The sequence below is a fragment of the Xyrauchen texanus genome, chromosome 18, assembly GCF_025860055.1.
Source record: "Xyrauchen texanus isolate HMW12.3.18 chromosome 18, RBS_HiC_50CHRs, whole genome shotgun sequence".
NCBI lineage: Eukaryota > Metazoa > Chordata > Actinopteri > Cypriniformes > Catostomidae > Xyrauchen > Xyrauchen texanus.
In genome coordinates, this window is record NC_068293.1 from 23,016,885 (window position 1) to 23,305,242 (window position 288,358).

General features: G+C 39.1%; 3 protein-coding genes, 1 non-coding gene and 1 pseudogene across 11 annotated transcripts; 2 read left to right on the forward strand and 3 right to left on the reverse strand.

Moving 5' to 3' along the window:
• Window positions 1-3,260: 3,260 nt before the first annotated feature.
• Window positions 3,261-69,725, reverse strand: LOC127658805 (dynein axonemal heavy chain 7-like; annotated as a pseudogene).
• Window positions 69,726-70,388: 663 nt separating this feature from the next.
• On the reverse strand, window positions 70,389-81,244 carry LOC127659247 (protein associated with UVRAG as autophagy enhancer-like). Of its 3 annotated transcripts, none has more exons than XR_007972511.1 (12): window positions 81,149-81,244; window positions 79,895-80,665; window positions 77,981-78,149; window positions 77,625-77,667; window positions 77,404-77,536; window positions 75,877-76,010; window positions 75,521-75,585; window positions 75,192-75,430; window positions 74,545-74,606; window positions 74,102-74,250; window positions 73,601-73,691; window positions 70,389-70,456 (listed from the first exon to the last, which is right to left on the reverse strand). XR_007972511.1 is itself a non-coding variant. In XM_052148983.1 (12 exons), the coding sequence occupies exons 1-12, from the start codon at window positions 81,149-81,151 to the stop codon at window positions 73,264-73,266; spliced, it is 1,968 nt and encodes a 655-aa protein (XP_052004943.1). In that variant the 5' UTR covers window positions 81,152-81,244; the 3' UTR covers window positions 71,774-73,263. The 3 variants fall into 3 exon arrangements, 1 of the variants encoding a protein (XP_052004943.1); XM_052148983.1 differs by lacking the exon at window positions 70,389-70,456 and adding an exon at window positions 71,774-73,367 and having other exon boundaries at window positions 74,097-74,250; XR_007972510.1 differs by lacking the exon at window positions 70,389-70,456 and adding an exon at window positions 73,248-73,367.
• On the forward strand, window positions 72,681-72,790 carry trnal-caa (transfer RNA leucine (anticodon CAA)). The gene is made up of 2 exons: window positions 72,681-72,718; window positions 72,745-72,790. It is a non-coding gene; the product is annotated as a tRNA-Leu (tRNA).
• Window positions 81,245-82,044: 800 nt separating the features above from the next.
• On the forward strand, window positions 82,045-162,045 carry LOC127659105 (leucine-rich repeat and calponin homology domain-containing protein 1-like). 6 transcript variants are annotated; one of them, XM_052148750.1, is made up of 21 exons: window positions 82,045-82,379; window positions 106,950-107,094; window positions 109,769-109,895; window positions 111,789-111,894; window positions 115,916-116,052; window positions 121,377-121,507; window positions 121,902-121,989; window positions 123,756-123,861; window positions 126,968-127,053; window positions 130,125-130,192; window positions 130,421-130,483; window positions 131,481-131,558; window positions 133,113-133,149; window positions 134,156-134,269; window positions 135,507-135,563; window positions 136,798-136,867; window positions 138,202-138,315; window positions 144,524-144,633; window positions 145,101-145,238; window positions 146,190-146,267; window positions 159,494-162,045. In XM_052148750.1, exons 1-21 carry the CDS (start codon window positions 82,151-82,153, stop codon window positions 159,605-159,607), a joined length of 2,196 nt encoding a protein of 731 aa, XP_052004710.1. In that variant the 5' UTR covers window positions 82,045-82,150; the 3' UTR covers window positions 159,608-162,045. The 6 variants fall into 6 exon arrangements, with proteins under 6 accessions (XP_052004710.1, XP_052004712.1, XP_052004714.1 ...); XM_052148752.1 differs by lacking the exon at window positions 138,202-138,315; XM_052148754.1 differs by lacking the exon at window positions 134,156-134,269.
• A 17,637-nt stretch (window positions 162,046-179,682) lies between these two features.
• On the reverse strand, window positions 179,683-251,513 carry LOC127659242 (5-hydroxytryptamine receptor 2A-like). The gene is made up of 3 exons (XM_052148973.1): window positions 251,069-251,513; window positions 195,116-195,316; window positions 179,683-180,488 (listed from the first exon to the last, which is right to left on the reverse strand). Exons 1-3 carry the CDS (start codon window positions 251,511-251,513, stop codon window positions 179,683-179,685), a joined length of 1,452 nt encoding a protein of 483 aa, XP_052004933.1.
• Window positions 251,514-288,358: the final 36,845 nt, after the last annotated feature.

Here is a 288,358-nt window from a genome sequence, read left to right on the forward strand (position 1 = left end):
CTTAATCAGGTCTGAACTCCATTCAGGTATGAAATAATGAATGTAATTAATTTTACACTTTTATAGCGCATTTTTGAGCCTATACTCAAAGCGCATTACATAGGGGATTCTCCTCACCCACCACCAGTGAGCAGCATCCACCTGGATGGTGTGACGGCAGCTATAGTGCACCAGTATGCTCTCCACACACCAGCTATTGGTGAAAAGGAGAGAGTAGAGTGATGGAGCCAATTCATGGATGGGATTATGAGGAAGCCATTACTGATAAGGGCCAATGGGGGAATTTGGTCAGGACAACGGACTTACATGTACATCTCTTTGAAGCACACTTATGAGAGGGATGACATAAGCTCGTTGATAAGGTCGCGCTTGGAGGCGGAGGCAGGAAGCACATCCTTTTTTACAAGAGGAGCGCTGTACAAAAGTTTAATTGTCTTAGCTGTAAATTTGTGTAAGTGTACTGATCAAAGTGGTCATTTGGTGTGTGTATCCTGGATGCTTCAACCTTCAGAATATTAACTTTTTATCGATTGCCTTTACATGATCATGAGCAATTGAAGCTCTGGCTTATCACGCTGAACCTGGATATCAGTAAACCCTAGATTCTCAAAAATTTTGGAGGGTGTGCACTGAACATTTTACCCCTGAGGATTTCAGACCATCGAAAAAAATAAAGGGTCAATATCTCAATTCATCGTCTGTGCCCGTGCTGTTTTTCCAGCGAACTCAACTTTGTTTCACCACACCTGCACTGAATTGACTCACTCATCACTGCCTGCATATATAACTCACTTTCAAGCCACTTCACTGTCAAGTCTTACACAATGGACTCTAGATTGACCGCTCTGCTCTCACGCAGTGTTTATTTACATGTCTTTATTTGCTCTTGATCTTCGTCGATATCTGTTTAGTGTTCACCCTGCTGTTTCGCCTGTTACCTCTTCTATTTGTGAAGCTTCTCTTCAGTGTGATATCACACCTGTACCATTGATCTCACTGTGTAAACCCTGTGAATCTCAGTAAACGCTCTCGCACTTGGTTTCAAATTTTAAACTTGTGTGGCTTGAATTCCTGACAGTCATATAGCTTAAATAATTCTGCTAAAGAAAAAGTACAAGTAGATAACACAACGGCATTGCTCCGAAATAAAAAAACTATATTTACTGCATTAATGTTTTTTTATTATTATTATTATTTGGAAATTATAATTTTTAATTTTTTATAATGTTTTGGACTGTTTTGGTTTGTGAATGGCACTTAGTCTGTGGTCTATGCAAGTTTATCTCATAAACAATTACGTGCTTCCTGCCTCCTCCTCCATGTGACACGTGACCTTACCAACGAGCTTACATCATCCCTCTCATGAGCGCGCATCACAGAGATGTACAGAAGTGAACATTTGTAGTTGAAAAGTATAAAAGTATTGTTTTGTTTCTAAAAAAATCTATCATTTGGGTTCAGAAAAACTTTATTTATCGACTTGAGTCTTGTGGATTATTTTGATGCACCCTAAATATGCATTTTGGAAGAGGCCTGAAATGAAATCCTAAAAATCTTGAATTCTATTTTGATGATGAAAGAAATGCAGATACTTCTTGGATGAGTAAATTATAAGCACAATTTCATTTTTAGGTAACTTATGCCTTTAACTGTCCACTTCTAGGGTCCACTTTTTTTTCAGGTCAACAACTGTAATGGCGACACTTTGAAGAAAATATTTACAAGCAAGTAAGTTAAAGGGTTAGTTCACCCAAAAATGAAAATTATCTAATAATTTTCTCACCCTCATGATATCCCAGGTGTGAATGACTTTCTTTCCTTACCAGAACACATTATTCTGTTAGAAAAATAGAAAAATATCTCAGCTCAGTAGTACCTTAAAATACAAGTGATTGTGATTGGAGTTTTGAAGCTCCAAAAATCACAGATAGCCATCATAAACATTATCTATATTAGCCCAGCTGTTAAATTATCACTTTTGGTGCAAAAAAGATCAAAATGTGAGTACTTATTTAACTCTAAATCTTCGCTTCCGGTCAGCAGCATTATAAGCCTGACGTAAATGCATTGGTATGTGAGACACGCGAGAATTGATGCACGAGCGTCACAGCCGGAAGAGCAGCGCTGTTTACAAGTGTGGAGGAACGATGTGCAGAAGCTTCATTGGTTTTGGTTTAGATCTGTATTCATCTATTTCTTTACTAACAATGGTGCATTTGTGTACTTATTCTGGATATCAACCAAGAGGAGAACGTCCGTAAACATGCCAACGCGAATACGTTACATGAGAGAATGCATGATCTCCACCCTCTCGTGAAGCTTACTGGAAGCATTGGATTATAGTTCAAAAGTAATTCAATATTTATATTTTCGCACCAAAAGTGATCGTAACGCTTTATAAGACATTTAACCACTGGAGTTGTATGGATGACATTTATGCTGATCACCTTTCACTTGCATTTTAAGAATCTACTGAGCTGAGAGATTTTTCTATTTTTCTTCAAATGTGTTCTGGTGAAGAAAGAAAGTCATACACACCTGGATATTATGAGGGTGAGTGAATGATGAGAGTGAACTAAATTAAGTGAACTAAACAAAATTTTTTTGTGAACTATCCCTTTAAAGTCAATATATTAAAAGCAAAATACCTGAATAATGCCACTTCCAGTTTCATGACACAAACCTTTGAAGTTAACTCTATCTCCCCCTTGAGTACTGAGGTTTGTTACCACCACAGTAACCCAAGAATGCAAGTTAAGTAATTAATGTTCAACCGGACCATATGTTGGCAATGGGATGGGAATGTGTCTGGCTTTGGTCAGGCCTATGATCTACAACGCCCTCACCACAAGCCAGAGCACAAGTTTGAGGCTCCCAAAAATTAATTTGAATGAACACACACATACACACACACAATAACTAAAAACTCTCCCTATTTTACACACCATGACTACAAAAAACTGAGTAGACCACTACAAAGTATCTGCTTCAACTAAACACACACATAAACACTGCCACATGCATTGTGTGATTTCCTCAGAGAGATGGGTTTCCTCTGGAGAAGATGCTCATCATGCACTGAAAGAGCAGCAGGGTCTGATGTCACAGCACTGTAATGATGACACTGATTGATGCACTCATCCACGGCAAAGGGTTAATGAAACTGTGTATCGCTCTTCACTTTATGCCATTGTTACCCATTTGCCTCTCATAAATTTTACATTTCATGCTTGTCAACTCTTTCTTTCTTTTCTCCCTCCCTACTTGTCTTTCCCACCATCCTCTGGGGAGTTTTTGTACTTCCTGTCGTCCATGACTTCAAATTCGAAGCTGAGTAGGTCAATGGGAATGCTGTATTTTCAGTCGTAATTCTGCTGGCTTCCAGTGAGGATGGCCTAAGTGAAGAAGAAACCTGAGATCCAGAACACTGTAGGCATGCCATCCATGTACCATGCTTGTGAACAAAACCAACGATTAAATACAAAAAGAACCATACTATGGTCACAAACACATTGAAGCTAAATACAGTTGCCACTTCTCTTTTGAGAGCTTAATCACATTCACACACAGAGTTTAGTTATTTTCGGGAGTGACAACCATATTCTAAAACTGAATTAACTGTGGTTGAAACATGCATTACAATCCAGAGAGAGTGCATCTGTTTCTTGTTTGCAGCCACAAGGCACCAACACTTAGCTATGCTTATCATAATTTCATTGTGATTTCTGGGGTGACTCCTGTATTCTAAATATACACAAAAACTGCAATTTAAGGAATCCATTCCATCATTTAAATGTGATTGTCACTCCCTAATTTTGCAGTGTGTATGTGACCTATTTGTGATCAAAACCAATTCTAATTGCATAACTTAAAGGCAACAGGAGACTTTTGGAATGTAATAGGCACCTAAATTAATTGTGCCTCAAAGTGTTTTCTTTTATTGAACTGAAGAGGCATTTGTATAATATATTTGCAGTACAGTTTTGTAAGTTGTTTTGTAATCTGAGCTCACTGAATGAGACAGTGAGTCAGCTGCATCTCATGTGATTTTCAAGTGGCTCACAATGCATAGTAGAATTCTTTCTGCTTGATCTATGTTTGGAATATGCAGGGGTGTAAACTGTGTTTGGAATATGCAGGGGTGTAAAGTAACGAATTACAAATACTCATGTTACTGTAATTAACTACTTTTTCCCAAGAATTGAACTTTTTTTAAGTAGTTTAAATTTTTATATTTTACTTTTTCTTGATTACATTTTAAGTGCTGTAACTGTACTTTTACTGCTCTATTTTCCCACCGTCTGTGTTCGTTACTTCCCTGTCCTGATTTTATTTTTATCTATCAACATGATTGGCTAGGAATTGGCTCCAATCAATCAAATCACATGTAAAAAACTTGAACGGCAGTTGTAGATCTTGCGCCAACTGTGGAGAATGCCTCAAGCACAGTTTACAGCTGAACATAACCGGCCGCACCTGGTAGGGCTTTTCGCAGTAAAAAGGCCAATTGCTTGATTGTGTCATATGAGTTTATCTTGCTCAAGCCAGATATCAGCATTAATCCTGCCTCTAATTTAAAGAAAAATATTGAGGTAAATTTAATTTTTCTGTTTACTAGTTTCTGTGTGTCTATAACATAGCCTGTCATTTAGCTATCTATCACTGAGATTACTGGGCTGCTGTGAGAAATTAATGCAATGTTATCAGTAGGGCTGGGCAATAAAATGATCTAGATGTTTTTCTGAAAAGAGAGATGTCCTCGATAAATCTTTTGAGTAGTTTTCTATATTTAGCCTATGTTCTACATATAGAATAGGGGTGTTCATTACATCAATCGCGATAGCAAGAGCACCACTGGTTGATTTATTTAGATTAAATATAAAAGATTGACTTTTTATTTCCTGACGTCTTTAGCCGCATGCTGTTTGATTGACGGGTGGCTAATGTTTGAGCGCTAATGCATAAATTGTCAAAAACACTTTATAATTCTGCTTATGCCTGTCTTGGTGAGGCATAAATGTAAAAGCAGTCATTTATGTCTGAAGTTAATTTAAACAGTGGGCCAAAAAGCGTATTTGCATCAAAATGTTGGACTTGTAACCGAATTGAGCACTGAATTGAGTAGGCTGTGTCATATAAAGGCTATTAATCAAAAAACAATAACAAGGAAACAAGAAAACCACTCACTACTTTTGGCTGAATAACTTGAGTAGCTTTAAAAGTATTAATGTAATAAAATAAAACAGTGTTATTTTCTATAATAATATTTCAAAAAAATATTGTTCGTTTTTTTTAAAAAGTAATTTTTTATTAATCATAAAATAATTTATAATTATGATTAGCCTTTATAAAGATAGAAAGGTATCAACATTTGCAGAGCAATACTTCAGCAGAACATTCCAGTCTCAAACTTTAGAAAATTGTCCATCATGCATGAGAATGAGAACACAAATATTACTTGGCTTAAAAGATACAAGAACTAAATCATTGTGGAACATTGTATCTCAAAAGTAGGTCAATGTGCCCCCCATGTGCTACTTAAAGAAATAATTCACACAAAAATGAAAATGTTCTTATCATTTACTCACCCTCATACCATCTGTCAATGACTTTCTTTCTTCAGAACACAAGTTAAGATTTTCAGAAGAATATTTCAGCTCTATAGGTCCATTCAATATAAGTGAGGTTGAGTCAAAATTTTTACCCTCCAAAAAGCACATAAAAGCAGCATAAATATAATACATACAACTCCAGTGGTTTAATCCATGACTTCAGAATTGATATGACAGGTGTAGGAGTCCATTTTTGCTAGAAATTCTTCTCTCTGCCAAGTAGGTGGCAATATGCATGAAGAATGGGAATCACCAAAAACACAAGAAGAAAGTGAAAGTTAAAGTGGAGATTGACTGAGCAGGGAGGAGAATTAATAGTAAAAAGGAATTAAATATTGATCTGTTCTGAATATCTCACCACATCTATCATATCAATTCTGAAGACATGGATTAAAGCACTGGAGGCTCATGGATTAGACTACTTTTATGCTGATTTATGTGATTTGTGGAGCTTCAATATTTTAGCACCGATTCACTGAGGTATTCTTCTAAAAACCTTAATTTGTATTCTGCAGAAGAAAGTCATCCACATCTGGGATGGCATGAGGGCGAGTAAATGATTAGAGTATTTAAATTTATTTTGCATTCCTTGCATTGTTTTGAACATGTTTTATGCACAACAGTAACGCTCTGTCTGTGTTAAGGGAAATTTAGACCCTACACATAAACTGATTTTAATGTAATTGTTTCATACATTATGATTTAAAATGATGATCAGTGTTTTGAAAATAACTTTTTAATCTTTTCATTTCTGTTATCATGTCTCCCTTTTAATTTTTTGGTGTTCAGATTCATGTAGTGTTTATCATAGATAAGTTATGTATTTTAAAAGTTGGCATACAGTGTTCATTAAAGTGGGGCAGATGTTTTGCAACTCAGTACTCAATACTCACCACTCATGCGTACTTTTAAATGAGCTACTCTTTTACTATTATTGAGTAGTTTTTAGGACAGCTTCTTTTACTCTACTCACACTACATTTTTTGGGAAGTAACAGTACTTCTACTTAAGTATAATTTTTCAGTACTCTTTCCACCAGTGGGAATATGCATAAATGAAAAAAAAAAAAACATTTCTCATAAATGCAATACAATAAGATTCTAACATTTGAGACTTTGTTTGACTAATCAAATATTATAAACTAGAAATGTCCATGCCAGTGTAAAAGTGCCCATTCTATGGTGAAATTACAAAACAAAGTATATATATGTATATACAAAGCATATATAATATATGCTTTGACTTAAGTTATTATCTGTAAAAAATGGAGTCTGTCTAAAACATCATTAATGTAGCTTTCCAGCAGTTTGAGGCTTAGATACAACTTCTTCATCCACATGGCAGGGATGCGACCCTTCAGAATACTGCTGACTACCTCCTCAAGTTCAGCAGACATAACCACCAGACCCTATGACAGTTTATACAGATACACACATTCATGAAGTTTTTATGTCTATAATAATAAATGTATGATACATTTATTTTCATTATATACATATCTGTCTAGGTCTTTTGGTGCTCTAGGCGAGATACGACACGACCAAAGACAAATATAACGTGCAATGTATTACCTACAGAGGTATTTTAAATATGTTTTCTAGTACTGTATAACTAATAATTATTTAGTCATTTTTGAATGGGATGATGCCTTTGTACATTCCTCACTGGTGTCATACTCCATCTCCATCTAAAAGACTACATTAAAATGTATGTATATGGTGTGGTACAAAGATGTATGATTATGAATGATAATGAACGATGGATGGAAGACACATGCAGTAAAGGGTAAGGGTGAAGGGTGCCCCTGGACAGGAATCAAGCTTCAGTCAGAGGAATTATTTTAGGCATTAAAAGGGATCATTTTAAAGTTAGATTATAGGATTAGGGTTCACAATGTGTAAATGAAAGTCAGTGGTTGTGATGAGATCTCAAAAGGTGCATCTCTCACCCTGCGGGACATGCAATTCTAACTGGGATCAGAGCTGTCAGTCAAACTAAAGGAATAGCAGGCTCAGCTGGGGTGCCAAGCATTACTTGCCCTGTGGCAGGATGAATTGTTCTGTTATCTTTCAGCAGGGAGTGAATGTTCAAAGGCTTCTGCACTAAGTTTGCATTGCTCCCAAAAAAGGTGTGTGGAAAAAAATCTGCAGTAAATGTACAGTTTTCAACAAAAGAGAAATGTAGTGGATGATATGATGCAAACAGCAGTAACATTTTTGGTCCAAACCTGACATTGGGAATATTTCTTGAGTTTATTATATTGTGAATAAAAATATTTAGTTTGGCTGTCAATTGAACATGTTAATGTAGTGTAATTATGAAAAAATATTTAAGTGTTAAAAAATATATACAATTAAAGGAAATTCCAGGTTCATTACAATTTAAGCTCAATTGACAGCAGTTGAGGTATAATGTTGATTACAACAAAAATGAATTAGGCCTCGTCCATCCTTTTCTTTTATAAAAACACTTATATTAATTCTTCTGTTATAACTCATATATTATTTGAGCTGTAAAGTAGTTTAAATTGTAATTTTTACTGTCATTTTAGGGTTTTGGGGTTTGTTGACATTACATCAACATGGCATTGTTGTTGTAAAATTTGCTTTAACTTTACACAGAAAAGTTTAGTTAGCTATTTAATAACAATAAAAGTATGTTTACATGCATATTGTTTGTGTCTTGTGGCTATACATTTAAAAAAGTGAGTATTTTAACATTCAAAAATTTACCCCATTCACTTCCATTGTAAGTGCCTTAATGTAACACAGATTTTTGCTTTTTTAAAGAAAACGAGGGGCAAGTCGAAATACATTTTTGTGGTAATCAATATTATGCCACAAATGCTTTCAATTGAGCTAACTTGTATTGAACCCAGAATATTCCTTTAATGATGCCTCCGACCAAATGCAAATTCCACAAATAGGGATTTCCTACTATCTGAGTATTTTTTCTGTGAGAATGCTTTAGGTTTTTTTTTTTGCAAGTCCAAAGGGAAAACACACTTCCCAAGAGCAGGTAGTACAAAATTAGAAAGGAGACGTTCACACAGGACCAGTTCTTGTGATCAAAACAGATCGATGCTACGCTACAGAACAGAACGCAAGGGTCTAGTGACATGCTTTAAAGTGAACTATAAACTTGACATGTTGACTTAAAAATGCGGCGGTCATGGTGTTATATGTGGCACAAGAAACGTCAGTCTGCATGTGCACACAGACCAACAATTAAAAAAAAATGCACAGACAGAATACAAGAATGCAAAATCAATTGATTGCTGTGACAGACTTATGATTAATGATACAGAAGTAAATCAAACAATATATTGACTTCTAAAGTCACTTTTCTGAATGTCGATTTAATTATTTACTCATGTGCCACAATAATATAGGCTTATGTCTTTCACATGTCTTTAATGTCTTCATTTGGGGGCTTTTCTCTGCAAATATTAAAGCTGAAGTGTGCAACTTATTTGGTGTTAAAAGGATTTATCCTATCCTAGCTTAATATGCTGAGACAAAAAGCCATTTGCAGGGTCATCTCCCTGAAAACACAATGTAAACAACGCTGTGGAACTATTAAAGTGTCTCTGTTTGTTTTGACCAACCCATCCAGCCAGACACAACAACATTGACTCAACCAATGTTGCGAGTTTGGGGCTGGACTGTTTATTTGATCAATGGTACATAGGGTTGTATAAGGCTGTTTGAAAACAATGTTTATTTTTACAATTTGTTCGGTGGTGCTAGTGGCGAAGAAATGACACACATCAGCATTTATACATGTGAAATAAGTTTTTTTTTTTAATACAAATTTTTACAATTTTCTCAAACTAACAGCTGAGCTTGTCAGAGCTATACTATTCTGACAGTAATGCTTCTTTCAGACTACAAATTACCACTAGAGTCCAATTTGTTCTCAGAACAGAAAGAATGAGGACTTGAAACATGATGGACTGAAGTTCTAAACCTCTGCAAAGATGTTCTGACATTGATGGCCTTATGGATGTTTATACAAGAATATGGGATGGTCTGCAGGAGTTTTTTAATCATCCCATCTTCTGCACCAGCACTGTTTTCATGGTTTGGTTGTAGTTAGTGGGGAACTTGCACATAGCAGCTTCTGTGTCGAAGTCTTGAGGAAGTTTATTAAGAATGTCTTCAGCCACCTTGTACACCATGTCTTCTGAGGATGTGGCATTGCCACCTGAAGAACAGGACTATGAGGGGGAACGCAAGCATGTTCATTTAATTTGGTGACCCCATGGGGATAAGACAAAAGTGCTCAGTGATGTGATTCAATTTCAAGACCAGGACTTTATCATCAAAAATGTAACTCAATGATTAAATCAATAAAAAACATGTTCTCAATCCTGAGCATGTACAAAGACAATAATTTACATTTACATTTGGCAGACGCTTTTATCCAAAGTGCCCTTATTACAGGGACAATACCCCCAGAGCAACCTGGAGTTAAGTGCCTTGCTCAAGTACACAATGGTGGTGTCTGTGGGGATCGAACCGACAACCTTCTGCTTACCAGTTCAGTGCTTTTAGCCCACTACTCCAACACCACTCCATAATTCTCAATAATTGTTTTCTCTTATTATTTCTTTCTCTTGGGTTTTGTCTTGAATGAGAAACCTGGGCATGCTGAGCAGCATACTGTCCTCTTTCGAAGGAAATTATTGAAGAAGGAAATGTAAGTTGTGGTTCTCTATGGTTTCCAGCTGTACCGGTGTAGACATTCTATTTGAATTTTATATGAAATACATATTGAACTACATTAAATGTGAACTGCAGAAATTTTGACAGGCTCATTTTGGACTATTAAATATATTCTTGAAACGATTGATGACTCAATAAATGTTTCTCTTCTATCTTAGTTTTAAATGCAACAAATCAATTTAGATATTGCTACAATATAATGTACCATATGAAATCTGAATATTAATTTTGAGATCTGCTGGAGACCACATTTAACAGTTTAAATATATTCAATTATTAGTGTCATTAAAGATTAACTTACTAAAGATGACAGCAAAAAATTTGCTACATGTAAGAAACGACTTTGACCATGACTCTAATAGAGACATCTCAGATGAGGACTGTGTCTCAATAACTTTTTCACCCCATTGTTGAAATGGCTTTGAAAAGGGCAGAAAAAAGAAATAACAACCTTTTTCTGTGTCTTAAAAATATGGAAAGACTCTTTTTTTATTAGTATTATTAAGGAGATGTGCATGTCCGCCTGGTGGATTAGATATAACTATCTTTAGGGGTGATATATAAAGATGGACAGAGGAGTGGCAGGATTGTGACATTTCCTGTTGAGATTTCCCTTGCTAATGCAGTGGGTGGCACTCTGTAACACAGGAGAAATGTCAGAGCATTCAGAGAGGCTCTTGATCAGTTTATGCAGACTACTTGTTTTGAAAGGCGTGAGGGAAGAATGAGGAATGCTTCTCTGAAGTTGGGAAAATGTCAAGAGCACACTTTTTTTATGGGGCTTTAAGGTGCACGCTGGAAATCATGAAAAGAAAGAGGGTGATGGGAAGAAAGTATGTGTGTAGGAGTGGTGAAATAAAATGTGTTTGTGTGTGAATAAGACAAGGACACGTGCAATCTCACCTCATACTGGTCCAAGAACATGTGTAGCTGCAGGACAGAAATGCGAAGGTTTGACTCATTGAACTCAAAGGAGATGTTCCACCCTAGAGGGCCAAATATCCTCCTCTCCTGGGTTAATGCTTGGAAGCACAAACTACAAAGCAGCTTCTTAAAGACAGCCTGCAAACACACAGAGATGATGGTTTCACATTTAGAATTGTTGAAAATGCTCACTGGTGAAAATGCTTCTATATTGCATTTATCTTTTTTTCATAAATTATATTATCAGCATAACAATTTGAGAGAAAAGTTTTAATAAAATGAAAGATTTAACATGAATCTGGAAATGTCTTGGTATTTGGACTGTTTGAAGTTTGTACAAAACCTGATGATCCATGTTGTCACAGCATGACTCGAGAATGTTCAATGGCTACCATCATACATTTGTTTATTTAATTAGTGACCTAAAATAGTACACAATGTTAAAAATCTCTTTAAATATTATATAACATCATAACATTTCTTTCTTTAAAATGTTCAATGTGGACTTGAAAATCTTTCAATGTGGACATTTGAACAACACTGTATATCAAAGAATGAATAGCCAATTTTGATTCTTTAAGGTGTAGACATACAAAGATGAGCATTAAAATATCAAAGGATGTGCAAAATTGTGAGACCCCCTTAAAAATCATTCCTCTGCCTATTCCTTCCTCCTACCGGCTTTGAGCTGCTGTCAAAGAACTCAGGGTCAGATACGGGGTCCATGTAGAAGGAGCGGATGATGTTGAAGGGCAGCCCCTTGGGGGCCTCATTGGTCATTTTGACACCGTTTTGCAGTACAGCCACAGGAAAGTTGGGCAAGGGGTAACTAGTCAGCCACAAACAGAAGTCTGGGTGTTTGCTATCTGGGTTCAGCTCCTGGGGAAAATCAAAGTGCTGCTTCAGAGTATTTTCAATGATAAAAGCAAACAAATGTAATCAAATAGTGCTATTGGCATCTCTGGCAAAAAGCTGATGGGCACAAAAGTTGTAAACACTGACTCCAAACACAGGACATGACCATTCAAACATTTGAAAGATGTTTCCATGCTTAAAAGAATTCAAAAGCCAATAATTCATCCTATTGCCAAGGGCTATACAGTCAGGGCTCTATGGTGCGACCATTTCAGTTGCAATAGCGATTGACAATTACTGTGTGTGACTGTGAAAATATATTTAGGCGCACTGGTGTGAGTGACCCGACTGAATAAAAAATCTATTCTCTGATGAATCGATTCACACACCATTCATCTCCTATTGAAACTATGATCCTGAAATTAATTCATAAACTCACGCACATGTAAACGAGAGAGTTGATTTCATGGTTACATGTCCACAAAGAACATGAAATACATGCACTAATTTGCACAATAAGGGGGGGAAAAAACACTTGAAAATTATAATGAGACAGCAGGTTGAGAGACGTGGGGAATGTTTTTATTTTCGAATTATTTTTTCTTTACTGCTTCCCAGTGTCTTTTACTCCCCTTGCAATCTTTCATTTGCTGTTGCTCATTGCTGGTCTCTCGCTGGTCGGGAACAGTGCACACACCTGATGGCTCTTTAAATAAATGATAAGCAGGTACTTGTAGAGCAAACAGATGGAACAGTGAATATGAGATGCTTGATAGATTTTTAAAATAATAATCCTGCAGTTTGAGCTGCTTTATCACCTGTGGTGAGGAAAGGAGAAACTGACATCTGCACTCTCACAGAAGCAGATATCTCATGTATCAACAATGTATTTAAAAGAAAAAAAATCAAAAGGCCTCCGATAGATTTATTCTAATTAAAAATGTAATACCATTAAATAAAAATGATTAACAATGCTTTAAACATATAAAAGTTATTTAACATAATCAGTTGAATTATTTAATAGTATTGTGTTTTGAAAAACAGTAAACCAACAAAACAGTTACTTGATTTGAGTGTGGATTTTGTAGTTACTGCAATTTTCACAAAACCTGGTTATAGTTGAGCGAGACCTGTCTGTCACAGGGCATCTTACAGTCTTAGAACCCCAATTTTGGTCAAAATGTGAAGATACTCTGTTTTGCCTTTGCACAGCAGAATATTATATTATATTATACTATATTATATTTATTATATTATATTATGCACTAGTAAAATAATTCTGTCCTAATTTCTTCACTTTCACATGTTATTTGAATGCTCTTTGTTAAACGAGCCCTTATTTCTCATGAAGCAAAACATTTGAGATTTTTTTTATCTCTTTATCACTCCACAGAAATTTAGGAAACGTGTGTCTCCTCTGTCACTGCGTATATGAACATGCTATGAACAGGAATATTTGACATCCACGTTGTAGCTCAGTGACTCTTGGAGTTCAACTAAATGACACACAAACGTACTGTTGATGGCATTCAAATATTTGCTTAAAATTCCCTTATTTGTGCATTGAAGTGTGATTGGAGTGCACAATAATTGCAGTTATCTCAAATATTAGGTTAGATCAAATAAAAAAGAAAAAGAAAATAAATAAATTATTGGCTTAGAAAATAGTATCACCCCATCTTCTCTGAATTTATGTATAATATCCAAATCTGATTTTGGTTATAACTCCATGTACTCAATGAACTCAGTATAGTTACAGTGTTTTGCCTTTGCAGGGCAGTAAACATTGTGTGTATTGTACAAATGCATTATACATTTAAAATAAATGCCAGCAAAACAGCACAGAATAACGCATTTTAAATTACAATAATGATGCTAAGATTTTGGCACATAAAAAATTACAGTCTAAATATTTTAATTAATTGCAGTTTGGGGTGAAAATAATGCTATATACATCCACCATCATGTTCCATCCGGTTTTGATGATTAAGACATTGGAAATGACATCACAGACACTTTCCAGGATGGACATCCAAGAGATGGCCAGGTGGCAGTTTTATAGGGCCACTCAGGTTCCTTCCTTCACACCCATCTCAATCATGTTCATGGCAATGGGGCCCTGACCCTGGCCCAGAGACAGAGAGCTCCGCCTTTTTCCTGTGAAGCCCTGAACAATAACCCAGAGGGAGTGTGTAAATAATAACAGAACATGAAAATAATGTTGATAAACAAGATAAACAATAGATGAACCAGCGTCCACCCATCTCACCAAAAACAAAAACAGCTTGTTTTAAGTGGCATTCCAATGTCCAAAAATATTCATATATATATATATATATTTATTTACAGATGCACTCCTAAATAAATTCATTGCAAATTTTAAACATACAATATGTCTATAATCATGACCACTCTCATGAGATGAAGTCTCCATTCATATCAGTAACCTTATAAAAGCTTATTTATTCTACATGGAGAGGGTCCTCTCATGGGGGCTGCCATGTTAGGATCACATGACCAGCCGAATACTGCTCTCTTAATTTCAAGTACCCTGTTATTGGACACTTTCAGTTCGTGTTTAATTATTGTAATTGTGTCTGACTTTGATTTTTCTACTAGGACATCTTGAACTGAAAACTTCCTGAAAACGTTTGTATTTGAATAACGCTGCATGCATCCATGCCACAAGGTGTCAGTATAAGCCCAAGATGACATGAACAAAAACGTACTGTGCACACCTAACATTTTACTATAAAATGACTTTGTGCTTGAACACATGAGGCTTTAGAAACAGCTATGTTTTAGAAAGATTAATTCAATCCACAAATGAAGTTCTTAAGTGAATAGCTGAATCTGTGGAGATTCCAAGTGCTTAATTGTTAGTACCTGCTCCTTGCCAAACATGAGCAGCGCTGCCATGGGGTCTGATCCCGGGGACAAGATGAAGATTAGGGGAGAGCAGCAGTGACTGTCAGTAAATGCTGCGCCAAGATTAAAGGATGGCATCTCAATAAACTGCTGACCCAAGTTGTCCAAAACAAACTCTTGTACCATGGGAACATCCTGATTCAAAGACATTTCTGGAAATTAAGTCCAAATGTGTGAATTTTGTATTATACATTAGGGGTGTAAACATTAGCTCTGACAATGATTCAATTCCATTATAATCTTTATTAATTAAATATATCATGAAATTCTGAAATTCGGTTACAATTTGATTATTTGGAACAATTCATAATTATTTTCACAATACAACGAAGATCCAAGTGTAACTGTAGGGACAATTTATAGGGAGTGAAAACTTTTTTCCACAGACTGTCTGCATCTGTTGTGAGAGTGGTGCAAAGAATTGAAGCAGTTTACATCCCTACTATACAGCATTATTTTTAACTCATTTGAGTCTTTTTGATCTATAATTGGTTAATGTTGACATTTTAGAGGACGAATATTTGTCAAAGCACAGGTTAGATAATACAACAAGCCACAGTCCCATATAGCTTACGGTTATAAGTTGCTTACGGCCAGATAAACTGTCCTAGATTCTCCTGCCACTCTGAAGGGAAAGGACAGTGATGGGGGTCCTACAGAACACACAAACAAACCATTAAAATGAAATATCTGCTGGTCTTTTTAAACCCTTTCTGTCTGTTTCACACTACTGAGCAAGAAAGAAATATTGTGTGTTTGATCTCAATAGCACCTTGCTATCATAGACCTCTTTCCAGCCCTCCTGGAGATGGGCCAGGTCTTTCTGCAGGCCTTTAAAGCACTCTATCTCGTCCAATCAACAGATCACATCACAGGATGTTTTTGGCAACCAGGCACAAGGGTTTGAATGAGGGTTATCCTGACCTACTCCACCTGTGAGGAGAAAAAGCCATTCCTTGTCATCCACCTTGAAAAGATTGGAAAGGAAATTGAGGTTTTGTTTCTGAATGAAGTTGCTTTTGTAAGAGAAAGTCATCCATGGATAACCTCATTCACTTCCTTCACTTCATAAAAACAAAGAGATGATACTTTGCTTGAATAAATGTCCAGTACAATAGAGCAGAGCTGAGAAGCAGTTAATGAGTCTTAAAGTCACTGTCAGATAAAGCTTTCCTTACTATGAAAATAAATATACTAGTACATTGCCCTCACACCACTTGATTTAGGAACTGACAAAATTACTGATGGCACAATAAACTGACTATAGACAGTTGAGACTAAAGTATCAGCACAGGCATTGGGAACCATAGACCATATATCAATAAAAATGTCAAGTGCTTCAGAGGAGGAATGCGGCCGGATCGTTTGAATCAGTATACAAGAAACAAGATATCAACATTGACTGAAAATTTGATGAGCATGCAAATGTTTCATTAACCTTAAGATGCCTTGTGTGAAAGTAAACTCATTCTCACTATTCTGTTATATATCAGCTGAAGTAATGTCCTGACTGTCTTGAGCATATTATTTCAATAAATCAAAGCTGTGCTGAGAGTGGAGTGAGTTACTCACAAGCTTGTTGTGTTTGAGCAGGTTGACATTGAGGCAGAAGGAGAAGAGGAGTTTGTCCTTCTCAAACAGATTGTGACAAATGTTGATGTAAAGCGAATATTTGAAATGGTCCTTCAGAATCTGGAGTCTGAATGCACAGAGTGTGGTAGGAAACAGTTCAATGACAACATGTTTGAAAGAATCTTCAGAAAACACTTCAGAAATGCTGAGAGATCTGTCTCTCTGAAAAGTTAGTAGCCCACAATATAAGGACCACTTCCAGTCATCTTTGTATGTTTGTTTAAAGGTTTTGAATCCATACCATTAACAGACTGTAATATGATATAAACAACTGATATCAACTGACTCTAATGCTAAATGTGAAATTAATATTCCTTACATTTCAGCCAGGCAGAGATTAGAATGGGTGTAACAAATTCACACACTTACACTCAAAGAGGGACCTTCCATCTAGGGATCAGTATATCACATAACATTTTTTTCACTTAAGCCAGTAAGTAACCACGTAGAAACCACCCAGAACAACCTACCAACCACAATGCAATGCAATATGTTAGTGACTGCAAATCTAGTACATTCTTATTGTTTTCCATCATCAGTTGAATATACTGATAAATCTTTATAGCTTTTGCATTAATGATAATCACAACTGTGTCAATAATTAGACATATAAGTCCTACATATTTTGTAAATCTCAGTGAGTATTAAATAAAGATCTGGTGTTTCTAAAGTACAATTGTAAGACAAGTCTTCATGTATTAGTTATCTTGATTTGGTGCCACTGCCCTTTAGAGCAGGGGTTTTCTAACTGGGGTCCACAAAAAAATTTAATTAAAATAAAAGTTAAAGTTAACATATACTGTACACATTTGACATTACTTTTTCCATAAGCTTTCTAAAGACTTGTTGAAAATCATGAGATTAATTCGGTAGCAGTTTACAATAAGGTTCCATTTGTTAACATTAGTTAAAAGCATTAGTTAATAAGATCTACCAATGAACAATACTTATTAAGCATTTATTAATCTTAGTTATTGTAATTTTAACATAAACCAATACATTTTTAAAAGCTACATTAGTTAACGTTAGTTAATGCATCATTAACTAAAACAAACTATTATGATTTTTTTAGTAACTAACATTAATAATGAGTAATAAATTGTGTAACAAATATATTGTTCATTTTTAGTTCATGATACCTAATGTGTTAACTAATGATATAGTTCCGGTCCTTGAATCTGATTGGATGAGAGACGGTCTGACAACATCAGCACTCGGATGCTTCAAGGTGTGTTCATCACTCCACTTGTGTTTGTCATCCTAAACTAAAGTGTAATAGCAGTGCATGTGTGTTAAGAGCTAATGTAGGCTATGTGTCTCTTTTTCCATCTCTTTTTTTTTACATGACATATGTTAGCCAGCAGGTGGTAGCAAAAGATAATTTTTGTGTGTAATATGAGCCAGTTGGTGACGTAAAGTGCTCCGTGATCGCTCGTATTACTACTACATTACTAAAGCTAGGAAATAGCTTTAAACGGGTTTAAAAGAACAACTTCAGCATTAAGGCTCATCACAGCTGACACAACATACTGATTGATTACAGAACTCAAGGTGCTTACCTCATACCGGAGTTTCCACATTGGATACATACTGTTTAATATGGCAGAGGACATTGCGGTTTCAATAGGGAATGACTCTTGCGTACCAGCTACCATGAAATAGAGAGGAAAAGCCCCGCTTTGATGGCTATTTTACCAGTGAGAAAGCTGACCTTCAGAAAGCTGACAGCATCTCTTCTTGGGTGTGGCAACAGGTGATTGCAAACACTCCATCTATTTCTCTCTCTCTCTCTCTCTCTCTCTCACTCACTCTCTCTCACACACACATCCATCCATTCTTTTTTATCCAATAACTTATTCAAAACAGCACAAGCCATGATACTATTTCTGAAGTGACATTTTTTAATTACTAACGAAGGCTTGGATACATAATTTGTTTTGAACCAGCAATGGCAGATTCTGATCGGTCGCGTAATAATGTATTTCCATGCACAAATTTGTTTTTATGACCGTACTCAGTTTTTCCAAATTGTTTAACATTTACTTTTTCATTGAACTGTTGTATATAAGCAATATCACACTCGTGCTGTATGGCCCTAAATCAGCACTTCACATGAGCAAGAGTGCGATATGGCGCTACATAAGCACTGCTGTGATACAGCCTCGTGCCATAGGTAATCACAGCAGTGCTGATGTAGGGCCATATCACACTCTTGCTTGTGTGATATTGCTTAATTAACGAAAGGAACCTTATTGTAAAGTATTACCATTAATTGAAATTAAAATGTTTTAATTCTATTGACAGCCATAGTTTCTCAATGGGGTTGCAAGACAATATTCTCTGTGAACTTGATTTAGGATTATATTTTTTGTGAAAAGTGCTATACAAATTGGACTGAAAATTATTCTCCTGAGATTTATACATCCAACATAAATTTTACAATCTAAATACAAAGTAAAAATATAAGGTATATGACAATGTTTTAATAATAATTTTTTTCTTTAGTTCAATTATACATATAAAAACCAATTATTTAATTTTGCAAACAACTTGCTGTATTATTTATTATTCCACACTTAGTAGGCCTACCGGTATTTCTCTCACACAGTATCAATGGGTCTTTATACATGAAAATGTACAGCTGCCATCCCTCACAATGGAAATTAACATATTTGGGGTCCTTGACATCAAAAAGTTAGAAAACCTCTGCTATAGAGAATTGCACTGACTAGATGCATTCTTCTAGCCAGAGAATGTAGCTTTGGGCTGAAGTGTTTTAGTATTCCCACAGCTCTCAGCATCACACTGACATGCTTTTATTAGAAAGCCAAGAAAGAAAATAGTGCTTACAATAAGTTAAGCAGGGAAACAATGTCTTCACATTCTTTTATTTAAGAAACCTCAATATGACATCCATAATCCCACAGAACCCATGTCAGCGCTTGTCTCTCTGCCTGTCTGACCTCATGAATATCAAGCTCAAATTGTCTTACAGCTGTCACTTTCAAAATCTTGCATTAACTGTAATCTAACATATTAAGCTTCCAATGTAATCTTAAACTAATACTAAAACGCTTATCAAGACTAACTTTGAATGTTGACTTGACAAAGCCTTGTCTGAAAGTTGACAGACAGACAGACAGACAGACAGACAGACAGACAGACAGACAGACAGACAGACAGACAGACAGACAGACAGATAGATAGATAGATAGATAGATAGATAGATAGATAGATAGATAGATAGATAGATAGATAGATAGATAGATAGATAGATAGATAGGTAGATAGATATTTTGCGATGAAGGATGGGAATGCTGAGCTAACAGTATAATTTTTTTTTACCTGTTGTAAACACTTCAGGCTCATTAGGGAGTCTAATTGCAAGGGAGGCAGTCAAAATCCAAAACTAGTCTGCAGACATTTTAGTGCATTTTTTGTCATTTGTAGAAAATGGAAATTTTACTTTACATTTTACAGTGCTATTTAATGTTAATAATAGTTGTGTTGTCTGATTGTAACCCTTAAAAATTGTCCTCTACATGTAGAGGGTGAAGAACAGTCAAAGGGAACATATTGGATGGATAATCTTCCAGCAATTTCACGACTGTAGATATTTTTTGAAGTGTCACTGTCTGAAAACTGTCTTTAGTATGATTACAGATCAGTTTCTGGTTGCTGTGTAAGAGCAAATGAAAACAAAATCTGAACTAGATACAATACTACAAACTAGAATCAAGTAGTAATATCCAGAATATACTGTATATAATATGTGTATTCATATTCAGGATTGGTGTTCCAAATTTAATAATTTAAAATAAACCACTAAAAGACAAATCAACCACTAACTGAATATTGTCTATTTGGCAGTTCTGTCCATGATATCTAAAATTATTAGCTTAACAACCATATTATTTTAATACTTTAATTCAAAAAATTATGTTATAATGTACAAGATACCTTGTTTTAATCGTATGGTATTAAAGACTGGTCACTCCACAAACAGTCCACACCAAAACCAAATCAATTTAGCTCATCAGTGTGTTTAAAACAACACAGAAAAAATAGACAGTACAAATAGCACTTGGATGCACTGTGAAAAAACTACAATGAATTTAACCTACTAACTGCTACAGGGATGAATGAGGGGATGGATGAGGTACTAAATCTTTTAGTTCTTTCCTCCGGCATTCTACATCTACGCCCTGAGCAGAAGATCTGAACAGATTGTAAAATACTACAAATCACATACTTAACAACTTTGGAAATCTCTACAGACCAAAACTAGGCATCACTCAAGATCACACACTACTCTACTGTCAAGTCGATCCGAACTCATACAGAAACACATGCCCTCCCATTCTTGGAGACCCAATGACAGATGTAAACAAACATGGAAATGGCAACTGCCTGCTGTCATCATACACAACACGATTTCCTCTGTAGTCGTGGATAGCCGGCTCTAAATATAAAACAATTCTAAAGTCCTCTGATTAGATAGAATTAGAATCGGAGGGTAAGAAATCACAGTCAGTGCCTACACTGTGCCATTTTCTCAGACTTTCCCAAAATCTGCAGAGTGGAGCCGATGAACCCAGACTAGCGCCAACTAGCACAAACTCAGCCCGGTTTAAAACCGGGGCTAAAATCGAGTTAAAGTCATGTACTGTAATCAGCCTTAAAGGAGTCAAACAAAACAACAGAGGAGAGGAGAGTTATAGCAAAACAACAAACCACAAATATATAAAAAAAAAAAAAAAAAAAAAAGAATAAGCAAGGGCTTGGCTATGCAAAGTGCCTTTCACCTAAATAAACAACGATACACAGGAGGAAGGCAGAGACACACAAAACTAGATTATCCTGCTCATTTGTGTATCTCACATAGCGTTTTGCGTCCACTTCCTTTACATTCAAGAGTGTACAATTTTATGGAAAATGTGCTTTCAGGCTGTATATGTTATGTGAAAGAGGCAACTATAACCCTGGAGGGAAGAGGGTTTTTGTGTTTATTTGTGTTTATTTAGGTTTGGATCGAACTTTGATGTTTTCCATGGTGGAGGGGGACCCCTGAGGAGAAAGAGGAGTATTGCATCTGGGACAAATACAATAATAATAATTATATTTTTTTCTGAATTCTCAGCAACATTTAAATATGTGGACACAGAAATATTGATGGGATAATTCATCCAAAAAGAAAATGCCATCATCATTTACTCATGTACTCAAAACCCATGTACATCTTTCTTCTGTGGAGGAAACATATAAGCCTCAGTCACCATTCACTTTCATTGTATGGAGAAAAAAAAAACATGCAATGAAAATGAATAGAGCCTGAGGCTAACAATCTGCCTTCTGATGACTGAATTGTAATTTTTGGGTGAACTATCCCTTTAGACTGGTGCTTTACGTGAACTGGTCTGTAATCCATTACTATGAAATTAGAAACAGCATGTTCAAAAGTCAGCATCACTCAGCATGTTCTTCAGCCAATTGTTCGCCTGACCCTGAGGATCAATCATCAAGGGCGACCTCCTTGCATTACTGCAGAGAAACAACATCTCAATAGCCCTCCACAAGCACCATCAAGAACGTCCTGCCCACGACAAATCATCTCCGTCATATCCACATAAGAAATCAAGTGTTCTGACCACTGATTATAATGCAGAATGCTAATTGAACATTTATTTTCATCGAAAAATGGAACTAAATACTGCTACAGATTGTATATCTATATCTATTGAATATTTGTAATGTAAAATATTTTGGTTGTCATGAGATGAGGGAAATCCAGTATGAGGCCTAGAATAGATTATACATGTTTTTAGTGACTAATTAATGAGAATAAAGTTTTTCGGCATCAAAGCTGCTGGAATGAATCTTATAATATGCAAAAAAATGGTTTGGGCTTTTGTGGTGTCCTCAAAGCCTCCTGTATACTTCCTAAGATAACATTTAACATTTCTAAATCTACTTTGTCAGTAAAATGCAGTAAAAAATAAAATGTTAGACAGTGACATATTGGCAAAAAACTCTCTCGAGATGATGATTGCTTTGTCAATGGAGAAAGTGTCTGAAGGGAGGCCAGCAATGGCCCAGCTGCGGATTTTCACTGGCTCAACTAGGGTGCATCAGGGACATGTTCTTGGAGCAGAGTATTCTACACATGTCAAGCCACTCTTCTGTAGCTCGCTGTAGAGGTCAGACAAGTAAAAACACATACGGCTCAAGAAAGACAACATCCAGAAGCAGTCTGATTCATAAGTATTCATTGATGTCTCAATCTACTGATATACAAAGGAACCTTTTATGCTATTTAAAAAGAAAAAAAAATCCATAGATTGTATATTACCTGCTTGTTTCAACATAATAATGGCGTTGTTCTGTAGACAGTACGATTATCATTCTGATAGCTTTATTTCTTGTTTAAATCTAATATAGACTTAGTACACACAAAGGAATAAACTGTCTGGCATGTACCTGCACAAAATCTTATATAAAAAGACCCTCTGTTGGGAGAAAATATATTGCTTTCACAGAGGGGGGAAATAATAAACCTAAACTACTCCCTGTTCCCTGAGTGCTATTTCAAGCTCACTCTAGCATCTCTGGCATGGTACAAAGTATTTTTACTTAGTTCATTCATTTTCTATGGATCCTGCTCTGTTGTTAAAAGTAACCAGCTCACAACATAAAAATAATGGCTATACAAGTATAGAAAAAAACACTTTAATGTCACTCCACATGAGATGCATATAACTGTTATGAATATGAATATGTATTTCAGTCACATCACAGTGCTCAGGCTAAAATATATTTGAAAATGAAACAAGGCTCAAGGATGTGTCAGTGAAATAAACTTACAAAAAAACATACAAAATATGTTGCAGATGTCTTTCAATGTTTAAAATCACCATTCCTTCAAAATTGCTTCAAAATTATTTTTTGGACGTTGCTGTTTTTATTATAAAAATGTATCTGTGCAAATTATATATATGTTGCTCCCATCCCCTAACCCTCTTCCCTATTCCCAAACTACCCTCATTGAGGGTTGAATTTTTACACTACGAATAAGAAGAAATATCAGATTGTGTTACAAGTGTCTGGAGTTTATTTATACTTTTTTGTGCAGCCGGAGATTTCTTGTGATGAACAGTTCTAGTAAGTGTTCTTCATTTACTATGTTTGGTATATTGTGATTAAAAAAACGCTATATTGTTTTTTACTCACTTGTTTCTCATTCATCTGTATTGAAATCACTTTTCCTGGTAAGCAACTCTTACATGAGCAGCATGGTGGAAAGGAGTGTGTGTGTGTGTGTGTGTGTGTGTGTGTGTGTGTGTGTGTGTGTGTGTGTGTGTGTGTGTGTGTGTGTGTGTGTGTGTGCGTGTTTTTGTGATTTACGAGGACAATTTTGTAAGTTACAGATTAGTAATTACAAGGGTATTATGCTATAAATGTGATTTATGAGGACATTTCTAGTGTCCCCATAATTCAAATCGCTTTAAAATCATACTAAACAATGTTTTATTGAAAATGTAAAAATGCAGAATGTTTTCTGTGAGGGTTAGGTTTAGAGGATAGAATCTATAGTTTATACAGTATAAAAGTCATTATGTCTATGGAAAGTCCTCATAATGATAGGTAGACCAACATGTGTGTGTGTGTGTGTGTGTGTGTGTGTGTGTGTGTGTGTGTGTGTGTGTGTGTGTGTGTGTGTGTGTGTGTGTATGTGTGAGCGTGTATTTATCACTTTGTGGGGACCAAATGTCCCCATAAGGATAGTAAAACCCGAAATTTTTGACCTTGTGGGGACATTTTGTCGGTCCCCATGAGGAAAACAGCTTATAAATCATACTAAATTATGTTTTTGAAAACGTAAAAATGCAGAAAGTTTTCTGTGAGGGTTAGGTTTAGGGGTAGGGTTAGGTTTAGGGGATAGAATATAAAGTTTGTACAGTATAAAAACCATTATGTCTATGGAAAGTCCCCATAAAACATGGAAACACAACATGTGTGTGTGTGTGTGTGTGTGTGTGTGTGTGTGTGTGTGTGTGTGTGTGTGTGTGTGTGTGTGTATGTGTGTGTGTGTGTGGTTGTAAACTGAATCATATTGGCTATTTTTAAAAACGCGAATAGTCGTTCGACATGTCTTGCCCCCAATTCCTTTTTGAGTAGAAAATACATCAAAACAGTGAATCGAACAGCACTCGTCAAGGCACTTCAGTGCAACTTTAATAGGTCAGATTTTTACAAGACTTTTTAAAACCTTTTGGCAATAATCTTTTTACAAAAATATTAGATTTTAAAAAATGGCTATAACTTTTTATTTGTAAGAGTAAAGTACTGTGTAAACAAATAAAAACCTAATTCAAATCACACAACATTTTACGATCACAGAGTGAGGTAATATTGTACCTATAAGCCCTTGCACTTGAATAATTGAATCATATAAAAACATGGGTAATTATAGGGACATTTTATCACAGTTTAGTTGTTCATGTTGTTTTGTTGTAAATACTCTATACTAAATTGTAAATAAATACACAAAATTTTCATTTTTGAGCAGTTCTAGCAAATGAAAATGTCTGCTTGAGTTACCCCGTATGTAGGCCTTCTATGTTTTAAAACATTCATTATTTTCTAACAAATTCAGTTCCTATTTAAGGAGAGAAAATACAATTAAAGTCTTTAAGAATTGAGTTTAGCGATTTGATTGAATTACACTTAAAAAAATGTGCATGAAAAGATTCCTGATAGAGCTTTATTTAACAGTGCCACCGATCAGTGAACAGTGCCCTTTACTCGTTTTTATCAAACGCAAATTCAAGTTAATACAGACCTGAAGTAAATATGAATAGACAATCTTCTTAACTAACCTTACATATATGTAACAATGCCTGTTTATTTTTTTTACCTGCTGCCCTTCCTTTTATTGTGTGTGTGTTTCACTCGTAATTCATTATGCATTCTTAAGCTGTGATCATTACCATACAACTGTAAATGACTTATAAATACATTAGCCATCAAGAAATCTTTCTCTATCTCTTGCTGATGTATTATTATTTAAACTGCATTGAAAAACAACAAAAATAACAACAGATTGTAATGTTAATTTAAGTAGAGTAACTACATATTATGATGACGAACATGCTAGGGTTACGTATACACATGCTCCGGAAATATTATATGCATACGAGTCAGTTTAGGAGCGTTGATTGTTCTGACCAGTATTTCATTTGGGTTACATTTAAAATACCATCTAAACAACCTTACAAAAAATGGGATTTGAGTAGAAAATCTGATTTGGGCCACATTCAGCAGCGCTGTCAATGTAGCCTTTGTGTTTTGTTAAATCAACCAAAAACAGTGGTGATGGAAAAAAAAAACCATTCATAAAGAAAATATATGGTATTTAAATGGCAAATTCTTAAGGTTGACTAACTGGAACCTCACTGAAAGGCCATTCTTCATTAACATTTCAATAACATGCTTGACATGAGAATTGGATTATGTGTTGGCACACCTGTCTGTATCTTGAGGTAAGGGCACTCAGGTAAGCCACAATAGCTGCAGAGATGAGAATGTCTCCTGTCAGGTTGTTGTAGAGTTCTATTTATTTGTAGCCTAAACCTGAGTGTGATGTTAAGTTCCTGACATGAGGTGATGATTTCACATCTAGCCATCTCTTAAAGTTGACCACATTTATATCCACATCAGCAATTAAGGTAATTATCTGGTTAAGACTTTATTCTGAAAAAAGTTTAAATGCTCCATTAAGTATTCATCTATTAGGAATATTTCTGCTTATGTAAAACAAAGAAACTGAAACTTGCTCTGTCTTTTTTGCTTCTTGTTCTTCTTTAAATTCTGCTAAATTTTGGAATGTTAAGTGATCTTGAATTCTGAAAAGGCACTGCATAAATTTGAAATTATTATAATTTATTAATTATTATTATTAAACTAAATAATGGTGTCTTATCTTAAAAATGTCTGATAGACTTACGGGACTTTCACTTGTTTGTAGGGTATGCTGATTAATGATATTTATTTTAATGTTTGAATTTGTATTTATTATTCACTGCAAAATGTGTGCTTGACATTTCACATTTTTCTTGACACCTCCTGCCTCCAGAATAATGTTGTTATACGATGAGACAAATTAAAATTCTGTTTTAGTTTTAAAATATTAATATAAAAAATACTAGGAGAAACCAAAGTCAGCAACATATTTCACAGTTATTGAGGCCAACAAATACAGCTTCATCAGGTAATACATTTTTTTAACTTATAATTTAAATAAATAATCAATTGTTTAATAACAATAATAATAATCATTATTATTATTATTTTTATTATCATTATTATTATTTTTTAAATATTATTACTATTATTATGAAAACGCATACACAAGGCACTTTCATTAATAGAAACTATAAACATAAGAGTAACATAAAAAAATGGGTGTTTCATTTAGTTTTAACGCACTTCCGGTTTAAGCCCCACCCACACTCGGTTCTATCTGAATACAGATACAGATACAGATAATTTTGGCATATGAACAAATACAGATAGAGATAATGGCTACGCTGCACACCCCTAATGCTAACACTCTACAATAAGTTATATTTATTTACATTATTTAATTAATTAGGTATCATGACTTTATAATTAACCATAGTTTTTACAGTATTTAGAAATCTTGTGAAGGGACCGGGTTTACACCTGTCTTTTCTGCCTTTTGATGAGTTGAATACATTCACTTTTTGTTGTTATAAACAATTGTTATAATCAAAAGGTAATCAAAGTGTTTTTTAATCATGTGCATTTATTCCGGTTATGTTATGATTATGAATGTTACAGGTAATTTGTGTATTTGATCTCTGAGGGGTGACTGAGTGTCTGACCTATGTCAGGAATGAAGTAACAGTGCTTGCTCATTTAACCTGGCTCTCAGAGAACAAGCATATATGTGAGTTGCAATTCATTCATTGATAATAGATCAAATTATGTAAGTGACTTATTGTGTTCAAGTTTTAAGTCACTTATATACCATGTGTATTTTCTGATACAAATAAATTCTAAGCATTCATTACTTAAAGTATATTTCTGCTAAACATTGCTCTATTGCATACATTTTATCTATTGCAGGCACTGTTTGGAGTTTTGAGTCATGTGACTTAGCCAGAGGAACTGAAGAGAAGAGCTCTCTCAATTTATTATACACCTCTGACCCTTATCTGATGACCTATTGAACTTTCTCTGAATAATCACTGATATGACTCTTTTTGAATTTTGCGTAGTTCAACAGTTCACCAAGCTTCGAATGTTTCCATAATTATCTGTACTGTTCCCCTATAAGAAATATGTACTTGTAAGAAATGATGTCAATACATTTGCATATGCCTATAATTACTGTTGTTTCAGTAATCTAAGTTAGTTTGATGGTAGATTCTCAAGGCATTTTCTCTTTCTGTCTTTTGCTTTTGGAAATGTGGAGGACTTTGTCTTCAATAAACTCTCTCTCTCAACTGAACTCAAATTTGACTCCTGTTCATCATTGTTCATACTGGTCTCTTTACTAGGAATAGCTGTAATTCCCAACACTTGGTTAATAATAAATACATTTATGTTCATAATTGCATAACTAATGTTCAGGAATGAATACTTATTGTAAAGTGTAACCATTTATAACCATTGTGTCCATTTGTATATGGCTACAAATAGTAGTATTACAATATCACAACTTTTCAAATTAAACATGCTAAACAAATGCTAAATTGTTATGCTTTAGAATAGAAAGTTTGGACAAGACGGTCTTTATATAAAACATTTACGACCATAAATGAATTTTTACTACACCAACTTCCCTCCAAATAAAGCATAAAGACTGTGATCAACTAGTGCTCAGTCCCTCTTTCATCAAGTCTTTTTGCACTAATTACATGACATTGGTGCATCCAGAGCCATAACACTGTATGCTCCTTGAGAGAACCAAAGAAACTGATTTCTCCATCATTCCCATCCATTGTAACTTATGTCCCAAAATGAGAAACAATTTAAAAGAGACAGTGGAGCTTCAGGGAACAGTGTATCAGATTGTCTCAGGTGCATTCAAGTGCCTTTATTCTGGACATGCTTGAGAGAGCATGGCATGAACAACTTCTATCCTCCAACAGGGATAACAGACAACCTGAATTACAAACATGGAGAGAAGGGGAGAAAAAGTACAAGGAACATGAAAGGACGTGAAATAGGACAGAAGACGGCAGCAGGGCCTTGATGATGCTTGGTTCACCCAAAGACCCTGTAAACTGACAGCTAGTCTCCAAAGATGAATGAGAACAGTGTGTGTGTGTGTGTGTGTGTGTGTGTGTGTGTGTGTGTGTGTGTGTGTGTGTGTGTGTGTGTGTGTGCACCTGTGTATCTGTTTAGGTTTAGAAACAAAAGCTTCACTCTTACAACTTCAAAGTTCGAACATAAAAATGATCTGAAGGAAAGTAAACAAAGAAGAAAAGGAAAACATTCCCTTAGCTCCTCTTGATGTAAAGATACAAACTAAATTCCTTTGAAAGGGATGGTATGTAAACAAACTTCCATCAAAGAGGGAAGACTATCATAAGGGTTGGGCTGTACTGGAAGATAACTAATATAAAAAATAGAGACAGAAGTACTTGAAAATGGTGTGATTAATACACAAGCCTTCATGAACAGTAACTAATGTTTTGTCGATTGTAAAAATCTTCTGTAGCATTCTTGTGCCTTGTGGATTATGACATGCATTCTCTGCTTACCTGACTCTCAAGGTCAGCCTTTTTGTTCTTATTGGCTTCAAGGGTCTCCTGAAGTTTGGCCAGATTGGCCTCACCTCCTTCAAAGCAGCCTGTTTATTCTAGAGGACTTCCATTGCCACCTTCATTTTCTCCTCTACCTGCACCAGCTTCACTTTCTTTGGGGCCACTATCTTTGCTATTCTGTGAAGGAAAAAGAGAAATTACAAAAGATTGTGCCATGAAAAGGCTTTGAGTTTACATCAACACAATGCAAGTCAATGGGGTCAAACACTTTTAAGTGTGTCCTGTGCACGCTTTATGCATCAATTTGGATTGCACGCAGACCTTTAGGATCTGCAGCTCTTTTTCTGCTTTGGTGGACATAAATGTAATCCATACAACTCAAGTGGTTTAAATCATGTCTTCTTAAGTGATCCAATTAAAATGTAACTCCTTTTTCACTATAAATCTTAACATCTGCAGTCTTCTTGGTGTGATCATGATTTGAAGCTCTTTCCTCACACTTGATGCAAGTGCAGAGCTTGTGTACAGAGCGTGTACATTCGCAGAGCTCAAGGAGGTGTAATATTGCTTTTAACATGATCACACCAAGGAGAATGCAAGATTTATAGTGAAAAAGGAGTTACATTTTGGTCTATTTCTGACCCAAAATCGATTGTATCACTCCAGAAGTAAAAAAAAAGTCGGTGCCCGTGAAGGCGATGAGCTCTCGAGTGCAGCATCGGAGAGCAGGCTCATTCTGTCTGATGTGGAAACCTCAGCTGCGCTTCCCCCCTCGGGTGTGGTCGCCCATTCACAGGCTGACGCTGAGATGACGGACTTGTTTTCCCGGGCTGCCGTGAACATTGTGCCAGAGTGGAACCCTCCACTCTCCACTGAACCCTCGCGGCTCACAGCCACCCCAGTGCCTTTCTTCCCAGAGGTGCACGAGGAGCAGACGAGTTTGTGTGAGGCACCTGTCCTGGCCCCGATCTCTTGGCTCCCCTGCTCTCACTACCCTCAATGACGGAGCGGCCAGGGGTTACACAGCGATGTCCCCAGTGGATAAGGTGCCCGTACAAGGCCTGTAGGCTTACGTCGTCCCTGATGACCAGGGCCTACGGTGCCACAGGACAAGCCGCCTCCACCCTGCACGCCATGGCTCTCCTGCAAGTACACCAAGTCAAGCCGCTGAAAGAACTGCACAAGGGTAGTTACGCCCCGTGACTGATGCAAAAGCTGCGCTCGGCGACTGACCTTGCCCTCCAGTCAACGAAGGTCATGGCGTGGTCCCTCGGGCAGACAATGTCTACTTTGTTGGTCCAGGAGCGCCATCTGTGGCTTAATCTGGTCGAGATGTGCGAGGCCGACAAGACACGCTTCTTGAATGCCCCCATCTCCCAGGCTAGCCTATTCAGCAACACCGTCGGGGACTTTGCCCAGCAATTGTTGGCAGTGAAGCAGCAGATGGAGGCTATTCAGCACATCCTTAATAGATGGGAATAGTCCCGAGATGGGCATGGCACCACGGGACACATCACGTGGCCATCATGCCAATCTGTCACCGCCTTTTCAGCCCTTGGAATGATCTCGTATTTCTATATGCAGGGGTTCCCTTAGAACAGGTCTCCAGGTGCATCATGGTTACAAACGATGCCTCCAAGACGGGCTGGGGCGTTATATTCCTCGAGTTGTTGCCAATACTGCTCACCCTTTGATATTTGACGGGACTCTTGCTCTGGTACGCCTTAACGAGGCACTCCTGGATATAGACACATTGGCACACAGATGGTCACCTGGACTTTGCAAGTATGCATTCCCCTCAGTGAGCCTTCTTGCACAGACACTGTCCAAAGTCAGGGAGGACGAGGAGTAGGTCATCCTAGTTGCTCCCTACTGGCCCACCCAGACTTGGTTCTTGGACCTCACGCTCCTCACGTCAGCCTCTCCCTGTCAAATTCCCCAGAGGAAGGACCTTCTTTCTCAGGGACAGGGTACCATTGACATCAGCGACCAGACCTCTGGAACCTCCAGGTCTGGCCTGGATGGGACGCGGAAGACCTCAGTAGCCTACCACCTGCCGTGGTAGACACCGTCACTCAGGCTAGAGCCCCCTCTACGAGGCGCTTGTATGCCTTGAAGTGGCATCTGTTCGCTAAGTGGTGTTCTTCCCTAGAAGAAGACCCCCAGAAATGTGCAGTCAGCTCAGTGCTTTCCTTTCTGCAGGAGAGGTTGGAGGGATGGCTGTCCCCCTCCACCTTGAAGGTGTACGTAGCTGCCATAGTTGCATACCACGACACAGTGGACGGCAAGTCCTTAGGGGAAGCATGACCTGATTATCAGTATCCTGAGAGGAGCCAGGAGGTTGAATCCCTCCAGGCCACACCTCGTTCCCTTATGGGACCTCTCCATAGTCCTGCAAGGCCTGCGAGGGGCTCCCTTCGAGCCCTTAGAGTCAGTAGAGGTTAAGGCACTCTCCATGAAGACTGCCCTCCTGACGGAGCTCACCTCCATCAATAGGGTTGGGAACCTGCAAGCGTTCTCTGTCAGCGAATCATGCCTGGAGTTCGGTCCGGGCTACTCTCACGTGATCCTGAGACCCCGACCGGGCTATGTGCCCAAGGTTCCTACGACCCCATTCAGGGACCAAGTGGTGAACCTGCAAGAGCTGCCTCAGGAGGAGGCAGACCCGGCCTTAGTGTTGCTGTGTCCGGTGCGCGCTTTACGCATCAATTTGGATTGCTTGCAGACCTTTAGGATCTCTGAGCAGCTCTTTTTCTGCTTTGGTGGGCAGCGGAAAGGAAGTGCTGTCTCCAAACAGAGGATCGCCCACTGGATCATCGATGCCATAGATGTTGCCTACCAGGCTCAGCATGTACTGCCCCTGCAGGGCTACGAGCCCATGCCACCAGGAGTGTGGCGGCCTCCTGGGCTCTGACCAGTGGCGCCTCTCTAGCTGACATTTGCAGAGCATCGGGCTGGGCTACACCCAACACCTTTGCGAGATTGTACAATCTCCGGGTTGAGCCGATCAACAAATGTGTTCCCTGGTTGATTTCCTCCTAGCCCTGCGGCAGATGAGTTTGCAGAGAAAATCACTGCCAGCCCGGTACTTGTGCTAACTATGCCCCATACTAGGACAGGTGCTCCGCATGCACTGGTTCCCCATGGGCAACCCCTAGCGATGTGTATTCCACTGAAATTTTCCCAGTTGGCAAACTGTTTTCCTTGGGCAGAGGTCCATCTGCCCCAGTCTCCATGCTCGTAGAGCCTCCTCCCCCATTGGGCAGGACCCACCCCCTCCTTTATACCCGTATGTCCAGGGGAGGGGCATTCAAATACCACTCGCCAATTTCCATTGGCCTTTTATCAAAGATCAGAGGTATCTCGGGCTCTCAAGAGTGACCCCCTAGTGTCACTACATCGACACAACGTCTCGTTCCCTCAATGAAGGAAAGGAGGTTACGGAAGTAACCAGGACGTTTTGTCGTTAGACACATTAATGGTCACTGTGATGAAATGACATAAAAAGCGAGGAGTCACAGGGTTCCTACCTCCACTTGCACCACATGTCAATGAAAATTGACATGTATAACATGGAAAGACATGCCAGAAATGTCAAACGGTACCCAATGTCCAATATTAGACTTGCTAAGTCCATCCCATGATATCATGTTTAGATATCATAATTACTTGGTTTGCTACAACAGAAAAATAAATATCTCAAAGTTGCACACAAAGTATGATCCACTTCCTAAAGCATGACAGTCTTAATTTACTGTGATCAACGATGTAATGCACTCAAGATGGCGCCGAGTATGGCTGCTGTGTTGCGAGCTCTGATACAACACTGCGGTTTATTGTTTGTTTTGTTTACAGTTCTTTGTTTTTTTGTCTTGGATGTTGTCTGCCTTATTGTTTACGACAGACAAACGCTTTTGGACATTGGTTCTACAATTACACATCGAAAAACGGACTTCAAATTCCTCAATGCCGACTGCTGTTTACAAACATGCCGGCGGAGCCCTTTGTCTGGGCTGCTCGGCCGCGGAAACGCAGAAGGAAAAGGGGAAAAAGAGCCGGTGTTCTCATCAGAGTAAGACGTCATGCAAATCGACCCCCGCTACCCAGTATACTACTGGCAAATGTTCAGTCTCTGGACAACAAGCTCTGCGAGCTGAGAGCGCGGATCTCTTTCCAACGAGAGACGAGAGATTGCTGTGTTATCTGTCTTACAGAAACCTGGATGTCTGCGGAGATTCCAGTAAAAGCAGAGGTGGTGGTGTATGTTTTATGATCAGCAAATCATGGTGTGATCAGAGGAACGTACGTTTCATCAAGTCTTTCTGCTCTCCTGATCTGGAATATCTCACGATTCTGTGTCGACCATTCTGGCTACCGAGGGAATTCACAGCGGTCATCATCACAGCTGTGTTCATCCCCCCACAAGCCGACACAGACCGAGCACTCAAGGAACTGTATGGGAGCATAAGTGAGCAGGAAACCGCACACCCTGAGGCCACATTCATTGTTACCGGGGACTTTAACAAAGCCAACTTTAAAACAATTGCTCCAAAATACCACCAACACATAAACTTCAACACACGAGGGGACCGGGTTTTAGATAATTGTTACTCTCCTTTCCGGGATGGCTACAAATCCCTCCCCTGCCCCCCCCCATTTGGCAAATCGGACCACTCTTCCATTCTGCTTCTGCCCGCTTACAGGCAGAAACTAAAACGGGAAGCACCCACCCTCAGAACGATCCAGTGCTGGTCGGACCAATCAGACTCTGCGCTACAAGACTGTTTTGATCACGCTGACTGGGAGATGTTCTGGTCCGCCTCTGATGACGACATCAAGGTTTACGCTGACCCCCATGATCAGCAAATGCTTTGAGAGGTTAATCAGAGATTACATCTGCTCTGTGCTGCCCCCCTCTTTGGACCCATTGCAGTTTGCCTACCGCAACAACCGCTCCACTGATGATGCCATTGCATCTACACTACACACTGCTCTCTCCCATCTGGAAAAAAGGAACACATATGTGAGAATGCTGTTTGTAGATTACAGCTCAGCATTCAACACCATAGTGCCCTCCAAGCTTGATGAGAAACTCCGGGCTCTGGCCTTAAAGAGCTCGCTGTGCAGCTAGAACCTGGATTTCCTGTCAGGCAGACGTCAGGTGGTTAGAATGGGCAGCAACATCTCCTCATCACTGACCCTCAACACTGGAGCCCCGCAGGGCTGTGTTCTCAGCCCACTCCTGTATTCCTGTATTCTGATACGACGGTGGTAGGTCTGATCACCGACAATGATGAAACAGCCTACAGAGAGGAGTTGCACACTCTGACATGCTGGTGTCAGGAGCACAACCTCTCCCTCAACGTCAGTAAAACCAAGGAGCTTGTAGTGGACTTCAGGAAGAAAGAAGGAGAACACAGCCCCATCACCATCAATGGAGCACCGGAAGAGAGAGTCAGCAGTTTCAAGTTCCTCGGTGTCCACATTACTGAGGAACTCACATGGTCCGTCCACACTGAGGCCGTTGTGAAGAAGGCTCACCAGCGCCCCTTCTTCCTCACACGGTTCTACACTAGTACTGTAGAGAACATCCTGACTGGCTGCATCACCGCCTGGTACGGCAATAGCACCGCCCACAACTGCAAAGCCCTGCAAAGGGTGGTGCGAACTGCCAGAAACATCTTCGGAGGTGAGCTTCCCTCCCTCCAGGACATATATACCAGGCGGTGTGTGAAAAAAGCAGAGACTCCAGCCACCCGAGTCATGGTCTGTTCTAACTGCTACCATCAGGCATATATATATTTCATATACACTTTACTTATTGTATTGTATATTGTGTATTCTATATTGTGTGTATTGTTACTGTACATTGTATATAATTATTGTGTTGTGTAAGCATGTGTACATTTGATATGTAAATTGTGTTGTGTAAGTATGTTGTTTACTGTAATTGGTATATGTCTCATCACTGTCATGACTGCTATGTTGCTTGGAACTGCACACAAGAATTTCACCTACTGTTGCACTTGTGTACATGGTAATGTGACAATAAAGTTATTTGATTTGATTGATTTGATTTTGATGTTTAATAACACTGTAAAAACATTTGTCAGGTATTCTAAAAATGTGCTTCCCGTGGTAACATCTACACAAACTGGTTGTATTCAAATGTAAAAATGCTAATTAAAATGACTAAATCATCTGACTACATTGGGTTACACCAACCAAGTAAATTATAAGGCTTAGATTAGGCAAAAAAATTGCTTTTTAAGGTAACAACTGCACATTTTTACTTTGTACAGTAAATGTTAAACAATGAATTGGGTGTTATCCAATAGTATTAGTTGAATGACTGATTGATTGATTCTTTATCTTCATGATTTAAGTTTACTCCCATGGTCTGTTTGTGTGTGCATTTGCTCACAACAAAAAGTATTAGTATGCCTGTAAGAGTATATGTAAGCGCAGCGTAGTTCTAGCAGGAAGACTAGCAGCTGTACATCATCGCACCATTAGCTTGGTAATTCCCAGCCAATCACATGTAAGCCATTGCTTTATATGTCTGCTCACAATCTATCACATTGCTGTTTCAGTGTGCTAACGCGGCAACCTCCACCACCCCACCACCAGTTGAGTCCCGTGCTGCACGGGGGTAGGCTCCTCACCCCTGCCTCCTATCTCCGGCAGGATATGATGGTTCCGAGTAGTAAAACTTCGGACCGCCAGACTACGCCAAAGAGAGACATTACTTTTCTGTTTTATATTCATCAAATAAATGTCCTCTTCAATTTCACTAAAGTCTGCAAGTCTTCCTGATAGAAATAATTTACCACATGAACTCACCTGGAGGACCCATGGCACAACATGATCTGGATGTCCACCAAGTTGGTCATGGAGCAGTCCTTCAAGTCATACCAGTTTCAGTGTTCTAGCCACTGCCACAGGAGCTCAACTGGAGGCTGTGCTCCATAGACTTCTCTTGCTGGCATTTTCATATCATCCACAAACACCACACATCAAAGTAGTCGAAAAGAGTCAAAATAAGTTAAATAAAGACTATTAAATGTACTGTGTTAATTTTTTAACACTACGGTAATCTGATGCTTTTTCAACCATCTCAGTGATGGCATTAAAGTGTTGTATTTTATAGTTGTTTCTCAACCACCATCCATTGTAATCAAGAGTGTTCTTTTAATTAGTTGAATTTAATTTTATGAAGATTCACTTTGCAGCCAGTGTTTCAAGCACAAAATACGGTCATAAATGAATATTTAAGTTTAATTTGAACGAGACTGAATCAACCTCTACAGCAACAAAAAGAAAATTATTTTTAATTTTTTTCAAAATGGGCCAAAAACTCCTCTTGTCTAGTTTAGACAAAATTGTGTTTTGGGTCTGCGCTACTGTCGTTTGGGCTGGAAAGTTGATCAACAGAGGACTGTACACATCCTTCTTCAGATGATTCCTTAAAAAGTCCTGTGGTGGATTAGGTGACACTTCATTAATTAGTTTTTGGCACTTGATTATTTCTAATTAGCACAGATGTCGCAGAACATTTATTATTTTTTAACCCATGATCAAAGTGTGAGACAAGATTATTTCTATTCAAATGTCTATCACTTACCATTATAAGAGTTGCTGTAAGTACACAAGTCTATGAAAATAGTTTTCTATAAACTTTTCTAATAAACAAATATTAGAAAGAAACACAGATAAGGTTAAAAGGATCTCTTTAAATTCCTGTAAAATTCTAAATTGACCTAAATGTGAAAACTAACCTCATGCTCAGCCAATATAAAACACTTATTATGGATCAAATGTTGACTAATTAATGTAAATATATGCACATTTCAAAGAGTCCTCACTCATTACAGTTTGAAGAGCCTGTGAAATCCGAAGCTGTTCCACTTGTGGCTGACACATACAATCTCTTTCTTCCTTCAAAACTCTGTGAAAGAGCCAGGTGGCCAAGTGTAAAATGACAATTTATAATTAATGTTTTAAATGAAGGTAATTAAGTCATCAGCAACTGCAAGTCTTTCACACTAACAACATAGAGACTTTGAGGGTCATTCAAGCATTTTCCAAATTTTTGCCAAAGATTCATGAGGGGCAAATTATGAAATAATAAATCAAAATAAAATGGAAAGAGCAGGGTTATATAAAGAAAGTGTGTGGGTGCAATAACATATGATTCAGATTAGACTGATTTGAATAAGACTTTTGGACAAAATTCTCATTTGAGCTGAAGTCTGTATAGGTTTTCTGAACACTTCCTGTCTGACAGATAAACAGATACTCCTGCCCCTGTCATTGATTGAGCAAGTGATGCTGTGTCAGGCTGATGGAAATACTCAAAAAAACAGAGCAGTGCTTTGACAATGCCAGTGTTTAAACTCTTCAAGAAATCAACCTACAAATGGCTTACTTAGTTGTCTCTGCATAATTAGTTTGGAAGCAGTAAGTATTTTAACACTGAAAAAATTACACACTTCAGCTTTAATCCTTACAGTACATAACACTAACCCATTCTGCTCTCTAAAAATAACTTCCCCTCCGTAGAGGAAATGTCACCACTGTACTCTTTGCCCTTTTAAGCACTTCCACTATGGAACTTCCAAAGTTGTGACTGTGGAGATTTTGTGTTGATGACACAAGTGTGTGTATGTAAAATGAAAGTACAATGAGGCAGGTAATTGATGAGGCTGTTTGGCTGATGGATCTCCAGCCTGGTGACTTTTGAACCGTACCGCCGACCAAAATAGGAGTGTTGCATGCCTCTCTCTCTGGAAAAAGGGTTCACAGTGGGCCACATTTGGTCTCGAGCTGCTGACCCTTATCACAATCTGCTGGCATACCATCCCTCAGCACACACACAAACACAAAGTCATGTGTGGGCACATGCGCATGTGCTCGTTCACAGTCATATGAGAGGTAACATTCACAGCTGGTTTGAAGCTAGTTTTTTGTATTATTATTATTATTATTTTTATACAAATTATATAATTAGAATAACAAAATGAACATTTCAGAATTTCAGTATTTGGTATGTCTCCCATTTGCTTTAAAAACAGAATACTCTCTAGCTGGCCTCCAGATATGATTTGAGAATGTTCCAAAGGGTTTCTTGTGTGCTCCTATGGAAAGGATGGAAAGGAAATCTGACATTCCTTACAAAAGATTTACCACAATCTGTCACAAATTTGCTAATTTGATAAGTGACCTAGAAATAGTAGGTAATGGAAATTATTGCAATATTTCTAATTTTTTTAAATCCTAAAACATTGTTAACTTTTATGTTTCCATTTTAACAATATTGCCAGTTCATGTGGGACTGACAAAGATAGGGGGCTTCTGATGAGTAATGAGAAGCTCCATGAAGGCAGTGTAGCGGACAGTGTTCTCCTTGGGCACAATTTTGTAGTTGAACTGCACATCTTTGGGATTGGGGGCACAGCTTTAACTCTTCAGTCCACAACACCTATCTGCCTGAACCCTGTAAGAGTATCAGTGCTCATGTAAGCCATTTTCGCAAGGTTATTGGCTCTAAAAATCAATAAATAAAACTTTTTGTTTTGTTATAATTTATTTAAAAAATTAAATAAAATCCTAAGTGACATAGGCAGTTTGAAACTAAATTGTGTTTTAAACTGTTAGTTCACCCACAAATGAAAATGCAATGAAAGTGAAGGGTGACTAAGGCTAACATTCTGCCTAACATCTCCTTTTGCATTCTGCAGTAGAAAGAAATTTATACACATTTGAAACAACATGAGGGTAAATAAATGATGACAACATTTGCATGTTTGGTAAAAATAGAGCAAGTCAAGTTGGTATTTTTAATCCTGAACCAAGCTAGACATCTTAGTTGTACTAAATGCTCTCTAGAAAGTTAACCTTAAAGACTCTCAGATGAGATGAGATGCTTTAAAGCTGCATAGTTTGCAATGTTGTGGAAAAGTGGTGTAAATAATTTAAGCCCACTAAAATATGTAAAACGATGTGTGTGTGTGTGTGTGTGTGTGTGTGTGTGTGTGTGTGTGTGTGTATATATATATATATATATATATATATATATATATATATATATATATATATATATTTAATTTATTTATTATAATTTTCTTTTATTATTAAAACAGAAGCCCTAGAGTATGACATCATATTATGTAAATTTTTCAAGCCTAGTGAGACTGCACATTTACTCTTCAGCAAATGAGTTGCAGCTGTAAACTATAAGTGTTTATGAGCAGGAGAATTATAGAAATGTAAGCAAAACTTCCCAAAAGAGCCCAATCTGTATTGAAAACATTTTCTAACCTCTTTGAGGAAGCGGTATTCATAAAGGGTGCCCTCAGTGGGAAACAGCACTGTCAGCTGCTTGGTGGGTCGCTCCACGTGTTCTAGAATTCCATGGCGTGTGCGTGTCTCTTCACTGAGACCACCTGCCTGCATCTCTCTCACCAAACCATCAAACTTTACCCATCCAGCTTCAGTACATCTTGCCCCAACTGACCAAATGAAGCAGAAAACAAAGATGCCCTATATGCAAGAAAGAGAGAGAAAGAAATTGGAACTGTTAAAACAGAACCTGCTACAGCGTTAAATTCCCTAATCTTTGTGTGTGTGTGTGTGTGTGTGTGTGCTTTTGTTTTTACAGTATGTAGTGGGAAATGTCAAAGCTACTGGTAGATTTTAGATTAACAAACAGCTCAGTATTGTCTTACTGTTGATCGTAATTCAATAAATTCATTTATTGGTATGATATATTGTTTTGTTTTTAATAAATGATCTAAATCATTACTTCTATCAATCACTCCTCCGTTTAATCACTGCTGGCCTTCCCATGTCTGCTAATTAAATTATTTATAACTATTCCTTTACAAACTCAATTCCACCTTTAGATCAATCTTCAGCAAAAAATGACAATCAATACAAACACTGCTGGCATTGATTTGGGACAAAATGCTTTGTGCTCTTTAGGCATAAACCATAAAAAAGTGCTTTCAATTTGTGTGCAATACACTGATGACCAGCTGAGAGGAAGCAAATAAAGTCATTCCTATCTAGGGGGCTGGGGGGTGGTTGGGGAGCTTTTCCAAGTATTGATCCTGTAAAAGCTACTCAATGAGACTCGCCGTCCTGGTTGGCAATTTCTGATCCACTGATAAGATCTCCATCTCAGAGGAGAAGGTGGAGAAAGATTATTACCTTTATACGAGGAATGCAGACATATTGACTGACTTCAGCAATACTTCAGACAACACAAAAGATTGCAAAAGTTGCCTTCGGCCAAGAGATGACCTATCAGGGCAGATAAGCGAAGGTATTTTTAAGAAGCAATCAATATCATGTATTGGCAGTGAATCACACAAGCAATAAAAACTTCCTGCAAGTAAAACTCAGTGAACTTAATGTTGATTGGTTAACCATGAGAGCTGATAACTCAAACGAATGAAAAGATGAGATTGTGCAGTCTCTCTGTATTCATGTATTATGACATCTGTTCTGCATATCTAAACATACTATCTCTCTATGGGTCAGATTTATTGACACAAGTGTTAATATTCTGGCACATATAAATGGATTTAAAAATGTTGTGGGTGGTTGTGATAGTATTGTTATTTGGTTGCTAAGGTGATTTTATTGTTTGTTAGCTCATTGCTTTGTGGTTAGAAGGGTGTTCTGGGTGGTTGCTTAATGGTCTAAGACAAAAGAGCCCACTCCTTAATATCTGTGGTATTCTGGTCCTCAGATAGTTTTACCAATTCAATTTATTCAATACATTATTGGCATGATTGTGTTTACATACAATATTGCCAAAGCATTAGTACACAAAACAAATACTGACAAGAGGGAAAAAATAATAATAATAAAATAGTCAAGAAAAGCAATAAACAGAATTTAAAATAAGGAGCCAAGCAGTTAATACAATAAGATAAAAAATAAATAATAATATTATACACTATACAATTTAAAATAAAAATATCAATTTCACAAGACATTATGAACAATAAAAAAATGGCCACTCAACTAACAGGTCAGAGAAACCAGCAATATCAATTATATATAAATATATATAGTATATATATATATATATATATATATATATATATATATATATATATATATATATATATATATATATATACATATACACATTTCAGAATAATAGTGAAGTCATAAAAACTATGGAATAACATAAACGGAACTTTGGGAATTATGTTGTGACTAAACAAAATCAAAATTAAAACAAAATTGTGTTTTATTTTAGCATCTTCAACGTAGTCACCCTTTGCCTATAGATTTTGCAGACATTTTCTCAACCAATTTCTTGAGGTATCACCCTGGTTTGTTTTTTAAACATTTTGGTCCAAGTTGTCCAACTTATTTTTTATTATTTTTATATTTTTTTTATGAAATGTTCATTTTATAATTAAATAAATTAATATGGGGGCACAATTATATTTTTGTCTATTAAACCAATTTCACACATGTATGCATACACCTTCAGATCAAAAGATTTTTAAGATCATGAGAAACATTTCAGTCAAGGTTTACTAAACTTTTGACCGGTAGTGTATGTACTGTACATTGATACCCCTTTATTATGATGATCAAGGCAGTGACTGGTTTCTGATCACTAGATAAGCAATAGCAGACCTCTCCACAACAAGCTGAACGTTATAAGGTATCATTCATGTCTGTACCAAAAACTCGAAAATGTTCTAAAGTCTAATATGTGGGGTTAGGGGTTTGCTCTAATCTCTAACCCCAAGTATGACCAATAGAAATAGTGAGGCTTGCCTTAAAAATTAAATTAATATTAACAAACAATCTTGTTAGTTTTTGCCCTGTTTATACGTATATGTCTAATGCTTGAGTAAATCAGTTGCATAACAGGATGCTGCTCACCTCCAGCCAGGAGCAGATGTCTCTCTCATTCATCTTCTTTATCTGGCTCTCTTCTCTGAACTTATCCATCATGCAGTCCATTAGATTCATCAGAGACTTCACCAGGCTTGTAATGGACATGGGAGATAACTCCTGAATGCATAGACAGAACACACTCCATAGTCTTGACCAGGAACCTGCAGCTAGATGATTGTTTGTGTGCCATCATACCGTTTTATTGGCGCACAAGACTGCTGTGATACTGTAATATTCAGGTTTTCAACATGAGATAATAAATATCAACACAATGTTTGACAGATGAATGAAAAACACAAGATTGTGAAATAATTATGACTGTAAATAAAGAAGAATAAAGAATCACCTCTTGGCCTGACAAAAATGTTATTAACAAACATGAACTAAAGCACTAACAGACAAAACAGGAAGGTCAGGGAAAGTTTTTTAAAGAAAGCACATACTGTAATTAGCTTTTTATGCCATTTTGAACACAATGTTGGCACGTAAGCACAAAAGAACCCTCAAATGCAGAAGCCTGTGATTATTGGGACAGAAAATTTCTGTACTTAATTGAGGCCATGGAACAACTAGTCATTTTCATATTCCTTGCAGACTCTATGATAATTGTGTTTTAAATAAAAAATAATAATAATCTGTATTTTCTGTAGCATCAGTGCATTTTATGACAACTTGAGTTATGACTATTGTAGTTAGTTAGTTTTGAAAGAATTACGTTTGAGAAAAAGAAAATACATGCATATAATATATGTATATATATATCATACCACACGAGAGACCTACACAGACAGCTGTCATTTTCAAGCTTGATGAACACATCAGCTCTTTCTAAAGGGTGTAGACACACATTAGGATACAACACTTTTTTTGGACTGGAAACTGGGCATGTATGCGCATGTGTTAAGCCGTGGGAGACTTCTAAGGCTAGCATGACCTCTAAGAACAAGTTAGCTTGTTCAACTGAATTCTGATTGAACTTTGGTCTATTTTTCAGCAGGCCTCACTTATGAGTCATGCATCTTTATCTAAAAGTGAAAGAGAGCAAGAAAGAGATTGAAAGAGACAGATCAGACCAAAGTGATATGGTTTATGTTCATGCTATAGCTAGAGCATTTGTTTTTCCGACCAAGCAAGACGAGACCAATACAGATTTGATATCTTTCTCACTTTTTCCCTCTGGCTTTATCTCTAGCGTCAGCATTGATCTGATCTGGTGGCAGTCACAAACAACAGAAAAAATACACACACTTTGATATTGCTCTTGCACACTTCCCTTCTCCATATCACGTTCATTTAATCTCCGTCATCATCATCCATTCTATTAAATCTGAGTCTTCTGCCCACACTGGGTCAGATAGAGCTGAGAGACATCATTTTAAGAGCCTTTCCTCAGGCTGGGATATGTGAAGCAGATACAAAGCCATCTTAGCACAAGACACAGAGATAAAGAAGGGGAGGAAATCACGTTGGTGTTTCTGAAAGCAGGAATCCAGCAGCAACATGCCATTTTGCCATGGGGAGGATGTAAGTCAGAGGAAGAGCAGTGTGGGTGTATTATTGTGGCATTGCCAATGATCTGGATAAGGCATCTTTTGACAGGTTTTCTGGAAAAGTTTCTAATATGCCAAATGACAATGACAATCTGATTTGATGGCCTAGTTTTTTTGCAACCCAAACATCAAAGACCGAGCCTGTCTTGAATATGATGGCAGTTTCAGAGAGATGTCTCCTCTGATAGGGATATATAAAAATGTGTTGGGAAATGTGATGATACATTTTCATCAAATTTCATCATATTTTAAGGTTGCACTTTACCTAATAGAAACATGTGCACTGTAGACTTCTTTTGTAGGTGAACTATATAACAGGAATATACATAGGAATATATTAGAAATACACAAGTGTCTGCTGAAGCATCTCTAGTGATAATAGAAAATGAAACATGTCTCACTACATATCAGTGCCCGGTTGCATAAAACACCTTAAGTATAACACTAAAATAATGATTTCCCCTTACCTAAGAAAATTACTTAAGGGTGTTGTGTTGAATCACTTAGACATTCTGCTTAGGTAAGGTAAACCATTAAGTGATTTACTACTGTGAGCTAGGTTTTATTGTAATAAAATGTAGAATAAGAACCTGTTACCTTGGACACAACATGTAGCTACCAACTTTCATTTGATTGGAAATGACCCAACCAACATTTGGCCAATTTAACCACATATATTTAAGTCTGTTTCTTACAAATACCATAGCTATTCGGTCTTCAGAAAAGTTTTTTTTAACTATATGAGTCATATGGAGTACTTTTCTTTATCTTTTATGGTGCTTTTTGTCCTTTTTAGAGCTTGTCAGCCCCCGATCTCTATCTATTTTCATTGTAACAGATCAGGGCTGCATTTCCCAAAGGCATCGTAAGCTAAGAATGTCGTGGAAACCACTGGCACCAATGGTCTCTACGATCAACTTAAGCTTGTCATGCTTTTGGAAAATGCAGTCTAGAGCCTTTTGTGATCCTTACAGAAAAAAATCATACAGGTTTGGAACAACTCATGGGTAAGTAAAAAATGACAAAGTTTAAATTTTTGGGTGCACTATTCTTGTAACTATTCTCAAAATAGTTAAAATTTGCCTGTCCATCTCACAGTAGCTGTTGAAGCCACCTCCAGGTCCATGGGTTCAAAGATGAGACTCATCTGTGGGGACATCTTGATGATCTCCCCACTCATGAGACGAAGCATCTTGTTGTCATCCAGTACAGTGTTCAAGTTCTCAATCAACACAGCATCCAATGGCCCATCAAAGATAAGCCTCTTTCTGTCAGGACTCTGAGGAGGAATGCAGTGAACAGTCAATACACAAAATCTCAAATTTGCTGCGTGAGCTGTGGCTAGTTATAAAACTGGCATTACAGTACTTGTATAATTTTATTATAACACTTTATAGATTCCAGTCAGACATGTTCTTAAATGTCTGAAGCAGGGTCCAATTAAGTCTCAAGCCTTTCAAGGCCAATTCGAAGTCAAGTTCCACCATGTCTGTCTTCAATCACCCTGCCACAGCTTTATCATTTGTTTATTATATCACAAACTTGAAATGCATCCTCGTGTTCTGATCTAGTTCAGCATTCTGCTGAAACAGGGTTTTCTGCAAAAACAGCCAAGATTCTGCAGCATACTTCTTATTGCCTTGAGCAAAGCAGTGACAATCAAATATGAAATTATGTGTAAAGCAGATTCTTGACACCTGTCTCTTATTATTTAGCTTTTTATTCCTCAGTTACAGCTATTAGAATATCTACTCTTGTTCCTTAGTAGTTTCTTTTACTTCCTTTCTTGCTGAACAAATGACATTAGTTGTAAACCATGTCTTCTGCCAACAACTGCTTAAGTTAAAGTATTTCCATTCCAAGCTTTATACTGTAATCCTTTGGGAATACGGGTCTCACAGCGCTATGAACAACATTTGTGTCAGTGCTAAAAGATTCAGATTCAGACTTTGTGTTACCATGGTGAGAGAAAATTCAGAGCTGTATTACTCAGGCAGGTATTTATCAAGTAGCTGCTTGTACACATATTTTTTTCTGTACATGGTGAGACATTATTTCTGTGTTAAACATAGGTGAAGCATGTGTAAGTTAACATGTGACTATGTAAGGTATTGAGGAAATTCCGACTGCCGCTATAGGATAATGCTGCTTGTACAGCTGGTCTACTATCAGTTTACTCATCTCAATTTCAAACCTTAATTTCTAGTGAGAGCTGACTATTCATTAACATTGCTTGTATGTGCAAGGAGACAAATATTTCATAATTCTTAAACATATTTATTATATTATGGTAGCACTGAAAATGAGTTAATCTAAGATTGTAACGTTTCTTTTTAATTATACAATGTTGCCCCTATATGCATTTTGCATTAGTGCTGTGCATAATATGTAATATTATTTGTAATTGCATGGGTGCTACCAAACCGAAGCATGTGCTGGTGCCACATTTTTAATGGGTCCTTTGAGGGCACATATAAACCCTGATGTGGAGCAGGATTAAATTAAGTATGACACCCCTGTATTAAGCTATTCCTCGACCAATACACGTTAACGCGGGTCTGGCATTGCAGGCCTGTGGGTGTGTGCACAACAGCACCGCTGCTGAAACAAATGGCAGGACTTTATATGAATAAGTGTCCCAATCAAACTCGAAACGAGACAGCACGAAGAACACTCTCACTACTGAATTTTACCTTAACTTCCAAAACTTTTCAAGTCATCACTGTATGACACTTTTGGTGTGGACTGCTTATGATGATGGTGTGAACAATATGCTGGGTTGATGGCTGGATGGTTGGACAGACAGAGGGGTAACTGTACCTGGGAAGTGGTGAATGCCCTATAGCTGACTGTCAGGATGTCATCTGGCCACTTATGGGACACAGTATCAAACTGACCATAAAACTGTAATCTGAACCCTCTTCTCTCCATTAGTCCCTTTATTTAAAACACATTTGTTATTCATCTTTAATGGTACAATTTAAGTAGTTCTGATTTAATCCACATTTTTTGCAGGCTTGTAAAAGCAAAAAAATCAGTGACCTGCAGGTTCATCTCAGCACTGTTTTCCTTAATAGCCTGAAGCAGCACACTGTAGTCTGGTTTTGGAAGATTGATTCCAGGGAATAGTTCAGAGGTGATGCCCTTGACAGATTAACAATGATTGAGAAGCTAGTGTTGTGGCAAAATCACTAAAGGAATTAATAAATAATAACTATTTGATATTTACATATGCTTTGTTGCAGATTTATAAATACTGATGAATGTATAATTTTTGGTATATGATGAGTGTATTGATGTGTGACCCGTATTTGTTGAGAATGGTGTTGTACATCAAATCAAGGCAAATAATGAGCCAGAAATTTAGGAAGGTTAACGTCTCGGGTTACATGTGTAACCCTTGTTCCCTGAAAAAAGCGGAACGAGATGTTGGGCTGCTAAGCGCTACGGGGAACAGCTTCAGCTGTGAGCCGAGCTGAATAATGTGTGGAACACGTCAATGAACATTGACCGGAATTTATAGCCTCGGCTGATGTAATCATTAGATGCATGATGTTGCGCTGCTAAGCGCTATGGGGAACGCAATACCCACGCCGCCGCACTTGGGGCTGTCCGGACCCCTACGGTTGTGCAGTGTACTCACAAAAACGCGAGAGGTCTCAGACATGAGCTTCAGATGTCGACTCAAGGGCATAAGAGCCCGGAGTAGCAAAGCATCTAACCCATAAAGTTCAATGAATGTGTGCGAAGAGAACCCTATCGCAACACAAACTTGTCATAAAAACTGATGAATGTGAGCGGAGAGGACCAGCCTGCCACATCACAAACTTGTTCAGGCATGAGCTGAGATGTCGACTCAAGGGCATAAGAGCCCGGAGTAGCAAAGCATCTAACCCATAAAGTTTGATGAATGTGTGCGAAGAGAACCCTATCACAACACAAACTTGTCATAAAAACTGATGAATGTGAGCGGAGAGGACCAGCCTGCCGCATCACAAACTTGTTCAGGCATGAGCTGAGATGTTGACTCAAGGGCATAAGAGCCCAGAGTAGCAAAGCATCTAACCCATAAAGTTTGATGAATGTGTGCGAAGAGAACCCTATCGCAACACAAACTTGTCATAAAAACTGATGAATGTGAGCGGAGAGGACCAACCTGCCGCACCACAAACTTGCTGCAGAGGGGACCTCTAGCCAAGGCTTTAGAGGAGGAGAGCCCTCTGGTAGAGTGCGCCCTAAAACCTACTGGCGAAGCTTGATCGCGCACTCGTAGGCCGGGCAGTAATGTCCCTCACCCAAAGTGACATAGTCTGTCAGGACGTGACCGCCACCCAGTCACGGCTTCCAAATGAAGAATTGCTGCCCTGATTTTACACCACTAGCAAATCGCGGTGGACATAAGTCTGACGGGTACAGACTGGACAAAGTCTGAGAAGTCTTAGCTGCTCCGGAGTTACAAACGGCAGGGAGCAGAAGGCTTAGAGAATAACCGGCCAAGGGTCGCGAAAGGCACCTTGGGCAAGTAGTCAGGGTGAGGGTGCAAAGAATGCTTTTGGTCCTACCTGGGGCAACTCAAAACAGGCCGGCAAGAGAGACAGAGCCTGTAGGTACCCAAGTCTCCTCAGAGACGTAATTGCCATAAGAAAAACCATCTTGAGAGTCAGAAGTCTACCAAACGCTGACTCTAGAGGTTTTAAGAAGGGGGGGGGGGTCTTACCCTATGAAGAGGTCCTAGCAAGGATGCCTCTTAGAGGGCACCCCGCCCACCAAGAATATGTCCCCTGAGCCTGAGAAAGAAGGTCCTACCCTCCTATCCCCTTAAGCTGGACGACCACTTAAGGCCGCTACCCCGCCCATCAGGGAGGCATCTGTCGTTAGCAGCCTGCGACAACAAGACGCACCTAGAGTGGGACCCAAGGCAGAAAACCGGGTCTGAACCACATAGAAAGGAACGAAGCCTGAGGCGCGTAACCCTATTTAGCCTAGGGGTTTTGGCCCTTGGAAGAATCCCCTGGCTTTTGGCCACAACAAAAACGGTCTCATGAGCAGAAGGTCCAGAGGGATCACTGTGGACGCATTCAGCCCTGAGACCTGGAAATCATTGATACTGATAACAGTGCAACCTTGACCTAGCCTGACTTTGCTCAGGGTGATCTAAATGGACTCAATCCTAGCGGGAGACAGTTGTGCCCGCGATTGAGATTGAACTCCATACGATGCCCCGATAGACAGTGTTCTGAGTGGGAGAGAGGACGCTTTTCTTGGCGTTGAGCCTCAACCCCAGAGAAACAGATGAGCTAAGACGATGTCCCTGTGCTGAACTGCCAGTTCCTGGAACTGCGCTAGGATCAGCCAGTTGTCTACATAATTCAGAATGCAGATGCCCCGGAGTCGCAAGGAGCCAGCGCTACATCATGCATTGTGAATGTGCGGGTAAAAAGGGCTAGGCTGAGTGAAAGAACCTGACCCTGGAAGACTTCGCCCCCGGAAGTGAACCTCAGGAACTTTCCATGTTGTGGCAGAACTTCTAAATGAAGTATAGAAGTGCGTCATAAGATCGATGGTGACCAGCCAAACGAGTTGTAGGGCTTGAGACACGACCGTCTTGACAGGCATCATCTTGGACTTGAACACCCACGGGTAGTTCAAGCTTTAAGATCTAAGCCAGATGCCACCCCTCACCCTCCATGGGTAACGGGAAGTATTTAGTGTAATAACCTAACACTCTCTCTGGAAGGGGAACACATACCATGGCCCCTTTAACCAGGAGAATGAGTTTTTGTTTTTACAAAAAAAAGAAATCCGGTTTACGGTAGTGAGAACACGCCGTTGAAACACGGAAAAGCGGCGAGTGAATTAAATCCTGACGCCCTTATAAGACCCACAGAAAAGAATATATCCGGCAGGAGTTTCCACGCTGCCAGGATCTCTGAGATGGGTATTATATTTTAACACTTCCTGTTGAGGGGTTGTCGGGTGTTTCGCGTCCTGAATAAAATGCAGGAACAGCGAAAACACTCAATTTTGATGGAAGCCTCTGCAACCCGAAACACCAAGAGGTGGCGGGAATGGAGGGTACCGGGAGGGGTGAAGTGAAACACGCGCCCCGTCCCGAGGGAGCTACCCCCTAATCTAGGTGCAAGACCGTCAGGGTTTTCTCTTGGGTCTTGCTTCGGGGCTGGCGAGGGCGGCGAGACTGTCCCCAATCCCTGGGAGGAGGAGCACGACTCGCCACGCTTTGTTTTTGAGCCTCCCTTCAGTCAGGACCGAGGCGGTCTGCGGCTTGCTCGTCAGCGCAGAACCCACACTCAGGTCGTCCAGGGGTCAGCCTGGTACGCCTGTAAAACAGCATAGTGTGCAGAGCAGCACCAGCCTGACCTGCTGCTTGATAAGCCCTTCCCACTAAAGTGGAGGTTGTCCTACAAGGCTTTGAGGGGAGAGAGGGCTTCTTAAGTGACGATGCCGAGCCCGCGAGAGATAGCCCGTAAGCGTCTCTTCGACCGGCGGCATCACTGAATACCGCCGTGCCTCAGCACCCACGATAGTCGAATATAATGACGTCGAGGGTATGCTAACACGGAAGGAAATATATATATATATATATATATATATATATATATATATATATATATATATTTTTGGGGGTTCTCCATGAGCGAAAAAGCTCTTCATGGAGGTTATCAAAGAAGGGAAGGGACCCATGAGGCGTTCCCTTTCTTAGACTGGAAGATAAAATATATCCCCTAATTTGGAGCGTTTGGGGGTCTCTTTTTCGCGTGGCCACTCCAACCTGGCAACCGCACGAGTAACAACATCGAGCAATTTCCTCCGTAGATTTTTTTATCGTGGACGGAAAGCTCGGAGGCGGGAAGAGAATCGCGATCCACCTCATGACCCGAAGAAGCGTCGAGATCATGTGTGAAGGACCAGCTGGGTTTGGGGAGAGAGTGAGAGAAAGGGATCAACCCGTCTCTTGCTCCTCAGCCAAATCCATGCAAGAGCCCCACGAACGATTTTTTTTTTTTTTCGTGAGTGCTGACTCCCGGAAGCAAGCGAGGCGAGCACGACACACTCTGCCTGTTAAAGCAAATCGCAGTGCTCGCGACCGCCCTGCTGCAACGCGAGCAGCGTGCTCTTACCCCCAAACAAGCAGAGTAAAAACTGATGTGTGTCGTCTTCAGCTATAGAGCTGAAGAGGGAACACGCACCGTTCGTGACTTTCAGTCATTCTCTCTTTTCTAAACAGAAGAGAACAACGTTCACTGCACACTGCCTAACTGATTCTAACTTCTAACAGAGGAAAGAAAGTTTTGACAGGGTTTGTGAAACACACAGAAACAGAATCAGCTCTGAAAAAGAGTTTCTGACGACACCTGGTGACGTATCCATTTATAGCCTGGCCTCAGGTGCATCTAATGATTACATCAGCCGAGGCTATAAATTCCGGTCAATGTTCATTGACGTGTTCCACACATTATTCAGCTCGGCTCACAGCTAAAGCTGTTCCCCGTAGCGATTAGCAGCGCAACATCGTAGTGAAGCTTTTCGTAAAGGGAACATCAATAATATATCTCAGCAACAGAATATCCTCATTCTCTTCTGGAAACCTCAACTTTGACATGATAAACACAGGGAGAGAAAAAGGCTTGACACTCAAGAACAAATTTGCTTGTGCTGCCACATTTTGAAGTCTCCAGAGGGAGAATGGCATTCAGTCACATTGTCTTTGTTCATTCTTTACCATCACAGTCATTTGCAACTTAGACCTGAGGGGTTTAGAGCATGCCTTTGTCTCTAGAAGTAATTTCAAGTTGGAAAAAGACTGTGGTCTCGAGTGTGATGGTGCAAAGATTGCTGTGAAAATGACACAAATGTATTCATTTCTGAAAAATGCACAGATGATTCAAGCAGACGTTATTCAAAATTTCGAAAAAAAAAACAAGAAAAGCGAGGAGGAACTGTCAAGGTCAGTGTCTTTTTCTAATTCTACTCTGCCTTTTTCAGTTGTAAGAGATTTACTTTTTGTGATATTACAGGTTTCTTATTTTTACACTATAGGCACACTAGCAAGAAACATTAAGAGTAACTATGGGGGCAGTGGTGGCTCAGTGGTTGAGGCTCAGGATTACTGACCAGAAGGTCAGGGGTTCAAGCCCCATCACCACCAAGATGCCACTGTTGGGCCCTTGAGAAAGGCCCTTAACTCCAGGTTGCTCCAGGGGGATTGTCCCTGTAATAATTGTAAGTCGCTTTGGATAAAAGCATCTGCCAAATGCATAAATGTAAATGTAACTACAGCCAAGTATATACTGCAGTAAAAATTAAGTTGGCACTTCTCTTCTGAGTTATTTTGACAATTAAAAAAAAAAAAATCTAATGCCAATTTTGTAGACTCAAAGTTTGGTTTTTATGGATGCACCCAGATTATTTAAGTTATTTAAGTACCAATTGTTTTATGAACACTTCACAATGTAATGCATGCTTTGTAAAGAGGCAATTATAGAAGCATTTTTGTTATGGAAGGATGTTAGTGAAACTTGCAAGTAAATGTACCAAATTGCTGTTTCACATTCCACATGTGAAGAAGGCATTTTCATACAAGTATTCAAGGCACAGTAGAAAAAAAAACTGACTTTTAAAAAACTTGCTAGATTATAAAAGGACCATAATGGGAAGCAATGAATAAAAATGCATGATATGACCCCTTTAATTGCACATAGAATTGACAGAACATATGAGGATAGACAATTGATGATATTCTAAAGGAACAATTCTCTTTTTCCCTTGGGCACACTAAGTAAATTTTTTAGGGTAAAGAAGTGCAACAATCATAAATCTAAGTTCGCTGGATATACTTCAGCTAGGTCTTAACCATGACCATGAGTCATACACTTAACTCCAGTTTGCTTCAGGGGATCTGCACTTCAAAATGAGCATTCTTTTCAGTTCTCAGAAGACAAAGACTATACTGTTTGACTAGCAATCAAGTACAATTATGTTATTTATAACATTAAAAAGCTGATGTGTACAAAAAAAATCATTCTTGTAACCCGGCTCAATATGCAGTTAACATGAAGGTTGATTTCACCTAAAAGTATAACACTTTGGAGCTATAAAAGCATTTCTTGTTTTGTCTGAGAGGACTGTCCAGCCCAAAGCAACAACAGTGGCTCGATCAGTGCAGAGTGAGTTTGGTGAGGGACTATCTGTTTGTACAACCAATGGTAAATGGGGACATTTTCTGGAAAAAACCGTACTGATTGGAGGCCAGAATTCTCTAGGGTCAAATAAGGTTTTAGTTCTCAGTTTCAATAGTTTGTTTTTCACAGATCTGCAATTCTCTGGGCTGCTGAGTGTGAACACAATTTATATTCAATGTCAGATTCATTTGGCTTTGATCCACAGCTGAAAAGTTGAGAGAGGGAGAGAGGAGAAGGAGCGTGCAATGGGAATTGAGACAAAGTGGAAATGTTTCACTCCTCTGACCCATGGTAACTCTGTGCTGATAAAAATGGCAGGCGAAGAGGAACTGAGCCAATTGCAGTTGGTAGTCCTTCAGAATTGCTTTAAAAAGTTTTTTAGGACACACAGGAATGGTGGCTTAGCAGAAGCAGCCTGAGCCAAAACATATACTAAATGAAATGAGATGTTAGATCAGAAAATGAAAGACTTAAAATTATTTAAAAAAAAAAAAAGGCCATGAAATGCAATGGCAATCACAAGACATTTTACAATCAAATAAATACAATTTGAACATACATTAAGATCAAGTTCACAGATATTTGTCCAAGTATCAAAGAAATATACAGTACTTTGCAGAAACTATTTCTAGTGTGGTTTTGTGATACAAATTCATTGACTGAAAAATGTGTGTTTGGGACTTGGGAGTTCATATCATAAACTCATGAAACTTTGTTTTCAGACTGTGTAGGGTTCCTGCGATTTTAATCAATTAAATAAATATATTTTAGCTCCTGTACTAAATATTTTAGGGTACTATTATTTGAACGGATATATATATATATATATTTATTAATTTAAAATTTTTTTGTCAGGTTACCCACAAAAAAAAAATCATGTGTCAAACAACAATAACACAACATTAGGTGTAGATAAGGGGATACAGAACCTACCTTCAGGTTCCCAGCAGCAGTGAGAACAGATTTGTGAGCCCTCATGCTATAATCATAGTTGTGCTGAGAAGAGTTGCTCAGAGCACAGCCTACACGTAGCTACAATCTTCACTGAGAGAGGTCGTGCTCTGACAAATCCACAGGAGTACAGCACAATTTCAGCTATCAGAGCAAAGTCTGGCACCATCATGGTTACTGTTCAGAATAGAGCCTGCAGCAGACAATTACAAAACCATCACAATCATAGAACGGGCGCAATGAACAATCTACTATAACAATGTTTAAAAAAAGACAGTACAAAAAATTGTGACGGTGAACAGTGACAGAAAGTAAGAAATAATGGATACATAAATATAGAAATACTATAGATACTGTAGTAAACTACTATGTAGTAAGCTACAATAAAATACGTACGTAAAACAGATTGAAACCAATTAATCATGATAAGAATAATTATTTATAATAATTAATGGATACAATATGCATATAAACTACCTATACCTTATAATTGTTAATACTCAGTACTTAAGTTACACTGTCACAGTAACACCAATGTAAAGTGATACAAATACTTGTCATGTTATTCTGAGTGTGGCTAGTACTGCTGGGTGACTTAAATGTTTTTGATGTTATTGATACTGCTTTAATACTTGGCACTTAGTGACTTTAAAGCCATCAAACAAATAAGACCTCAAGGGCTTGATACACTATTTTGCTGGGCAAAAACAAAAATAGTGTGAATGCTTGAAAATGACATGGTCAAATTATAAATCATATGCAACTGCACATTTCTGAATGTAATAGGTTTTCTCCATGCTTTCAGGTTGTCAGGTATTTCAGAATGCCCTGCATAGCCAGGGTTCATGGTGATAAATACAGCACAGGTAGGGTTCAGTTTCAGCTCTGTTCCCTCAAACTGCTTCATCTCAGCATGGGCAGAAATACCTTTAGAGGAAAATACATCTATGCAGCCAATTCCACACTTATGAAATCTCCTTATACTAAATACATATATGCAATTTAAAGGGATAGTTGAAAGAATTGAAAATGAAAATTCTGGCATCGTTTCACCCTTTTGTTGTTCCATAACAGCATGACATGTTAGGAGATGTTAGAAAGAATGTTAGCCTAAATCACATTTCAATTTCATTGAATCTTTATTGCATACAACGAATGTCAATAGTGACTGAGGCTAATATTCTGCAAAATATCTCCCTTTGTTTCTCACCGTAGAAAGTCATATAGATTAACGCTCAATTTATTAAGTTCTAATGTACAGTAGGTGTCTATTAAGTTTGATATGTACTGGATGATTGGAAAGAGATTTTTTGTACTGTAGCTCCATTTATTGAACCTTAAAATGCATTGAAATCACAGTTGACTATACCTAAGAATGTGCACACGCACACCTCTCTGGATGGTTAAAATTTGCTGAGCCACCACTGAAAGTACTTCCAGATCAATAAAGTTGAACTCGTCAAAGCAGGCCCAGGCACCAGATGATAACAAGCCCAGGAAAAGACCAAAAAGCTTGTGCACTTACAGCAAATGTAATCTGAATACTCTGTGCTGCAAGATAACGGACAAGGGGTGAGCAAGATGACATTAAAATGTAAAGCCTGTGCAATTCAAAGCTCTTTGATTAAGATACAGCTGTAGTCCCCTGATAGTACTGAGGCTGCCAAAAACAATGCACTCTTTGCTAGCACACCAAACTAAAAGGAGCATTGACATGCCTCTACTAATATACTAGATATTTTCCCCTAACGTTGGATTTAGAAAAGGTTCAATTTAATTAGTAATATTTTGTAAGGTCTATCATCTTAAAGACAAGAAAGTCATCATGGACTTTTGACCCTTTTCTGGCTAACTGAATCTGAGTCAATATAATAACCAGTGATGGACTGTTTGAGCGTGTTTTAAAGACATATGGTACTTGACCTCATGTGTGTTACTGTATTTACTTTGCCATCATCCTACATCAGTCTTTTCCACTAAGATAATGCCAAATACTATTATATAATTATACATTATTTTTATCTAAAATCTTTTGCTGCAAACTACAGAATAGTGTTGGAATGTAACTGAAACTTACAAAACAATGTTTGTGACATACATCACAACTGTTGACTATGTAAAACTTGCCTTAAAGAATTTGCCCCGTGCAATGTCGTCCAGGCCATCAGAACAGCTGAAGACCACACACTGCTTAGATATGTCTTTGGCCAGATCTTTGGTGGTTTCATTCTTTCTGGTACCTGCAGGCCCTCTGGGGCTCCACCCAAATGTAAATTTAGAGCTCCAAACAGAGTTCAGGTAAAGAAGACAGGTTGAAATAATGCAGCTAAACAGATAATGTAATGAAAGGACTGAACATTATGTTATATGTTCTAACCTATAGCAGCGATCAGTGAGTGGAGCGATGACCGGTCGTGGGGTCGTTTTCAAGACACTCATAGCCATTAGCCAAGCCTGCATTAATAATTTTTGTCTGAAGCTGGTCTTCCTACATAGACAGGGTATTTTTCAAATGTTTTTTGCCTCAAAACAAATTTTGTGATGTTGTGATTCACTTTGGAGCTGGTTGGTTGGGTTCATGGCTTAGAACTCTTTATGATGGATTTTTTTAAAAGTCTATGGACAATTTTTTTTGGAAAAATAATTCTGGAACCAAGATCCTGAATAAGTGGATGGGGCACTGTTGAACTCTATTTATCTGTTTCATGTGAAATCACTGTGTGACTGTGCCAACATGTTTGTGACCAAAATTCCATATACCTTCAATCTGCTGTGCTGTGGGGTGTGACAAAAGCCTTCCTCAGGAGTTAAAAGAAGCTCTTACATTAATTCAGATGGGATCATCACAGATGTTTTTTTAAATCTGTGACTAAATCGGACCAGAAAACAACACAAAAACAATTGTAACCTTTGAATGAGAGATGTTTACAGTGATGTACTGGAAGGCACGTTTACTCGCCCGGTCACACATCAAACTCGCCTGCATATGGAGATGAATTGTGGATAAAGTATCTTTAAATGTCTGTGAAAGTTCAGTTTGGCAATATTTGTGCTGTTTTTAGACCTGTATGAACTTGTCCTGGGACTTGGCATGGACCAATTGTTTTATTGATATCGTTTCTCTGGTGTTTTCCCATTCACTGCCATTGTTTCCTCACGTCAAGCACTACCAGTACTCCCTGTGTCACTCGGTTATGTTTATACAGCTTCCCATGCACCGGGGCCACAATGTCATCTATCTGAGTATTGTTCTTCTCCAGATAGGCCAGCAGAGCCTGATGCAGAGTGAAGAAATCATTCAGTCATATAAGGGGATATTATGTAAGGGATCATGTACAGTGAGACGGCCACTATTGCAAAAATAAACCCAGAAAGGGTTTATAAACCACTCAAGGGGTTTATTTTGTGATAATGACCTCATCCCGCTTATTACATGCCTACTTACAAAATAAATTAATATATGAACATGAAAAATGTATTTGAGTTGAGATTATTTTATTATGTGAATGGAGAGAAACTACTGCATCTACTGTATTTAGAAAGTATTTTGCCTGGGACAACAATCAAATACACTGTTAAGTGTTCATTATACACAGATATTTGGGAGAATTTGACAAATATTGCATTGTTATGTATGACACAGACCTTTGGTCTCTTTTCAATGGCTTCATGAATGTCCTTTGTCCAGTAAACCTGTGAGACACAGAGTCCTGTGTGACCCAGCCAGGTCATGACCCAGTTGATCCTCGGGTCTTTGGGATATGCTTCAAATGCCTCTCCCATCACCTGACAGCCAAGAAACATTCTTTTATTTAACATTCTTTTACATTTTCAAGCATGGCAAAGACATGGTAAGACACATAGTGCTGATACAAAAGTATTAATCTACACTGACTTTTCATTGTTTATGGTATTTTTGTGAAAATGTTACAACTTAAGGTTACAAGGGAAATACTTTTCAGATATTTATTCTATTTGATTTGACATCCAATGAAGTAAGTATGTCATGGAGAACATATATGGATGTGTGTATGTGCATTCATTATGCATTTTTTTATAATTTATATTTAGAAAACAATTATGAAAATGTTGTGGTTATATGTAGCATAAATTCAATTAAATCCATTGCCCTGTTTTCAAGTGCTTCCAAAAATATAAAAAAGTCCAAAAAGGGTGTGATGGTGAATACTTTTTAGAGGTCCTGTAAGTCATTGTATCATTGCCTCTCTCAAAAACAGCAATCTGTCATTGTATGGACAAGCATTTACCTGTGTCAAAGATTTATCAACAGAACAGCAGTTTTTCAAATGAACGCTGCCAAGTAGAATCGAGACTAAACTGAATTCAACTAATGGTTCCATTCTGCTTTTCAGGAGTCCAATGACTCAGGAAGAGGTTACATATTTCTGTACCTTGTGTATGGAGTGGAGTATGCCACTTTCCAGCTCCAAGAGCCATTTCTCCACCTGCACATGAGTTTTAGAAGTAGAAAAGAATTTTAGAAGTATTGAGCATCTCTACCACCTCTCCATCACTGCTCTTCATATGAGTGATATCCAAGACGTCAGTGAACACCACACTAGAAATACCCTCAAAACCCTTCTTCAGGTGGGGTTCATGGCTGTAGCCTCTTTTCAATTGACATTTTATATTTACACTATGTGTCATCAACAATAACACTAGGGATACATGTCAAACTAGGCCATGTAAGAACATAAGATATATTAATAAATCTTAAAGACTTGAGATTAAAGCTACAGTAAAAGTTTCTTATTTCATGTTATAGTGAATTATATCTAGCCTACAGTACATGCTACATCAAGGAGGACATTCTCAGGTGTACTTAAACCTCTGAAACCATGGTACTTATAAAAGAGTTTGTAGCTATTGATAACCAATAAACACTAAAATCTAAAATAAACATCAGTCATTTCACATCAGTGTAGTTAAATGAAAATAACAACATATCCAAGAACATATCCAAGCGACTGTATATTTCAGTAGTGTGACTTGCAGCTATGGTAACATATCTTTATATCGTTCACCACTTGAGGGCTGCACTCTCTGTTCTTCCTGAAAATTTAGAAAAAGAAGCAACATCTCAAAAGTTGACCCAAACTTGCGTCACCTTATGGTTTTTTTAATAATTGATCAAGAAAAGACAGATATATCGTACTTCTTATACAGTCATCCAGCCTTGATGAATTATGAAGCAATCGATCAACTGCCTGTAAGAAAATCCCAAACAGCAAGAATACTGAAAATAGAATCATTCAATATCAGTTTTGAAGTCTGAAGTCTGTAAATCATATTGTTTCTAGAAATGTCTCTACTACATCAATTTCCTTTTGAGCACATGGAAAGAACAAAAGTGGAGAGGAAAGATTGTGAAAAAAAATGTGAGATTAACTCACACCACACTTCAAGACTGCCTGAACAAAGCCCACATAAATCCTGACCGGTGAAATGATTTCAAATACAGCACGAATACTTTCCACAGCTTCACAGTACCTGGTTGGATCTTTAGTCTCATGGAGGATCTCTAACAGCTCATCATTGGACAAGAAAATAAGCTGGGGAAATAGAGTCTTTTCTTCTCCAAGTATTCGTTCAGTCCTTTCAGAATGAGTTCCAGCAAATCATTGTTGTTTTTCATCTTGTCTTTTATCAATGGCTATCGCTGCCAGGACATGCTTGTCCTAAAAGAGGAACACAATATAACATAATGCAGAAGTGTTCAAATTAGTATGACGATGGAATATTTTTTATCTTTTGCACAGTTACCTTTTAACTTCAATGTCTTGTAAAATTCAGATGGACAATATACAGTGGGTTAACTAGATAATATTGGTTAACTGAAGAAAATGTGATTGTGGTGTTTGCCCATCCAAAACTCACCACTATGAGCATTGTGTGGATGATTGCTTACTTGATCAGGCAAAAAAGAGCCCATCCCTGAGTCTCAATGAAACTCTGGTCCCTATCGATTGAGTCCATCATTTAAATTAAGTCTATGGAATTAAAAAAAAAAAATCTATATTATTGTCTGTCAGTAGATAATCATAATTCTAATCGCTTAGACAATTAATGCACACCTCTCCTTAACAAATTGAACGCTTTGAGGTAACATTAATTTATATAGCACCAAAAGTGTGGGATGATAATGCTAGTAATGCTCTGAAACGTAATACTAGAGTTAGAAATTTGTTTAAACACATAACCCTAAATATGAGCTATATTAATAGTGATACTGGCCCAAGCAAGCCCCACTAACAGTTGTATAGTTCAGCACATGTAACCATAGCTTTGCATATTAGAATGAGCCCTAAATGAAGCCTCCGGAGTGTGTGCGATGTTTTCAAATTCAGAAGCAGTAGAGAAGCTCAACAAGCCTTTCTTAACTTTAAAATATTGGGTAATGAGATACCATAGTACTCCTTTTAATTTGTTGCCCTCTGAGTTCAAATAAATCTAGGGATGAAAAGAGGGCTAGAGCAAACCAGCAAAAGTGTGAGTAGTCATCATAATTTAATGCTTCAACAAAAGAGCTAATTTATAAGGTATTTATTACAAGGAAAACTAATCTCTCAGTTTCTGATTTTCAAACGTTCCTCCAAAGTTTGTCTGAAGGCCATGTCCTTCATTAGATAAAAAGGAAACAACTGGATACCCCACCCCCTCCTATTCCACCCCTCACAGATGCTGTTCACCTGTAAAGAGATAATAATTGCTTTTTCCCCTTTTCAGATTGCTATTGATTTTCTATTACCTACGGTGACTAGACTTGAAGCGCTTACGAGGAGATTGAAGTTTAACGATCACTTTTGAATGACATAAAGACCTGAGTTTTCTGACAGAGACTGGCAGTAATGAGGGGTTGTTAATAACCACAGCCTCCTCAAGATAACCTTTTAAAAATATAAAACGATGCCATTGGATAGCTGTAATGAAAGAGAGAGAGGAAGTTTTATGTGAATTACTGTTTTAATTATTCTCTCTCAGTCACGTTGAATTGGTGCGAAAGGATGAGTAACGGAATGTGCTAGATTGAGATTTTGAAAATCCTCCGCTTCCTTTCACAGGGTGTAGAAATATGCAGATGGGCTACTCAACACATTCTGATATTCACACTTACTGATCATGTTTTCCTCATGAATGTGCTATTTCATTTAGCATTGTAAAGAAACGCCTCAGGTCTCAGAACAGCTTCATATGTGTTCAGCCCCCCTACTATTTTATAAAGCAAAGAAAAACTGGGCTCAGAACTGCATCTACGCCAATGTTTCCTCTACATACTGCTGTTATTATAAGCATCTCTTTCTAGTATTTCTTTATGCACTGCTGCTCATCAAACCAGCCTCCCTGTAAAGCAGCAACAGGCAAGAGCACCTGCCTTCCAGCTGAAATAATATGTTTGCATTTCAGCGAGCAGCCACTTATGGCTTATAATATGGGACGGAAATCATGGAGAGGTGTAGGAATTATTCAAAAAGAAAACATCCTCAAGTAAACCCGAACTTTGAATTCGATTACAGAATGTTTATCTCCATTTATGTCAAATGGGGAAAGCAAGAAACACATTAGAAAAGAATAAATGCAATTTGGAAGAGGCAGGCAGCCATGTCCATAGATAAAGAGAGACACCTAGTGGAAATTCTGATATTGCAGTCTTATTGTGCCTTGATTGTGTCAAGCAACATTTAACTGAATTGCTTTAGATGTTTCCTGTGCATAGTTGAACACAGCTAAACATTCAGAAAAAAATCTGTATTTGTCTTTGTGGTTATGACTTAGTTTACATATAACAAAAGTTACCATTTCAGTCAGTTTTTGTTGACTGCCAACAACTAGTCTCTACAGGGTCAGTGGCTGCAATAAAAGTTGCTTCGACTCCCCTAAAAGAGGATTTGTCAAAGGTACAGACACACATTTTCTCAAACCTTGAGAGAGGAAGCAGTGTGCCGTGCTGTTTGGCGACCTCATTATCTACACACTCGCAAAATCCATAATTCCTATTTGGTGGTACGGCTGGTTGACTTTTTATGCTTAGAAGGGGACAACAGATATTGATGCCTCTCAGAGCACTGAGACAGGGGTTGTGAATTAAATGCTAAAGTCTCTAGTTGAGTGAATGTATTCGGGTGCCGGTATGATAGCGCTGTCTCGTTTATCATGAACACTCTATTGTTTCACATAAACATCTCTAAAGACGTGTCATGAAAGAAAGAAATATGAACACAATATCTTAAAACTGCACATATATTGGAAATTGCTGCACTCAGAGATAGAGCATCTCAAAAAAGTGAACATGCAATTTGATGTCAGAAAACCCAAACAGTTACACTTACTTTGTACAGATACTTTGACATTTGATGTTAAAAGCAACAGTAGTAAAATATCAGTCTCACACAACAAACTTACAGTTGTCAAAGTGACACGCTCAGCTTTCTGTTGCCCAAATATGGGCTGCCCAGTGAACATGCACATTTTTTGACAGGCAGAAAGTGTCACAAAACCTTCAGTTTGGCTAAACATTCCTGTGTGCATTTTATTCTGGCATTAACAGAGCCTAGTGCTCTCACAGATACAGATATTTAATTATGTTTTATGATTAAAAGTTGCACATGTTGGGCTCTCCAGGTGGGCAGTAAAGCGACGTCCCTCCTCGGGCATCTGGGCCATGATGTCTGGGGAACTGAAAATGGGTTCAAGAATGAGCCAGGTGCCCTGAACCTTCAACCACTCATCCAAAATTTCTGCAGCAAAAGCAGCTTACCCTCCCAGTCTCTGAGATACATTCATACAGACATATTCACAGTAAATTGGTGTATATTAGACAGATTATTAATAACTGCTTCCTCTATATTTGCATGTGAAACCTGAGGGTCATACTTGTAGTAGACATAAATGTGCAATGCATTTCTGGCCAATCTACCATATGTGTAAGTATTGAATGTTTATCCAATACACTTATGAGGTCCTATTGCTCATGCTGATGGGCAACATTTTATACTGGAGATATAGTGGGTTCCAAAAGTGTGAAGCCACTTGTGAAATTTAAATTTTGCATCGAATTTGATGTTTTTCATTATAAATGAAATTCTGATCATAATATGTAGACTGAAAAGTTTATATTTAAATAAATTCAAACAGATTTTTTATTTATCCCACAATAAGTCCACAAAATGTGAATACAGTCTGCCGATTCAGTGAGGGCCTACTTATGAGTTAAAGGGATAGTTCACATAAATATGTTAAGTCCTGTCATCATTTACTCACCCTTATATTGTTCAAAACCTATAAGCCTTTTTTCTTCTTTTGAACACAATAGGAGATGTTTGCCTCAAGGAGACAGCCTCAGTCCCCATTCACTTTCATTGTATGGAAAAAAGATGCAATTAAGTGAATAGAGACTGAGACTTCCATACTGCCTAACATCTCCTTTTGTGAAGTAAAAAAGCCATACAGTTTAGAGTTTGGAACAACATGAGGGTGAGAACATTTCTAAAAATCTAGCATACAAAAATGGCACAAAAAAGACACAAAGGGAAACATTTCAGTTAATTAAACCATTTCTATAAAGACTTCAATTTGTTTCTTTCAAGCTTATACAGAATGTGCACAGATGTATGCTGACATGAAAGGACAGTTAACTCTTTCAATAAAAAAATTATATCTCTGAACACCACCTGCATGAGAGGAATGTGCTCCTTAAAGGCTTCCACTTCGGCTATCACACAGGTTGTGATGCGAAGAGCTTTGGGTGAGTCCCGGAAGATTTCTCAAGCTTGTACAGGGACCGGATGGAGTTACCCACATCAGCTTCCACTTTATCAGGGCTGACAGCTGTGAGCGGCCCATTCACCACCCACTGTCCATGCTGGATCTGAAGTATTGGAGCAGGCGGTCTTGTTTTGCGCTGAGGGTACTGAGAGACAGGCCAGGCAAAGGCCTCCTCCTCCTGGTTGAAGCCCCTGATCTGATGAATAAGAAAGTGTAAGAGTTTGATCAGTGCATTGATAAGAGCTGTCATTCTTAGTGCCATTCTAAAACCCAATTGACAAATGCAGTAAACATCTATTTTATCTGCACTGTAGATTGTGTGAAATCGTGTCAAGTATGTTTAGATATTTGCACTAAGACTGGCTTTGAACATAACCCTGAAATTACACATGAGAGGGGGTGTAAGGATAAAAATATATTTTATAATTGTGAAAACAATTCCTTCTACAAACTCTCAGGAGTTATGGAACAGCTCAAATTAAAGGATAGTTCACCCAAAAATGAAAATTGAGAAAAAAATGCTCAGTGATGTCACACAATGGCAGTTTTGTGACCACCTCTTCAAGCTTCAAAAGGATGCAAAAGTATCATTCAGAATTCTAATAAATAATTACATGAGACTCAAGCTTTTTATGAAAGCATACGATAAAGTTTGGTGGAAACAAACTGAAATCGAATGTATTACTTAGTAAAACTGTTGACCAACCTTCACTCTCCTCACACATTAATAAGACCGCACAAGACCAGTAGTTCATGCAGCCCGCTGGCGAAATGGGGCGTTCAAGCGAAAATTAATATTATTTATCTAAAAACAGGTTCGCCACAGTGATACTAAAGAACAGAACACAGTTGCACACAAATCAGAGAACCAAACTTACAAAACATGTCTGAAGAGTGTGTAGTCCAAGAATAGATGTATTTATATGCACAGCCTTAGCCTATGTTTTTTTAACTGGAGTATTCAATCAAACAGAGCTATCTCTTGATATGCTGGCTTCAATATACTGTTATGAGAACGCTTTTGGACTGGTGCCAATTCACAGCGGGTGGGGTTACCCGGTGCAATGACGAAAATAGAAATCAAGTGAACAATAAAATGTACCGTCGCTCATCACGGCTAGTTAGGAAAAGAAAACTCTGATTAGCATGTGTTAACGTGTTGTTAACCTGTAGTTGCCTTCAACCTTCTCTGTCTATGGCTGCGTTCAAAAACTGGAAAATGCTGACTTCGGAGGCTGTATACAGAGGTGGGACGAAAATAAGGGTCTTCAAACTTTCCCGAGACCAGCTCCCTTAAGAGTTCCATTCATTCATAAACACTGTCGGTTAAGCCGTAAACTGATCACGTTTTTGGATGCAGCCTAAGTTTGACTGAGTACTCCAGCTAAAAACATTTAGTAACGCAAAGGCAGACCTGTTTTTAGACAAACAAAACACGTTTCCAATTCAACGCTCCATTTCGCCAGCGAGCTGCATGAACTACTGGTCTCAGGAGAACAATGGTCGGTTTCACTAAATAATATATTTGATTTCGATTTGTTTCTCACCAAACCTTATTGATTGTTTTACTAACAATCATGAGTCTCATGGAATAATTTATTAGACTCCAGAATTATATTTTTGCATCCTTTTGAAATTTGAAGAGGTGCTCACCATAAACTGCCATTGTGTGACATCACTGATTAAATTTTTTTTCACAATTTCTCCCTTTGTGTTAAGAAAAAGAAAGAAAGTCATATTGGGTTATATCAACACTTTGTGAGTAAACAATTACTGAATTTTCATTTTTGGGTGAACTATCCCATTAATATTATCTTCCTTTCAAAGGGCATAAAATGTAATGGTTGTAATTGATTGTTCATCTATAAAGGTAAATATCCCAATGGTGAAATACAATCAAAATATTTTTGAAAACAGTACAGTACCTTGTCCATAACCGCAAGTCCAGTTTTGAATTGAGGGTCTGGGCTTTTTTCAGTTACTTGCTGAGCTCAGAGATGTCCCAAATTTCTTTGCATTGCACTAATATCTTCCACAACTCACACCTCAACTATGATTAAACACACACATTATTACAAATATTGGCTTCTGTCATAGATGAGAATAATTTGATTTCTGTTTTACTGGTGGATATGTTTGAGTTACTGCTTTACTTTAAATATACATACATACAGTATTTAGGTCCTTCAATGTATGGAGAGGTAAGGTGTCCAAGTTGCATCAGCTACTTACTGGGGTACAATTGAAGTCAGAAGTTTACATACACTTAGGTTGAAGTCATTAAAACAATTTTTTCCCACTCCCAGGGTTGGGAGTGTTACTTTTGAAAGGTATTTCACTACAGTTTACAGAATACATGCTTTAAAATTTTATTTGTAACATTACATTAGATTACTCAAGGTCAGTAACATATTCTAAATACTTTGAATTACTTCTTCAGCACTGGTCGATTTTTTTCACTTGTTTTGATTATAAAAACTCACAAAATTTTAAAAATACATTCTCTGAAAAACCTAAATATCTTATGAAGTTTTGTTTCTAGGACAAGATAAATCAAATTGAAATGTAGATGTATTTGGCAAAGGTGTATGTAAACTTCTGACTTCAACTGTACCTCAGGGATCAGTGCTTGGGCCACTTCTCTTCTCTATATACACAACATAACTGGGACCCATCATTCAGGCATGCAGTTTTTCTTACCACTGCTACACCAATGACACACAGCTCTACTGGTCTTTCCAGCCCAACAACACCATGGTGACTGTTTGGCAGACATCTTGACCTGGATAAAGGAACACCATCTCCAACTTAACCCAGACAAGACTGAGCTCCTTGTCTTTCCAGCCAGACCTGCTGTTGAACACAACATCACTGTGCAGCTTGGTTCAATACAGTAACGCCTTCCAAAATGGTCAGAAATCTAGGGGTAACCATTGATAACCAACTAAATTTCACAGACCACATCTTAAAGACAGCATGATCATGTAGATTTACACTCTACCATATCAGGAAGATAAGAATCTTCCTCTCTGAATATGCCACACAACTTCTTGTTCAGTCACTTGTCATAACTAGACTTGACTACTGTAACACTCTCATTGCAGGCCTCCCTGCATGTGCAATTATACTCCTGCATATGATCCAGAATGCAACAGCACGTCTGGTCTTTATTGAACTAAAGAGAGCGCATGTTACACCACTCTCTCTTCACTGGCTGCTGGTTGATGCACCTATTCAATTCAAGGCTCTGATGCTGGCATACAGAACAGTCACTGGGTCTGCTCCAGCATTCCTAAAATCAATTCTGCAGAGCTACGTTCCCACCAGAAGCCTGCGGTCGGCTAAGGAACAGCACATTGTGGTACCAACACAACGAGTCACCAAAACACTTTCCCAGACTTTCGGTTTCATCGTACCACATTGGTGGAATGACCTTCCCAACTCCATCCATGAAGCTGACGCTGGCTCTTTTCCATGAGCGCTTAACCAGTAATGTTTTGAATACTACTATTGTGATGCTAGTGAAACTTTGTAATACAGCACTTTTTGTACCACTGTATCCTTAAGATTATTCGCTTATTATGTATTCCTCTTTTGTAAGTCACTTTGGTCAAAAGTGATTATATATATATATATATATATATATATATATATATATACACACTGTATATAAGAGATTGTTATATATAAGGGTTGTCAATTTCGGTATCATATCGGTACAAAATCGGTGCACAATTCACATAGAAAATGTCAAAAATTAACTATATCGGGTATAAAACAAGAAGTAACAAGAAGATAAAATGAGCAATCGGTTAACGCAGTAGTATAAATTATACACATTTCCTGTGGTAAAAATATGCTACTCATTGTTTTGAATAAAATCCTAAACATTATGGTCTTAAACAAGATCAAAAACGTATTCAGCTACGAACAAAAATAAAAGTAGCATTATGTTCTAACGTGCTCACAAACATCGTGATACACAAGAGCTGTTCTCGTATCAGAGAACTGTGTACATCTTTAAAATACAAATACAAAAACCCTAAAAGTAATAATAATTTAATACCATCTCCCAAACCAGGCCTCGATGGTTTCTGACAATCTATAAACACAGGCAGAATTTGTGAGGGCTTACGAATGAATGATAATTATATTATGGTGGAGCATTAGGTTTTCTTGTTCAGCAAATTCCACAAACAGCTATATAAACAACCATCTGAGACACAAATACATACCTGGTGTTGAATTTGGAGCTTGCTAGTCACTGTCAAAAACAAAATGGCCATATCAAAAGAAAAAATAAAGCAAATAATGGACACCGCAAGCTCAACAAGACAGGTAACTAACGCAGACCACATGACGTCACTGCTCCCAAAATTTGTATTGTTATATCTAAGAAAGGGAAACAGTTAGAGAGTTTCTTTTGATGGCACAAGCCAGCACAAATCGAGCACAAACGAATGACACCTGTTTAGAGTGATTTGGAGTCAATGACTGATAGGGCAGCAAGGCAATAAGACAGCTACCTTTCTTTTCGGATGCAGCTGTGGTCTGTTAAATCAGCCAATGTGATATCCACTCTCACTGCAGTGCAGTTGTGTTTTTTCATGTGGATTCTGGTAACAGGAATAGGGAATCAACCAACTGTCGGTAGCAGGTCACTTCCATCTTGAGCTCCTGGAAGTAGTGCTGCTCCAGCAGTAACTGGGTCACATCCTCCATGGGGCACCATGGGGCATACTTATCATAGAGACGGATATGCTCCAAAGGTCTGACACTTTCTGTGTGGAATACCTGTCTGACCTTCTGCGGCTCCTCCTCCAGGATCTCTGGCTGGATGAAGCTGGTTTCAGGGTACTATGTGTTTCTGTGCCAGGCTAAAAATAGAAGAGTATAAAATGTATACAAAATATGGTATAAAACAAAAATGGTAATAGCCATCAGGTAAGGAAGACATTTGTGTTTGGTTTTGTGTTACAGTGGCAGATTTAGCTGATATTTACCAACTAGTGGTAATGTTTGTATGAAGTTAAAGAAAGAACTGGAGACTTGTTAAAGACAAACTTCTATAGCTTGTTTCTAATGCTGGGATAATTCTGAAGAATATGCAGAGATGTGGGTGTTACAGATGGCCAGGAAATGCACACAGGGAAACTATTACCTTGTTACTGTAGTTCTTCTAGTGTTTAGGAATAATAGTAACTAACCTACATCATCTTTATTATTACTCCACTATGACTGAATGGGCCAAGCTTCTAAACACTGAATACTTCAATTATCGTTGATATGTAAATGTAGGTGGCCATATGATAACGGTTTAGGTTTCTGACATCAGAAACCTTCAATAAACAGCCTTTTTGAACTGGGGAGGATTTTTTTTTAGTTTTGAAAGTTACAGTGTGTCTTCAAAGTGCATTGAACACTTTTTTTCTCTAAAGATTAATTAAAGTTGCATTACTAATAACATGACCTCTTTAGTACTTCAGCTATCAAACACACTATGGGCTAGATGTATCATAAATAAAATAAAAAATTGATGTTTACCCATTTCAACAGCTTCATGTTCACACGAGGAGCCAGACTAATGATTTCAGCATCATGTCATAGACATTTAGCAGTGTGACTTCAAAGTCTGTAAAATCAGGCTCAAATCTGATAATATGTTTATCTAGCACCAACCTTAGGGCAAACCTAGGATGCTCATAGGCTCTGAACACTTCAAATAATTTTCTTTATCCATAAAAAGTCAACTAGTTGTGAGGGCACAAATTATTTAAAAATGACAAAAAGATATATCTTGTTTCAACAAACAGAGTAAACAGCAAAAAATTATTGTCATAGTTATTAAAATAACTCTTTCAATTGTCTTTGGCTATCAAGATAGCAATGCTTTAGACCACCCAAACAGTATAATGTATAAGAAAAAGTTTAATGCAAGTGTGTTTGTCATCAACAAATCTTCTTTATGCAAATTAAACCCACATAATAATGCTGACAAGATCACTGCGGAACTGCTCGCGGATCCTCTTTGGCTGAACACTTCCATGATGCTTATAGGATCCTGCTGAAATCCCTCCAACTTTGGTCCCCGCATGCTGAGGTTTCAACCGAACCTGAAAGTCATAACCTATCAGTGCTGTTATTTGTTGAGCAGACATCAATCAGATCTTGATGAATAGTGATATGATGCATCAGTACCAGACTTCACCTGTTGTATCTGCGGCAATAGACCCACAGTGTTGTCTGGTTTCTTTGGAGGCTTCGGTCTGACAACAGTCCCCTGAAAGCTGATCAGTCCTAGCAATATTGTAAGGAAGTTGTTAAGCTTCAGTTGACAGTATAAATTAGCGCACCCAGAGTGGATGTGATCCTTATACAAGCATTTTATGAGAAGGTTATTTTTTTTCCTTAAATAAAATAACTTTACTTTTCACTCACCAGAATCTCCATATTCAGGAATTTTGGAGCACTTTTCCATCTTCACATTGAATAAACTGGTTGTTTTCGACTTTTCAAGATAACTCAGCAGATAATTCGCTTCGTTTTCACAGATGTTTCGGCATCTGTAAGCTAGAGTTTGAAAAATTTCGGTAAAAAAAAAAAAAGGACTCACGAATATCCCATTCCTATTGACATGTGAAAGTCGCTCAGTAATAACAATAATAGAAAATGTTTTAATAAAAAAAAATAATAATATGAAGGACAAGGATGACAAAAACCCTCCAGAGGATGGTGAGAAAAACAAAGAGTGAGGAGAGAGAGGGCAGAAAGAAAAGAAGAACTGACAAATACAAAATGTTTTAAATGAAGGCAAATGGATTATGGGGCCAAAAGCAAAGAGCCATACCGGGTTCCATTAACCCCTAACTGTGGATGACTGCCATCAATCAGAGTCTGCATTACAGTGCATTGACATCAGACCCCTGTTGCTCTTTCATCAGTGCATGATGAGCATCTCTCCAGGAAACCCATCTCTGTGGGGCCATCACACACTGCATGTGACAGTGTTTTTGTGTGTGTTTGACTTTGACTTTTAGCTAAATCTAAGTTGCGGATTACTCAGTCTTTTTTTTTCAGTCAGTTAGTATTAAATGGCTATAGTTTCCCCGAAAAGACTGTGCCACTTTATGACACTATGCCTTTGGTAAGAGACTTAACCCTGAGAGTGACCCTGAGAGTGACCAATTGACAATGTAGTAACAGATCAGATATGTCTCATATTGCATTATAATTTCATTCAAATGAGGCTAAAGACACCATTCAAATACTCTGATGTGAGTATGTCTCAAGAGTGTCACTCCAGTGTAATGACATTTTCAGTAAATGAAAAAAAAAAGAATGTCATGAAAATGTTAAATATGTTTGCATGCAGAGTTTAATTCAACTAAAGCTGTAAATATAGAATAGTCTCAATAAGACTGATGAGACAGACATGTTTAGCAGACAGAATGATGGTAATGTGGACATTTTTATTTTGTATTTTACTTGCTGCTATTTTTTATTTATTTTTTTCACTCTGGATATTGATTGTACATGCAAATGCATCAAAGTATTTTGAATATTGTGGAATGGTTGCAGTTACCTCGGGTTTTGTTTAATTGTAACAGTATTTATTATTGCCTGCAGAAGGACAGGACACAGGGTTAATCATTTTATTTTTATTTCCTCACCGGAAATGTGTGCTTCAAGAAAGGAATTTGAGAAGGGAATCTGTGTCTGTGAAAGATGGAGAAGAGTGTTTCGGAAACTTAAGAACTTTTCTTTATTTATAAAGAACTTGATGGATACAGAAAAGAAACTAACATCTTATTCCAATGTCAGATTCTTGTTTATTGGCAATTGAAAAAACATTCCAATGAATTCCATTACTTATGTTTAGGCTTTAAAAGGGCAGTCATTGAAATGATGACAATTTGATACTTTCTGTTAGGGACAGAGGTTTGAAATTGTTCCCTATCAGCCCAAATTTTTCCTTAGTCTTTTTCAGGTATGGTGCTCCATCCAAGGGGCCGGAGCGTAACTACACATTTCCGATTGGTTATGCAAAGCTCATTTTTGTGCCCCATGTATTGCAGCGTCAAGCCACCATTTTTTATGACCATGTTAATACCATGTTAATGATTTTTTTCATTAACGCTCATAAGCTATCAATAAAGACACAAACAGACAGATTATGACCAAGATAATACTTTTTTCATTAATGCTCATAAGATATAAAGACATAGACAGACAGATTATGACCAAGATAATACTTTTTTTCATTAATGCTCATAAGATATCAATAAAGACATAGACAGACAGATTATGACCAAGACGTTTTGTTCATCAACGCTCTGTCAATAAAATCTCTCAAAGACAGATCTAGATGCGATCCTTACCTCTAGGCTACAAACAAACGCATGAATTACGGTTTTACTAATTTCTCAATTTTCATTGACTGCGCTGTCTCTGTATGCGGTTCAGTAAGTAACGTTTTCAATTCAAACACATAGCCTGACGCTAACGTTAGCGTTCGAGTCGCATGTGAGATTCAAGTCTGCTTGTAGACATCGTTAATATTATGTTATCTTAACCGAAATGTGTGTAGTTGAAGAAAAGTAGTTGTTTTAATGTTAAATCTCGATGGTGTGGTGACGGATTCAGAATGCATTTAGAAAATAACATTCAGTGCAATCCTGGCTAACCACACGCAAGGAAAAAAAACAGTAATCATATAAACAACACTATCTTGAACAATCGTTTATCGTTACTCAAGTGAGAAGCCATAAAGCCTGTTATTCACATCATGACGCATGTCAGGATGGCCGAGCGGTCTAAGGCGCCAGACTCAAGGTGAAAACCTTCCAGTAGAATGGGGTTTCTGGTCTCCGAATGGAGGCGTGGGTTCGAATCCCACTTCTGACAATCATTTTCGCCTAATCATGGAAATTTACCGGGAATTCAAATTCACTGCAAAATTTTGAAAACGAACATAGATGAAGTTGAATTTACTAATTAAAACTTACTAAATCCAATGAAACTGGTGCTAATAACATTTTGTTTCTTCTTAAAGTTGAAGAATATAAGATAACATTTTAAGACCAAATTTCATTTTTTTCTTGTGACAGTGGTAACATTTTCAGATGTACACGGTCAGATCATATAACCTATCCAGCAATATGCCATGTCTCTTCTCTTCTTACTGGCTAATGCTTCTTGAGGAAAATCATGTACAAAGTCATCAAGAGCTCTGATTACAAATATGAAAATGTCTTTTATCTGTGCTATACAAAATTACAAAATATAACACATTAATGTATTTATAAACAATTAAACTCTTCAAGGGCTATAAACACCTGAAAGTGTCCACTTTTATAATGCAGCAAAATACGAAGATTTTATGAATTTGTGGCTTCCTGGATCTTTTTTCGTTTCAGGAGTCGGGTGCATTTTGGACATGCTTCATTGCGGAAACATGAGATGTGGAAACAGGCTTTGCAATCTACAAAAGCACATATGAGGCATGTGTTATTTTATGTAATAATGGAATGCAACTTAATCTGTTGTGAGATCCCATATCACATGATAAAATGATCAAAGCATTTTAAACTAATTTCAGGTGAACAGAAAATGTGCTATTAAATGACACCAGACAAAAGCTACATTTTAAAATCTGAGCATTATTATTACAGTAACAGGGTGTTTGGAAATGCTTGCAGTGTGTTGATGTCTGACCTGGGCAGCGGGTACAGGTGTCTCTCTGAAAAGGGAAAATCACTTCCTTCCCGTGACAGAACTCACAGATAAAACCTTTTGCCTGACACAGCTGAGGAACATAAGAGAGAACGTGACTGTTACAAACACTCTCTGTAAAATAAATAAATAATAATGTGGACCACAAGTATATTATTATCATTTCCTTTTATTTACAGTATACACACACACACACACACACACACACACACACACACACACACACACACACACACACACACACACACACACACACACACACTCACACTTTAGAGCCCAAATGTCTTGTTATGACACAAAACCACACAGAAAGCAGACAAAAATGTAGATGTTGGTATAGATTCTACAGCAGTCAGTGTGCCCTGTTAATCCATTACTGGCAGCTTAAGAGGGAATTTATAATAATGCACCATTTTTGAACTAATTTCCAAGAAAGCTGTTTACATGTCTCCTAATAGTGAGCTTCATTTGGACAAACCTCACAATTGTCTATGTGAGCAGTGGCAGACTGCATTATGGCTCTTGCTGTGATACAGAGCTGACCCTTTTTCACCCTGATGAGGTCATCCATGGAGAAGAGGTGGAGTTCCCCCATCAAGTGAGAAGGAATTTGTTCAAACTCAGCACAGACTCTGATTACAGAAAAAAGAGGTAAAAAAAAAACAAACTTGTAACATACTGTACCCACCCCATACGTACAGTTTAACAATGCTCTCTTCAGCAAACATTAAATTGAATAGTTCATTCACGATTGTTTCAGGACAATGACAGGTTAATTGTGTTAAGTTAGAATGATCTCTCTCTGTATCATGTGTAGATAGAAAAGTTGAGCACTTCTAAAAATGTGCATTATGAAAACTATATTGAAAATCACAAGAGCAAGTGGCAGGAATAAGAAGGCTGGGAAAAGGAGAGAAACAAATCACCCAGCTGATAGTCTGCATGTGCTCAGAAGCTTTTTGATGGATATTAGTTGCTCCTGTAGATCCTAAAAGAAGAGAACATGCAATAAACATCATGTGAGTAAATAAATCTGGCTACCTCGTTGATGGATATTTCCTCAGTAAGACACTCTACCTTATGCACAGGCCAAAAAGCATCCTAGCACTTTATAAACAGAACTTACAGTGAAAAATATTACAGTTAAAATACATACTGAGAATCTGAGGCACATTAATTTTGAATTCAACTGATCTGTGGTCACTATTTTACAATAGCCTTGAATGTGGCTTAGCCAATTGTTAGTTCATAATGTATTAACTAATGTTAGCATTTAACTTATAAAAACAGTGTAGCAATTAACGTTTACCAAGATGAATAAGTGGTGTAAAATGACTGATCATGTTAACTAATGCTGTGAACTAATGTTAACATATGAAACCTTACTGTAAGGTGTTACCATACATTTTTTTAGTAATCACTTAACAATAGGGAAATTCATGAACTGCACAACACTGGAACCTTGAACAAAATCCAGTTTACAGTGTTATTGATCTGTGATTGTTATGAAGTGCAGCTTTTCAGTGCAAGTCATCAAGGCCTATATTGTGCCTGAGCAGAGTGAAACATTCACCCTGAAACGCTGTAGCTCTTTGGCCTGGCTGTAGAGGTTCTTTGCCAAACTTGTGATTTTGAAGAGCGGTTGCTGCCATATGGAGTCCAGTAACAGCCTGGAGAAATGGCAGACCGGATATCGTGCAAAATCCCAGTTACTCAGAACCCGACCTGGAATCACTGATTCGCCACCACCATGGCAACCATCACAAAAGTATCTACCCAGGTAGTCACAATACCGCAATTTCTTTAAATACCCTTGGGAGAGAGGAGCAATAGTTTAATGTCAGAGGAGTGCAAAGTAAAGTCTTCAGAGCACATTAGGAACAGATTGGGAGCATTACTGACTGGGGTCTACTTCAGTGCCACATCCTGCACACAAGAAATGCTGGGAAGCAATGACATCACTGCGTCTAGAGAACAGATAAACTGTTTTAATGATTCTGATCATCTGTCATCATCAGGCAGAATGTTTGCCTCAATCACCTTTCAATTTCATTATATGGAAAACAAATGTAGACAAAGTGAATGGCTAACATTCTGCCTGTTGTGTTCCACTAAAGTCATACGGGTTTGGAACAACACAAGAGTTCGTAAAATTATTGCATTTTTAGCAGAATTATCCCTTTAAGAAAACAATCAGTCGTCTAAGCATTTCAATGAGTGGTGATCTGGTACTGTGTGTATGTGGTGGCCTTTCTCACCTGTGTGTTGGTTGAACACAGAAGATGATTTGAAATCTGGGTGGAGCCCAGGTTAATGTTCCTCTCATCCTGCTCTTCTGCCTGATCTCTTCAGTTAGATTGACCATGTCCCCTGCCATCATGGGGACAGAGACCTGTGGAAGAGACAGTTAGAACCCAAATGTAAGGGATAATGTAGTCAGCTGGTCATTATTTTAAAATAATCCAAGACAGGGTGATCAGTACTGGTGTCATTATGAGGAGTTTTATGTTATGATAATGATCAGCTGACTGTGCATTATCCTACTTAAAAAATTGCTATTAACCAATTAAATTAATAAATGGACTGATTTGAATTAAAATGGTTTTATTAGGCTATGTGAGAAGAAAGAGACAATGGAACGCTATGGAAAACACTAAACTAACAGTGTAGGAGGTTGCAGAAACTTTTAACAAGATGATCACACAGGAAGTCTGCATGCTGTTTCTGACATTCTGGTACCCTAGGATCTGCATTTCCCATCAGATATAGGCTGAGTTTGGAATGGAATACTACCATACTACTCTTACTAGTTCTGCCATAGACATATATGGCTGAAGTAGTAAGATTAGTATGGGAGGTATGTCATTCCGAACCATTTTTTCATCGGTTTCAGTGTTTACCTTCCCACGTGGTGGAACTCACTTCACAACTAGCTTTAGGTTACCTCTCCTGGACATAAATGAAGCCTGTAAGTCCTACAGTACTTACCGCTTTGACCACTGGAGGCAGTGTTTTAAATTTCAGTCAGAATATACAGATTTCTGCTAAAGAAAATTCAACCTACTCTTTCCGATTTCACTGTGCGATCAGGCTGCTTTTAGGCCCTTCACCTCTTGAAAATTAAACGTAACTTTCTGAGAATTATCAGCATTTAATCTAAGTAACCATGCTTTTAGCTAGAATCCTTATAATGTTTTATTTATTTATTTATTTATTTATTTATTTATTTTTTACCATTACTCAACCCTGTTACACTTGAATGAGTTTTTAGCATATACTTAATATTTTCTCACTAATAATGAATTACTCAAGACCAAATGTGTTTTAAGCATAATACAAACAATGAAGCTACACATTTTTTTTAAGTACTTTAATGTTTATTTTTCATTTAAAGTGTAGTCCCAGAGCGGAGGGACAAGAGACATTCTTTTTTTTTTTTTTTTTCAAAGTTGTAATCACAAATTTTAAGTCAGTGAGACGCAAATGGCACCGCAATATTGGACTCACGCAGGAGAATAGTAGCCAGGGACAACGGTCCATTTTACAGTTTAGCAGTCATTATATAAACATACAGTATTTGACCACAGAACGCTGATATTGACCAAGTTTCCAAGTGAGCCTTGTAGAATTTGTAAATGTTAAATCTCCCCTACTGTGTCACAAGCATACTGTGTGTGAGTGTCTGTATGTGTCACCAGTCCACCCTGATATGTACTGTATGTGTATTTCTAGCTGCACCTGTATGTGCTCGTTGTATGAATGTGTTTATGCTTAACCACTCTCACTTCCTGCAGAGCTGAGGTGAGGTTGCCAGGGTTATGCAGTTGCTCAGAGGGGAACCACTGCTTCCTGAACTCTGACACCAAATGATGGGCTAAATGTTCTGCAGAGCATGGCGTTCTGGAGCTCTGCATAGGACTGCACAATACAAACAAATCTTAACTAGAAATTATGCAACTAAAATTAAAAATGGTTACTGACTTTGTACAGGCAGAATTCAGCATACCTCTCAAAAGAAGCCAAAGAATATCTGTTTGGGGCGCTGTCGTCTGGAAGAGATAAGAAATAAAAATAAAAAAAAAGAGAAAGAAATTAATTCCTGTTTGAACAACACAAAATCGTTTCTTTATAAATGATTCTGCATAAGTGGACAATATTTTAATCATTGGCAGAACAAACACAGTCTGAAAATTGATTTCAGCAAAATCTCTGCAGAAGTAAATCCTTTTTTGTGATGACTTGTTAGTTTTAAAGAGGTCAGCTCAGCAGCTACAGTATCTGATCATTACCAAGACCTCATCACAAGTGGATGACACAAGGCTTTGTGAATTCTGCCAATATTGCAACACAATTTGATCTTACCCTCAAACCAGCTGTCAAAGGAGGAGATTGAGTCAGTTTTTGTGGTGTTGTGTGTGTTATATCCATCTTGATAAGGATTTGTGCTGTTTAATTGTCGCAGACACACAACCCATTTCACAGTCTCGAGCACTTCCAGCACCATATCCACAACTACAAAATGAGCATTCTCCTACACACAAACACAGACATATGCAAACATATACACTGGTCAAGCTTTATTTTACAGTGTTTTTACTGAGTAATTACTAATGAACTATTTGTATTTACTGTGTAATTATGTTGCATAGCTGCTTGTACTACATATTGTTATTACTATAGTAATTAATTATTGTAACGTATAATATGTGTAACACAGACACTGTAAAGTGTTTCCCACACACTTTACTTTGTTGCCATGATAATGCAAGAGCTCTTAAATAGAAACACCATAATCATCAGTACCATCAACTTCTTCCTCATCATCATTATCATCTATGCTGTTTTTTTAAGCAACATATGCACAAATTTCCCATTTACTTCTATTGTTTTAATACTAAGCTAATGATAGAGTACCATATTACTGGGGGGGGGCACCTGAGACTCGTAGTGACGGATTAATTGACAGCTGCTGTCAGACTCTGTTATTATTATTCCTCACACGGTCGCAAGACGACATGTACATGAATCTGGCGTGGTGAGCTGGAACCAGTGTTGCCAACTATTTTCAATGGAAAGTAGCTAAAGCCTGCTCGAAAAGTAGCTAAATGTCGCCAGATGACGTCATGCGTCATTAGCATATTAATGACGTCATCGCGTCGTATTTGCATTCTGCCTAATTTGTCGGTACTGTAGCCTACTTCAGTTTATAATAACGGTTATCTCCCCTAAACCGTGCTCATACTGTTTTTATATAAGTATATAGCCGAATGTCCAGTAAAACGGTTCTCAATTACATATTTTCTGTTAGACAACGGAACGGAACTTAGCTAACGCTACATGTTTATGAGTTTGAAGAAGGTTTATTGTTGTGTTTGGATAAGTAAAATGTATAGAGTCTGTAAATATACGATCTGAAGTCGGAGAGTTCAGAAACCGAACCGGAATGAACTAAAACTCTGATTAGTAGTGAATATAAGCGCATGCCAAGAAAAAACGGTCAAATTAAATGTTTTGAATTAAAACAAAGGAGAAGGCAGCTGCTATGTGATCACTGATTGGTTCCTGCTAACACAGCGTGCACATGCACAGCTCATTCATGTCTATGTCCGCTGGCGTGCAGTCAACGGAATGTGCTGCTCCTCTCAGCCGCTCACTGAACAGAGCAGACGCAGCGGGGAAGTAAGACCTCACGCTTGCAGTACTGGCGATATTTGGAATTTGGAAAGTTGCTAAGGTTTGTCCAAAAAGTCGCTAGATTTGTCGCTAGTCGCTTTTTTGAAAAAATGTCGCTAAAGGGGTCTGAAAAGTCGCTAAGTTGGCAACAATGGCTGGAACCTGCTTACGTCAGCTGTCACCGCTTACGTCACGAAGTACCGCAACAGCCAATAGGAAAATTCAACTGCAGTAGCCACCGTTCAACCTGAAGAGGGCAGCACTCAGACGTTTTTACACCATATATTGTAGAATTAAAACACTTTATACACAAATGTCAAAAAAATTACTTGAATCAATGACCAGTACTAATAAAGCCCCATGCTTACAGATCATTAACTAAAAAAAGTTGGTTTAAGGTTTAGTTACCCTTTAACAAACATTGCAGGTTAATAAAATATGTCACCCATATTCTGTCACCCATACACATATGTGTTTGTTTTCAGTCATGGATAGGACTTAACATTGTCTTCTAATGTTTTTTATTTTGAGCTAATAATATTTTCTATTCCCTAACCATATCCCGTAAACCATACCCCATATCCCCCCAAAACACACACATACCTGGTCTAAGTCCAAACTGCTCCTATAGAGGTCTTCAGTGGAGTGTACATCAACAAATGACCCACATTTCTTAGCTTGGCCTGAGCTCCTCTGACCAGATACTGATGTAATGTCAGAAAAGGCTCTTCTTTTAGGTCCTAGCTGGAGGCCCTTATTTTGTGGGACCCTCAATCTTCTAGAAACAGTCTCAAAGCTGAGCTTCCCAGTAGAGTGACTGGGAAGCTGAGACTCTTGAGAAACAGTTGAAATTAAACCTGTACCACAATTATGTGTGTGAAACTTTGACTGTCCTATAGACACCTTGGGCAAATTGCAGTAATCAAGGCAACCTGGAAGAGAGGATGCATCTTTGTTTATATCTGGCACAGATACTAAAGCTTTGTTTGGTACAACTGAAAGTTGTTCCCATTTATCTGAGTTATTCAGCTGTTCCAGTGTATGTAGATCTGAATTGTTGTTCACTGTTGTTGATGGAGAGGCAGATATTTCTGCTCTATTGTGGACTGGAGGTGTCAAAGCCATTCCAGTAGGAGATGACTGTGTTTCTGTCTCTAGTTCTATGTTAAGCCTCTTGCGGGATATGACAGGACTGCTCCGGGGCAGGTGGTACTGTTCCTCAGGGTCGAGCAGGCAGGAGTCCCAGTCACTAACTGGAGGATCACATTCACACTCTTCAATATCATCATTAGTGGTGTTAGAGTGATCAGAGTTAACTAACCAGTTAACAAAGTGCAGCTCTCTGGGAATGTTGATGCTAGTTTTGTCATTTGACTGGAGGAAAGGAGAGAGAACAGGACAGTAAAATAATCAGGGATACAGGGGGAAACATTTGTGAATGTCTGAATGTTGATTATTGTATCCATCAAGGTGAACCAGCAGGTGTAGATTATTCAAAAACGTTTGGATTTGCATTACTACCATTGAATTCCCTTGGATGATTTTATATTGTAATAATAAATAAATTGATTTATATGGAAAATTACAAACTCCTCATTGAAAGTTATACCACATGTATATCCACTCCTAATGATTCTAATAATCACTTCATTGAGATTTTGATATATTAACTTAATTCAAAATACACTAAATTAATATATGTATGTAATTGCAACAACTTCAAAGCTGTATCTACTTGGGATTAAACTGAGATTAGTACATTTTAGACATTTATAGACATCTTGAATATTTGAAAGCCATCTAGCAGTATCAAAATAATTTACCATAACTTTTAAAAAACAAAAAAAATCAACTCACCATATCTCATTTGAATTTTCAGAAACTAGTTGAAAAGTTGTTGCTTTAGTTTATGATATGATCTGCTTCATGTCAAACTCTTTCACTTCCTCGGTCTGTAAATGAGGTAGTGCTCGATTGCTTTAGAGAAGCAGAACAGCTTTGCACTTGCTTGATTAGGTAATGGTGAAAATTGCCTCAATACAGACTGATTAAGACTAAAATAAGAGCAGAGCAAGTAAGATGTAGGTACAGTGTAAGATGATGGCCTGAATTGCATTTATTATGTTTTCTGCAAATGTTTAGCTTTTTTTATTTAAAGTTCCTTTAGGTGTCCATGTACCCTATTATAGGAAGGTCATTATTGAAGCCAGCAGTTACAGTTATTACAGTGAAGAGTTATGCCATCCACACAAACTGGCTTGTAAATTGGGTGATTTATTGTAAGCTTTCAAACTTCAAGACACTTTGCTTCAGAACTGTGTTTGCGCATAATGTGCAGCTAGATTCTAGTCACATAAAAAAAATATTGCAATAATAGCAAAAGTTACAAATGTAGCTTTTGTTTACAGCACACTCTGGGGCTATGATTTGTTTTATGGCTATTGTTGTCAAAAAATAAAAAAGAACAGCTCTGAGGTTAAAATGATAGTTTTTTGAGAATGGTGCATTTATTTTGTACTTAATAAAAAAAAAATGTTTATAAAATACGATTTTTGTAAGAAAGGGTTTTCATTTCGTTGTTCTCTAACAAGTAATCTTTTATAACATTATGCTGCACAAAACGTCCCGACATGCATTGCTGGTTTTGATAATGTACAGCAGATGGCGCTGTAGTACAGCTCAGTAAATCCGTTATTGGCACGCTCTCGGTTCCAAAACAGAAACTGCGCAGACGCGTTATGAATGGTGAGATAGCGCTGTAGAGGATATTCACGCACCTCTGTTGAGGCCAGCACAGCTCGTTGGGACATACCGATCGCAGAGCCTCTCGTTTTGTAAATTTTCCCCGACGGGGCGAATATGGCAACGCTGGGACCCGAGTCCCGTCTTCACTCCCAGCTGCCTCCTGCCGCATTACAGGCGAACCTCAGCGGACTCGGTTCCAACACGAACCTGCCCCTCAACCGGGGCTTGGAGAGAGCTCTGGAGGATTCGGCGAACTCCGGCTTTCTCAACCTCAGCACAAGAAAATTGAAAGAATTCCCTCAGACAGCATCTAATTATGACCTGACGGATACGGTTGAAGCAGGTAAAGTACAATATGATGATGCTTTATTTGTGTTAAGCACGCTGTGCACTCGATGCTTAGAATAGAATAAACGGGGAACCTCAGTGTAATGTTGCTCAAAATGTGTTGCCACTTTTTTATTTATTTATTTGATTTATTTATAATTTTTTTTTAGAACAGTAGGATATTTAAGGACTTCAGCATAGACCACTAAATCAGAAGCAAAACAAACTAAACGTCTGTGTCACTATGGAGAAAAAACGTTATAAAGTAGATGTTGTTGCGGACAGGAAGGTATCCAAAGTGCGGGTCGGGATGAAGAGATGGGGCTTCTGTACATTTCTACTGCAGGCTTCAGATGCCTTATAAACGCGCTACATCATGATGATTTCAGGATGTATGAGACAGAAGTAGAGAATGTTGTTGAAGAGGACTAGCCATGTAGACTTCCTATTTGACCAACTTGTCCTCATACTGAGTTCTCTGGAAATCGCTTTACGCAAATGACAGGAGAAAGATCTCCATTTTTGGAGATCAGCAGAACGCAACAATAAAATGAAAGTGAATTTACACTAAGCAAGTTCGGCATTAGGTCATGGTTCTTCTTTACTCCAAAATCAAAACTAAGATAAGAAAATGAAGCCTGTCTTTGGGCCTTTAAGAGTGTGACATTATTTTCATGACAGTTACTACATTTTACCCCAAAATTTCATTACTGCAACTTAAAAAAACGCAAAGCGACACATTATTAAACATTTCAAGTATTTATACATCATAGGAGTATTCCATTGTACAATAGCATTTTTTACTGTAATATATTAAATACAGTAAAAAATATATTGTAGTACTGTAATGAGAAAAGTCATTAAAAACAATTGAATAGCAAATGTACTGTAATGAGAATTGGGGCTAAAAATAATTTTCTTATTTTTTTTATGCAATATACAGTATACTGTGTGTGTGTATATATAAATCATTTATTTATTTTTAATTTGGGGTTAAATATGATCAGGACGTTTTTATGACAGGTTCAGGTTTGTGAGAATCACCTTATGTGTCATTTGAAACAGTACACCACAGACCTGTGAAGGCAATAACAATTTCCTTGTTGCCCAGCGTAAATAATTAACTTGAACCTACTTACAGTGTCATTTAGGAAACACTTGTGTGAAAAAACTTACTTCTTATCAAAATACCCCAAATCAAAATTCATGGATCTAAAAGTCCTGCCTGTTATGATGTCGATTTCAGTCATATATCTAGTATGTCGTCATGATGAATGGCAGTGGGAAAAGCCAAGTTGACAGTTTGAAATGTTCATGAGTGGGAGACCTGCTTCCATTCCTCGTGAATTCCTACACACTCCCCTCAGGAGACAGAAGAAGTGCTAAAATAGGAAACAGGAAAGGGCAAGTTGTGGAAATTGCAAATTCCTAGCATTCTTAAAAGCTCTTCCTGAAGTACTTTAATGCAAGAAATCGTGCATTCAGTCCACAATAACATTTGGAAGGTAAAGAGTGTTGGTAATTGACCACACAAGTGATAACTTTTATCTGCTTATGCTGACACAGCTCCTACATTACACCACCCTTCCCTTTTACACTGTGAATGGTATGTTGTTTTTTAATCGAGTTAACATAAGATGGATTAAAAGTCATAATGCATATTATACTTGTTTGAAAGAGCCACATTAAGATTAATGTCTTCATGTTAAGATTGTGCTTCTACATCCAATATAAAAAGGATTATTTTGCTCTTAAACATACTCACTCTTTGAAAAATGTAAAAATTGTCAGTTTTCCTGCTTCAAGATATTTCATGCTGAGACTTGTTGGACTCACAAACATACATTATCTCTCTCTTACACTCTCTCCACCAACTCTTGGGAAGAATGTCTCACACAGAGTTTCAACTGTTGGGTGTTTTCAATTGCTTATAGAATATAATCCTTTATTTTGGTCACACATTATACGCACATTTTTTTTTTTGCATATATACAGTGAAATGTATTAGTTTTCACATATCCTAGCTAAGCTGGGGTCAGAGTGCAGGGTCAGCCATGATACAGTGCAGTGATACCTGGAGCAGATAGGGTTAAGGGCCTTGCTCAAGGGCCCAACAGTGGCATCTTGGTGGTCCTGGGGCTTGAACCCCCGACCTTCTGGTCAGTACATCCACCCACTGCTAGTTGCATCAGTAACCCTGAGCCTCAAGGTTCCGCTGAGCTACCACTGCCCCCTGTACAGCAGGTATGCATGCATTACTAATTGTGTGAGAACCTGTGTATTTGCATTTGTGTGCGTGTTTGTCACTCCATTTGCATGTTGGTGTACTGTAACTGTAAGTAACCTAAACAAACCCACAAGCTGTTTGTGTTGAGTTGAACTTACTTGAACAGAACAATATTTGTTTTAATGTTTTGTTTTTTATTTTTGCACTTTTACTGCTTTAAGAATTTCTCTCTTAGGTTTCAGCTATCTTAATTCTAATTTCATGTTAAAATTCAGTTTTATTATTCAGTGACACCTAGTCAATTGTTAATTTACATACAGAAGGTTAAAATACAACAAAGAAAGTTATTGAAAATGTTAATGCTTTGGAAATAAATCTGTTATTTGAATTTGTTTAATTTTTTTAATTTTGTTCAAAATATCATGATGTGTATTGTATCGTGAACCCAGTACCGTAATATCAAATCATGAGCTGAGTGTATCGTTACACCCCTAATAGGCCTACAATAAATGAGTTTAAACAGTAGAATGCAGAAAGGGTGTCATGTAGCAGAATTGTTAAGGAACTGAGGTATTTTGTGAAAAGTCCCATCACATCAAAGAAGGGTTTATATAAAATTCCAACACAATTGAAAGTGAAAGCACACATTTATAATACAATTTTTAATGCACCGCAGTGTGGGAAGCATAACAACTTTAGGCACATGTATTAGACGACAAATCATTGGAACATGAGTGATAAGAAACGTGAATATTATATGTATTTATTTTATTTAGCTGTTTATTTTGATACATTGAATTTTGCTTGTCAAATTAACTCTTTCAGTAATATTTTTGGCAGCTGTTTTAATAAGTCACTTTAAGAGAGAGAATCTTGAATCTTGACAGAGAAAAGTTCAATGCCATTTTATATGCTCAACTACATTTATGTAACAAATTACTTACCACACACTCCCCCACACATACATCCACCCACTGCTAGTTGCATATAGTATGACCAGTTCCTCAACCTTCTCATTGATAAGAGATGCTCTTCTGCACTTGCTGTTAAAGTGAATCCATCCATCCTCTCCCTCTCTCTCTCTCTCACCTCCTACTTCTGCTGTCAACCTATGCAAGTAGGTTTAGAAGCCAATGAGCTCGACTTGGAAGCGTGAGACTGCTTTGGTGGCTTTTCATGACTGTAAAGACTATAGCACGAGCCAATAGCATGCGAGTTCTGGCCTTGAAGGAGAATATTATTGATTTGATTTGCTGAACGAATACCTCACTGAACAAGACAAGTTGGTCGCTTGAGTCTGAACGAGATGAGACATCTTGTTTCTGAACAAACTGAATGTACTGGGAAACTCATTTGCGAATTGAATGAATCACTCAGTCATCTCGGTAGTGAATTAAGACCTGCTGACTGACTAAACGAGAGGAGACCTGTTGTTTGTTCAGTTCAGCATGCGAACCAATCATGTTCAACGAGAAAGGGGTGAAATGCAAGACAAATATATTAGTGTGCACTTAACATATTATCAATTTATGAATGTGTAAAATTGGCATACAGTTAAAATGACATGAATGGGAATGTGCTTTGGTGCACAGTGTAAGATATTTAGGCTTTTCCTGAACATTTCCTATGCGTTGATAAAAGTTAAGCCCAGCTTTTGATAAAATATAGGAAAAATAAGACCTGCCATTTGCAGTAAAAAAGGTTATGGTGGTTAAACTATATTTTTATAGTGTCTTCATCCATTTGGAAACATGCATATTCCATTTGTGTTGCTTTTTCCCGGTTCTAAAGATTGACTATAGTGTGAGCTAATAGCATAAAGTCCTTTTCAGACCAAACGATAATGAGAGGTGCATCACACTATATGGCCCTTTCCCATAGAAAGCAAAGCGAATGACCATCATTAGCACATTCACACATTTGCAATCTATGGGTTTCCTGAGCAACCACTACACTACATTAGAATTGATTCTAATTGCCTGTTTTGTATTTCTGGTCTTGAGATGGCAAGAAAAACTGCCAAAACGAGCTATACAGAGAAGAACAACAACCATTTAAGTGTTACTTGGTTTACAAATAAATTTCAGGCTCAACTTGTGCAAATTCGTTGGCTGTCAAAACAGCTCAGAATAATTAAGGATATCAACGTAACTAACCTCTGACCATCACTTCATATCATCTACACACTCAGGAGAGGTACTATCTAAAAAATAACCATCTTCAGTCTGAACCATTATTAGATATTAGTATTTGCCAACGGCAGCTGTTAATGACTATTAACTTTTGGACAGAAATAGAGATTATGAGGAGACACTACAATGTTTTTGGTGTACAAAGTCATTTTGATACAAAGACATACAGTGCACTGCAAGTCACAGCATTAATTTGATAATTATTTGGTGAATAAAAACAAACAGATCCATACAGTTTTTTATTAAAAAAGGTGATACAAAGGAAAATATTCTGCGATACATGTTACATTAGAGATATAAGAGAACTCATGTAAGATTAAATGCAAAGCAAAAAATACAGCAATATATGAAGAAAGTCCATGTAAGATCAGAGAGATTTTTAAAGGGGATGCAAGGCAGTGATGCAGCAATATAATTTACGTGTTAAGAGAACCCATAGGAGAATTTTCTTTTTTATGTTTTTAAGGCATTTGATGCAAATTAAACACACGTCCTCACTGTTTCTGCGTCCAAGGTTCACGTATGGTGTGAAAAGGCCGTTAGAATGCAGACTGTGTTGGAACATATTATTGGATTGACTCACAGAAGGAATACACCCCTTCACTGAACTAGTAGTCAGTCATTTGAGTCATATCAAATGTGCAGAGGGTTGCCACCCATCCCGTAAAATACGGAATTGTTCCCATTTTAAAAATAAAACGATGTGTCCTGTATCAAATCAATTCGGGATACGATTTGTCCCGTATTAAAGCTGGTCTGATGGTGTCATGGTAAAATCGTTCCCGCTCGCTAATTAGGTCCCAAGCACTGAAAGTGCGGAGGCCCTATTTTTCTTCTAAGGATAAAGTTGCTGAAGCTTTCCTTTAGAATAATGTCAAGATAGTGCGGAATTAAAATTCTGAAGGGATTCTTGAAATCTTAAACAGTGTTGTCATGGCAATGCATTAAATGTCATTATTTTATGTATATTCACGTTTTTGAGTTACTTGGCATGCTTGAATTTTCATGATATTTTCCACACACATCAGCATTGTCGGCCATTAGGGGGTGGCTGGGAAGGGGGGACTCTGTGGCACCCCCTTTAAAATGGGCATGGAAGACAGCCTCTGTAGCACCCCCATTTTCACCTACAGTCATCAACTGGATACATATATATATAGTTCTTACCAAGCTGGAGAACTTTCATAATTACAGTCATAAACCAACCAAAATATATACGTAAATAAAATAAAGATGTAATAAATAATTGAAAAATAGAAATACATATATTTTGTACATATAAAATATTTTTTTATAAGTCATGGGCCAGGAATGTTCTCATTTTAGCATATAAGAAAGGATATACTGTTAATTATTAATGCATTTATTGATCAAACTGTGGAGGATGTGCACATGATGCCATAACAGAACACAATGTGGGTCACTATATTTGTGTGTTATTATTTATTAATTTGGTGTTATTATGCGCACCAGAGTGGACAAAACTTGCGCCTCTGTGCGTCGCATGCTGTAATTCAGCAGTTGTACATGTCTAGGAGAAGGCATCAGTGTGAAAGCCCCTATAGACACATTAAAGTAGGGGAAAATGCTATGCAAATTATACTCTGCACAGACACACTCACAACACAAACCCACTTCCACATGACAGCATTTTCAAAAATATGTTCATGCAAGCACAAGTCCTATCTCTGTCAAACACTAGAAATCATGGCTTTTGTTGTAGGTGGTCAGGGTTTAATTTCAATGTGACGACTGCTAATGGGATCATAGTATAGTGTGTTGAGTGATGGTCTTAATCTCAAAATTCATATACTTAATCTTTAATACCACATTCCTTTAAAAGGCATTCTGGCAAATAAACTTATTTTCAAATTACTTTCCCTGGGGAACTTGTATGCAGAGTGCAGTGGGTGGATGCAGGGTTGTTTAATGTGTAGTTAAGAGAATTAGGCTATGTAATCACACCCACACACAATGTACACACACACACACACACACACTGAAGCCTCCTGTTGGGTATGTGTAGGAGTGCATCTTATTTCTGGGCAACACCACTTTGCATAAACATTATGCATTAAAGATGCATTACATCAATACCTTTCAGAATGTTTGCTAATGCACCATGGCAACACTCCGCCAACTGATTACAAACCTCAACACGCTGATAAGAAGCAAAAAAAAAAAAAAAAGAACAAAAAAAGGATGGGATTGGATATTGGAAGGGATATAGAATGCAGAATCCAGAGACTTGCAGCTGCAAGGGTGTATATATGGCCTTTGCTCTTCATATTAACATTACAATAAATTATATTTCTTACGTAGCTAATCTATGTAGCCTAATCAGAGAGAGAGATCACTTAAACAACTGAATTGGTGTGCTCAGTATGGCTGCTGTAGGAATAGAAGTCCCACCTTTCAAATAAAGGAATCAATTGCATTGATTTAAAACAGTGCATCTACAGTGAGGAAAATAAGTATTTGAACACCCTGCTATTTTGCAAGTTCTCCCACTTAGAAATCATGGAGTGGTCTGAAATTGTCATCGTAGGTGCATGTCCACTGTGAGAGACATAATCTAAAAACAAAAATCCAGAAATCACAATGTATGATTTTTTAACTATTTATTTGTATGATACAGCTGCAAATAAGTATTTGAACACCTGAGAAAATCAATGTTAATATTTGGTACAGTAGCCTTTGTTTGCAATTACAGAGGTCAAACGCTTCCTGTAGTTTTTCACCAGGTTTGCACACACTGCAGGAGGGATTTTGGCCCACTCCTCCACACAGATCTTCTCTAGATCAGTCAGGTTTCTGGGCTGTCGCTGAGAAACACGGAGTTTTAGCTTCCTCTAAAGATTCTCTATTGGGTTTAGGTCTGGAGACTGGCTAGGCCACGCCAGAACCTTGATATGCTTCTTACAGAGCCACTCCTTGGTTATCCTGGCTGTGTGCTTCGGGTCATTGTCATGTTGGAAGACCCAGCCTCGACCCATCTTCAATGCTCTAACTGATGGAAGGAGGTTGTTCCCCAAAATCTCGCAATACATTGTCCCGGTCATCCTCTCCTTAATACAGTGCAGTCGCCCTGTCTCATGTGCAGAAAAACACCCCCAAAGCATGATGCTACCACCCCCATGCTTCACAGTAGGGATGGTGTTCTTGGGATGGTACTCATCATTCTTCTTCCTCCAAACACGGTTAGTGGAATTATGACCAAAAAGTTCTATTTTGGTCTCATCTGACCACATGACTTTCTCCCATGACTCCTCTGGATCATCCAAATGGTCATTGGCAAACTTAAGACGGGCCTTGACATGTGCTGGTTTAAGCAGGGGAACCTTCCGTGCCATGCATGATTTCAAACCGTGACGTCTTAGTGTATTACCAACAGTAACCTTGGAAATGGTGGTCCCAGCTCTTTTCAGGTCATTGACCAGCTCCTCCCGTGTAGTTCTGGGCTGGTTTCTCACCTTTCTTAGGATCATTGAGACCCCACGAGGTGAGCTCTTGCATGGAGCCCCAGTCCGAGGGAGATTGACAGTCATGTTTAGCTTCTTCCATTTTCTAATGATTGCTCCAACAGTGGACCTTTTTTCACCAAGCTGCTTGGCAATTTCCCCGTAGCCCTTTCCAGCCTTGTGGAGGTGTACAATTTTGTCTCTAGTGTCTTTGGACAGCTCTTTGGTTTTGGCCATGTTAGTAGTTGGATTCTTACTGATTGTATGGGGTGGACAGGTGTCTTTATGCAGCTAACGACCTCAAACAGGTGCATCTAATTTAGGATAATAAATGGAGTGGAGGTGGACATTTTAAAGGCAGACTAACAGGTCTTTGAGGGTCAGAATTCTAGCTGATAGACATTTGTTCAAATACTTATTTGCAGCTGTATCATACAAATAAATAGTTAAAAAATCATACATTGTGATTTCTGGATTTTTTTTTTAGTTATGTCTCTCACAGTGGACATGCACCTACGATGACAATTTCAGACCCCTCCATGATTTCCAAGTGGGAGAACTTGCAAAATAGCAGGGTGTTCAAATACTTATTTTCCTCACTGTACATATTTCAGAAAAATTCAGTCAGTGGAAAGTAAATCATTATTACAGCTAAGACACTGATGAGCCCGTGTTTAAATGAGGATTTCTAAAAAAGGGCTTGTGTGTTTATGCTGGTGTGTGAGACTTAATGGGGGCATCGGTGTCCTGAAGGGTTTGGCTTAAAAGCCTTGTGGTGCTCTCCATAATCTATGCCATGTTAGTTGGAGCTACACATAGCCCTTTTCCACTGACATAGATTGTGTGCCGGTTTCTGGGCCGGACATTTACATAAAATGCTGCATCCGCAAAGCAACCAGCATTGTGGATGACCCCACACACCCCTCACACACTCTTCACCCTCCTGCCATCTGGCAAGAGGTACCGAAGCATTCGGCCCTCACGACCAGACTGTGTAACAGCTTCTTCCCCCAAGTGTGTGTGTGTGTGTGTGTGACTGACACACACACACACACACACACACACACACACACACACACACACACACACACACACACACACCTGTACACCATCCAACTTTTGCACATGTCCAGAGTTGCACTTTAATTATTGTCACTTTATACCTGGCTGCTACCTCAATAACTACTATGTCCATAGAACACTATTTCATAGGATGTTATGTTTACATTTAGCATTTTAGAAAGTGTCATCTTTTTGCACTACTTGTTTACAAATGTGTACTGGTCGGCGCTGCACTGTCTCTCACTGTGCCTATTGTCCTGATCCTTTTAGTAATTTATTGTACTGTCCTGTACTTTTTTGCACATGTTTGCACGTGCACTTTATGTAGAAATGTTATTTAGTCTGTGTAGTCTCATGTAGTTCTGTGTTTGTCCTATGTTGTTTTATGTAGCACCATGGTCCTGGAGGAACGTTGTCTCGTTTCGCTGTGTACTGTACTAACTGTATATGGTTGAACGAAAATAAAAACCACTTGACTTGACTTGTTGACTTGATAAACATAAAAAAACAACAAATTGTGATTCCTTTCATCATCATCATTATTATTATTCAGTAGTAATTTATTTATTTAGTAATTTTTTAACTTGCTTGTGACATTGCTATGCAGTCCGGTTAAACCCTCAAGACTTTATTTTTCTGTTAAGCTATTATTTTGAAAACTGAAGGAACGGAAGCTTCTTTTGTTCGTAGTTGAGTTTGCAACAGCCTTTAAATGCATTGATATTCTCTAATCTGCTTTTCTTTCCACAAAAACCTGTTGTCATGGTGTTATTTTAAATTTGTATTGTAAATTTTATCCGCCAAACACAGAGGTGTGTGAAATTAGGTGAACTTCCTCTTCCTCTTCAGCTTTTTAACGGACGCCTGAAGGTTTTGTGCCAAAATTGCCTGGTATTTGGAACTATTCATAATTCCCTCCACCCTGACTAAGGCCCTGGTTCCAGCTGAAGAAAAACAGCCCCAAAGCATGATGCTGCCACCACCATGCTTCACTGTGGGTATGGTGTTCTTTGGGTGATGTGCAGTGTTGTTTTTGCACCAAACATACCTTTAGGAACTATGGCCAAAAAGTTCAACCTTGGTTTCATCAGACCATAACACATTTTCCCACATGCTTTTGGAAGACTTGATGTTTGTTTTTGCAAACTTCAGCCGGTCTTGGATGTTTTTCTTTGTAAGAAAAGGCTTCCGTCTTGACACCCTACCCCATAGCCCATTCATATGAAGAATATGGAAGATTGTTGTCACATGTAGCAGACAGCCAGTACTTGTCAGAAATTCCTGCAGTTCATTTAATGTTGCTGTAGCCCTCTTGGAAGCCTCCCTGACCAGTTTTCTTCTCGTCTTTTCATCAATTTTGGAGGGGCATTCAGTTCTTGGTAATGTCTCTGTTGTGCCATATTTTCTCCACTTGATGAAGACTTTCTTTACTGTGTTCCATGGTATATCTAATGCTTTGGAAATTATTTTATACCCTTCTCCTGACTGATATCTTTCAACAATGAGATCCCTCTGATGCTTTGGAAGCTCTCTGAAGACCATGGCTTTTGCTCTGAGATGCAACTAAGAAAATGTCAAAACAAATCCTACTAGAACAGCTGAACTTTATTAGTGATTAATCAGAGTCATTTTAAATGATGGCAGGTGTGTAATGACTTCTATTTAACCTGAGTTTGAATGTGATTGTTTAATTCTGAACACAGCCACATCTCCATTTATAAGAGGGTGTGCACACTTATGCAACCAGGTTATTGTAAGGTTTTTCAATTGAATTGTTCACATTATAGGTCACATTAAAAGTGGGGAAAAGTTCTGATACTGAATACTGATGCATCATTATAAATAGTAATGTATGAAACAATTACATTAAAATCAGTTTATGTGTAGGGTCTAAATTTCCCTTAATGCCAACAGAGCATTACTGTTGTGCATAAAACATGATCAAATCAATGCAAGGAATGCCAAAAATTGCTAAATAAGCATGATCACTTGGCACGTCACGTCCTGCACAATAGAGGAGGTAGAGCAGACATGGGAAAAGTTGTTTGATACAGGGGCTACATCACGCTTAAAAAGGAATAATTCACCCAAAAAGTTTAATTCTCTCATAATTTACTCACCTGCATGGCATCCTGGATGTGTATGACTTTCCTTCTTCTGCACAACATGAATTAAAATATTTAGAAGAATATCTCCTCTCTTTTGGTCCATACAATGAAAGTGAAACAGTGCTAAAATATTGAAGCTCCACAAATTACATAAATCAGCATAAATGTAGTCTAATCCATATGCCTCTGGTAGTTAAATCCATGTCTTCAGAAGTGATATGATAGATGTGGTGAGATATTCAGAACAGATCAATATTTAATTTCTTTTTTACTATTAATTCTCCTCCCTACTCAGTCGATCTCCACTTTAACTTTCACTTTCTTGAAATTTGCCTCCTATGCTATGTCCTATACATATTCTGAATGTAAAAATATTTAAACACAAAAACTGGACTGCCGTAATTCAGCTTTAAAATGAACTGTTGATCTTATTCTGAGAGTTTTGTTATTTACATAGTACTATAGTACATAGTACAATGTGGCAAGTTATAAAAACTATTCAAAAATATATATGATATAATGTTATAGCCATATGACACTATGTAACCTACGTATAATTATCTGGACCTTTGCTGGGAAGGAAATGTAGATACCGGACCTCTTGGAACTTTAATTGATTTGCCCTGACATATATTATAAAGTGCTTAATAGAGCGGTAGTTGATGCAGAGTGCATTCAATTTTAAATGTAAATTAGTTTAATTCCCATATTTAAATTAACAATTTATCTGTAAAGTTTTTAATAATGCAATATGGTGTTGTTAATGTTGTTAATGCAACAAATTGCTAATTTTGAAATGGATTATTACATTTTAAATGTTGCTGTATCTGATAAATACTCTTACTCTTTTTCTATGTTTACTTCCCCTTGTTCCTGTTTTATGCATTCTGTTTTTTATAAGCACGTGTATATGTATTTCTAACAAGACTCATGTTGTATGTGCCTGGAAAATGGAAAGCTGTCCTGCTCAGTGATCCACTTTAAAGTAAGGTAGTATGTACAGACTCCAGATATTTTTGTCCTTGAGACTGTGATGTTACCCAGATTCATATGCCCTACATACACTCATAGACACACACACATTATCAGAGCTCCACCCAGACACCAGAAGGAGGGTCAAAGTGTGTGTGTGTCAGTGTGTCCTGATAATGATGGTTTGCTTGTTTACTTCTGTACTTACTGATTAAATTGTGTGGGTGTGTGTGTGTGTGTCTTTTCACACTTAAGTAAAGGATTGCAGGGTAAACCTCAAGTGGTGAATGGAAGTGAATGAGAGACCACAACAGATATTTTGCTTATCCATTTGCTCCAAAATCAAAAGAAAACAGCTCTAGGCCTATTACATTTCCACAACTTTTCAAATAAAGAAAAAAATAGAAAGCGGTGGATTGTGACAATCATAATAGATAAGATGGCAAATTTTCTGTCACTCTCAGCAGGTGTATTAGAAGTCTCATTGCAGCTGTGGTAACTCTTTTTTTAAAAACATATTCCAGGGTAATATAATACAATGTACAATGTTATACATTTGCACTAAATAGTTAAAAAATTGCAATCACAGGTCTGTGAAAAGTGTTCAATGTTCTTGGCAGACTAGATCTGCTGAGCATGTAGTGGGATTGGTGTGGACATGCTGATGCTGCTGCTGCACAATTAGACAAAACTCAAGATATGCTGCATCGAGCATGTAGGGCATGCTGCTGCAGAAATGGATATACAAACAATCCCCAAACAATGCAGGGATGCTGAACAAAATTCATAAAACATAAACACAACCCCACAACCAAGCAGATCTGTTGCCAAGACTTTTTTACTGCTCCTGCTACAAAGAGCCGTGTATGAACGTTACATTTATATAGTGCTTTTCTCGCACTATAAACACATAGTGCTTCACATGGTGAACATGGGACACTCCTCATCCATCGCCCTCCACCTGGATGATGCAACAGCAGCCATAGTGTGCCAGTATGCTAACCACACACCAGCTGTTGGTATAGAGAAGAGAGTAGAGTGATACAGCCAATTGAAGGATGGGGATTATTAGGAGGCAATTATTGATAAGGATAAATTGGGGGAATATGGCCAAGACACCGGGGATACACCCTTACTCTTTACGAGAAGTTCCCTGGGAGAGTCAGGACCTCGGTTTAACTTCTCATCCGAAGGACAGTGCCTTTTTTATAGTATAGTGTCCCTTTCAACACTGGAGCGTAGCAGCAACAATAGCATTTCCCAGAAGGCTTCCCATCCTGGTACAGACCGGGCTCAACCCCACTTAGCTTTTAGTGAGCAACCAGTCCAGAGCTACATGGTGATATGGCTGCTAAATGTGCACAGAGTGTATGCTAGTTAGGTGTGTCTTGGCCACTGGCCAAATGGCGTAACACTAATGAATGCTAATAAATTAATGCTAATTATAAATTTAAATTTTTGCCTGGGCTGAATGGCTTAAATGACTAGTGAACTGATGAATAATGTGTACCAGGACCAGGAAACCAGAGAACTAGTGACTTATCCTAGAAATGTATGGATTAATTCAACTAATGACCTAAAATAATGATGTGTGCCAGGCCAGATTTGGCTTACCTTGTTTAAGATGCACTTCTATGTGTTAAGGCCAAAAGCAAACCTTAGCGTGCAAGCTGTTAGAGGAAAAGGCCCAGCAACCAGCAGAGCAAATACTATTTTCAGAGAAAAACTATTGCAGTGCACCATAGCGAAACCGGCTTAGAGAGAGAGATGAAAGTTGATTGGCTACCCGATTACATGTCAAAGGACATATCAGCTTACACCATATCAATTGTTATGGATAAACTTCATTTAGTTAAATCTGTATACAAGCCTCCTCAAAAGGAAAAAAATGGTTAATGGTTAAAAGAAAATTATGACTTTATTTAGTTCTTGACATTTCAGTCCATATTACTTACAGTTACTGTAACAATGTAAGAAAAAATTATTTCAATGGAATGTCCTCAATTAGATTTGATTTTAGGGCTAGGGTTAGGGTTGGTCTGTAGAAATTATAAGTAGCTTTATATAGAAATATATCTTTGTTATGTCATCATTTAGATGAGTTAATGCTAATCGGGTCAGAAGTTGTGTGGTAGAAGGGGTCAAGGGTAAAAATGCATTGATACTGTACATTCTGAAACATTGATCTGACAGTGAAAATGAATCAATCATATTAATTTAGGATCAATTTCTATAATAATACCCAATGTAATATTCATTCATTTCTTATGCAAAACTCATGGCCTATTTTCAGTTAAAATCCACCACTATAGTGCCCTCCAGTTACATTTGTGTCTTCTGGATATTTTTGAAAATAATTATGAATTGCTTCAAGATAATCAAATTGAATCAAACTAAATCTTGATTCAAATATCAGATTTCATGATGAATTGCATCATTTAGTAAATACTGATTATCAATTCAGCTCTCAGTACTTGCAGACATTTTTTGAAGAATTATGCATTGTGTATATACTGCTTTCAAGCTGATCCATCTGATTTCTCATTAAAAAAAATACTGTAAACCCTGTTGCTTTGTGGCTCTATCAAAAAATTCCTCTGTGACTAATTTGTACAAATTCAAACAAACCAAATCATACAACATCATTCTATTTAGCCACCTCTTAAAATTAATATGACATTTCATGAGATTGGATTGGAAATCACATTGTACTCTTTGAAGGTCTGTTTTCTTCTTCCCATAGTTTTATTAATCTGATTTAATTAGAGAGGTGTAAAAATTGAGATTAGATGTTGGATTAATGTACACATACACAAAATCTACCCATCCAGTGCATCCAAAACATTGCAGTGGGAGTGGGCACACAGAGGAATGCTGCATAGCAGAAATGCATATACAAACACAAATGTAACATTCCACTTGTACATGCATTGGAACTGAACTTCAGACTTGGAATAATTTGGAATTTAAACCATCTGTTTTGCTTGCATACTGTAAATAAATGCTGCTGTAAGCCACAAAATAAGGCCACACCCAGAGCACCATAATGAAAGACTATTTCTGTGACCTTTTCCACTTCAGAAAGACTCTGTGAGGAGAGGATAGAGTGTTTGAGTAAAATAGTAAGGATTGAGAAGTCAAATAAAAGGATGAAAGCTGCCATTAGCTTAAAGTTTTAATTAATAACATCTCTAAGCCAAACAGAAGTGTGTTTGTGTCTCTGCAAGATGAACAGCTTCCTTAACCTTTTCATGAGCAGCCGGTAGAGGGGGGCAGAGTGTAGTATTTTTTTATTTTAATTATGGATTTCTTGTCATAAAAAATACTGTATATAATGTAGTAAACATGTGGACAAATGGGTTATGTCTGCTGTACTGTATTTGTTTTATTTATTTCCTTTTAATTGCAGTAAAACACAAATGAACAAATCATATCTGCAGCACTGTTTGCCTGTGCACTGTTTGACTTCTCATATAGTGTGAATAGTGTGTGTGTGTGTGTGTGTGCGTGTGTGGGCAGGTTTAAGTGGTTTACAAGGAAATGTTTTAGGTTACAAACTGGTAATTACAAGGGTATTATGCTATAAATGTGGTTTATAAGGACATTACTAGTGTCCCCATAATTAAAATTGCTTAAAAAACATACAAAATTATGTTTTTTTTTGAAAATGTAAAAATGCTGAATGTTTTTTGTGAGGGTTAGGGGACATAATCTATTGTTTGTACAGTATAAAAATAATTTTTATGGCGAGTCCTCATAATGATAGCTGCACCAGCGTGTGTGTGAGACAAGTGCTTATGTAAACAGACTTGTCTGCATGCATCGAGTAATCATGCTTGATCAGCATGTTTTCACTGTGAGTGTGAGTTACTGTTAGTATGAGTTTTAAACGTTTATCGTGGTGCTTTTGCTATAGTTTGGCTGTCTGTTTCAGAAAACAAATGTATTATATGCCTGAAAAGACTGTTTGACTTGCTGTTTGTGTAAATGAAAACCACATCTGCACCTAATAAGCAGACATAGCTGTGTGTATGGGAAGATTGCACGTTTTGATGTGATGCTGTGCATTAGGGCTGCAACGATAAATTGCTAAATTGACAATAAAAAATTGTCGACAAAACATTTAGTTGTCGAATAGTAATTTGATCTCATTTAACGTAACATGGGATCACATTAAACTGTAATGATGGCGCACGAGAGCATCACTGCAGTTCACGCAAGACTGAGGAGAGTTAGAATTACACAGCTCACAGTCCAGATGCACTCTAAACTTTCCAAACAGCTTCAGTTGATGTATATCTCAAAGTATGAGGGAATTATAAAAAAATGTAAAAACAAATTATTCAGAAGCACTCTCGTTGTGGAATATGCAGAGCCGGAGCTCTTTAAAGGAAACGCCCAGGCGTTAAATCTTAAATTCAGTTATATTTTATGCATTATAGCTTTAAACTGGCATTTCTCTGTGCGGTCAGCGCCTCTTCTATGAGTTGTGCAAATGTCCCGATCTAAAGGTGCGTACACACTGCCAGCGACATCACGCGCAACAGCGACTCCATACCATTCATTTTCAATGCGAGCACAGTGACTTCCGGCGACACGAGCTGTCGCGACCGTTGGCGCTAGATGTGGGCGTGTCCAGCGACGCGTCAAAGTTGAGACAAGTTCAACTTTATTCAAATGAAGAGCGACTAACGGAAGCGACAGCCAATAGGAGAGACGACGAGAGAGCTCACGTGATCCTTCGCTCTCTCTCTCTCTCTCAGCTCCTGCAGTAACGGAAAGATGGATGAAAGGCTAATTCTTGCTGTTAGAAATTTTCCAGTGCTCTATGATATGTCTCCTCCCACGTACAAGGACATTTTTAAGAAAAATACTGCGTGTAAAGGTGTATCTGAGATCGCAGGGATTTTATGGACCCAGACAGACCGGCATTTGCATTTTCGCCGCAGATAAACAGCCGCTATGGCAAACAGCACGCCTTGTTTCTCATTCATCTTTTATATAAAGCATTTTATGTACTGATTCCATTTATATTTAGTCTTTTCCCTCCAAAATGTTTGTTTTCAGTGGCAAGAAAAGAGATTCGCTGTCAACAGCAATGGAATGACATCCGTGAATGTCATTTATAAACGTTACTAGGCAACCAGTAGTGGAAACACCCACTAGCGACTTCACCGCCAGCCACTGGCGACCTGCAGCGACAAAGTCGCTGGCTGTGTGTACGCACCTTAAGGGGGAGAGACTGAAACTGCACCCGGCTGATGCACACGCTGTTGCGGGGATGCTCATTCCTCGAGCTCAAGTGCTTAATGCAGCTGATTACATGATGACTTATTGAATCATAATATGTGTCACTGTGCATTTCTTATCGTGAAGAAAATTGGCAATATGAAGCTTTATTAATAAGAGGGAGTTTGTTTTTTATTCAGTTAAAGATGGATTGAAGTGAACAGAAAGGTGAGAGGGTAGTCTTCACCCCATTATACACTGCAACAAAATACATTTATGATTTGTTATGGCTTGTTTTCCAATATAGATATATAAAACTCCTTTAAAACAATGTACATTTTCTTTAACAGCTATATTGCAGAAGAACAAAAACTAATTCTGAGAATGTTGAGTATAATATTAAAAATGCAAATATTTTAAAATATCTAAAAATCCTTTAAATTAAGATGCATTCACCTGAGAAGCAGCATATAAGATATTTATACTTGCTTTTAGAGAATAGATTTTGAATATAAGTATATTTTGTCTTTACTCGAATAATTGTTTTAATAAACGTTACATTAATCGATTATCAAAATAATCGTTAGTTGCAGCCCTACTGTGCATATATAAAAGATGTGAACTGTTATCGTGGTACTTTGGTGACAATTAGGCTGTTTATTACATAAAATAACATTATGCACATGAAAAGACATCGGCGATAATAAATTGTAGACAAAAATGTTCATTGTCAAATATCTCATGATCTCATTTAACATAATACACGTCCTTCTAAAAAAATTTGCATATTGTGATAAAGTTCATTATTTTCCATAATGTAATGATAAAAATTAAACTTTCATATATTTTAGATTCATTGCACACCAACTGAAATATTTCAGGTCTTTTATTGTTTTAATACTGATGATTTTGGCATACAGCTCATGAAAACCCAAAATTCCTATCTCAAAAAATTAGCATATCATGAAAAGGGTCTCTAAACGAGCTATTAACCTAATCATCTGAATCAACTAATTAACTCTAAACACCTGCAAAAGATTCCTGAGGCTTTTAAAAACTCCCAGCCTGTTTCATTACTCAAAACCGCAATCATGGGTAAGACTGCCGACCTGACTGCTGTCCAGAAGGCCATCATTGACACCCTCAAGCAAGAGGGTAAGACACAGAAAGAAATTTCTGAACAAATAGGCTGTTCCCAGAGTGCTGTATCAAGGCACCTCAGTGGGAAGTCTGTGGGAAGGAAACAGTGTGGCAAAAAACGCTGCACAATGAGAAGAGGTGACCGGACCCTGAGGAAGATTGTGGAGAAGGACCGATTCCAGACCTTGGGGGACCTGTGGAAGCAGTGGACTGAGTCTGGAGTAGAAACATCCAGAGCCACTGTGCACAGGCACCAGAAACAGCGGCAGAAGCGCCTGACCTGGGCTACAGAGAAGCAGCACTGGACTGTTGCTCAGTGGTCCAAAGTACTTTTTTCGGATGAAAGCAAATTTTGCATGTCATTCGGAAATCAAGGAGCCAGAGTCTGGAGGAAGACTGGGGAGAAGGAAATGCCAAAATGCCTGAATTCCAGTGTCAAGTACCCACAGTCAGTGATGGTCTGGGGTGCCATGTCAGCTGCTGGTGTTGGTCCACTGTGTTTTATCAAGGGCAGGGTCAATGCAGCTAGCTATCAGGAGATTTTGGAGCACTTCATGCTTCCATCTGCTGAAAAGCTTTATGGAGATGAAGATTTCATTTGTCAGGACGACCTGGCACCTGCTCACAGTGCCAAAACCACTGGTAAATGGTTTACTGACCATGGTATTACTGTGCTCAATTGGCCTGCCAACTCTCCTGACCTGAACCCCATAGAGAATCTGTGGGTTATTGTGAAGAGAAAGTTGAGAGACGCAAGACCCAACACTCTGGATGAGCTTAAGGCCGATATCGAAGCATCCTGGGCCTCCATAACACCTCAGCAGTGCCACAGGCTGATTGCCTCCATGCCACGCCGCATTGAAGCAGTCATTTCTGCAAAAGGATTCCCGACCAAGTATTGAGTGCATAACTGAACATAATTATTTGAAGGTTGACTTTTTTTGTATTAAAAACACTTCTTTTATTGGTCGGATGAAATATGCAAATTTTTTGAGATAGGAATTTTGGGTTTTCATGAGCTGTATGCCAAAATCATCAGTATTAAAACAATAAAAGACCTGAAATATTTCAGTTGGTGTGCAATGAATCTAAAATATATGAAAGTTAAATTTTTATTATTACATTATGGAAAATAATGAACTTTATCACAATATGCTAATTTTTTGAGAAGGACCTGTATGAGATCACATTGAACTCTAATGATGACACGCGTGAGCAGATCTGCAGTGACTGAGGAGAGGAAGAATTACACAGATCACAATCCAGATGCACTCTAAATATTCCAAACAGCTTCATCTTATGTAGATCGCATATTTTCTTTAGCAGCTATACTGCAGAAAATTGTTATCTGAGAATACGTCTTATATTTAAGATACATTCTCTTAAAGCAAGTCTAAAAATCTCATATGTTGCTTCTCAAGTAAATGTATCTTGTTTTAAGGATTTTTAAACAATTTCAAATGGTAAACAAGACAAAAACACTTGATAACATTAGTTTTTTTTGCAGTGAATTTCTTTACTTAATTAAAATTAATAAAAAGTATTTTCCCCGTTAATTCAGTGATTGTCATTTAGAGGTATTTTTGAAAGCTGATTTTGTCCTTTTTATTGTTAGTAAGCATGTTTAATACAACCTTTTAAGTTGGGGCACAAGCTGAATAATTGATTAAGAGCTAATGATTAATCGTTGCAATAATTGCTGAATAGTTGAATAATCATTATAATAATCGTTAGATTAATCGATTATCAAAATAATCGTTAGTTTCAGCCCTATTGGTGACGAGTATTAATATAAAATAAACTTATTCTGTGGTTTAAAAGACTGTATGAGTAATTTTTTGAGCGAAAATAAATTACAGACGCTTGACCAGTGAAGCCTGTGTCAGCACGACAGCTGATTTGAATCTGGCAGCTTGTAACGTATCTGGCTGTAACATATGCGTGATGCTACTTTACCGGGCCCAGTTATTAACCATCACATATGTGTGACGGTGCATATGAAAGGATTGAAGGACTAACTTGTGTTTTACTACATGTTTTTAATTTTATTTTATAATATTACAAATCATAACGGTCAGTCCGTAACAATCCAATTAGGTGATCCAGGCTGTTTAAACTGTCAGGAGATTGCTGCTGTTCGCTCTGGACCCGCAACTTCAAGGTGTATACGGAGGTAGGATGAAAATAGAATGCTTTTCAAACTGTTCTGAGACCAGTTTCCTTAAGAGTTCTATTTATTAAAAACAGTTGTCAGTTAAGCCATTAACTGATTAGGCAGCAAGATAGCAAGTCACCTGCTTACATTTTTGGTTGCTGCCCAAGTTAAAAGTGCGTCCTGTGCTCTATAAGTTAATGTCTTATTCACTATGCACTGTATGTACAATTGGTTTGATTACGTTTTTCTTGAGTAAATGCGATTGTATGATTGATTAATGCACACATGCCATCCATGGTTGCTGGACTACTGTGTATACTGATATTTTATACCTTCTTCCTAATATATTACCAATTTCTTTATGTGCAAATAAATAACAAAAATTTTATGACTAAACAGAAATCTGAAGAAACTGCAATCTACCATGTAAAATACAATATTATTTATTAGTCGTGTCTAAAATTGAGTAAATATAGTGCTAAAAAAGATATTTTTCTTTTTTGCAATTTTATGTTTGTTATTTACTTTATTAAGTTGTTTTAAAAAAATGCATAAAAAAAAAAAAACATTTAGGTTGACCACAAATATATATACTATATATTAGGGCTGTTAGTAGATGAAAAGTTTTTAGCACGATTAATAATTTTTCATAGTTAATAGTGATTAATCTCAGATTTGAATAGTAAAATTTGACTCTCTCTCTCTATATATATATATATGTATGTATATATAACACAGCCGCACCTCTGACTAAAATGGCCCTCAAATGTCCAAATAGTCAAAAACCGGGAAAAGATTGTCTGGTATGTGCTGCCGAATGTTCAGCAATTCGTGTCACATTACACACATAAATTACGCAGTAAAATGATTCTCGACTAGAGTTCTCCAGAGAGCATTTCCATTTGCAATGGCAGCACAACACTTTTGTTCATCCTCTTTTGGGTGATCTTCTTCAGACTCTTGTGGTAGCTTATCTCCAAGATTTTCCAAAATTACATAATACTGATACAGCAACAATGACTGTCAATGTTGTCTCAAGCTTTGTTCGAAGCACATTCTGCATGCAAGGAAATCTTTTTTTCCAAACAATGCACACTCTCCACAAGAACTCTTGCTGCAATGTGACAGGTTTTGTACCGTTTCTCAGTTGGTGTTATTGGGTTCAAGAGGGGGGATCATCAGGTAGGCATGACAAGAATATACATTACCATCTACCAGGCAGTGCTGAAATGCACGGATTTCAAGAAAAGCACACAGGCAGCTGTTGTTAAAGATCCTGCTGTCATGTGTTGATCCTGGCCATCGAGCTACAATGTTGGTAATTTGGGCTTTCTCATCACATTACATTTGTACATTGATAGAGCAGTAGTCTTTCCTGTTGCGAAACAGCTCTCTGTTTTCTCCACCAGGTTTTTGAATGGTAATGTGGGTGCCACCCACCCTAAGAGTTTCAATGTGCATTTCACAGTGCTCCAGTTCAGCGAACATCAACAAGCATCTCTCGGTTTCTTTAGCACATACATGCTGTGTGAGATTGAAATTAATATTTCTTTTTACTTTTGTGTAAATGAACAGAAAGGATGTTAAGAAACATTATTGTAAACATTATAATGATGAAAAAGTAGATCTCATTCCATAGAATTATGAGCATCTCTGCTGTTAATGGTGTCGATGGAAGCTTTTCTGTATTTGACTACCATATGTGACAATAGCGGCCTCCCCTACTAAGTGCAGTTTACATTTCTGTCACAGAGAATTGAGTTGAGTGCATAGGTACACTATTACGTTGGGCATCAGTCATAATTTTTTAAAAATATATAACATAAACTTTGACATGTTACTTCAACATGTAACTTTAAATGTCATTTAGTAACTTTTTTACTCTGAATGAATGTGAATGACCAATTTACTTGTTCGGTGGACAAGCACATGACAGTGCTTTATGTCGAGCCCTGGCTCAAATGTATGCTCTAGTTGATTTTAAGTTTTGACCATTTGTCAAACTCTGTCTCGTTTATGCTTTGTGGGTGTGACTTTTTTGCTGTGTCATCACCATTCATATCTATAAAACCAGTGTGTTTATGATTAAATTATTATTAGCACAAAATTGTTTACAATAGCACAAATTTCTTCATAGATCTAGCCTCTTAATTTTGTTTTCAAATTGCACCAGATTGATGCATTTTACTTTAAATGTACAAAACTTTCTTAAGGGGAGAGTCCCTAGAGTGTCCAAGGTCCACCCACCAGTCTCACAAAATCCTGTGGGAAACACTGCTGTTGTATTACTGGCACTGTGATCAGAACTACTTTTTTCTCCCAGTTGAGACAGAAGGGAGAAACAGTGTCACCAGGAGTTTGTGGAGAGGTTTTGACTGTGGGAATGCATGTGAAAAACAAATCTTTCTGCAGGCAAAATCCTGTTGCCCATCATGTGGGTATATTGTTTTCTGCTCTGTGTTCTGTCTGATGTCTCTCTCTCTTTCTGGGTATGAATCTGTGCATTTGTCCATGTGCTGTAAATGGTAAACACATTTTACATACATTCTTCATATGTATGTGTGTCCATGTTTCCTGCACTGCTTTGCATCATGTTGAATCTATATAAATAAATAAATTCTATTAGTTGTGAACTTACAATCAGTATTAGATGTGATGAGATGAGATACAAAGGCAGTTAGTATTGTGTTTTTTAAACCTGTTAAGTTCATGTTTGGGTTCGTGTTTGTAGCACCTTGTGTAGTAAATTGGGATAGTGTGTTTGTGTCTGTCAAATGTGTTTGGCTATATGTATGCTGAAGGTCACTTATTGTTAATGACAGGCCTGTTTTAATGCATAAAGTAATACTGCGTGTGAACATCTCATGGATTGTCCTTTCCTATTAGCTCTCATAGGGTTGTGATTATGTTTCCATGGAAACACTAATGCGTAGTGACAACAGTCCATATGTCGCTGCTAGAGTTGTCATTTGTAGTAACATTAAATGCAGATAAATGTGCATACCGGGACTAAGTAGCAAGATATGTCACAAACACATGCTCATGCACATGGTACTCAGCTTCATTGAATCTTCCTGAATCATTTGCAAAATAAAGATCACATAATACAATCATCTTGTTGTTAAACCCTCACACACAAACACAATGATTACATATAAACAGGGAAGTACCTTAGATGTCTTCTGTTGTTTTATTTAAATCTAATTATAATTCCTAGACTTACCCTACCACCAAAATATTTCTTTTATTTTGTATTGAATTTTCCACTTGAGGACTTCCCAGAATGGAGGTTTTGTCAGATCCAAACTAGTGTGCTCATTACACACACTTGTCATATGTCATCTTTTAAACAATGACTTCTCTTTCATTTTTCATCAATGACTTCACATCTTTAAGCATGTGAATTGCTAACTTCGCTCTGGCACTGCCTATTATGGCTTTTGAACGGAGAGAGAGAATATGTGTTTGTGTGTGTGTTCAGGAAGAGTACTTAAACTTGGGATCCCCTCCTACACACACACACACACACACACACACACACACACACACACACACACACACGTTGGTGCAGCTATTATGAGGACTCTCTGTAGACATAATTATTTTATACTGTACAAAATATAGATTCTGTCCCCTAAACCTAACCCTCACAAAAATCTTTCTGCATTTTGACATTTTCAATAAAACATAGTTTAGTCTGTTTTTTAAGCAATTTGAATTATGGGGACACCAATAATGTCCTCACAAACCACAATTATAGCATAGTACTCTTATAATTAATAGTTTTTAACCTAAAAAAAAGTCGTCGTAAACCACTTAAACCTGCCCCCCCCCCCACACACACACACACACTTGCTTTTGCTAATATGCTCCTGTACAATGATACCTATAGTTCTGAAAGCTCCATCTTGTGTATAGGTAGAGGAACTGCAATAACAGACGAAGCATTATATGGAATGTGAAGTTGTGCTATTTGCATAGAAACTGATCTGTTGATTTTGGAGCACTGGTGCGTGAACTGAACTGTATTTCTCTGTTAGACCTGTCGAAGAATCGACTGATTGACATCCCATCAGAGGTGTGCCAACTGGTCTCCCTGGAAACGCTGAACCTCTATCACAACTGCATCAAAAGCATCCCAGATACCATCATCAGTCTACAGTCCCTTACCTGCTTAAACATCAGGTAATAATGCACACACACAAAGTGTAGAATGAAGTGTTCTGTCTCTTAACAAGGAGCACTGCTCCTCTTGTAAACAATAACGCACTTCCTGCCTCCTCCTCCACATGACCCGTGACCTTACCAACGAGCTTATGTCATCCCTCTCTTAAGCATGCGTCACAGAGATGTATGGAAGCAAACATTTGTAGTTAAAATTATATAAGTATTGTTTTGTTTCTAAAAAGAATCATTTGTAGAGTCTTGTGGATTATTTTGATGCACTCTAAATATGCATTTTGCACCATCATTCACTTGCATTGTTTGAAGGAGGAGGCCTGAAATGAAATCCTAAAAATCTTCATTTCTGTTTTGATGTAGAAAGAAACTTGTTTTCATTTTTTGGTGAACTGTGCCTTTAATATTGCATCGAGAAAATGTGATAAAGTTTGAGTATGCCTAGCATGGTGTGCAAGCATACAATACTGCTCATAATACTTCTGCAGTGTGCCAATGTTCTGTATGCACAAAATATCTGGATCACCACAAAATGTGCAGTTTACAACCAGAGCACACTGTGTCCGATAATGTGTAACCATATTAATTTCCAAGGTGATAGCTGAATATTCCTTGCTTAATTAAACATGCAATATATTGTAACATCAGGTTTTATTTATTGACACCATAAATCATTCTGGGTACGCAGCAGCGCTACAATAATAAGGTAATGTATCAACAATGTATAACAAGTATATGTTTTCAGTTTCATGATTTGGGTTCATGTAGTCTTTGGTTTAATGTTTGTGGTTTTGAAATATACCTTTAACTCACCTCATACACGTTATTAATAGTAATGTTATTGTTACATGAATGCTTTTTAGATACATAGCCATACATTAGTATCATACAGTAGATCACGTCACAAAACAAATATCAGTCAAGTCCACCAAAACAAAATGATGTGAGTGTGTGTGTGTGTGTATACACACACACACACACACACACACACACACATACAGCACACACACACACACACACACACACACACACACACACACACACACACACACACACACTGTTAGGCCTAATGTTCTCTCTCTTTCCCTCTCTCTCCAGCAGAAAGCCTGATATTCTCACTGTATTAATTAGCACTGGAATTTGTTTCGTAAATAGTTAATGAAACACTAAGCTCTCATGGTTTGAGAAAAGAGAAAAAAAAAATGGACTTGAAAAATCAAGCAAAAAAGCAAAGAGTGAGAACATGAAAAATGGACGAAAGATAAAAATATAGAAGAGACAAAATTGCAAGAGAAACACTGGGACATACAAACACTTTGATTTATCACTACAATATATCCTTCAACACACACACAGTCACAATTTTATATTTGTCTGTCTTCTTCTAGCCATAACAGGAAAATTCCACAGTTCATCTAATACTTTTCATGAACACATTTACAATTTCCTGAAGTTTCTCTTTTTCCTGTTAAATGCTGCCTTTCTACAGTTATGTTCACTCAAAATTGATGAAGTGTTACAAGACAACTAGGACACACATGCCCAAAGAAAACAGATTATTAATCGTTTATTTTGGATGTTAGTGTTGTATGAGATAATAATATGCATAAGCCTCTCTTCCTCTCTGTAACACTCTACAACAGTTATGTAGTGACTTAATTCAAATAATTTCACCCATACATTTACTATACTCTAAGTGTAAACACCCAAAGTGGTTTATTCTGAAATAATGACATTATGACTGTACATTATCCTACTTATTACACGGATACTTACCAACTAAATAAATAAATGGACATGCCATATTCATTTGAGTTTAAACCATTTTATTTTGTGAGAAGAAGTTGCACGCGGTGAGAGAGAAAGGAAGTCACAGCCATGTAGGAAATCGGTGCCTGAGACAACCATCAATTACTGAAATAATTACTAGTTAGAGTAAATCTTAATGGTATAAAATTAAGTAAAATATACTTAATTTCATGACATAATATTGATTTAAGTCAGTGAGTAAATTTAATGTAAAAAACTTTGTAAATATAGTATTTTTTTTTCTTACAAAATGATAGACATGTAATAAAATTTACATGGACATATTATTAGAACATGTCACATGTTGAACATTCCTTACAAAACATATTAAATCATGTACCACATGGCATAAAGAAGTCTCCCACAGGGAAGCTTAATGGATGCTAAGTAACAAAATCACCTTGCATTAACAAAGATATTAATTTGTTATTCAAGCCCATTTTATTAACCAGTTACATTTACTCAAATTAGCAAATAAAAATAACAAGGTTTTCTACTTTAGTATTGATACACATTGATGATGATGATGATGATGATGACACATTATAAAGATAACAAACAATTAAAACATATTATTTACTTATTATTAAAGAAAATAAATGTACATTTTTACATGTTTGAATGTAGAACTTACTTTATATTTTCAAGTTAAACTAATTTATTCAGTGTAGAAAGTACTTTTTTTGCTATATTTACTTCCCCACAAAATATTTTTTCAGTGCACATTAGCAGCCTTTAGCCACAAATATTTGACCACTTAAATGATATGATTGATCAATCAGAAGCAAGTATTCCACATATACATGTCTGCTTTTAGTATCATTTAGAAAAAAGTTCTAACATGTTTTGATTGAACATTGTTATTCTGTAGTCGGAACCAGTTGTCAGTGCTGCCAGCGTGTGTGTGTGGTCTACCATTGCGAGTGCTCATTGCCAGCAATAACAAACTCAATGCACTTCCAGAAAGCATTGGCCTGCTCACCAATCTCATGGAACTGGTAAGTGTGAGTGTGTATGCTTTAACTCTGATATCTGCATACAAGGGCTTAGATTCCAGGGGGGATGGGGGGAGGTGACACCCCCAATAAGCAAAACAAGCAAGTACAACCCCCCCAATATTTATACCATGATCAATGGTAAATGCTTCATGCTACAACCCCCCAATGTTCAAGCCAAATCTACGCCATTGTCTGCATATGTTTGATATGTTATATTTACATCTGCTAAAATGTTGACTTACTCTTGCTTGACTTGGCTCATATCTGTTTATACTGAATGCACTGCTTTTCAAAAGTTTTCTTTTACTCTCAGTTTTTCTCTCTGCCATGCAAGAATAAAAATAAACATCTACTATAGTTTAAAACGCGCAAGGCAGAATTAATATGCATGAACTTTAGGAAGAAAAATATGTATTTAATCGGTTTCATGGTTTCACATTTAATACATGAGATATGGTACATCTTTGAATATTTTTGTGATGGGTGAATCACAGTTTTAACCTTTTCATGAGTAGGGTCTAAATTCCCCTGCATTGCCCCATAGAGTGAGTTATTTCCACACGTGACACTGCACAGCCAGTAGAGAGGGGCAGAGTGTGGATGAGAATAATTTTTTATTTGAATTTAGATTTCTTGTCATTTCAAAAAAATTAAATACTGTAGTAAACATGAACAAATGGGCTAAGTCTGCTGTGCTGTATTTAATTTGTATACATATTATTATAAAAAAATAAATGAACAAATAATATCAGCAGTCCGGTTTTCCTATGCACTGTTTGACATCTCAGGCCAAACTCCCGTGAAAATATAAACAAAATATAAAAAAGTATAAACTTTGATAGTGAACGCAAAGTGCTCCAGTTTCACTTAAACGTTTGTGTAATGGCAAATGTCCCTGGTTCTCATACATGCAGTGTTAATGACATGCAGTGATAAAGTGATGAAACAAAATCTCAAAGGTTTTGCTCCATGACATATAAGGGCTTGTGGGTTTAATCAGAGCATTAAAGTAGCGTGTGGAAGTAAAGAAAATAGGAAATACATTTTTTAATAAATATATAATAAAAATATAATATAATTATAATAAGATATAGCCTATATTAGATTTTTTATTTAAAAATCAGAGTGTAAAAAAACAAGTGTAAATGTAAAATTGACCAAAACTAAAATTGACAAAAAGAGAAAAGTATTTAGAAATATTTTGATTGTTCAAATGTTTAAAACATTTTTTATGTCATTCATAAGTTTTTAAAGCCTTAAAAGTAAATCATAGTTTATTCCTAAATAAATAGTTTATTTGATTTATATATTTGAAGTTAAATATGTGAAAATGACTTCTTAATATACAAGCTGTGAACTGTTATTGTGGTACTTTGGTAACAATTTGGCTGTTTGTTAATAAAATAAACGTATTATGTGCTTGAAAAGACTCTGAGTCTACTATGTAAACAAGGGCAGATGTTACTTTGGCCTAGTTATTAACCATCACGGATGAAAGGGTTAATTGAATAAATGCAAAGGACAGTTTGAGCTGATTCACGAAAATGAATCAAACTTACCAATGCCATTTTTTGCTACTGAAGTTTAAATGTGAGACACTATTTAATCAATAACAACACTGTAGAATGTAAATATATGCACATACACACTCACACTGTTTGGCCAAATGCTCTCTCTCTCTCTCTCTCTCTCTCTGTCTCTCCCTCTCTCACAAGCAGAACACTGTACAGTAATTATTAATTAATTAATGAATCCACATTAATAGGAATGGTCCCTCATTCATATAAAGCTAAATATAGTCCTATAAGCACTTAAAATAATGTATTGAAAGGTTTGTGAAGAATCTTGTGTTTGAGATTGAGAATAAGAGAAACTCTAACTTTTGCTCATCAGGATGTTAGCTGTAATGAAATCACAGCTCTTCCACGTCACATTGGTCGACTCAAAGCCTTGAGAGAAGTCGATGTGCACCGAAACCTTCTCTGTGTCCTACCAGATGGTGAGTATACAGTCAGTGGGTATGTAAGCACTATAGGTTATGTATGTGCATGTGTGTGTGTGTGTGTGTGTGTGTGTGTGTGTGTGTGTGCGATTTACAAGGACATTTTTTAGGTTGCAAACTGGTCATTACAACGGTATTATGCTATACATCTGGTTTATGAGGACATTTCTAGTGCCTCCATAATTCAAATCGCTTATAGAACATAATAAACTTTTTTTTTATGTAAAACTGCTGAATGTTTTTTGTGAGGGGTAGGATTAGGGGTAGGGTTAGGGGATAGAATATATAGTTCGTACAGGATAAAAAACGTTATGTCTATGGAGAGTCCTCATAATATAGCCGCACAAGATGTGTGTGCATGGGTGTGTGTGTTTGTGTTTCAGGGCTGTTGCCAGAATATAGTTTGGGTTGGCATTATGTTTTCATGGGGGGGGAATCTAGACCTGGGGGGGGCGGGGGCAGACCCAGACCCAGACCCAACAACCCAGTCAGTAGTTATACTGTAATATAGTAAACATCTCATAACCAAAACACCATTAAAAACAAAATAGTCCATCATTTATGGAACAAATAAGCCTATACAGTTAGTAAAAATGCATCGCCACATCGGAAGGTCTTCAATTCCAACACCACTTACAACACCACTTTTGTTAGAATTCTCAATAACATGCACCTGCTGCTCGGTCAATGACAAATCCAATACCTGTGTCTCATTAGGTCCATTCCCTCCTCCTTCTTCCTCACTCTCCACTCTGATTCACACTTTGTTGATGTTGGTCAAAGTTGATTATGACTCTTTAGACCACTTTTTTTATGTCCATGCTGCTACTAGTACTTGAGACTGCAGTGCGCACAGGAATCACGAGTTACGTAAGGTTATGACTGCTGATGATTAAGCTTGGGGAATTGCCATTGGCTGTTTAATTTTTATACTTTTATGAGGTAAGTCTGTGCAAGGTTTGGGGACTATTTGCAGATGCTGTTAATTATCATTTATACGTTTTTTGGATTATAATTCTGTTTCAAGTTCTGTTTAGTGTTATATGTACAGTTTTATGTTAAATGACAGTGTGTTATTTTAACCCTCTGGGGTCTGAGGGTGTTTTGGGCCCTGGAGAAGTTTTGACGTGCCTTGACATTTGTGCTTTTTTCAGTTGCTTAAAAACATAATAATGGCTAAAGTCTGGTAACACTGTATTCAGTACAAACTGGGCTACAATAATATGTGAGCAACATGTGTGTACATATTTGTATTTTTGAGAAAATAACGTTTATGTGTGGTTTTTGAATAAACAAAAATGTTAAGTCATTGAAATAAGGCAATATAACACATACTAAACATTTGTCCACAAGACTTTTGAAAACTGGATCTTGTAGCCTAGAGTTTTTGCTACAAAATGATGTGAAAACCATCCTGATCACTCATTTATACAAAAACATTTGTAATTTAAATTTTTTAAGACAGTTTTAGTGTTAGAAAGGTCATATGTGAGGAGGCGTGAATTATCATGAATATTGATGTAATTCACACCTGAGGAGACAAAGACCCCTCCCCTGGGCCTATCAATGAGGAATGTGACAGAAAGAGGAGGAATGTGACAGAAAGAGAATGAATATAAGGAGACTTAATTATCAAAATCAAGTTTTAAGTTAAAAGTAAATAAGTAATCTGACTATACATTTTCGTGTTTCAGAAATATGTTCACGAAAACAGAGACAGATAAAAGCGCACCATTTTTATTTTCTTTGTTTTACAAAAGCACAAGGTTTTGTTGTTATTGTGAGTGTACACAAATAAAAGTAGACCCTTTATAGTCTCTAATGATGTCTTACACTTATCTGTATGCCCCAAAATTACGGAGTATTTTATGTTGTTTCCGCTGTAATGACTAAAAAACAACTGGACGTGCCGGCGCGTTTGTCAACCCCAAAGGGTTAAGTTACCCTTGGGAAGGTCAGTGTTCCTATAAGTTAGGTTTGATATTGTTGCTGTGAAATGTTTTGTGCAGGCTACAAATACTAGGATGTTGAAGCGAAGAGAGGAAATTTTATCCAAAGACTAAATTATTATCTGACTTTGGCTGCATCTCAATTGGAAGGCTGCAGCCTCATTAGGCTGAATATTTCAGCTGCCACATCATCAAGCATTGTCTTAGGCCGTCTCAATTGTGAGCAGTGTTGGGGTAACACGATAAAAGTAATGTTATGGAATCAGATTACTTTTTCAAGTAACGAGTAAACGCAATATTTTTTTAATTTAGACCATAATATTTGTCCAGAGACTATTTATTAGAGACTAGTCACTTCTATTTAAATGAATGGGAGAAATTAGAACGCCCAACTAAGAGGCTCTAGCACCCAACAGATGTAGAAATGAAGTCCTGCCTTGCAGGTAAAATAGCCAATCACCTTTAGACAGACATTGCCTGTCAATCAACTCGCTTACATGCATGTGCATTTCGTGTTCTAGAGTAATATTAGGTCAACATTGTGTGAAACGCAGATGATTCATGTGTTAATACACTGTATTAAAAAAAATCAGTAAACGGGTTTAGGCTGAGGGATTATAAAACTAGTCTTCCACTGGCCATGGCATGATACACAGGGTGAAATACTCACTAAAATTCACAAACTGACTTATGCAGCTGAACTGCTCTTTGTTAGAGCTCCCTGTAACTGGGAGAATGGAATGAAAATAGCTGACTCTGGATCAATGCTCCGAGCAAATAACGTTACCCAACACTGATTGTGAGGACACTTCGCGTAGCCGAGTCAGATCGTCCTGGTCAGCCAACGCAACGTGTTGGAGAGTGCTAGCCACGCCTCCAACCTCCGAGCAAGGGGCACCAAGGGGACAGTCGCATTTGATGTACCTGCAGACGTGGCCTCGTGGTGGGGTGGAGCAGGAATTGCCACGTTGAGGAGCCCGGTGTCCCGAGCCTGTGGCTGTGCTGAAAGAACCGCTAAAGCAATTACCTTGCTCTACATGCCCACCATAGGACCGGTCAGCAACGGAGGAGGAGGCTGCGTGTCCTTGTGGTTCATCACAACCACCTGAGTGTATTTGTATATGTACCGCAGCTGGGTGCAGGATTGCAGGGAAACCGTATTCGTAGCATCCCGGCCGCAAATGTTCGGCCGTAAACACCAAGAGTGTGACCCAGGGAGTGAGGAAACCGCTCTTTTTTTTAAAGTGAGGGTACCACAGCTCTTGGGCATGCGGCAAAATTAACACAAAAGGAAACAAAAGATTCTCCTCCCAGCCCTCCAACGGGGGATGGAGTGGTCGGTGCACCACCTCCAAACTTACAGCGGGTCTCCTCGTCCCTGGGTCGCCCGTCTCAGGGGCTCTTTGAAGCCTTCCTGGGGTTCTTGGCACCAGTTTGTGGGACGGTGGGGCGTCAACTTCCTGTGGGGATCTGGTGGATCTGGCTGCGGTGGAGCTGGTGCGGTGGAGCTGGTGTTGCTGCCACAGGAGGATGCCCTCGGCGACGAGCAGACAGTGTGCGGGACCAAAAGTGGTTTGAACCATGCCAGAGCAGAATATGCTGGATAGCCTCCGTCTGCTTCTTGACCATCGAGAAAAGTCGAGAGCAAAGTCCTAGGCAGTGTTGCTGAACAGGCCAGCCTAGGAGATGAGGGCGTCAAGGAAGCAGACCTTGTTGGCATCCTTCATCTCAACTAGGTTAAGCCACAGGTTGTGCTCCTAACGCCCGTAGGGCGAGGTTGGTCGCTGAGCGCAGCTCCTGCATCACTCTCAGGTCAGGACTACCCTCATGTAGCTCTCTCAATGCCTTGGCTTGGTGGACTTGCAGGAGGGCCATGGCATGCAGGGCGAAGGTGGCCCGTCAAGTGGCAATGTAAGCCTTAGGTGTTATCGACAACGTAGACTTACAGGCCTTGGACGGGAGTCTCGGGCAATTCTGCCAGGTAGCTGCATTTTGTGGGCAAAAAGTTCTTTCAAAGTTCTTTACCTTTAGTGTGCTTTAGTAATTGTGTGTATTTGTGTGTGTTTTAGATTTGGCAGATCTACCTCTGGTCAAGTTTGACTTCTCCTGTAATAAGGTTTCCACTATCCCTGTCTGCTATCGAAAAATGACCCACCTCCAATCACTACAACTAGAAAACAATCCCCTTCAGAGTCCACCTGCACAGGTAACACACACGTTTACTTATCTATCTAAATGCAGACACACTATGGACTTTTCTTTTGCTGTTTTATGTAAAGCTTATTATCATTACTGTTCCTAAAAGAAAACTTATTGCAGTATTTACTATATGTATACAGTGTATTCATAAAGTATTCAGACCCCTTCTTTTTTCACATTTTGTTATGTTGCAGCCTTATGCATAAATCATTTTAATTATGTTTATGTATTTAGACTCTTAACCCAGTACTTAGTTGAAGCACCTTTGGCAGCGATTACAGCCTCAAGTCTTTTTGGGTATTTTTTTAAAAATGTTTTTGGCAGACGCTTTTATCCAAAGCGACTTAAAGAGCCCTTATTTAGCTGAAACAGCATTTAAATGTAACAAAAACTTGCTTATTAGGACATGTTTCAAATTTCAGTACTCTGAATCCTGGCTGACAAGTCTGGAAACAGTCCCACAAGTAAAATATGTACATGTTTATATAAAATAGCATGTCAACTAATGAAAAGTAAATTACTTACTCGTCCAAAATTGTATCCTCGTCTGGATCAAGTCTCTCTTCAAAATACAAACGTTCATCGGAGTCCCGCTCTTCTTCTGTGGAAAATGTTAACTCTTCCTTACTATCCAGGAGTTTCCTCACCTGTGTATTGTTACAAACACTCAGAAAATAATTGTGTTTACATCAAACCTCACTGTCGGGGGCGTTTACCATTTGCCTTGATCGCTTCAGTACATTAGCGTATGAATGGCATGCTCTGCTGGTGGGTGTGATCACATTAGCTATAATGAGCTGAGCCAGGAAAACTGTACATCACTTTGTTTCATACAGATTACACTGCAGGAGAATATTTGTTTTAAATTTGATTTAAAAGTAGAAATTTTAAGCTTTCTTTAGACATATGTTTCATGTTTGTGTGATAAGTATTCACGGAGTTTCAGTTAATTTTTGTGACGTGTTTCACAAAATATGCTTGTGGAGACAGACTTCTGATAGCTCACCCTTTTTATTTACTTTATTTTACAAAGCACAAGGTTTTGTTGTTATTGTGAGTGTTCACAAATAAAAGTAGACCCTTTATAGTCCCTAATGATGTCTTAAACATATCTATATGCCCCAAAATGAGTATTTTATGTTGTTTCCACTGTAATGACGAAAATATCCAGCAGGACGCGCCGGCTTTTTGCATTTTGCTGCATTCAGCTTTCCTTCAACCCTGACCAGTCCCTGTCTATAAAAAAATACTCCCATAGCATGATGCTACCATCACCATGCTTCACCGTTGGGATTGTACTGCACAGGTGATGAGCGGTGCTTGTTTCCTCAAGACATGATGCTTGGAATTGAGGCCAGACAGTTCAATCTTTGTTTCATCAGAAAAGAGACTCTTGTTTCTCACAGTCCTTTAGGTGCTTTTTTGCAAATTCCAAGTGGGCTTTCGTGTGTCTTGCACTGAGAAGAGGTTTCCGTCTGGCCACTCTGCCAGAAAGCCCAGCTTGATGGAGTGTTGCAGTGATGGTTGTCCTTCTGCAAGTTTCTCCCATCTCCACACATGATCTCTGGAGCTCAGCCATAGTGACCATTGGGTTCTTGGTCACCTCTCTTACCAAGGCCCTTCTCCCCCGATTGCTCAGTTTGGCTGGGTGGACAGATCTAGGAAGATTCCTGGTTATTCCAAACTTTCATTTAAGAATGATGGAGGCCTTTGTGCTTTTGGGAAACTTCAGTGCAGCCGAATTTTATTTGTAGCCTTCCCCAGATCTGTGCATCCACACAATCTTGTCTCAGAGCTCTGCAGTCATTTCCTTTGACCTCATGGCTTGGGTTTTTTCAGCTGTGAGACCTTATAAAGACAGGTGTGTGTCAATGTGATATTTCTTTTTTTTATTTTTAATAAATGTGCAAAGTTATCACAAATCTTGTTTTTGTTTTGTCATTATGGGGTATGGAGTGTAGATTGATGTGGGAAAAAATTAGGGCTGGGACGGTTACCGCATTACCGCAATACCGCGGTCACGTGACTCCAACCGCGGGTCTGAGCTTGTCACCGTCGTCACCGCAAAAAAAAACAAAAAAAAAACATTGGCCTGCACATGTGTGCACGTTGTGTCTAATGACATGGATTCGTTGTGTCTAATGACATGGATTCATTGATTCTAATGATATGGATTATGTCTAATGATATTAGCCTACATGGATTCAAGGTTTTCTAAACAAAACTTATCAAAATATGGAGCAAATCCGACCTTTCATGAGTTGGGGAGCCTAATGTTCCATGACACATAATAACATTCCATTTGTATTAGAGATGCGCGGATGGGCTATTATTATTTAATCCGCAACCGCATCACAAAACTCATCTGTCCGCACCAACGCTTTTTTGATAAATTTTCAAAACCGCATCCAGGGCGCTGACTGTTTTAAGGTCTGAGCGATGCAAGGCGCTGCTGCCGCGAGGCTAGAAAGCTCTTGGCTGTTCTAGAAAGGAGACTGATCCAATGCAGCAAAGATATTTTAAAGGCTAAAGTCCCTAGTAGGCTATAGCCTATTGGCTATGTTGTATCCCCAGAATATCAGCAGTGAAGTCTGTTTCCGATTGGCACAGGGATAAAAATAAATAAATAAATAGTAACGCACATCGGCAAACCTGACTACTAGGCTACTGTAGCCTAAAATTTTATCATTTTGTTTTGAATTTTGTTTAAAATGCATTTTAAGATTTCTATTTATTTCTCATGTCTGTGAGGCAGTAGGCCTAGCCGCGAGTTTCGGTTCATTTATGAGAGAGCTCACGCAGCAAGAGATCGTGATCGGCGCTTCCACGCCCTGCTGCTGATTATATGTCTGCTATATTTGCTTCTTATTTATTAATTCCAGGCAATTAGTTAATGAAACAGTGATTAAAATTAAGATACAATTTATACAAAACGAAATTTTAAGTTAAAGAAAGGCTTTCTACAAAACAAAACAATAAAGTGGTCAAAATCATGTCTGACCCATCTTCAATGCGAATGTATCTGAGAATAATCTTAAATAAGGAAATCTATACTGTGATTAGTTCATGCCAAATTACTGCTTGATGAAAATTTGACTATTTAAAATTGTGCTCGTTTTTTTTCTTCGGATGTAGGTGACAATATTTAAAGTCTGTCTATCAAAAGCTGACTTCTGATGTGTGTGCCAAAGTCTGTCGGGGGACTTCTCTGATCCAATGTAATGTATTTAATGCGGTTTACCGCTATACCATGAGAATATCTTGCTTTTCAACCGCGGTTAGAAAAAATCCATACCGCCCCAGCCCTAGAAAAAATATTTAGAGCATTTAGCATAAGGCTGCAACATAGCAAAATGTGAATACACATTCTGGTTTGAATACTTTATGAATGCACAGTATACTGTATATATATATATATATATATATATATATATATACACACACACACAGGGTTGGGAGGGTTACTTTTTAAATGTATTCCATTACAGATTACATAATACATGCTTAATATGTAATTTGTAACATATTCCTTTAGATTACTCAAGGTCAGTAACGTATTATAAATACTTTGGATTACTTCTTCAGCACTGGTAGATTTGTTCACTGGTTTTGACTTTAAAATCTCTGTTAGTACAGTATGACAAAATAAACGTAAAAATACATTCTCTGAAAAACCTAAATATCTTATGCGATTTTGTTTCTAAATCAAGATCAATCTAATTGATCTTGTTTTAAGGATTTTTTAATAATAAAAAAATTATTATCAAGAATAGGATTTTTGCCCTAATATCTAATGTATTATTAGAAAAAAATAAATGATGTTCCAACATTAATTTTCTTTCTAAAAAAATATTATCGTGCCTTGTAACGTGCATGTAAAATGGCTAGAAGTAGCATTTTAGCTTAGCATAAAGCTGACAAGTTACACAAAGTTTATTTCTATTTTTCAATTATTATTTTCTTATCATTATTATATTTCTGCACCAAATTTCTTCAAACATACTTCTCAGTCTACTCGTATGAATGTAACACATCATAAGAAAGTGTTTCACCGCTGTTCAAATGCACTTTGGATCGCATAATTTATATGTATAAATGTTTTCCATCTGAAAGGACTAAATACTAATTGAATGTAACTGTATTCTAATTACTAATGATTTAAATTGTAATTGTAGTGGAATACAGTGGCTAATATTTTATGTTTTAAATACGTAATCCCGTTACATGTATTCCGTATATATATATATATATATATATAACATTGATTTTCCAACTGTTATTCCCAAATGTCCCCAAAGGTTGGTTTTGTCAGATTGAGCTCACTTTTGTGTAACTTAAGCTAAGTACAGTTCAAATGGCAAATAGAGCAGTTGAAGATGGTAAAAGATTAAATTATGTGGCTAAATAAGATTTTTTGATCACTTCATAATTTTATAGCTTTTGTAGTTTAAAGTGCAGTTTGAATTTAGAAATTTATTTTTTGTTTTTCTTGTTTCAATAAATGAATACAATTTTTAAAGCAAAATCAATTAAGCAAAAAATTCAGAGGGATTGATGGTGTAATCGTATATCACGATAATTTTTAAGGCAATTATCAATAAAATAATTTTTACGTATTGCCCAGCCCTTCTGCACATATAGACAAAACGCAAAACGCTCAACACATAAAACTAATATTACAACCAAGCAGATCTATCGCCAAGACTTGTGTACTGCTGCTGATCCGAAGAGCCATGTGCAACCGAGTGTATGCTAGCTAGGTGTGCCTTGGCCACTGTCCAAATGGTGTAATTCTGATGAAATATATTTCTATGTTGCCTGTTTACCTAAATGGCTTAAACAGATACTGACATAACTCATAATGTGTACCTGAGACAAGAAAGTGCAGAGATTATTTAACTAGTGAATTAGCCTAGCTATCTGTGGATTTATTTAAACTAATGACCTAAGATAGTGATGTGTGCCAGCCAGATTTGGCTAAGGCTTACCTTTTTTAAGATGCACTACTGTCATGGCCAAAGCAGACCTTACCGTGCAAACTAATAAAAGAAAAGGCTCATCACCTCCTGAGAAATAGCATTTTCTGGGGAAAAAATATCACAGCATGCTGCAGTGAAACTGCAGAGAGATGTATGTTGATTGGCTACCTGATTACATGTCAATGGAACAGTCAGCTTACACCATGCAAGCCCATTGGCTTTACATGTAACATTTGAGCAAGCCGACTGGCTAACAGATATCAAAACCAGAATCAGCTTTCGCCACATAGAGTTGCATGAACTTTGATCAATTCTTTCATAGCAGCCACTGACATAATTATGGTTCTTTTAGATCTGCATGAAGGGTAAGATCCATATATTTAAATACCTTGCCATGGAGGCCTGCCGTAGTGACAAGATGGCTGATGCCCTGTACCTGCCCATCACAGACCGCCTCAGCTTGACACGACCCACCAATGGGAGGTCAGTCCTCATGATTATTTAGTTGTATCAGGATGGCTGTATAAAAAGACTTGAATGTAGAATACAGAGTAGGATCTCAGAAAAATCCAGGTCATGTGTGTATATGTGTGTGTGTCGGCTGTCATTATCATCCTTATCTCAAGAGAATATCTTTTATTAGACTGGGGTCACTCTTACAAGGCAGAGAGAGAGAAAGAGAGAGACCATAGGAATATTTTCCCTTTCTCATATGAGATAGATAAACTGCTTCTCTCGCGCTCTCTCATTTTTTTCTCTCTCACTCTCATCTTCTGCTCTCTGTGCCCTTTGCGACCCTTCTTAACCTTTAATTTTTCTCTTCTTTCTCATCTTCCTGACCTTTTTCTCTCCTGTTTTTTCATTCTCTGTGTCTCAGCACTGAGGATATTGATCAGCACAAGAAACTTGACAGCGACTCTGGGGTGGGCAGTGACAATGGAGACAAACGCCTCTCTGCTACAGAGGTCAGTGTGTGTGTGTGTGTGTGTGTGTGTGTGTGTATAAGTGGGAAGAACGGAGTCTGACCATCTTCTCCTCTTTATTTTGTCTTTATTCATTGTATGTTTCTGTAATGCATCCAAGTCATTTCTTTTTTTCGAAAGCTACAAATTTAATCTAATGACTCTATTAATGTGTTAGTTTTCAAATGGTTTGGCTGCATCAATAAATGCTAGGAGGACTGAATCAAATGCGTTTGGGCCAACTGTCTTATTGGCCATGCACACACTGCAGCAAAATGTCATTGTCAGTTCACCTTTTAGGGCTAAATCCCATTCTGTATACACACTGTTCAGTAATTTACAGGAGTGACAACGCACTATAACCTAACTGACACCCGCAAATGTTCATGTCTCACAACCGCATTCTCGGCAAACCTGTGCTGTGTGAACAGAACTGTACTGGACAACTAGTTGTTAGTTACGTCATGTACAGTGAGAGACATGCTGCACTCTATCCACGTGTGTCTCGTGTGTTTCATGTGGGGGTTTATTAACTCACGGACACAGAGAAATGAACCGCTGTCATCTGAAGATTCAGCCGCTGTCTTCCACCGGCACTCTGCACGCAGTTATAAAGCATTCAAAGCCGTTCTCGGTTAATTATAATTTGATGGATGAAATCATGCCTTGATTGGACTAATTTATACAATAACCCAGTAGCAGTTCTGATAAGACATGCAGGTGTTATGGACATTGCCATCTTTTAGTCACTGTCACCATGGTTAAAGCTGTTTGAATATGGTTGTGACTTCTGCTGTTTATTCATACATACAGTTTTTTAACTGCTACTGTAAGCTGTTGTATGAATGGGACTTTTCAAGACTTCAATCCTAAACACTGACCGTGTGAACATAGCCTAAATGCTTGATTAATTTTCTTTCTACATGGCAGATATACTCTATGATAAATATGCCCAATAAAAAAATATGTACCTGAATCTCAACATTTTCATACTTTTATGAACTAGTTTTTAGTGCTACACTCATTTAATAAATACTTATGAATCCACAAATTGCGTTTCCCTTTGTTTATTTATGAAACGTATCATTATCTTTTAGAAAAAATTGCATTTTCTCTCAATATTCTAATATTAGCACTTGGCTGTGTACTCACAGAATGACACAGACACACCAACGCATAACTATGAAAGCAATCCACCGCTTTGGTCACTATGTGGAGCCCTCGTCATAGGTTCAACGCAGAAATATAAATCGGCCTTCATATCCTAAGACTCAGAACCGGCCTGCAAGCTGGGGAAATTGCATTTAGCATAGACATTTTGGGTGTGTTTCTACTGTCACCTGTTTGCTCAGTTACTTTAGTGAATCAAGTGCTAAAACAATGCAGTGTGTGCAAATAAACAATGCTTATCAACAGGTGTAATTCATTCCCTCCTATGGGGTTGTAGTTCTTTCTGGTAGTCAGTCACGAGGCTAGATGTGACTTAGTCCGATAGCATTTTGTATTTCGATTTTTTTTCCAACATTACCTTAAGTTAAAGGTGAATTGTGTATTTTGTAACCATTTTAAATACTTTGTCCTATCTCAGTTTAATATGCAGCAGTGTTTCCTACATAATTCAGCTCTTGCAGCGGGGGGATGATTCAGTAGTGTTAGAACGCTGCAAATACTAAGGCTCTTGAGCATCCCAACCAGCCTGACGCTATCTTAACTATTTGGTTAAATAAGGGGTGAGATTATCTGTCATCATTTTGCGATGTGTTTTTCAGCCATCAGATGAAGACAGTCTTAGCCTGAATGTGCCAATGACCAACATCACAGAGGAAGGGGGCCTAAGCAAAGACGACTCAATTGAACACATCAGCGCTCTGACAGGTGCTGCTCACACACAAACACACCCTCACAAAGTCAGCGTGTGTGTGTGTGTGTGTGCGTGCGTGTATGTGTGTGTGTTTGCTCAGGATATTACAGGCCTGTAAAGAAAACATCCTCTTACTGGGCTGACACAACATTTCAGTGATACTGTAGCAGTGTCATTATAGTTAATTAAACTAAAACGAAAACTAATTAAAATATTTTTCGTTAACTAGAATAAAAATAAAAACTGTAATTATTGGAAAAAACTGAAACTAAACTAAAATACTTTTACATAACTACAAAACTAACTAAAATAAAATAAAAATGATCCTAAATTAATTTTAGTTTTAGGTTTTGTTCAACTAGGTGAATATGGGCAAAGTGGGACACTTTTGGAAATCTTACATTTCTTGACACTTTGAATTATGACGTAAATGACACATAACCTAAGATTAAACCCTTAAAGAAAGCTTAAGATGTCTTCTACCTTTGTCAAAAGCAAAAAGGAAGAAATATTCAATACTGGGATGTAGAACCTTTGAAGACCCTCTTTTGACCAAATCCCAGATTATTGATTATTGAAATATTCTCTAGATCTACAGCTATTTGGAATACATTTTTATATTTTCATATACACTTTCATATCATAAAATTAAGTTAAATTATATTTTTTTATAACCTTAACAACATTTACCTCAAATTTCTGTCATTTTCTTTACCATTACTTTTCCCAATAGTGGTCATGAAATGAATTCTGCCACACATCCCAAAGTAAAATTATCAATTTAAAACCTCAAAACGATAAAGGGATAGTTGACCCTAAAATGACAATTCTCTCATAATTTATGCACCCTCATGCCATGGCTCAAATATATATATATTTGAGCCAGTCTGCGATCTAAAATATATATATATTTGAGCCAGTCTGCGATCTAAACACTCAAACCAATGAAATTAAGATCTTCAACTGACTGATTTACAGTATGTAACAGCCAGTGTGTATGGGGTTATGTGTGACCCATGTTAAACCTAAGGGAGGGTCCAGGACAGGAAGTGTTGATTCTGGCTAGGAAGTCAGTGTCAGCACACAAGGAAAACTGTGGGAGGGGGAGATGAAATTTGAAAACATTTCAGGAAGAATGGATATATGTGTGTGTGTCAGTATTTGCCTTAACATGAATAGTAAACCCTGAAATCACTTACATTTTAGAGACCTTACAGTAGGACTTACGAGGAATGTGGCTTAATATATACTAAATAACATCTTAATGATAATCTAATATTGCTTTCCTTGAGTTAGGTTTAGGTATGGTTACAGGATGGTAAATATCATTACATCAGCATAAAAACAACAATAGTCAATGGAAAGTCCCCCCTTGTGTTGCTAAGCTGATGGCAGGGTCCTTTAGTCTATATATTTTTAACACATTTTCTCGTCCAGTGTGTCTACATGTGTGCAGTTCAATCTGTTAGAAGAATTCAGTATTTGGACTTCAGGTTTCTGTAAGTTTTTAGTTAAGGATTGTCTTAATTTATTGGTACACAAAGAACAGGAGAACAGAAAGAAAGAAAGAAAGAAAGAAAGAAAGAAGTTGATCGTAACCCTGCATTTTTTTAAATGCAAATTAAGCATACAGCACATTGAGAAGACTCTAAATAGGAATTAGACAATGAAATCAAACATAAGCAAATACAAAATTAATGTGAAACTATGCCAACAATGCACTGATAAAGGAAATGCACACATTTTTACATTTTAAGTCAAAAGTTTACATACACTTAGTTTAAAGTCATTAAAACAAATGTTTTAACCACTCCACAAATTTAATATCAGCAAACTATAATTTTGGCAAGTTGTTTAGGACATCTACTGTGTGCATGACACAATACATTTTTCTAAATGTTGTTTACAGACAGATTGTTTCACTTTTAATTGACTATATCACAATTCCAGTGGGTCAGTTAACTCTGCCTCTAAGCAGCTTGTAAAAGTTCAGAAAATTATGTCAATTAGCTTCTGATAGGAGGTGTACTGAATTAGAGGTGTAACTGTGGATGTATTTTAAGGCCTACCTTTAAACTCAGCGTCTCTTTGGTTGACATCTTGGAAAAATCTAATCGGCCAAGACCTCAGAAATTGTGGACCGCCACAAGTCTGGTTCATCCTTGGGATCTATTTCCAAATGTCTGAAGGTACCATGTTCATCTCTACAAACAATAGTATGCAAGTATAAACACCATGGGTCCACACAGCCATCATACTGCTCAGGAAGGAGATCCCAGAACAACAACAATGGACCTTGTGAAGATGCTGGAGGAAAAGGGTATATCCATAACCTGAAAGGATGCACTGCAAGGAAGTAGCAACTGCTCCAAAACCACCAAAAGCCAGACTACAGTTTGCAAGTGCACATGGGGACAAAGATCTTACATTTTGGAGAAATGTCCTCTGGTCTAATAAAACAAAAATGTAACTGTTTGGCCATAGTGACCATCGTTATGTTTGAAGGAAAAAGGTTGAGGCTTGCAAGTCGAAGAACATCATCCCAAAGCATGGGAGAGGCAGCATCAGGTTGTTGGGGTGCTTTGCTGCAGGAGGGACTGATGCACTTCACAAAATAGATGACATAATGAGGAAGGAAAATGATGTGGATATATTGAAGCAACATCTCAAGACATCAGCTTAGAAGTTAAAGATCGGTGGCAAATGGGTCTTCCAAATGGACAATGACCCCAAGCATACCACCAAAGTTGTGGTAAAATGGCTTAAGAACAACAAAGTCAAGGTATTGGAGTGGCGATCACAAAGCCCTGACCTCAATCTGAGAAAGGATGTTGTAGGCTCAGTTACACCAGTTCTGTCTGGAGGAATGGGCCAAAGTTATTGTGAGAAGTTTGTGGAAGGCTACCCAAAATATTTGACACAGGTTAAACAATTTAAAGGCAATTCTACTAAATACTAACAAAGTGTATGTAAACCTCTGTCCCACTGGGAATGTAATAAAATAAATAAAAGCTGAAATAAATCTCTATTGTTATTCTGACATTTCACATTCTTAAAATAAAGTAGTGATCCTAACAGGGTGTACATAAACTTCTTTCTTCAACTGTATGTGTCCTGTAGCAGACAGAATTCCATCTGAATATCCGAAGGAGCAGCTGGTGTACAGAGACTCCACCCTTTCCTCTCCATTCGTCAGCTGTATCAAGGTGAGAGTGGTCAAAATTGTTCCGCTTGATGGTGTGTCAGAACGTCTCTGGTTACTTAACTGTAACCCCTGTTCCCTGATAAAAGTGGAAGGAGATGCTGTGCTGATTTAGCGCTTTGGGAACAACTTTAGGTGTGACCAGCTGTGAATATGTGAGCAAAACGTCAATGAAATTGACCAGAATGTATAGCCTCTGCTGGTGACATCATTGGATGCACCTGTAGCAGGGCTATAAATAGATGCATCACAGGTGCATCGTCAAGTATTTTGTCTGAAGACAAATAACTACATTATCAACCTGATCAGCAGATCAGCCTGGTATGCCTGTAACACTGCCATAGTTTGCAGGGCAGCACCAGCCTGACCTGCTGCCTGATAAGCCTTCCCCACAAGCGTGGAGGTGGTCCTGCACGGCTTTGTGGGGAGAGTGGGTCTTTTTAACGATGATGCCGAGCCAGGTGAGAGATAACCCGCAAGTGTCACTTCAACCGGCGGCATCACCGAATATCACCGTGCCTCAGCACCCACGATAGTCGAATATACTGACGTCGAGGGCAAGTATAAGGTTTCAAAGAAAGGAAGGGACTGATGAGGCGTTCCCTTCCCTTGGCCACCAGAATCTGTCCTCCAACTTGGAGCGTTTGGGGGTCTCTTTTTTGCGTGTCAAGTCAAGTCAAGTGGTTTTTATTGTCATTACAACCATATACAGTTAGTACAGTACACAGCGAAACGAGACAACGTTCCTCCAGGACCATGGTGCTACATAAAAACAACATAGGACAAACACAGAACCACAGAACACTGAAGTCTAATTGAAGCCTGGCAACCGCACGAGTAATCACCTCAAGTAATTCCTTTTTATTATTTATTTATTATCATGCCCGGAATGCTCGGAGGTGGGTAACTCGAAGTCTGCAGACTCAAGAGATTCATGGTCCCCCTCATGAACCGAAAAGGCGCCGGAGGACGCTTCAGGATCACGGGAAGGACCAGCTGGATCTGGGGAGAGAGCGAGCAATAGGGACGGACCCGTCTCTCGCTCCTTAGCCAGATCCATACGAGAGCCCCACGATGGAAGTGTGGGCGCTGACTATCGGAAGTAAGCAAGACGAGTGCGAAGCATTTTGACTGAGAACAGATCGCAATGCTCGCACCTGCCCCGCCACAACACAAGAGCAGCATGCTCTTCCCCCAAACATACAAAACAAAACCGCTTGCTCTGTCTTTCAGTCATTTTTTTTATTTTATTTTTTTTAAACAAAGTAGATGTCCCTTTTGGTTTCTGCACAATGCCTAACAAAATCTAACTCCAAACAGAGGAAAGTAGAACGTTTCTGACAGGCTCATGAAGCACAACACACACAGAGTGATCTGAAGACAAAAGATATGATGATGCACCTGTGGCTATCTATTTATAGCCCTGCTACAGGTGCATATAATGATGTCACCAGCAGAGGCTATAAATTCTGGTCAATTTAATTGACGTGTTGCACACATATTCACAGCTGGTCACACCTAAAGTTGTTCCCAAAAAAACGCAGCATCAAAGTTTAGCTTTTTGACAGGCAACTGCGAATGACTTCCAAGGAACATGATCAGTTTTTGCAACTGTTCAGTAGTTTTACCCTACTAGTTTTAGTTAGTTCCCATGCAAATTTCACAGCGATTTTCCCAAAGTTATCCTTAAATTAACTTTGTCTGTTGTAATTCTTAAAGGAGTAGATCACCCTAAATTGAAAATTATGTCATCATTTATTCACCCTCCTGTCATTCCAATACTGTATTATTACTTTTTCTTTAGAACACAAAATGAGAAGCACAATGTTCAGGTAGCCTTTTCCATACAGTGAAAGTTAATGGTGACCTGGGGCTGTAGAGCTCCAAAAATGACAAAAAGAGCCATATAATTAGTGCGCTATACTCGTGCTATATAACAAGTCTTCTGAAGTAATAATATATTTTTGTGTGTGGGAAAGACTGGAATTGAAGTTGCTGATAATCTTGTCCTCCGCTGTATCTGTCAAATCTTTTTTGTGATTGTGCTTATTCAAATATGGCACATCAAGAAATGCCATGCAAAATGTCACATTTCTTGTGTGTCTGGTAACCGCAGCATATACAAAATCACACAAATTAGATTTGATAGCTATGATGGAGGGGAAGATTTAGATATAGGGAAGATGACAGTGCTTTTTTTGTCATTTGTAGAGCTTGACAACATCTGGTCACCAATTGTATGTTAAAGACAAGAGCAACATGAACTTCCTGCTTAACATCTCCTTTTGTGTTCCATGGAGGAAAGAAAGTGAACTAGGTTTAGAATGACATTAGGGTGCGTACATGATGACAGAATACTCATTTTTTCTTGTTGTGCTATTGCAGTTTCATTTCCTTTCGTCCTGTTCCCTCTATTTGTCTATCTCTGTTTCTCTATTTCTCTCTGTTTCTCTCTCTCTCTCTCTCTCTCTCTTTGTTTTTCTGTCTTGTTTTCTCAACCCATCATGAAACTTGGCAATTATAAAAGTGTTTTGTTTTTTTCTGTTCTAAAAGATTCATGAGATATTGTCCCACTTTACAGAATAAGGCTGCTCCGGTTTAATAGAGAAAGTTTTTTTGTACTTCTTCTTTTCTTTTTTGTTCCATGTTTACTGTTTCTCATTTTTGTTATAGTGCTCTAGTTTTAGCCCTAGCTTCACTATTTTAAGCCTCCTTTTGTTCAATGTAATGTTTATCTCCACTTGCTCACTGTATGGTCATATGTCCTATTTGCTAATTTCTCTTCATTCCATTCATTTCAGTTTACCCTTATCGACTCTCTCTTCTCATAGTTTTTTTTTTTTTTATGGGCCAGTTACTGTTAGTTAAACTGATAACATCTCATGGTGTCATAGGATGTGGCAGCAGACATTGTGTGTATTTGTGCATAAGTAGTTCCCTTGTGAAGTAATCGGCGTCTAGCCGTAAATTCTGGCCAATCAGGTCTTTGGTCTGTAGTCACATGACAAAGTTGATGTGTGCGTGCGTGTGTGTGTGTGTGTGTGTGTGTGTGTATGTGGCTGTGTGTATTTTAAGGTTCGAGGTGCTGATTTTGATGAACCCCTCAGGATAGAGGAAGACAGTAACTGGACATCAGAACAAACGTATGTTTCTATCTGAACTTTTTCTTAGAATTTTTCCATATAATTCGGTTTCTTTTTCCCCTCTAATCATGTTGCTTATCTCACACTCTGTTTCTCATATATATCAGAGCTTTTATAAAATTATTCAATAATTGTATTATTTATTTAATAAATTATTTCTGTAAGTTTGAAACTGATATTGTTATCTAGTGTCACCTGGCCTTATCTCTTACTTCTTGTGTTCAACAGTTCAAAGGTCAATATTATCAATCAGCTAAAAGAGGCTGTGGAGATGCTACAGGATCCTAACAGGTTGGTCAGCAGGTCAAATGGATGATCATCGGAGTGTTACTCTTTCCATTTAATTTTGGTCTTCCGTCACATCAGCATTTTTTTATGTTCACTGACGAAAACCAGTTCTGTTTCTCATCAACATTGCCAAGTCATTACTTAGACAAAGCGTGAAATGACATGATAAACTATTCACAGAATAAAAGCAGATGATTGGCACTACTGGGATCGCCTGCCCCTATTCTTTCTTTGGGCAGTTGTCTTGTCCCCGATGGGTTGTTTGACGCTCATAACAGCGTCGGGAGAGGTTACGTGTCGGCCTGGTGCGCTGGCTACGAGGTACACAGTGATATGTCTCGCACCGCCAGTTCACGTAACACAGTCCAGCTGGTTGTGTCGTATTTGTAGGGGACCCCTAGTGTGACTTCATCGACACAACGTCGAGTGAGTGATAGATAGGGAACATCCTGGTTACTTCCGTAACATCCATTCCCTGATGGAGGGAATGAGATGTTGTGTGGCAGGAGGGACTACCCACTGAAACTGCCATGACCTTCTCTCTCGGATCCTCAGCACAAAGCCTGAATGACCGGTTCGCACGACAACTCCTTTATCCTCATATATCCGGGGGAGTGGCATGCAAATACCATTCACCAGTTCCCATTGCCCTTTTATCAAAGATCAGAGGCATCTCGGGCTCCTAAGCGTGACCCCTAGTGTCACTTCATCGACACAACATCCCGTTCCCTCCATCAGGGAATGGAGATTACGGAAGTAACAAGGACATTGCATTTCTTTGAGCAAGATATACAGCACTGGTAACAAACAGAGGCCTGCCACAATTTGCATGGTTGTTTCAGATGGTTGGACTTGATTAGAGCAACATAAAAAACAATTTAAATGTGCAATTTTCATCCTTGGTTTGGTCTTCTCAGTTATGGTGTTTTATTATCCACCGTAGATTTTTTTCTGAAATGCAGCTAGTGTTAATAGTGTTTATGTGTGTCTATGTGTGTAGGGTTAACATGAACTCAGCTGATCTGTCTGGCATTAAACTCTACCCTGTGGAAATGGTCACAGTAGATGAATCGCTCAAGTAAGTAGGGATGGGAGAAAATATAGATTATCTGATGCATCACGATTGTATCTCAAACATTCTGAATTTAAGTTAAATTTAAACCATGGCAGCGCAGTGGCGCTTATGTGCACACCAGAGATGTTAGAAACAGATGGCCAGACACATAGTATACTAAAGCCAAACGCACACTACAGAACTAATCTCAGACTGGATGTATCAACCACACAACCATTGTCCTGATTGAAACTACGATTCCAAAATTAATTCACAAACTCCAGCACAAAGCAACGGGTGACTTTTTTCGAGATAACACATCAACAAACAACATGGAAGACAAACTTGTGCCCATTAATGTACTGATTTGCACAGAAAGATAAAAATAGCTGAAAATGGGAGACGTTGGTGATGTTTCTTTTTCTCGAATTATTTCTTGTCTCCTGCTACCCAATGCCTTTCTCTCCTCTTTATTTCTTTGGATGTTGCTCATTCCTGGACACTCGCTTGACGGGACAGTGCACAAATGAGATGCTTGATTGATTTTTTTAAGCAGCAACCCCCTATTTGTGTAAAAATGCTGATGGCAATGACAATGATGACGATGAAGTGACGAACCCAAGTGCGACTTGACTTGACTTGACTTGACTTGAACAAACAACAAAGTTACATTAACAATACTCGACACTGGACAATGGCAACATGAGGGGTTAAATACATGACATGTGGGAACATAAACCAATGATAAAACAGAACTCTAAACAAGATAATTAAACAATAAACCAATGAAAACAAGACACATGAAAAACAGGACATCACATGGACATCATAGGGGAACACATGTCATGAACAGGAACTAAACTTTTCAAAATAAAAGACATGGAATCAAGACATGAACAAATACACATCTAAACATGACAATTTGTGTCCTTTATGATCTCCTGTGGTATGGAGAAGCTGAAATCTGCACTCTCATGTAGCCATCCTGGACCAGCAACCAATAAATGTAGTTATAGTTTAGGCTAGGAATCGATTAATTCTAAATTATTTAATATGGAGTGTGTGTATTGATAAAAAATTAGAGGACAAGATGCATCATGTAGCATAGAGAATTGTTTTGTAATCAAATCTTTACCCTTTAAATTGTAATCAAATTGAAACGAGGCCAGTGAAGATTCACACCTCCACAAGTCACAACTGTCCCTGATTCATCTGCACATACAGCTTTAGCATCACAGCTCATATATTTCACCCCATCCCTGCTGAAAAGCATCTTAAACCAGCATAAGCTTGTTTGCTGGTTTAAGAAGGTCTAGTTGGTCTCCCAGGCTGGCCAAGCTGATGTTCAGCTGTTACAGATGTTCAGCCAGCTTTTATCCCAGCCTGATCAACTGACAAGTACCCCAAACCCCTCTAAAACAATCAAACCAGACCAGTCTGATCAGTGGATGCCAGCTTGGTGCTCATCTTAGGCCAGCAAACCACCCCAGGCTGGTAATTTGTTTTTTAGAAGCAGGCTTGTGTATGACTTAGTAATGTAACATTTTAAAACATGTTTTTTTTTACCTTTTGCTGCAGTGGCCAGGAGAATGATGTGGGTCAGACGACACCTAAGGTAAGCCATCATCCTCAGTGATGTGTGTGGATAAACGTGTGTTTCAGTCTCAGCTCACAGTCTTTATTATTGATGAGCAAGTTTCCCATACAGGAAGCCTTAAGGCCCAAACATACTCTACGTAAGTACGTGAACGCATAGGCATCTTGCTATGCAAGCTTAATTTCGGAGCAGCAATTTGAGGAGAGTCTTGCTGAACACAGGTTCCACTAAGCATCCTTTTCAGTTCCTCTTTGCATTGGTGCTGTTGACTGCAGTGTTAATCCAGAGTTCTTCTGACATCAGTGAGCTACTGTTAGAAGGGTCGCCCAGTTTCTTAATCAGGGCCCCATGAGGATTCACTTTCACCTACCTTTTAGACAGTTTTTGGCATCCTAATTAACATACGTGTGTCCACTTTCACCTACATTTTAGACAGTTTTTGACATCCTAATTAACATACGTGTGTCATATTGTGCCTTTAATTACAGTATATGATGTCATAATGAACATAAGTTACTGTTTTTAATATTACAAACTGTACCAAATTCAAGAAACCTTTGAAAAGTAATAAAATTAAATGTTGCAATTCTTAGATCCCAGTAGCCTCTCTGATTCTAGTCAAGCACTCTTGTGCCATGTGGTTTGAAGTAGTTTTGTTGTGCAGTTGGTGTGCAGTGGTCTATTGTGGTAGTTTTGTGCATCTGTTTGTGTTTGTAGATGTTTTGTGTTATGGCCTGATTATTTTGATAGATAAGATGTGGCACTTATCATTTAAAGGCTGACCATTATTAAAGGGTATTGAAACTGTAATTAAGTTAAGGTAATGTGTCAATATGAAATAGTCTGGTTTTGTTTTGCTAGTTGTAATTTTTTGCATTTAGCCTGGGAACTTGTTTGTAATGGTTACAGGCAATTAAACCCAAACTGCAGCATATTCCGAGGGCTGTGTTATCACTGGTGTGATGTGTACTTTGGTCAGTAAGCTGTAGTGTGATGGTGTTAAGGGTAGTAATTTTCATTGAAGGCAACTCCTGGAGAATGCTGGGAGTTCCAGAGGAAGAGACAATACATTCTAGAACGGGCCAGAATTGAGGCCCAGTTCGCATGCCAACAGTATGCCCTGCACCTGGCACAACAGGTAATCCAACATCCAGCCTGTAGATACATACTATTTGACCTGGGAGCCCTTGTACAGGTCAAGTGGGGATATTTTTGCAACATTTTTGCAACAATTATAACTCACAAATCAGTTGCCAACATGTTTGTCATTTGTTTTTGTTTTTGTACCGAAACCTCAAAACAAGTGGTTCCAATGTATCTGTCCCATTATTTTAATTTGTTTATGCAGTGGTGATTGCTTTCTTGTTGTTCTATTGCAGATTCATTTTCACGCTATGTATTAGTAATACAGTATTTGTGGTGCTGGATGCCTATCTGTTTTGTTTATGGTGTATTAATTAATCCTGGTATATTACTTTATAATGGAATGTACAGTACATGATTGTACCGAACTATGAGGTACATAGTTCATGATTAGCGATGTGATGGGATAACATATTCATATCACGATAATTGCTGAAGCATTTATTATGGTAATGTATTTAATTATAAAATGGTTCAAAAGATAAATAAACTTTGTTGTTCTCAATTACAAGATTTTTTTTTTAAATTAAACAATCACAAAGAAAGTAACTTAGCAAAGATCAAGCCATTTAAGATTCAAAGTGGCTTTCAAAAATCTGGGTCCAATGCTTTTATTTTGCATTCATTTAGTTTATTATGATTTATTTTCATTGTAAATGAACAAGTAGCAGCAATGGTAACATTTTGAGGGACAATTTTAATTGAAAAAGAACATGAATTATTGAGTTTTCTAGAAATTTGCTATGTCTTCCTATTACTGTAAAAGTATGAGTGTTGGGGATGTACATTTATTGACGAAAATGCTACAGTGCATTTAGAAAAAAAATAAACAATTTGGTTTATAGATTATCTAGAATTTTTGCTAAAGTGCTCACAATAACAATATTGTGCATGCTAATTATCACGCTATACCTTATTGAATATTGGTAAATGTCTATTCATGATGTACTGTAAACTGCATGATCTCATGAATTCCCATTATAGTTTTAGAAATTAAATTTAAAACAAGTTTCAACTCATAAGGGATTGAGAATCATTCATTTGTCTTTCTTGATGGTCTAGAGTTAGAAGAAAAAAACCTAGAAACAAACGGAGAATGAGTTGAGAAAGAAAGACAGAGTGATGTGGAGACCGAGAACACTGATGCATTGTTTCACTACGTGTAAAGTGCTGCTGTGTTCAATATCTTACATCATCACAAGAATCCCACAGCCTGTTTTTCTAACTCTTAGGGGGAGGTGATTGGCCAGGAAAAATCAGGTGATAGTTCTGAGAACCAAGTTACCAAGGTAAATCCTGAAGTACACCACTGATTCTTGAGACATGGTATAAAAAAATATGTGACAATTTGACCTGCTTTTGGAAATTACACGATTTCCACTTGGAAACTATAATCTACTAGAATGTTCTTTATACAAATCTACCGTTTAATTTAATTTTCTTGGCTTTCATTTATTACTGCCCATAAAACAAGCTGCCCACAGAACACTCATTATTAATTAATAGATTACAATATATATTTAAAGGATAGTTCACCCGAATGTGAAAATTCTCTCATCATTTTCTCACTGACATGCCATCTCTTCTGCAGAAGACAAATTAAGATGTTTAGAAGAATATCTCAGCTCTATAGGTCCATAAAATGCAAGTGAATGGTGGGCAGATCTTTGAAAGTTCAAAAAGCATATACAGGCAGCATAAAAGCAATCCATACAACTGTAGTTGATTAATCTATAGCTTTAGAATATATTATTGGTGAGAGTGAGAAACAGAGAATTATTTATCACATTCTTTTTTTTTGCCGATTTGCATTCTTCCTGCATATCGCCACCAACTGGATGTCCCACCTGGTCAAAGGTGGAGATTTTAAGTAAAATGGGACTTAAATATTGATCTGTTTCTTACCCTCACCTATCAAATTGCTTCTGATGAAATTGATTTAACCACTGGTATCATATGGATTACTTTTTGCTGCCTTTGCGTGCTTTTTGGACCTTCAGCGTTCTGCACACCATTCACTTGCATTGTATGGACTAACAGAGCTGAGATATTTTTCTAAAAATCTTCATTTGTGTTCTGCAGAAGAAAAAAAGTCATACACGTCTTGGATGGCATGAGGGTGAGTAAATGATTGGAGAATTTTCATTTTGGGTTAACTATCCCTTTAAACTTAAAACGTTTCTTAAAAAATGTCCTATAGTAAATAGTTACCTCTTTAATAAGGTTTCACAGCTTTTTCTCTACTTTTTGGCCAACACCATCAGATATTTATGAAAAAATGTATGCAGTCGCACAGGCTCTGGTGGTTCTTCCAAAACATGAATGAACACCTCTGATCAGGTTAAACAGATTCATCCAAAATAATTAATTGGCGCTTAACAGGTTTTATCCCATGTCTCAGTAACATTTTACGCTTTACAGGTTCTTGACTTATGAATACTAAAAAATAATTCAATGTACTTGTTCTGAGATGTGTCTGTGTCTCTCTGTGTGTGTGTGTGTGTGTGTGTGTGTATATACCAGAATGAAGACAAAACTCCTGTTTCCAGTCCCACGTTGAGCTCGCCTCCGTTTGGTCTGAAGCCCAGATCAGGTGAGAACAGTGTTTTTAATCACACTTATGGTGTCAATTTGCTGGTTGGCATTTAGCCAGGGGGATGGCATTGGTGGCATTGTATATCAGAGGAAGGTATACATTTTGGGTTCTCTCATAATTATCAGCACATTTCAATAAAGCAGAAATACTAAAGAGGGCAGAAGTGTTTGTTGGTATGTTTATTTGCAAGCATGAACAATGTGGGACAAAGGCCTTTTTGTCTGTGGAAAAGCACCTCTTATCAAGCTCACTGAAACCTCACAATAGCCGCACAAGTTCATAGTGCTGTTTAACATTATTCTTTGCTTTGAGGTCTGAACTGTATCTGGAAAAGTTAAGAAACAAACCTCCAGTATGTATGTAGTTGACATGATGTCAAGTAGTGATAGCATTGTCCTGAATTGACTGTTAAACTTAATCTAAAACTATTAATAATAACTTATAGTTATAGTATATATAGTTTCTGATATTATTAATAAGTACATGTTGTTTGTAAAGTAGCTCATATTAATTGAGTGAATTCATGGAAATGTTGTACTTTTATTTGTCACACAACAGCACTACTTAAGTGACCTGCAAATATTATAAACCTTAAAGAAATTGTTACCAGAGACAGCACCTAAAATAGTCATTTTCCCATTTACATGTACATTTTAACCTTAAATTGATTGACCTGAAATTGGTGGTTATTTGTCAATTACTTTTTTTGGGGCACGTAAATACAACTTTTTGACTAATTTCAATATTTTTCTGCATATGGTTAAACACGCAAAACTTCTTCACTACATCTGGATGCGGTTTAATTGGGGTAGTTTTTGTTTAGCTGCCTAGAGGCTTGTTGCTTCTACCTCCACTAACATCTAAGCTATCATATTTTGTGGTTTATGTCTAACATTCACTGCATTATCATACTCTGAGTCTGACAGTTATGATAAACAATAGCCATGCCATTAATACCAGGAGCAATAACAGCATGCTAAGAAACTGGTACTGTGAAATGCAGCTAATATTGACTTCTTTTGTTTTTTAATCCTTTCTCTTTTGTGTTTTGCTGTATTTTGCTATGCATACCTTTCCTTTTATTCTCTTTCCTTTTTAAATGCCTTTGGTATTCCCTTTTATTTCTTGCTACTTGCCTGATCATCTAAATTGTCAACATTTATTTTACAAACTAATGTTGCTTGTCTCCATCTCCTTTTCCGACTGGTGTCTGAAACTCCTCCCTGTTTCTTTTGGTTGATTTCTATGTTTTTTTCTTTAACGGAAATTGCTCGATGGCTCCTCCTCCTCCTTGTTCTGGTACTACCATTTATATTGATGCCTGCATCTAGTTTCACCCTCTGTGCCCTGCTCGATTCTGCCCTGTCCCCTCCCCCTTATACAGGCCCTGCCCTCTGATAGAGACACGCCCCCTAGCCCAGCTGAAGGAGACATGTCAAGCAGTGGTAGGTCTGCTCAATACATTGTCCTGTTTCTTTCACCACATTTTTTCCAGGTTTTTTTATGTATTCTTTTTTTAGTGGCGCTTGCTAATGCACTATTACTCTTGAGTTTTAAACTTCACATTGTCTTGCAAGTTTGTGCTACAGATTCAGATGTACATTTATGCATTTGGTGTACAATTTTATCCAAAGAGACTCACTGTGCATTCAAGGTATACCGTACGTTCCCTATCTGTCACTCACTCGACATTGTGTCGATGTAGTGACACTAGGGGTCGCACTTGGGAGCCCCAAACACCTCGGATCTTTGAGAAAAGGCAATGGGAATTGGCAAGTGGAATTTGCATGCCACCCTACCGGACATATGGGTTTAAAAAGAGCTGGCTGGCAACCACTCATTCAGATTTTTTCTCTGCAGTGTGGTCTCCGCAGTGTCTTCCCCTTCAGAGGGACACCTCCGACGCAGACCCTATATGGCCCCCAGCTGAACGATTTCTTTTCTTTGGGGATAAAAAAGGAGAAGAGGCCAGCCGGTGTTTATTTTTGGGATAGTCGACTGGTCCTTGAGGTGCAGGGGAATGTAGGACACCTGTAAAAGCGTTGGGAGAGGTTACGTGACTGCCAGATGCGCTGGCTACGAGGCACACAAAGGTCTGCCCGTCTCGCACTGCCAGTCCACGTAACACAATTCAGTTAGTCGTGGCATTTTGTATAGGGACCCCTAGTGTCACTACATCGACACAATGTCGGGTGAGTGACAGATAGGGAAGGTTCTGGTTACTTTCGTAACCTCCGTTCCCTGATGGAGGGAACGAGACATCGTGTCCCTCCTGCCACAACACTGATCTACCCATTGAAATGACCAGAACATTGTCTCGGCTCCTCAGCACAAAACATGAATGAGTGGTTGCAAGCCAGCTCCTTTTATACCTGTATGTCTGCCAATTCCCATTGGCCTTTTCTCAAAGATCAAAGGTGTTTGGAGCTAAAAAACATTTTAAATACTATCAATCACGTTCTCTTTATCCACTTTTTGTCTCCTTGAATACTTGAAAATTACATTTTAGAAATTATATATATATGTGTATGTATGTATTTTTAGTAAAGGCAGAATGGTCACCCCACTGACCATCTCATACATTTTTTAATTGTGCTTTCCACCGCTGTCTGATTGAGTGACAAAATTTCATGTCTTTCAGAAAGTTTAGACGAAGGGAATGAAAAGATTCCCTATCTAAATGCCAATAAAACGTGACAAAAACCAGCCATCATCATGTAATGGCAAAATCTTTGTCAGAGGTTTTTGCAGAGGAATCTGGCACCAGTATTTATTAAAAAGTGTTTTTAAACATGCAAGTGAGATTGTGGTCAAGTTGAAATTTGGGGTGGCAGAGTGGCTGTAAATGGAGCTGTGTGTATTTAGAGAGCTGCTATTTTGAAGCATTAGATAATGGCCCCAGGGGGAAATCAGACCTCCGTTTAAGTGGAAATGCTTTCAGAGGATGAAAATCTGCCAGTAGACATGTGTACTTACTCATAGTCTTTTGAGGGGGCGTAAAAGCTAATGAGTAGAATTGAACTTTATTTCATGAGCCTTAATTTTTCTTAAGGCTAAAGAGGAGACATTTGTGGATTATTTATATTGTGAAGATTAATAGGCTTCTAGAGCAGAACAGTACAGCAGTTTGTTAGTTAAGATGAAATGTGATTTCATTTAATGCACTCTGTGCTATTTGTGAGTGCCTCTGCTCCTTTAAAAGCTTCTGTCTCCATGATCACCAATCTTTCACACTCAAGACTTATGGGAAAATTGAGAATTAGTAACTTCCTGTTAAACTTTAGGGTGTCTCCTGTGTGAAAGAGGTGTGTGTGTGTTTTCATTTGTGGCTCCTTTAGGTGCCTTGTTTCTCTCTCTCTTAAAACAAGAGAAACCTTGCATTACAATTACAAGTACACTACCTGTCAAAACAATTACAAGTACAAGTACACTACCTGTCAAAAGTGTGTCTGTTCATTCTTTATCATTATTATTATTTTCCATTATTTAATATTATTAAATGACACAAATAGAAGTATTTTATAGTGACCAAAATGTTTAACAAATCAAAACTACAGGTCCTTCTCAAAAAATTAGCATATTGTGATAAAGTTCATTATTTTCCATAATGTATTGATAAAAATTAAACTTTCATATATTTTAGATTCATTGCACACCAACTGAAATATTTCAGGTCTTTTATTGTTTTAATACTGATGATTTTGGCATACAGCTCATGAAAACCCAAAATTCCTATCTCAAAAAATTAGCATATCATGAAAAGGGTCTCTAAACGAGCTATTAACCTAATCATCTGAATCAACTAATTAACTCTAAACACCTGCAAAAGATTCCTGAGGCTTTTAAAAACTCCCAGCCTGTTTCATTACTCAAAACCGCAATCATGGGTAAGACTGCCGACCTGACTGCTGTCCAGAAGGCCATCATTGACACCCTCAAGCAAGAGGGTAAGACACAGAAAGAAATTTCTGAACAAATAGGCTGTTCCCAGAGTGCTGTATCAAGGCACCTCAGTGGGAAGTCTGTGGGAAGGAAAAAGTGTGGCAAAAACGCTGCACAACGAGAAGAGGTGACCGGACACTGAGGAAGATTGTGGAGAAGGACCGATTCCAGACCTTGGGGACCTCGTGGAAGCAGTGGACTGAGTCTGGAGTAGAAACATCCAGAGCCACTGTGCACAGGCACCAGAAACAGCTGCAGAAGCGCCTGACCTGGGCTACAGAGAAGCAGCACTGGACTGTTGCTCAGTGGTCCAAAGTACTTTTTCGGATGAAAGCAAATTTTGCATGTCATTCGAAATCAAGGAGCCAGAGTCTGGAGGAAGACTGGGGAGAAGGAAATGCCAAAATGCCTGAAGTCCAGTGTCAAGTACCCACAGTCAGTGATGGTCTGGGGTGCCATGTCAGCTGCTGGTGTTGGTCCACTGTGTTTTATCAAGGGCAGGGTCAATGCAGCTAGCTATCAGGAGATTTTGGAGCACTTCATGCTTCCATCTGCTGAAAAGCTTTATGGAGATGAAGATTTCATTTTTCAGCACGATCTGGCACCTGCTCACAGTGCCAAAACCACTGGTAAATGGTTTACTGACCATGGTATTACTGTGCTCAATTGGCCTGCCAACTCTCCTGACCTGAACCCCATAGAGAATCTGTGGGATATTGTGAAGAGAAAGTTGAGAGATGCAAGACCCAACACTCTGGATGAGCTTAAGGCCGCTATCGAAGCATCCTGGGCCTCCATAACACCTCAGCAGTGCCACAGGCTGATTGCCTCCATGCCACGCCACATTGAAGCAGTCATTTCTGCAAAAGGATTCCCGACCAAGTATTGAGTGCATAACTGAACATAATTATTTGAAGGTTGACTTTTTTTGTATTAAAAACACTTCTTTTATTGGTCGGATGAAATATTCTAATTTTTTGAGATAGGAATTTTGGGTTTTCATGAGCTGTATGCCAAAATAATCAGTATTAAAACAATAAAAGACCTGAAATATTTCAGTTGGTGTGCAATGAATCTAAAATATATGAAAGTTTAATTTTTATCATTACATTATGGAAAATAATGAACTTTATCACAATATGCTAATTTTTTTGAGAAGGACCTGTATACTATTATAGTAATGTTCAGTTCAAGATAGATAGATAGATAGATAGCCCTAATATATATATACAGTGGGTACGGAAAGTATTCAGACTCCCTTAAATTTTTCACTCTTTGTTATATTGCAGCCATTTGCTAAAATCATTTAAGTTCATTTTTGTTCCTCATTATTGTACACACAGCACCCCATATTGACAGAAAAACACAGAATTGTTGACATTTTTGCACATTTATTAAAAAAGAAAAACTGAAATATCACATGGTCCTAAGTATTCAGACCCTTTGTTCAGTATTTAGTAGAAGCACCCTTTTGATCTAATACAGCCATGAGTCTTTTTGGGAAAGATGCAACAAGTTTTTCACATCTGGATTTGGGTATCCTCTGCCATTCCTCCTTGCAGATCCTCTCCAGTTCTGTCAGGTTGGATGGTAAATGTTGGTGGACAGCCATTTTCAGGTCTCTCCAGAGATGCTCAATTGGGTTTAAGTCAGGGCTCAAGAGTCACAGAGTTGTTGTGAAGCCACTCCTTCGTTATTTTAGCGGTGTGCTTAGGGTCATTGTCTTGTTGGAAGGTGAACCTTCGGCCCAGTCTGAGGTCCAGAGCACTCTGGAGAAGGTTTTCGTCCAGGATATCCCTGTACTTGGCCGCATTCATCTTTCCCTCGATTGCAACCAGTCGTCCTGTCCCTGCAGCTGAAAAACACCCCAACACCATGATGCTGCCACCACCATGCTTCACTGTTGAGACTGTATTGGACAGGTGATGAGCAGTGCCTGGATTTCTCCACACATACTGCTTAGAATTAAGGCCAAAAAGTTCTATCTTGGTCTCATCAGACCAGAGAATCTTATTTATCACCATCTTGGAGTCCTTCAGGTGTTTTTTAGCAAACTCCATGCGGGCTTTCATGTGTCTTGAACTGAGGAGAGGCTTCTGTCGGGCCACTCTGCCATAAAGCCCCGACTGGTGGATGGCTGCAGTGATGGTTGACTTACTACAACTTTCTCCCATCTCCCGACTGCATCTCTGTAGCTCAGCCACAGTGATCTTTGGGTTCTTCTTTACCTCTCTCACCAAGGCTCTTCTCCCCCGATAGCTCTTATGGAGGATTATGGAGGCCACTGTGCTCTTATGAACCTTAAGGGCAGCAGAAATGTTTTTGTAACCTTGGCCAGATCTGTGCCTTGCCACAATTCTGTCTCTGAGCTCTTCAGGCAGTTCCTTTGACCTCATGATTCTCATTTACTCTGACATGCACTGTGAGCTGTAAGGTCTTATATAGACAGGTGTGTGGCTTTCCTAATCAAGTCCAATCAGTATAATCAAACACAGCTGGACTCAGTTGAAGGTGTAGAACCATCTCAAGGATGATCAGAAGAAATGGACAGCACCTGAGTTAAATATATGAGTGTCACAGCAAAGGGTCTGAATACTTAGGACCATGTGATATTTCAGTTTTTCTTTTTTAATAAATGTGCAAAAATGTCAACAATTCTGTGTTTTTCTGTCAATATGGGGTGCTGTGTGTACAATAATGAGTACACTTGAATGATTTTAGCAAATGGCTGCAATATAACAAAGAGTGAAACATTTAAGGGGGTCTGAATACTTTCCGTACCCACTGTATATGTACGTATGTGTGTGTGTGTGTGTGTGTATATAGAACAGAATTTAAGGAGTTCCCATGTATACTGTGCATTAGATTTTTCTAGAAGCATTTAAAGCATTTGTAAAGAAATTAATATGTAGATCATTTATTTTTTTTGTTGGCAAAACTAATTTCAAGTGTTTAAGCATTAGCCAGAGCAAAACGGTTTAAGATAACAAGAAAATATACTGTGCATTTAGAGTGTTTTTCAAGGGCAACTGTTTGTACACGTTTTAATGTTTCAAAACAAACATTCTATAAAAGCATTAATTTGCTGGTATTTGTGATGGTGTAAGCAAATGGCCCTTAAAATCCAGACATAAACCATAAGAGTGGAATGTGGCTCTCTGTTTATGTCCCAGTTCCCTTTATCTGAATTTGCTCTCATGTGATAAATATTCATCATTCTCTTTCTCCTAATCCTCCTCTGCCTCACAGACATTATGCAAAACACACTTTTTTTGTTGTAAAATTCAGCCCTTAGAAGTCTAGCATGTGCTTGTTTTCTTTCTCAACCTCCCTTTTTATCATGTCTAGTGCTCCCTCTTGTGGAAAGATATTGTATTATAAAGGCAGTAAGGTAGCAGATATGAACAGTTTCTCATTTCGAATGTTAGGATGTTCATGTTTAAAGCAACAGTATTCTTAAGAATAATGACATTAATTACTGTTTGAGTTTATTCATGTCAAAATCTCAAGTTTAGAGTTATAGGCCTTTTTTAGTTGTTTACTTGTGGATTTTGTATGTTTTCTGGGAATTACGGCTTTTGCGTCAAATGAAAGTTAGTAAATGAGAGTTTATGTGAAGGGAAGAGTGTGTCTATGAGTCTGTGACACTAAGACATTTAATACTGTATAATGTGCATTGTACAGGCTGATAACGGATCAGTTGTGTGACAGTGTTTTTCAGGACGCACAAGACTCTGGAATCAGTGGATCCTCGGTTCACCATAAGGAGAAAGATGGAGCAGCTGAGGGAGGAGCTGGAGCTCACAGAGCAATTACGAGAGGTACACACACACAAATACTTGTAGTCAGTTCCCCATCACACACAGTATCTTATTCTTAATATTAGTTAATTATACACAATTAAATGTAAAATGTTTATCTAGGAAATGCAAAATGCTCCTGTGAATACTCTGCTAGAACACTTGTGTGAACTTGAGAGGAACAGAGTTTATTCATCCACTAAAAAGAACATTGGTTAAAAGTTATTGCTAAAGGATTCTGAGTTACAGTAGTTCTGAGATGAACCCTTATCTTATCCCTTCAAATCAAAATTTTCAGATATGAAATATAACAATAACTTTGAAGCGATTATCTTTGCATCCCAAAGGGTAGTTTCATCAGATTTTATAATACTACTGAGGGTGTTCTTAGAAATGTTGTGCTCACAGAATAACTCAACTGTTTCTGTATGTAAAAATCTGATTTGTATTTTTGTTGCATTTATCACTTTATTCTGATCATTTGGCAGATTATTGAAAGCAGATTGAAAGTAGTTCTTCCTGAAGATCTTGGCTCATCTCTTATGGATGGGGTTGTGCTGTGTCACCTAGTGAATCACATCCAGCCGCGTTCAGTGGCCAGTATTCATGTACCGTCCCCTGCAGTGGTGCGTCTCTCAGCTATCTACCCACACATTCACACAAACAGAATATGGAACCTATTTTTGTAGTGTAGCACTAAGTGCAGCACTATGCCATAAGTCATAAGCACAAAGTCAGTGGGCATGGTTTTGGTATTTTTGTGCAAGCATGTGCTAAGTCTTGGCGCTTGTGGGTTTGACAAAATTGCGCGCACAATGTGCTAATGGGCTAGGTCAAGTGCAATTGAATTCTGAGGTTCTTCTCTGGTTATTGCACCATTTGCGTACAATTATTTAGTCCATTCCCTTAAGCACACGTGATATAAACAAAGACGTTGATAGTGTAATTTGACTGTATGCAATGAATTAGAATAATAGAAATATGGACACACTCCTTTTATAAACTTAGAAAATATTTTTCTGATCAGGATTTAGATGTACGCTCAGTTAAATTATGGGGAATGTAAGTATTATTAATAATTTTCAGGATACACGTCACTTCTAGCAGTCGATTTTGATTTTGAACAATTAAATTGATTTTAAAACAAATACATTTAACCAAAAATATTTCTAAATTCAAATTACACTTCAAATGAAATTGAAATATAATCAAAGTAATTAAATGCTCAAAAAATGTTATACCAGAACTGCTTTTGAACCATCTTATTTAAATGACCTATTTCTAATTGTGCTTTGCGCCACTTCATTTACATACAATATACCCACTGTTTGTGCACATACACCCACAGATTGGGAAAACACTCTCACCCATGCCCACTTGCGCTTTGCACTGGCACAAAAATTACATTTAAAATTAGCACTCTCACAAAAATTGGATAAGATGTAGTACACAATCATTGCGTATAGTGCACTTTGCGCACTCATGAAAATAGAGCCTTATATGTGATTTAGACTGAAGTTTCTAACCAGTGGTGTTTCTCTTTTTTTGACATGTGTATGGTGTTGTTAAATCTCCAGCCCAAGCTTAGCATGGCTAAATGTCGCAGAAACGTTGAACAGTTTTTGGACGCCTGCAGGAAAATGGGAGTCCCTAAGGTGAATATTAGAATTTTTGGTGAATGCCATATGAATCAGACCTGTTTTTCAATGGCCACTGTTTGTACAAGTTTTAATATTGGCTTTAGAAGTCACATTTCACCAACAATCAGCTGTTAATGGCTATGTCCCATAGAATTTCCTGTTGAATTCAGGACCGATCTTAATCTGTGTCTGGGAAACTGTTAGTCAAAATGTGTGTTTATTTAATTTTTTTAAACCTGTATGCACAGGACTCCATGAAAACAGGTCATAGTTACTATCAATAACATAGCTGATTTTAAGTCAGATGTGTGAATTATCACAGTTTCTTTGGAGTTTTATGAATTTTAGAAGTCTGACATAAAAACACACTTGCACTTAAGAGAATGACAGAATAAAACATTCACACATGTTGACATGCATAGACAAATAGATGGAGGAGTCTGGAGGCCTGTGCTGCCATTACATTCAAAACCTTTGTTAGCCAAGTTATGTTGTCATTCAAATTCATGCATGTTTTGAGATTTTCACATAAAATCTTATTGATGGTCTCTCTGTTCAATCACAGTCTAGAACTGGCCTTCAAAGCCTCTTCCACTTCTAATCTGAATGGTTGAAGCAACTGAGATTGCCTGATACTGGTCTATGATCAGTCATGTCCTTGAAAGGACAGACCTTTATAGCTCTTTATAACTTCTTTAAAATAATTTCTGACTTTTGTTTAGCAGTTTCAGGAACCTAAAAGACCTCTCTTGTTATGGTCAATAGTTGTTTGGGAAAAAATTATACTAGATCAGCATAGGCACTTTCTCACAACTTTATAGTCCCCTACTAGAGCTGCATCATGCCTTGTATTATGTCACTGTGGCTTCAGGCTTCATTCATTTCCAGGGCTCCATTCCATCCTGTTAATGGCTTTGACCTGCTCTCAATTAAATTCATAGTCATTCTTATGGAATGTTTCCTTAAGCTTTATGTTCTAAGATAGGTTATATCTCAGGTTTTTCCTATAAACTTGCTAAATATTGAAAATGTGAATGAAAAATTATGAAAATGCAAAAAAGTTTTATGTAAAGGTAAGGGGGGGCCTGGGTAGCTCAGCGAGTAAAGACACTGACTACCACCCCTGGAGTCATGAGTTTGAATCCAGGGCATGCTGAGTGACTCCAGCCAGGTCTCCTGAGCAACCAATTTGCTTTGGAGGGTAGAGTCACATGGGTAACCTCCTCATGGTCGCTATAATGTGTAGTTCTCGCTCTTGGTGGGACACATGGTGAGTTGTTTGTAAAGCCTCCACACGCGATATGTCTCCACGTTTACGTGCTCAACAAGCCAGGTGACAAGATGCGTGGATTGATGGTCTCAGATGTGGAAGCAACTGAGATTCGTCCTCCACCACCAGGATTGAGGCGAGTCACTACGACACCACAAGGACTTAGAGCGCATTGGGAATTGGGCATTCCAAATTGGGGAGAAACAAAAAGGCAAGGGTAGAATGTTAGGGTTGGGGGAGAGAAAATGTAAATAGTTTAGTTTAAAAATAACAGAAGACAATCCAATGTCTCTACCAACATTGAAAAAAAAACATGTTTGTGTGTGTGTACATACTTGGCTATAGTGAGCAAAATTTGACAAAAACTCCCTTTGGAGACATTCAGCATATTCTCATTTAAAAAAGAAAAACATTCTTAATACATACTTAAATAAAAAGGCACTTTTCCAACATCAGACTGAACAGTTCTCATCATCTGGCCAGTTGGCATGGTATCATTTTCTTTTTCTACTGTGGTGTGGTGAAATCAAGAGAATGTACGTAACAGTTCCATATTTTGGCGACAGCGTGAGAGGTAAACATTGGAGGAAGATTGCATATTCAAGATTTCAGAACTGCTTTTTTCCCTGGTTATACTCTGCTTATACACATGAAAGACACAGCCAGCCCATATCGTAAAAAAGAAAGCAAAGAGAAAAAGGCGAGCAGTTTACCATCAAATGTTGCAGGCTTCTATATGCCAACAGAAACAAGCACACAGAAAAGTAAAAGTTCCCAACCTAGCTAAAAAGGACATTTATTGAGAGAATATTATATAAGTATTATAGGAAAATAAGATACAGTACAAATATATTGGAAAAGTTAAATCTAAAGGAAATGTGTATACTCTGGAATTCATTATATTTGTAAACAACTTCATTACAATTTTTTAAAATGCATGCTCTATACTTGGAAGTACATGTAATTTAACCTGTCCTCAGCCAGAGGTCAGAATGTTAAAATGCCAAACAATGTTTAAAAATGCAAGAAATTCATAAAAATAAATATCAAATTAAAGGTAGGAATCTATAAGATATCAATTAATACATACTGTGAAGAAAACTTTAAATTGCGTTTTCCATAAAATTCCTGTTTACTATCCTGTAGTCCTAAGAGTCCTCACTTTGCGTCATGTCCAAAACATTTTGTTATATCCTGAATAAATCAGACAATGTCATGATCAGCTATAACTGTGAGGATGCCTTTCCCACTTCCTGCTCATGGTGGATATTTGTTTTTAATATTTTAAATAATGTTTAAGTCTCTGCGGTCACAGCTTCAACATGTCATTCCCATTACGATAATCTCTGTTAGAATTGTGGGATAAATTTGGGCATTTTAGTTTATAGAGGCAGCTTCAACTGAGGAAAAAAATAAATGGCTCCAGTACATAATGCTTCGTTAAGATGGAAAATATTCAATTTTGTTATCTACGTTAGAATTTTCAGGATGGTTTGAAAACAGGAAAAAAATTAAAGAATTTAGAATGTGTTTTGTCGCTTAACTCCTTTACTGAACAATATTATCAGATAATTAAAGACTTTACACTTCTGTTGGATGCATCAAATTAAAATAGCATGCTTTTTAGTGTGTCTGACGGGGTTGTTATGAAGTGAATAAATATCAGTTTTCAGAACAAAGTGTTTTTATAAAAACCTGTTCCCTTAAATGGTTTGTTTGCTTTGTCTACAAATATGTCCATTTCAAATACATTTAGTTAAAAAAATCTCAAGAATCAGTACCCCATAAGTTGGCATTGGCAAATTGACAATCGTGAGTCGACAATTTAGCACATACTAAGGCCATTACACCAGAACGACTGGGAACAGGTCAGTATGATTAGCTAACAGTGCCGAGAATTCCGGGACTAGAAGGGTTTATAAACGTGCCGTGCCGTACCAATTGTTAACAAGCAGCTATATTTTAAGATGCTAAATGTTTTCTTTTAGGGTTAGGCTAAATTAATTATATTTAGCATATATATATATATATATATATATATATATATATATATATATATATATTGTGCTGGGGTGAGCAAGTGACAGACACACTGGGTGTGGCATCAAGCTTTGGAGAGGCATTTTTTGGAAATAATAATAAAAGTAAAATGTCCATAAAGGGTGATAATAAAGTGTTCAGGGGAATAGTGTTCATAACAAAGGGGGAATCTGGCATCCTCATGGTGACATGGGGCTCCGTGAAGGGCAGGGCAGTGTCCATGGAATGGCCCGGGCATGAGCACACGGTCCCCTCCAGGGTCCACGGCGTAAGGGGTGTCGGTGTGTGCATACATGCAGATTTGAAGCCGGCTCCCATAGAAGAGGTGCGCTCTGCGTTTTAAAGACAGCAGTGATGAAGCATTTATTCACATCAGGTGTGCTTCATTCACCGCTTTCAGAACGAGGCTTATTAATTTTGCAACTCTTCTCACTGTCCTGCCCAACTCCCGTCGTGAGCCTGGCTGAAGGGCTGCCCTAAGAGCCAGGGCAACGATGACGAGCTGGAGGTACTGATCATTTCGCCACTATATATATATACCGTCGGCCAAAGGTTTGGAGTAGTGTACATATTTTGCTTTTTCTAAGGAAATTGGTGCTTTTTATTCACCAAATGGCATTTAGCTGATCACAAATTACAGTCAGGACATTATAGATGTAAAAAAACAGTGCCATCACTATTTGAAAAAAATAGTTTTTGATAAAATCTAGACAGGCCCCATTTCTAGCAACCATCACTCCAACACATTATCCTTGAGTAATCATGCTAAATTGCTAATTTGGTACTAGAAAATCACTTGCCATTATATCAAACACAGCTGAAATTATTTGATTCGTTAAATGAAGCTTAACATTGTCTTTGTGTTTGTTTTTGATTAACCACATTATGCAATAGACTGGCTTGCCTTAAGGTAAATATTAGGTAAAAAATGGCAAAAAAGAAACCGCTTTCTCTAGAAACTCATCAGTCAGTCATTGTTTTGAGGAATGAAGACTATACAATGCTTGAAACTGCCAAAAAAAAAAACCTGAAGATTCCATACAAAGGTGTACACTACAGTTTTCAAAGTCAAAGGACAACTGGCTCTATCAAGGAAAGAAAGAGATGTGGAGGGCCAGATGTACAACTAAACAATAGGATAAATACAACAGAGTCTCTAGTTTGAGAAATAGATGTCTCAAAGATCCTCAGCGGACAGCTTCATTGAATTCTACCTGCTCAACACCAGACTCTTTTGTAAAGAAATAAAAATGTTTTGAAACAGAAAAACAAAAAGAAAAGGTTGGAGTGGGCAAAAAAACACAGACATTTGACAACAGATAACTGGAAAAGAGTGTTATGGATCTTAATCCCATTGAGCTTTTGTTGGATCCACTAGACTGTAAGGTGCGTGAGAATTGCCCGACAAGACAGCCACATCTATGGCAAGTGCTAGAGGAAGCGTGGGGTGAAATGTCACCTGAATATCTGGACAGTTAGAATGCTATGGATCTGCTAAGTTTTCATTGCTGCATGTTGGGAATTTTTGATAAAAAATCTTTGAAGTAGTTTAAGAAGCTCTGAATTTTTTCCAAATTGTAATAGTTATTGTTCATGTTATTAATGTCCAGACTATACATAGTGATCAGTTGAATACTACTTTGGTGAATAAAAGTTAAAAAAACAATTCCATAATCTGTACATTATTTCAAAGTTTTGGCCACCAGTGTATATACATATACATATATATATATATATATATATATATATATATATAAATTGTAATATATATAAATATATTAGGGCTCTTGATTTAACACTTTAATTCAGTGTGATTAATTATATAAAAATAGTGCATAAAAAAATGATATCACAAGTAATCATGTCCCCTGACCATAATAAGGGATATTCCTTCCATCTGAGCAATTCAAGCTTGAAGTACCACCTGTTTTCTCCAGGGGGCTGTTTTCAACTTCAGCTGTTTGGGCAACGTGCTTATAAAGAGAAGAAACCACACTCACCAACAGCAGACAAAACAAGATGAGAACACATTCTTGCATTCAAACACAGCTTGAGCGAGCACAAATACAAACGCAGTGATCTCAAGATGTATTTTACTAAGCTTCAAAATGTGTTTATTTTGACACAGCGACGTAAAAACGTTATGTTTATGACTAGACGCTCCTAAAGCGTCTGACGCAGGTGTGCATTGACACGATATCTCATAATAAATCTATCTTGGACTGATTAACAAATTACATTTCAAAATGGATTGTGTGAAATGTAGGCCAATGATAGGCAGATGACGTAAGTTCAATAATATGTAAATAAACAAAATATTGCATACTAAAGCCACTTTTGAATTGTCTTTTTGGTAACACTTTACAATAAGGTTCTATTTCTTAACATTAGTTAATGCATTTGGTATCATGAACAAACAGTTAACAATATATAGTTTACAGCATTTATTAATCTTTGTTAAAATTAGTTAAGAAAATTGTTGATTTTAAGTTCATGTTAGTTCGTAATACATTTACTAATGTTAACAAACAACTTTTGATTTGAGAAATGTATTAGTGTATGCTGAAATTAACATTAACTAAGATTAATAAAAGCTGTAAAAGTAATGTTCATTGTTAGTTCATGTTAACTAATGTTAACAAATGGAACCTTGTTACCATCTTTTTTAATGTTTACTCGTGTGCCACAATGATGTAATGCGTTTTATTTATCTATATTGTTTTTTTTATAATATATATTTTATTTATATTGATTTAAATATAACTATTTATAAGTATTTAATCATTATTTATTTAATTATTGTTACTTGAGGGGCTTTCTAAGCAAATATTTATACATTTGATTAATTTGATTAATGTAATTAATTCGATAAAAACATAGTAATCAATTGACAGCCCTTATAAATATATATATTATTGTCAATTTTGCGACTGCTCTAATTTTTTTTCCATTCTTGCTTAAACTGCTAACAAGTTTCCATCTGTTGTGAAGTTCTGCCCACAGTAAATCAATGTTACAATAACATACATAGTACCTGGCCAACTGGTTGTTCTGATTAGTGTGTCTTACAGGAAGCTGCTACATGTGTAGCTTGTAGTTGTTATAGCTTGTATCTGTAGTAGCATGTGTCTTTCATGCCTGCTATGTTGATAGCTGGTTTTTAAAAGGCTAGTTTAATTTCTTGCCGTATTTTGGGCTTCCTTGGTGAGCCTTGTTTATTCAGTACTGTATACCAAGATATTTAATTTTATTTTTTTTGGTTTAGTTTTTTGAATGGTGTTGTATTGTATTTTTAAAAGTGTATGATTGTGATTTACTACAATTGATTGTTATTTTTTATCTCTATAACCTGCACATCATTGGTGGCTTCTGTCCAGAAACTGCAGATGAAAATTAGCTTTTAGCTATATCTGGTACAATATAAACCGATCAGCCACAACATTAAAACCACCTGCTTAATATTGTGTAGGTCCCCCTCATGCTGACAAAACGGCGCCAGTAGCATTCTGAGATGTTATTCTTCTCACCACAATTTTACAGAGCGGTTATCTGACTTTCCGTAGACTATGTCTGGCCATTCTCATCTGACCTCTCTCATCAACAAAGCATTTCTGTCCACAGAACTGCCACTCACTGGATGTTTTTTGTTTTTTTTTTGGCCCCATTCTGAGTAAAATCTAGAGAATATTGCGTGAAAATCCCAGGAGATCAGCAGTTACAGAAATATTCAAGTCAGCCCATCAGGCACCAACAATCATGCCACAGTGGACAATCCCCATTCTAATGGTTGATGTGAACAATAACTGAAGCTCCTGACCCGTATCTGCATGATTTTATGCACTGCTGCCACATTATTGTCTGATTAGATAATCACATGGATGATTGTTGGTGCCAGAGGGGTACAGTATTTCTGTAACTGCTGATCTCCTGGTATTTTCATGCACATCAGTCTCTAGAATAAAAAAAAAAATAAAAAATACATCCATTGAGCAGCAGTTCTGTGGATTAAAATGCCTTGTTGATGAGAGAGAGGCATTGTTCCTGAAAATTAACAATTTAATAAATAAATAAGTCAAATAAATTTCACCACTGGCATTCTGACCATACTAAAACTCACCATTGCTTTGTTTTTTTATCTGGGCTGTGCTCTCATTTGAGAGTAGTCTTTAAGTGGAGTTATGCATTAGCTAAGCAAAGCTTTGTCTAGCATGACCTGCACAGCTTTGGTTTACTGGCTTTTACAGCTCTCTCGCTTTTTACACTGCTGCTTGATTTTGTGACTTGTGCTTGGCATATGCTGAACATGCTCTGCTAACCACCTTCCAATTTGTGCACCTGCTAACAGTATCTCCCCCAGCACACCTTACACAAGCCACAGCTGCTCCCTCAAAGATTTTCTCTTTTTCTGAAGGCAGTATGACGGTCATTCTCAGGAAATGTAGCCATTAGTGCCCCCCCCATAATTTCCTGTGAAAAGGTTACTGCTGAATGTACTCATATTTCCTCACCTAATGCCCAAAGTAGCAGGGCCTTAAATGCCATATGCATAGGGGGGATCACATTTGTTCCCCATTCTGAAGGTTGATGTGAACATTAACTGAATCTCCTGACCCACATCTGAATGATTTTATGAATTGCACTGCCTGCCACATGATTGGCTGATTAGATAATTGCATGAATAAGTAGGTGTATAGGTGTACCTAATAAAGTGGTTGGTGAATGTGTGTGTGTGTGTGTGTGTGTGTATATATATATATATATATATATATATATATATATATATATATATATATATATATATATATATATATACATACATACATACATACAGTATATACAGTATATATTTATTATTTATTACATTATTATTTAGTAAAATCTATCAAATAATATAACTAAGTGCAGTACCCTATTACTTATCTCAGTAAACTCAAAGTCATTAAGGACAAACATAGCACAGAAATGTAACAGTGTTTGATGACCTCCAAGCATTTGTTTTTACCTTTTGACCTTTGTCAGTGGCTAATCACCTACCTTATCTTTTTCTGTTTCTGGATGGGCATTCTCTCCTCTTTTCTCATTTTCATTATTTTGGTTATAATTCTTCTTCTTTTCTCTGATCATGTCTCCCTCCATTCATTCAAATGACTCCATTCTTTCATTATAACTCATTCTCTTCCTGGTTCACTCTTTCTGCTCTTTCTCATCCCATCCATGTTTTAAATCTCTCCCAGTCCTCTCTCTGTTCGGCTTATGACATTCTGCAGTTTAATCTTCGGACGGTCTGGGCCATGGTCGGGGCCTTGGTAATGCTGGAGAGCAGAGGAGAAAAACAGATGGAAGGAAAGGTGGAAAGTGACAGGGAGAGAGAGACTGAGGGGAAGAAGCTTGTCCCTGAGTCCACTCAGACTCCACCACCTTCCTGGCAAATATGGGATCTGATTGGCTCAAGTTTGCTACATGTTTTCTGTCTGGTGGTGCTGTTTGTGGCCTACAGCTGGAGTGAATTTAAATAACATACTAGGCTCTGAACATGCAAAATTACTTTTGTGCCCACAATGAATATCGACAAATGGATATGATGTTACGCTCTAGCGCTTCCGTTTTGAATAAATAACAAAAATAGTTACATTTTCAAATACACCATCTACTCCACTTTCGCAGAACACTTGAAACCATGCGGCTTTGAAGTTTGTTTTGTTTGTATTGAGCTAAGATGTCAACCTGTGATGTTTAAATCCTCTATTGGTAGAGGATTTCCTCTCTCATGAGGTCATAGGAGTATGAATGGAAGTGAATGGAGCACAAAGTCTAAGATGACCACACTAACTATGTTTCCATCCAAGGATTTTTTGCAGAAAAAGTTTTAGCACATCAAAATAAAGCTGATGGAAATGCAAATTATCGCTGAATTTATCTACGTAATATTTTTCTGTTTAACTCTAGCACATAAACTCTATGATGATGTCACGAAAAAACTTGTTTGGAAACACTGTTTGTTGAGAAAATTGGCATTAGCGCAAAACGGTAGTGTCACATGACAGAATTTACCCCAATCGTTAGCCTATGTTAATCATGACGACGGTATACATCCTTGAAAGCCAATTTATTGCATTTGATTATGAATTGATCTTAACGGCATAGCACAGATCTGATGCTGCAAACATGACACTTCCAGGACTACCAACACATATATCTCGTATCGTGCACATCAAGTGCACGGAGAACAAATCAATGGCCACTGTTTGTGATTTATTTAATCGTGGTAGCCATCCGTTTATTAAAGTAGCTTTTCCACACAATTCAAAAGAATAGATGGCAGTCATGGAATTAGACCACAATTCAAAAAAAGACATAATTTCTGTCCACAGTGTTTTAAATTAAAATAAATACACAATACTAGGACAAAAGCTTACAGTGTGCTTTTTTGGAACACTAACATATCCCAGTTCTATAAAATTATTGTTTAACTTACTTTTGAAAAAAATGCTTGCAAAATTCACTGTATTAAATTAAATTAATTAGCCTACCAAATTAATAAAGCATTAAATAAAATCATTAATTATCAAATGAAAAAATATATATTTTTGACCTAGGCCTATATAATTCCCTTTTCTTTACACAAACTTAACCCTGTTCTGCAAACAAAAAATGTTTGGCTGAATCAGAACTATTTGTCCAATGCTGAGCTTGTGAACATTTTAAACCTTTTAAATATTTGAAATTAACCCTCTTTACCTCGGATCACATTTGCTGAGCTTCTTCAGAAAATGTCGACTGCATTATGACACTAAAATTAATTTGAGATGACAATCAAGTTCAGTTGGTCGTTAAAAGTTGCTGGACAAATATGCAGGACACAATACAGTTGTGATGGCAATGCTTTAGATTAGATGATTGTTCAAAATAGCCCTTTGAATATCAGACATGTATCATATATGTTCACTGCATCAATTTTTCTTTAGTAGCGGTGCACAATGCATATACACATCGATGGATGGTCCTTATACTAAGACCGAAAGTTTCCACCACTACTTGGTGCAGGTTGCCAGCTTGAACAGTCAGAACCGGTGGCAACCTGCGATAGGTGCAACATCAGGACCAATATTACAGACCAATCAGAAGGGCAACTATTCCCTTTTGATTGCAATTCCTCATCTTCTGATTGCATTTATTTGTGAAATTAAAATGAGAGTAAGCTGTCTAATTTCAATGAAAGGTCTCAATATTCTCCCCGTTTTACCAAAACTTTTTAGGAAAATAAATAGGGACATCTGGGAGGCAAAAGAACACAATTATCGATATACACCCATTTCTGTATGGAAACGGCATAAGGGCAGGTTTCTTTTGCAATAAACCAAAACTTATGTGACAAAGTGTTTTTTAAACATGACTGTCATCGCTCACACCATTTTTTTTTGTTTCCGATAATAGGTCATTTGAATGGAAACAAGCAGAAGACGGCAAATTTCCCAAACTTCCTTTTATGCATTTTCACTTTGTCGATAACATAGCATGAAAAGTAGATGGAAACTAGGCTGTCTGACTTGAGAAATTTCATCTTAAAATAGACACTGTCTGATTTATGGGGAGAGAAACATAAAGATATTCGGCCCTTTTGGTCAGAGCACATTTAGAATACAAGAAGAAGAAAACAGGTTTGCGATTTGTAGTTTCATCATTTCATAAATTTCGCCAACACTTGCTTCTTGATTAGGCTATGGTGAAACAATGCATAACACATTCTGTTACTCAAAATACAAAACATTTTTGTAAGAACACTTTTTTAAAAAGTATTTAAAGTAGGCTACTAGGTGCACTGTGCACTTTAAATAAGGAGCGGAAAATGGACACGCCCTCACTTTCAACACCTACTTCAAAACACTGAATTTCAACAGTTATACTGCTAAACAAAACAAATGCAGAACAAATTATTGTTGCTACTCCTGAGAAATTCAATTCTAAACAATATGTAAGCAGTATATTTATTTGCAAACCACAGGAATTCAAACAGTTATGGAGGTCTTGTCTCATACCAATCATCCCAATGATCAGCAATAAAATCAAGCACATTTTTGGTCTGTGTCACAGAAATAACATGCAGACGGTAGGCAGACAATAATATCAGGACACTTGAGTAAGCAACAGCCAAGATGCCATTGAAGCAAAATACTGTCTTTGCTTTACACAGAAGTCTTGTATGAAAAGGTTAAATATATGATTAAAAACATTAATCATTAGCATAAGTGCTAATTAATCTATACTGTTTGTAAAAAGCAGCAGCTTTTGGCTAATAGTGTTTTTAAGGATCAGCATATATTTTTAGAAAGGATATCATGTTGCCAATGTAAATCACATTAATCTTTTATTTAGATTGAGAATAATTAAAGATCCTGAACAGTCCTTGTAAATGATTACAGAGTTATTGTCTATTACTTTAAGCTGATTATGTTTTCTCCCATTGAAAGGGGTCAGAATAGGAACAATGATTCTTGCATTCATTTCCTGATTAATTGTAGAGCAAAATGATATATAGAGAACTAAATTGAATTTTTAATTAATGTAATAAACTCCATTCCACAGATGTGTGACTAAACCAAATCAAACAATGAGGAACGACTGGGTCTGGAATAAAGATCTTATTCATGTATTCTATCAGTGATCTGTAATAGAGACAGAGGCGAGTCTTTTAAATAAGTATTCATTAAAATATCAGATTAAAACATCTGACTGGTTTTGCATTTGAAAGCATAAAAAAGAAGCTATTAACAGACAGTAATGATGTCACTTAGACCTCAGTAAGTTAGTGAAGCTCTTGACATCACTTCTTTTAACATAATGCTTTGAACATTATCAGTGTGATCTCAGCAGTTTGTAGTTATAACTGGTGCTGCGTTCGTCATCCTTTTTGACAAAAAAAAAGAAAACTATATTGACTGTTCGGGACCTTTTCAAAATGGGGAAAAAATAATTGGTGGCATTTCTCAGTTACTTAATGTTATTTTCCAGAAAAGCTACCGGATGCAAAAAGTGTTCGTATTGCTTAAAGTCTTACATGGCTGCATTGGTTCTTTCGACTGCTTGAATGCTTCTGTTCTCTTAATAATGCAGCCTGGTAGAGGTTTTGACATCTTTCTGTGTTATGTTTAGTGCTGCTGCTAATGGACTTTGTAAGGCTTTGTAGTTTTTATGACACCGTAAATGAAAAGGAATAAATGTACAATTTGGATAGTTTTTCTCATCTCTGTTGTTCTTTTTCTTAAAGATATGCCATGTTTTAGCCTTAAGAGAATACGTGTGTTCAGACTTTAGTGTTTGAGATTATCCAAACATTCAATTGTGTTAAGAATTGATTTCAAATCTGGCATCACTGCTAAAGGTGAGACTTTTAATAGTTTTAATAACTATATTCAGTAACGAAAGCACCATGATATTAAATGCTCACTTTTGTAATTGTTTCTGTGAGCTCATTAATACATTGTGTTCATGATTACTGGATAAATGTTTTTTGTTTTTTGTATGTTAACAAGCTATTACAATTTGAACTAACTTTGATAAATGAACATAAAAAAAAAAGATAAAAAAATGCTTTAAAGCCATCATTGTTTATTGTTAGTTCATGATACCTAATGCATTGATATTAACAAATAGATCTTTGTTGTAAAGTGTTACCTAATTCTTTGAGATTCTATGCTTTTTTTCTGAAATATTTCGGTAAAATATTTTAGAGCTGAGCATTGCTAGAATATATATATATATATATATATATATATATATATATATATATATATATATATATATATATATATATATTGTGTATATATATATATATACCAAGCCTGGAAAATGTAAAACTCTGATAATTTCAGGTTTTGACTCTTTTGTCTTTGACTTAGCTTTGATTTCCTTCTTTTTAAATCTCTCTCTGCAGGATAAGTTATGTCTGCCTCATCATATTCTGGAGGAGAAGGGGCTCATCAATGTTGGCATTACTGTCCAAGCTTTGCTAGATGAGACTTTGACTACTCAAACACTCTTCACATGAGTCACACATGCATAATTCTACTCAACTAACTCACACATACACAACACACTAATTCCTGTGGACAGACATGCACCAACAGATGACTTCTCGGGACAGCAACCAGATGTTTTAGATCCTTGATTGCAGGTATATGTTCTTGTTTTCCATATTTTAAGTACTATTATCTTATCACTTCACTGTTGCTCCTGCCATAGTCATCATGGACAAATACAAAAATTGCTCAAAACCTAGCTTGAGATATGAAATTCTTTATTTAATATAGATATATTTATTAAACGGCTAGTTGGGAGATGTACATGAAAGACAGTATTTTTCTTGATGGTTTTATATGCATCTAATGTTGTGTAGAATATATGATGTCTGAGTTAGACCTTTAGTGACCCTAGAATTGTCCAAAACACTCGTCCTCCCAGTATCTTATGTAAAAGGACTGTTTTTAGCCATTTTTGAATGATGATGGTATTGTCTCAGGGGAAGAGTGACCTCATTATAATTTCATAGTTTCTGCTCTGCTTACATTTTAAGTCAGGTATTTTTTACTAAAATAATATGTTGTGTGTGTGTGTGTGTGTATGTGTGTATGTACAGATGAAAGCAAAATATACCTGACATCTATTTTAATTGTGTTTATGTGTGGAAAAGTACCACATCTTCAGGAGACTTCAGTTCATTTTAAGAGAGAGAGAGAATGAGAGCACATGTTTGCACCTTTTTTATGTAAGTCTTTGTGTAAGAATTTGTATTTTTTTAGTTAGCTCTACTTGTGCATATTTCCTTATGTAAAGTTTGTTGTCCAAAGATTCAGCTCCTATTAAACAGACCAAAAAATGCTCTCTCACTAAAGATTATTTGACAGTTGCCAAAATTATTATTCAGTATCAAACTGATGTATAGTTGAGATTCAGAATGTATTAAAATTTGTAATCAAGTTTTGTATTTGTAGAACGATTTGTAATGTGATAATGGTTAATGCAGGTAGGACAGGACGTTTATATTTTATGTGCATATTTCAGTGAGAATATATTTGATTTTTTTTTTTTTTCTTGGTTAAATTTAAAGCACAGTTCCTTAGATTAATGTTCACTAAAGGGCAAGTAAAGCAACTTTATTATTACAGTCTAGGTTCTTATATAACAGCAATCATTACTATGACACTTCCTTAACTGATTTCAGAGAAACTCTCTTGGTTGTAATTACATATTCATAACAATAATCTACTTGCTATAATTATAAATAAAAATACACTCACAAACATTGTCTGCTCTTAAATCTGTAAATAATTTTATGATTTACATATTGCAAACTAAAAGCTAGCCAAAATTGTGATTTGTTGTGCTGAGAAAACATAAGTCCTGGCTTTTTCATTGACAAAATGTTTCGATTTCCCTTAAACTAAAAAAATTGACACTTTTTCCCCATTCTATCTATCTCTTTAACATTTCTTTTGATCAAATAACAATTAATTTATGACAGGTTTAGAGGTATCAGAAAAAGAGAATAATTAGATTTAGGTCTTTGAATGAAGTTTTGAAAGAGATATTATATTTAAAATGTTCAAAACATTCATAAATATGTTTCAGAATTTCTATCGGGAGAATCTTGGTATTTTCTGAATTTGAGCACTCATCTGACAGTTTTGTATTAGACAATACTATCAATATTTGCATCCTATAGAAATTCACTGCTGTATCTTTTGTGAAATTCTGCTCTTAGCGTTGTCCTCTGACATTTAAGTTCAACTACAAGATCAAAAACAAATCTTTGCAGCAGTGGGCAAGTTGTGCAACAGTACTGTAATATCAACATTCTCTACCACTATAGAGAAAACCTTTGAAAAATCAGTGAAGCTACTTTTCAATGAATACAATAAATGAGAGTTTAAATGCAGGTTTGATTTGAGAAATTAGTGTTTTTTGCACTTTATATGTTTTGGAATGTTTTGTTTTTTTTGGCAACTGGCAAATAATATTATTCATGGAAATTTATTACAGGATTTGGTGAAATCAAATGAGCTAATTAAATCAATGTTTGATTAAAAGTCACCAAAAAATGGGATACAAATCTTTAACTGCTGAATGTTATGTGGCTACTATTCTATTTTTTTCTTGATGTGTAGAGAAAAAAGCTTGTACTAAAAATGTTTGTACTGTATTTTTCTTTTTTTATATATAAATAGTAATTATTTTTCCATGTCTTTTCAGAGTTTGAGATTTTCATATTTTTTTATGTTTGCTTATTCTGATGTGGCATATTTTACCCTTTTATAAATCTGTAATTTTGTAACTCTCCCTTTAAATTTTACAGTGCATGCACATTAATGTTTTTGGGGAAAGCATGCATGTAACTACACCTTTTGCCTTAACCTCTGTATTTAAGGTTTATTTGAACCAACTTCTTTCAGTAAATAATTTCACCTTCAAAGACCAGTTTGTTTCTTTAACAATCAAGACAGACATGACAAAGTTCTTAATTGCTAAGACTCTTTTTATGTTTTATTTTACACTGTTCTGTATATAAGATTACATTTATTGTCTGAGAATATTTGAGTTTCATTTACTTGGTGAAAAATTAAAGCTTGTTAATACATTTTAGGATAATTGTATAAAAAAAAAAAAAAAGAGTAGTCACTCACTGCAGATCAAATACAAAATTTAAACCAAAAGCTTTTATTGAAGGAAATGGACAGAAATCTCTAAAACGAAATATCCTGTTAATGATGAGTCCAGGAGGTTTGCACTAAAAATTTAAGGATACCAAAACAGTGTTTAGGTAATGTGTTTTTTTGTAATGATCTGGAAGGTACAAGGGCTGGCTGCCATAACTCAGTTGTGGCACAGTTTTTAGGCATTCAGATATTTGGCGTGATGCTTGATGTGGTTGTTGATGAAGGAGCAGGTGAAATAATAGCTGTGATCGTAACCCTAATAGAGCAAAAGAAAAACAGGACTGACTTTGGGACTGATGCAGGTACTGTATAATCAACTACATTCCCCTGTATGAATACATGCGTTCCATCGGTTTCATCGTGGGATACTTCTGTCTTCTTGGTACAGGCAGCAATCAGATTGTCAGGAAGTATTCCTGACATTCCAGGAAGACTGGAAGACAAGAACTGGTCATCATGGCCTTGATCAATCAGAATATCTAGATCAGGACCATAGTATGACTCAACCAACTAAGTAGCATCATATGCCTGAGAAGATGGCAGTGGAAGAGAATAAAAACAAAGTGAATCACAATATTGGACAAAGCTGCATACTTTTGTTTATAATGTACACTCTTGGGCAAACCCTGCTGACAGCAACAACCCCTACATGATATTTGGCTTTTTTTTTTTTTTTGTAGCAGATTTTCTCACTCCTTTTTCTTGGGACTCAAAACACTGCATTTTGTATACATCTCTCTGCTGTATCACTCCTGGTTGCATTTACGAGCTTGTTATCAGGCCGTTGATGGGCTGCATCAGGTTTTGGCAGATGACCAACTAATGACTAATTTTTAAGAAATAAAAAAGAGGATCACAGAGGATATATTTTTGGAAAACTTTGTACATGTGTACAAACGTGTCAGTTTGAATTCTATATAAAATACAAAACATTGTAATCATTATCATGATTTTACCACAGAAGTGCACCAGGAGTGCATTTGTTTAATTCTTGCAGTTTTCCTGACCAATGATTTGTTGTGGAGACCATTAAAAGCTTAATGTTTTTGCCATATATATATATACACTGTGTAACTTTAGTCACATAGCACAACATTTGGTTGCAAATTCAAGTTACTTCCTTTTATTGTAGTAGAGGGTTGCACACTGAGTGAATTGAATCTTGGGATTTAAGATATTGAGATCGTTCCAGTAAAAACTGTGATTAATCTGATTTTTTTTGTTTATTTTTTTGTTTGTTTGTTTTACCTACCCCTATAAACCAGTGGGATTCTAAATTAAGACATTAAAACAATATTTGCATATTTGTATCGATTATGGTGAATGCAGTTGGTTCTCATACATGCAGATGATAATAATGTACTAATATTAACCTTTTTGCATGTGTAATAAACTATTGAATGAGGAAGTCAGAATATGCGAATGTGAAACTAACTTTTCTGCAATTCAGAGCACTGCTTGCACGGACTGCAGAAAACAAGCCTTAAAGCTGCCTAGTGAAAGCATTAAAACGATTGCAATAGTTACTAAACATACACAATGAAAGCTGTGTTTCATTTAGCCCATGTAATACACTTTTTCCTGCAGATATTGCACTTACTTTTTATTTTCTATTGGCTTACCATTGGTTTATCGTAGATTGAAGCGTGTGCCCGATTAATCTGGACTTTTTTGATGCGATGTCAGGTCATAGCCAAATCTCATGAAGCAGTAATAAAAATCAAAAATCTAAATATAGCTGACGCTTCACATATATCTAGAGAGTTGTGCAACTTAGCGAAGTCGATAACCACGCATCAAATAACTATGTTTAATTTAGAGTAGAGGTGCTTATTGATGTTTTAAGAGAGCTGTATGCCGGTATGAATGTCGAAGCACATCCTGGATTGTAAGACTCTCTGCAAAAGTGTCCCTGCATATTCAAAATCTGTGCGAGTCAGAGGGTGTTAAGGTGGGACGTCCATCTTAAGTACTATTGAGCTCTCAACCAATGATGCACTGGAGCTACGCAAGGACCGCCTCCCTCATTTCCATGTTGACTCAGAAAAGTAAAAATAAATACATGTATAAATAAATAAATATATATGGAATATATAAATATGGAAATAAATATATGTGGCAATAAATAAATATAAAAATAAATGAATACATAAATATAAAAATTATAAATGCAAAATAAAAAAATAAAAGAATATGAATTATGTTAAAAATAAATACAGAAAATAATAAAGAAAAAAGTCATACAATAATAAATTCAGGAATAAATTTAATTGAAAACGAATTATATTTGTTTTATCAAGACATTTATTCCTTTATTTATTTTCTTATACATGTATTTATTTATTATTTTTGCAGGTTTGGACCTCCATAGTGAGGGACTTCAGCATTTCACAAATAACACAAAGAACAAACTTTCCCCTTCTGTCACACAACGTTGATTTAGTGACACTAGGTGTCGCTCTTGGGAGACCCAAAACACCTCTGATCTTTGAGAAAAGGCCAATGAAAATTGGCAAGTGGAATTTGCTTGCCACTCCCCCAGACATACGGGTATAAAAAGAGAAGGAATGACCAATCTCATTCAGATTTTTTCTTCGGAGCCGAGCGGTTTTGTATCAGCTAGCTGAATATTACTGCTGTTCCATTCACCTCGAAGAAGTGAATGCTGTTCTCCTTCTGTACGCCTAGTGCAGATTACACCCCTGGATGTATCGACAGCGCTACTACGAGAGTATATTTCTGCTAAAAGAGCATATTTCCTCTATAAGAGCAAACACAATGACGTGCAACGTCTTTTTAAAGACACGTCTTTATAAAGATGCCTTTCCGTCTTTGTGTGATTCCTTTATGCGGTTGTTATCTCTCCACCTCTGATGGCCACGGGCACTGCTTCACGTGTCTGGGCAGCGTTCATACTGAGGCAGCATTTGTGGATGGTTCAGTTCTCATTGCAAGAATATGATCATGACAAAGTTATGGTAGCGGCTTTCCCTTTTCCAGGGGAAAGCCACTCCAGCCGCCCCCTGTACTTGTGGCTGAATCTCAATCTGATTCCCTGATGGAGGGAACGAGACTTTGTGTCCCTCTTGCCACAACGCTGTACTAGCCACTGAAATGACCGGGACCTTGTCATGGCTCCTCAGCACAAAACCTGAATGAAAGTGGCCAATCCTTCTCCTTTTATACCAGTATGTCTGGGGCAGTGGCATGCAAATTCCACTCTGCAATTTTCATTGGCCTTTTCTCAAAGTTGTTTTGATGCTCCTAAGAGTGACCCCTAGTTTCACTACATTGGCATAATGTCTCGTTCCCTCCATCAGGGAACGGAGGTTACGATAGTAACCGAGACGTATTCCTCTCTCACTTGGTTTTACTTGCATGTACCCTCCGTGTGCGAATGACGCAAAGATCTATTGGAATATACTAAAGTTCATCACTGAAAAGATTTGTTCCCAGACTTGGCACTAAACGGCACACACAGCCTCACGAACAGACACGGAGTGGCTAAATCACACTTTTCTTTGAGCAGAATATTGCACTATTGAGCACTACGTTTTTAATTATTTTTAGAGAGAGAGCACGCACACTCGCATACATGGTTGCCAGATTGCATAAATTAAGTATGAAATAAGGTGAAATATTCTATTATCCTAAATATCCTATTTTTGCAAGTGTAAATCTCTGATTGGGATGTTGCATCTCTTATCTGGCAACCCTGTGCATATTAAAAGCTTGTGGATGCTTGATAGGTCCCAAGCCAGATACTAAATGAAAGATCTAATAAAAAAAAACATTCATGATAAACTGACCTGCAAACTACTTTGCCCTGGTCTGCAATTAAGGGTGCTCTAAGGTTCATTTAAGGGTGCTTAGCATGAATGTTTTAGACTACAGTCCTAATCATGGTCTCTTTTAAAATAAGACACTTATGAGTTTTTTGGTAAAGTGCAAACAAGCAGCATTATAACTGAAATTAAAGTTATTTTGAAAGAAAATACACTGCACTTAACTTCAATAAAACAAACAAAAAAACGGCCCTGACCTGCTTCATCTTCTCTGCATGGTCAATGTGATCAGGATGAAATGACAATCTCCATGTCACATTGAGCTTCGCAAACCAATAAGCAGGTTGTGTCTAAAAAATAAATCAACAATATAACTACATACTGAGGAAATAAATTATTGTCCACCAGTTAAAGACAAATTGTTAGCCGTCCAGACATTTACCAGTGCATAGAACGAATGCTTACTTAATTTGATGGCAGATGCATAGGGTGCAGAATAAAACTCAATCAATCCCTCTATCTCTTCATCAGCCATCTGTAAAGGTATTGCATTTATTTTTTACATTTCAGATAGTTGTCTGACCACAAAATCATTTGAGACAAAAGTACGAAATGTTCTCTGATATTATCTGGAATCAAATAACCTTCTGAGGAATCCTTTATAATCATGGCCAACCAAATTGTGCTATGTGTATTCCACATTATCATTCATCATGTCTCACATAAAGTATTCAACTATAACACTGTTTTCTGTAGTAAAACTACTGTAGCATGTTGTTAATGAGATTCACACATTCCACATCAGCCAGGAGCCAACAGTCCATAAATATATTGCTGGTTTCCAAAGGCACTTTTTCTTTCCAATGACTCGTAATATATGAACACAAAGTCTAGCTGAAAGGGAACTTGATCATGCGTGCACTGGTGTGAATCATCACTAAGATCTGAATGGCCTGCTGATTTGAAAAGCTTAATTATACTCTCTATGTTCGCACATTAGACAAAAGGTTAACCACCAATATTAAGATGAAGTGAATGCAAACACATTGGCACCCTGCCTTACACCTCCCTTAGATTAAAAACAGAGGAACATTTACCTTGAGGTCAGCTGCCTTCTTAGAGCATCCTGCCACGTTAATCCACTACATGGATTTCTTAGAAATTTGGCCACTCATGCACTGTCCACCCCCCCCAGCCTCTTAAATGTCTGTATCCACAAGGATACAAGACCATTATAGGGTTTAAGAATCAATAAGATGTAAATGAACAGAAATTATAGCCTCACACACTCTCTAGCTGTCCTACTTCTTTACTGATCACCTGAGAATAGGAGAACAATTGGAAAAAAGGGAAATAACATGGTCAACCTGCTGCTAAAACTGGGAAGATCAGAAAAAAGGAAATAACATAGTCACCTCTTTTCACTGATAAACCATTACTACAGATTTATTTCACACTGGGTGCTGCCCCACACTCAAGCTAATTCCAAATGCTCTGTTTTTAAAACTGAAAGTGTGATATTGTCTGGGCTTTTTTAAAGAAATATGAAGCATAGCTACATGCAGAAACAGGGCAACTGGCTTTGACTGCACATAAATCTTCTACAGATCTTTAATTTTAAGAAAGTGCTCTAGAATTATGTTGCTTAATAGAGTGTGAGTTTAGATTACAGCTGTAAACCAATAAAGTGCTTCTTAAATTGTTCCCTTGCAGAGGAAGTAGAAGGTCAGAAAACCTGCGGGAGATTTCCTGTAGGTTCCTGCATTCACTCTGGACAAGAGTATAGCAGCTGCGGGGACATGGGGGACATGTACCCCGCACTCTTTAAAAAGGTGATTTTTGTACCCCGCACTTTTTCAAGCATAACCCATATCGAGTACAAATAGTGGATTTGTATACAGTATTCTTTGCATTTTGTTATTAGTATCCAGACTCTGCAGCGGTTATGTAGGAAATGTAATTAATTCAGGAAAAAGAACCAGACAGATTTGAGCAGTTCCGCTCGGCATTGGTATTGGGGTTTCCCCTCTAAACAATACAGTAACTAAGGGGATGTTGCTACATACCATATCTTGAAATGGACCTGTATAATTCACAGAATTTCCAGATTCCAGCCTATGTCTCTCACCTCCCTTTTCAGGTGCACATATATTGAAAACTCATGTACTAAAGTGCACCTCATTTATAAACAGAGAGCTTGTTTTCACAAATTCAGCTCAGTTGCATAGCCAAGTTATCTCCCTGGTTAGTGGTGTTGTATGTAAAGACCCAGACACTCCACTTTGCTGTTGTCCACCACATCACTTTCCTCAAAATGTTATGAATTTAATCTCATACTGCTTTGAATTTATTTTTGTAAATTGTACTTTATTCTCAAAATATTATGATAAATGACTATTGCAAATTTTAATTGTCAAATTACTTTTATTTTATTGTTAGCGTTAGTTTTATTGTATATATTTTATTTAATCATTCAGTTAATCCATTTTGGTACTTTAATTAGCATGTATGCAATATGCAATGATCTAAAAATGATAATGTGTAATCAGTGTACTACGAATAACTCCATTATGAATGTTATTCAATATGTTAGATATTCAATCATTAATTTATTGATTTAATTATAATTTACTCAGTTTAATAATCAAGGTGCAAATGAATTGAAAAATACACCTTGAGGGAGAATTACAGCCTCTTTTTGTCAAACTTTGTGTGACCCAAAGGGAGACGTGTGTTGATACTAAAAGGATAATTTTATGTTTTAATAAGAGCAGAGCTGATGTCCAAAAAAAAGCAGATGATATATGTGTGTTAATTAGTGCTAGAAATGACATGAAAAACATGTATGTGGACAGTCTTTATTTATTAACTTTATCTGACTTTAAGGGAGATGTGCGTGTGGATATTCTGGTGTCCAAAAAAGGCAGATGATATATGTTCACTAATTAGTGCTAGAAATGAGATGAAACATGTATGTGGGCAGACATACGACTCTCCATTTTTAGGAATATGTGTAACTAACAACTGTAATAAGGGAAATCATTTAATATACTAAACGAATTAATGCAGAAAGTAAGGAAAGTTAGTCAATATAAAATATGTAACCATATGAAGTGATTACAGTGTGTTTTATACATAGAAATAGTCATGCTTTTGCCATCTTTGAAGGGAGATGACGAAGATGAAACTAGGGAGGAATAAGATGATTTTATTGGATGAAGAGGTCATCACTCAAAGTCACAAGGGGGAACAGAAACTGCATAAAAAATGAATGATTCTGAAGTGTAATTTTAGATGCTCCATGAACCACCTTGGTTTTGCCTCTGTTTTTGGATTCAGAACTTTGCTCCTCTGAGAAATCATTGACTTAACATGACTTTTGGGGAATCTGCCACAATAGTTTCTAGTTTAAGCAAGCTGAATTCCCACAGCTTCCATTCACCTCTGCTGGTTTCTAACGGTGCATTACAGCGACTTCTCCCCCTCTCTGCACTACTGCACTGCAGAGATAGCCCCTGGGCACTTTGGCAGAATAAACTAAAAGAGTATATTCTAAAAGAGTATAATTCCTAAAAGAGTATATTCTAAAAGAGCGGCACACACGGAAACGTCTTTTTAAAGACGTGTCTTTTTAAGGATGCCTTTCCGTCTGTGTGTTATTCCTGGTGGCACTCATTATCTCTTGCCTTCTGACGGACACGATTGCTGTCTTTCAAACCTGGTCGATGTCCACACGGAGACATAATTCGTGGATGCATCATGTTCTCACTGCGAGAACATTATCATGGCAACATTGCATTCGCGGCTTGCCTTCGTAAGACAGAAAACCAACCCAGCGGCTCCCTGCCTCAGTCCTTCTACCTACGGGTTTGAGGGCAGCGTGGCTAGCAATGGGACCACCTCCGCTGGGTAAATCCTCACAGACCTCCCATTCCCCAGCACACTCATTTGCCCCGATCAGGCTTCCAGATGTGTGCACCAGCTCATCTCAGAGCGAGTTCGACCTCTTGTCCTGGACTCGCGAAGGTGATGAGCTCTCAAGCGCAGCATCGGAGAGTGGGCTCGTCCAGTCAAATGCGAAAGAATCGGCTGGGCTTCCCCCTTCGGGTGAGGTCGCCCAGTCACAAGCTGACGCGGAAATTACGGATATGCTTTCCCGGGCAGCAGCTAGCATCGGGCTAGAGCGGAACCCTCTGCTCTCCCCTGAACCCGGGACGCCACCTTTTACTGCCCGGTCCCGACCTTTCGGCTCCCCCGACCTCACTACCCTCGATGGTGGGGCTGCCAAGGGCACCATTGCGTCTTCACGAACGACGCAGAGGCAGCACTTGCCCCGTTAAGGGAAGTGGGTGTTCGCATCCTCAACCATCTCGATGACTGGCTTCGGGTCAACAAGAAAAAGAGCAAGCCCCTCCCAGTTCGGAGCATCTCTTTTTTCCCGGCTTGGTGTTTGACTCAGTCTTGATGACGGCACGCTTCATGTACGAGCGCGCACAGTCAGTGCTGACCTGTTTGAAGGCATTCAGACAGGAAACAGCAGTTCCACTGTTTCAGAGGCTCTTGATTCTCACGTGCTAACTAAGCCCTGTACTGAGGTAGGTACTCCACATGTGCTGGTTCCCCATAGGTAACCCCATGCGACGTATACTGTATCTTCTGCTAAATTGTTTCCCTGTTGGTAAACTGCGGCTTCCTTTGGCAGAGGGCCCTCTGCCCCAGTCACCATGTTTGTAGAAACTCCTCCCCCGTAGCGTAGGACGACCTGGTGCGCTGACTACGAGGCACACAGTAGTCTGCCCATCTCGCACCGCCAGTTCACGTAACACAGTCTTACTAGTTGTGGCGTTTTTGTAGGGGACCCCTAGGGTCAATTCATCGACACAACGTCGAGTGAGTGACAGATAGGGAATGTCCTGGTTACTTCCGTAACCTCCATTCCCTGATAGAGGGAACAAGACGTTGTGTCCCTCCTGCCACAACGCTGGAATACCCGCTGAAATGGCCGGGACCTTCTCTCTCGGCTCCTCAGCACAAAACCTGAATGAGCAGTTTGCACGCCAGCTCCTTTATACCCGTATGTGCAGGGGAGTGGCATGCAAATACCAGTAGCCAATTCCCATTGGCCTTTTATCAAAGATCAGAAGGTGTCTCAGGCTCCCAAAAGTGACCCCTAGTGTCACTTCATCGACACAAAGTCTCGTTCCCTCCATCAGGGAACGGAGGTTACGGAAGTAACCAGGACATTTTCACTTTGATCTGCAATTTAAATTAAAAACATGTTTGATCCAATTATTGTGCGCCTGACTTTTGTAAAATTCTTAAAAAGTGTCAGTGTTGTGTACTTAATATAGGCCCTAATTGTTATTTGACAGGTAGGGTGCTCATTTTTTGTCATGGAAGGAAGCATTCTTCTTATTTTTATATTTTAATATGCCCTGTGAGCACAGCCCGGATGTCACTGAAGTCTAGCAATGCCCCTGGGTCCCCAAGCCAGGTAAATTAAATGTCTAATAAAATATGTTCATGATAAATCGAACCATGGGCAGTAGTTTGTCCTGGTCTGCAATTCAGGGTGCTCTAAGTTTCGTAAAACCACGCAGATGGCAAGGAGAAAATTTATTTACATAATACATATGAGAAACTCATAATGTACTGTATATTTAAGTGGTCATTTGACATTTTTAAGTTGGTCACAGTTGCCAGTGTTGCTATAGATGTCATCTCATAGATAAAAGTGATACGCTGTATTCATTATTTCATAATTTATAGGTTGAGTGTCTTCTGATGTTATTACCAAGATATTTGTGTCTGTGAAACACTCAAATTATGTGTCACACATGTTATTTGTGAAAAATACATTGAAAAGTTGATTTGCCAGCTGACTAGATCATCATTCCATCAGAGAGAGAAGGGTGTAATAACCGATGAAAGTCATGTCCAGGAATGAAAAATATGGGTGGGGATTCAAAATCTTAAGTTTACCTAATCATTTTCAGTAGATTTACTTAAACATTAACAGTATATTTCTACGAAAAAAAATAGTGATCATTCCATTAGTGCCCCTCGTGCAGAGTTTGGATGCGTGGCTTTCACTTCCCAGTCCATCGCGGTGGCTGGCCAGGACCTGACTTGGCTACGTGATTCAGTTCGCCCGGCTCCCGCCCCTTTTCAGCGGTGTTCGCGCCACTTCCGTGCATGGCGAGAAAGCCAGAGCCTTACGAGCAGAGATCACGACCCTGCTTCTCAAGGATGCGATAGAGTCCGTCCCTCCAGCCAAGATGGATCCTAACTCCTGATCGTGTTAGCCTCCATAAAGAGGGTTGGGGACCTGCATGCGTTCTCTGTCAGCGACACCTGCCCGGAGTTCGGTCCGGCACATTCTCACGTTATCCTGAGGCCATGACCGGGCTACATGCCCAAGGTTCCTACAACCCCCTTCAGGGACCAGGTCGTGAGCCTGCAAGCAAGCTGCCCCGGGAGGAGGCAGACCCAGCATTCTTGTTGCTGTGCTTTGCGTATCTATTTGTATATCATACAGGCAAGGCATAAAACATTGAACTTAAATGGTCAATGCTTGTTGTAGCTGGAGAATTATGCCTAAAAATGCTCCAATGGGCTTTCATTAACTAGTGCTACTAAGGGACCGTCTGAAAATCTCACCCACAGAACTAAAACGTCTGAGGTGGCCAAGTATTAATTAATTAATTAATCCAATTAAAGTGTAAGTTATGCATACAATTAACAACTTCTTCTGAACACAGAACAGAGCAAAGGAAAAATATTTCCGTTTTTAGTACATCGTTGTCCTGTAAACGTACCCTTAGGTAGAACGTAACCCTACGTATAAACTAAATATTTACGGAAGCTCACTTTGTTCAAATATCTGTAAGTATCACACTGAAATTACATTAAATATTGTTTCAAAACATTTACATTTAGGAATGTTATAAAATCTTTAAAAAAAAAACAACAACAACAACAGCAACTCAAAGGCTGATATTAGAAAAGCTTTTATCAGTGCTCCATGAACCCACTATCACGTAGTTCATCCTATAAAGAAGCTAAATGTGTCCCGACAAATTGGTAAGACTTAAATAGTCAACAGGATGCAGACATCGCAAGTGCTAGATGTCTGCTGTGGTCTGTGAAAGGCTCAAGAATTTAAATGCCAATTACTGGCTGGATCATAGGTTTATTCCATCTGCCTGTCAGTCTAAAAGCAATTTAAAATTAGGTAAGAAATAGAAAGAGAGAGACTGAGAAAAAATTTAGGAATTTATATATTTATGGCTATAATAAATGGTGAATTGGAATTTTACCTGAATTCATCTATTTTGCCTTAGTTCCTTTATTCTGTTCCTCCCTCTTTTAATGAGCCTCCCTTGAATTTAGTAGGTTATTCATTAATTAGGATTATGACTTGTGTGATTAATTTAGCATCAGCTCAGAAGAGGGTTTAAGAGAAACCCTGAAAATACATGAAAGGAGAGTCAAACGGGGTTCTGTGCTCAAGATTAGCAGCTTTCGATGTATCACTTCCTTTTTCTCTTTCTTTCTCTTTCTTTCTCTGTCACACTCTCTCATTTTAAGCAGCTGTGACAGTTAGCATTTCATGCTTAAAGTTCAAATAACTTTGCATCAAGTGTGCCTTTTCCATCACTCTCTGTTTCTCTCTCACACTCATACACTGAAGTGCTGCCACTGGAGGATTGATGCTCACACTTATTTAAGTGGGTGTAGCATTTAGTTCTGAATGATATAAAGGCCTCAGGTACAGAGAGGAAACTGTTTACAATGTTATTTAATTGATTGAAATCACTCATGTATGTTTTTCTGTGTAGGTGTGTGTGTATGTGTGTTCTGATGTGTGCTTGTCTTTGGGGCAGTGTAAAGTGGCAGTGTTTTTTTTTTTTTTTTAATAAATCAAATTTCCCTAAGGTTATTTAATGTTAGAGATTGCTCAAAAAGAAAACACCACCCACACAGCTTCTGATTCCCCCAGACACGGCTGCACCTTGCTGATTACGAATCTTGTAGGTGTCAGTCATGTAATAAAAGCCTTCATGACACAACCCACACATAGATTATGACAAACACAAACACTCGATGCAGCCTGCCACTTTGGTGTAAACTAGTACAGTAAATACTTCACTGCATTAAGCATGTATTATATTATATTATATTACATTATATTATATTATAGTATATTATGAAGTTTACTTTTAGTATTAGGGGTGTGCAGTGAAGCCAGTATCTGCTTATGTTGCAAAATCATCTGTATTTTGTATCGGCTCTAAAACAAATTATTGGACGAGCCACACCACACTCCATGTAAACACCACAGTCTATATTAAAGCCAATTGCTACATTTCTTAGCAACCACAAACTGGCTACTGTTAGGATAATGTTACTTGGTGAAGAATTGTATGTTGTGGTAATAATTCATAATTAATCTAAAGATCTTTTATTACATTGCTGTTATACAGCTGTTTAATACAAACAATAAGCCACCCAAAGGACTACTTGCACCACTGCTTCCTCATTCTTCTTAGGGCGGCTCAGGCATTTCCAGTTACAGCATTAAGCGCACCTACATGTAGAGATTTATTCATGGAAAGGCAGATTATTTCTCTTTATTTAGGGATGTCATCCATAATTTGCAATTCAAAATATATTTTTTCCTTTTGAAATGTAGCTAAACTCAGCTCCTAATATATATATATAACCTGCAGTAGCCTGGTCGTCTCATTAACATGCATTTCATTCGTTGATGATATGTCATACCTGTTGAGCTTCAACAGTAAATTCCATCATACTACGATTGCAAATTACTTTTCTTTGGTTAAATGTTCCAGATAGATTTATTTATAAATATGTCAGCCATTATCTTGCTCTGACTAGGCTTTAAAAATCCCTCAGACCAGAATGAAGCAGTTTTATTATGAAATTAAAAAAATAAATAACTGCACTGAAATATATATAATGACACTACATGTATTTAATCCATTCAAAAGTTAACTTATTAACAGTTAACAGATGTTCTACTTGATCATATACATTTCAACATACATTGATATACTAATGAATAAAACAATGACACAAAATAAAGATTAAAACATACAGTTAACAAAAACAGGATGATACATGTGTTCATCAGGCCTCTGTCCTCCCTCACACATGAAGCATAGCATTGTTTGAAGTTTGTAGTTGTTTCATTAAAAGATACCATTTACTAGTCTCTGTCAACCTTCTGTCACTTGCTGTTTAAGATGATCTGTGGTTAAATGTTTGCCACAGGCCTCTGTGTGCGGAGAACAGAAATGCGGTTTGAATGTATACCAGCCATTGCTTTCTCAGATTGGCTTGGGCTTAATTAAAGCTTTGAAACTTGTATTGCAGTTCATTCAAGACATCTCAGCAAGATTTAGCATGTTATTGTGGGTATGACATATTGATAGGATTTTGGTCTTGGTGCCACACTGCTGCTGCTGCTTCTGCTGCAGAGCAAGTACGAATACTGCTAGAAAATACACAGACATGCTGTGTTAGCATGAGGACATTCTGCTGCTGCACAATTAGACAAAACACAAGACATGCACAAGACTCCCTGTACCTGGAACAGGAAAGCCCAGAGGTTTTTTAACTAGTGACTTAGTCTAACTATGACCAAAAATAGTGATGTGTGTTAGGCAAGATTTGGCTAAGGCTTACCTTGTTAAAAAAAAACTTTCTATGTGTCATGGCCAAAAGCTGACCTTACCGTGCAAGCTGAAATAAACATAAAAACAGCAACCACCAGAGCAAACAGCATTTTCAGAGAAAATCTTTTGCAGCGCACTGTAGTGAAATCAGCTTATCTGCAAAACTGAGCAATTTAAATGTTAGACAAATAAGGACTTGTTTCCCTATTACATGCCAAAGGAACTATCAGCTTCCACCACGCAAGCTGATTAGCTTAACATATCACATCTTAGCGAGCCGATTGGCAAACAAATTAAAAGTTCAATAAACCTTTCAGCTTGCACCATGTAGAGTTTCATGCCTGAACTTCAATCATTTATCTGGCAACAGAGCAATTACTTTTGTAATGTATTAATGATTACGATTGTCTTGTTGTTAGTCCTTGACCAGATTTTCTCTCACTTCACAACAGCAAACACGTTTTGATGATTCAAGCAGCTTGAATTAGCCTGCGAGTGACTGGCAAATCACCCAGTGTCGAATGGAACATGACTTTTTCTCACAACTGATTGTTGTACACATTCATACATATTCATGATTTATTCAAGTGACTCAAGGGAGACCTGTGAAAGTGATGATGAATATGCTTTCGTGCCCATCTCTGATAATGCAACAGAATGCCCAAAATCTAGTGCAGGGGTCTGTGATTTTTTTCAGGTCAAGGACCCCTTAAAGACTGAGCAGGTACCCAATGTTACATATTTTGTAAAACTGAGTGTTGCATTTAAGGCCTGGTCTATAATAACATACATACAGTATAAAGTTAATGTATTTACATACTTTGTAGTGATGCCTACATTAGGGTTGGGCAATATGCTCACAATATTTTTATAAAAACACATTGCGATATCCGATTACATCGTCAACCCCAATGCCCCTACTGCCGAACGTGAAATTCAGAGAATTTTAAATTGCAATTCAAATGAAATGAAAAAGCAATTCAAATAACAAAGTTGTCAAAATAAATGTATTTTACACATCTCATTTGCTGTCACGCAAGTATCCGTCTAAAGGTGGAAAATTGCTTAAAATAACATCACCTAAATTAACAAATTAAGATTTAAAGAACATTATAAATGTAAACATAATAATAATGATAATTTAAATATCTACTATTTAATCGTTTTTGGATACTTCCCAAATCCATGGTTTTGTCATTTCCCGATATTTTTGAACATTGTCTGTCAGTGAGCATTGATATTGGCATCAGGATATTTATCAGATATTGTCGATATCAGATTACATCATCCTATTGCCCATCCCTGGCTACATTGTATTACATACATTGTAATGATGTGTATAAACCAAGAAGATAATAATTACATTAGTCATATACTTGTGCATCACAAGTGGTCATGATGATAAACCATTTATGTAGCTAAACTTGAGCTTCTTAATTTTGCTTTGGTTGAAATTAATTTAATATTGTATTATTGTTTAACTCATATTTTCATATTTTTTCCACTCAAAAATGTATTTCAGAGAAACAATTATTGGGGGATCCTCAGCAATCCATCACAGAGTCTCTGTTATAGACCCCTGATGTAATATAGTAATTATAAGCATTTAAAGACTGCACTCTTCACTTTACTGCTCTTGTTAGTGGAACTCTGGGGAAATAAAGTATTCTTCTCTGATTCTTTGTCTTTTGCAGTTGGAACTCCATTTACTACAGTGGTTAAAATGGCAGGTTTATGTTCTAGTCTAATGTCCTCAGAAATAATATGATTATAATTCAAATGAGCAACTTCTGCACTCTTTTATTGAGTCACCTTGTGTTATACACAGGAGGGATTGTGTGATGTTTCCTAGTGTAACTTCAATGCCATGGCCTCCCATACTGGACACAAATTATGACTATCCTGGTGAAGTAGTGGGACTAAACACTGGAACTCAACATGATAAAAACAGAGGCATAAAAAGCATCAAAAACAACACTGTTAGGAATATTGAGTTCTGAAGTAAAATGTCTGTCTACAGCTCTAGTGGTCAGTCTGCTACAATATGTTTCTGATTTGTTGGAATGATAAACTCTGCACGTATAAACATATAAACCTGGTATAATTATCTACTCAGAAATATGAAAAAAAGATGACTAATTCAGTGTCTGCTAACAAGTTTATGACTGTCACAATAACAACAATACCACTCCCAATTCATTGAAATAGAATCAGAAGACAAATTTCCCAAACCCTTGTGTAGGTCAAGAAGGTCCCTCAGATTGCTCTCAGCGTTGCCATGGAGCCCTGAATTCAGAGGTATATTTTCAGAACCACAAATTTCCCAGTACTCTTAAAAGCATGTTTGCAAAGAACTTTATATCTGACAATTTGAGTGTTAGGGTTTAGGACTGGCACTATGTGAGCAATTAGAATCTGAGTGCAACTGTAAAATGTAGCTTTTCTAAATTATATTTGATAGATTCAAATGACAAGGTGCAAGATAGAAAGTTATTTGAGGAAATGTCTTTTATTTTTTTTAGACCATTAAGAACATCTTAATAGTTCACCCAATAATGAAAATTCAGTCATTATTTACTCCCTCTTAGCCTGCATGAATTTCATTTTTCTGTGGAACACAATAGGTGAAAAGTCTTTTTTTTTTATGGGTTTATTTCCATAAAATGAAAGTGAATGTGCCGGTCGATCAAGCTTGAAAAAAAGGGGAAAAAATATTTTAAAATATATTACAAAAGAGTAATTGATACAACACATGCACTATATTCCAAGGCTTCTAACGCCATATGATCAGTTTGTGAGATGAACCGAATCAAATTTAAGCCAATATTCACTCCTTTAAGCCAGATTGATGACACCTGTGTTGATAGCATAAAACCTTATTGGTTCTCATCATGTCTTGTGACCAAATGTCATAACGTCATGTTGTAAGAACCAAAAAGATTTGATGCAATCGATGGTGTCAACCCATTGTATTTTCTAGCGCAGGGGTGGGGGACCTTTTTTCCCACTAAGGGCCATTTGAGTATTTACAAAATTATTAATGTCCATACAATTAATTGAAATTTCTGATTGTGTGTTGAAATTAACATACACATTCTGTATGTGCTCACCAAGAAAAAACACTTTAATGTCTGTCTATTATACAATATTTTGCGTTGTTATCATTTCTTTGTTTTCAAATACCTGACAAAGGTTGCATGACCGAAATGTTGTAGTAATTAAGTTGTTTATTCTCAAGCGGCAGCAGTATGCAGGATTTTGTTTATTGTTTATTTACTTGCATTATCATTTTAAATTATTTCAAACATTATTTTAATGTATTTCTTTTGTTTTGTTAATTGAATCAAGGGCAAATTTTCTTTTCTAATTATTTCTCAAATGGTCCCACAAGTAAAATGGTATTGCAGGCCTTCTCTGGCACTGAGGCCTGATATTCCCCACCCATGTTCTAGCGCTTTACTAATATTTTCCTCATTTGGGTTTGGAGCATGAGGGTATCAACACTGGTTTTGAAAAACATGACATTGTAAACAAAAAAACCACTGAGCTCCCATAAATCTAAATGTCTACCTTCAGAAATATAAAATTCTACATAAAAAACAAAGTCTGGACATCAAACACTTATATACAATATTTGTACCCAGATATGTTACATCCCATTGATTTTACTTGCATTTGAATCAAAACTGATTCAAGTCAGACTAAGGTCTTTTGATGGATCAGGAGCCTGTGATAAACTCAGAGACTGTCATGCTGTTTGTTTGTTAGTGTAGATGCCCTCTTGATACCGATTATTTAGGTCCTATTGCACCATTGCCAATCTGAGCTGCTTTCTTTAGAGGTAACAGAGATGATGCCAAACATGAACCTAGGAATGATTTCAAGTCCAATCTGAGGTTTTGTTTGCCAGATTGTAGAATGAATTCACAAGCAGCTAACACTCTCATTTTCACAGCTTTTGGGAAGATGGTGGTTTTTATTTGGAAGGGGCAGTGAGAAATCCCCATTTCCTATTGATCTGGGGAGTGGCAGGTGTGTGGACTGATAGGCCAATGGTGGAATAGTGTTGACCAGAATGAGCTGTAACGGTTTCCTCTCCTCGTGAAACTGGCATCGGATGTATCTGGCAAAGGCAGAGCGGTAAGTCTTGTTGAAGAGCGTGTAGACTAATGGGTTGATTGCAGATGAAAGGTAGCCAACCCACACAAACACATTCAACAGTCCATTCATTACATCAGCATCACACGCTGCTGGTTCACAAACCACCGCCAAAACATTAGTGATGAAAAATGGACACCACATGACAACGAACAGAAAGAAGACCATGCCCAGAACTTTGGAGGCCTTCTGCTCATTGCTGATGGACTGTATGGTGTGACGCCCAAATGGCGGGGTTACAACCCCTGACTCCACCCCTGCCCCGTGGCTCAATGAGTGACGAAAGAAGAGTTTTTTCTGTGAAGGAGAGAATGCAGGGCCGGGAAGGAAGTTTAGCGTGAATCCAGCACTCCATTTGGGTCTGGGCACTAGCTGGTCTAAGCAGAGTGTAGCTTCATTCTGCAGAGCACTGATAGTCAGGAAGTAGGTCACCACCATAATGGTCAATGGCACAAAGAAGGCCACAAATGAGCCAATCAACACAAAGGAATTGTCAGTCAATAGGCAGCTACCATCTTTGAAAACTTTGGTGTGATCTCGCAGACCCAGCACTGGAATTGGCATTGAAATTCCTACAGAAAGAAAGAAGGTAGATATGCAAATGTGTCATTTGTAAGCTGCCTATGACATTTGCATCTGGACTATTCATGTAGTTTTTGTCTCTTTTTAAAAGTGGACCTAAATAAATAATTAAAATGGTTTTGACAGCATTCACTGGGAGAGAGGGCAACATGAAAACCACCTGCTTAATGACACTAAATGCTGTTCATTTGAACTGGAATGAGTTTACTCATGTAAGGAATATGACTTAAACAGATGGCTAATTCTGATATCCAAAAATGCATTAGTCCTTAAACTGCCCATTATCTCTATGACACACACACACACACACACACACACACACACACACACACACACACACACACACACACACACACACCAGTTCAACAGTATCATTCTATTTGATATTCTATCATCACCTCTTTTTTAAAGAGAGATGCTGATGTTGAGAATTGGATTGGCTCATAATCATGTTTTCATGTTCCATCAATTGATAATTGAATAAAACGCAAAAAGATAATCTATTTAAATATCATTAAAACGGTCTCAAAATGAGAGCACAGGTGGTATATTTATTAAAAACCAAGGGCAGCTCTATGGAAACACAAAGTGATTGATGGCAGCAACTGACAGATTGTTTTATTCAATTGTCTATGACAGTGTAACATCAATAAAATACCATTGGGCAAAATTCAGAATTTATTTAAATTTGAAGTTACAATTTGAATTGAATTGGTCACACCTCAAAAGAGGCTGAAGTGTAAGTTGAATTGGAATGACAGCCAAAAATGAGATGTTTTAATGAATAAACTGGTCCATCATTTCAATGCAATGGCAGTTAATATAATGACTAGTAGTGAAAAGAGGGCTGAAAATCTTGACTAAAATACCAAAGAAATAATTCACTTTAGTACAAGTAGTTATTTTAAAAATTACTTTTATGAAAATTATATATATTAAGTAAATTCAAAAGTTTTAGAACACAATGACATTCTTGTTTTTGAAATAAATTGATGCTTTGTTCACCAAGCAGGGCCGTTTCTGAGCATATGGCGAAATCGTACTTTTAATGACAGAAAATGCAAAAATAAATAAATAAATATAAATACAAATAAATTAACAAAAAGTAAACAATAAATTAACAATAAATACCAAATTAACAATAAATTACTATAAATAACAAAAATAACTACACTGGCAGCCAACAGTTTGGAATAATGTACAGATTTGGCTCTTATGGAAAGAAATTGGTACTTTTATTCACCAAAGTGGCATTCAACTGATCACAATGTTTAGTCAGGACATTAATAACATGAAAAATGACTATTACATTTTGAAAAAAATTTAACTTCTTTAAAAATGTTCATTAAAAAAACAATTATCCACATGCGGCAATGACAGCTTTGCAGATCCTTGGCATTCAAGCTGTCAGTTTGTCCAGATACTCAGGTGACATTTCACCCCACACATCCTGTAGCATTTGCCATAGATGTGGCTGTCTTGTCGGGCACTTCTCATACACCTTACAGTCTAGCTAATCCCACAATACTCAATCCATAACACTCTTTTCCAATTATCTGTTGTCCAATGTCTGTTTCTTTGCCCACTCTGACTATTTTTTTTTTGTTTTTCTGTTATGAAAAGTGGCTTTTACTTTTTACAATTTACAATTCTTCCCATAAGGCCTGCACCCCTGAGTTTTCGCTTTACTGTTGTACATTAAACTGGTGTTGAGTGGGTAGAATTCAATGAAGCTGTCAGCTGAGGAGATGTGAGGCATCTATTTCACAAACTAGAGTTTTGTTTAGTTGATCATTCTTCTGACTTTAGTTGAGCCAGCTGTCCTTTGTCTTTGAAGACTGTAGTGTATACCTGTGTATTAAATCTTCAGTTTTTTGGCAATTTCAACCATTGCATAGCCTTCATTCCTCAAAACAATGATTGACTGTCGAGTTTCTAAAGAAAGCCATTTTTGACCTAATATTTACCTTAAGACATGCCAGTCTATTGCATAATGTGGCAACTCAAAAACAAGCACAAAGACAATGTTTAGGTTAATTTAATGAACCAAATAGCTTTCAACTGTGTTTGATATAATGGCTAGTTATTTTCTAATACTATATTAGCAATTTAGCATGATTACTCAAGGATAATGTGTTGGAGTGATGGTTGCTGGAAATGGGGCCTGTCTAGATTTGATCAAAAATTACTTTTTTCAAATAGTGATGGTGCTGTTTTTTTACATCATGTCCTGACTATACTTTGTGATCAGTTGAATGCCACTTAATTACAGTGCCAATTTCCTTCTGAAACAGTAAAATTTGTACATTATTCCAAACTTTTGGCCGCCAGTGTATATACCAAAACATTTCAAAACTACCTTGCTTTGCAGAGCCCCTTGGTGGTTCGGGGGCCACAAGCAGCTGCTTATACCGCTTATAGCTAGAAACAGCCATGGATAGATTACATTGATTATCTTTATTTATTTTAATTTAATTTCCATTCTGATGTTAAATCTCCATTTTCAGCAGTCATTACCCAAGTCTACCGAGAATATACTACATATTATACAACTCACACAATCCTTAAGAAATCATTCTAATGTGCTAATATGGTACTCAACATTCTTTTTTGTATTATTAGCACAATTGAATGTTGCCATGGAATTTAGCACACTTGCATGTTCTGCTTTACACTTGCATGTTCTGCTTTGTTTTAAAATGGACAAATAGAACCAAATTTTTTCGGATATTCATCGTCTATTTTCGAGAGATGAATGCAGTATTCCATGCACTGCTGTTTAAATATTAATTTGTAACATTATAAATGACTTTACTGTAATTCTTGATCAATGTAATGAATCCTTGGTAAACAGAAGCATTTATTTCTTTTAAAAAGTAAATGCCAAAATGTCAGCTATAGTGTCTAGCAGTCGTTATATAGCTATATAATATTCGATTAAAGGGTATTTTTTTTATTAATTTATTGTCTCTTTAAACTTGGCATAACTGTTATGGACACTGCTAAAATGGTTAATTTAAGAAAAGAACATCAATTAACTTGCAAGTAGCTGTAAAGCTAGTATTTCTTACTGTGGCATGATATGCCTACTGTCAAGTATTGTTTTATTTTTGACAATAAAAAAAGATGCTGAAAATATTTGTTTTAATAGAATCCTGTTTTATGTAATATGATTCCTGTTTCCCTCATGCGAACTTGTCATGTGTTTCTCCTGTTCATGTGTCTTGTTTTCATTTGTTCATTGGTTTATTACTTTGCTATCAGTTCTAGTTTATCATTGGTTTAGTTTAATTGTCTTGTTATCTTGTTTATCGTTCTGTCTGTGGTTGTCTTGTTACCCATGTTTGTGTATTTAAGCCTTCATGTTTGCCATTGTCTCCTGTCAAGAATTGTTAATGTAACCATGGAGGTAATTTCCAAGTTTCTGTCTATGCTCATGTCCACAGTGGTCGTTCCAAAGACTCAGTCCATGCTCATGTCTTCAGAGGTTGCTCCCTAGTCTCTGTTCATGTTCACGAACACTGAAGTCTTTTCCCAGTCATCCATGACTCTTAGTTTCGAGCTTCCCATGGCTCTGCCTTCCATGACTTTGCCCCAAGTCATGGCAGCCACGCCAGAGTCAGCTCCAGGCCATGTCACAGCCATGCCAGAGTCAGCTCCAGGCCATGTCACAGCTCCAGTCTAGTTTATCATTGGTTTAGTTTAATAGTTTTGTTATCTTGTTAATAGTTCTGTCTGTTCGTTGGTTGTCTTGTTACCCAAGTCTGTGTATTTAAGCCCTCATGTTTGCCATTGTCTCTTGTCAAGTATTGTTAATGTAATCTTGTTTGTTAGTCAGGTTATAGTCATAGTCTAGTGGATTTATGGTTGTTGGATATCACTTTGGTTAATAAACTGCACTTGGGTTCTCACTTGTCTTTGTTATTGTCAGCACGGCTAGCATCATTACATTAAGAAGCATTTCTGCCCATTCAGAAATTGATATTAAAGGAATAGTTCATCCAAAAATTTAAATGATCTCATCATTTACACACCCTCATGCCATCCAACGTGTGTGACTGTGTTTCTTCAGCAAAACACAAATAAAGATTTTTAGAAGAATGTTTCAGCTCTGTAAGTCCATAAAATTCTGTGATACAAGTGAATGGGTGCCAACTTTTTGAAGCTCCGAAAATTACATATAACCATCACACAAATAATTAATATGATTCCAGCAGAATAATTAATGTCTGAATGTCAGAAGTGAAACGCTAGGTGTGTGTAAAAATACTGGATTTTAAATTGCCTCTCGAGTGACTTAAGCACGTAAGCCTCCTTGGCATAGATATTCATACGTAGATCCCTTTTTAGCAGCTGTTTCTATGTGGACCACTGCACTTTTACGCAGTAGTGTAGTCTAGGGCATAAGCAGGCATATGCCGTATGCCCACCTTTGTTTCTTAGGATTTTGCGTATGCCCACCTAAAATAAGTGATGATACATATGGATGCCAGAACAATTTCTAAGCAGGCATATGCCATATGCCCACCTTTGTTTCTTAGGATCTTGCGTATGCCCACCTAAAATAAGTGATGATACGTATGGATGCCAGAACAATGACTAGGCTTTTGACCCGGAACATTTGCAATCTACTAACACTATGAAGCAGCACAGATTATCAATTTTTTATTTATTTTTTTAAGTGTACAGAGATACCCTTAAATACGCACAGAGCTGCGAGAGGCAGAGTGCAACTGCTGACACGGGCAAGACAGACAGTCCGACTAATCTGATCCATCAATCAGAACGTTCTTTTCAGAAACAAATTGATATTTGCTAACTAATCACATTTTCCATTTCAATAAATTCCTGCAATAAATCCCTGCAATAACAGTCATTTGGCGGGGGCTTTAGACACCTTCAGTATGCCTACCCTTTCAGATACAACTACACCACAGCTTTTACAACACAAAAGGAGTTTATGTAACAGTCTCAGCAAGGGGCTACGTCTGATTCATCTCCTCCACTCACTCACTTGCATTCAAGTGGATTCAAACAGCTCTCCTTGTTCACCTTTTCAAGATGGTGCCGCAGTTGACATCCATATTCTTCTAAAAATCTTCATTTGTGTTCTGAAGAAGAAAGTCATACACTTCTGGGATGGCATGAGGGGGAGTAAATGATGAGAAATGTTTCATTTTGGGGTGAACTAATCCAAAACTAATCCTAACTCCAAAAACATGTTTATGATAAAGAACCTGAAAGGTTTGAGGCATTGAATCTTTTTAAAGGTATTTACAAAACTTTGTATAAGACAGATAGTTTCAAGAAAACAAGATATTTAAACGTGTTTGTTAAACTAGATTGTGATAACATATTTATCACAGTTAAAACATAGCCTACCTTAAAAACAAAGTAGTGAGATCGGTGGTTTAACACGTTAGTCAGTCAGTCCCATCATATCTGAATAAACAGTTCCTTTCAAGAATAAGATGATGAAATGTGCAAAAGATTTTAGCATTCCAGTTCTTGTCTAATTGACAGGGCAGACAGTTTTGTGGGGAAATGAAAGAAGAGAGTACTGGCAGTTGTGGCAGGATGAGCAAGAGACAGTAACAGTGGATCTGGCGTCAAGCTCAGAGAGGCATTTATTGAAATAATAATAAACCTAAAATGTTCATAAAAGGAGAATAAATAGTGTCCTGGGTGGATGGTGATCAAAACAAAGGGAAATCTGTCATCCTCACGGTGAAACTGGGCTCAGTGAAGGGCGGGGAAGTGTCAGTTGAATGGACCAAGCATGGTCCGAAGCGGGGTCTGAAGGCCACACGTGCTCCCCTCATGGATCTGTGGCACGTGGGGCATCGTCGTTGTTAGCGGCCCAGCATCTACCCCATCGGCCACAACGCTTGCTGTTCTCTCCCGGCGACACATCTGACTCACGCCAGAGGTCCGAGGAGCAGGGCTAGCAGTGCATCTAATTTGGCCAAACCTTATCCGCTCTGGCCCTGGTTGTCGAGGATGCCAGTGTGTGCACACATAGAGATTAGCTCCCTGAGAAGAGGCACACTCTATGTTTATTTGGCTGCCCAAATGAGGCTTATTGATTATGCACCTCTTCTCTCTCCTGCCCACTGTCATGAGCTTGGCTGAAGGACTGTCCTCAAAGGCAGGGCAACTGTCACGATCCCCTGTTGTCTGCCCCGTGTTTCGTGTCACCGTCACAAACTACACTTCCCATGATTCCCGGCCCTCATCACTGCCAGCCCTGTGTTATTGTTCTCACCTGATTGTCGTTTGTCATCATCATGTCTCCTGTGTATTTAAACCCTGCTGTTTCTCCATTCCCCTGTCGATTGTCGATGAATGTAGATGTATCTAGGTTACCTTTGCCCGTCGTAGATGTTTCCCCAGCCTGTTTATTCTTTTGATGTTTTTCGTGTTTTGGTTTTGTTTTTCCACCGTGGATGTTTCATTTGTTCCTGTCTTGTTTGTTGTTTTTTCATCGTCCAATAAAAGAACTGCATTTAAATCCCCACTCCTCGTCTTCCTTCGTCTGCCATCGTAACAGAACAATTGACCAAACATGGATCTAGAGGTTCTACGAGCGAACTGTCAACTGCTTAGACTCATGCAAGAGGACCGTCCTGTGGAAGACCACATCCGTGATTTCCTCGAGCTGGCGAGTGTCACAGACTTCCCAGACTCCTCCCTGGTGGGTTTTTTCCGGGCCAACCTGAACAGTTCACTCAAGGAACGGTTGCCACCGGCGACGCGCGGCTGGACGCTCCGCGAATTCGTGCAGGAAACTTTGCTGGCCTGCGGCTCGCCGTTCACTGTGAGCGTCGTCGAGGAGGACCCTGCCTCTCCTCCCACAGTGGTGACCCCCATTCATCCATGGCTCGTCCCTTCACTCCTGCCCCGCCTGCCAGCGAACCAACCCCCATGCCTGCCTTGGTCAACGAGCCAGCGCTGCCAGTCTCGTCCGCCCGGAGGAGGCGGAGGAGAGGAAAGGCTTCCGCTCCCCAGTTCACGCCAGCCACGGTCAATAAGCCCGAGCCAACGCCAGCCACGGTCCGTGAGCCCGAGCCAACGCCAGCCACGGTCAGCGAGCCTGAGCCAACGCCAGCCACGGTCAGCGAGCCAGAGCCCACGCCAGTCACGGTCAGCGAGCCAGAGCCCACGCCAGTCACGGTCAGCGATCCACCGTTGTCAGCCTCGCCCGCCTGGAGGAGAAGGAGAAAAGGGAAGGCTTCTGCTCCCCAGCCTCTGCCTTCCACGGCTCCGTCCCCAGAACCTCTCACGGCTCTGCCCTCTGTGTCCAACAAACCAGAGCCAACGCATACCGCGGCCAACCAGCCAATGCCTGCAGCCCCGAACGTCAGTGAGCCAGTGCCTGAAGCCTCAAACGTCAGTGAGCCAGTGCCTGTAGCCTCGAACGTCAGTGAGCCAGTGCCTGTAGCCTCGAACGTCAGTGAGCCAGTGCCTGTAGCCTCGAACGTCAGTGAGCCAGTGCCTGTAGCCTCAAACGTCAGTGAGCCAGTGCCTGCAGCCTCGAACGTCAGTGAGCCAGTGCCTGTAGCCTCGGCCGTCCCAGAGCCAGCGCCAGTAGCCTCGACCATCCCAGAGCTAGTAGCCTCGACCGTCCCAGAGCCAGCGCCTGTAGCCATGACCGTCCAAGAGCCAGCGCATCTCGAGCCTTCCAGGGCTCCGCCTCCCGAGCCATCCAGGGCTTTTCCTCTCGAGCCATCCAGGGCTCCGCCTCTCGAGCCTTCCAGAGCTCTGCCTCTCGAGCCTCCCAGGGCTACGCCTCTCGAGCCTCCCAGGGCTACGCCTCCCTGGGCTCCGCCTCTCGAGCCACACAGGGCTCCGCCTCTCGAGCCTTCCTCGGCTCCGCCTCCTGAGCCTTCCTCGGCTCTGCCTTCCACGGCTCCTCCTCCTGAGCCTTCCATGGCTCCGCCTCCTGAACCTCCCTCAGCTCCGCCTCCGGAGCCTTCCAGGTCTCCGCCTCTAGAGCCTCCTATGGCACCACCTCCCTCAGGTCCGCCTCCAGAGCCCTCCACGGCTCCGCCTCCTGAACCTTCCTCGGCTCTGCCTCCCTCAGCTCCACCTCCTGAGCCTTCTACGACGTCACCTCCTGAGCAGTCCACGGCTCCGCTACCAGAACTTCCACGGCTCCGCCTCCTGAGCCTCCCACAGTGCCCCCTTGGACTGCCTTATTGCCCTCTGTGCCCCCTTGGACATCCTGTCTGCCCCCTGTGCCCCCTTGGACTGCCTTCTTGCCCTCTGTGCCCCCTTGGACTGCCTTCTTGCCCTCTGTACCCCCTTGGACTGCCTGTCTGCCCCTTGTGCCCCCTTGGACTGTCTGTTTGCCCCGTGTGCCCCTTGGACTGTCTGTTAGCCCCTGGTGCCCTCTTTTGGTCTGCTAGCCCCCCCTCCACTCCCTGGACGATTTTGTTTTTTGTTTTTGTGGGCTTTCTTGTCATTTTTTTTTAGAATCGTTTGATGTTTTTCGTGTTTTGGTTTTGTTTTCCCACCGTGGATGTTTCATTTGTTCCTGTCTTGTTTGTTGTTTTTTCATCGTCCAATAAAAGAACCGCATTTAGATCCCCACTCCTCGTCTTCCTTCGTCTGAAATCGTCACAGCAACGCTGACAAAAGGGAGCGGGTCATTCCATCACACAATTTATGTTAAAAGCATTGCGCATAGTTGTCGGTAAAGCGTACTGGTGAGTAAAAGAGTGGGTTAAAAACATGATACATTTTAGTAAGGGTGATGATGTGTAGTTTGAGAAGACTTGTATTTTATATTAGTGCATGGCACAGTGTTGTCTCCTCTTTTCTTTGCCATTGTTGTTTTGAATGTTGAGGTTGTCTAGCCATTTCAGATGTTTGAATTTCTCCACAGTTCTTTGTAGAATTCAAATGAATCATATTAGTTTTGTGCTCTTCGCTGTGTTATTGAGTAAAGCCTGGAGGACTTACTCAAGAGATTCATGCAATCTGATCTCTGGAGCACTCTGCTGTGCCCTGGTGGCTTCTGTCATTTCACGCAGATGGAAGCAGATATAAAGCTTATGACTTGATGAACATTAAAGAATGTTTGGTAATTTTTTTGTACTCGGTTGAATACATTATTTTTAATCAACTCAAGTAAAAGTACCTTGATTTATTTATACTCGAAAAAGTAGACAAATGTGAAAATATACTCAAGTACTGTAATGAGAATAGTTGTAATTCAATAGTTTCCACATCTGAGATCACTCACTTTAAAGCTTAAAAAGGACCCAAAAGTAGACCATGCAACTTCTTCATTACATCCCTGCATCAGTTTTGGAAAAAAATAGTTTTTAAATTAAATCTAGGTAATCTTTACTGCTAAATACAACCCAAGTTCTCATGTGAACATGCGTGCCACTTTGAACAAGCTTCTCTCCTAGCGTTCATTAACATGGAATGGCCATCGGAAGATTTTCACTGAAAATGGCTCACATTCTGGGTGACACAGACTAATTTTATGATACTTTTGGGTCCTTCTTCAAGCATTAAAATCAGTATATTTTGATCAATTGTATAAATTTCCATTGTAGTGAAATGGTTAGTATATTCATTGATACATCTCCTTTTGTGTTCCATATAAGTATGAAAGTAATATGACTTGGAAAGACAAGAGAGTGAGTAAATAAAAAAAGGAACAAGCTCTGCGAGTTGAGAGCGCGGATCTCTTTCCAACAAGAGATGAGGGACGGATGCATTATCTGCCTAACAGAAACTTGGATGTCTGCGGAGATTCCAGACTCAGCCATTAAACCCGTGGGGTTCTCCGTGCACCGAACGGACAGAGCGAAAGACCTCTCAGGTAAAAGCAGAGCTGGTGGTCTTTGTTTTATGAAATCCTGGTGTGATCAGAGGAACGTACATTTTATCAAGTCTTTCTGCTCTCCTGATCTGGAATTTCTCATGCTTCTGTGTCGACCATTCTGGCTACCGAGGAAATTCACAGCGGACATTTTCACTCCCGTGTACATCCCACCACAAGCCGACACAGACCGGGCACTCGAGGAACTGTATGGGAGAATAAGTGAGCAGGAAACCGTGCACCCTGAGGCCGTGTTCATTGTGACCATAGTTAACAAAGCCAATTTGAAAACAATCGCACCAAAATATCAGCTGGGGACCGGGTTTTGGGGCCATTGCTATTCTCCTTTCCTGGATGGCTACATATCTCTCCCCCGCCCACCATTTGGCAAATCAGACCACTCTTCCGTTCTGCTTCTGCCTGCACACAGGCAGAAACTGAAACAGGGAGCACCCACCCTCAGAATGATCCAGTGCTGGTCAGACCAATCAGACTCAATGCTACAAGACTGTTTTGATCACGCGGACTGGGAGATGTTCCATCGAGGTTTACGCTGATAGAGTAACGTGTTTTATCAGGAAGTGCGTAGACGACGTTGTTCAGACCAAAACAATACGGACCTACCCCGACCAGAAACCATGGGTTAACGGAGATGTTCACACGCCACTTAATACATGGACCTCCGCGTTTAATTTTTTTATTATTGTATGTGTATTCTATATTGTGTATTGTTTACTGTACATTGTATATTATTATTATGTTGTGTAATTATGTGTACATTTGATATGTAAATTGTGTTATGTAAATATGTTGTTTATTGTAAATTGGTATATGTCTCGTCACTGTCATGACTGCTATGTTGCTCGGAACTGCACACAAGACTTTCACCTACTGTTACACTTGTGTACATGGTAGTGTGACAATAAAGTGATTTGATTTGAAATATGACAGAATTTTGGGATGAAGAATTCCGAGGCATTCTCAATTCAATTCTGAATGTTTTACAACTAGTAGCATTTAGTTCAAAGGAAGTGTCTGTGGTTTCTATGATATACGTCTCATTTCTAGCATCATCTTGCAAATGGAAAGCTTGTATCACTCAAGCACTAACTTTCAGTGATACTGCCATGATGATAGGACATCTCCATGGCAACAATACATCTCTGCAAATTGTGTCTGATCTCTGGGGTTTGTTGGTGGGAAACAAGAGCTGGTAAGAGGGGGTGAGGGGGGCGGGTTGTTGTTGTAGTATGATGGACCCCATGCCTCTGGATGCCATATCCGGCATTGGCTTTACATCTGTGGATAACCGGAGGCCTTGGCTGACTATGATAAGAACCACAGAGTGTAAAAAATGTAGCTGTCAAAATCTAAGAGGAAGATGAGGAGAAGATTAAAAGATATCCTATCAGTAGGCTTCTTTTCAAAACATTTCACAAAGGACTTTAAAAAGTTAGTTTAAAGGGGTTAGTTTATCTCAGTCACACTCAACTTCTCTCTCCTGGCATCATTACTCATCCTTTCCTAGAGAAGTGAGTAAACAGAGTTGAAAGTTATAAAAGCAACATTACCATGTAATGGGATTAGTGATTTGCACTTTTCCTGCTCTAAGGGTATTATTGACACTCAGATAAAATATATTCTATACAGGGTGTGAATTACTCTTTAAATGACTTTGGGAGGATTTGTGTGTCTGTTCAATCAAACGCTAAAAAAAAGTGCTTAAGGTGGTGAAATCTAAAGTTGTTTTGAAAAATGTTTTTGATTCAAATCAAAAATATTTTTTAAATCTAAATTAACTGGCTTTATTTAAATCAGAAATATTTAACATCACTGAATTAACCTGAATACATTAGGCTAGACTAACAAAACTAATTTGAAGAGTTAGATCAAGTAAGAAATAATAATGTAACATTTGCAGGTTACCACTTTTTGCAGTGAACACTATAAAACCAATAGTAGATCAAGTAGAAATATATTCTTAAGGTAACAATTAAAGGTTAAACCTTTTTTCAGTACACACACACACACACACACACACACTCACACTCACAAATATACATATAGCCCCAATTCCAAAAAAGTTGAGAGAGTATAAAATGCTAATAAAAACAAACTTTAGTGTCAATTAATCACCCTTTGCTATATTGAAAGCACTACAACTATACAATATATGATGTAATACATTATAATTTGTGAATTTCATTTTTGTTGTACAGTAATTTCAAATCAGATGACTGCAACACACTCCTAAAAAGTTGGGACAGTCGAGTGTTTACCACTGTGAAACATCACAATTTATTCTAATAACACATATTAAGCATTTGGGCACTGAAGACACAAGTTTGTTAAGTTTCCCCCATTCATCCATTATGCAGGTCTTCAACTGCACAATTATATGAGGTCTTCGTTGCATCTAATGTGCTTAATAATGTGCCACACATACTCAGTTGGAGTCAGAACTGCAGGCAGGCCAATCTAGCACCCACACTCTCTGCTCACACAGCCATGAACTTTTAATCTGGGCAGTATCTGGTTTGAAGTTTTCCTGCTGGAAAATGCGGGGACGTCCCTGGAAAAGACGATGCTGGATGGCAGAATATGTTGCTCCAAAATGTTTATATATCTGTTAGCATTAATGGTGTTCTCAAATATGTGAGTTACCCATGCCATGGGCACTGACACACCCCTGGCCCATACAGACACTGGCTTTTGGACCTGATGCTAATAACAGCTAGGATGGTCCTTTTCCTCTTTGGCCCGGATAACACGACAGCTCTGTTTTTCAAAAACTTTTTGAAATGTGGACTCAAAAACCAAAATCCGAACCAAAAAATACTGTTGCACTGTTCTACTTTCCATCTAAGATGTGACCGAGCCCAGAGAAGTTGGCAGCGCTTCTATACAGTGTTGATATATGGATTCTGCTTTGCATATGTCTTAATTTGCATCTGTGGATGCAGCGGCGAGTGGTGTTAAATAAAAAAGGTCTACTAAAGTTATCCCAAGCCCATGTTTATGATATCCATTCTGAGGAATACGAGATCACGTGCATTCGTGGTTTTCGTCTTGCCCTTTACGCACAGAGATTTGACCAGATTCCTTGAATATTTTAACTATATTGTGCACTGTAGAGGGTGAAATGCCCAAAATCCTTCCAATTTGTCTTTGGGGAACATTGTGGGACACAATTAATATGTGGGACACAATTGCGTCACCTGTTTACCATCTCCTGTTTCATATCAACTTTGTTATTTCAACTCATCAAATTGTTATTAGGCTTAAATTGCCCAGTCTCAACTTTTTTGGAGCGTGTTGCAATCATTTAATTTGAAATTATTGTACATTTTCAAACAAACAATAAAATTCACAAGGTAAAACATCATATTTTGTGTAGTTGTGGTGCTTTCAATATAGCAAAGGGTGAATATAATTTACAAATCAGTCCTTTTTGTTTTTATTAGCATTTTTTATACTGTCCCAACTTTTTCAGAATTGGGATTGTATATATTTTGCCAACATGTTGTTTTGTTTATATCAATACAGATACTTTTATGCAGTGAAGAATGACACCCATTTCATGAATTTCCCTTTAAACAGAGATTGCTAATTCCATTTTATTCCTATTTCAATGACATCAATCATTAGGCTAGTGCCATATCAACTGATAATTACTTTAAATTCTGTTAGTTGAGTAGATCTTCTTTGATCTCCAAACAATACATTATTATGAACTAAAGGTCTTCTTCAATCTTAAGGAATAGCACACTAGCTCTTTGACCACTGTGAGGCTTGCAAACGTTAAATTCCAGGGATTTAAGTGTGTTCCTTAAATGTAATATAATCCTTTGCAAAGTGTACCAGTACAGTTTAAAACAGTTTTATTAGTGCAGATATTTTTAGGTTCTCTATTGATATTGGTCTCCATTGACCAAAGTGTTATTGCTTTGTATTATAAATGTGTTTTAATTACACTGTTTTGTTTTAGTTTTTTGCATTACAATTATTTAAATGGCACCATGGCATTTACTTTCTTATTACATTTTGGTCATCATAAGCATTCCTGCATGGAAATCAAAGGACAAGTTTGCAATGAGGTAATTTTTGAAGAATATCAATGTTATTTCAATCAGTGCATGCAGTGAAAGTCAATCTATCATCATGTATGTATCTATACCTGCAAAATGAATTAACAATCTTTCTGTTATGCTATTTTATTTAATCTTTCTTCCAACCCATTCCTTCTCAATTATTTCTTCTTTGTAGTGCTTCATTGACATAACAGCTGGATACTGATGAAGCTGCAGTCACTACCGCAGGTCTCATTGCTGCCTCTCCCAGCTTCAATCTATAATACGACTGAATAATGATTACTGCTGCAAATTTTACTTTTCATTTATTGATACCCAACTTGTGCCCTGTAAGCTCGCTCTCTCTCTCTCTCTCTCTCTCTGATAATCTGGCACCTTTTCTCAGTTTATAGCAGTTTGGCACCTTTTGGCAGTTTATTGCTCCACTAATTCTTTAGTCCCAAAAGCATTTCAAATCCAAGCAAACATAAATATAAATGTATAAAGACATTTTTCTGCATATGTCTTGGTATTAATAGTGTTCCTAATAGACAGGCATGGCTATCTTTTATTTATTAATTTTTTTCTGAGTAGTTTACTTTTGTTTAGATGTATTTTAGCTACTTTAATTTAATAGCTTGTGGATTGGCAGGCTCCTGTTTCAAAGTACACGTGGCTTTTTGTCATGGCATGATGGCGTCAGATTTACCTGCAGAGATGGTCCAGACCGCAGTGATCTTGGCCCGTGCACGGGAACGGGAATTTGAGCGATTGTGACAGATGGGGTTGCGGATTGCCACATATCGGTCCAGGGAAATAGCACACAGGTGCATGATGGAGGCAGTAGAAAAGAGAACATCCAGGTAGATCCACATGGGACATAGTACAGCAGGGAGGGGCCATGAGTAACCTGAAGAGGAGAAACACACACACACACAGACAGAGAGTAAGAGAGAAAGGGGGGGTAAAGAAATAAAGATTACTCTCAAAAGCTTGGAAACAATGACTTTCCCATTACATCCATTTGTTCTAATGGGCCACGTGCCCTAACTGAATGTTTTGTTTCACTAAGAGGATTGTGATGTATTTTTTTTTCACTTCAAAGCATCAGTGCACTGGTATCTACACTGTAAAATGTGGTAACCTGCAATTGTTACATTAATCAGACATTTCTACTTGATTTAACCCTGACATTTTTTTTGTTGTTGGTGTAACCAGGTTACTGTCACTAACCCATTGGATTTTGAAGCCAATTAAAAGCATAACAATATACATATGTGTTTGAGAGTTCATTCACCATCCATTCATCCATCCATCCATCCAGCCAACCAGCCAACCAGCCACCCACCTACCTACCAAAAAGGGGGCAAAAATACATATTGAAAGGGAATATCTACTAATACTGCATATACCTGTAGAACAAAATCATTAACTTTGTCATGGACACATCCTCAGTGCAAAAGCACTGAAGTGTGGAAAATCACAGGATAATTGTGCTTTCAGAAAAATTTGAAAATGCCTTTGCTCAGCACAGGTAAACGAATCATCACCAGTGACAATTGTTTTGATTATACCAACTCACAGCCTGGTATGCTGGGTAGGCCAGGGACATTCAAAAATTGCTGCTAAATACTGAGGGAAGCAAATTTATTGGATCAGAATTCATAAGTGGTCACAGAGAATTCAGTCTTTGTATTTGCAAAATAAGCCTTCCATCATATGATAGTATGATTGTATGTTTAGGGACCCCAGTATGATTAGTGTAACCAGCACACATGTAAAGCCTGAAGGCCCGACAAATGCCTTAGCATTTACTCAACCTAATAGATTCAGTTACCATTCACTTTGATTGCATCTATTTGCCATAGAACAAAAGTGACTAGTGACTGAGTGTTACATTTGAGCAGCGAGGCAGACAAGGAGATGCGGATCCAAATGCAGTTTAGACTTTTATTAAATGAACAAACGAATAAACAAAGGAAAAACCCACAAGGGGGAAATAAACTTAAACAGAGAACCAGGGCAAACATAAACTGAGAACTAGGGCAGCAAACATTCATGCACATACATCAAACAACGATCGACAAGGACTGAACAAGAAACGAGGGTTTAAATACAAGAGGAACAAACAAGGGAATGAGGGACACCTGGAAGAAACAAATCAAGGGAACACCAATCATAATAACAAACTACAAAAGGACTACAAAAAAAACCAAACAGGAACCAGGAAACAGGGGCTAAACTAAACTTCAACATAAGAGCACAACAACAAAAGACACCAATGAACATGACAGAAACCAAACAGGAAACAGGAACTAAACTAAATTTCAACATAAAAGCACAGAAGCAAAAGACAACAGAGAACATGACAGCATAAGAGAAACTACAAAAGGACTACAAAGACCAAAACAGGAACTAAACAAAACTTCACAATAACAGTACAAAAAACAAAAGACAACAGGGAACATAACATAACCCCCCCTCAAAAGGACCGGATTCCAGATGGTCCTAAGGAAAACAACAAGAACAACAAACACAAATAAATGTCCAAGGGGTGAGGGATTGGAACAGGGGGAAAACAGACAGACCAAAGGGGGTACAGGGACAGTCCAAGGAGGCACAAGGGGTAATTAGGCAGTCCACGGGGGCACAAGGGGCAATTAGGTAGTCCAAGGGGCACAAGGGGCAATCAGGCAGACCAGGGGGGCCTAGAGGGCAGACAGGCAGTCCACGAAGGCACAAGGGGCCGACAGGTAGACCAGGGGGGCAGAGAGGGCAGGCAGGCAGTCTATGGGGGTGTGAGACGGGGCCAGGGTCAGGTGGCCTGGGGAGCCTCCACCGGATAGGAACAGGTTTAGGAGGCCAGGGAGGTGGCCACAAGGCAAGGACTGGTTCAGGAGGTCTGGGCGGTGGCCACAGGACAAGGACAGGTTTAGGTGGCCTAGGAGGTGGCCGTGGGGCAAGGACTGGTTCAGGGGGCCTGGGAGGTGGCCGTGGGGCAAGGACTGGTTCAGGGGGCCTGGGAGGAGGAGTGGCCACTGGGGAGGCCGGTGGAGCCGCGTGGGGCGGAGCCAAAGGGGACCTCTGAGGCTGAGCCAAGGGAGGCTCGAGAGGCGAAGCCGAGGGGGGTGATGGCTTGGAAGGCTCAGAAGGCGGAGCTGAGGGAGGCTCCGGAGGTGGAGCTGAAGGAGGCTCAGGGGGCAGAGCCGAGGTAGACGGCGCCGTAGGAGGCTCCAGGAGCGGGGACCTGGAAGGCTCTGGAGCCTCTGGGGGCAGAGCCGTAGGGGGCTCTGGAGGCGGAGCCGCAGGAGGCTCGGGAGGCAGAGCCGTGGGAGGCAGAGCCGTAGGAGGCCCAGGAGGCAGAGCCGTGGGAGGTTCTGGAGGCGGAGCCGTAGGAGGCTTAAGAGGCCCTGGAGGTGGAGCCGCGGGAGGCTCGAGGAGATGAGCTGCAGGAGGCTGTGCTGAAGGAGGCTCGGAAGGCAGAGCTGTGGGAGGTTCTGGAGGCGGAGCCGTAGGAGGCCTAAGAGGCTCTGGAGGTGGAGCCGTAGGAGGCTCTGGAGGTAGAGCCGAGGGAGGCTCGAGGAGAAGAGCCGCAGGAGGCTGGGCTGAAGGAGGCTCGGGAGGCGGAGCCGTGGGAGGCTCGGGAGATGCTGTAGGCGGAGCCCTGGAATCTAGGAGACGGGGCTGAGGAAGGCGGAGCCGAGGATGACTCAGGAGGCGGGGCCAAGGAAGGTGGTGCCGTAAGAGGTTTCAGAGGCGGAGCCCTAGAAGGCTCTGGGGTCTCTGGGAGCAGAGCCGTAGGAGGTTCGAGGGGCGGAGCCCTGGAAGGCTCGAGAGGCGGAGCCCTGGGTGGCTCGAAAGGCCTGGGGGGTGGAGCCCTGGTAGGCTCTAGATGATTGAGTGGCGGAGCCCTGGAAGGCTTGAGATGCTTGAGGGGCGGAGCCCTGGAAGGCTCGAGAGGCTTGAGGGGCGGAGCCCTGGAAAGCTCGAGAGGAAGAGCTCTGGAAAGCTCTGGAGGCTCGGAGGGCGGAGCTCTGGAAATCTCGGGAGGCGGAGCTCTGGAAGACTCAAGAGACTTGAGAGACTTGGGTGGCGGAGCCCTGGGTGCCTCGAGAGGCGTGAGAGGCAGAGCCCTGGAAGGCTTGAGAGGCGGAGACCTGGAAGGCTCGAGTGACTTGAGGGGCAGAGCCCTGGGAGGCTCGGGAGGAGGAGCCCTGGAAGACTCGAGACCTGGGAGGCGGAGCCCTGGGAGGCTCAGGAGGCGGAGCCCTAGGAAGCTCGGAAGGCGGAGCTCTGGAAAGCTCGGAAGGCGGAGCTCTGGAAAGCTCGGAAGGCTCGGAAGGCGAGCTCTGGAAAGCTTGGGAGGCTCGGAAGACAGAGCTCTGGAAAGCTCGGAAGGCGGAGCTCTGGAAAGCTCGGAAGGCGGAGCTCTGGAAAGCTCGGAAGGCGGAGCTCTTGAAGGCTCGGAAGGCTCGGACTCTTGGACGGGCGTGACCACTGGCGCTGGCCTTTGGACAGTCATGGCTACTTGCGCTGGCTCTTGGACGGTCATGGCTACTGGCGCTGGCTCAGGGACGGTCGAGGCTACAGGCGCTGGCTCAGGGACGGTCGAGGCTACAGGCGCTGGCTCAGGGACGGTCGAGGCTACAGGCGCTGGCTCAGGGACGGTCGAGGCTACAGGCGCTGGCTCAGGGACGGTCGAGGCGACAGGCGCTGGCTCAGGGACGGTCGAGGCGACAGGCGCTGGCTCAGGGACGGTCGAGGTGACAGGCGCTGGCTCAATGACCTCTGAGGCGACAGGCACTGGCTCACTGACCTCTGAGTTGACAGGCACTGGCTCACTGACCTCTGAGGCGACAGGCACTGGCTCACTGACTTCTGGGGCTAAGGGCTCTGGCTGGTTGACCGTGGCTGAAGAGGGCTCAGGCTAGTTGACCGTGGCTGAAGAGGGCTCAGGCTCGTTGACCGGGGCTGAAGAGGGCTCAGGCTCGCTGACCGGGGCTGAAGAGGGCTCAGGCTCGCTGACCGGGGCTGAAGAGGGCTCTGGCTCGCAGACCGTGGCTGACGAGGGCTCTGGCTCGCAGACCGTGGCTGACGAGGGCTCTGGCTCGCTGACCGTGGCTGACGAGGGCTCTGGCTCGCTGACCTGGGCAGGCGTGGGCCGGGAGGCAGACGCCTGTCTTCTCCTCCTCCTCTGGGCGGACGAAGTTGGCCGTGCGGGCCCAAGGGAAGCCATAGGCGTGGGGGGCTGTTCGCCGACAGGATGGGCTGGTGTGTCAGGGAGCGGCGAGCTGCACGCCAGTAGGGTCGCTCCCAGGTAGTCGCGGAAAGTGCAGCCGGGCGCTGCCTGTGGCACCCGCTCCCTCAGCGAGGGGTTCAAGCTGCTCCTGAAAAAGATCATCAGTGCAGAGTCCGGGAAGTCAGTAGCGTTCGCCAGGAGGAGGAAGTAGCGAGCGTGGTCTACAAGTGGGTAGTGTTCTTGCTGCAGATTGAGCAGCCAACATTTGGCCCGAATAGCTGCTGGATCCATGTGTGGTCGATCGTTCTGTTACGTTTGAGCAGCGAGGCAGACGAGGAGATGCGGATCCAAATGCAGTTTAGACTTTTATTAAATGAACAAACGAATAAACAAAGGAAAAACCCACAAGGGGGAAATAAACTTAAACGGAGAACCAGGGCAAACATAAACGGAGAACCAGGGCAAACATAAACGGAGAACCAGGGCAAACATAAACGGAGAACCAGGGCAGCAAACATTCATGCACATACATCAAACAACGATTGACAAGGACTGAACAAGAAACGAGGGTTTAAATACAAGAGGAACAAACAAGGGAATGAGGGACACCTGGAAGAAACAAATCAAGGGAACACCAATCATAATAACAAACTACAAAGGACTACAAAAAAAACAAACAGGAACCAGGAAACAGGGGCTAAACTAAACTTCAACATAAGAGCACAACAACAAAAGACACCAATGAACATGACAGAAACCAAACAGGAAACAGGAACTAAACTACATTTCAACATAAAAGCACAGAAGCAAAAGACAACAGAGAACATGACAGCATAAGAGAAACTACAAAAGGACTACAAAGACCAAAACAGGAACTAAACAAAACTTCACAATAACAGTACAAAAAAACAAAAGACAACAGGGAACATAACACTGAGTCATATCCTTTTGTGTCATGGAATAAAAGAAAGTCATACAATTCTGGAACAATTTGAGGGTGAGTAAATAATGACAGAATTGTACTTTCTGGGTGAACAATCCCTTATAGCAAGACCATTACCTGTATAAATATGTTTCTTTTGAGTTGGGAATATATGATTTGTCGACAGAGGCTGAGACAATGCAAGACACATTTAAGAAAGTAAGTAATTCAGACTGCTAAGACATATAATATTATACAGGAAGTTTTAACTTCATTTAGACAAATAGCTATACAAAATAGAATGGTGCTGTATATGCTGTTTATAGGTGTCAAGTTATAAGGACAAATTGTTGCCTATACACTATATTCTAGATGCAGTCATGGATCACAAAGATTTGACAAAGGTGGTTCATCATGAAGTTAGTAATATACATATGTTTAATGAGTAATTAGATGTATCATCATTGGAATCTTGGTTTAGTGGCATATTTGGTTCCATAGGTGGAGGTCTGACATACATAATGAGTTTGGTGGTTATAATTATGATTATAATTATATTGATTTTTGGCTTGCACATATTAATCATGTGCTGTTGCAAAAAGGGCATGAGAGGAGCTCAAAGAGCCCATATGAAATGCGGAAACATTCTTGCCATTAGAGAACCGATCTACATGTGCATGTATGAGGGTGAGTCAGAACTGCATTTGCTGGTTAAAAAATCTTTGAAGAATTTCTTTGAAAAAATACATTTTATCTATTCATCCATCCATCCATCCTAATCCATTGCCACTAGTGGAGAATTTGTTCCATTTCTTGAGTGGACGAGCATTCACTTGCTCTGTTCTGGGTAGTCAGACATGACCATTTTCCACAGACTCATCACAGGAAAGTTCACTCTGAACACTGCTGTCATTTTGTACAAAAAACAGTCCTTTAAGGGAAGAGGAAATGGTTAAGAGTGTTAAGAGGTAAACAGGTTAAGAGGTAAACAGATTTGAGGAGGAGCTGCAGGAAATGGAATGCATGAAATAAAAGAGAGAGAGCTGACAGAGAAAGAGGACATGAAGAGAAGATTAGTCATATACAGTGTAGTGTAGGAATGAATGTACTGAGTTTATGTGCAAAGAAATATGATCAGGACCAACCATCACCAATACAAAGTCCATAAAAACAAACACTTAGGCTTCAAAAACAGCACTTACTGTATCATCAGAATTTACCAAGGGATTTGTTCAGTATCAATTTGTTCAATGTGAAATATTATACCAGGAAAAAGCTCTCCATTGAGGACCCTGCACACTTCCAACGAAATTGAAAAACAAATGGGTGTGAAGTCATTTTGAACAAAATCTGGCCAAAATAAATGGAATATTTTCAGTTTTATTCTATGATTCGTAACAGCTCATCAGGGCGAAATTTTTGGAAAACTTCTTACCGGCTGTTAAACAGTTTCTAACTGCAATTGGTACAAATCATTGCTAAGTGTGACCTGGACCTCCATCTACTTTGAGGTTGACAGCTCATTTCTGTTCAGTCAGTGAAGATCAGTCAACATGAACACACCAGCGTTCAGAGTTATTTGCAAGTTGGTGCAAATTGACCTACATCTGTAGATCTGTACAATCATTTGAGAAGAGACGTTTTCCAAGAAGATGTCATGCGATTTTTTTTGTTTAATTAGTCTACATAAGGATCAAATCTACTCAAATACTCTAAGTGTCTATTCACTCTATTGTTTGATCTGCTGTTTCACTCATGTGCCGCCTGCTGATAAAAGCAAACCGGAGGTGGATTTTAGCTGTTCATAGATTTATTTCTTATCACTTAGTTACATAATTTCAAGAAAATCTATATTTTATATCTATGTATTTATTTCTGTGGTTAATAGCTGTTTAATAAGCGGGATAATGACAGCTGGGTGTAATCGCAAAATAAACCACTTTAGGCTGATACAAGTCCCCTCCCCAGATTGCACACGTACATCTAACAGATGTCTGTTTCAGATCTTTTGATCTGGAAAGCATCAAGTTCTAATTAACATCTGCTAAACATGTTACAAAGACCAGATTTACAAACATTCTAAATTATAAACATCTCAAAGACATCTGATGAATATCTTATTGACATCTGAGAGGAAACGTCTTAAAGACGTATTGCAGATGAGCAAACAACCTAAAAAATATTTCTTCCAGATGTAAACAGACATCAAATAGAGGTCGGGGGGATCTGCATGTGCTATCAGGGTCTGCTTCACATTGGGGTCCTGATCACCCTGTCAGGATTTATTTTGTGATAGCAACTGATTCACTATATATTATCCTTTACTCATAAACCCATCTTTGCAGTAGTATCAGTGTCATAATTAATTACGATAACAGAGTGTAATAGGTGCATGTTATGGCTGCGTACAGCGTGCTAGCACATTAGCACCATGAATGCAAAAGGTAAACATGACAAATTAGACACTACTGCAAACAGTAGACAGTATATTACTGTACCTTAAATAATCAATGAGTAGTTAATACAGCTTCTTTTACTGATCTTGAGTGAATTCTACTCAGAGAATGAGGCCTGAAGTCATTGATAACACATTTTAATGTCATATTAGTTGATGTTTTAAATGTAGTCTTGAGGGTCCTCATTTAAATGTACTGTACCTCTAAACAACAGTGTAGCGGATGTCTGAATTTTCTTAAACATTATGTTGTTGCTCAGCTATTTCAAACATATTTTTTGGCTCTATGTGAATGTAGCCATTGGGTTGAAATAATCTCCACAGGATACAATAATATCTTTTGAGGTTTTATTCTGATGGCTGTTTATTAAAGGGAAGAAAAACAGCAGTCGATGGGGCTGCACTATATAAAAAAAGAATATATAAAATACAAAAATAAAATATGGTACAACGAAAAAGGTTTAGACCAATGTCAAAAGAACACACAAAAAAGGCATTAGCCCACCCATACGCCCCAGCACACATCACCTCAATACATGCCCATATCATCAACAGCTTTCCATGCACTCAAAACATGCCCAAACCACTCAAAACATCCCATGCTCCTTCAACCAGACTTCAAGAATATGCACAATAGCTCAAAACAACAGAACCCCCATATTTTCACATACAACACACGCCTCACCAACTCACCAAAGTGGAAAACCCCCTGGGCCACAAATCACCAAACAAGACATTTAAACATAAACATTTTAAACATTTATGCATTTGGCAGACGCTCTTATCCAAAGCGACTTACAGAACCCTTATTACAGGGACAATCCCCCCGGAGCAACCTGGAGTTAAGTGCCTTGCTCAAGGACACAATGGTGGTGGCTGTGGGGATCGAACCAGCGACCTTCTGATTACTAGTTATGTGCTTTAGACCACTACACCACCAACACACCACAAGACATGGCCAATTAAAAATGTACACACCCAGTTCTCACATGTGTGGAATATACTGTCAAACTCCACATATGCAATCCACATGCATCCTTCAAAAATTATTTATAACACTTAATTTTAGCATACAATTTTTCTTAACAAGTTTAATGCAATTTAACAACATTTTGAGTAGAATTATACATTTCCCCAAAGAATTCTCAACCAATGAACAAAAACATGAGCTTTCTTGCATAATGTGCCTTCCCACATCTCTAATACAAGAGAGAGCCAGAAACATTGTATCACATGTCACTTTTAACATTGTATCTTGGTTTAACTCTTTAAATGTTAGAAACAAGAACAAACTGTCAAGAATGATAAAGCTAGTTGGTAAAATTATTGGAAAGCAACAAATACCACTCTCTGATCTTTTACATTGTGGCAGTCAAAAGGAAAGCTTCTGCTATTACATTGGACATTTTCCACCCCCTTCATGATTCGTTTCAGGTACTTCCGCAGACGATATAAGGTACCTCTAGTGAAAATGGCTAAATATAAGAAGACTTTTATCCCTAATGCAATTGAAATTTTAATTAGGATCTTAAGATAACTGTAACATATCTACTGCAACAGTTATGCTTTATTATTATAATTTTGTCTGTCTTGTTTGTCTAAAGACAAATTTCTACCAGTTTTTGAAGTTTCTGAATTGAATTGAATTGAATTGAATTGAAAGCGGGTGTCGCAAAACTCTTAAAAGAGCCACATCCAATTTATAACTAGAGTTAAATTACATGAAATTTCTTCACTTGGCTACATGAAGAACAAAGAGCCACTTTACCTCGAGTGTACCAGGGCCTTTACATTTTCCATTCATCTCAAGCGCAGTTGCTCAGCTGGCACAGACAGAAGTACATTATTTAAAATCCGCCATCTTTGCTCATGGACACTCAATAACAATAACACTATAGTAATCTATTATAATATAATGCAATATAAGCAATACAAATTTTGCTTTCTGAAAAATGTGTCAGAATTCACAGCTAATTTTGAATGGCTGTCACGTGAGAAAGGTGCTTTTTGGGTCCAGATGGTGTGGTTACTGCTATCAGAAAGGGCTAACTTAGCCAAACCTTGACCCCTTGATTTTATCACTTTAGCGGAGTCACACTTTTGCTTTTATTTTCCTGCATGTGCCTTGTTTAGTGCACTTTTTCAAATTGAGATAAGTCTGTGATTGCTTTAAACACTCAAGGATCTGTTCAACACTTATAATTTCTTTGCAGAAGAAATATCAGTTTCAGTTTGCAGTCTAATAAATTCACACAGTAGCACAGGACATATACTGTGAGCAAATAACATTATCATAGCTTTAAAGAGCTCCTACGCACTTCTGCTTTTACTATCTACTGAGGTATAAAAATAAGTCTGGGTGACAAAGTTGTTAAAGATAAATGTGTTTTACCAGGAACATACAAAAACAGACAAGTCTTACACATAAACACATGCAGTATTATCTATGTGACAGTATGCAAACTGCGACTAATGCATAGGCTGGGGGGGGAGGCGTTTGATGTAACGGTATGCATCATGGTGTAAATCAAAGTCTTGATGAAGGCTTCTAAATAAACACAAACACACAGAGAACATACAAAATGGAGAGAAAGTACAGAGTGATACATTGAAAGGGGAAAATATAGAAGTGAAAGAATAAAAGGTCAATCACTGCAAGGCAGAATAGGTGCTTATGAATAGATTGTGTGAGATGAAGAACGTTATCTATTTCCTCTCTGCCAGCTGTAGCTTTCATTCAGTCAAGCTCAAACAGAAGACACTGCATCAAAACCAGAGGCTAATTAATAATCCATGAATGCAACATCACTGTGTGTGTGTGTGTGTGTGTGTGTGTGTGTGTGTGTGTGTGTGTGTGTGTGTGTGTGTGTGTGTCTATGAGGTGCTGTCCATTTGTGTTTGCACTCGTGACAGAAAAGGGGAGTGAGACAGAGAAGGGCTGAGTGCTCATCAGTGAGTTCAGGGGACCCACTAATTACCGAAGGCATAATCACCCGTTGTTTAATACTGAGACCAAACAAAATCCTGACACAGTCCCTCAAATCCGTGATGTATTCCTGCCTGTGACTCAGATGAAAGCCAAAAGATATCTGGTCAAGCAGGAAAATTGCTTGATTTTGGTAAAGAAAAACAACAAACTAGAAAGCAATATGTGTGTGAATGTGAATAGGTTTGTGTGTGTGTGTGTGTGTGTGAGTGAGAGAGAGAGAGAGAGAGATCGTGCCCAGTGATAAATGCATTCTAAAGAGAGCTCTCTTCAAGATGACCTCATCACAAGCTATGAATCAACACTCTGTCACTTCTTTAGAACTGGTAATTTTTACTACTACATTTGGCAGGTACTACAGCGCGAACTGCACAATCATGTAATAGTGTCAGGTGTGCTCTCAGCTGCGCTTGCATAAACAAAGATGTCTCGCTGCCAATTGTTTTTATATTAGCTGTGTTGACTACGCTGTGTTTATACTGGCTGTGCTACGCTGTATGTGTGTGAGATTAAACTGTGGTTGTGCGGCTGTCTGTGCTGTTATGTGCCCATTTAAAGGGCACCTATTATAGAATTTTGAAAATTACCTTTCATGTAGTGTGTAACATAGATTTAAGTGAACAAAAACATCCTGCAAAGTTTTATATATGAAAGTACACCGTAAAAATTTTTATTGTCTCTCAAAAGTAGGAGTCGACTCTGAGTCAATGTAATGAATAGTTTTTCCAATGAGTCATTTTCCTTTTCGTTGTGACGTCAAGACGAAAAATTATCAAATTGTCCACGCCCACTCATTGCGTGCACAGACACCAGGGAAAACTTGAAAACATCATGTCGACAACAAGACGCTGTGTTCTGAAGTGCATATCAAAAGCGACATTTTTTTCACTGCCCAGGGACGAGCATGTGAAGAATCAGTGGCTAGAGTTTATATTTACAACTATACCACACAAGTATAGCCCGAACTGCTGTGTTCGCGTCATTTTAATGACGATTGCTTTACGAACATGAATGCTTTCAAGTGTGGATTCGTGAGCCGGTTGATACTGAAGGAAGGTTCAGTACCAAGTTTATTTGGATCAGCTTCCTCTTCCGAATCACAACCTGTAAGTATTATTAATAATTGTTGCTTTTATGTGTTTTTTAACATGCTTAATAAGTATTTGTGTGTGTTGTGTAAGTTACGCTCAGCGCAGCTTCTAGGTCTCCAATGTCAATTTTTTTGAAATATGTGAAATGTTTGTCGATGTTATTGGAGTTGTCATAAAGAATAGAGCAATAACTTGTAGTAATGCAGTGCTTTACCAATATGTTTATGCGTTGGGCTAACGCATAAACAATAACTGATTGTGTTTACCACCGAACTTTGGGCTATGATCGCTAACATAAATCAACTCAAATTCCTTCTCTGATTTTGATTTTTTTACTACAAAGCGGTGATGGACGTTCCGCTTCCGACAATCTCTGCACAGAGTATACCAATCACAACTGACTGGGTCATCTGACCAATCACCGCAGATTAGAGTCACGCAAAGGAGGGGTTTGGAAAAATGAGTCGTTGAACGAATCATTTGGGAGTCGGTGAGCAAATCAGGTAAACATAAATGCATATTATAAGACAACAAAAGTGTTTTTTGTCATTGCATGCATGTAAAAGTGTTGTTGGGGACTCCCAAAACAATATTAGGAACATTTTAAATGCCATAATAGGTGCCCTTTAAGTTTTCTTGCATTTGTTTATGAGCCCTGTGGCATGAATTAACAAGTGTATTAAGCTTATTAGTACTGTATTTGAGAATTGTGGAATAAATGATAAAAAAGAGTGAGAAAAGTCAGAAAAGCCACCCCAAATAATAAGAATGTTTCAAGAAATTGGCTTTGTCGATTGTTTGGAAATCTTCCAAATTGTCATCGTCACATGTGATCCAAATAAAGAGACACAATTATTATTAAAGAAACTAAATTAAAATCACAAAAAAAAACACTAGTTTCTCTCCCATAGCAAAAGTAAATAATACAAGATTGACTGTGTGGCACAAGACTATGTGGCTGAAGAGAGAGAGTGAAAGGAGGGGCTGCAAGTGAGTGTGTGTGTGTGTGTGTGTGTGTGTGTGTGTGTGTGTGTGTGTGTGTGTGTGTGTGTGTGTGTGTGTGTGTGAGCGTGTATTTATCACTTTGTGGGGACCAAATGTCCCCATAAGGATAGTAAAACCCGAAATTTTTGACCTTGTGGGGACATTTTGTCAGTCCCCATGAGGAAAACAGCTTATAAATCATACTAAATTATGTTTTTTGAAAATGTAAAAATGCAGAAAGTTTTCTGTGAGGGTTAGGTTTAGGGGTAGGGTTAGGTTTAGGGGATAGAATATAAAGTTTGTACAGTATAAAAACCATTATATCTATGGAAAGTCCCCATAAAACATGGAAACACAACTGTGTGTGTGTGTGTGTGTGTGTGTGTGTGTGTGTGTGTGTGTGTGTGTGTGTGTGTGTGTGTGTGTGTGTGTGAATAGGAACTTTTTCTTTGCACTTCTCCTAACGGATAACAGATGTGGAGGCTATCAGAGTTTGAGAGGGAATGTTTTGCTTGAATATTAGTTGAGTCAGTAGAGAAGGGAGAATTTGAAAAAACATTGATAGAAGCAAACAGGATTAGCAATCAATTCTGGAAAGAATCCGAAAATATAGATGTTACAGGGTAGTTAAGGGACAGAACAAAAAAAAAACAAGTTTCTAAGAATTTTTACTAAAATCACAAATCTGAGGGAAATAGAACAGGAATGGCCAATTTTGGACTGGCAAGCAATAGTAAAAAAAACATTTGACTGTAAGGTCATTGGGAAAATACTTGGAAAAACTTTGCATTCCAAAATCCACCCTATTGGAGTCATTATTAGTGTCAGCAGAAATATCCATTGACACAGTGTTTGTGCCTCATCTCAAAAGGAATTTGGTGACCCATTGCCCAGAGGAAGTAGGAGGAGCAACAATCTTAAAAAATATTTTAATTGTTGTAAGTTCATGCACACAACCAGTACAGTGGAAAGGTAAGGTGTTATTATGTATAGAGGAGATTGGATAAATAACACCAGTCCACACAATCAACGAGACTATAATAAGGTTGGTGGTAACAATTGTTTTAAGAAATGACCCTGAGCAGATATGACATATGTGGGTGGAAATACTCAGGAATCAGAGAAAATAAAAGGAAACAGTACATTTAGCAATCAGCTATTGCAGCGAATGTGTAATTTTTGGAGAAACAGCATTTTTTAAACGCAAAAGAAAGAGTGAGAGAGAGAGAGAGAGATAATCCCTCATTTATTTCCTTGAACCTTTACATTTAGAGTACTGTGCTAGAAGTAAATTAAATATTTCTTTGGTTCTAAGGAGAGGGTTTCATGTAGAATTAACCCCATTTCTCACTTATCTACATTGGGCAGGGGAAATATCTGCTACAGGCCGCTGGTTTGCTGAAGGCGAGCTTTGGAGCTTTGACATAATCAGAGGAGATATTATCTGGATGCATAGTAACTCAAATTGGTTAGGAATAAAGGATTTGCCTATAAAACCTTTAACCAGAATACAAGTAAATGCTGTTTTGAAAAACCTGAGAAAGACTAATAAAATACCTTAAAACCCAGCAAAAGACCAGGGGAAGTTAGAGGTCGGGTTCTAATAGTGGCCCTCGTCTGAGCGTGGTGAAGACTAGCTAAGAATAGATGCGAGCTGGGGTTAAAGAGGTACATTAAAAAACATAAAACACACTGTGATAATTTCATTATTCATTTGCATTAATACCTGTAGAGGCATCAACACCTGCAGAACTGCTGGGGTCAGAACACCCAATATGTGACATCATAAGAGAAAAGGGCATGGCCCTTTGTTCTATGATCAAAGGTGAGACATTGAACTCGGTTTCCCAGAGTGCATCACAGCTTGATGGGAAGTCCTGCCCATGGACCCAATCTCAAACTGGGATTTGAGATTGGTCAAAAGCGGCCTATGAAAGATGACGCGATCTTGTCAACAAAACTAGCGGACAGATTTGATTTCGGTCTCTCTGTGCCCAGCTTCTAAGCCAGCGGTTTGAAAGAGATATACAAAGGAGTTTCCCTCCTTCTGGACAAAGGACAAAGAGACCACGTTTCTCTAACCTCACCATTTGGCCACGGTAGAGTAAGATTAACTTAGCTTTGTTCCAATTTAGCAGTATTACAACCGGTTCATTCATTTTCACTGCGAAACAACAGTGAATTGATATCTGGGCAGATTTAGTTTAGAAACTGTTACTTTTCTTGTACAACTAAATCGTATATTTGATGCTGAATGTTTGATGTTTTGAGTAAAATCTTGAATGTTTAACTCTGATCGCTGTTTTGCTGTTTTTGATTCGTGAGATCATCAATTTTGGGAGAAATGTTGTTTATTGAGTGATATGAACTAGCGGTTCAGTCGCGCTGTTGCCAGCATTTATCCTTTCTCTCTCACACACACACACACACGGAGTGAGAAGCACCGAGGTTAATATCCGACTATTGTTTTCATATTCTCCCACCTGTTTCTCATCAGTTCCTTTGTGTGCATGCTCATTTCCACCCCCACATGTATTAGCTCTGTCACATGGATCTGATCCAGTCATCTTTCTTTCACTCCATATTCAAATAATCGTTGGCTTTGCCCTTTATAGTCTAATCCTCCATTTTGAAACTAGTTTCCATTTTGAATTCAGTTTGCCATTTTGAACCTAGTTCTCAATGTTGAAACTGATCCTCCATTTTGAAACTAGTTCCCCACGTGGAGTTTAATCCACCATTTTGTTTCCTTTGTTACCGAATCTAGACATACACCCACATACATACATCCATACACTAGCATATAGCTCCACTATTTAGTTAGAACTTCCATGTTATGTTTTTGTGTTATATTCATATAGTATTGGCGGTGTTCATTGCTGTTTGATTATAATAAATCTTGTTATATTATGATAAGAAGTACTCCTGGTTGTTTGTTTGAATATTGTGTTGTGGCCAGCCTCGGCCACGTCAAGAACTCCCCTATTACTTCAGTATTGTTAAATCACTGTAGTTAGAAGCCAACTGTAACCAGATTACTGTTGGATTCATATGGCAATAATGTGACTAGTTTCTTCCCTTTTTGATTATTTTGATTATTAATCAAAATACTCAACCTTCTGGGTAGATTTTTATGAGACTTGATCAGTCACTTACTATCATTTTTATCTTGTCAAAGAGTGGTGCCCCGAGGATAGAATTTGATTAATTAAATTATATTATTTAATTTAATTAATAATTGATAATTATTATTATTATTAATAATTTCTGATAATAAAATTGACCTAAACAACCAGTAGCACCCTACAAGATTCAGCTTCATATGTTACTTCATATGTAAGTAAAGGGAGTCAAGCAAGAGACTTATGACCAATGATGCAGAGAGCAGAAAGGAGAAAGTAGGAAGCAACAGATAATCCTTTTATTTTCGAATCAGCAGACAAAACATTCCTCAAAATTCTGTGCTCTATCATTATGACAGGCATCCCAAGGGTGGTAGTGATTACTAAAGAAAAAGAAAAGAATTTGGATTAAAAACATTTGAATTGATGCTAGAGATGAAAGAACAAGTACCAAAAGAATTGTGGTCTAAACATGATACAGATGTAGGTTTAGTCAAATCTGCTAATCCAGTTAGAATTAAACTCAGACCAGGAGCGCAGCTACCAAAAAACTAAAATATCCATTGAAACAGGAGGATGTGGAAGGAATTAAAAAGACTATTGAGGGGCTGATCAAAGCTGGGATATTGATTGAAACAGCCAGCCATTGTAACACACCCATATGACCAGTTGCTAAAACAGACAAATCAAAATGTCGCTTAGTGCATGATTTGAGAGCAGTTAATGAAGTAGTGGAAGATTGGCCAACAGAGTTCCCAAATCCTCATACACTGTTGAATAATGTTCCTCATGCTGCCAACTATTTCACTGTAATTGACCTGTGTTCTGCTTTTTTCAGCATCCCTTAAGCAGAGGAATGCAGACACCTTTTTTTATTCACCTATCAAGGTAAACAGTATACGTACACCAGAATACCCAAAGGATTCAAACATTCACCACATGTGTTCGATCAAGTTTTGAAAACTGATTTGGAAGATCTTCGACTGGATAGCACATTGATATAGTATATGGATGATCTGTTGATTTGCTCAACAACATTAGAACAATGTCATCAAGATTCCATTAAAGTGCTCACCAAATTGGCTGGAGGAGTCCACAAGGTCTCTAAAGAGAAAATGCAATACTGCCTGCCACAGGTAGAATATTTAGGATGAATCTTTGCACATAAAACTAAGGCTATATCACCAAGTCAATTGGAAGTAAGTAAAGAGCCTCAACCAACAGTGGGACAAATTATGTCATAACAGGCTTAACAGGATTTAGTGCTGATTGGATACAAGAATATGCTATCAAAACAACCCTGTTTTGGCACTGATGAAACAAACAGGTCATCAGAATCTCTGAGCATGACTAACATAATGATGCACTGATATCCTTTGAATCAATGAAAAAAGAGCTCCAGACAGCTCCAGCTCTGGGAACCCCAGACTATGCCAGACCATTCCATTTGTATGCAGCAGATAGAAAAGATGGATATGCATCAGCTGCCTTTATGCAGGAAACTTGTGGTGGAACAAAAAAGCAACCAATTGCCTATTACAGCACCAAATAGGTCAATGTAGCACAGGGCTACCTGTCATGATATCAACAAGGACTTGCAGCAGAATATTTTGCTTATGAAAAAGCTTCAACAATGGACAATGACAATGGCTACCCAGGCATAATTTACACTCATCATAAAGTCACAGAACTATTAGAACAAGTTAGATTTGTCTTGACTCAAGCCAGGTGTCTGACATTCTTAACACTACTAAAACTTACACCGACATCACCATAAAGCGATGCATAACAGTAAACCCAGCCAATTTCATTCCTCTAGAAGGAGAAGGAACACCTCACGAATGTTTAAAAGACTCTCTAGTCTTTACTCGCTTAAGGCCAGATCTGGAATCAACACCAATCACTGACGCAGATGCAGATTATTTTGTGGATTGATCACGCTTCAGAGGCCATCTGGGAAATCATGCCAGGTATGCTGTTGTCAAGAGAGAAGACAATAATTTTATCCCATTGTGCTGCAGCATTGTGAGCAATCATGCTCAGCATAATTGGCTGAATTAAAAGCACTCACGGAAGCCTGTCAATTGGCTAAATATCAAACTGTTAATATTTACAAAGATTCTGCATATGCTCATGGGGTGACATCTATTTGGATTGGTTTGGAAACAAAGGGGGTTCAAAAAGAGTGATGGAACACCAGTTCAACATAGTGACCAAATAATTAAACTGATTTCAGCTATGATGCACCCAAAGAGATTAGCTATCATCAAATGTCAAGCACACAAAAAAGCCAATGACTTTGTTATTCAAGGCAACAATGCTGCAGATTTACATACCAAAAGGGCCTCAGGAAGCCAATTAGCAGTAATGCCACCTTCAAGTTTGATTCAACTTCAACCCCAATTGGATGATGTAGCTCGTATGCAGCATCTGGCTAGCCCTTATGCATTTAGATATAGCAACAAAGAGGCACAAGCAGAGATGCAAATGGCATATTGCACTCACATGATTGCCCCAACACCACATCTTACTATTCTAATCTCAGATGTGCATGGTTTTGACCATTGCGCAAGGAACAATAGGAATATTGGTCGCCATACCTACAGGTAATAGTAGATTAATTGTTGGCTGAATGTGAAATTTTCACCCAAAACAATATCAAAAAAGGTACATCTGCACCAATAGGTCACATTTTAGTTCTAGAAGTACCATTTAAACACCTGGTAATAGACTATGTGGACATGCTAAAATCAGTATGAGGAAAAACATACATGTTGGTGATAATAGACAGATTCATCAGATGGTTAGAAGCTGTACCATCAGCAGAATAGGGAGACCAAACAGGGATCAAATTGTTGACCAGAGTGGTCATTCCAATATTTGGCATACTATCTCAAATCAGTTCTGACAATGGCTCAGCATTCGTTCAAACAGTTAAAACAGTGTTACAGCAACTGAGAATAGAAAAAATATTATGGTGTGTCTATCATCCACAATCACAAGGAATGGTAGAAAGTTTAAATTGAACCTTCAAAGCTAAGCTTAGTAAAATTTGTGCTGACACTAAACTCAATTGGGTTGATGCTTTACCTCTTGCACTAATGAGTTACCTCATACAAACCAATAGAATCACAAATTTACCATTGCATGAAATGCTAACAGGCTGACCCATGCCAGTACAAGAGATCATTATGAAGGACCACCTCTAGAACACTTGAAGATGGAATTAAAGGCTTACATTAGACAATTAACTACTATACATGAAGCCATTTATTCACAGGAACAGAACAAGGGACCCTGGGAAGAAGAAGAAGTGCCCTTTCCCATAGTTCCTGGAGACCTAGTATACCTGAGAGTTTTTAGGAGGAAACTGAATGAACCCAAAAGGGATGGCCCTTATACTGTAGTAAGGGCAACCCCGACAGCAGTACAGGTGGAGGGTAGCACAATGTGGTATAATTTGAATCACTGCACTAGAGTGCCCAGACTGAGACCAAGATAACGAGAAGACCAAATAGACAGTACAGAAACCGATCAGGAAGACTTAAATGTGGATTCCACTGAAGTTGAAAGAGAGCTTGAAGCTTATAACCAAGGAAGAGCAGAACGAGGAGAAGGAAGTGCAGAGCAGGAAGGAGGGAGTAGTAATGCTGTTGCACCTCATTTTAGGGCAACTGAACATGCTGAAGCAATTAAATACAACTGCTGGAAGATGTACTGCAGCCAGTGGAGACAGGACAGGAAGGTGAGAGAGGTTCTGACATTGATACTAATGTTGGTACACCTGATGAAGCAGTTACCCCAGACCCAAGGCTTTCCAGAGACCAATCCCCAGACCTAAGGCTGGAGGAGTTTTCCATGATTGACATCTCAGTCCTTGATTGGTCCACATAATGCCACTGATCCGTCACAAGGTACTCAAGTAAATAAATCCATTAAAAAGAGGTCTATAAAATTGCCACTAAGGAACTCTTATGACAATACAGACTGTGAAGGTGATCTATCATTAGAATATCATAATGATTGGTTTAAGTGGGTAAAGTATAGAGTGAAACAATCAGGAATGTGTAATTACTTATGTTCACCATCACCTCTGAAAAAGCTTACAGTAGTGCGCAACCAATATGATTATATGCAGTGTACCCAACACTATTCACAAAATAGTTAAATAACAAAAAGTACCCTTCTGCCTAGTCGAGTGTCTGGCATTTTTTGGACATCCAAAATTGAAAAAATATTACATACAGGAAGGATGGGGAGATGAATGTAAACGTTTAGATGTTCAAATAGATGTGAAAAAAAAAAAACTTCATATAAACCACATGCTTGAATATTAGTTTTTTAATAAATCCAATGGAGAGGTTGACATGGGAAAATTTCGAGGCGAATGTGCAGTAGTGCATCTGGATGAAAAAATGTATGATCAGGAAGGAGTTTATAAATTTAGCAGAATAATATTTGCAACAGCCATAATGAAGAACATTTTTACAGTAATAAAAGCCCCAAGATGTTTGGATAAAACTTGGGAAGGGTGCATTTTAGATTGTGAAAACCAAATTTGAGTTCCTCCATTGATAAGAATATACAAGCAGACTACTTTTGGATTTGTGGAGGAAAATGATTGCAGGCTACATTACCCAAAGGGTGGAAAGGACTAGTACAAGAAATAACGATGTTAGACTGGAACCCAAAATAATCTGAAACCCTTAATGAATCTGGAGAAACTGTACAGGAAAAACAGATGTATACTTAGATGCGATTGGCCAACCAAGAGGAATAACACACAAATTTAAAGCTAGAGATGAAATAAAATCAGGCTTTGAGTCTATATTCACATGGATAACACTCAATAAGAATACAGAACGGATTAATTACATTTACTACAATCAGCAGATATTCATTAATTACACTGATGAAGCATTGAAGGCCTTAGGAGAACAGCTAGAACCTACATGCAAAATTACATGGCAAAATAGACTACTAAATGGTTATTGGCGGAAAAAAAGAAGAGTTTGTGTAATGTTTGTAGCTGACTGTTGCACGTATATCCCAAATAATAAAGCTCCTGGTGGATAATTTACTGAGGCCATGAAGAAGCTAAAAATTCTATGGGAAGAGGTCACTGAAAATAGACAGGCACTAAATTGGTTATTTGCAGAAAATAGAGGAGTTTGTGTAATGTTTGTAGCTGACTGTTGAACTTAAATCCCAAATAATACAGCTCCTGATGGATCCTTTACTGAGGCCATGAAGAAGCTGAAAAGTCTATGGGAAGAGGTCACTGAAAATGTAGGAAGAGAGAAGCATATGTGTAACTGTTTTTACAAAATATTTGGACACAGTTTAATTTGTTTCTGATTTGTGTTACCCCCAAGAAAGACTTCGTTAGGGAGACGGGATCTTTTAATTCCCCCTAGCCAAATGTGGGGGAGATGTTTGGTCTTGTTTCTCCTCCGGAGTGCGGCTCCATAAGAGACATAATTGTTAGAGGAATGCGTTACTTATATTGGTCGCTTGATAGAAATGAAGGAGACTGACTTGTTGAGTTGCACTCTGGGTAAGGGAAGAAGTCCCAAAGGGGGGAATATATAGTATATTTGTATAAAACATATAAAAGATATTTGCAGAGAAGCTTGGGCATTATGTAAACCTTATGTAATCCTTATAAAAACTCTGAAGGCTGCATAGCCTACGTGACTATGCTGTGGGAAACATTGAAGGTTGCACATGTGCTATTTTAGCTCATCTCAGCAATAATATATTTAGAATGGAACACAGTGGTGAAAGCATTCCTCACTCACTGGATGGTACAATTATTAGTCAAACTACTCTATTCTGTCTTACTATACTATTCTGTTTAAATGAAATGTACACTTTCTTAATAAATAAGATTAAAATTGTCTTTTTTTAAATAGACTAGTTGCCAAGATTCCACTATTATAAAGAAACCAGAAGGTCTGATAACTAATTGTGGCAAATAGAGAACGCTGGCCAGATGCTCGCCTATTGGCTAAGATAAAAGCAATGTATGCTTATTGGGTAAAAGATGATAACAGAAATTTATCAAAATTAGAGTTTGGAATGGGATAGTCAGATGATCAGCTGGCATTCAACATCCAATTCTCATACATTGCCTGTTGTTATACATAATGAAACTATCAGACAGATAGGGACATGGTGGCGTAGTGGCTAAAGCACAGGGCTGTTAATCAGAAGGTCGTTGGTTCGAACCCCACGGCCACCACCATTGTGTCCTTGAGCAAGGCACTTAACTCCAGGTTGCTCCGGGGGGATTGTCCCTGTAATAAGCGCACTGTAAGTCGCTTTGGATAAAAACGTCTGCCAAATGCATAAATGTAAATGTATTGTGGAAAATCATACAGACAGTATCTGTAAAAAGACAAGGCAGAGAATTTATTTCCTTCGACGTCTTAGGTCTTTTGGAGCAAGAAAACGGATTCTATTGTCATTCTTTATGTCTGTGATCATGAGTGTTTTACAGTATTGTAATTCTGTATGGTACATGAGCTTGTCTGTTAGTTTAAAAACAAAGCTGTTGAAACAAATACAAATTTGTTCAAAGATTGTAGGTCAGCCTGTTGAAACTTCTTAAGGTTCTTAAGATTTAATTGAGTGAGACTATAGAAGTATTTTGTGCATCAAACCATCCTTGAACTGAATAAGGCACACAAAAAATAAGAACCTTTTCTAGTTTTGTGTAATGTTGTACTTTTTAATAACTGTGAATAAACATAATGTCATGCAATTTTTTTTTTTACAATAAAGTCAATATCATATCATCTCGGCTTTGTTCAATAAAGTCTAATCTTTGACATCTGGAACTCCTTAACTTTGAAAGTTTTCTTGCAAAGAGGGAAAAGACTTGATTATTCCATGACAACTGGTGCAAAATAAAAGTTCTAGTAACCTATGACCTGAAGGAAACATTCATTAATTATTTTCAATCATTCAAAGTGTATTGACCATCATATCTTAACAGACAAAAAGTTGACAAAAGATGTAATGTGTCCTTTAAAGGGTGTTTAATAACGTATTCAGTCTTTTTCAACATTGTCCATCGACTTAAAAAGTATTGAAATTATAATTATACAAATGTTTGTTTTAATATACAGTACAAACAATTTGAGGAGTATATTGAATTGAGTATATTAATGAATTAATTTTTAAATATTAGTATTAGTAGATATTTCTACCAATTAACCTGTACAACAATGGAGAAGCTACTCACGTTTATTTTTTATTTTTTTAATGAAAAATCAATAAAGGTTTATATTTTTAAAGCGGAAGAAGTCTTCAACCTTAAACATCGATTAATTCAATATTCATTAGCAACTAGTAATACAATGGTTGAAATAATCAAAAAATGCAATAAGTTTGAATGAAAAATATAAACATTTGATAATTTTTTATATAAACAGTATGCTACAAGAATAAAATTGTACCGATTGTCAGTACAGGAAAGGAATATAATAATGCACACTGATCAGCGTCCGTAATCATATGAATGTGGTTTCATCACATGCTGATCACAAACAAATAAAAAACATCGCACACTTTATAGATGGCCCCTAACTTCCCCGACACACGTTCGGTGGAGATTCAGAGAAAATATGACATAAAATCGATGATCGCATATTTTTTTTTAATTAAATTATTTGTAGCTGATTGTCATACATGCCAGTTATGATAATTTACAAACACTGATCGTATTACATCCATTATAAGAAAACTATTAACAAAAGAAGTCTGAATTTGTGAATATGATACCAACTTCACCAGAGTGTGTAAATATAAGTGTAAGTTAAATTACTTTTATTGCACAGTTTCCTGGAATGAGCAATAGTGAGACAAACAGACCCAAATGCAGAGGAACAGTTCAAAGGATATATTTAGAATAAATGTGAGCAGTCACTGTGGATGTTGAGGATCCCGGCACCGGCTGCAGCAGCGGGAAGATATGACAGAGAAGCGCACACATTGTGGCCATGCCACAATGTGAATGAGTGAGAATGAGTGTGTGCGTTGTGGAAGTCAGGAATAGATTTGTGGAATCCTCTTTTGAAGCTTAGTGAGGTGCAGAATGATGCCGAGCAGGGTAGGGCGATCCAGCTCCCGACACACTGGCAAAGACAAGGTATCATAATAAAATATTTTTGGATATATACATCTGTTGGGTTTTCATTTCTCGATGAACATACAGTACACTTGTTATTTAGAATGATGAGGTTTTTTTTTCTTTGTCCTTAATTTTATGTTTTGCTCTGTACAATGCAGAAACAAGACAGTGCAACAAGTTTGGCAAAACAAACAAGCACTGGAACAGATGTTAAGAAACAAGTATGAAGAAACAGCAGCGTTATACAGGGCCACTCCGTACCTGCATTGGCAAAATGAATACACTTGAAATAAAAAATTGGAACCCTTTTTAAACCACCCCACTAATGTCCAACTAAATTCAAATATCATAAATACTGGTTTCTGGGTTTGTCTCGATGTGGTGTTTTATGAGATTTGTGCAGCCAGGGAGAGAACACATCAGAGAAATGATTTTGCAAGACTGGCATCCTTCGTACATTGTGACAGTGAGAGGTTGTCTCCACAAGGGACTGGGGTGAAGTGATTGGCTTTTATATTCAACTCCGGTCCGAGCAACTCCCTCATCCATGGTTTTAGTAGGTTGGGATGTTAAATCTGATGTGCCCCACCCATATCCATATGCTCTACCTCATAATCGACTTCCCCAACTCTCCGTGTGACCTCAAAAGGCCCTTGCCACTTCCCAATTAATTTTGAGCTTGATTTGGGCAGTTATACAAGTACTTTATCTCCCTGTGCAAACTCCCATAGTCGAGCTCCCCTATTATACAGCCGGGGGGATTGGCTGCCTTCTTGTGGTCAATAGCAGGCTCGGCGGGCCTCTCCAGAGACACTGACCCAGAGGGATTTTGAGATTTGGTGCTCCGCCTCTGCAGCAGAATTTCCATCTCTGCTAAACAGCACAGGTGGTCCACCAAATCCCAAAAGTAACATTTTTAAAATCAGACACAGCTCCACTCGATGGATTGGCTTGTCCAGACCTGCCACAAAAATCAACTTAAGGACGTCGATACCCTGCTTGAAAGCTTCTTCGTCCAACTCCAAAGCAAAAATATAGATGGGTGTTCGTGCTGAAAGCTGACACAGGGGTTGGGCAGCCGGGTGAGGATCTGAGAGACCAATTCCTTAAAGGTTGGAGCTGAATTCAATAAATGTCCATCATTGCCATCCGCTGGGTCCCCAGTTGGTCAGATCGTTCTGTCGTTGATTTTGAGGAAGGACCAAATATGTAGGAATGGCAATGATTTTTTATGAAAAAAGTAAACAAAACAACTTACAAAATAAACAAAACACTCATGAGGGAGAACAAAATGGAACAAGATAACAATAAAACATAAAACCAACTGGGAGAAAACTGGACATATAGGAACAACATGAAACAAACTGATTGAGGGTAACTGGAACATGCCGGAACAACATGGCTTGACTGGGAACAAAATAATATCTGACAGGGAAGACAAAGGAGAAAATATAAAGGGAAGGAAGTACTGAAAACAGGTGCAGACAACACTGATTGTGCTTCTGAGGAAAACAAAAGTACGTGGATAACCTGAGATATGGGTGGAGGAAACTGTCAAAATCCTGCCAAATCAAGAATAAAACAAGACCAAAATGGAATCATGACAAAAAGACAATAATTAAAAAAACTCTTCTCACAGGTTTGGAAATATACAGTATGTGCGTGAGTAAATCATGACAGATTTTTCATTTTGTGTGTAGCCTAATTATTACAAACCTTATCAACTATGAATAAACACATACACACAAGCCAACCCCCTTAAAGGCTTTGCTTCACTAAATTTACAAAAACCACAAACCTAAGATTTAAGCATGCTGAAGGACAAATCTCAAAAAAGACTCTAGAAAAGGAACAAGTGTCAGCACATATTGAATTGCATCAATTCATTAAGTATTGATTTGATCCGGAAGCCAAAGCAATGACCACTGAGAGGGCATGATTACATGCATCAGATTATCAATACGTTGAAACAGAAAAAAGCCCATGATGTTTGGTTGAGGCAGGGAGGTATCGCCCTGTGTCATGAGGAGTGTGTGCATGTTAGTGGATAATTACAATACCACTGGCACACACCGTTTATTAGGACCCTTCCTGAACTCATCCTCTGCCTCGTAAAACAGTCCTGAATCTATCAGAATAATTAATAGCACCCTCCTGTCCAAACACACCTTTCTCACAGCTTCACTCTGTGGCTTAACCTCTTCATTGTCCAGCAAAAAACTCTTAATAGTTTCATTTGACCTACATTTGCAGATGGGTAGATGACAAATAAGGGTGAAACAGCATTTTTTAAAACAAAGTTCTAAATTGCTTGAGAATTGTATGAATTTGTAAAGTTCAAATACTGTTGTTTTTGAAACTGTTAGAGGTTAGCAGATTTTTTTTCTCATTATGCAATTTATTAAGCTTTTCTCACAGCTCCAGGCAAAATATGTCCTGCGGTGTGACATGAAATTACTATAAAATTCAAATATTGAAATATTATTAATTTCAAATACAAATCAGGTATGTTTTAAGTTTAACAAGTATTCTTAAAGAATGATCATTAAAATTCTAGCATATTTTTTTTCACAGCTGTTTTTCGAATATATTCTTTGCTTGTGCCATCTTTTACCACTCACTCCAGTGGAAATATTGTGTAAAATGAGAAAAATATTTGAAAATGTTTATTATTTTTTATATAGTTATAATATGCAATGTTTTCAAATGCATATAATTATTTAAGCTAGTTAACATAGTAAAAGTCGTTTAATTGTGTTTGAAGTGATGTCACACCACAGGACATCCCGTCACACCACAGGACGAAATGAGACACTGTATGAACATTTATGGTGAAATTTATTGAATACTTTTGTAACAAACAAATTCATTTGCATCTCTATTTGAAAATTAATGAAAATGCAACACATCAGTACAATCTTATTACTTAGTGTATGAATTTGAACTAAAAACAGACATACTGAATAATTAACATTTTGAAGGCGTCAAATCAGACCCAGTCATAAAGTCCATTCATTTCTATTTTTAACTTAAAAGACTAAACAAATATCTTGTTTCTCAGGAGAAAGTCATTAAAATCATACTAAAATAATTAAAAGCATGTTAAAATCATCAATTCAGCTCTTTGAACAAAGATTCCAGTTAACAAGAAAAATCTGACATTCTGGAATTGTCACTAACAAAAGATCAGACCATAAACATGACAAGCTGTTAGAGCCAATATAATAATAAAAAAAAAGGATGTAGAAATTATTTCATAGGAGAAATGGCAAACTTATGTGTTGAACATGAGCCAGTTCATGTTCGTTAACTTGGCAACTCGACCATGGGGCTCAGGCTCTGAAATCTTACCAATGATGTCACTCTGCGAGTAGTAAATGGTATCTTCTTTGTCAGGCCACTGGAAGGCATTCTTGTTTCCATGTTGAACCATACAGTTCGCCTGTATTTCCTCTCCCTGAATATTCAACACTTGGCCCACATATCGCTTCTCATCATATTTTACTATGATGAACTTTCCCACTTCAAACACTTGGTCTTGGTCACTTTCAACATCTTCATCCAAGAAGGACTGGGTAGGGATAGGGTTAATCTCTTGAGCTGGACTGTCACCAGCCATTGTGACTTTTGTAACCTTGAAGCAGCCACACACTTTTGGGTAGCTGCAGAAGCAACTTACTGCCCTATGAAACACCTCCCCTGGTGTTGTAGAGAAAATCTGGTGTGTACCTAGTATGCCTTTCACAGCAGGGAGCACAGGAGGGAGCAGTTTGTCAAATTCTTCTATTTCCTTTTCCTCTATCCATTTCATTTGGATTTTCATCTCCTCTTTGCTGGACAAGAAGTCAAAGAGGGCCTCCGCAGTTTGCAGATCAGCCCCCCTTTGGACAGCCTGATCTGCCATACGCTTCACACAAGCTCCAACCCCATCAGGAGCTCCTTTTCCGTGGCCCCGTTCACTGTAATTCCATGTGAGACACTGGAACCCCCAGGTTAATGGTAGCGTACTCATTAGGAAACAATTTGCCTTGTTGCGATACTGTGTCACAGGACCATCACTGATGAGGTGGAGTGACTCAAACTGTGTGTCATGCTGCATTTGGAGGTCTTCAATGACTGGCTGTAAGTGAGCCCATACAGCACGCTCATCATGCCTCACAGATTTTGAGATGGTTGCAAAGCTCTGGATGTCCGTTTTGGTGTAGGCAACCACTGTATGTATGGTTACTTGGTTTCTATTTCCACCAAAGTGGAAAGATTGAATTTCTGTGTTCAGTTTGCATCCATAATTTTCAGAGAAATCAACGTGCAGCACCAAATCATTTTCTTGCAATTTCTCCTTTAACTCCCTCATTTTGGCTGATTGGTGCATCCAATTGAATTGATGGGATGCAATTGACTCCAGGTCACGCTGGAAGGTCTCTGCCAGCTTTCCCACCGTTCCCTCAACCCCTTTTTAACCCAGTTCGTGAACACCTTTTCCCCTACAGTCACCTTCACCCGCTCCCACTGCTCCCACCTAGCGAATTCATCAGGATTGTGTGAGTTGAGACGCACCTCATCAAAACAGCAGTTGGTGCACTGCCTGTACATACATTTTTGTTCCTCTGTGTTACAAGTAATGGAGGAAAGAAGATTAGACAGGCTTTTGGTTGAAATCATGCCTTTAAAAACCAAAGAGTCAATCAGTAAGCGCATGTTTTCATGCTGGTAGCATGCACAGGTATTTCTATCTGTTGGCCTGGTCTCTGTTATGTGCTTGGGCCTGTAGCGAGCAAACTGCCGGTACGACATTTGCATTGTGAAGCTAGATTCTTGGTTGTACTCAGAGTGTAGCTCACTCATGGTTTTGGTCAAAACCCGCCGCTGCATTTTGGTTTTTTTCCGGCCCACAGTATCCCTTTTCCCTGCCAAGAGCCTGCTGTTTTCATCCCTGGAAAGAAAGTTGGTGACTTGCTTTTTTTTTTGAGTCGCAGCTCTTTTCGTCGAAGATCTGAGGGTAGGTTGACGTGCTTTCTTAAATTTATTCCAGCGATGCTTTTGAACCCTCATTTTACTGTTGGCTTTTTTCATGCCATCGAGCATTGCTTTTAGCTCCTTGTTTTCTCTTTCCAGCCTCTTAATTTTTGCTGTCAACTTGGGTGGACAAACCTTTTGGGGGGGACTTGGAATTGGGGAAATAGAACCATGAGCAGGAGAAAGATGAACTGGACTAAAGGACACATCAAGTTCTTCAGGTGATGGGGGTGTAATATCCAAAATGGCTGCCAGGTCCTTCTTCTTCTTACTGTTCCTTGCCTTTGTCGTCTTCCATTCCTCACGAAGCTTTGCTCTCTTATGTTTTGGGAGGCTGGTTATATTTCGTGGTTGAATTTCTCCTTTAGCTTTCTTTTCTTGATATCTGTTGATGGAACAGAGACGGCTGTTACTTGTTTTCTATACATGTGTATGTCTTAGAGAATGTTTCACCAACTCAATTTCCCTATTATAAACTTTTTTTACTTTCTCCTTCTCTCCCTAAGGATCTCCTCATGCCTGACTTCATCCTGTGCTCCGGTACCTCCTTGTCCTTTCTTTGCTCATGCCTAAAAACTGACAAAAATCACTTTAAAAACAATGATCAGTGACTGTTAACATACAACAAACAAATGAAGACAGATTAATGTTTAATATATTTATAATATAGGTATATTATATATAATGAAGACAGATATATATTTATGTTTATTATATGTATAATATAGCTATATTATATATAATATTTACAATATTTGTTTAATATATATATAGAGACAGATAAATATTTATATTTATGTTTAATATTGCAAACATAACAGATGAGAATCTAGCTAGACATCTGACTTAATTATGTCACACTACAGGAAGGGCTGTCACACCACAGGACTCTTTCACCTTTGCCGCCATTTTGAGTCATTGCTAATTAAGACTGACCTTGGGCATTACAGTAACTGAATAAGTTCATTGTTTTAGACCTGAATATGATTCTTTTTTTAAAATATTTTTCTTTTTTCTCGAACTAGATCAGTCACACCACAGGACTATCAAAAATGGACACGTTCATGGTCTGACAGAAATGATGAAATTTATCAAATTAATAAGAGATTAACACTCACCTTTTAACCTCCTTAGGACATCCAAACATCTGGGGGAATTCCTGGTAGGGGGCTTGACTAAAGGACCACTACAGGACAGCATTTGTGTTTCAAAACTAAATGTACTGTAAATATTATTTTAGTACTTTTTAGCATTTTGAAAAGTTAAGTTAATTAAGTAAATGCATACAAAATGATGTTCTATGCCCCACTGGCATGTGGTGTTTTAGTTGAGAAATGCAGTTCAGTAAACATTTAGACTTAATTACAGAAAAAACATGCGTCACGTCATCTGCCCAGATAGAGAACCAGAAATCTTGTTATATTTAGGCTACATTTATACCAGGGGTGCCCACAGTCATTTGTGTGATGATCTACTTTTAAATGACCAACTTAATAAGATCTACCAACTAAAAAAAAACACAGTTTCACTTAAAATAAGAAAATGCTTGTTGGGACTATTGCATGTATCCCTACATGGAATTGATCTTCTAATTAATAAAAAAAATATATAATAATGTTCAATATTGATATCATTCAGTTTTGAAACTAAACCCCAAACACCTACAGCACAATAGATTACAATAGCCAGAGCATTTACCTTATTCTGATGACGAGTAAATATTGACCAGGCGAGGTTTTGTTTATTCAGTTGCTATGACAACTAGGTTTGCGCATATGCGCCTTCCAAGGACTTCTGAGAACAGAGCGCGAAATTGCGATGCTACTGCCCGGATTAGGCAAAACTGAATGGAATCAGACAGTTTTGCCTAATCCGGGCAGTAGCATCGCTACTGTGGGCACCCCTGGATAATACAAAGGATCATTTAGATGAAATGATTGGGGGGAAAGGCATTGGGCGTGACACAAGCTGGATTTAAACTGTTATTGAATGCACATGAGCTTCAAAGTCCTGTAAGCAACCTTTCTGCTGGAAACCAGCCAGAGTTGGTTTGTTCTAGTGCATAATTTTTGCACTTTATTAATGCACACTTTTTAAGCATATTCCACATGAAATATTATTAAGCAATATTTAAATTTTTAAAAAGCTTGTGAGAAATATCTTAATGTTGTCCCAACAAAAATTATGCCAAAGCCCTTACAATGCTGCTCAGTTGTGTGCTTTATCATCTCAACCCTTAAATAATGTGTAAATAATGTGAATTTTCCACAATGTTTAGTGAAATATATAATAGTATATTTTTAAGGTAAACGTTTCCTTATCAGTTATACGAATCATTTTGGATTGAACACGTTCAAGTACATGTACATTTACAATTCTTTATTTATTTTGTATTACTTCACTTATTGTGTATAACTTATTGTGGAGTGGTGGTGGTGTAGTGGTCCAAGCACATAACTGGTAATCTGGTAATCAGAAGGACACTGGTTCGAGCCCCACAGCCAACACCATTGTGTCCTTGAGCAAGGCACTTAACTCCAGGTTGCTCCAGGGGGATTGTCCCTATAATAAGTGTCTGCCAAATGCATAAATGTAAATATCATGTGCTCATGATGCTATTCATATGATTTTTCTTAACATCATATTTTGTTATCTATATACTTGTAGACCACACACAGTACGTTCAAACATGTCGATACATATACAGAAGAACTCCCATTCAAAGGTTAAGACAAGGAACCTCTCTCACCAGTTTCTCTAACCAGAAACATACACACACACACACATTTCTGCAAGCACTCAGCCAGCACCCTTAAAGCCTCCCTTGCACTCGTACACAGATGGATTGAGTAAATGTACACTTTACAAATATTAGTGTATTTCACTCAATGAAACTGTTTTGATTTCATTTTAATTAAGTAAACTGAACAAGCATAAAAAAAACAAACAAACAAACAAAAAGCTTTGAGTGTTTAAAAAACACTTAAAAAACTATGTTAGATTTAATAAACTCCAGATTAATGTCAATTCCAATCACAATTATTTGTTGAATTTCTTTATTATTATTACACCATAAACTGAATATATTGTGTCATGACTGTATTACTTTTATAAATTAGGTAAAGTTCAAAACAAAAATGTATAAGTCTTTTTATTTATTTATTTTATGAGCAATATTTGTTGTTTCATTTATTTATTTATTTTCAGCCTGACCAGACTGGAAGACCAGTAAAGACCAAGACCAGCATAGGCTGGTTAAAAGTGTTTTTTTTTTTTCTTCAGCAAGAATGCACTACCCACCAGGCTATTTTGTACCACTCAGAATTCCTTTATTTACCACTTAGATTTATCTGATTTTGTGTACACCGAGTTTGAGTTTGTATACATTCAATATTCTTTAGAATACCTGTGCATGAAAATAGAACATTCTGAAGTCTTGATTTTGGGGAGCTTCCCACAGTGTTATAGTGACACTATATATAAATAAAAATATAATGATAATTAAATTAATTAACATAATTAACAAATTAGTATATAATAATATGAATTATCATTCAATCAAAAAAGCACATAAACAGCTTATTGCAAAATAATAATAATAAAAGGATACTTTGATGGATGTTGACGTTTGTCAGAAAGTTTAAAATAGTTTTAAAAGCATGAAGTGTGAAGGTTTTAAAAGCCAAAGTCAAAAAGTAGGCAGACAGATACAAAGACCGTCAGACAGAGTTTGGTCGAGTTTGATGGAAGAAACTTGAAAAAACTTGGAGGAGTCAGAGTTTGAAGATTATGGTCTCAGAAAAAGACTGATAATCTGAAATAACATTTTCTATAGAAAATGTGTGTGGCACTTGCCTGTGGCCAAAATTGTAAGTCTTGATTGCTCAGACCAGTAATAGTACATCTCTTCTTAACAAGCTGAATGATTTTAGGTATAATTTATGTCTGTAGTGATTAATTACTGAGGATGAGGGGTTTAGACATTAATTAAAAACAAGATTGTTCCTCCGCATACAACATAAGAATCATTGTCGCCTCCGGGGCTGTCATTGTTTCTTATTTTTAATTTTTAATATTGACAGTTTGATCATTGGCAGTAACTTCAAGCTTCAAATCCAAATCACATTTGCCCTGTATTTGTGAGTGCAGTAAAGTTAGTTTAATATTTGACATTCATTTGACAAAAGCGACAACATCCATTAAACTCTCTGTGCAAATCAAATTTTCAAGCCAAACCAACCTGGACATGAATAGGTTTTCTTTGCCTAGCACAAAGCTTAATTTTAAATATATATTTTTGTTTCATATACATTTTATTAGCCCTATAAATGAATTAAACAATTTAACCATTTGATATTATGACATCACAACAAATATTAAATGTTCTTACAAATATCCCTTTCATGACACAAGCCTCTGTTTGTGGAATTTACATTTTATATGTTTTCAAAAAAGTATAATAATGTAAATGTTTGTAAAGTTCGAATTATATTAACCTGCTGATACGCACCCCCTTTTGAGCACAAACCATGAAAATGACATACCTGAACTTAAATGGTTGTATTTACTGGACCTTTTGGAGTATGGACACAGTTGTAGTATCTTTTGAAAAGAAGACACTTTGAGCTTTATTTCCCAAGTTCAGAATTAATACATGTTGTTATTTTTTTTTTAAGTTAGAGACGCTGAAGTTTAAGTAATGGAAATATTTTGTGCTGAACATGTTTTTATAATCTAAAAAAACAATAATAAAAGTGCCAAGACAACCCAGAAATACAATGTTCTTAAAGCCACAAATCTAAAGAAGATACATTTCAAATTTGAAGATGATCTAACAAAAAATGATGTTCCTGCCAGCTTTTTTCTCTGTAAAATCACTGGAAGCATACAGAGTAAAATTAAGGCTCCGCCTTTCAAGATGACACAAAATCTGACTGCACTGTGTAAGATTTTATATGCAGAAGAATTTCAGCAATGTGATTTGAAACGAGAAAAAACCCAGCCTTTCAGTTTGGAATGTGTCAATGTCTTAAATCACAGGCATTCAGCTAGAACCCCCACACAGTTAAACCAGGCTGTTCTGTGTAAGGTTACAAGGACCATCAGATTTGCACAACATCTTAATCTAGCATTGCTAGATAATGCTGAAAATCACTTTGAACTGTGGTAACGTTTGTACCTGACAAATGAATGATTATAGACTGAAGGACCTCTTTAAAATGTGTGTAGTGATGTGCAATCACCTATAATTGATCAATATAATCTTTAATTTTGTATGATTCATCTAATTCTAAAAAGAATGGTAACTATAAGGCTTAACTTGATAAAATACAATGATGTGTAAAATCAATATTATTTTGTAACCAGGGATTTTCATGTTTTGTTACCTACACATATAATATCCATAAAACATTTTCATATTTGGTATGCAAGCATTTGTTTTGTTACATAGAGAAATCTGATGGCAACGAATATCATGTCTCTTATATAATACATATAATATTACAATGTAAAAATGTTATTTTATTTTATTGTCCTTGAGCAAGGACTTCAATGTAGACGGGAGTGTGTGTGTCCTTTCCTAGTCCGCCAGTAATCTACAATCAGTTCCTTGGTCTTCTGGGTGTTGAGTGTGAGATTGTTGTTGGCACACCACACTACCAGGTGCTGTACCTCTTCCCTGTAGGCCGTCTCATCGTCGCCGCTGATCAGACCTAACACCGTGGTGCCATCTGCAAACTTGATTATGGAGTTGGATCCATACTCAGGTATGCAGTCGAGGGTGAAGAGGGAGTAGAGGATTGGACTGTGGTCTGTTAGTGAGGAAGTCCAGGGTCCAGTTGCAGAGGGAGGGGCTAATGCCAAGATCAGTGAGCTTGGAGATCAGCTTGGATGGGATCATAGTATTGAAGGCAGAACTGAAATCAATGAATAGCATCCTGACATACGTGTTATTTTTGTCCAAGTGAGTGGGTGAAGCACTGAGGCGATAGCATCCTCAGTTGACCTGTTGGGTTTGTAAGCGAACTGATATGGGTCCAGCGTTGGGGGCAGACATGTTTTCAGGTGGGAGAGGACCAGCCTCTCAAAAAACTTTGCTATGATTGGTGTAAGAGCAACAGGGCAGAAGTCGTTGAGGGCCACTGCAGCAGCATGCTTTGGTACTGGTACAATGGTGGCTGTTTTGAAGCAGGTGGGGACAATGGCCTGGGCTTTACGCCCGCAGCGCCGGGCATTTCCTGTCGGACTGGCTGACTCACTCAAGTCCGGGACCGGAGTAACTCTGGAGGTAGCAGATGGAGGTCTCAGTTATGAGTGGTGTAGTTGGTGGCGTACAAGCTCGCTTCTGTGCCAATTACCCAGAAGCAATATTTGTCCACGGTTATGCACATGAACTTAACCTGGTTTTATGTTACACCTGCAAAGCAGTCACAGAAGCCAGTGAATTCTTTGACACATTAGGGTGTGTGTGCTCTTTTTACTTTTTTTTTTCAGTGTGTCTCTTGCCAACCATAATAAGTTCATTCATGTACAGAAACAACTTGGTTTGCAGAAAAATTTGCTTTCTAAGACCCGATGGTCATGTCAGCTGTGTTCTGTTGATGCCACTGAATAATTTCTCAGCTGTCAAAGAGTGTCTTGAGAATATTTCAACACCAATGGCAATAGGACTCAGGGCAAAGCTGTGGAGGTTTCCTGCATTCTATATGTTGCTAATGTTCCAGAGCATGCTTTCCACATCTGGATTGCACAAATATCTTTAAGGTGAGACTGTGGACTTCGCACAAGCAGTTGAGTTCAAAGAAGCCATCTATGATACACTTGCAGCAAAATGCACTGAAAATATGGCTGGAGACTTGTACAACAAAGCAAAAACCATATGTGAGGCCAATCATATCCAGGAGCCATCTGATGGTCCAAGACACAAACAGAAGAGGATGGATGACTATGTGTTAGAATCCTCTTGCGGTCAAAGCACTGAGCTCAGTAGTGCAGAAAATCTGAAAAGGAAATTGGGCCTTGATAGAATGCTTAAAGAGCTTGAACAGCAGTTCTCGTGTGTGGGAGATAATCTCATGAAAGGTATCCAGGCCTGCCACCCAGGCTCAGCCACATTCGTCTCTGAAGAGTTTATAACAAATGTAGCCACACACTGCAAATTACAGCTAAGATCAGAGGAAATATTTGTAGCCAAACAGTACTTATGTAGTGGGATCACCCCTTTAACATTATTCTGAGTGGCCCCTTTAAAAATAGCGCACGGATTGCAAAAAGTGGGTGGGCATGTCAGGTAATCACGTAGCTATAAAAACACAGGTGAGAGTTAGTTTCCTCATGGCATTGTATCGATGTGATCTGTTTGTCTTGTATCTCCTTCACTCCTTGGGAAAGGTAGGTTTTGTCAAATTGGAGGCTCATAGATGGGAGGGAATTATAAACTTAGAATATGGGTGTTCGTGGGAATTTAATTTAATTCACCTGTTTGATTAATGTGCTTGTTTGGTGTAATTTTAGATTAGTCGGGTGCGTCCAGGCATTGTTAGTGAGTATGTGAGTGTCATACATGTGAAAGGTCATTTTATTTTTCCCTTGCCCTGTTTGTGTGATTAAAAATGTGAGAGGCGTGGGGTGGGAGAAGAAAGCAACCGAAAATGTCTTTGTTTTGCAGAAGTTGCCAGCTGCTGCTTTGCTGCGGCTTACATAGCGTTTCCAGTTTGGGACGCGGGATTTTTGCCTTGAACGCTCGTGATTGCATTGAACGCGAGCGATTACCTTGAATGTCTTTGCTATTGCCTGTACAACGTTCCCGTTGGATGCGCTACACCCGTGGCCCTTGATTTTGGCGCCACCTGGTGTTCGCTCGATTCACTGGTGTACTTTCATTGATTTGTGTTTATTCGTTGTTTGTGTATTTTGTTTAAGAGGGTGCAATGGAAGTGAATTGAAATTGTTTTGTTTTTTTGGTTTGCCCATCTTGTTATGATTCTCATTATTAGTTTTTGTATTGTTTATTAATTTATTTAGTTGTTTATTTATTTTATTTTGGTTGGTTGTATTATTTCTTTGTCTTGCCTTATATTGATACCGCTCAATTACAGAGTGGATTAATTGTGGTTTATTTGTTTTTGTTTTTTTCCTTTTGATTTGGTTTATTTGGTTGGTGTTGAGTGGGTGTAAATAATTATTGTAATTTTGGGTTTGGTTGGTTTGAAGTGTTTTGATTTGTATTCATTTTGCTTTATTATTTGAGTGGTGAGATGTTTTATTTAAAGACATAATACGAAAGAAAGAAACCAACTTGTTTAGTTATCCCTTTTTTTGTGTATTTTCCTTTTGTTAGTATATTTCTGTTCTTTTCTTTTTGTATATTTGGCCAGTGTATGGGTGGCCGGCCCATGTGAACCGACTAAACGATGCCCATTGGGCTGATTCATTCACATTGATTGAAGTGTTTTTTTATCATTGATGTTGAGCTCAAGATGGTTTTAGTAACTAATTGATAAATAAAATTGTAGTCTGTGGTTTTGTCTCTGCTCGTCCTTTTCCTTTAGTGGAAAGCCTGATTGGGGAGGCTTGAAAATTTGGGCTTTGAGTACGGGCCTTACTAGTGTAAGTTGATCGAGTGTTACGGTCACAAGTGGCGTAGTCGGCAGGGTCAGAAGTGACGAGCAGAGAATGCCACAGAGGAAAAAAAAAATAATAATTTTTTTTTTGTAGGTTTGTTTTTGTGTCATTTTTTTGGTGTGTTTCCTTTACAGCAAAGCAGCAGCTGGTAAGATGCAGACAGGAGTGTGGTAGTGGAGGAAACTTGGGTTAAGTGGTAAGGTTTTTGTTTTCTTTTTTTTTTCTTCTTCTTCTTTTCTTTTTGGCAGGGAGGGGGAGCTTGTAGATATGGAGGTTGAATTCGAGGAGTTGCGAAGATAGGTGCAGTCATTGAGGGGAGAAAATGAGCGGTTACACCAACAACAAGCAGGCCAGGCTATGGGAGCTGCGGGCCCCTTAACTGCGAATGTTCTACCTGCCCCTAGCCCTGTTGTTGAAAGAGTGGTTTATGTCCCTAGGGAACGGAGGGGCCGTATGTTTAGCGGTAGAGGGGAAGATAATGTGTTTGAGTGGGTGGAGGAGATACAGGCTTGCTTGCGGGTCCGACATCTGCCTTCGGTTGAACAGACCTTATTTGTTTTTGATCATCTAGAGGGTCCTGCCAAGAATGAGATTAAGTATAGGGCAAGGGAAGATAGGGAAACACCAGAACAGGTCTTTTCCATCTTGAAGGAACTTTATGGGTGTCCACAGTCTTATATTGCCCTGCAGCAAAGCTTCTTTTCTCGTAAACAGCTTGAGGGCGAATCTTTGCAAGAGTATTCCCATGCCCTTTTTGCACTAATGGATAGGGTGGTACAGCAGGCCCCAGAAGGTATGACTAATTCAGTGGTTTTACTTAGAGACCAGTTTGTAGAGCATGTGCTGGATAGTGGATTGTGGCGGGAGCTCAAACGTTTTGTTCAATTGAACCCTAACTCCACCCTCTTGGATGTTCGTAAAGAAACCATTAGATGGGTGGATGAGGGGTTTCATTATGAGATGAGGGAGAGGAGTCATTCGGTCCCAGCTTCCTCTGCTCTTCAGTATAGAGTACAGGGACTGATAGATTCCTCTGGCACATCGGACGTTAATGTTTTAGAGCTCATGGAACTGAAGAGAACGATGAGGGCCCAGCAGGAACAACTTAATGAACTGACTCAAAGTTTACGGCAACTACATTCTCAGAGTGTAGGAAGCCATCCTAGGCGGCTTGGCCCTATCATTTGTAGGCGATGCAATCAGCCTGGGCATATAGCTCGGAATTGTACATTAGGACAGACCCAGTTTAGAGATCAACGGGCTCGTTTGTCACATGTTAATGTATTGCCTCCTAATGGGCAGGCGGAAAACTGCAACCCTCTGAACTGATGAGCCACAGTTCAGAAGGGATAGGGCCTGGCTCAGTGGCTCATGCCCCCACTAGTAATGGACCTTCCACTTTGTTAGGTAAGTGTCCCTCCGTCATAGTTAAGATGGGTGGGGTTAATGTTCCATGTTTATTGGATACAGGTTCCATGTTAACCACTGTCACAGAGAGCTTCTTCCTGGCACATTTTGAACCCTGGGGTAAGGAAAGGTTGAATGATTGTGGATGGTTGCAGCTTCGGGCTGCTAACAGTCTATCTATTCCTTTTGTAGGATACCTGGAGCTGAATTTTGTTATATTGGGTAGACACATTCACAATAAGGGTGTCCTTATTGTAAGGGATCCTCCTCAGGTCCTTTCAACATCAGGGTTGCCAGGTCTATTGGGGATGAATGTTATAGGTGAGTGTTTTCAGGAGCTGTTTAATCAACATGGCCCAGAGTTGTTTGATCTCCCTATAGTTAAAGAAGTTCCAGCATGGACATTGGCAATGCAGTATTGCCAGACTGGTTGCTCTCGTAGGTCTGACTTTAGCGGGGGGCCTGTACGTGTTAGGGGTAGATATGTGGTCCGCATTCCGGCCAACTCCTTGCAATTTGTCCCAGTTACTTGTGCTGCGCAGTGTGGGTTCTTGTCTATGGCTCTTTATGAGCCTTTGGATAATGGGAATCCACTTCCCTCCGGCTTGCTGGCATCTGTATCCTTGGTTCCGGTGAGAGGTGGTATCACTAAAGTCCCTATGGTTAACATAGGTGAACTTGATGTCTTTCTGCAACCACGGCAAGTGGTGGGAACATTGTGCCAGGTCCAGCCCATGAGCTGGCCAGGAGAGATTATTGTTACTCATCCAAGTGCTGCCAATGACCAACAGGCCGTAGTTTCCTCACAAGTTGGAAGTGTTGATGGGGTAGAAGAGGTGATCCAACAAATGGATCTCTCACACCTCTCTGTAGAGGAGCAGATTCAGGTGAGGGGTCTGTTGGGTAAATATAGATCTGTATTTTCAACAGATGATTCTGATTTGGGGTGTACCAATCTGATTACACATGAGATCCCACTATTGGATTCTGCTCCTATACGACAGAGGTATCGTCGCATCCCTCCTTCTGACTATGTTGCGGTTAAAGAACATGTGCAACAATTGCTTGCAAGTCAGGTAATTAGGGAAAGTAGTAGTCCCTTTGCTTCCCCCATAGTCGTTGTTAAGAAAAAAGATGGCAGAATACAATTGTGTGTCGATTACCGACAGTTAAATCAGAGGACTAGGAAGGATGCTTTCCCATTGCCCCGCATCGAGGAGACTTTGGATGCCCTTTCTGGGGCTCAGTGGTTTTCAGCTGTTGATCTAGTGAGTGGCTATAACCAGGTTCCGGTGGCAGAGCAAGACAAAGGTAAGACCGCTTTTTGCACACCCTTTGGGCTATTTGAATTTAATCGGATGCCCTTTGGGTTGTGCAATGCCCCAAGTACATTCCAGCGGTTGATGGAACACATGTTTGGGGATCAACGATTCCAAACCTTGTTGTTGTACTTGGATGACATCATTGTCTTTTCGACTAACGTAGCTCAACATCTTGTGCGATTGGAGTTGGTTTTCAGCCGTTTACAGCAGGAGGGCTTAAAGGCCAAATTGGAGAAATGCTGTTTTTTCCATCAGGAGGTTCACTACTTGGGGCATGTTGTTTCAAAGGGAGGAGTTTCTACCGATCCCGGTAAGATTAGCACGGTGGCAGAATGGAGGCGACCTATTAACGCTGCAGAGTTACGATCTTTTTTGGGCTTTGTGAGTTACTATAGGCATTTTGTAGAGGGGTTTGCCAAGTTGGCTGCCCCTCTGCATCGCCTGGTAGCAGAGTTGGTTGGCACAAAGAAAAAGAGGGGTTCAGGCAGAGTTGCTGGACCCCAGAGTGTGAGCAAGGGTTCCAGTCTCTCAAGGAGAAATTGGTGGCAGCTCCTGTGTTAGCCTATGCTGATTTTGCTAAGCCCTTTGTTCTTGACATTGATGCTAGCCATCTGGGACTAGGGGCGGTGCTTAGTCAGGGGCAAGGTGGGAGGTTATGGCCAGTGGCCTATGCCAGTCAAGGGCTTAGGCCTACAGAGAAGTATATGGAGAATTACAGTTCCATGAAGCTGGAGCTCCTCGCCCTTAAATGGGCGATGGTGGAAAAGTTTAGGGATTATCTCCTAGGTCATCAGTGTACTGTATATACTGATAACAACCCACTGAGCTACCTGAATTCAGCCAAGCTGGGTGCAACTGAGCAGCGTTGGGTGTCTCAGTTGGCAATCTTTAATTTTGAAATCAAGTATCGCCCTGGTCGGGTTAATGGTAATGCCGACTCATTGTCAAGGCAGTATTCCTCTGGCATTCTGACACAGTCCTTTGGTACACCATTGCCCAAGACACTTTGCCCAGTTGACATCCGCCAGGAGGTTGAAGGTGAATTGGTAGGTGCAGAGCAGCATGCTATTGTCGCTTTCCCATCCCGTTCTAAGGAAGAGCTCCAGCAGATGCAGTTGGATGATCCAACATTGAGAGGATTTCTTGCATTTTTTTCCAGAAATAAGTACCCATCTAAGGTGGAGCGATAATCCATGTCTAAATCTGGGCTTGAGCTCTTGCGACAATGGGGTCGATTGTTTGTTAAGGAGGGATTGCTGTACCGCCACCTCCAACTTCCTGATGGTGGGGAGGAGGTGGATCAATTGGTACTACCAGAGGTTTTATGGAATGAGGTATTTACGCAGTTACACAATGGGCATGGCCATCAAGGCAGGGAACGGACCTATGAGTTAATTCGTAGGAGATGCTATTGGCCAAGCATGAGTGCCTATGTTCAAGAGCATTGTCAGAACTGCCAGCAGTGTACAGTTTCAAAGTCCAGTTATCCAGTAGCTCGTGCTCCCATGGGCCACTTGTTGGCATCTAAGCCCAACCAAATATTGGCCGTGGACTTCACCTTCTTAGAACCATCTAGTGATGGACGGGAAAATGTCCTAATTATGACAGATGTATTCTCCAAGTACACATTGGCTGTGCCAACTAGGGACCAGAGAGCAACCACTGTAGCCAATGTTCTGGTCCAGGAATGGTTTTATAAGTTGGGTGTGCCAGCCAGACTTCATTCCGATCAGGGTCGGAACTTTGAGGGTGCAGTGATTGCCCAATTGTGCCATCTTTATGGGATTCAGAAAACTCACACGACACCATACCATCCTCAGGGTAACGGACAGTGTGAAAGGTTCAATCGAACACTGCACGATCTTCTTCGTTCCCTTCCACCCGAACAGAAACGTTCCTGGACTCTGCACTTGGCATACGTGGTTTTTACGTATAACACCACCTGCCATCATACCACCGGTGAATCTCCTCATTTTCTGATGTTCGGACGAACTCCACGGTTGCCGGTGGATTTTCTGCTGGCAGGAGTGGAAGATCCAGTCGGGGGTAGTGTGGAAAACTGGGTGGCTAGGCATCAGGAGGGGCTGAGAGTAACCTATGGAAGGGTAAAAGCCCGTCTTGAAGCAGCTGCAGAACATAGGAAGAACTTGTATGATCAGACAGTAAGGGGTCAACCACTAATCAAGGGCCAGTTAGTACATTTGCGTGAGTGTAGAGTTCGAGGTCGGAATAAGATTCAGAATCATTGGTCCACTGCCCTGTATATAATAGTAAGAGCTCCTCGGGAAGGTGGTCAGGTGTATAGTATCTCTTCATTGGATGAGCCCACTCGGGTAAAACATGTGCATAGGTCTCTGTTGAAGCTGGCTCCTGAAACGATACAGCAGGCTTGTCATATTGATCTGGGCTTACAGGGGCAAGATCTTCAGGAATGTTTGGGTGATGGGGACTCTGTGATGGTGGTTAGGGAGCCTTCACTGCCTACCCCTGTAAATGACGCCTCTGTGGAAATGGTTCCAAATGTGACATCTGAATGTACCCGCCCTTTTGTTCCTGTTTTAAGTTCACCGTCTAGTGAGGCCTCTACTGTGGGGACACAGGGCGTACGGAGATCAACTAGGATAACGGCTGGGAAACATCCGAATCGTTATCTTTTGCCCAAGACCGTAATTGGTGATGTATCTGCTAGTGTATCACTAACGGCTGAGAACTCCCTCCTGGGACAAGGAAGGGACTGTCATTTTCGCCCTTGGCTGTAGAAGGTTGAATCATTGGGACAATGATTGAAAATCCTGGGGTAGATTGTAGTGGGATCACCCCTTTAACATTATTCTGAGTGGCCCCTTTAAAAATAGCGCACGGATTGCATAAAGTGGGTGGGCACGTCAGGTAATCACGTAGCTATAAAAACACAGGTGAGAGTTAGTTTCCTCATGGCATTGTATCGATGTGATCTGTTTGTCTTGTATCTCCTTCACTCCTTGGGAAAGGTAGGTTTTGTCAAATTGGAGGCTCATAGATGGGAGGGAATTATAAACTTAGAATATGGGTGTTCGTGGGAATTTAATTTAATTCACCTGTTTGATTAACGTGCTTGTTTGGTGTAATTTTAGATTAGTCAGGTGCGTCCAGGCATTGTTAGTGAGTATGTGAGTGTCATACACGTGAAAGGTAATTTTATTTTTCCCTTACCCTGTTTGTGTGATTAAAAATGTGAGAGGCGTGGGGTGGGAGAAGAAAGCAACCGAAAATGTCTTTGTTTTGCAGAAGTTGCCAGCTGCTGCTTTGCTGCGGCTTACATAGCGTTTCCAGTTTGGGACGCGGGATTTTTGCCTTGAACGCTCGTGATTGCATTGAGCGCGAGCGATTACCTTGAATGTCTTTGCTATTGCCTGTACAACGTTCCCGTTGGATGCGATACACCCGTGGCCCTTGATTTTGGCGCCACCTGGTGTTCACTCGATTCGCTGGTTTACTTTCATTGATTTGTGTTTATTCGTTGTTTGTGTATTTTGTTTAAGGGGGTGCAATGGAAGTGAATTGAAATTGTTTTGTTTTTTTGGTTTGTCCATCTTGTTATTATTCTCATTATTAGTTTTTGTATTGTTTATTAATTTATTTAGTTGTTTATTTATTTTATTTTGGTTGGTTGTATTATTTCTTTGTCTTGCCTTATATTGATACCGCTCAATTACGGAGTGGATTAATTGTGGTTTATTTGTTTTTTTTGTTCCTTTTGATTTGGTTTATTTGGTTGGTGTTGAGTGGGTGTAAATAATTATTGTAATTTTGGGTTTGGTTGGTTTGAAGTGTTTTGATTTGTATTCAAAGACATAATACGAAAGAAAGAAACCAACTTGTTTAGTTATCCCTTTTTTTGTGTATTTTCCTTTTGTTAGTATATTTCTGTTCTTTTCTTTTTGTATATTTGGCCAGTGTATGGGTGGCCGGCCCATGTGAACTGACTAAACGATGCCCATTGGGCTGATTCATTCACATTGATTGAAGTGTTTTTTTATCATTGATGTTGAGCTCAAGATGGTTTTAGTAACTAATTGATAAATAAAATTGCAGTCTGTGGATTTGTCTCTGCTCGTCCTTTTCCTTTAGTGGAAAGCCTGATTGGGGAGGCTTGAAAATTTGGGCTCTGAGTACGGGCCTTACTAGTGTAAGTTGATCGAGTGTTACGGTCACACTTAGCTAAGAAAAAAATGGCAGGTGCGACCCTTGACAGGCTCAGTGTATAAAGGTTGCTCGACTCTGACATGTTCCCCACCTTAACACCTGTTTTTCAGGTGGCACTAAGCATTCCTGTGAGCAGTTGCAGCTGTGAGCGATCCTTCAGTGCCCTCCGACGTCTACATGGCAAAGGAGCACTATGGACCAGGATAGTCTTAATCACCTGGCAGTTCTGTCCATTGAAAAAGATGCTGTAGTTGACTTAAGAGGATGGTGTGGTTATTGACAGATTTGCCAAACTGAAATCAAGAAGATATAGTCTTATGCTCCCCCCTCCAAAAGAGTCAACCCATACACAAGACAGAGACAAACAGCAAGAGTGAAATAAATGGAGACACCAGGAAAGAGTACAATATGATGAAGAGACCAGGAAAGACACAAAGACAGACAACAAATAGTACAATATGACCACAAATAGTACAATATGATGAAGACACAAGGAAAGAGAGACAGACAACAAAGTGTACAATATGAGGGAGACACAATGAAAGACACAGACAGACAACAAATAATACAATATGAGGGAGACACCAGGAATGACAGACAGACAACAAATAATACAATATGATGGAGACACCATGAAAGACAGACAGACAACAAATAATACAATATGATAGAGACAAAATAGTAAAAACTGAAATCACCTACACTGAGGGGACCAGCCAACAATTCCCATGAGAAAAATGGCAACATATTAAATAATGTTTTAATGAAAATGTAAGACATTTTCTGTTAAAGTTAGTGATAGGATATGAGGGAATAGAAAAGCACAGTTAAAAAAAACAATATCACCATGACAGAAAAACAAATGTGTGAGAGAGAGGGGTTTAAAGAGAGAAAGAAAGAGAATGGCACAGACAGAGGATGGTTCAACCATCAAACAAAAGGTCAAAGAATTTAATTAAGGCAATTAACAGGTATAAGAAAAGGAGGTATAGAAATGGAGCAAAAACAGCAATAACACATTTTCAGTGCAACCAAAAAGAGCACAACTAATCAGCAGACAAAGACAGATTGCTTCATAAGAGCAAAGCTAAAATGTAAAAGAGTAGCACTCTCTCCAGAATCCAGTTAATTTTGAATAGCATCAGTCCAGAATTTAACCAGGATACAAATAAGACTTTCTCTCACAATTCTCCATCCACATCATCACACCTAATGAGTTATTTAGTCTGATCATTTAACAGAGGCATTTAGTAAGCTGCAGAGGTCATTCAGCTCACACAGTCACACCTTGTTATGTTGAAGAGGTTTTAGCTGTAACGTGACTAGCTTGATGTTATTCACATCTAGACCCTGACTAATACGTACAAGCCAATGCTAATACATACAACTCAATGCAAGTGCAAAGGGAACAGAAAGAGAGAGATGGGAATTGTGAAGAGGTGACAGGTTTCTCTAGGTGTGTGATCCAAACCGCTTTGCCTTGGGGTTCTTCAAAGCCACTGGTATGGAACGGTGATGAGAAGCTGAAATACAGCGTGACAATGGAACACATTTCACTGTCAAGCTCCATCATAAAAACTCCTTGCTAATTCCTAAACAAACAATAATAAACCATCTTCAAACTCCATCATAAATTAATTGTAACGGGTTCAATGAAATGAGAAAAGGGTAACGGTGAAGCTTCAATTTCACTCAAATCACAGACGGCAGCGGCAACACACAAACAGCTTCGGGTGTCTGTCTCACTCTCTCCCCACACTCTGAGGTCTGGCCTCTTTTATTTCCCCTGTCTCTCACTGCGAACACAGAAACAAGCAATTACCAGCAATTAATCTCAGGTGAGAACCCTTACCACTTAATCTCTTTCCAGACGGATGCTCGACCACCCTCACCTCAACATACTCCCCAAAAAGTGTGGCTTTTCCCTGCATGAACGCTTGTTGGCATGGCACATTTCTAGTGAGATCAGTCATCGGGCTAGTGACTTTGATAATTGCTAACCAGCCCCAGGAACTTTCTCACCTCCATTTTGGTCTTGGGTTTAGGCAGGTCGCATTTGCTGCAGTTTTATCAATTTGGGGCCGCACCTGACCATGACCTAAGTAAAACCCCAGATACTGTACCTTAACCTTCCAAATTGCGCACTTCTCAGAATGGCCTCAGAACGGTCCCCAGATGCTGCATGTGCCACTGCCAATTATTACTGTTAATAATGCAAATCCAATTAGGCATCGGCATATGCAGTGTGCAGGCAGAGGACCCTGTTTATAAGATGCTGAAATGTAGCCGGTGCCCCAAACAAACCAAGTGTCACAAATTTGTGTAAACCAAAGGATGTGAAGAAGGTAATTTTTTTCATAGGACATCGGCATTCTGCCAATATCCCTTTGTCAAATCCAGTTTAAAATAAAAGCGTGCCCAACCGATCGAGCAGTTCATCAATATGAGGCATTGGATATGTATAAAATTTAAGATTTTCCTATAATCCACACAAATCCGGACTGAGCCATCACTCTTAGGCACCAGAACCACCGGGCAGGCCCAATCACTGTGGGATTCGAGCACGGCCTTTAATTCTTCCTGTACTATCTGTTTCTTATGTTCAGGTAGGTGGTATTGATGACTACATACCACTACCCCAGGGGTTGTCTTGATGTGGTGTTCTATGAGATTAGCGCGTCTGGGGAGAGGTGAGAATATGTCAGAAAAATCCTTTTGCATCCTGGCCACCTCCATATGATGAGGCGGCGAGTGGTGGTCTCCACAAGGGACTAGGTGAACTGATTGGTTTTTAGATTCACCTCCGGTCCTAGCTCCTCCCTCTCCGGAACTACCGTCGCCAAGGATACAGGGACAGCCTCTCTCCATGGTTTTAGGAGGTTGAGGTGGTTAATCTTACTTGCCCCACCACTATCCGTCCACATTACCTCACAGTCGACTTCCCCAACTTGCTGTGTGACCTCAAAGGGCCCTTGCTCCTTCAAGAGTAATTTTGAACTTGATGTGGGCAGCAATACAAGTACTTTATCTCCCTGTGCAAACTCCCATAGCCGAGCTTCCCTATTATACAGTCGTGACTGACGTTCTTGCTGACGTCTCCTGTGATAGTCGCCTCAGTATATGGAGTTTTGCTCTTAGGTCAAGAACGTATTGAATTTCATCTCTGTGAATGTCCCTCCTCCCAATTTTAATTGAAGACATCTAACACACCACAAGGCTTACACACAAATAACAAATCCTATTTTTTAAGGTCTGATTAAATAATTCGACCAAGCCGTCCGTTTGTGGATGTACACACTTGTCCAAATCTATTTAACCCTCAGTAATTCGTACAGCTCCCATAGTGTTGAAATAAAAGTCTCTGTAACACTACGTGCTACGAAAAGGCGCTGCTTCCAGATATCACGTTATGTAATACACCAGGACTAATGCAAAATTATGCCCATGTGCTGTCTGTTCCAGTGGCTCGATGAGGTCCATGCCAATCCGTTTGGAGGGAACCACAACCAATGAGAGGTGGCACAATGGCACTGTTTGAGTGGCCGGCAGATTCATCATCTGACATTCATGCCATGCCGCACACCACCAGCGAACATCCCCGTGAATGCTTGGTCAATAAATACAGGCCATGAGATGGCTTAGTGTTTCCCCTGTCCCAAATATCCTGCCATTGGATTATGATGAGCTACCTGAATTAACATTTCCCGACGGCTCTTTGGTACCAGCAACTGGGTTGTGTTCCCCTTCTGTCGCTCTCTCCACGTTGTGTCAGAGAAGCGACACTAGGGGTCTCTCTTGAGCGCCGATATTCACCTCTGAACTATGAAAAAAGGCCAATGAGAGTTGGCAACCAGTATTTGCATGTCCGCCCCGGACATACGGGTATTTAAGCGGCGCAAATACGGGAGTTCATTCAGAAAATTTCTTCGGAGCCGATGGTCGTGTTTGCAGACTGCTGCGTTTTACACACCGAGTTCCTGCTATCCTCTGCTGCATGCTGTTCATGCACGAGTTCTTTCATTCATAAAAGAGTGATTTTATTTAAAAGAGTAATTTCCTCTAAAAGAGCAAAAACACAGCGGCGTTGAACGTCCTTTTAAGGACGCGTCTTTATAAAGATGACTTTCCACCCCTGTGTTGTTCCTGGATGCGGTAGAGTACTCTCCGCTTCCGACGGCCACAGGCATTGTCTCGTGTGTCTGGGCAGCGATCACACTGAGGCTGCGTTTGTGGATGGTTCATGTTCTCATTGCGAGAACATGACCATGACAACGTTGCGGTCGCGGCTTGCTTACAACCGTAAGCAACCGTAAGCAAGCCACTCCAGCCGCCCCCCGCGTCGCTCCTTCCCACGGGATTGAGGACTATACGGCTGGCGATGGAGGCGATTCGGGGATGGCAGCGGGTGCAGCTCCGCCGGGTACGCCCCCTCGGACCACCCGCGCCCCGGCACGCTCGTTGACTCCGTCCCCGCCGAGGTGGCGGCGACTCGCCTCACAGCCAGTCTGCCTACCCTCTTGCGATGGAAGCAGATGAGTTCGCCGCGTCATCGGAGGGCGTGGGCTCTGATGCTGAGGGCTCCTCTGGGCTGCCGCCTTCGGGCTTGCACGCCCAGGAGGAGGCCGACGCACAGATGTCCGATATGCTTTCCCGGGCAGCCAACAGCGTGGGTCTGGATTGGAACCCTCCATCCTTCCCACAGCCATCACGGCTGGACGATTGGTTCTTGGGCGTTGGGCACCGGTAACAGCCTCGCCCCCGGTTCCTTTCTTCCCGGAGGTGCATGATGAGCTGACGTCTTCGTGGAGAGCACCCCTCTCCACTCGTCACACTGCCACCTGCTCATCCGCCCTCGCCACCCTTGACGGTGGAGCGCGCCACGGGTACACGGAGATCCCCCAGGTGGATAGAGCTGTTGCGCTCCACTTATGTCCCGGAAGCACTACCACCTGGCAGGGCTGCCCTGTACTCCCTTCCCGGTCCTGTAGAGCAACATCCTCGCTCACCGCGAAGGCCTACAGCACTACCGGACGCGCCGCTTCCACCCTGCATGCCATGGCTCTCCTGCAGGTCCACCAAGCCAAGGCACTTCGCAACATGCACAGGGGTTGCCCTGATCCCAACACGCTGCAGGAACTGCACTCAGCGACCGACCTCGCCCTGAAAGCGACGAAGGTCACAGCGCAGGCACTCGGGCAGGCGATGGCCACTCTGGTGGTCCAGGAACGTCAGCAATGGCTGGACTTGGTTGAGATGCGTGAAGCTGACAAGACTCGCTTCCTCAACGCCCCTGTCTCCCAGTTCGGCCTCTTCGGCGACACCATTGAGGATTTTGCCCAGCAGTTCTCCCTGGTGAAGAAGCAGACGGAGGCCATTTAGCACATCATGCCGTGCCGCAAGCTTTCCGCACCGGCCCAGGCCCCACCTGCTCACCGAGGGCGTCCTCCCACGGCCAGAAGACCTTCTGCTCCGCCCCAACATGGGCCCAGCTCTCACCCCCGGTGTCGAGCAAACCGCAGGAAGCGTACGCCCCCTGCCTCACGGACCCCTTCGAGGACCCGGAAGGCTCCCAAGCGTCCCTGAGACAGCGGACCCAGAGGACAAGAAGTTAGCTCTGGAGGTGGTAAGACCACTCCGTCCCCCGGTGGAGGGCCGGGAGGAGAATGTTTTGTTTTTTCATTTGCCGCACCCCCTGACGGGGGCTGCGGTACCCAAATTCTCAATAAAAGAGCTATTTCCTTTACCTCTGGGTCACATGGCCTGCAAATGCCGTTCTCACGGCACTGTGCTTTCAGGCCTCAACAGTCTCGGCGCCCAGGATGCAGTGCTCCCGCCCTCAGCCTCATGACTGTTCCCCGGCCGGCCGGTTCAGACGAGTCCAGAGGACGCCAGCATCAGACCTCTTCCTCAGTCACGAACCCGCCCCCTGCCGGGTGCGCGGAACAAGGTAAGTGCTTTGAGTTTATTCTCAGCACCAGAGCCTCGGGATGCCGACGCCGCGTTACCTGTTCCGCACTGCTGCGAAGCCCCGCCGGGTACGTCCAAAATACTCGTCCCCTTGGTGCCCCTAGCACGGAGCTTAGAGGCATGGCCTTCACTGCCCAGCTCGTCACGGTGGCTGCACCGGACCATCCGACTCGGTTACGCAATTCAGTTTGCCAGGTCTCCGCCCCCCTTCGTGGGCGTTCGTTCCTCCGCAGTGCATGGCGAACATGCCCACTCCCTGCGCGAGGAAATCGCCTCCCTTCTAATCAAGGACGCGATAGAGCCTGTCCCTCCGACCGAAACGAAGAAGGGTTTCTACAGCCCTTACTTCATTGTACCCAAGAAAGGCGGCGGCATACGACCGATCTTGGACCTGCGAGTTTTCAATCGGACCTTGTCCAAACTCCCGTTCAAAATGCTTACCCAGAAACAAATTTTATCTGGCGTCCAGCATCTAGATTGGTTCGCAGCGGTAGACCTGAAGGACGTGTACTTCCACGTCTCAATTCGCTCTTGACATCGACCCTTTCTACGGTTCGCGTTCCACGGCCAGGCGTATCAGTACAAGGTCCTCCCCTTCGGCCTGTCTCTGTCCCCTCGCGTCTTCACGAAGGTCGCAGAGGCGGCTCTTGCCCCGCTACGAGGAGCAGGCATACGCATACTCAATTACCTCGACAATTGGCTCATTTTGGCCTCCTCGCAGGAATTACTATGCGCACACAGAGACCAGGTGCTCGAGCACCTCGGCTGTTTAGGGTTTCAGGTCAACTGGGAAAAGAGCAAGCTCACCCCGGTCCAGAGCATCTCTTTTCTCGGTTTGGAGTTAGACTCAGTCTCAATGACAGCACGTCTCTCCAACGAGCGTGCTCAGTCAGTGCTGGAATGCCTCGCTTCTTTCGAACCAGGCACCGTGGTCCCCTTGAAACGTTTCCAACGGCTCCTGGGGCATATGGCATCCTCCGCGGTGGCCGCGCCACTGGGGTTGATGCATATGAGACCACTTCAGCATTGGCTCCAGACTCGAGTCCTGAGACTAGCATGGCACCACGGCACGCACGGCGTGGAAGTTACCCCTGCCTGCCGCCAAACCTTCAAACCCTGGACAGACCTCTGCTTTCTACGGGCAGGAGTACCCTTGCAGCAGGTGTCCCATCGCGTTCTGGTTACAACCGACGCCTCCAAATTGGGTTGGGGCGCCGTGTGCAACGGGCGTGCAGCCACAGGCCGGTGGAACCGAGGCCCGCTGCGCTGGCACATCAACTGCCTAGAGCTGCTGGCCGTTTTTCTTGCACTGAAGAAATTTCTTCCGTTGATTCGTGGCAAGCACGTCCTAGTCAGGACAGACAGCACCCAGCGGAGAGTGGAGCCTCCACCCCCAATCGGTCCAGCTGATTTGGGACAGGTTCTGCAAGGCCCAGGTAGACCTGTTTGCCTCCCAGGAAACCTCCCACTGTCCGCTCTGGTTTGCCCTCACAGAGGCTCCCCTTGGGACAGATGCTCTGGCGCACAGCTGGCCCGCGGGGCTGCGCAAGTATGCTTTTCCCCCAGTGAGCCTTCTTGCACAGGTGCTATGCAAGGTCAGGGAGGACAAGGAGCAAGTCACTCTGGTGGCCCCCTACTGGCCCAACCGGGCGTGGTTTTCGGATCTCACGCTCCTCATGACAGCCCCTCCCTGGCGAATTCCCCTGAGGAAGGACCTTCTTTCTCAGGGACGGGGCACGCTCTGGCATCCGCATCCAGACCTCTGGAATCTCCACGTCTGGTCCCTGGACGGGACGTGGAGGATCTAGCCGGCCTACCTTCGGCCGTCATAGACACTATTAACCAAGCCAGAGCCCCTTCGACCAGGCATCTTTACGCCCTGAAGTGGCGTCTGTTCGCGGACTGGTGTTCTTCCCGAGCCGAAGACCCGCAGAAGTGCGCAGTTAGGTCAGTGCTTGTGTTTCTTCAGGAGAGGCTGGAGAGGAGGCTGTCCCCCTCCACCCTCAAGGTGTATGTTGCCGCTATCGCGGCCCACCACAACACGGTAGACGGCAAGTCTCTTGGTAAGCATGACTTAATCGTCAGGTTCCTAAAAGGTGCCCGGAGGATGACTCCCTCCCGGCCTAACCTGTTTCCCTCCTGGGATCCCTCGTCGTCCTTATGGGACTCCGGAGACCCCCCTTTGAGCCGCTTGACTCAGTTGGACTCAGGGCCCTCTCTCTCAAGACTGCCCTGCTGATCGCGCTCGCTTCCATCAAAAGGGTCGGGGACCTGCATGCGTTCTCTGTTAGCGACGCATGCCTGGAGTTCAGTCCGGCGGACACTTTCATGATCCTAAGACCGTGACCGGGCTACGTGCCCAAGGTTCCTACCACACCCTTCAGGGATTAGGTGGTGAACCTGCAAGTGCTGCCCCGGGAGGATGCAGACCCAGCCCTTTCACTGCTGTGTCCAGTACGTGCCTTACGTATTTACCTGGACCGCACACAGAGCACCAGACGCTCTGAGCAGCTCTTTGTCTGCTTTGGGGGACAGCAGAAAGGGAATGCTGTCTCCAAGCAGAGACTCGCCCACTGGGTTGTCGACGCCATTTCCCTGACTTATCACACCCAGGCCGTGCCCCCCCCTTTGCGGGTCCGAGCCCTCTCCACCAGGAGTGTTGCGTCCTCGTGGGCACTGGCTAAGGGCACTGCCCTAGCAGACATTTGTAGAGCAGCGGGCTGGGCAACACCTAACACTTTTGCGAGATTCTACAATCTCCGAGTTGAGTCAGTATCGTACCGTATTCTCTCAGGTACCGAGCCCGTAGAACTCGGTGGCACGCCCACGATCTGACCGGGTGAATCGCTTGCACCCAGCGCCCTTCCTCCTAACCAGGGGAAACAGTGCGCCTTCATTCCCAGGAGATCCCAGGTTTGGGTCACTGGTTGACTCCTCCATAGCCCTTGTGGGTCGCAGTTCTGCGGAGGAACTCGCTGACCCAAACCACTGCGGGTACCGCAAGCTACCCTGTACTGGTATAGGTGCCCCACAGGTAAGGCCTCCTGTTCGGACTCCCCCTGTGTGTAAAACCACGGTTCTGTCCCCTCACGAGTTGACTCCGTGTTTCCCTTAGGCAGTTACAGCTGCCTCGGTTGCCGTGCTGTATGCTTCCCCCCTCTGCGAGGCTGGATCTACCACTACTTTTCCGCATAAGACCTAAGTATAGGCCATGCGATGTATTTGCCACTCAAAATTTGCCTCCCCTCCCGGGTAGGTGTGGCCTCCGCAGGGTCTTCGCCACCCTAATAAGGGCTAAGACCCCCTTCCCTCAATGCGTGTAAGGGCCCCGGCCGTAGTTGCTCTATGCGAGAAACATAGAGAGAAAAGAGGCCCAGCCAGGCTGGCCCGTTCCCATGTTGACGGCCGTCACCTTGTTCCCCCCTCCAGGGTAATGATAAGGAATCCTGATGGCTTAAATGGGGCATTGGGGAAGGGTACGTGCAGCCTGATACAGTTGGTCGTTCTGCATGTAGGAATACCTGCTCGCTCCTGTATCAGCAGATCACGTACACGGCTCAGCGCATGGCTCTTTTTAAGTGGACCCCTAGTGTCGCTTCTCTGACACAACGTGGAGAGAGCGACAGAAGGAGAACGTCTAGGTTACGTATTCCCCGATGGAGGGAATGAGACGTTGTGTCTCCCCTGCCACTTCGCTGAGCCGAGCCCCTGTTGTGGCCGGACCATTTCCGGCTCCTCAGAAAAATCCTGAATGAACTCCCGTATTTGCGCCGCTTAAATACCCGTATGTCCGGGGGCGGGACATGCAAATACTGGTTGCCAACTCTCATTGGCCTTTTTTCATAGTTCAGAGGTGAATATCAGCACTCAAGAGAGACCCCTAGTGTCGCTTCTCTGACACAACGTCTCGTTCCCTCCATCGGGGAACGGAGGTTGCATACGTAACCTAGACGTTTTCCTTTGTCAGAGCATCCTGTGCCACTCTATACAACCAATCTTTTACAAATGAAAAATATGGATATGGGACAGCGATGCCCGGCTTAAGATGTTGACCATCAATTATTCTCAATTGGTCAACTGTGTGCTTTAGGGCAGATGCCGACGGCCCAAGCCATGCCTCTCCAACCAGCACTTTGCCTATCCCACACGACTAACTTTCTCACAGGACCCATCAACACACAACCCCTTCAATAATAATTGAAATGCCGGCCAGTTAGTTCCCAAAATTAGTGGATGGGTGAGGCGAGGACTAACCACCACCTCAATATTATGTTTTTGTCCACAGAACATTATTGTGACAGTCACTACAGGTTAATCATAAACATCCCTGTGCACACACCTCACCCAATTATTTGCATCCAATGCCTCGTTTTGAACCAGGCATTGATAAATGGAGGTTTGATTACAACCTGAATCCATCAAGGTCTGGCCCCTTTTATTTCCCCTGTCTCTCACTGCGAGCACAAAAACAAGCAATTACCAGAAATTTATCTCAAATGAGAACCCTTACTGCTTACTCTCTTTCTAGACCAACGCTCGATCATGCCCTTGCCTCCACAGTCATATCAAAGCTTTTTTTATTACACCATATCATGCATTTTGTCTGGTGTTTGGACTCATTATAAAATATAGCAGCAATTTAATTAATCTACAATCTCTCCCAGACATCCTCTTGCATTAAATAACCTTCAAAATATACAAGAACACTAATGATCAATTAAGGCATCCACTTGAAGTACACACAATACAAATTACATTTACATTAAGAAACATAAAAAATTATGAATCACAACAAAATTCATGAAACGATGTGTGATACCTAAACATTACCATATAGCTTAGAAATATAATTAAAAACACTATGATCGGCGTAACAACAAAAAACTAAAAGTTCATGGGCACATGTGCAATTGCACAGCAATAATTCTTCACAAGGTTTCAGTGCATTTTTGGACTTGTTGAAAGCTGACATAAACAAAACAGACATTACTACAGTCATCTAGTTTTATTTAATTCGTTTTTTCAGAATTGCAAGAGCATACAACAATAACCACTAAGTATCAAGTTACTTTAAAAACCAGTACGTATACGTCTAAATATCATTGTCTCATGAGATTATATATGTGCATAAACAAACAATTGTTATAACATATAACTGCAGTACACCAAAAACCTTTGTGAAGACAAAATCAAAGCAGACTCACCATACATAATGGTCACCATGGAGACTGGCATGACCAGAACTCCCAGAAGCATATCTGCCACTGCCAGTGACATGAGGAAATAATTGGTGGCATTTTGCAGCTTTCGTTCCAGATTGACAGCCATGATTACTAAGATGTTCCCAGTAACTGTTATAATGACCACAACCAAAATAAGCAGCGCAGCCCAGTTTTTGCAAACTAATTCCTCTTGACCCATCTCTGCGCTGCATCTGTGCCATGGCAGCATTTCTGTCCTTTCACTAGAAGTTCCAGTAATTGATAGATTAGATGCTTCCGTTCCAGCCCAGCTTCTGTTACACTCAAAGGAACTGTTATGGACCGCATTGCCCAGCATGTTCTCTGGGCTGGGTGTCCAGGCGTGAGGGTCCAATGGCATCAGATTTGAAGAGGTGACACCTTTGGAAATGTTTGTATGCAAGTTCATAATGTCACTTATTGACACTTGTAGACTCTCAAAATGTACAAAAGTTTGTTACCTCCAAAACTGAGAGAAAAAAGTGGTGATGTACCCTTCTTTTCTCTCATTGCATCCTTCATAAAACCCTGAAATCTGAGGTTTTCTTCATTTCTGTTGTTTTCACCTGCAGAAAACACTCGAAGTCTTTCTGGAAACTAAGCAAGTTTTTCCTTTACTGTCACCAAAAGAAGCATACAGTCAGGAAAATGTAGGAGCTGAAATACTGTTCCCATATTCCAAGCATTTCTGAAGGTGTAGTGTGTATCCTCACTCTCTTGACTGAAGTCTTCTGTTTCTCTTTGTTCTCGTTGTCAGAGCACAACAGATTTTATAGGCTGTATGATCTGATAGTCGAGTCTGCACTCACTCTTTTTCTCCCTCTTCCTCTCTATGTCTGTGTGCAGAGATAGCAGGTTCTGGTGCTCCTCAAGCCAATGATCATTCTCTTTAATCCAGCTGTGCTGAGAGAGAAAAACAGAGAGAGAGAGAAGGAGAGAGAGAGAGAGAGAGAGAGAGAAAGAGAGAGAGTGTAAAGAGTGAGTCAGGGGTTTGGTGAAAGTTCTTCAGGTGTTCCCTCTATCTTTTGCACATGGATCTGCTAACAAGACAAAAGCAGGGCACTGATTTAATGTGACAAGCAACACACACACACACACACACACACACACTCTCTCTCTCTCTCTCTCTCTCTCTCTCTCTCTCGCTCTACACTAGTTTAAGGCACAAACAAAATGTGATTGATGGAAATGAACAAGCTTAGGAAAATAGCTCGACAAAGATATAGACACACAAAGTGAAAACTTTCTATGAGATAAATATCCTTCAGTCACCTGTTAAAATATCTCCACTGAGCAACAACTGCTCTCTCTCTCTCTCTCTCTTTCTCAAATTCAATAAAAGCCTAATTAGCATGACAGTTGGAATGTACAGTAGTTATGTCAAAGCAATTATCTTTACATGTAACCGGTGCTGCTCGATCCACTCCAAGTGAGATTCGAACCGTTGTCAGCTGGCATGGTATATTTTACTAATGAGGAGGCTAAAGGCCACAGCGGCAGTAGCAAGTGTGCCTCTTGAGGCCAGGGGATTGAGGTTTTACACATACCGCACAGTTATCATGTATCAGCTGGCTCCAGCTACATACAGAATGTTTTAAAATAAGATTGAATAATAAAAAAAGAATAGAATACAATAATAATACAATAATAACAAGTAATAATGAAAATGAAAAAGAAAACTCTTAATTCCCAGTAATAATAACAAAACAAAGAACACAGCTAAATGAAACAAATAAGCAAATCTACATCAGTCAGGCTCCGTTTTTCTCTCTTACTCTTTTCCCTCCCACTCTTCCTCTTACATTTGATCTGTCTCATTACCTCCAGCACTGGATCTCTTATCTTGCTCTTTATTCTATATCTAACCTGGCAGTCATGTCTTGTAGAATAAAGTGTTTATGTGTAAATGTGTGTGGGGCACGATTTAGCAGTAGTGTGAAATGGAAATGTGGCACGCTGTGTATATGAGCATGTGTTTACCATGGAGATGATACTCTGATAATAAATGAACCTTTCAGATGTTGGCTATCAAATGCTTCTCGCCAATTATATCTAACAAGCACTGCTGAGAGATGTATACATTAAAACATTATGGAAGACACCACACAAAGATTCACATGCAAGCTGATACTTACCAAACAAAAAGAAGATTCAGTTGACTTTTGAATTATTCTTCATACCAGATGAGGAATACTGTGTGGTGCATGCAATAAAATCAAGCCATTTAGATTCATTCAAACATAGAGGAATGTAATTACACTAAATGGTCTCCCAAAATGAATGTAATGTAATAAATGTACCCTTTAAATCTTTAGCTCTTACGGGCTTTATAGTGGTCTATCTTTGGTTAACTGTGGGCTGCTTGAGAGTCGTTGAAGATTAAATGAGCAGAATATTTGAGGTAATCTTAGCGCTGACATAATGCTATCACAAGTAACATCACAAGTTTCACAAGTTTCCCATATAGATACAGTCGAAAAGGAGGGAAACAAATCTTAGTTACCATAGTTATCAATTAATTTCTGTGAGAAATAACAGGGGAAATATCAGATAGATTTGGTTGTTTTTATAATGAAAAACATGCCTCAAATACAATGAAATATCAAGTTGTTGTATAGTTTTGTATACCCGGAACTGTATTTTTATCGCCTTAAAAAAAAAAAAAAAAGGTAAAAAGAAAATGGCTGTTGAATAGATGTAAAGGGACGCCTGTGAAACCCCACATCTAGGCATGTGTACACTGTAAAAAATGACAGTGAAATTAACAGTAAAGTGCTGTTAAATCACGACATAAAAAAGTGTAAATAGAAAAACAATGAAGCCATGCTAAATTTACAGTATACTATAGTAAAATACTGAACCAAATATAACTGTTAATTTTAAAGTAAGAATATGTTAAAAGAATCATATTTCTTTGTAGAATTTACAGATTACTGTAGATTAACACTGAAAAACTGTCATACCAAAAGCAACACAACACAGTTAAAATTACAGCATGAAAGTGTAAAAATATTGTTTTGTCGGTTGTTTTATACCTGTACTACATTTTACAAATTCTTATGGTAAACTTTACAGATAAGAGTAGTACAGATACAGTAAAATTAGGTTAATATGAAGTGTTTAAATAACAGTGATGTGTCAGTTTGGAGTTGAGTAAGAATATATTTAACAATATTTCAGTAGGCTAGTAAAACTATAATAGTATTAGGTCACTGTATAAAATAAATAAATAAAAAAGCATTACATATTAACTACTTTTAGCCATTCACCCTGATAAAAGAACTCATGAGTAATGTAACTAATATCCAATGGATTTTTAAACATCTGCGTGTTACATGGAAACCTGTACTTTTCTATTTATGCTTACTGTAAAAACAAAAATTGTGCTTTGCCGTATACAGTTAGGTCTATAAATATTAAGACACTGTTATTTTGCCTGCTCATCACAGCATATTTTAATTTGAGGGTATTTACACATGTGACTGGTGATGGTGATAGAATTGCAGAAATTTTATCTTTGTCTTTCAAATGGACAGCTGGTCATCTGTTCCATAGCTGTGCATTGGTTATTTTTGCATCAAATTAATTGTTAATCAGTTTTAAATGACCAAATGAAAAGTTTCTGTGTTTTCATAACAGAATAATGTCATTTGATATTATCTGTAGTGCCATAGGCCTATTTTAAATTTTCAATGTACATTTTATGTTCCCGCAAAACAAAACAAAAAAAAGCAGCAGAGTTTGTTTCTGTTAATTGGACTACTTATCGCGTGAGCAGCAATTTTATTTTTTCGAAGTTAACGGCTTGGCTGAGTGCACACACCCAGCACACCTGCACATGGAGCTGCATTGATCGGTTGCACTGGTAAAAAATAACCATTTATTTTCCTCAAACTTGGAATACATGAGCATTTGTTGTCAGAATTTTTTGAGAAAGAGGGTTTATTTTGCAGTCATACAATGACGCCGATTGACCGAGAGATTTATGCTAAAAGCTGAACTCTTATTTTGTCTCTTCATACTGTTGTCGATAAGTGGTTTTTGCCGCGTCATCCAAAGAATGTAAAAATGATAACCTGCCGTTTTTGCAGGAAAACACTACAGACGTTAAGGGGTTACGTGCTGAATTGTAGAGTACATAGGAACGAACCCTGTTGTTTTTTCAAATGTGTAGCCGCTGACTGCAAGCGGACATTTTGTACTTACGCAGCTTTTAAAGCTCATTTCTATCAAGTTCACAACGTGCCTGAACCCTCTGTTACTGCTACAGCCATTGTTACAGACATTTTTCTAAGGAAATACTGTAATCTTGAAAGGATGTTAAAAATTCTTACATTTATTCCTTTTACAAGACTCTAGATTGTTCTTAAGACATTTTAGGAGGAAAGTCTGTTTGCTGTTTGGCTTTTAGAAAATATTAGAAATGTGTATGTGGAGAAATGACATGTTTTTGTACAATGTACATTTTTTGAGGTTAATAAATTCTTGTAAATGTATTATTGGAGTTTATGCCTTTAAATTGAAATTAATAAAAAAAATTGATTGTGTTTATATGCTACTTTAACTGTAAATCTCTGTTATTAATACTGCAAAAGAGACTTTGTTATAAACAACACTTTTACAGTTAAACAATGTTGTTTTTTTGATAGTTTTCAGTGAAATTGAGTGGGATTCCATGTAAAAAAAAAAAAAAAAAGCAACAACTGCATGTTTAATAGCATCATGGTCATGCTAATTTGGCAGAAAAGGGCTGTTGGTTTTACAGGTTTAAAATGTAATTTTGTAAATACATTTTGTAAATAACAACAGTTTTTAACAAAAACATTCACAGGTTGTCCTGTAAAGTTGTTTTCATTTTTACAGTATTTTTTACAGAATTATTCTAGCAACAGCTGCCTAATTGTTTTTTACAGTGTACTGTATGTCTTAAACAGACATTTTATTACAGGTAAAAATAAACAAATAAATCAATAAATGTCACAAAATCTTGTTGAAATGCTGAAATACAGCAGAATTCAGAGAATCCTTTTATTTCACAAAAATCCTGAAGAAATCAAGAAAGTTAAAAAAGAATATTCCTAAGTGCAATTTTTTATTAAAAAAGGATAGATACAAGTTAGAAAATAATAAGAAAATTTGAATTGTAAGATTTGAATGAGAAAATATGAACTTTATTTTTAAGTTCCATGAATCTGGTCCCAGAAGGTGATAGGGCTGGGTTTTGGCAACCACCTCATGACACAGTAAGTATCGTGGTATATATGTAACGATTCAATATTTTGTGGTACATCACATTATCAAAATTATTTAACATTTGAAATTGTGTCCAAAGTGTGAGGTAGACCCAGCGTTTCTGCAAGAGAATAGTGAATCATATTCATATTCACTTCAGTTTCAAACTCTCTCGCGCCTCATAGAAGCTATAATGCTACTCTCAGAGTTTGCAATAATTTATTTGACTGGATTCTTAATTTTTTAAATGCTGCACATAAGCACATACATTTGCCAGCTATATTTATAGCTAACACAAGAACCTGATGCAGTGCAAACAGGTTTTTGATAAGAAGAGGGTTCTTAGCAGAACCTACAGTGCTACAAAGGACCATCAAAGAACCTTTATATTTATGAGTACAGGTCTTTATTAAGCAGCTCATATGAGAGTTGAAGAGGCTCAACATACGTTATGTAAATGTTAACATCACATTATCAGTTGCATGCCTTTCTCACTTTATTTCTCAGCTATTACTGTATTGTGGTAAACATTTTGTTGTATGATTTTGTCACAGAATACAGACAAATAGATTAAGAGAGCCAGATTACAAACACTTGACCATTGGCAGCTTATTGTCTGTTTACTGTGATTTTGATTAAGAATTACTTAGTTATCAGTGATAGTGCTGATATAACAAACACATTTCATTATTCCAGTGTTGTTTGTGTGACCAAGACCTTTAATAAAAGAATGCCATCATGCTCTAAAATGTGGAACTCCATGGAGCACCTCAGTAATTTGAGGTGTTCCTGCTATATGCTCATAATAGTGTGGAATCTTGAGTTGTTGCACAGCAAACTCTCAACACAGATTTATTACACATGACATCACAACTAACACATAAGCCCTTGCTGCTTTCCTCTCAGATATCAGCAAACTCACATGTGCCACTAACTGTCAGTTGTTGCCATGGTAAGGCTTTGCCACTAACAATACATTCAATACTGAATGAGATAACCAAGTGATAATCACATTGTTGCCTTTTTTGACCTATCACAGGCTCATAACCATGGAGATGCTCTGCACTCGGAGCAGGTAAAAACAACGAAAATGCAAAAGCCAACAGCCCACTGCAAAAATAAAGGAAGAGCATTAGAAAAGAAAGAAGGAAAGAAAGAGAAAAAAAAAACATTATGTGTCATATATAAAATTACATTGCAAATATTTCTATAAGTTAAATAAAAAGGTAAAATGTGCCTAATAAAATACATAAATAAATACATTCTTTACATAAATACTTGAGACTGCTATAGTCTGGCTACTTTCAGAAATTATTTGGAAATGATGCATAACTAAAGTTTAAAATAATTGTTTGTTGCCCTTGGCTCTGGTAGTGCTGCAGTCCTACACCATTTTCCAAAAACAGCATCTGATTGGAATAATGATTCAAAATGCTTTACAAAGGCATATTTTAAATATGTGCAAAGAAGCATAATTATGTTTGTTCTACTAATCATACAGTGAAAACTAAAGTCTTTAAACTAAACTTCTGCAGAGCTCAGTTCCAGCTCTAATCAAACAAATCTGAAACAGATGATCATTTGGTTCACTTGAAAAACAGGTATTGTTAGTGAGTGAATTTGTAATTTAATGCAATGCCAGTTTCCATGGCTATTTTCATGGTGAAAAACAAGTTAAAATACATTTCTGGGTACAATATTAAAAACCTATATAATGTTTTTACATTTATTTTTTTTAATTGTAAAACTGATTCAAGGTTGATTTAGTTAAATATCTCTTCAAATGTGTTTGCTGTGTAAAATAATTTCCTAAAAGAAATAAAACCTGCACAATTGGGTAAAATATGCTTCAGAGACAGTGGACTTTGGCATGAGGTGTATAATGGTGGATCTTTGCCTGATAATAAAACATATGTGTGAGTCTGGAATGTCCTGTTCAGAAACGGGTGTAAATTATCTGGTCCCAGCTATTGCTCAAGTAAAATATCTGTCTTGTTCCCCACTACAGGGTTGATTTCATGTAGTTGGTTGTGCATTGATCCATTCAGTTTGCCATTTGTTGATGATGGAGAATATGGTTGGTTTGAGGTCTGAAGGTGGTATGGAGCATTTTTAAAGATCTGTCGAGAGTGCTTCTTTAGCAGCAGTGTCTGTTTATTCATTTCCTGGGATTCCACAATGGCCAGGTACCCAGCAAAATTATATATTAAAATTCTTTGCCTCCAGAGCTGACAGTTTGGTTAAAATATTTACAAGAGCTGGATGGTCATTTCTGAGTGATGTGAGAGCTTGAAGACATGATTTTGAATCTGTTATTATTAAGAAATGCCTCGGTTGTGTGGTAATGTAATCCAGAGCTAAGATGATAGTATTGACCTCTGCTGTAAAAACTGAGCTTTGACTGGGGATCCTTATTCCACTTTTTTGGCAACTGATCACAAAAGCAGCCAACACGTGATCACCAGACTTTGATCCATCTGTATATATATATATATATATATGTATATATATATATATATATATATATATATATATAGGAGTGTGTGATGGAAAAATCTCTGATAGATTTAAAAAAAACAAATGTGAGGTTCCTGGGAGGAATACTGCAATGGTGTTTCTGTTCCAGTATATAATCAGCTTTTATGTTATCTAGATGAATGTAATAAGGTTAAGGATGGGAAAGGAGGAGGTGGGAACTGGCTGAACCATCAAAATAATAGTTTAATGAAAACTTAAACAAAAAGACACAGAACACAAACACACACACACACACACACTGCAGCTGCATGTGGCTCTCTCTCTGCCAAACTGACGCATTCTGCTGCACTTATCCCTCTCCTCGGCTGATTAGCCCGATTATGGCCGGGCGTGCATAGTCACGGCCCGGCCCCACCCTCCTCCTTGTCACAATGAGGCTTAATCCGTAATCCAGGAGGTCGAATATACCTTGGTTTACTCTCATACAGACATGAATATTTGGGTGGAATGATTGCACGATAGGCTGGTTTTTTTGTTGTTGTTAGTCTTCAACTTTGTTGTGTATTCTCCAGGGAAAGTTCATTAGCCTCTACATACAGACTTTAAATTGGAGATGTTCTGAAGGCTCCCATTGCTAAACGTATGCCTTAATGAACTGTGTCTCAAAGCTGGATATATGATTTAATGGCTGAACCATAGACTATGCTTCCATAGTCCAAATGTGATCTTCTAAGTGTTCTGTAATGGTTTAGCAGAACTGAGCTTTCTATTCTCCACATCGTCTTTGCTAACACCTTTGAAATATCAATGGCTTTAAAACATTTATCCTTTAAAATCTTCATATGAGGGATATCCAAGGTTATTCCAAGGAATTTGGTGTTTTTAACAATTTTGATGGGATCTCTATCCATAAATAACTCTGGGTCATGATGAAGAGAGCATAACTAGCAAAAATGCATACAGATTGTTTTGGTCTTTGAAAACTTGAATCTGTTGGATACTGACCAATCCTGGACTCATTTTATTGTTAGCTGGATTTTTAGTTCAATACAGTTCATGAATTTGCTTCTTTAACAAATACAAATGTCATCTACGTTGAGGCTGCAGTGAACATCTTATTTTTGCAATGCTGTTTATTTAGATGCTAAATAGGGTCACTGATAAAATGCTTCCTTGAGGAACTCCTAACTTTTGTTTGTGTGAGTCAGAGAGGGTATTACCTACCCTGACTTTAAAATGTCTATTTGATTAAAAACTAGCAATAAACCTGGATAAACGTCCTCTAAAACCAAGTTGATGTAAATCTTTTTAAAGCATACTTCCAAGTTGTAGTGTAAGCTTTCCCCAAGTTAAAGAAGACAGGAACAGCATGTTATTTTTTGATAAACACATCACGAACATAGTTTTCAAGGCTGATGAGGTGATCTATAGTGCTTCTTCCTTTTATAAATCCACCTTGCTCATTACTTAGATGATGTTGTGATTTCAGTATACATACCAGACATTAATTTACCATTCTCTCCATGCTTTTACATAAACAACTCGTTAAGGCAATAGGGTGGTAGTTGGCAGGATCATTATGATCCTTTTTCAAGCGAGCACATACATTTTTTATGCGCATTTTGGAGATTTCTTTGCATACTGGTGTTTCCATCCACCAGTTCTCTATCAATTCAGTTCACTCGACATCGTTCACATTGCCATAAGCACAATGGGGAGTGTCCTTCTTACACGACCTTGCTGAAACCCTTATAAAATCATGGCAATCCTCTGATTGGCAATGGTATCTGAGCCCTGCCCCTTTAGGCACGCAAAAGCTGGCGCTCAGTCACCTTTTCTTCAGAATTTTCTTCCTACAAGTCTGTGGACGGAACTCCTCAGAGAGATGCGGACAGGATGACTGGTCGCCTGTGCTCAGCGTCTGCACATAGAGGCTTTCCACTTCCTTGTGTGTTCCAGTGAAGAGTTCTCCACATTGCCATCGAAGAGGCTCTCGGTGAACAGGTTTGTCTCTTCAGACGCTCATCGTTTATCAACGTGGCACTTCAGCTGAGACTTCTACCTGCTTCCAACAGTGCTCCGGCTGGAGTTACTGTATCGGGTGTGGTTTGTGTGATGCTGCGAGGCACGTGAAGGCAGGGGGCGCGTTCGTGAGGCCCAGGCTGCAGAAGCTCTGTGTCCGGTAGCTGTGGGGGTGGTGACTGTGAGGAGAGAGGAAACAGGCATCCTGTCTCAGGGGCGATGGGAGCCCTCCTGGGGGGTCAACACAGCTGGCCGAGAAGCGGGGGCATCCCTCTCCTGCGGGGGGCTCTACGCCGAGGCCAAGAACTGGGCTCGGAATGGGACCGAGCCAGTTTGTGTCGCCACAGGGGGACGCCCTCAACGAATAGACGGGGTCCATCTGTTGGTTCACCATCGAGAACTGCTGGGTGAAGTCATCGATGGTGTCATCTAAAAGGGCCAACCTGGAAGATGGGCACATTCAGGAACCATGCCTTATCTGTGTCCGTCGTCTCAGCCAAGTTTAGCCACAGGTGGCGCTCCTGGGCCACAAGTGAGGACATCGTCTGCCCGAGTGCGCGCACTGTGACCTTAGCCACACAGAGGGTGAGGTCAGTCTTTGAGCGCAGTTCTTGTAGCACGTTGGGATCAGATCTACCCTCGTGCAGCTATTTTAGAGCACTGACCTGATGGACCTGTAGGAGGGCCATGCCATGAATGGTAGAAGCGGCTTGATCTGCGGCGCTGTTGTCCTACAGGCGCGAGAAGGGAGTGCCGTGATTGCTTTGTCCACCTGTCTGTCTGATTCCAGAGCTGCCAAAATGTATAAAAGTAAATGTAAAATGTAAATTGACTGGCAACCAATGAAGAGACAATAGAACAGGAGTACTATGCACTCTTTCTTTTAGTTCCAGTTAAGAGCCGGCATTCTGTACAGTCTGAATATGATCAAGAGCTGTTTTGTTGAGACAAATAAAAATAGAATTACAATAATCTAATCAAGAAGAAATAAAAGCATGGATAATCATCTCAAATTCAGCCTTTGATACCAGCCTTCTTAATTTTCAGGGCTGAAAATCTAAATACATCGATATGTCAAACATAACAGGAGCCTAAAGAACCAATTTGCTGTCTAATTAGAGGTATTACACTATCAGGGGCAATGATCAGAGTTTCTGTTTTATCAGTGTTCAACTGGAGGAAGTTGTCCACTAATCATTGCTTGATGTCAGTCAAGCAACCAATTAAGCATGATAATTTGTGAAACTCAGAAACTTTCAAGGAACAATAGCTGGATATCATCAGCATATAGGTGGTAGGAGACATAACTGAACCGGCTGATAATCTGTCCTAGAGGAATTATGGTGAGATGTTTGCATCTCTAACATCTCTAATCTTATTCACAAATAAATTAAGAAAATTATTACAATCAGCTTATGAGAACACAGGCACTTGAGGAGCTATAGGCGAAACAATGGTGTTAATAGTGTCAAACAGACCTCTAGGATGTTTCTTGTTTGAAGATATAATATGGGCAAAGTAAGCAGTTTTGGCTTTTTTCACCAGCTCATTTAAAGAAGTCTTAAGTTCCTTAAGATGCAGTCTGTGAACTTGGAAGCCTGCCTGTCGCTCAGTTTTACGACAGTTTCTCCTAAAACAGAAAATGGTCTCATTGATCCAAGGACAGGGCTTTTTATGAGGGACAGGGCTTAGTTTAACAGGAGCCACTTTATCTAAGATAGATAAACACTTGATATTAAAAGAATGAACAAGTGTATCTTCATCACTACTTAAGACCCAATTAGTGTCAAATGATGCAGAAAAACTTTAAACAACACACTGATTAATAATCTGCCTTTGACTCATTACTATACAAGGAAGAGGATCCAGTTTATATAACAAATCAAAGAAAACACAGCTATGGTCACTCACATGTACATCTTCCACACGCACATTATCTATATTTAGACTTGGGGAGAAAACTAGGTCCAAGGTATGGCCCTTTTTGTGAGTTGGGCCAGAAAAATTCTGCAGAAAATGAAAAGACTATTACAAGAAATATCATCAATGTGTAAGTTAAAATCACCAATAATTAGAACCCTCTCCAGATTGATGATAGATGACAAAAAATCTGAAAAATCAGCTAAAAACACACTAGCTGGATCAGGAGGCCAGTAGATTAAAATAAAATAAAACAATTTCTGTAAACCAACCTTAATCATCTGCATCTCAGAAGTATAAAATCAGTCACAGTTCATCAAACTGCATGTGTACCGGTGCCAGAAAATCACTGCAACTCCTCCACCATGGGGTGACAAACGTGGTGTACCGATGATAAAGCAGTCATCAGGGCAGAGTTCATTAAGATGTACACTCACCTAAAGGATTATTAGGAACACCTGTTCAATTTCTCAGTAATACAATTATCTAATCAACCAATCACATGGCAGTTGCTTCAATGCATTTAGGGGTGTGGTCCTGGTCAAGACAATCTCCTGAACTCCAAACTGAATGTCAGAATGGGAAAGAAAGGTGATTTAAGCCATTTTGAGCGTGGCATGGTTGTTGGTGCCAGACGGGCCGGTCTGAGTATTTCACAATCTGCTCAGTTACTGGGATTTTCACGCACAACCTTTTCTAGGGTTTACAAAGAATGGTGTGAAAAGGGAAAAACATCCAGTATGCGGTAGTCCTGTGGGTGAAAATGCCTTGTTGATGCTAGAGGTCAGAGGAGAATGGGCCCACTGATTCAAGCTGATAGAAGAGCAACTTTGCCTGAAATAACCACTCGTTACAACCGAGGTATGCAGCAAAGCATTTGTGAAGCCACAACACGCACAACCTTGAGGCGGATGGGCTACAACAGCAGAAGACCCCACCGGGTTCCACTCATCTCCACTACAAATAGGAAAAAGAGGCTACAATTTGCAAGAGCTCACCAAAATTGGACAGTTGAAGACTGGAAAATTGTTGCCTGGTCTGATGAGTCTCGATTTCTGTTGAGACATTCAGATGGTAGAGTCAGAATTTGGCGTAAACAGAATGAGAACATGGATCCATCATGCCTTGTTACCACTGTGCAGGCTGGTGGTGGTGGTGGTGTAATTGTGTGGGGGATGTTTTCTTGGCACACTTTAGGCCCCTTAGTGCCAATTGGGCATTGTTTAAATGCCACGGCCTACCTGAGCATTGTTTCTGACCATGTCCATCCCTTTATGGCCACCATGTACCCATCCTCTGATGGCTACTTCCAGCAGGATAATGCACCATGTCACAAAGTTTGAATCATTTCAAATTGGTTTCTTGAACATGACAATGAGTTCACTGTACTAAAATGGCCCCCACAGTCACCAGATCTCAACCCAATAGAGCATCTTTGGGATGTGGTGGAACGGGAGCTTCGTGCCCTGGATGTGCATCCCACAAATCTCCATCAACTGCAAGATGCTATCCTATCAATATGGGCCAACATTTCTAATGAATGCTTTCAGCACCTTGTTGAATCAATGCCACGTAGAATTAAGGCAGTTCTGAAGGCGAAAGGGGGTCAAACACAGTATTAGTATGGTGTTCCTAATAATCCTTTAGGTGAGTGTATATAATCCATGTCACGTTGCCACATTTCAGTTAAAAACATAAAATCCATATTTTTCTTGATAAATAATTAATTAAGAGTGAAAGATTTATTTGCAATGGAGCAAGCATTGAGCAGGGCAATGCGGATCGGTGCTGACAGATTGGTGTCCTCATCAACCGATCGAAAAGCAACAGATCGCAAATATCAGGTGTTTATTCCTCGGTCAAGGCAGACCGCCCTCGTCCAAGGAGCTCGCCTATGGCGGGCGAGTAGTCCCCGGTCAAACCAGGCAGAACAACTTGACGATGATACAACAGCGTCCATATCAGCTGATCGAAGAGGAACATTTCGCAACCACCGGGTGCATAATCCCCGGTCAAGCAAGGCCACACTAATCTAAGGAACTCGCCTCCAGTGCCACCTCAACTTCACTTGAATGCCAGCCCTGGTTCCCTGTTTTCTTGATCGTTTCATAGGGTAGTCAGAGCCTGGTTCCATGTACAGCAGGTACTCAGGTGAGGAAATAGACAAAGAGAGGAAATAGAAGACTTAAATGGAGGCAAAAAAGTTTCTCTGTACCTGCCCCAGTTAACACTGTAGCTCTCCATAGGCTCTTTGATATGAAACGGTGCATACAGATCATAAATCTAAGCAGCAGAGCCACAGTTTCTAGACATTAGAAGAGGTATGACAACATAAAAGGCGAGGACAGACTAAACAAATGAGATGCGGCAACGCCATGTAAACACAGGCGTCATCATGCCTTCAATACTGTATATATACGGTGAATATACTGTATGAATGAAATATATATATATATATATACAGTGGGGCAAAAAAGTATTTAGTCAGCCACCAATTGTGCAAGTTCTCCCACTTAAAAAGATGAGAGAGGCCTGTAATTTTCATCATAGGTACACTTCAACTATGAGAGACAAAATGAGGAAAAGAAATCCAGAAAATAACATTGTAGGATTTTTAATGAATTTATTTGCAAATTATGGGGGAAAATAAGTATTTGGTCAATAACAAAAGTTTATCTCAGTACTTTGTTATATACCCTTTGTTGGCAATGACAGAGGTCAAACGTTTTCTGTAAGTCTTCACAAGGTTTTCACACACTGTTGCTGGTATTTTGGCCCATTCCTCCATGCAGATCTCCTCTAGAGCAGTGATGTTTTGGGGCTGTCACTGGGCAACACAGATTTTCAACTCCCTCCAAAGGTTTTCTATGGGGTTGAGATCTGGAGACTGGCTAGGCCACTCCAGGACCTTAAAATGCTTCTTACGAAGCCACTCCTTCGTTGCCCATGCGGTGTGTTTGGGATCATTGTCATGCTGAAAGACCCAGCCACGTTTCATCTTCAATGCCCTTGCTGATGGAAGGAGGTTTTCACTCAAAATCTCACGATACATGCCCCATTCATTCTTTCCTTTACACGGATCAGTCATCCTGGTCCCTTTGCAGAAAAACAGCCCAAAAGCATGATGTTTCCACCCCCATGCTTCACAGTAGGTATGGTGTTCTTTGGATGAAACTCAGCATTCTTTCTCCTCCAAACACGAGGAGTTGAGTTTTTACCAAAAAGTTATATTTTGGTTTCATCTGACCATATGACATTCTCCCAATCCTCTTCTGGATCATCCAAATGCTCTCTAGCAAACTTCAGACGGGCCTGGACATGTACTGGCTTAAGCAGGGGGACACGTCCGGCACTGCAGGATTTGAGTACCTGGCGGCGTAGTGTGTTATTGATGGTAGCCTTTGTTACTTTGGTCCCAGCTCTCTGCAGGTCATTCACTAGGTCCCCCCGTGTGATTCTGGGATTTTTGCTCACCGTTCTTGTGATCATTTTGACCCCACGGTGTGAGATCTTGCGTGGAGCCCCAGATCGAGGGAGATTATCAGTGGTCTTGTATTTCTTCCATTTCCTAATAATTGCTCCCACAGTTGATTTCTTCATTCCAAGCTGCTTACCCATAGCAGATTCAGTCTTCCCAGCCTGGTGCAGGTCTACAATTTTGTTTCTGGTGTCCTTTGACAGCTCTTTGGTCTTGGCCATAGTGGAGTTTGGAGTGTGACTGTTTGTGGTTGTGGACAGGTGTCTTTTATACTGATAACCAGTTCAAACCGGTGCCATTAATACAGGTAACGAGTGGAGGACAGAGGAGCCTCTTAAAGAAGAAGTTACAGGTCTGTGAGAGACAGAAATCTTGCTTGTTTGTAGGTGACCAAATACTTATTTTCCCCCATAGTTTGCAAATAAATTCATTAAAAATCCTACAATGTCTCATCTTTTTAAGTGGGAGAACTTGCACAATTGGTGGCTGACTAAATACTTTTTTGCCACACTATATATATATATATATATATATATATGTATATATATTACACACACACACACACATAAGTTTGGAATAATGTATAGATTTTGCTCTTATGGAAAGAAATTGGTACTTTTATTCAACAAAGTGGCATTCAACCGATCACAATGTATTGTCAGGACATTAATAACATGAAAAATTACTATTACAATTGAAAAACAATTCAGAACTTCTTAAACGACTTCAAAAAGTTTATAAAAAAAATCCTCCACTGCAGCAATGACAGCTTTGCAGATCCTTGGCATTCTTGCTGTCAGTTTGTCCAGATACTCAGCTGACATTTTACCCCACGCTTCCTGTATCACTTGACATATGTGGCTGCCTTGTCGGGCAATTCTCACGCACCTTACAGTCTAGCTGATCCCACAAAAGCTCAATGGGATTAAGATCCATAACACTCTTTTCCAATTATCTGTAGTCCAATGTCTGTTTTTCTTTGTCCACTCTAATCTTTTCTTTTTGATTTTCGGTTTCAAAAGTGTCTTTTTCTTTGCAATTCTTCACATAAGGCCTGCACCCCTGAGTTTTCTCTTTACTGTTGTACATTAAACTGGTGTTGAGTGGGTCAAATTCAATGAAGCTGTCAGCTGAGGACATGTGAGGCATCTATTTCTCAAACTAGAGACTCTGATGTACTTATACTCTGGTTTAGTTGTGCATCTGGCCTTCCACATCTCTTTCTGTCCTTGTTAGAGGCAGTTTTCTTTGTCTTTGAAGACTGTAGTGTACATCTTTGTATGAAATCTTCATCCTCAAAACAATGAATGGCTGACTTGTTTCTAGAAAAAAAGTTTATTTTTTGCCATTTTTTTTTTTTTTTTTTTTACCTAATATTAACCTTAAAACATTCCAGTCTATTGCATACTGTGTCAAATCAAAAACAAACACAATGTTAAGCTTCATTTAATGAACCAAATATCTTTCAACTGTGTTTGATATAATCACAAGTGATTTTCTAGTACCAAATTAGCATGATTACTCATGGATAACGTGTTTATAAAATGTAAAAATTCCAAATAGCCTATTCTATCCGTATGATATTATATTGCATGGATTATAATGATATGACATGTCAATGCATATTTTTACACAAAATTATCAAAATTGGAACTTCAAAGTTCATGTACAATTCTATTAAAAGAAAAATACAGCTGTATGAATATGACCTGCAATCTCTTATTTAACACTTTGGCCATGTGAAAGTGAACATTTACAGAGACAGCATAAAATTTCAATTCCATTTTCACATGTTGTGCAAAGAAATAGATTGACTTCTTTCAGCTTGTTGAACAGCATTTTCATTTGGGCATTTCTCATTTGTGTTGGCTAATGACAGAGAGCAGCAGAGAGTGCCAAGCATGAGTCATTGTCATGTTAACCAAATAGATTCTGAGCGGATAGACCTTTTTCACACTCTGGGTATTTTCACTTACCCATTTGCTCCAAGAGCAAAAGAAAATGTCCACTATTACATTTGAATGACTTTCCAGATGAAAAAATAAATAAATAGAGAGGGGTGGATTAAGACTTTCAGATGGGAGAAGATGCCAAATTTACTGTTACTCTCTCAGGAGCTGTAATTGAAATCCACTTGCAGCTGTGGTTCCTTTTTTAAAACTAATTCCAGGGTAACATAACACAAAGCATAATGTTATAAACTTTTAAAAATATCCTAAAAAAAATTTGCAAGATTAAACTGATAATTAAGGCAGAAACGTACCATCACAGTCTGTGGAGAAATGTCTATTGCTGCGAAACTAGAATGAAAGTATCGTCAAATCATTGCGCAATGCAATCAAATATCTTCCCTGCAATCGATACAGACATGATACCAAGAAGGATGTTGAGGATATTTAATTTCAGCTGAAACCTGGACATTGTTACATGGGACACACCTTGTAAAAAAAATGGGACACCACCATCTTCTGGTCATTCATCAAAAACTGAATATTTTGTAAGATTATTTGTACTTTATTTTAGTTTTTGAGAGCCATGAATATGTATTTTAGGTTAGTTTCAGTTTTCCAATTATGTTAATTTTTATTTTATTTCAGTTTACAAAAATGTTTTTTTTTTTTACATTTAGTATTTAAGTTTATGATAATAACCTTGTTTGGAAGTGTAATGTCACGTATTGCGGCGTGATGGGATACCGTTCCCCATCATGCTTACGGCAATGTTGGTTGAACTGAATCGATAGGGAACACATGTAACCTCAGTACCCCGAGATCGAGTGACTCACTCTTGTCCCTCAATCAGAAAATGACTAAGAAATAGTGACTTAGCACCGACTTATATAGGCCAACTGCTTGCCTAAAGGGGCGGAGCTCAGACACCATTGCCAGTCAGAGGCAATTATTTGTATTTAATTGTATAAGGGTTTCAACAAGGTTGTGTAAGGACACTCCCCATTGTGCTTATGGCAATGTCTCATTCCCTTCATCTCAGGGAGCCGAGGTTACATGTGTAACCGGATGTGTTTTTATGCGATATCCCAAAATGTGCATTAAAAAACATTGATGTAAACACAGCTGATGTCATGAATCCATAACTCTGCCATTAAAGAAACAGTTCACTCAAAAATTGTAATTCTATTATCAAATACTCACCCATATGTTGTTCCAAATTTGAATGACATTCTTTCTTCCATGGAACACAAAAATAGATGTTAGACAGCAGTTTTATCTCAGTCACCATTCACTTTAATTGCATATTTGTTCAATATTATGAAAGAGAATGGTGACTGAGGCCATAATTCTGAATCTCCTTGTGTTCATGGAAGAAAAGAATATAGGTTTGGAAAGACAAGTTTTTTTAAAATGATGACAGAATGAAAAAAAAAAATTTTTGGCTGAATTATCCAATATGATCACACAGAAATAGACATGTTGCTTATGAATGTTCATGTAACCTGAACTCGACCATATTCTGCTGAATTACTGACAAACACATCTCCCATCAGACATTTTTGCATCAACTACATTGTGATCATCTCTGAGACACTGGTTCCCATGGAAACCAGGAAGTAATCACATTCACAAAAACAATGTTGACAACTCAGAGATTGCATTTTCACTCATATCCTGGTTCTTCCAAGCTTTATAATGGGAGTTAATGGTACCTTAGATTTTTAAGCCCAAAAAAGCACATCCATCCATCAAAAAAGTAATCAATGCGGCTCCAGGGGTTAATAAAGGCCTTCTGACGTTTTTGTAAGAAAAATATCCATATTTATAACTTAATAAACTTTAATCACTGGCTTTCGGTAACGGCCATCCACACATTCATAAGAGAGTCGAGTTCCGGCATATGATGTGGGCGTAGCATAAGCTCTGGTGAGAAGTGACGAATGCGGAAGTGCGCGTTGTTTACAGCAAAGGAAAATGGCAAAAAGAAGTGAGTTGTTTTATCTATACTGTAGATTTGTATTAGTCTAAAAATGGTGCATTTTTTGCATCTATCCATTCATTCCAATCATCAATTCATGGCAGCAAACACTCTCAGCCTCTGTTGGTATTATCTCACATTTCCTGCATGAGCACCACCACGTCTCCCGTACTCTCAATCTACCAGATTCTTTTGTTTGTGCCGCTGCTGCACAAACAAAAAGACAAACTCCCGGAGTTCCTTATTGGTGTACTCCATTTCAAACAAATAGCGCTGGGCAAAAAACTCAATCTCCTGTTCTCTTATATTGAAATCCTCTGACATTTTTCTTTAAAAATCCTTGGTGTTGTTTTCTAATGTTGTTCTTGTTTTGCTTTATCCTCTGCGCTTCTGCATTCGTCACTTCTCATATGCTGGAACTCGACACTCTTGTGAAAGTGCGGACGGCTGTTACCGGAAGGCAGTGATTATAGTTTATAATGTAATAAATATCACTTCGCTTCAGAAGGCCTTAATTAACCCCCTGGTGCCATATGGATTACTTTTTTGATGGATGGATGCGCTTTTTTGGGCTTCAAAATCTAAGGTACCATTCAATCCCATTATAAAGCTTGGAAGAGCCAGGATATTATTTTATATAACTCAGATTGTGTTTGGCTGAAAGAAGAAAGTCATATACACCTAGGATGGCTTGAGGGTGAGTAAATTATGGGATAATTTAAATATTTTGGTGAACTAACCCTTTAACATTACTGAAAGGGGCTAATGGAGATAATTCCACATTAGATTACTCATTGACATCTTATACACTCTCACCTCTTCTCTCATGCTGAACTATCGGAAACATTCTACAGTAAATATCAGCGACTAAAAAGTAAAATCTATTAAAAAGAGAGCAAGGCAAGGCTGCATGTGCAGACGTCAGCATTTAGTATGCTGATGTTTGGCATCGTTTTGTCTGTTGTTAGTAAGATAAAATTGGATGTTCTTAGATTCACAGAGGCATTCATTGTCTCCTCATTGAAAAGCAAACAATACCCACCTTGGACAATAGCTTCCAATTGTTTTCCCAGATTTGAGCGAAAAAAAGAGTCTAGTGATGCAAATCCCATAATTATGCAAAGAGGAAATATACAAATAAAAAATTTTGAAATTTTGTACAGGACTTCACATGCTATGTTTTGGAAGTGTGTGGTTAGGTCAGTGCTTAAATCTCTTCCATCCTTCAACTGAATACAGACATAGACACACAAAATATTCAATGCACTCACATCAGCAGACAACCATCAAAAACACAAATTATTTACATATGAAAGAGTCATTCATTTGATATGAAATCACAAATGTTCTTGACTGCAGTGCTTAAAACTTAAAGGAAGAGAGCAAGTTAACAAATTACTTCGCAATATCCCTTTTACACGCCCTTATAAAGACCCTTATTCCCACATCTCTGAAGAGCAAAGTGCACAATTAAAATTGCCTGTCACAGCTGCAGATTATCTGTGATTTTGATCCATGCTAGCATGTGTCAGCGTATGTGGTTTGCGCCTGTTTTCTGTTCTGCTTGCCTTACTTATAACTCATAACAAGATGCCAATCAAACAATGTTGCCATTTCATTTCCAATACCTCGTGGTTCAGCATTTTGGCCAGTTTGCAGAACTCTTCTGTGATCACACCATCCAAGCTGTCAGCTATTTCATTGATGAAAGTCAACAAGCCTCCACAGGAAATGCCAAATATTAGAGACACACACACAAACTTGTTTTTATATCATTGTGGGGACTCTCCATAGACTTCCATACATTTTATGGATTTCATACCGATAATTCCTATCTCCTAACCCTACCCCTAAATCTAACCCTCACAGAAAACTTTTTGTATTTTTACATTAAAAAAAAAAGCTTTAATAAGCCATTTTTTTTTCATGGGGACCGCTGGATGGGCCACACAAGGTAGGTGATCTAAGGTTTTACTATCGTTGTGAGGACATTTGGGCCCCACAATGTAGTATAAACATAGCACACACACACACACACAGTAACTATGATTCTGTAAATATGGGCTCTTGTGACCTCAGTTTCTTAGTTTACATTTTTATATCAGTGCTGAAATATATCAGTGTCTACTTTATAAACCCATGTAAACATCCGCCATAAGTGTAAATGCCTTTTGCTCTGCCGATCACGTGTGTATGACTACTGGAATGCATATCTGCCTGTGCACACAACCCAGCCACTTTGCGTTTAACAGATGCGCCACGTTTTTTCTCATGGACAACAGAGAACAAGTTCTGAACGTAACTCTGAGCCTAACACACTTCCAAATACAGAGATAAGGTGCAGTTTACCCTTACGGCACAGAACTAATGATTTAAATTCTTTCTACACTAAACAAATACCGTAACTACACACTGAACTAAGAATCCATACTGGACTTTAAAAAGCTGTAAAATAGCGGAGGTAACCATGAACTTGCAAAATATCACAGACATAAAAGTAATCCAGTGGTTTAATCCATGTCTTCTGAAGCGATATGGTAGGTGTGGGTGAGAAACAGATCAATATTATGTCAATTTTTACTATAAATTATCCCCCCTGCTCAGTCAATCTCCAAATTAACTTTCAATTTCTTCTTCTTGTGTTTTTGATGATTCGCCTTATTCATGCATATCAAAATCTACTGGCAGTGAGAAGACTTTCTAGCAAAAATGGACTTAAATATTGATCTGTTTCTCACCCCACACCTGTCCTATAAATTCTGAAGACATGGATTTAAACACTGGAGTCATATGGATTACTTTTATACTGTATTTATGTGCTTTTTGGAGTGTCAAAATGTTGGCACCCTTTCACTTGCATTGTATGGACCAACAGAGTTGAAATATTCTTCTAAAAATCTGAAGAAAGAAAGTCATACATATCTGGAATGGTATGAGTGTGAGTAAATTATGAGAGAATTTTCATTTTGGGGTGAACTATTCCTTAAGTAGAACACGGGGGGCCACAATGTTCCACATTGATTTAGTTCTTGTGTCTTTTAAGCAAAGAATTATTTGATTTCTCGTTCTAATGCATGATGCACAATTTTCTGAAGTGTATTTGTGATGATGTGCATACTCTGCCTTTGCTATACAAATGTTGACACCTTTCTACCAGGTATTAGAATAAACGTATTTAAAGGCTGACCATAATTATAAATTATTATATCATCTCTACTTTCCTGGTAATTTATTATTCAAATTAACACAATCTCTACATCAGGGGTTGGTATTATTAAAAAACTAAAAATATTATTTAAAAAAATTATAAAAAATGTCACAGTTTTATAATATTACATTTCTTAAAGCTACTAAAGTTATTCAACCAAAAGCAGTTAGTGGTTTTCTCGTTTTCTTTATATTGTTGTTTGATTAATAGCCTTTTAATGACCTGCTAGACTAGACAGTGGTCTATTCAGTTACATGTACACTTCAAGTCTGAAATTTTGATACAAATATGTTTTTTTGTCCCACTGTTTACAATCACTTTAGACATGACTGACTGTGTTTATATTAATGCCACACCAAGACGGGCATTGACAGAATTATATTTGATCGCATTAGTGCTCTCAGAACACATGTACACATAAAGCGCAGCGCATAAACATAAGCCGCCTGTCAATCAAACAGCACACAGCTACAGCCAGGAAATAAAACATCAATCTTTTATATACTATCGAAATCAACTGACCAGTGGTTGTCTTGCTATCATGATTGACGTAATGAACATGGTCTAGATGTACAACATAAGTATACAAAGTATAGAACATTACTCAAAATTATATCATCGATATCGAGAACATCTCTTTTTTTTTCCGATAAACATTAATATTGGTTTATCACTCAGCCCTATTGATAACATTGCATTAATCTGTCATAGCAACCCAATAATCACAGTGATATAAAGCAAAATTACAGGCTACGTTAGAGATACATAGAATCTAGTAAGCAGGAATATGAATTGTACCTTCATATGTTTCTCTAAATTAGAGGAAGAATTAATGCTCATAGCTCGACTGGCTTGAGCAAGCTAAACTCACGTGATACAATCAAGCAATTGTCTTTCTTCACTACAAAAAGCCTTTTCAGATGCAGCTGTGGATGTTCAGGTTTTAAACTCCTGCAAGTTCAGACATCCTCCACATCCATAGTTGGTGCCTGATCTACAGCTGCCGTTCAAGTTTTCTATGCATGTTTTGATTTGACAGGAGTCAGGAGACTCTTTTAGCCAATCACATTGATGGTTAAAAATCAGGACAAGGTAGTGAACACAGATGGAGGGAAAATAGCACAGTAAAAGTACAGTTACAGCACTTAAAATGTACTCAATTAAAAGTAAAAGTATCTAATTTCTAAACTACTTAAAGTACAATTCCTGGGAAAAACGACTTAATTGCAGTAATGTGAGTATTTGTAATTCATTACTTTACACCGCTGTATATACTGTATATAATAAGAATAAAAAAATTCTAAAAGTAACAAATCATAACTTTTCTTTTTATTGGAATGTAAATATTATGGACGCTGGCAATATGTTTTATTTCTCTTTAAGAAGATCGGGTTGAGCATCTAATATTTTTCACTCTTCACAGTTTGTTTCTGCGCAGCTGTAAAGTCCCCTTATTTTCGTACCGTATTGTGCGTAGCATCTGTATTGATTTATTTTAAGTATTCTTTTATTTTGTGAGAATAAAGAATATTGTTATCATTCTGCACTGCAAGGAATGAAATTGTAAGACTACAGTCAGTATTGAACTTGTTATGATCTGCTACCTGAAGCTTGTTCATTCATTTAGCTAATATTATCTGTTCTCACTGGATCTTACGTGATCCTTCCCCCAATGTTAAGTGAAGCACACGTGTAATGACGCAATAGCCAATAGTTAGTCTCTCACATCCCACTCTTTCATTTGTTGGTGTGCGTTTCTAAAATATAACAGGGAACGCAATTTTGATCACATAGATGGTAGGCAACTGTTATGCAAACATGACCGAAAGTTAATTTATTAACATCCTGAGATTTCAGACCTGCCGGACCCATTTTTGAACGGTCCAACAGGAATTCCCCCGGTCCTCCTGATTAGCCACTCCAGCACTGGTTCTAGATGCTTTAGCAGTAACAATTTTAGGATGGCTCTTAAATGTGTGAAATGGACTTTATATTTTTCCCTATCTTATGCGATTGATGAGTAACAACACATGGTGCCAGAGCTGAGTACCCATGAGCAACTTCAGATCATGTACTTCTCTGGGGTCCTGCAGCAGCCGAGCACTACCATAGAGATAAATGTGGAAGCTATCTAGGTATTTTAGAACTCCTTGGCACCAACTAATTCCATAAATCCTGCACAAACACACAAACAGATCCAAGCAGACTTTATAGTTTTTTTGTTGCATATCCATATTGAAACAAGTGGTGAGTCATAAGCTTTGTTCTTTGACTGCTTGTGTTTTATTCTTCAAGGCTGTGCTTACAGCCTGCTGTTGAGCGGGACTGCCAGAAGCTGTGTGCACATTGATCCAAAGCCTCTTGGTCTTGGCAGCAGGTAGCTCGGCTCTTCTCAAAAGCCTTTCTGCCCTTTGAGTGAGTCGTGTTCCCTGCACTAATAAAGACAGGAGCACAGAGACACAACATGCTAACACACTAACTCAGTCCCCCCTGCTATCTCTCTTTATTGAGCTCCATCACCAGCAGAGCCCCACATCACAAAATGATCTTCTGTTGTTACCCAGGACACAGCTTTTATATTGTCTTTTTCATCTCTCGTAAGGTGAGATGTAAGTGTGACCAGGAGCACCAAAAATAGATGCTCCATGTACAACAACATAATTACAAGCATATGTAGTAATTCTACTTATACAATTTTAGGCACTTATAAGCTAGTCAGGCTAAGATCAGCTTGACAAGCTTTGCCAGACTGGGAGACGAACTAGTAGGGGCTAAGACCAGCAAACCATCTTAAGATGGTTTTGACTGAGTTTTTTTTTTCCAGCAACAACAAATCAACAGATCTATGCAGTATAATCACATAGAGTATAATTGGATAACACTTTACAATAATGGTCTGTCATTAATAGGCAACTGCAGGAATTAATGCAGGACAACAGTACTACATTGACACTTTAATTACTTCTACTAACTAATATGGGAACACGATTAACTAATCACTAAGTAATAGCAAACTGATGATGAGGTAGTTCACTGTTGGGTAACCAATAATTAGGCTACTGAATTAAATTATCCTCACTGAGAACTTTTCAAGGGATAGTTCACCCAAAAATGATATTTTCTCACCCTCATGTTATCCCAGGTGTATTACTTTCTTTCTTCAACAGAATACATTTGAAGAAAAATAGAAAAATATCTCAGCTCAGTAGGTCCTTAAAATGTAAGTGAATGGAGATTTCTCTTTTGAAGCTCCAAAAATCACAGACTAGTCAGCATAAACGTAAACCATATGACACCACAAATATTTAAGTTCTTTTTTAACTCTAAATCATGCTTCCGTTCTGAAGCAGTAAGCGAGTGAGATGTAATCACATTTGCATTTGAAACATGCAAGAACCGAGGCATGTGAGTCACAGCAGGAAGAGCAGTGCTGCTTCCAAGTGAGGAGGAATGCTGTGCAAAAGCTTTGTTGGTTTTAGTATAGATCGGTATGTTTCTGTCCCTTTACTCACAATGGTGCATTTGTGTGCTTATCCTGGATGTCTCAACTGAGAGGAGAATGTGAGATTACTTTTGTATCATGGCAACGGAATACGTCACATGAGAGACCGCTTGGACTCCACCCTCTCCTGAAGCGTTGGATTAGAGTTAAATAGTACTTAAATATTTATATTGTTTGCACCAAAAGTGATCATATTCCTTTAGAAGAGCTTAATTTAACCAATAGAGTTGTATAGATGATGTTTACGCTGACTGAGCTTCAAAAGAGAAATCTCCATTCACTTGCATTTTAAGGACCTACTGATCTGAGATATTGTATATTTCTATTTTTCTTCAAATGTGTTCAGGTGAAGAAAAAAAGTCATACACACCTGGGATATCATGAGGGTGAGTAAATGATAAGAGAATTTTCCTTTTTGGGTGAACTAACCCTTTAACTATACATGGCTAATTTAAAATAACCATTAATTAATTACTAATAAAAACATTAACATGTGTCTAAAATGTGAGCAATTACGTTTTTTTTTGTGAACATAATCATAAAATGCGCTCTCAGAGAAACAGATGGATTTTCATAACAAAGTTTGGGAAGAGCATGTTCAATTAATCTAACCAATCACATCACCAGTGTAAGCATATATAAACAGCTGCTTACATCTATGCTGCAACGATTCCTCCAGCATTTGTCTCACTTACCCACGACAGATCCATGCAACAGTTTTAGATTACAAACTACTCTGTGTAACAGGGACAGAAAGTGTACTGTTGTGTACCGAACATATGTATTGTTTATTATAATTCACACAAAATGGTTTATTTTCATATATATCTGGTATACTTGCCTGAAGAATGAGCGTTTTTCCCCCTTTAATTGCCGTAATGTCATCTTGAGCCTACACAATTTGCTGTTTTGTCTCCTCCTCTTCCTCTTGGCATTGTTAATGCACTGAAGAGATGAGTTATTTGTGGCTCCTGTTAATCTTAATTAATCTTTATTTTAATTGTTGCATTTGTGTCAATATCTTCACTGCAAGTTATGTGTATTATGTTATTTTACTTATCTGTGTGGTTATTTTGATCATTTTACCCTAATTAAAGGGGTCATGACATGGGTTTTTTTATTGTATTATTATGTTCCCTTAGGTGCAATTATAGTATTAATATATTTTTTTTTTAAGAAAAACTTTTAAAATCTAGTGATTTATGACCTTTTCCCACCCTGTTTCTCATCCTCTGATTCAAACAGTCTGTTTTGGGGGCGTTTTCCATTTAAGACTTCAGTGTTAACGCCCACTGTTATGATTGGCTAACGTCAGTGCCATGTATCAATTATTGACGCCCCCAGCCAGAACAATATGCAAGTAAACTAAGTAAAAACACTGTGATTATTCATAATGAATGAAATTGCGCTTTAAAAAGTAGTTTAAAGTTTAAAATAGATTACTTACAGTTTGCGTCGTCGTTGTTCCCAGAATAGTCGGCACGGACTTATCTTTGAGCAACAGTTTTCTGGCAAAGCCAGCATCATATTGAGATTTGTTCTCAAAACAGTCATCCTTAAAATGTACAGAACAAACGCTTAAGTTAACACTGCCGTGACTGGGACGTCCACAAAAAATAAACTGCATCCATTTTTCCCTGACGTCTGGATCTTTCGGCAGCTTATTCAGAGGTTTTGTTTGACCACAGCCAGGAACAGCACATCTGTGTGGCATCGTAATTTTCCTATGCACAAGTAGTCTCTGTCAGAGCTCGCTGTCCATCGACTGAACACTTGTGAGGCGCACGGCGACACGAAATGAGCGTAGTTGTCTTGCGCTTAAAGCGTAGTTATCGTGTGCTGGAGGCGGTCATATGCAAACGCTGGTACGTCACTTCTAACCGTCACGTCACTTCTAACCATGAATCCAGAACAAGCTGTATTTTGAGCTTGATTAAATAAATGATTCGTTTAGAATGGGGAGGACGTCTTAAAATATTAAACTTGCAGGACGTTTTAATGATACAAAGACCTCTTATATACCAAAAGATCAAGGCAAATTTGGTTTCTCATGTCATGACCCCTTTAAGTTATATTTTTGACTTTGGCCTATATTTGTGGAGACGAAAGCACATGTTGATTATATGTACATCACATTTGTTCTCTTACGAGAGGTTCTCTCATATTGCGTAAGCTAGCTTACGCTCATGGGAAAGATTCATCTTTTCTGAGATATTGAAGCCAAAAAATTATCCTTAATTTTGTATCCATTGTCAACGCAGTGCGGCAGCTGCAGACCTTGAGCGGGCTAGCTAGCGAGCTCATTGGTTGCTCTGCGGCAACTGCTGCAGCCTATAGACGAGCTTGGGCGAACTCGCATCCAATGAGAGGCGTCCGCGCGGTCACTGCATCAAAGCCCGCCAAAAGGGCGTGACTAGAGTGCATATAAGCGTGGTTCAGTAGGCTGGAACCCTGATTTTCATCTCTTCAGCGAAGCTCTTCGCATCTCTGAACTGGAAGCGCGTCGCCATTCGAGGGGCATCTAGCAAGCGTGGACAGCGCTCGAAGAAGCCGGCCGTCTTCGCCACCTTCAGCCATCCTGCGAGCTACGCCATCCGGCGACGTATCCTTTTTTAGAGCAAGCTAAGTTCCTCAGCGAACTTCACAAAAGAGTATCGAGCGTCTTTTTAAAGATGCCTCGCACTTCCTGCGGCTCATGCCGCGCTCCTCTCAGCGCCGGAGACCGACACATCATCTGCGCTCTCTGCCTGGGACTGGGGCATGTAGAGCTCGCCCTCGCTGACGGCGGATGCGACCTCTGCGAGGAGCTTCCGATGTCGACCCTGCGGGCTCGACTCGAAGTATGCAAAACCGGAGCTGCCGTGCCGCCTTCTGTTTCGCCAAAGGCTGCCGGAACCGGTTTTAGAAGCGACTGTCTCGCCGGAGCCCCTCCCTCGAGCATCGCGTTCACCCTCCCCGCCCCCCCGGGACGCGCAGTTGCCGCCGGCGGCCGCACTGCTGCCACCTCGAGAGGCGGCGGAGGACAAAGGCTGCTGTTCCATCATGGCTTCGGACAGCGAGGAGTGGTCACAAGCCTCCTCAACGGCCCAGGAATCCAGCAGGACCCGCGCCGGAGTCGAAGGGGAACTGATACGCCTCCTCACACAGGCCGTCGACCACCTCGGGCTCGAGTGGTCACCGCCCCCTGAGCAGGCTCCCAACAGACTCAACGGCTGTTTTCTTCAAAGGCTGTTTTCTCCCTTCCTGCCGGAACTCCACGCCGAGCTCTCTAAATCGTGGAACGCGCCTCTCTCGGCCAGGACTCGATCCCACGTCTCCACCGCTCTCGCTTCAGTGGACGGCGCCGCCGAGAGGGTACTCTTCCATCCCCGGTCGAGGATTCGGTAGCAGCACACCTTTGCCCGCCCTCCGCGAGATGGCGGTCTAAACCAGTGCTCCGTCTAAGGCCTGCAGAACTACTTCCGCCTGTGTTGGCGCGGCTATTCCGCCGCCCGGCCAAGCCGCATCTGCTCTGCATTCCATGGCCGTCTTGCAGATCCTCCAAGCGGACCTTCTTCGGAGTGGGATGAGAGAGGCAGGCACCCAGAGGCTGTTACAGATCTAAGGAGCGCGACGGACCTCGCCCTTCAGCGCCACCAAAGCTGCAGCCCAAGCTATAGGGAAGTGCATGGCCTCGCAGACTGTAACCGAGAGACACCTGTGGCTAACGCTAGCCGACATGGGAGAAACTGAGCGCTCCACGTTCCTCAACGCGCGCTCTCTCCGTCCGGTCTCTTCGGTTCCGCAGTAAGTGGCATTGTTGACCGTTTTTGGAAGTCCAGAAAGCCACCCAAGCCATGAATCTCTTCCTGCCTGCGCGCGCTAGCTCCTCTGCAGGCGCCCATGTAACCAGCCTCCTGCATGAGCATCTTCATAGCGCCCAGCTCAACAAAGCCAGACTTCCCAGCGCCGACAGGGTGGCCGCCCCAGATCGGCTCAGACAGCCGCCATAGACCACCGCCCCCGCGGGCCTCGGCCTAAGATTGTGCTGAAACCTGAACAACCGAAGTCCTCCTAGCTTTGTTGAACAAGCGGCGGCTCAGTTCGCCGCGGCGGACCACCGTCAAAGCTTAGCCCCTGTCAGTCCCCTTCTCTCAGGCTACTGCAGTGGTGAATTTAGCAGCCAACAAGCCGGTGACACTGCCCACTTGCCTGCACTCAAGCGCCGTTTTCACGGCGACCCAAATAAATCTTGTAAAGAGCAAACATGTCTTATGTGTAGAAAATGTGCCCACAACCCTGTGTTCGCCCCTACACACAAGCATAACACATCCCGTGCCCCTATCAGAGCACGCTCTCATAAAGTGGTTACTGAACCGCTCGGCGTCAGAGTCAATGAAGGCGCCCACAAATGCATCGCGGCGCCCATTCTCTGGCCGCTCTGTCACACGACCAGCCCTATGTGTAGAAAACGTGCCCACAATCCAGTGTTCACTTCTGCACACAAGCGCTGCATGTCTCGTGTCCCCACCAGAGCACGCTCACATAAAGCGGTTACGAACCGCTCGAGCGCTAGAGTCAATAAATGCGCCCACGAATACGTGTGCGCGCCCATTCTCTGCCCGCTCTGTTACACGGCCAGCAAACATTCCTCTGTGTGTAAGTCCCGTGCCCATGAATATGCTTGCGCATCACGTAACAGATGTGACTCTTTCCCCATTCATTCCAATCGGGAAGTCACTCACAAAACAGCCTGTTCATGCTGTCTGCGAGCAATCATGCATAAACACACTAAACGCGCTCACACATTTTGTTCAGCGCTCTGTGTGCGGCAATCAGAGCGAATTGGCCATTCACCTTCTAGCGTTACGCTTCAAAGCGTGGGAAGCTATTCCAGGGATATCCAAGTGGGTGTTAAGCACAATACAACAGGGCTATTTGCTACAGTTCGATCGCCGCCCTCCTCGCTTCAGAGCGCGGCTCGAAACCACTGTGAACACGGAAGCAGCGTGCATGCTTCGTTCAGAAATAGCAAGCCTTCTGTGCAAAAGGGCCATAGAGAAAGTGCCACCCTCTCTGAGCGAGTCGGGGCTTTACAGCCGTTATTTTCTTGTTCCCAAGAAAGACGGCGGCTTCAGACCCATATTAGATCTCAGGGTTTTGAACAAGGTGCTTGCAAAAGACCGTTCAAAATGCTTACAATCAGGAAACTCCTCGCGCATGATGCGCCAGGGGACTGGTTTATTTCTCTCGATCTGAAAGATGCATACTTTCAGATTCAGATAAATCCCCGTCACAGGCCATTCTTGAGATTCGCCTTCGATGGCCAGGTTTATCAATGCACCGTCCTTCCGTACGGCCTGTCCTTAGCACCCCGTACTTTCACGAAGTGCATGGATGTGGCGCTCGCACCCCTGCGGAGTCAGGGTTTGCAAATTCTGAACTATTTGGACGACTGGCTGATTATGGCTCAGTCACATATGGAGCTTCTGTCTCACAGAGCAGTTCTCCTCAGCCATCTGAACAGTTTGGGTCTTGCAGTCAATTGGACCAAGAGCTCACTACAGCCCAGTCAGACAATTTCCTTCCTTGGGATAGAACTAGACTCCGTGGCAATGACGGCTCGCTTATCTACACAGCGTGCGCGCCGTGTTCAGTGACTAGCCGCATCTTTTCAGATGAACAGCCTCACGCCTCTGAAGAAATTCCAGAGAGTGCTAGGTTACATGGCCTCAGCCGCAGCAGTACTTCAGCTGGGTTTACTGCACATGCGCCGCTTCAGCATTGGCTAAGCACCCGGCGTCTCGCCGGGCTTGGGCCACAGGCCGCCAGCCCATCAAGGTGACTCAGACCTGTATTTCAGCTCTGCAGCCTTGGACAGTGGCCGAGTGGTATCAGCGAGGAGTGACAATGGGAGCTGTATCTCGCCGAAAAGTCATCTCGACAGACGCGTCCAACACGGGTTGGAGCGCGGTCTCGCGAGGGCTCTCCGGTTTTCGGCCTATGGTCAGTTCAGGAAAAGCTCCTTCACATAAATTGTCTGGAAATGATAGCGGTCGAGTACGCGCTGCGTGCGCTTTCTCCCGGTCATTCAGGGTCACCACGTCCTGGTCCGTTCGGACAACAGATCTGTGGTATCCTACCTAAACCGTCAGGGCGGTGTCAGATCCAGGAACCTTTTCCATCTGACGGAACGCATACTGAGTTGGTCCCAGTGCCACCTGTGCTCGCTGAGGGCGACGCGCGTGCCAGGCCACCTGAACGACGGCCCGGACAGACTGTCCAGAGACAATATTCCCCCAGGGGAATGGTCCCTGCACGCTCAAACAGTCCAGACGTTATGGCACCTATTCGGCAGAGCAGAGATAGACCTCTTTGCGTCAGAAGAGAACTCTCACTGCCCGATATTTTTCTCGAAAAGCGAGGACGCGCTGGCCCAGGACTGGCCCAAGTGCCCGCTTACGCCTTCCCCCGTCTCGCTATTGCCACAGGTAATGCAGAGGATCAGGAAGCGCGTCACTCGGTGCTCCTCATAGCCCCGCGTTGGGAGAATCAGACATGGTTCCCGGAGCTTACGCAGCTGTCACTGACAGCGCCGTGGCCCATCCCAGTGAGAGCAGATCTCCTCTCTCAAGTTCGCGGCACAATCTGGCATCCCCAGCCAGAGCGCTGGGTGCTGCATGCGTGGGTGATCAACGACTACCCGTCTCTCTGCCAGAAGGAGTAATAAATACCATTATACACGCTAGAGCCCCTTCCACAAGAAGACTCTATGCGTCAAAATGGTCTGTGTTCTCAAAATGGTGCACCGACAGAGACCTGGACCCGCGGACATGTGGGGTGTCGTCGCTGCTCGTATTTCTACAAGAGCTGCTGGATAAGGGCAGATCCCCATCCACGCTCAAAGTGTATGTGGCAGCCGTTGCGGCGTTCAGCTGAACCCCTGCACGGCCAGTCATGGGGAAAAAACGAGCTGGTCATCCGGCTTCCTTAGGGGAGCTAGAAGGATGAACCCCCGCGCCCCCATCGGTTCCTATCTGGGATCTTTCTATAGTTCTCGAAACTATGAAAGCCCCCCCCCTTTCGAACCACTTCAATCCGTGGATTTGAAATACCTTTCACTCAAAACCATTTTTCTGACTGCCCTGTCATCAGTCAAACGTGTGGGAGACCTTCAGGCGCTGTCTGTCAGCTGCGTGTCTTGAGTTTGGACCAAGTGACTCCAAGGTCATTTTAAAACCTAGACACGGCTATGTTCCCAAGGTGATCGGTACTCCTTTCAGAGCACAGGTCATTTCCCTATCGGCGCTACCAGCATCCGATAGCGAACGCAACGCCAATCTCCTTTGCCCAGTCAGAGCACTGAGATTGTATACCGCGCGCTCCGCCGCTTTCAGGCGCTCTGAGCAGCTTTTCGTTTAGTTCGGGGCGCACCAAAGGTCTCGCCGCCTCGAAACAGACACTATCTAGATGGATAGTGGACGCTATTGCTGCTGCATACGGCGTCAAAAGACCTGCCATGCCCGTTGGGCATTAGGGCTCACTCCACTAGAGGCATGGCATCCTCGTGGGCATGGTCCAGCGGGATTCCCATTCACGACATATGTGTGGCAGCGGGATGGACTTCCCCTCCACATTTGTCAGATTTTACAATATGGAAGTGCCCGCTCTGCAGGCAAAACTACTAGCGGTTTAATACGCTACAGCTCCCCTGGTGAGCTGCACTGATGGGACACATTCCACACAGACCGGCACCGCCGCTCTGTCGTTCCCTTCCCACTATGTGCTTATATATTACACAAACACTGACCCGCATTCTTGCCGGCCAAATCTTATTTCCCCACTCATAAGGGCTCCCCCGGGTTCCCCCTTAATTCCCTGGGGCTCATACAGAGGATGCTTGGCACGCACGGCGTTGACAATGGGTTTCCGTAGCGTAAGCTAGCTTACGCAATACGAGAGAACCTCTCGTAAGAGAATGTATCGGTTACCTAACGTAACCTCGGTTCTCTCTAGATGAGGGAACGAGTATTGCGTAGCCGGCCGTGCTCGCGCCACGAGCGACTTTTCGCTTCAGTCAATGAAAACCAGGGTTCCAGCCTACGAACTACGCTTATATGCACTCTAGTCACGCCCTTTTTGGCGGGCTTTGATGCAGTGAGCGCGCGGACGCCTCTCATTGGATGCGAGTTCGCCCAAGCTCGTCTATAGGCTGCAGCAGTTGCCGCAGAGCAACCAATGAGCTCGCTAGCTAGCCCGCTCAAGGTCTGCAGCTGCCGCACTGCATTGACAATGGATACAAAATTAAGGATAATTTTTTGGCTTCAATATCTCAGAAAAGATGAATCTTTCCCGTAGCGTAAGCTAGCTTACGCAATACTCGTTCCCTCATCTAGAGAGAACCAAGGTTACGTTAGGTAACCGATACGTTTTATAGAGCAATATAAGGGCGATTTACTCAGACGCTGCTATTGTATGTTTTGTATATCAGGTATGTTTTCTCTGTATTTTGTTGCTCTTGGCATTAATGCACTTAAGAGAGCAATATAAGGGCAATTTGTCTCCACGACGCTTCACAACGCAGACAAGTGTCTTCATAACTGGTGTCGCGAGCCACCGGTTACATCTGCGCAAAGCATTTGCCCTCATCATATAAGCTATCGTACCGTTATTCACCAAGCTGTAGCAGCAGCCACTATTCATAATTCTTGGAAACGCTGGTTGCCAGTTTAACAGTTGTTTTTGCACTGACTTTCATTTATTCTCACCTTTTTTTGCCGAAGCAGACCTGGCATCGAGGTTGCCTCCGCACAGGCCACTGCTTTACTGTAAACTTGTCGTAAATCTCCTATGGCGGTCCACGGGTCCTCTCATCCTATTATTCTGCCCTATTGTTCCGGTCTCTATAGCGTGAGGCTGCCTCCGCGAACAGGCACTGCTCTGGCTTCATCCCACTTGAGCTCCATTACAACATTAATTTAATGTGAGAGAATCAAAAGATTAACAATTTAATTCAAACATTATTCCAACACACTCCAGTGTTTCAATCCGTTTCTCCCACACAGGTAATTCCTGTCAGCCTGATTACCTCACCGTGCAGCTCGTTTAGGGCGTGTTCAATTCAGTGATCGTTCCATGCCCTATTCCCTTCAAAGACTTTACCATAAACTGTGAGATATTTGAAGGGCTAAGAAGTTCAGAACTCACTTTTAAGCCTTTATCATAAGACATTCCATTTGAAGTTATCTTCCAACATGACAATCACGATAGTTCGAAGAGTCCTTAAGAGTGTGATTTATTCCATTTGGAACACAGGGGCAATCATGCAACAAGAGAACTTCCTTTCAAATGACTGCTACTCTAATTGCAAACATTTTTCCAAATTAGTGCAGACATTTTAGTGCAAGCTCACTTCTGAAGACATTGATTGAACCACTGGAGTCTTTTGGATTACTTTTATGCTGACTTATGTGATTTTTGGAGCTTAAATCTTTTGGCACCCATTCACTTGCTTTGTATGGACCAGAAGAGCTGAGAAATTATTCAAAAATTATTAATTTGAGTTCAGCAGATGGAAGAAAAACATACACATCTGGGATGACATTAGGGTGAGTAAATGATTAGAAAAGCTTCATTTCTGTGTGAACTATATCTTTTAATGTGACATTACATCCAGAAATACTTTAACCCTCTGGGGTCTGAGGGTATTTTGGGCCCTGAAGTCTAATTACACTGTACTCAGCACAAACTGGGCTACAGTAATATGTGAGCAACATGCATGTATAGGTTTGTATTTTTGAGAAAATAATGTTTATGCATGGTTTTTGAAAAAAACTAAAATTTCAAGTCACTGAAATAAGGTAATATAACACATACTAAACATTTGTCCACAAGACTTTTGAGAACTGGATCTAGTAGCCTAGAGCTTTTGTTATAAAATGATGTGAAAACCATCCTGATCACTCATTCAAACAAAACAAAATAGTAATTTAACTTTTGTAAGACACTTTTAGTGTTGATAGGTAATATGCGAGGAGGCATGAACTATCATGAATATGGATGTATTTCACAGGATACAGGATACAAAGACCCTCCCCATGGCCTATAAATCAGCGATAGAGAATGAATGTGAGGAGACTTAATGATCAAAATCAAGTTTTAAGTTAAAAGAAGTAATCTGACTATATATTTTCTTTACATAAAAGACTTTACTTAATTTTAGACCTACACTACCATTTAAAAGACGTCTCTTCTGCTCACCAAGACAGGATTTGATCCAAAATACAGAAACAACATTGCTATTCTGAACTCTTTTTACAATTTAAAAGAACAGTTTTCTATTTAAATATATTGTAAAATGCAATTTGTGATCAAAGCTGAATTTTTTGTATCATTACTGCAGTCTTCAGTGTCCCATGATACTTCAGAAATCATAAGATGGTGATTTTCTAATATGGGCATTTTTAAAGTGTATTTTACTCATTTAACCTGAACACATATTTGCAAGCACAAGCTTTGTTGATGATAATGAGGCATTTTAAACACTAGATGAAATATAATCTAAACATTCATATTATTTTTATATCATATTACATATCATATTTATATCATACAGCATACAATTTACATGTACATGTAAAATAGCATGTCAACTAATGAAAACTAATTGACTTACTCGTCTGAAATGGTATTCTCAGCTGGATCAAATCTCTCTTCAAAATACAAACGTTCATCGGAGTTCCACTCTTTTTCTGAGGAAAATGTTAAATCTTCCATAATATCCTGGAGCTTTCTCGTCTGTGCATTGTTGCAAACGCACAGAAAAATTTATGAAATGTATTTAAATCAAACCTCACAGTCACCTGTGTATCATTGCAAATGCACAGAAAAATTAATAAAATGTGTTTACAACCTCACAGTCAGGGTGTGCACATTTGCATTGATCATCTCAGCACATTAGCGTATGAATGCCGTGCTCTGCTGGTGGGTGGTATCACATTACAGATAATTAGATAGACCAGTAAAAACTGTACAAACTGTACATCGCTTTGTTTCAAACAGATTGCATTGCAGGAGAATATTTGTTTTAAATTGGAATAGTTTTATTTAAAAGTAGAGATTTTAAGCTTTCTTTAGACATATGTTTCATGTTTGTGTGATAAGTATTCGCGGAGTTTCAGTTCAGTTTCTGAAATATGCTTGTGGAGACAGAGACTTCTGAAAGCTCACCCTTTTTATTTTCTTTTTTTTTATTAAAGCACAAGATTTTGTTGTTATTGTGAGTGTACACAAATAAAAGTAGACCCTTTATAGTATCTAATGATGTCTTACACTTATCTGTATACCCAAAAATGAGAGTATTTTAAGTTGTTTCTGCTGTAATGTAGAAAATATCCAGCAGGTCAGCCAGAGGGTTAATCATGCTGTCTTTCTTTGCAGTCATAGTTTACCATTGAAATGGAACTTTACCACTAGATGACTAAAGTTGCAGTTTGTTTGAAGGTA

What these genes read in the sequence shown, in the direction of transcription:
- LOC127659247 (XM_052148983.1), bottom strand. An exon ending in TGGCACTGAAGTAGACCCCA is followed by an intron (nt 75,431 to 75,520) that starts GTCAGTAATGCT and finishes CTCTCTCCCAAG; the next exon opens with GGTATTTAAAGAAATTGCGG. An exon ending in AAGAGCTACAGCGTTTCAGG is followed by an intron (nt 74,607 to 75,191) that starts GTGAATGTTTCA and finishes CTCTTCTTTTAG; the next exon opens with GATCTACAGGAGCAACTAAT.
- LOC127659105 (XM_052148750.1), top strand. Translation starts at nt 82,151, where the DNA reads ATGGCAACGCTGGGACCCGAGTCCCGTCTTCACTCCCAGCTGCCTCCT. An exon ending in CTTACCTGCTTAAACATCAG is followed by an intron (nt 107,095 to 109,768) that starts GTAATAATGCAC and finishes GTTATTCTGTAG; the next exon opens with TCGGAACCAGTTGTCAGTGC. An exon ending in AACTGGACATCAGAACAAAC is followed by an intron (nt 130,193 to 130,420) that starts GTATGTTTCTAT and finishes TGTGTTCAACAG; the next exon opens with TTCAAAGGTCAATATTATCA.
- LOC127659242 (XM_052148973.1), bottom strand. Translation starts at nt 251,513, where the DNA reads ATGAACTTGCATACAAACATTTCCAAAGGTGTCACCTCTTCAAATCTG. An exon ending in CATGGTGACCATTATGTATG is followed by an intron (nt 195,317 to 251,068) that starts GTGAGTCTGCTT and finishes TCTCCTCTTCAG; the next exon opens with GTTACTCATGGCCCCTCCCT. An exon ending in GGTCTGGACCATCTCTGCAG is followed by an intron (nt 180,489 to 195,115) that starts GTAAATCTGACG and finishes TTCTTTCTGTAG; the next exon opens with GAATTTCAATGCCAATTCCA.